This window comes from Phocoena sinus, chromosome 8 (assembly GCF_008692025.1).
Source record: "Phocoena sinus isolate mPhoSin1 chromosome 8, mPhoSin1.pri, whole genome shotgun sequence".
Lineage (NCBI taxonomy): Eukaryota > Metazoa > Chordata > Mammalia > Artiodactyla > Phocoenidae > Phocoena > Phocoena sinus.
In genome coordinates this window covers 31782960-32071317 of record NC_045770.1, presented here as the reverse complement: position 1 = coordinate 32071317, position 288358 = coordinate 31782960, and the positions used below count along the sequence as shown (strand labels likewise).

Genomic DNA, 288358 nt, shown 5'->3' with positions numbered 1-288358 from the left:
TTAACAACCATCTCAACCCAAATTTCTTGGTTCAAGCCACAGTCATGCACCTCCACTCAAAAGCAAGCCATGTGCTGTCATGTTACTATCACTTTTGCCATGCTGTTCTTCTGATCCCTCCTAATCTTTTTCCTCTTGATGAACTACTAATCATCATAAAAGTCTATTGCCACCTGTCTTATAAAGCCTTGTCCAACCACCTAATATGCAGGGCTGCTCTTTCCTCTACCACTATTTCTCTTTGTTAGTGTTCTATTATGTCAGGTATAAACACTATATTATATATTTTTAATCTACTTCATGAAGACAGAAACTATATTTTTATCTTATATGCCTAGCATAATTCCTAGCACCTTGCCAACACCCAGTTATAATAGATATGTAGATCAAAGTATGATATTGACATAGATACTTAATTTACTTTTATATTGTATTTTTAGTTTATTTAGGTATATTAGAGTTTATATATACAATTTCATCTATTTATATGTAGTTTATATTTAGTTTATATATTTAGTGTATGTACTTAACTTATATGCATCTTTTTTTATCTGTACACATCTAGTTTATATATATATATAATTCATAAATGTACTTGGTTTATATTTGTGTGTTTGTGTATGTGTGTCTTTAGGGTATGTGAATTAGCTGAGTTTCTCAGTAGAAAATTTGAAAAAAAGATTACGAGACTATATTAAACATAGGGAAGTTGGGGAAAACATTTCATTCCCACTGCCCCAAAAATGACTAATATAACCACATAAATCCCATGAGCTTATGGAATTTGCTTTTAGCCAAAGCCTCAGATGCTAAATAGTTACCAAAGTATCTAACCCATCTAGGTAAGTTGCCAAAACCAGACTTGAGATTATTTTACTTTAGGCTCTGTGTGACTTTAGATTCTTCCAATTTCTATATGAACCACTTATAATGCAAAACTCTTTTTTAAATAGTTTCAACAGGCAGTAAATAAGCAAGTATTCATAGAAAGTCCAAAATGTACAAGAGCAGAGTCAGAGAAGAAGGAGTCCTTGTCCCCATGAATGTGAGAAGGAAAGATTTTATTATATTCCAGGCATTATTCTAGACATTTCACATGCATTTTCACTGTTATCTTCATGACAACTTTAAAAGGTAACCGTAGTATTATTATCCTCCAAGGATATTTTTGGGTTATGTATTCATAAATTATTAATTATTTAATAGAAAGTCTTGCATCTTGAAATCACTGAGAACAAAAATGTTCATTTTAGCACTCATGTTTCAGAAGAAAATCAATGCTCATCTTATTTTAAACAGTCTAAGAATTTTAATGCATCCTATCAGGTGACTTCCCACACCACCAATAAACATTGATATAATATTGCTTTAAGAGCTAAATGTGGTGACAAACTTATTTGGAAGCTTTTTCTGTTAATAAATATTTGTTTCCTTTCCCTTTACTCTAGGTCAGAAAAATCCCAATAGATAATTACCCAAATCAATCCTAGAGTTTTATGTAACTATTACAGGTAGTTATTCAGATAGAATAATTTAAAAGCATCAAGCTCTGTCTGCATATTTCACACTGAAAATATAAAAGTGAGCAGTTCTTCAGCAAATAGAGACTCTTTAGTAAACTGGAAATTTCTGATTTGACACCACCCAGTCAGCTCTAGTATCAGTGTATCAATGTATTTTGAAAGTTATCATTAATGTGCTTTCAGAAATACGATTTTCTCTTAACATTATTTTCAAATGTGGTGTCCTGTTCTCTTAAGTGTAATGCTTAATGTGTTCTTTTCATCATATGATGATTTCATTGAAATTGTATCAATCATTTTCCACATTGCAGATTATGCTTAAAATGAAATTCAGTGATGGCTACAAACAAAGTATTATTATACAGACCTGCCGCTCTCCCTGAACAAACTTTACCCTGGACTCTTTATGGTTAGTGCCTTACTACAGTGTGAGTGACTTCTATCATTGGGTTTCAGTCATTTCTTGACTGGTGAATTTGACTCCATGTTTGGGATTCATAATTTAAGAAAACAGTAAATCTTTCTCTTTTTTCAGTAAGAGATATAAATATCATAAAGGACCTCTAGTTTTAAATTCACTATTTTCTCTCTGCATGTCCACACTTGTTACATTTTTGTTGAATGCATGACTTTGCACTGCAATCTAATTATTAAAATCAGTCCTAATAACGGAATCCATGCTTGACTGTGATAAATTAAATTGAAACATAGTCCAAACATTTTTTTTATATTTTAAGTTCTTTTCCAAAAGCTTATTTTGTAGGAGTGCTCTTTTAATAGAATGGTTGCTGATTCCTTATTTAGTCATTTGTTTTCAACTATAACCAAACATGCAATGGGTCTTGTGTACATCTTCACTCGATTTATACTTCCTTTCTGTACACATTTCTTAGAAATGTGTTTGCCTTATTTAAATCTAACATACTCTCAATAACTGAGAAGTCTTGGTGACTTTTTTTATATAGTGTAATTCATTCTTTACCTGACTTAGACCAATTCTTAAGCTCAGATACTGTGCATATGAGTACATTTAGCTTGAGTATATTATACACATTTCTGAAGAGACAATGGATTTACTCATGAGAAAAGTAAAACGATAATGTGATAAATTAAACAGAATCATTTTACATGTTTTTTTATTTTATTACCTAGAGTTGGTAATCTCGTTTATAAATGAAAGGGAAACAGGACATCATGGTTCAGGGGAGGGGGGCAGGCTGGGTTAAGCAGGAAAACACGCTTTCTGCATCTCTCTACTTTTCTCTCCTGTTTCCCACTCCCCCTTCCGCTAGCAGCCATGGGTTCTCCTGCCCTCTGTTCACAAGTGCAGGAAGAAGTAGTTCTGACCACATCCTGGAAAGCTGAAAGTGCATGGGCAGTTTGTCAGAACAGTCTCAAGACCCAGCGAGGTTCAAGCAACAAGCCTTCTCTCCTCTCTGCCTCATTTAATGGGCCTTCATGCATCTGCTGCCTGAAGCCTATGCTTTCCTATATTTTCCTCTGTGGTCATCCTTAGAAACTGGTTAAGGAAATTGACTGATGAAGGAGGTCCTTGTTCTCATCGGATAGTTGATTTTTCCTGGGACCCTTTCACCTGATTCAAAAGTAAGGCACAGCATCCACATATATCTTATGCCACATATGTATAACAGTTTTATCCTTAACAATCGATATGCTACTTAACTCCCTATAAATGTTAGCAGCAACTTCATTTTTCCAAGAAGACATTAACCTTGTTTCTTAACCGAAGCAAAGATTTTCTTCACAAATCAAAAAATTATCCCATTGTCTTAACTGGATAATGCTTATGAAGAAATGCCAGTGAGATTAGTTTCTCTCAGCATATTGTATGTTTTTGCAAGTGAAAACAATTGAATGAAGGATGACGTCAAAACTTTTACTCATAGTAACCAGAAATCTGATGGAGCGGGTATATCTAACAACTGGGAAATTAAGGAGAACTAATGGGAAACATTTTTTCAGCTGCACTCAGCTAAATGAAGAGTATAGCATCAAAACATTCCTAATAAACACAACTTTCCAGCCTCAATAATTTGAAAAGTAACAATTATCCTATTATTTTCCAGGGAGAAGTGGTTTATCCTACACATCTTTTAAAGCTATCTTTGAGGCTTTGTTTGTCACAACTAATTCAAATACATGGAGTGATGAGAGAGAATTCTTTCTTACTATTAAATTACATTCTTCCAAAATCATCCTGACTTAGCAAGACTCCTGGAAACCTGAATATTGTCTTAAATCAGTGGTCCTTCAACTTCAGCATGCATCAGAATCCTGGATGTCTTGTTAAAACAGAGCTGGGGGGTCCTACACCCAGAACTTCTGGTGTGGGATTCAGTAGGAGTGGGAAAGGGCCTGAGAATTTACATTCCTGACAAGTGCCCAGGTGATGCTGATGCTGTTGATCCAGATACCACATTTTGAGAATTATAAGAGGTAATAAATAATAGGCTACTGTATTTATGACAACACTCTCTAAAATTGATAATTTTGTGATAAGAAGTTAACAATTAAATAGTGAAGAGAAATAACTCCTATTATATCCTGAAATGGTAATAAAAATTTGTATTATTTGATTAAAAAATTAGCTCTTTTAAAATACAAGGTGATGTCAGGATTCCTATAACTGATCAGCTGATGGGACAGTGGTGAAATACACGTTACTATCCCAAGGTACCAAGTCAGCTTTCATTGTCCCTGGCCTATGACCTGAACTAGGTGATGAGCTTCACGTTGGAAAGACCCTCTGAGGGGTCCTTACCTGGTGGTCCAGTGGCTAAGACTACGCTCCTGATGCAGGGGGCCCGGGTTCGATCCCTGGTCAGGCAACTAGGTCCCGCATGCCACAACTAAAGATCTCACGTGCCACAACTAAAAAGATATTGCATGCCACAACTAAGACCCAATGCAGCCAAATAAATAAATAAATGTTAAAAAAAAAAAAAAAAAAGACCCACTGAGGATAACTATCCAAATGTCAGTGGTGCCATTTATGGAGGAAAGAATATCAAAATAGGAGAAACAAATTGAAGGAAAGTGGGGAAAAGAAGGACTATAAGAGATAAGGTTTTGAAAAGGAAAAGAAAAATCTCACCTAAGGTCTGTTAACTTGATAATTTGCCTACTCTGCTAAGAAGGTCTATTCCAAACTGTAAGAGTAGATCTTAGGGGCTTCCCTGGTGGCGCAGTGGTTGAGAGTCCGCCTGCCGATGCAGGGGACACGGGTTCGTGCCCCGGTCCGGGAGGATCCCACGTGCCGCGGAGCGGCTGGGCCTGTGAGCCATGGCCGCCGAGCCTGCGTGTCCAGAGCCTGTGCTCCGCAACGGGAGAGGTCACAACAGTGAGAGGCCCGCGTACCGCAAAAAAAAAAAAAAGAGTAGATCTTAGCCTGATACTGAAAACAACTTTTCCAATGTTTCCTCTGTGACCATTGTCTTTTTCCTTCCCTTCTTTCTACTTTCTAACAGTGGAAACTTCCTATTGGTGTTTTTAATTAAACAAGACCACCATCAGCCCCACATAAAAATGATGTATTTCATATGGTTTCACTTACAGATAATTCATATTACAACATTTCTGGTGAGCAATTGGCTATATAAACCAAAAATTTTCTAAAAAGTAATTTTTTTTTTGGAACAAGCAAATCCATTTCTTGGAATTTATGCTGAGGGAAATCAATATGAATGTATCTTCAAATGTTTATTGGATGGATATTCAATGGATATTCGCCAGAGCAGTGTTTATTTTTAAAACACTGAAAAACCTAAATGTCTAATAACATAATCTTTTAAAATTTGTGGTACATTAATATAAGCCACTTAAATATTGTAGAAGAATTTTTAATTGGCATAGAAAGATAATCAAGATATAGCATTACATTTTTTTTAAAAGTCCAAATAGTATGTTCTAAATTATTATTTTGTAAAAATGAGTATGTGAACATGTGAAAGACCATAAGTGAACATCTGTATACTGATCTATAATCTCACTATCTAAACACTAATAATCATTTAATTTTTTTTACTTGTCCAGATTTTTTACAATAATTTGTATGTTTTGTAATAAGAAAAACAAAATTTAAATAATTTTAATATTTCAAAATAATTATGAAGATAATTTTTTATTCCATAAAAGATAGCAAAGACATTTGAGGACTTTATAAAAGTTAATTTTATTTTCACATATAAATTGTTTGGGCCAGGTAAAGGATGGTAAGCTCTCACTCAGTCCACAAACCACAAGAAAAAATTATCTGAGTTCATCAATGGAACTATCCAACAAGACAATTTAACTCTTTTTCACAACCAAAAATCTGTTTTTCCAGTTTCTGGGGTAAATATATACTGATCAATCTTTAAATAGAATTACATCATTTTATTGAAAGAAACTCTTCAGCTATTAGGATGCTACTAGATACAATACTTTTTTCTAAAAATATACGAACAAAAGATGTGTGGGATTTTGTTTGTTTTTATTTTGTTTCCAGTAGCTAATGCTTCTGCCCATGGAAAGGTCAATATTCCAATACTCACTCATTAAAAGATATAAATTTAATTTCTTTAGTTACTGTGTCCTAAAATGCTCAGCACCAAGGTATGGCCAGCAATTGTTTACAACGTGGAAACTACAACCTGCTCAAGAACACAGAGGGATTTCTGAATGGTGGAATTATTCTCCTTCATGCTAAAGCACCAGTGGCTAACCTGCTACATTAAGCAGTACACATGCCAGCTTCTGACAGAGCTTAAAATGCTAATGGTGGATTCTTCATTTAAAGACTGCCTCAGAGCTGGATCCTACCACCTGAGTTCTAGTTCCATATTTTCCACTAAGTACTATGTGTTTGTGATTTGATTACTCAAACAATTCTAGATTCTCAAATACTTCAGCTATAACTGTTTGAAAAAGATGATTCAAAAAGATATCTGAAAAACATAATATCTAAACCATAAGATTGTTTCTGGCTCTAGCATTTTTTACTCTAGGCACTCCTTACTCAATAAACATTCTTCTCTTTGACAAATTTCAAAGACATGAAACAATTGTACAAACAATTCACATTATTCTAGTGGCCCATTTTTATTTTATTTTTTTTCCTAGGGTGAATGCGTTTATTTTTCATTTTTTTAATTTTATTGGATAGTTGATATACAATATTGTGTTAGTTTCAGGTGTACAGCAAAGTGAATCAGTTATACATGTACATATATCCATTCTCTTTTTAGATACTTTTCCCATATAGGCCATTACAGAGTATTGAGTAGAGTTCCCTGTGCTATACAGTAGGTTCTTATTAGTTACCTATTTTATATATAGTAGTGTGTATATGTCAGTCCCAGTCTCACAATCTATCCCTCCCCTACCCCCTTATCCTCTGGTAACCATAAGTTTGTTTTCTACATCTGTGACTCTACTTCTCTTTTGTAAGTAAGTTCATTTGTACCCCCTTTTTTTTAGATTCCACATATAAGCAATATGATATTTTGTCTCTCTGTGTCTGACTAACTTCACTCAGAATGACAAACACTAGGTCAATCCATATTGCTGCAAATGGCATTCTTTTGTGTTTTTTTATTGCTGAGTAATATTCCATTGTATATATGTACCACATCTTCTTTATCCATTCTTCTTTTGATGGACATTTAGGTTGCTTCCATGTTTTGGCTATTGTAAATAGTGCTGCAATGAACATTGGGGTGCATGTATCTTTTTGAACATTGGGGTGCATGTATCTTCCTGGGTATATGCCCAGGAGTGGGATTGCTGGGTCATATGGTAGTTTTATTTTAAGTTTTTTAAGGAGCCTCCATAATGTTCTACATAGTGGCTGTACCAATTTATATTCCCACCAATAGTGCAGGAGGGTTCCCTTTTCTCCACATCCTCTCCAGCATTTATTGTTTGTAGATTTTTTGATGATGGCCATTCTGATCGGTGTGAGGTGATACTTCATTGTAGTTTTGATTTGCTTTTTTCTAATAATTAGTGATATTGAGCATCTCTTCATGTGCTTTTTGGTCATCTGTACGTCTTCTTTGGAGAAATGTCTATTTAGATCTTCCCCCAATTTTTTGATTGGGTTATTTTGGTATTGAGTTGCATGAGCTGTTTGTATATTTTGGAGGTAAATCCCTTGTAAGTTGCTTCGTTTGCAAATAGCTTCTCCCATTCTGAGGGTTGTCTTTTCGTCTTGTTTATGGCTTCCTTTGCTGGGCAAAAGCTTTGAAGTTTAATTAGATCCCATTTGTTTATTTTCGTTTTTATTTTCATTACTCCAGGAGATGGGTCAAAAAAGCTCTTGCTGCGATTTATGTCAAAGAGTGCTCTGCTTATGTTTCTCTCTAAGAGTTTTATAGTGTCCAGGTTACATTTAGGTCTTTAATCTATTTTAGCTTATTTTTGTGTATGGTGTTAGGGAGTGTTCTAATTTCATTCTTTTACATATAGCTGTCCAGTTTTCCCAGCACCACTTATTCAAGAAACTTTCTTTTCTCCATTGTATATTCTTGCCTCCTTTCTCATAAATTAGGTGATCAGAGGTGCCTCAGTTTATCTCTGGGCTTTCTATCCTGCTCCATTGATCTTATATTTCTGGTTTTGTGCCTGTATATACTGTCTTGATGACTGTAGCTTTGCAGTATAGTCTGAAGTCAGGGAGCCTGATTCCTCCAGCTCTATTTTTCTTTCTCAAGATTGCTTTGGCTATTTGGGGTCTTTTGTGTTTCCCTACAAATTACAAAATTTTTAGTTCTAATTCTGTGAAAAATGCCACTGGTAATTAAATAAGGATTGAACTGAATCTGTAGATTGCTTTGAGCAGTATAGTCATTTTCACAACATTAATTCCTCCAATCTAAGAACATGGTATACCTCTCCATCTGTTTGTATCATCTTTGATTTCTTTCATCAATGTCTTACAGTTTTCTGAGTACAAGTCTTTTACCTCCTTCGGTAGGTTTATTCCTAGGTATTTTATTCATTTTGTTACAATGGTGAATGGGATTGTTTCCTTAATTTCTCTTTCTGATCTTTTGTTGTTAGTGTATAGCAAGAGATTTCTATGCATTAATTTTGTATCCTGCAACCTTACCAAATTCATTGATTAGTTCTAGTAGATTTCTGGTGGCATCTTTAGGATTTTCTACGAATACAATCATCTCATCTACAAACAGTGACAGTTTTACTTCTTATTTTGCAACTTGCATTCTTTTATTTCTTTTCCTTCTCTGATTGCCGTGGCTAAAACTTCCAAAACTATATTGAATAATAGTGGGGAGACTGAGCACCCTTGTCTTGTTCCTGATCTTAGAGGAAATATTTTCAGTTTTTCACCATTGAGAATGATGCTGGCTGTGAGTTTGTAATATATGGCTTTTATTATGTTGAGGTAGGTTCCTCTATACCCACTTTCTGGAGAGTTTTTATCATAAATGGGTGTTGAATTTTGTCAAAAGTTTTTCTGCATCTATTGAGAGGATCATATGGTTTTTATTCTTCAATATGTTGATATGGTGTGTCACATTGATTGATTTGTGTATATTGAAGAATCTTTGCTCCCTGGGATAAATCCCACTTGATCATGGTGTATGATCTTTTTAATGTGTTGTTTAATTCTGTTTGCTAGTATTTTGTTGAGGATTTTTGCGTCTATGTTCATCAGTGATATTGGCCTGTGTGGTTTTTGTATCAGGGCAATGGTGGCCTTGTAGAATGGGTTTGAGAATGTTCCTTTCTCTACAATTTTTTTGGAAGAGTTTGAGAAGAGTAGGTGTTAGCTCTTCTCTAAATGTTTGATAGAATTCATCTGTGAAGCTATCTGGACCTGGGCTTTTGTTTGCTGGAAGATTTTTAATCACTATTTCAATTTCAGTACTTGTGACTGCTCTGTTCATATTTTCTCTTTCTTCCTGGTTCACTCTTGGAAGGTTGTACCTTTCAAAGAATTTGTCCATTTCTTCCAGGTTGTCCATTTTGTTGACATAGAGTTGCTTGTAGTAGTCTTTTATGATCTTTTGTATTTCTGTGGTGTCAGTTGTAACTTCTCCTTTTTCAATTCTTATTTTATTGATTTGAGTCCTCTCCCTTTTTTTCTTGATGACTCTAGCCAAAGGTTTATCCATTTTGTTTATCTTCTCAAAGAACCAGTTTTTAGTTTCACTGATCTTTGCTATTGTTTTCTTCCTTTCTATTTCATTTATTCCTGATTTCATCTTTATGATTTCTTTCCTTCTACTAACTTTGGGTTTCATTTGTTCTTCTTTCTCTAATTGAGTTAGGTGTAAGCTTACATTGTTTATTTGAGATTTTTCTTGTTTCTTGAGGTAAGATTGTATTGCTATAAACTTCCTGCTTAGAACTGCTTTTGCTGCATCCCATAGGTTTTGGATTATCATGTTGTCATTGTCATTTTTCTCAAGGTATATTCTTATTTCCTCTTTTATTTCTTCAGCAATCCATTGGTTATTTAGTAAGGTATTGTTTAGTCTCCATGTGTTTGTGTTTTTGGTCAGAAAAGATGCTTGATATAATTTCAATTTTCTTAAATTTACCAAAGCTTGATTTATTATCCAAGATGTGGTCTATCCTGGAGAATGTTCCTTGTATTCTTGAGAAGAAAGTGTATTCAGGTGCTTTTGGATGGAGAGTCCTATAAATATCGATTAAGTCTATCTGGTCTAATGTGTCATTTAAAGCTTGTGTTTCCTTATTAATTTTCTGTCTGGATGATCTGTCCATTGATGTAAGTGGGGTGTTAGAGCCTCCCACTATTATTGTGTTACTGTTGATTTCCCCTTTTATGGCTATTAACATTTGCCTTACATTTGAGGTACAACTATGTTGGGTGCATATATATTTACAATTGTTATGTCTTCTTCTTTGATCGATCCCTTGACTGTTATGTAGTGTCCTTCCTTGTCACTTGTTAACAGTCTTTATTTTAAAGTCTATTTTGTCTGATGTAAGTATTGCTACTCCAGCTTTCTTTTGATCCATTTGCATGGAATATCTTTTTCCATCCCCTCACTTTCAGTCTGTGTGTGTCCTTAGCTCTGAGGTGGGTCTCTTGTAGACAGCATATATACAGGTCTTGTTTTTGTATCCATTCAGCCAGTCTTTGTCTTTTGTTTGGAGCATTTAATCCACTTACATTTAAGGTAATTATCAATATGTATGTTCCTATTCCCATTTTCTTAATTGTTTTGGGTTTGTTTTTGTAGGTCTTTTTTCTTCCCTTCCTCTTTTGTTCTCTTCTCTTGTGTTTCTTGCCTAGAGAAGTTCCTTTAGCAAGTGTTGTAAAGCTGGTTTAGTGGTGCTGAATTCTATTGACTGTAAAGCTTTGTAAATTATCTGTAAAGCTTTTGATTTTTCTGTTGAATCTGAATGAGAGCTTTGCTGGGTAGTGTATTCTTGGTTGTAGGTTTTCACTTTCATCATTTTAAATATATACTGCCACTCCCTTCTGACCTGCAGAATTTCTGCTGAAAAATCAGCTGATAACCTTATGGGGATTCCCTTGTATGTTATTTGTTGCCTTTTTCTTGTTGCTTTTTTTTTCTTTGTATTTAATTTTGTTTGTTTGATTAATATGTGTCTTGGCATGTACCTTCTTGGGTTTATCCTGTATGGGACTCTCTGCGCTTCATGGACTTGGGTGACTTTTCCATGTTAGGGAAGTTCTTGACTATGATCTCTTCAAATATTTTCTCAGGCCTTTTCTCTTTTTCTTCTTCTTCTGTGACCCCTATAATTCAAATGTTGCTGTGTTTCATGTTGTCCCAGAGGTCTCTGAGACTGTTCTCATTTCTTTTCATTTTTTTTTCTTTATTCTGTTCCATGACAGAGATTTCCACATTTTCTGTCTTCCAGGTCATTTATCCATTCTTCTGCCTTAATTATTCTGCTAATGATTTCTTCTAATGTATTTTTCATTTCAGTTACTGTCTTGTTCATCTCTGTTTGTTTGTTCTTTAGTTCTTCTACTTCTTTGTTAAATTTTTCTTGTATCTTCTTGTTCCATGCCTCCATTCTCTTTCCAAGGTCTTGGATCATCTTTACTATCATTACCCTGAATTCTTTTTCAGATTGCTTATCTCCTCTATATTTAGTTGTTCTTGTAGGTTTTTATCTTGTTCCTTCCTCTGCAACATATTTCTTTGTAGTCTCATTTTGTCTAACTTACTGTGTTTGTGGTCTCCTTTCCACAGGCTGCTGGATCACAGTTTCTCTTGCTTCTGGTGTCTGCCCCCTGGTGGGTGAGGTTGGTCCAGAGGTTTGTGCTCTTATACCCTTGATAGGGGTGTTGTGGTGATCAGAGCCTACCCTAGATATTGAGCAGTGCCTCCCCTTTGCTCTGTGGTTGTCACTGTCCTGTCAGGGATGGAGTCTGCTCTCTAGTTGGAGCACACACACTGGGAGAGAAGCCACTGAGTTTTCCTCCTTTGGAGCTGTTCACCTGTGAATGTGTGCTATTGTGTCTCCTTCTGCTCATTGTGTGGGCTCATGAAGTGTACTGTTGTTGGCACTGCTGTCAGTCCCACCTTAACTGTGGGTGTGCCAGCAATTGCCCCTGGTGACTCTCAGGCATTGTTTTCACCCAGCGACTGATGCAGGCCCACTGAGGTTATGTCCCAATACTGCAGTATTCATGCACCTAGACCCATAGTGGGAGCTATTGAGGCATTTTGAACTCTGATCTGGCCCTACCCTCACTTGCACATGCCTGTAGAGCCTACAGCTGCTAATGCCAGGCACACCCCAGCTGCATTAGCACTTTTTGTCCTTTCAAATGCTTTGCAGGTGCTAAATTTAGGGATCTGTCAGTGAAGGTGTAACTTCACAGCTCTCACAGCCACGAGAAGAGATTTCAGTTCTTCTTCCTTAGTCATGTAGCCTCTGGGGCTCAGCTGTGGCTTCAGGTCCTCCTCTGGGTGAATTTCCTAGTGGGGGGAGTTATCCACACCCTCCTGGGACAGCAGTGTGGGTCTCAGCACCCACTGGCATATTTCCCAGTAGTAGAAGCTTTCTGCACCCTCCTGGGAGAGTGGGGTGTGTTCTGGCACCCACTGATGGATTTCCCAGTTGAGGAGGCTTTTCATGCCTTCCTGAGACAGCATGGGCAGGTCCTGAGGCCCACTGGCAGAATTCCCAGTGGCTGTATCTGTCCGCACCCCTCCGGGTGAGTGGTGGTGGGTCCTGCAGCCCTGGACCATCTTTAAAAATATAAACTGGAAACAAATATAAAGCTGTTTATAAACACTCACTATTGGAAATGGAATTTTCTTTTTGTTCTCAAGTAAGCAATGAAAGACAACTTCCTATTGAAGAATCAAAAGCCCAGTGAATTGGTACAGAAATGCCTACCAACATAAATGACATCTATTTTTAATTAAACTTTTTTTTTAAAAAAGACAATTAAATTTTATTTATTTATTTATTTTAATTAAACTTTTCATCTATTTTTAAACTAAGTTCATTAGTGACTTGTTTTAAATATTTGATTATAGATTGTATTTTATTTTGATTTGCATGTAATTAAATGTAATCTTCACTTTTGAGCACCCATATGCATTTATATCCTTGATTTGATTTTTTATTTAAAAAAAGGACACTACTTCTGGAACTTTCTGGGTCCTTATTTAGCTATTACCTTGAGTGGTTGGTATAAGTATCAAGCAAATATTTGTGAAACTTTTTTAAGTTTTCACAATCCATTCACATAATTTATTATTGTGAGCATCAAATCAGATGTTACACAAAATATAATTATTCTTGTTTTTTAAATAGAGAAATGGAGAAAGAAACAAATGTTATAGTTTAGACCAATAATATCCAGTCACTGAAGTTTAATTTTTTAAACAAAATTCTAATTTAAATCTCCAAATGACTAGAATAAATAATTATTCTCTAGATGAGAAAACAAAAACTCAAGAGTTTTTAAAAGTTATACAAGACTGAATAATGAATAAGTGTGGGTTTGGGAAAATAATCTGTTAAATATGTAAAAACATCTACAGTTGATGACCCTTCACTTATTGAGGCATTTCTCAATTTCAAGTTAAAAGGTATTATAACTTCCCCTTTTCGATATTTGGAAGTTTTCCACTCACTATCCTGAAAATAAACATCTTTAAGTTAATTCAAGTACACTTCTGTGCCTTGCAAACTAAGGAGCCTTAAATCACTTATTGAAATAGTGATTTATTCAATGTGAAAAAGTACAATATGCAAAGCATATTTGCATATATATTAATAAAATAAGATTCTCTAAAAGTTAATTTTGCTAAGCAGATTGATTTTTCCCTGATTTTTCCCTCACTTTTCATGTCCTTTACTCATTTCCCTGTCCTCCTCTCCTTCTATATTATAGGCAGTGACCATATCAAGGGCTGAGATAACAATGATACTCCCTGCCTCCTGGAGGCTCACACTCCAGAGGAGAAGACTGAGAAAAGTAACACAATTTGAAAAAATGACATTATAGAATGTGAACAAACAGCTTAGGGCCTAAAAGATAAAAAGGAAACTAGAAACATTTATTAATATTTCTAACATACTTTTGCCAGTCATTTGTCATTTTAGGATTTGACATTTGAAGTAATGTCTAAAATTCCTCACAAAAGCACCAATATTCCCATCGTGAATTTTAGTTAGACAAAGCAATGACTTTTCATGTTTTCCATAAGTGGACTTTATATAATGTAAATGTTTTATATGGGACCAGAAAAAGAAATAGAATTGATATTTTAAAATAACATTCTTTTTTTTTTTTTGCTGTGCGCGGGCCTCTCACTGTTGTGGCCTCTCCCGTTGTGGAGCACAGGCTCCGGACGCACAAGCCCAGCGGCCATGGCTCACGGGCCCAGCCGCTCCGCAGCATGTGGGATCCTCCCGGACCGGGGCACGAACCTGTGTCCCCTGCATCGGCAGGCGGACTCTCAACCACTGCGCCACCAGGGAAGCCCTAAAATAACATTCTTGCACAAAATTTACCCAGAGAGGAAACCTCTAGTGATGCAATTTTTCACAAACTGTGATAGGAGTAGGATACAAGAATGTAAGGTTTGTCACAAAGAATTTTTAAAATTACACTATCATTATTTGTTTGGATAAGGAACATCATAGAGAAAAAAAGACATGTGTGGCCATTACTATTTCCAGTCCTATATTCTTGTAGTGTTTTAGAGCTGGAAAGAGTCTTAACGACACCATCCCTTCTGGCCTGCAGAATTTCTGCTGAAAAATGCTCTGTGCTCTTTCTGCTCACATAGGTCCAGTGGAAGTCCTCCTCCACTGGACCTATGTGAATAGAAAGAGCACAGAGTTCCATCTGAGACACAGTAAGCTGCAGTGCTAGAGCGGGAGGTATCAGCCCATTGTTGGAAAAGAATTTTAGTAAGAGCATAGATCTAGGTAATGTTTGATGGCTAGAACAAGTGTGATTCCTATGAGAGAAAACTGAATGCCAAGAAGACTCTATGTATCTGTTATTATACTGCCTACATTAATGTAAGCAGTGTTAAGTTCCTTGTGAAATCTGCCCATGCTCTTCGAGTCATGTGTAAGTCTACTTTCTCCACTAGGTCTTCCCCATTAATGAGCAGCTCAAGTATCAGCACCAACAAAGAACTTCTCCAGCCACCCCTGCTCACACTGATTTTGTCTTTAATAGCCAAGGTTGTGTTATGTTGAAGACACAGCTGCCTGTGTTCACATCCAGATCTGCCACTTATGAGTTACATGAGCTTAGGCAAGTGAAGACTCAATCTGCCTTTACGGGGGAACTCATATATGCACAGTTTAATTAATCAGTACTCTTCATATTGCTTCATTATGTTAGCTTTGTCCATTTAACTAAGTGATAGATTTTGTGTCTGACAAAATTCTTGAGTAGATGATGAATATTGTTAAATGCTATTGAAAATCCATATGTAAATTAAGATTTGAGGTTCGGAAGGTGTTCCTATATAATAACATCTCTAGTTTTAAGCACTTGAAATTGATTTTCAAGATTTCTTCTAGCTCCATAAGCCTTTTAATTTAAACAAACAGCTAGTTATTTATGGGATCAATTGATTCTTGACTTTTAATCTTGTATTCTTTCTCTAATATCATATTAGTAAAGAAAGGTAAGAGTTATTTGAATGGTTTAAGTACAGGTCTACCTGTATGTTAACGAATTGCTTCTTAAAACTCTTTCAAGTACTATTTTCCAAAATCAAAACTGCATCAGATATTCTTAGAAGTCAAAGCAGGAGATCTATGAATAAAGTTTGGTTATCTGTAAGGTGGCTAAAACTTAAAAATACATACACTGTAAATATGTGATTTTATATATATATAAAATACATTTTTAATGTATTTTTCAATTATTCTTTTAATTTTTATTTCTTTATTTACTTTTGATTTTCTTTTATTTTTAATATATTTTTAATCTTATTTTTTCCTATTTCCACTGTACTTTTTCATTATATTGTGTTTTTTCCCAGTTCTGATATTTTCCTTTGTTTTGCTTTGTTTTTATTTAACTGTATTTTATATTTTTCTATATTTACTCTACATTTTTTTTTGTTTTGTGTTTTTTCCTCTTGTTTTCTTCTTTCTTTTGTTCTTATCTTTTTTCTTTCTTTTTTTCTGTTTTTGTTTTATGCTTTCTTTGCCTTTTTCTAGCTTGCTTTCTGCTTTTGATTTGTTTTTTGTTTTTTTTGGTTTTGTTACTTTAGTTTTTAGCGTTGTTTTCATTTTTGGTTTTGTTTATTTATTTGGTTTCTGTCTTCTTTTTAGTTTTCTCTTGTCTATGTGTCTGTGTGTTTCTTTGTGTGTTTTTGTCTGTCTAGTTTTGGTTTTACCATTTGTCTTGGAGTATTGTTGTGTGTTCATTCTTTTCTTCTTTTCTTTTCTTGTCTTGTCTTGTTTTCCATGTCGTGCAGCTTGTGGGGTCTTGGTGCTCTGGGCAGGGGTCAGGCCTAAGCCTCTGATGTGGGAGAGCTGAGTCCAGGATGTTGGACCACCAGAGAACTCCTGGCCCCAGGGAATATTAATTGGTGAGAATTCTCCCAGAGGTCTCCATCTCAACACTAAGACCCAGCTACACCCAACAACCAGCAAGCCACAGTGCTGGACACCTCATGCCCAAAACTAGGAAGATAGGAACACAAGGCTACTCATTAGCAGACAGGCTGCCTAAAGTCATACTAAGCTCACAGACACCCCAAAACACACCATCAGACACTGCCCTGCCCATCAGAAGGACAAGATCCAGCTCCACCCACAAGAATGCAGGCACCAGTTCCCCCCACTAGGAAACCTACACAAGGCATTGGACTAACTGCACCCACTGGGGGCAGACACCAGAAGCAAGAGAAACAAAGACACTGGAGCCTGAGGAAAGGAGACCTGAAACACACTAAGTTAAATAAAATGAGAAGACAGAGAAATATCTTGCAGACAAAGGAGCAAGATAAAAACCCAGAAGACCAGAAAAATGAAGAGGAAATAGGCAGTCTACCTGAAAAACAATTCAGAGTAGTGATAGTAAAGATGATCCAAACTCTCAGAAATAGAATGGATAAAATACAAGAAACGTTTAACAAGGGCCTAGAAGCACTACAAAGCAGTGATGAACAACACAATAACTGAAACTGAAAATACTCTAGAAGGAATCAATAGCAGAAGAACTGAAGCAGAACAGATAAGTGAGCTGGAAGATAGAATGGTGGAAATAACTACCAAGGAGCAGAATAAAGAAAAAAAAATAATTCAGGACTGTCTCAGAGACCTCTGGGAAATAATTAAACAAAACAGCATTCAAATTATAGGGGTCCCAGAAGAAGAAGACGAGAGAAAGGGTCTGAGAAAATACTTGAAGAGATTATAGTCGAAAACTTCCCTAACATGGAAAAGGAAATGGTCAATCAAGTCAAGAAGCACAGAGAGTCCCATATGGGATAAACCAAGGAGAAACATGCTGAGAAACATTTATCAAACTATCACAAATTAAATACAAAGAAAAACTATTAAAAGTTGCAAGGGAAAAGCAAAAAATAACATACAGAGAATCACCATAAGGTTATCAGCTGGTTTTTCAGCAGAAACTCTGCAGGCCAGAAGGGAGTGGCAGGATATAAGTAAAGTGATGAAAGGGAAAAACCTACAACCAACATTACTCTACCCAGCAAGGCTCTCATTCAGATTTGATGGAGGAATCAAAAGCCTTACAGACAAACAACAGCTAAGAGAATTCAGCACTACCAAACGAGCTCTACAACCAATGAGAAAGGAACTTCTCTGAGTGGGAAACACAGGAGGAGAAAAAAAACCTACAAAAACAAAGCCAAAACAATTAAGAAAATGGTTATAGGAACATACATATTGAAAATTACCTTACATGTGAATGGATTAGAAGTCCCAGCCAAAACATACAGACTAGCTGAATGGATACAAAAACAAGACCCATATATATGCTGCTTACAAGAGACCCACTTAAGACTTAGGGACACATACAGACTGAGTGAGTGGATGGAAAAAGGTACTCCATACAAATGGAAATCAAAATAAAGCTGGAGTAGCAATACACATATCACATAAAATAAATTTTAAAATAAAGACTGTTGCAACAGAAAAGAAAGGACACTACATAATGATCAAGGATCAATCCAAGAAGAAGATATAACAATTATAAATATATATGCACCCAACATAGGAGCACCTCAGTATGTAAGGCAAAGGCTAACAGCCATAAAAGGGGAAATCAAAAGGAACACAAAAATAGTGGGTGATTTTACACCTCACTTACACCAATGGACAGATCATTCAGACAGAAAATTAATAAGGAAACACAGCTTTAAATGACACATTAGACCAGATAGATTTAATTGATATTTATAGGACATTCCATCCAAAAAAGGAGAATGCACCTTCTTTTCAAGTGCACAGGGAACATTCTCCAGGATAGACCACATCTTGGTTCACAAATCAAGCTCTGGTAAATTTAAGAAAATTGAAGTCATATCAAGGATCTATTCCAACCCCAATGCAATGAGATTAGAAATCAATTACAGGAAAAAAAAAACTGTTAAAAGCACAAACACATGGAGGCTAAACAACATGCCAATAAATAACCAAGACATCACTGAAGAAATCAAAGGGGAAATAAAAAAATACCTAGAGACAAGTGACAATGAAAACACAGTGAGCGAAAACCTATGGGATGCAACAAAATCACTTCTAAGAGGGAAGTTTATAACAATACAATACCAGCTCAAGAAACAATAAAAATCTCAAATAAGCAATCTAACATTACACCTAAATGAACTAGAGAAAGAAGAACAAACAAAACACAAAGTTAGTAGAAGGAAAGAAATCATAAAGATCAGAGCAGAAATAAATGAAAAAGAAATGAAGGAAATGATAGCAAAGATCAATAAAACTAAAAGCTGGTTGTTTGAGAAGATAAAAAAATTTGATAAACCATTAGCCAAACTCATCAAGAAAAAGAGGGAGAGAACTCAAATCATTAAAATTAGAAATGAAAGAAAAGAAGCTACAATGGACACCACAGAAATAAAAGCATCATAAGAGACTACTACAAGCAACTCTATGCCAATAAAATGGACAACCTGGAAGAAATGGACAAATTCTTAGAAAAGCACAATCTTCCAAGACTGAACCAGGAAGAAAAAGAAAATATGAACAGACCAGTTACAAGTAATGAAATTGAAACTGTGGTTAAAAATCTTCCAGGGCTTCCCTGGTGGCGCAGTGGTTGAGAGTCTGCCTGCCGATGCAGGGGACGCGGGTTCGCGCCCCGGTCCGGGAAGATCCCACATGCCGCGGAGCGGCTGGGCCCATGAGCCATGGCCGCTGAGCCTGCGCGTCTGGAGCCTGTGTTCCGCGGCGGGAGGGGCCGCAACAGTGAGAGGTCCGCGCACCGCAAAAAAAAAAAAAAAAAAAAAAAAAATCTTCCAGCAAACAAAAGTCCAGGACCAAATGGCTTCACAGATGAATTTTATCAAACATTTAGAGAAGAGCTAATACCCATCTTCCTCAAAATCTTCCAATAAATTGCAGAGGAAGGAACATTCCCAAAATCATTCTATGAGTCCACCATCAACCTGATACCAAAACCAGGCAAAGATATCACACAAAAAAAGAAAATTACAGACCAATATCACTGATGAATATAGATGCAAAAATCCTCAACAAAATACTAGTAAACAGAATCCAACAACATATTAAAAGGATTGTACACCCTGATCAAGTGGGATTTATCCCAGGGATGCAAGGATTCTTCAAAATATGCAAATCAATCAATGTGATACACCATACTAACAAATTGAAGAGTGAAAACTATAGGATCACCTCAATAGATGCAGAAAAATCTTTTAACAAAATGCAACACCCATTTATGATAAAAAAAACTCTCCAAAAGTGGGCATAAAGAGGAGGGAAACTACCTCAACATAATAAAGTCCATATATGACAAACCCACAGCAAACATCATTCTCAATGGTGAAAAACTGAAAACATTTCCTCCAAAATCAGGAACCAGACAAGGGTGCCCACTCTCATCACTATTATTCAACATACTTTTGGAAGTCCTACCCATAGCAATCAGAGAAGAAAAAGAAATAAAAGGAATCCATACTGGAAAGAAGAAGTAAAACTATAACTGTTTGCATATGACATGATACTGTACATAGAGAATCCTAAAGATGCCACCAGAAAACTCCTAGAACTAATCACTTAATTTGGTAAGGTAGCAGGATGCAAAATTAATGCCAAGAAATCTCTTGCATTCCTATACACTAATGATGAAAAATCTGAAAGATAATTTAAGGAAATACTCCCATTTACCATTGGAACAAAAAGAATAAAATACCTAGGAATAAACCTAAGGAGAAAAAAGACCTGTATGCAGAAAACTATAAGACACTGATGAAAGATATAAAAGATGATACAAACAGATGGAGAGATATACCATGTCACTGGTTGGAAGAATCAATATTCTGAAAATGACTATACTGCCCAAGGTAATCTACAGATTCAATGCAATCCCTATCAAATTGCCAGTGACATCTTTTACAAAACTAGAACAAAACACTCTTAAAATTTTTATGGAGAAAAAAAAGACCCCGAATAACCAAAGCAGTATTGAGGGAGAAAAATGGAGCTAGAGGAATCAGACTCCCTGACTTCAGACTATACTACAAATCTACAGTAATCAAGACAGTATGATACTGGCACAAAAATAGGCATACAGATCAATGGAACAGGATAGAAAGCCCAGAGATAAACCCACTCACCTATGGTCACCTTATCTTTGATAAAGGAGGCAAGAATATACAATGGAGAAAAGACAGCCTCTTCAATAAGTGATACTGGGAAAACTGGACAGCTATATGTAAAAGAATGAAATTAGAACACTCCCTAACACCATATACAAAAATAACTTCAAAATGGATTAAAGACCTAAATATAAGGCCAGACACTCTAAAACTCTTAGAGGAAAACATAGCAAGAACACTCTTTTGTTTTTGCGGTACGCAGGCCTCTCACTGTTGTGGCCTCCCCCGTTGCGGAGCACAGGCTCTGCACGTGCAGGCCCAGCAGCCATGGCCCACGGGCCCAGCTGCTCCGCGGCATGTGGGATCTTCCCAGACCGGGGCACAAACCCGTGTCCCCTGCATCGGCAGGTGGACTCTCAACCACTGTACCACCAGGGAAGCCCAGGAAGAACATTCTTTGATGTAAATTTCAGCAAGATCTTTTTTGACACACCTCCTAGATTAATGGAAATAGAAACAAAAATAAACAAATGGGACCTAATGAAAATAGCTTCTGCACAGCAAAGGAAACCATAGACAAGATGAAAAGTCAACCATCAGAATAGGGGATATTATTTGCAAATGAAGCAACAGGTAAAGGATTAATCTCCAATATATACAAACAGCTCATGCAGCTCAATATCAAATAAACAAACAACCCAATCAAAAAATGGGCAGAAGACCTAAATAGACATTTCTCTGAAGAAGACATACAGGTGGCCAAGAGGCAGGTGAAAAGATGTTCAACATCACTAATTATTAGAGAAATGCAAATCAAAACTCCAATGAGGTATCACCTCACACTGGTCAGAATGGCCATCATCAGAAAATCTACAAACAATAAATGCTGGAGAGGGTATGTAGAAAAGGGAACCCTCTTGCACTGTTGGTGGGAATGTAAATTGATACAGCCACTATGGAGAACAGTATGGAGGTTCCTTAAAAAACTAAAAATAAAATTACCATATGACCCAGCAATCTCACTACTGGACATATAACCAGTAAAAACCATAATTCAAAAAGACACATGCACCCCAATGTTCATTGCAATACTATTTACAATAGCCATGTCATGAAAACAACCTAAATGTCCATCAACAGAGAATGGGTAAGGAAGATGTGGTAGATATATACAAAGGAATATTACTCAGCAATAAAAAGGAAGGAAACTGGGTCATTTGTAGAGATGTGGATGGACCTAGAGACTGTCATACAGAGTGAAGTAAGTCACAAAGAAAAAAACAAATATCGTATATTAAAACATATTTGTGGAATCTAGAAAAATGGTAGAGATGAACCATTTTACAGGGCAGGAATAAAGACTCAGACATAGAGATCAAACGTATGGACAACAAGGGGAGAAGGGGGGTGGGATGAATTGGGATTAACATATATATACTAATATATATAATATAGATAACTAATGAAAACCTGCTGTATACCACAGGGACCTCCACTTCGCTGTACAGTAGAAACTAACACAACATTGTAAAACAACTATACCCCAATTAAAAATTTTTTTAAAAATTAAAAATAAAACTGGATACATGGAAAAATTAAAATAAAAAGATTAATAATCTGCTTTAAAAAAAAGAAATGCAATTGATTTTTTGCCTATTGACCTTATATTATAAAACATTGTTAAATTCACCCATAAATTCTAGCAATTTTTCTGTTGACTCCTTAGGATTTTCTATATAAGAAACTGCGTGGAGCCGGGTCTTAGTGCTGAGATGGAGACCTCGGGCAGAACTCTCACTGATTAATATTCCATGGGTCCAGGAGTTCTCTTGTTGTCGAGCAACCTCAGCTTGGCTCTCCCACCTCAGAAACTCTGTCCCAACCCCTGGCCTGAGCACCAAGACCCCACAGGCCGCACGGCACAGAAGAAAAGGGAAAAAAGAAAACAGACAGACAAAACCAAAAAAGAGAAGAATGGTAAAAGCAAAACTAAACAGACAAAACACACAAAGAAACACACACACTCACAAAAAGAAAAAAAATGTGAAAACAAAAAGAAGAGAGCAACCAAACCAATAAACTAACCCCCAAACGAAAACAAACCCTAAAAACTAAGTAACAAAAACAAAAGCAAATCAAATACAGAAAGCAAACTAAAAAAATGCAAAGCACAAAAACAAACACACAAAAATGATCCAAAAAAATGTGCAAACAAAAAGATTAAAACAAAAGGAGAAAAATGCAAAACAACAAAGACGTAAAGTAAAAATAGGAAATATAGTTAAAAATAAGATAAAAACACAGCAAAGCAAAGGAAAAAAACAAAAACAAGGAAAAAACCACAATATAATGAAAAAGTACAGTAGAAATAGGAAAAAATAAGATTAAAAATATATTAAAAATAAAAGAAAATCAAAAGTAAATAAAGAAATAAAAATTAAAAGAATAATTGAAAAGGAACAAAAATAGAACAAAATGGCAATAAAAGAAAAATATACATAATAGTAATGATAGTAATATCTTCCTCTGGCCTCAGCTGTTAGTGCCCTTGCCCCCACAGTGGGCCACTGATATTCCCTGCCTACCCAGGAAGTCCTCCAATACTTCTACGTAGGCCTCTGGACCTGCTGTGGGCACTGTGGGGCCAGCTCAGACTGTGATCTGGCCTTACTCCCACTTGTACTTGCCTCCAAATTCCACAATTGTCCCCAAAGTCCACAGCTTCGACTGTGGGAACACTCATTGTCTATTCATATATTTCACAGGTGCAGGGTTTACCAAGCTGATTACAGGGGTTTAATCCACTGCTCCTGTGGCTGCATGGAGACACTTCCCTCTGTCTTCTTTGGTTGCACCGCCCCTGGAGTTCAGCTTTGGTTTTGACCCTGCTCCTGCTTGTCGGCCACCCTCAGCCATCTGTTTCCAGTCCAGGCAAGAGGGGTTGAAAGTAGCGGCTGATTAGGTCTCACTTGCTCACTCAGGCTGGGGCGAGGGAGGGATTCGACAGCCACAATTGGTATGTGCAGGGAGTGCCTGTAGCAGCAGAGGCCGGCAGGATGTTGCTGCAGTCTGAGGGGCACTGTGCATTCTTCTGGGGAATTTCCCCAGATCGCAGGACACTTAACAGTGGTGGGCTGTGCAGGCTCCCAGGAAGGTGTGTGCAGTGACCTGCGCTTGCACACAGGACCCTTGGGGGCAGTGGTGGCAGCCATTGTCTACCTCTGGGTTCCAAGATAACAGCGGCAGCTCGGGCCCACCTCTGGAGCTCACATAGATGGTGCTCTGCAGTCCATGAGTGCACAGAGCTAGAAGCTCCTATGATGGGCCCGCCCCTCTCCTCGCACACCCTGCAACAGTGGTCTCTTATCTCTCTGGCAGGCCCAGGCTTTTTCCTGGACCCCCTCCCTGCTAGCTGTGGCATACTAGCCCCCTCAGGCTGTCTTAAGGCAGCCAACCCCAGTCCTCTCCATGGGGTCTGACCTCCAAACCCAAGCCTCAGTATCCAGCCCCCACCCACCCTGGTGGGTGAGCCAACAAGTGTCTCAGACTAGTGAGTGCTGGTTGGCCCTAATCCTCTGTGTGGGATTCTCTCCACTTTGCCCTCCACACCGCTGTTGCTGCCCTCTCCTCTGAGGCTCTGAAGCTCCCTACCGTTCCCGACCGTTCCCGCCAGTGAGGGAACTGCCTAGAATGTGGACACTTTTCCTCCTTCACAGCTCCTACCCAGAGGCTCAGATCCCATTCTGATTCCTTTTTCTCTTTTTTTATTTTTCTTTTTTCTTTTGCCCTACCCAGTTACATGGAGAATTTCTTGGCTTTTTGGAAGTCTGAGGTCTTCTGCCAGTGTTCAGTAGGAGTTGCTCCACATGTAGATGTATTTTTCTTATTTATTTATTTTTTGTGTGTGTTACGCAGGCCTCTCACTGTTGTGGCCTCTCCCGTTGCGGAGCACAGGCTCCGGGCGCGCAGGCTCAGTGGCCATGGCTCACGAGCCCAGCCACTCCACGGCATGTGGGATCCTCCCAGACTGGGGCACGAACCCGTGTCTCCTGCATTGGCAGGAGAACTCTAAACCACTGCGCCACCAGGGAAGCCCTGTAGATGTATTTTTGATGTATTTGTTCAGAGGAAGGTGTTCTCCATGTCTTACTCCTCCGCCATCTTGAAGCTCCCCTCAATTGCATTTCTATATGCTGGCAGCAAGCAACTGGAATATAAATGTAAAACAATACAACTTGCAAAACTTCAAAAAACATAAAATATGTAGGAATAAACTTAATCCAAAAATTTGCAAAATCTCTATTCTAAAAACTAGAAAACATTGAAGGGAGAAATTTAAAAGAAATTTAATAAATGAGAGATACACCATGTTCATGAATTGAAAACTCGTGAACTAAGATATTAATTCTCCCAAAGTTGATCTATACATGCACAAGCCAAATCAAGATCCCAGAGGCATTTTTTGTAGAAATAAGCAGGTTGATTACAAAATATTATAGAGAAATGCAAAGAAGCTAGAATAGCCAAAATAATCTTTTAGAAGAAGAAAGCTGAAAGACACAACCTGATTTCAAGACATATTATAAAACTACAGTAACCAAGATAGTGTGGTATTGTCACAAAGACGGGCATATAAATCAATATAATAGGATAGAGAGTCTAGAAATCTATCCCTATATTATCCAAATGTATATATGGACAATATATACTTATCCATATGTGATTCATTGGCTTTTGAACTTTCTTTTTAACAAATGGTGCTGAAACAATTGGTTACCTATATGAAAAAAAAAAGTGAACCTCAATCCCTATCTCACACCATATAAAATTAATTTGAGAAAATCATAAATCTAAATTAAAAAGATCCATAAACCTTCTAGAAGAAGACAAAGGAGAATATCTTTGCAATCTTGAGAAAAGCAAATATTTCATAGGGCACAAGAATCAGTAACCGTAAAAGAAAAAATAATGATAAAGTCTAACAAAGTTTTTAAAAATATTTCTGCTTTTTAAAGAAATCATTAAGAAAGCAAAAAGCCAAACTATACATATACATGTATATATATGGCAAAGTACTTGTATCAACTTTTTATCCTACAAAACAAAATTTTTTAGTGGAAAATATGGACAACAGAATCTTTGAAAAAGAAGATGTATGCATAATCAACAAATATATGAAAAGATGTCAACATCAGGAAATACAAGTTTAAAACCACCATGAAATATAATTTCAAACTCATGGGTAAAATTAAAAGCCTAATAATATTGGAAAGAATTTAAAACAACTGGAACTCTCATACATTGCTGGTGAAAATGTAAACTGATGCAATCACTTGAAAACAGTTTAGCAGTTTCTTTATGAGGTTAAATTTGCATTTACAACATGATACAGTAATACTGCTCTCAGATGTTTACCCAAAAGAAATGAAAACACATGTGCACAAAACACTTAGACAAGTCTATTCATAACAACTTTATTGATACGAGTTAAAAAGAAAAACAGAAACAACCCACATATTCTACCAGCTCTAGAATGGACAGATTTTGGTGCATTCTTTCAATGGAAAACTACTCAACAGCAAAAATAAACAAACTACCAAAACACACAAGTGTATAAATCTCAAAAATATCATATTGAAATTAAGAAACCATATACAAAAGAGAAAGGATTGAATAGAAAGAGGAAAGGAAATTTTATAGAGGTGATGAAAGTGTCTGTTATCTTAAGTGGGGTGGTTTTGTTGCATGGGTGCTTACATTTATCAGAACATATTGAACTGCAGGCTTATAATTTATATACAATAAAATGAACAAATTTTAACTCAAAAAAAAAAAACTGGCAACTTTAAGACTACCATCATTTCACATGTATGTTTTGTACACAAAGAGATAAGCCACCCAGATTCCCCTTGGAAAAAGAAATTGCTACCTAGCTGTGGAGAGTACACCTTCAGATAGTCTCCCAGCCCTCAGCAACCAGCCGCCTGAAGGATCTAACTTGCCCAAAGTACTGTCCTTTCTGAGGCAGCCTGCATCCCGTGACAGAGGCCAAAGTATAAAGGCCCAATCATTTTGGCCTGACCTGAGCCTCATCCCACCCCCTCATACCCGCCCCACCCATGGACCCCCCTCACTTGACTGTGTTGGCCACTGCTTTGCTAACTGTGATGCAGGCTTTACTTCTCCCTCCACCCAATCCTGCTTCTTCACCCTTCCTTTTGCAGGTGTTGATCTCTGATACCATCTTACACCCTAAACTCCATCTCCTTATCTACTTCCAGAGAACCCAACTTGTGACAACTCATGACACCTTGGCATCGCATTCCTGTGGAGTTTCTCCAGGAAGTTTCCCTTAGCAGAATGTGAACAGTCCTTCAAGAGGGACTTCCTAAAACTGATGCATAACAATTTATCTTTTCTGATGGCACATTTGAATCTTTTCTGGCTGCTCTGCTTCTTTTCAGTCAAGTCAAGATAGCAGGAAATACATGGCACACTCAAACTGGGTAATTGGGAAAAAGAAGGAAATAAAGTTAACTTATAAAGGTTGGGCAGGCTGTAGGGAAATCAGTGAGGGATAATTCAGTACCTTGAGCCTAACACTAACAGGATGTCATAAAAAAACCCACTGGGCCTGAAATTGTGGAAAAGAGGCATGGTAATTGGAACCAGAGACAAATAGATTTGTGTGAGAAGGGCTGCTGAGATAATTTTGCTGGGAATTACCACAATTTGTTAATTATAATTTATAATTATTATATAATTTCAGTAAAATAATGAAAATAATTTTTAAATTTAATTCTACGTTAACACTCCTAAATAATTACTTGGCCACCACTCTCTATTCCACTCATGGAGTAATTGGTAAATGGGTTTCATGCTATTGATCCCATCTGAAGCCACATCCCTGCCCCACGACCACTCTATTTCAGTTCAGGGTGACCAGTGGCAAGGCTGGCTAACATCAAAACATTTTATCTACTCTATTATTCATTGCCTCACCCATGATGAGTACTTGCTTCCTGGTGGGCATTATCTATGATATAAAATCTTCATACTTTATACCCACTCCCATATATCCATTCACAATTCTATCTCAAACTTCCTTGTATACAATCTTTCAGTTCTTTTCCCTTTGGGCTTTTGACCATCCAGCCAGATCATTCACCACTGTCCAGATTTTCCCTGCCACTGTCTTTCACGTCCACCCTTCAGTGTGGCTATGGTGTACCAGGCATCCATTTTTGTATTGTACCCACATACCACACCAATCAATCCATAAACCAAGCTTGGGCTCCTTTAACTAGTTGTACATGACTCCCAACATGGCCACAAGTGCAAGCTAACAAATGATGCTAACACCAACCTTGAAAGTGACATGGGGTCTGGGCTACTGTTGATTCACAAATTGACCCCCATATATGAAGGGCAAAGAGAGACCAAAGAAAGAGGCAGCAACTCCAGATTGATAGGTGGCAGGGCTGGGTTTTTTTTTTTAAGATTTATTTCTTATTTGTTTTACTTATTTTTGGCTGCATCGGGTCTCAGTTGTGGTGCACAGGATCTTCGTTGAGGCACGCAGGATCTTTCGGTGTTGTGCACAGGCTTCTCTCTAGTTGTGTGAGGGTTTTCTAGTTGTGACGCGCGCGTTCCAGAGCGTGTGGGCTCTGTAGTTTGTGGTATGCAGGCTCTCTAGTTGAGGCACGCGAGCTCAGTTTTTTAAAATTTTTTGGCTGTGCCTCGAGGCATGTGGGATATTAGTTCCCCAACCAGGGATCAAACCCATGTCCCCTGCATTGGAAGCACAGAGTCTTAACTACTAGACCACCAGGGAAGTTCTGATAGGTGGCAGTTTCAATCAGCAAAGGAACTAACATACGAGGCTTGTCTTGGGCAGCCTCAAGATGGGTATATCTCCACACCTGCCTGCCAGAATCTTAAAAGTTTATATAGAGGCCTTAACTGGATTCAGTCATGTATTCTGTCCAGATAATCTCAACAACACCTAACTCTCTCAGGACTATGTCCTTGAAAGAGCTGCTACCATAAGAATAGTAGGAGGAACATACACTCTAAGGACAGGGGAAAGGGTAAGGAACCTCTGATTTCCCAGGTCCAGCTCACAGGTCAACCAGTGGTCACGTCCTTTTGATAACCTCCTCCAGATGCTACCTGCAACTGACTCATGTGCTTTCCAGCTTAAGATCAATTCTGGAAGTGCCATTTCCATTTTAAGATAAACTGCTGCTGGGTCCACTCAATATTAAGACTTGGTAGATCCAAGAGAATCCATTATAATGGTAGATCCATTACAATCTTACAATAGCCAATTGTGGAAGTATGGTCATTTGATGAAAACAATAAAGTGTTTGTACTTTACCAGGGTCTAGTAATACACCAGGAGATGTTTCTTGAAAGGCGTAAAAATGTCCTGCTCCAGAAACTCAGGGGCTTGCATTTTAATTATCCTACTGGGTTTACCATAAACTCCATACTGCATCTTTTCCCACAACTGACATCTCCAGTATCATAGTGTCAGACAAATCATATGGCCTAGGCAGCAAAGCTAATTACACCAGAGCCTGGTCCTACTGCAGAAACAATTCCTGCCCAGGCCCTACTCAAATCTGGCAGCCTTCTGAGTCACTCAGTGCATGGTCTAGAATACAACTACTAAGTATGGAATGTGTTGCCCTCAAAACCCGAAGAGACTCAACAGATACAATGCTTCTTTCTTTGTGGTAGAGGATGCAAGATATTCTGTAGGATATTCAGATGGTACAGATTTCTTTTGACTATATTACGACGGATAGCCCTATGGCAAAACTCATGTAAATTTTTGCCCATTCCATATGAATGCAAATAGTTTCTGATACTTTTTCCTGACTGGGATAGAAAAGAACACATTCGCCAATTCAGTGTCTACATACCATATGCAGCAGGCCTTATTAACATACTCTAGCAATGATTCCACACCCAGTACAGCAGCCACAATAGGGAATAATACTTAGTTGAGCTTTTAGCAACCTATAATCTCTTTTGAGGATCCATCCAGCTGCTGCAGGAAAGAAACAGGTGAATTAAAGACATAGATGATGGGAACCACCACCCCTGCATCTTTATGATCCTTAGTGGTGGGAATAATCTCTGTTATATTTCCTGACATGTGAGATGTAATATTGTTTTTATTTACTATCTTGGCAGAAAGTAGAGGTCAGAGAGGAATGTATGCAGTTTTAGAGGCTCTCACTTGGCCTTCCTCACTACAGGCCAAGGCCTAGTCTGGTAGTTACACCAGCTGCTATGTATATCAATGCCATTAATACACTACTGAACCAAGGACATGGTCATGAGATTCCTCAGTCTTGGACTCAGTAGACCTACTGCAAGCTGAAACTTGGCCACTACTCCATTTATTACCCAATAGGGAACCACAGTGGAGCTTCTGGTCTCCAGGTATCAATGTCAACTCAAATTCTGTGTCCAATATTCCTCAGAACATCTAGTGCACTGTCATCCAAGTAAATAGCCATAGGTCCCTTCAGGAAAAGATCAATCAAAAGAAGAATCAACATAGTTTATATGTTATTGTGGTATTGCAGGATCCTTTTCTGGGGGTAGGGTGGCCAGATTTAGCAAATAAAACACAGGACACTCAATTAAATTTGAATTTCAGATAAACAATGGATAACATTTAGCCTAAGTATTTCCCAAGTATCGTATGGGACATATTTATACTATTTGTTGTTTATCTGAACTTCAAATTTAACTGGGCATCCACTATATTTAGCTAGCAACTCTGTCCTGACCACCTCTTCAGTCAACAGATTCCAGGTCTGAGAAATGGATTAAGTCCAGGTCTTGGACAAGATATTATGTTGGAGCAGGGGGTGACTGACTTCAGTCTCCTGCTGATGTATTGTTGCCTGCTTCTGCTTTTAGCCTGTAGGGCAAAACGTGTTTTGCCCTTGGTGACACAATGTTCTTTAATCATCTCCACAATTCCCTCAAGGTCAAGCCATTTTGATGACTGCTCTTCAACCTTACTGACCCTTATGGTAATTGTGACCACTCAGCTTCTGGAAGCTAAGCACCACCAACCTCTATTGCTTTGTGGCCCCGTCATTTCCACTGCAATTAATAAGTCCAGCTGTATGACCACTTTTCCTACTGTCAGCCCTGGCCTGCAGAGAAGTCACTGCAACACTTTTACGTGATGCTGATTTCCTCTCATCAGTAGCTTCCTGATTGTGAATGCATCCCTTGGGCCCTTCAATGAAATAAAATAATTCTCTGTCGGATCTTCTGGCCTCACATGACATATCCATTTGAGCATGTCTCTTTTCCTGCATCTTTTAATGCTTTCCTACAGATAGTCAATTACAAAATTGGATATTATGTATTCTATTATAAAACTGGGTAAACAGGTACGTATATTTGCACTTCAGAGTTACTTAGAGTATGTTACCAAAGGTTGGCACTGAGCGATGAGATTATGGGCGACTTTTTTTCCTTTATGCTTTTACATATTTTATAAGATCTTTTTTCAGAATAAGGAAAATAAGTTTTTTAACACTTAAGTTTACCAGTTTATTATAAAGGATATTATAAAAGATACAAATGATCAGCTAGACGAAAAGGCACATAGGGTGAGGTCTGAAAGGGTCCTGAGCACAGAAACTTCTGTCCCTATGGAGTTAGGGTGCACCAACCTCGCAGCATATGGGTGTATTCACCAACCCAGAAGCTCTATAGTTTAGAAATTTTTACAGAGGCTTTGTCACATGTAGGCATGATAGTTTACTAACTCACTCTCCAGCCCCTCTCCCCTCCCCTGAGGGTAGGGGTAAGGCTGAAATTTCACACCTTGGTCTTGCCAGTGACCAGCCCTTTTGCTGACACTAACTAGGGGCCCCCAGTCACCGGTCATTTCATTAGCTTACAAAAAGACATTCTTATCACTATGGTGATAAGAAAAATAACTTTTAAACAATAAAGGTGATGACAAAATTAAGAGCATTGGAAAGGATACAGAATATCCTTGAGCAGCATGAAGCATTTCTTTCCATTGTCAGTTTCCATGACTATGCTGAGTTTCAGGTACTATATAGACTGAAGCAGTTTGATGGGCATAAATACAATAGATGTCCAAAAAATAAAAAAGCCTAGGAGACCACTTGCGGCACTGCTGTATAGGAGCTAAAAAATTAAAAGCCCACCAAACTGAAGTAGTATTTTTAAAATTAGATCCAGGCTATAATTCTCAGAAAATTCAATCCGTTTTCATTCTTATCTGGAATTACATCATGGCTTCTCCCACTTCAACAGGACTAAATTGGACTATGCAAGTAAAAAGTAGGTAGAGCTTTTTCAATTTTATGCAATATGAACAGATTCCCTATTATTGATTTTTTTTCAAATTGCAGCTCTAAATTCATGATTTGAAAACGTACTGGCAGGCACAAGTATTGACAGCATTCTTCTTAATACACTGTATTTAATTGTTTCAGAAAAATGGAGGAGTCACAAGACTCATACACCAAATATCAGCAGAAGCTCTTTTATTCCAGCCACTCATCTTTATTTTATAATGTGTCCAAGATACCAGAAAATTACTCTAAGAGAACCAGAAAAACAATGAGCAGACCTGCACCAGAATCATATATAGCCACTGGATTCTCTATATTTCTCCTGGGTCATTCTTCCTGGGAGTTTGTAACCAAGACCTCACATAGCCAGACCCGATCACATCAGCCTTCACCACATAACGGAATTCTTTATCACAGCTGACACCAAAATGCATATAATCATGGTAATGCTACACAATATTATTTCTTCCTGCCTCACCTGGTTTTCAGAAACCTGAATCAGTCACCACAGTGAGTTAGTTCTCCTCAAAATAAAAATGTCTCCAGAACTTGCCCTCTTTGCTCCATCCACATCATTACTATTACTGCAGTGTAAGACTTTGGAGTTGGACAGTTTGGGGTTCAAGTTCTAGCTCTCATGTCTGACTTTTGACAAGTTACTTAACCTCTTTGAGAAGATACTTAGCCTGGATTTCATCATCTATAAAATGAGAATATCTCCTATATGGCACATTTATAAAGATAAAAGATTATGTATAGTAAGTACTTAGCATTATGAGTAGTACAAAGTAGCTGCTCAATAAAATGGTGGTTAAATTTGTTTCCTACCTTAATGTCTAATCCAACCTTTATTATATGATATCCTCCTAATGGGACCCTCTGTCTTCAGTCCTTTTTCTCTTCATCCTCATCCTCTCTGTTTTTGCCAAAACTTCTATATTTAAAAAAACCAATCACACCATATCCCTATTGAAAACTTATGTCACATTGTTTGTAAGATCAACTCTCAAATCCTTAGGTTACCATAAAATGTCTTTATGGTTTGACTCTCATTTTTTCCACTCCTATCATTACTTGAGCCAAAGGCAACATTTGAACATTCACTATGTGCTAGGTATAGTGGATATGGTGGGAAGCAAGACCCACATTCACCCATATTTACAGAGCATATTTAATAGCCACTATCAAGTATTAACTCTTTCCTGAACAGAATATTTATCCACCACATTTTTTACCCCATTCAAGGAGGTATAAATATTCATGCCTTCAAGTATCAAATAGGAGATACCCCCATACAGTCAAAGATGAGGAAAGGGATCAAATCTGATTAAGGGAGAACTCAGAGGAAAGGAAGACAAAAATTAAAATGTTAAATTTAGCCTCTGGTTTAAGTTTTAATACTAACAGGAGAGAAAAGGAGCCAATAGAGCTATGCACAGCTGAAGGAGAGTTCAAGTCCATTAGAGGTGATTATCAGACAGACCTTCTAGACAAATTGTCATTAGTGCAGGGTCTTAAATGTGGGTAGAATTTCTGCAGCTAGAGGAGGTGGAAGGACTTTTCAACCAGTGGGAAAATCATCAAGCCAGGCCAATCACCTTGCCAGCCAAGTTTAAAATTACTATCAGAGAAACAGATTGTTCAAGTAATAATCTTTGGGATAACTCAGCTACAAGAATTCTGATTGTCTTAAAACAGCCATCCTCAATCTTTGGTGTGAGTCAGCATCACCTGGGTTCATTGACGTATACTAAGGTCTGAGCCTGTTTTTACCAATTTTCCCAGGTAATTCTGATACACACAAAATATTGAGAACTACTGCCTTTAAAGAACTAAGCCAATTCTTTTCAAAGTGTGATCTATGATCAGCAGCAGCATCACCTGGAGGTTGGTTATAAATGCAAGAAATGAGAACCCACTTCAGACCTACTGAATGAAAATTTGTGTATTAACAAGATCCTCATGTGATTCATATGAACATTTAACTTTAAGAAAAACCGGTCTAAACCAGTGACTCTTAACCCTAGCTTCACATCAGAAGTTGGTACTAGGAACTTTAAAAATTACTGATACCTGCATCTCACCCTCAGGTTTTTTATTTAATTTGTATAGATGCGACCTGGATGTGAGTTTTAGGTGCTTCCTAGGTGATCCTAATAGGCAGTAAAATTTGCAAATCACTGATCTAAGCAATTTCCAGGTGTTCCTGATTCTTTGTAAGTATACTAAACTAACATGGGCTCCTTGATAATTTTTATAATTAGCCCCATAAAACCAAAGGAAAACTAACTTAAGAAATTTTAGTTAAATTATAAAATATTAGAATAAATTAATCTTTTCACTAACTTCATTTTACGAATACATACACATGCTTAGTTTATATGTTATAGAAGGAAGCAATAGAATACAACCATGTATCATAAATGGAAACTCTTCAAGTTATAGAAGTGTTCAGGTCCAAAATTTAACAGCTCATTGCAAAAGTTTCTGTTGCTTAATTAGTTGGGGGCATTGGGGGAAAAAAAATAGAAGGGCTCCCCTAACTAATAAGGTTCTGACATGTAAAAGACAGTATTTTGAACCTTAGAAGTCAATAATACTTGCGTATAGACCATGTCTAAATTGTCATAAAATTAGAACTAGCACATATAATTTAGTTTGATTTTACAATTAAAGACTCATTCTAATGACACCATATACTTTAAAAGTCATAAAACTTATCATTACAATATTGAGTCTATCATTGATTAACATGGTTTCTAACAGTTTAGGGTTTTTTAAATAAAATTTTAAAATTTATTTTAAAAATAAAATAAAAGTCATAAAATTAATGACTTTTTATAGCTCTGAAATAGACATAAAAAGCCCAAAAAAAAGTCTTGGTGCAAGAAAATTATATGGGTGAAATTGAATTTAATCTATGGGTTTAATATGCTATTTCCGTCTTTTATAAATTATTTAATCACCTATGACCAGTAATATTTATGATTAGATTGCCATCTGCTGGTGAATAATTTAAGCTTATCCTATAATGATGTTTTAAAGTAAACTTGACTTTTTGCTATTGTTTTCAGTGAATGTATGTCTCACATTAAAATTTAAAACTTCATAAGAGAAAATCTTTGAACCATCATATAAACCAAAACATAGTTAAGGCATATTACAAAATACGCTTTGGGAAAATTCACAAACTGAGGATTTGTGAGGAGTATTGATTTACATGCAGGGTTTGGTCCATTGTCATCCTCTGTTCTAAAACTGCAGGATAGAGTACGCCTGAGCCGTGGGGCCAGGGTCGCTCTGAGCAGGTTACTGGGCCCATGCTACCGCGAGCTGGTCAGAAACTGAATTCCCATGGTGGGCACATGGAGCCCCTGGGCACCATGGGGTGGTGTGGGCCACCGCCTGGCAGCTGATCCTGGACTGGGTGTTCTACATCAACGGCAAATTTAAGGATGATTAATTAAATCAATCCCCCTGAAGCCCTTCTGGTATCTGGTGGTGCTGCCTCCTTCCATCTGCCTCTAGAACAGCCCAGCCTCTCAGGATGGACCTTGATGAAACCCACAGCGCGACTTAGACTTTTGAGGTTTTTGACAATAGCTCTGGTTTGTGAATGCACACAGCATTAAACCTCGCTGTGAAACTTGAAAAAAAAAAAAAAAGAAAGAAAAGACTTCAGGATACTTAAGCATGTCACTAAAGCCAAGCTTAGGTTATCAACAACCAGGAATAGAGATGTGTTATTTGGCAAAGGCATTAAAATCAGAGAAAGCAGACACGTCCAGAATTCTTGGGAATCTTGAAAGTGCAATGCATACATAATTACAACCGGTGGCAAAACAGAAAGAAGGCAGAGAGAAAAGGCATGTGATTACACATATGATATACCTATATTAAGAGGAATGTTAAGACGTGTAGAGAAAAATATAGGTCATTCTACCCCTCTGGATGTGGTTGGACTTCTGCTCCTAAAGAAATAAGTATGTGGAATCCCTTCCAGTCCATTGTGGCTCTGGTGAAGAGCAATCTAAGGCTTGAAATGGGAACGGCTTTGGGAGTGTGCCCTGACTTTTCTCCCTGCAGAGACCTTGGGTGTTTCTCCAGTTTCTGCCTTAACCCACAGAGGAGAGAGAACCTTAGCCAAGGCTTTAGGCTCAGGGCAGGGGTGCTGGGCTCCAGCTGGGTGATGGCTCTTCTGTACCAGAAGATGGTTGCCTGCAGAGGGGACACGGCTGCCTCTCTCTCCCTCTCCGTACTGCATCGAGAAAGCGCTGTACACTCTACGCCTTCTCCTTTACCTGCCTCTTCCTTCCTGACCAAAAAAAAAAAAAAAACAAAAAACTGTATGAGGAACCCAAAGAAGGGGCCAACATATGTCTCAGCTTCCTAAAAATAGGATCACTCTTTTAGACCTCCACTTATCTCTTAGACAAGCCACTTCCAGCATTGCTAGTGGTACAGAGACACCTACACAGACTATATTGCATACCAAATGGCACCAGTGTAACATTATGAATAATGAATTATCTTTAGAAACAACGCATGGGCAGCTACTAGTGTTTATGACCAGTTTTTATACCAATAGTATGCAGTATAGTCTGATGCAAGTCACTTCATCTCTGTTTTCTCTCTATGAAATTAAGGAGTTGACCAGACTAAGAAAGGCAACTAGGTTTCATGGTGTGATGGTTAATTTTATGTGTCAACTTGGCTAGGTCACAGCACCCAGATATTTTGGTCAAACTTTATCCTAGATATTTGTGTGAAGGTATTTTTTAGATGATATTAACATTTAGATCATTCAAACATTTTGGGTAAAGCTCATTACCCTCCATAATGTGGGTGGGCCTCATCCAATCAGTTGAAGGCCTTAATAGAAAGCGAGGGAGGTCTCCTAATGGCTCTGTTTCTCTGGGGAACCCTGAGTAATACACATAGTAATGGATTTATTTTAACTTAGGTTATAAAGAATGTTCATTTATAGGTTAAAATGAGACATATTATTCCCTAATACTATTCCCCCATCAAGGGGAAATGACAAGCCAAATTAGTCATCAGAAAGGTAGATTGATGGCTTTGAAGAATAAAATATTCTTGGCACTTGATATTATGCTAAAGTTATTCTGCTATATAGTACACATTTGCCCTTTTTTTGTTGCTTGATCAGCATCTGGGAGGTTGTGGCCAAGAACCCTAAAAGTTATGTTCTTGTAGCCCTGCTATAGTCTTCACCAGCTAAGGGTAGGTGTGACTCACACTTTTTTTTTTAATTTTATTTTATTCTTTTTATACAGCAGATTCTTATTAGTTATCTATTTTAAACATATTAGTGTATATATGCCAATCCCAAACTCTCAACTCATCCCACCACCACCACTGCCCCCTGCTTTCCCCCCTTGGTGTCCATACCTTTGTTCTCTACATCTGTTTCTCTATTTCTGCCTTGCAAACTGGTACATCTGTAACATTTTTCTAGATTCCACATATATGCCTTAATATATGATATTTGTTTTTCACTTTCTGACTTACTTCACTTTATATGGTGGTCTCTAGGTCCATCCACATCTCTACAAATGACCCAATTTCGTTCCATTTTATGGCTAATATTCCACTGTCTATATGTACCACATCCTCTTTATCCATTTGTCTGTCAGTGGACATTTAGGTTGCTTCCATGACCTGGCTATTGCAAATGGTGCTGCAATGAACATTGGAGTGCATGTGCCTTTTTGAATTATGGTTTTCTCTGGTTATATGCCCAGTAGTAGGATTGCTGGGTCATATGGTAATTCTATTTTTAGTTTCTTGAGGAACCTCCATACTGTTCTCCATAGTGGCTGTATCAGTTTACATTCCCACCAACAGTGGAAGACGGTTCCCTTTTCTCCACACCCTCTCCAGCATTTGTTGTTTGTAGATTTTCTGATGATGCCCATTCTAATTGGTGTGAGGTGATACATCATTGTAGTTTTGATTTGCATTTCTCTAATGATTACTGATGTTGAGAAGCTTTTCATGTGCTTCTTGGCCATCTGTATGTCTTCTTTGTAGAAATGTCTATTTAGGTTTTCTGCCCATTTTTTGATTGGGTTTTTTTTTTTAATATTGAGCTGCATGAGCTGTTTGTATATTTTGGAGATCAATCCTTTGTCTGTTGATTCATTTGCAAATATTTACTCCCATTCTGAGGGTTGTCTTTTCAGCTTGTTTATAGTTTCCTTAAGTTTTTCTTTCTGATCTTTTGTTGTTAGTGTATAGGAATGCAAGGGGTTACTATGCATTAACTTTGTATCCTGTAACTTTACCAAATTCATTGATTAGTTCTAGTAGTTTTCGGGTGGCATGTTTAAGCTTTTCTATGTATGTGATCATGTCATCTACAAACAGTGACAGTTTTACTTCTTCTTTTCCAATTTGTATTCCTTTATTTCTTTTTCTTCTCTGACTGCCTTGGCTAAAACTTCCAAAACTATGTTGAAAAATAGTGGTGAGACTGACACCCTTGTCTTGTTCTGATCTTAGAAGAAATGCTTTCAGTTTTTCACCATTGAGAATGATGTTGGCTGTGGGGCTGTAATATATGGCCTTTATTATGTTGAGGTAGGTTCCCTCTATGCTCACTTTCTGGAGAGTTTTTATCAAAAATGGGTATTGAATTTTGTCAAAAGCTTTTTCTACATCTATTGAGAAGATCATATGGTTTTTATTCTTCAATATGTTAATATGGTGTGTCACATTGATTGATTTGCGTATATTGAATAATCCTTGCATCCCTGGGATAAATCCCACTTGATCATGGTGTATGATCTTTTTAATCTGTTGTTGGATTCTGTTTGCTAGTATTTTGTTGAGGAATTTTGCTTCTATGTTCATCAGTGATATTAGCCTGTCTAGTTTTGGTATCAGGGTGATGGTGGCCTTGTAGAATGAGTTTGGGAGTGTTCCTTCCCCTGCAATTTTTTGGAAGAGTTTGAGAAAGATGGGTGTTAGCTCTTCTCTAAATATTTGATAGAATTCACCTGTGAAGCCATCTGGACCTGGACTTTTGTTTGTTGGAAGATTTTTAATCACAGTTTCAATTTCATTACTTGTGACTGGTCTGTTCATATTTTGTATTTTTTTCTGGTTCAGTCTTGGAAGCTTATACCTTTCTTAGAACTTGTCCATTTCTTCCAGGTAGTCCATTTTGTTGGCACAGAGTTGCTTGTAGTAGTCTTTTATGATCCTTTGTATTTCTGCGGTGTCCATTGTAGCTTCTCCTTTACATTTCTAATTGTATTGATTTGAGTCCTCTCCCTCTTTTTCTTGATGAGTCTGGCTAAATGTTTATCAATTTTGTTTGTCTTCTCAAAGAACCAGCTTTTAGTTTTATTGATCTTTACTATTGTTTTCTTTGTTTCTATTTCATTTATTTCTGCTCTGATCTTTATGATTTCTTTCCTTCTTCTGACTTTGAATTTTGTTTGTTCTTCTCTCTCTAGTTCCTTTAGGTATAAGGTTAGATTGCTTATTTGATATTTTTCTTGTTTCTTGAGCTGGGATTGTATTGCTATAAACTTCCCTCTTAGAACTGCTTTTGCTGCATCCGATAGGTTTTGCATTGTCATGTTTTCATCATCATTTGTCTCTAGATATTTTTTTATTTCTTCTCTCATTTCTTCAGTGATCCCTTGGTTATTTAGTAACATACTGTTTAGCCTCCATGTGTTTGTGCTTTTTACGTTTCTTTCCCTGTAATTGATTTCTAATCTCATAGCGTTGTGGTCTGAAAAGATGCTTGATATGATTTCAACTCTCTTAACTTTACTGAGGCTTGATTTGTGACCCAAGATGTGAGCTATCCTGAAGAATGTTCCATGTGCACTTGAGAAAAAAGTGTAATCTTCTGCTTCCAGATGGAATGTCCTATAAATATCAATTAAATCTATCTGGTCTATTGTGTCATTTAAAGCTTGTGTTTCCTAATTAATTTTCTGTCTGGATGATCTGTCCATTGTTGTAAGTGAGGTGTTAAAGTCCCCTATTATTGTGTTACTGTCAATTTCCTCTTTTATAGCTGTTAGCAGTTCCTTATGTATTGTGGTACTCCTATGTTGGGTGCATATAGATTTATAATTGTTATATCTTCTTCTTGGATTGATCCTTTGATCATTATGTAGTGTCCTTCCTTGTCTCTTATAACATTCTTTTTCAAAAGTCTATTTTATCTAATATGGATATTGCTCCTCCAGCTTTCTTTTGATTTCTCTTTGCATGGAATATCTTTTTCCATCCCCTCACTTTCAGTCTGTATGTGTCCCTAGTCTGAAGTGGGTCTCTTGTAGACAGCATATATATGAGTCTTGTTTTTGTATCCATTCAGCAAGCCTGTGTCTTTTGGTTGCAGCATTTAATCCAGTCACATTTAAGGTAATTATCAATATGTATTTTCCTATGACCATTTTCTTAATTGTTTTGGGTTTGTTTTTGTAGGTCCTTTTCTTCTCTTGTGTTTCCCACTTAGAGAAGTTCCTTTAGCATTTGTTGTAGAGCTGGTTTGGTGGTGCTGAATTCTCTTAGCTTTTGCTTGTCTGTAAATCTTTTGATTTCTCCATTGAATCTGAATGAGATCCTTGCCAGGTAGAGTAATCTTGGTTGTAGTTTCTTCCTTTTCATCACTTTAAATATATCATGCCACTCCCTTCTGGCTTGTAGAGTTTCTGCTGAGAAATCAGCTGTTAATCTTATGAGAGTTCATTTATATGTTATTTGTTGTTTTTCCCTTGATGCTTTCAATAATTTTTCTTTGTCTCTAATTTTTGTCAGTTTGATTACTGTGTGTCTTGGCATGTTTCTCCTTGGGTTTATCCTACCTGTGACTCTCTGCACTTCCTGGACTTGGGTGGCTCTTTCCCTTCCCATGTTAGTGAAGTTTTCGACTCTAATCTCTTCAAATCATTTCTCTGGTCCTTTCTCTTTCTCGTCTCCTTCTCGGACCTCTACAATGCAAATAGTGGTGTGTTTAATGTTGTCCCAGAGGTCTCTTAGGCTGTCTTCATTTCTTTTCATTCTTTTTTCTTTATTCTGTTCCACAGCAGTGAATTCCACCATTCTATCTTCCAGATCACTTACCGTTCTTCTGCCTCAGTTATTCTGCTATTGATTCCTTCTAGTGTAGTTTTCATTTAAGTTATTGTATTGTTCATCTCTGTTTGTTTGTTCTTTAATTCTTCTAGATCTTTGTTAAACATTTCTTGCATCTTCTAAATCTTTGCCTCCATTCTTTTCCCGAGGTCCTAGATCATCTTCACTCTCATTATTCTGAATTATTTTTCTGTAAGGTTCTTATCTCCACTTCATTTAATGGTTTTTCTAGGGTTTTATCTTGTTCCTTCATCTGGTACATAGTCATCTGCCTTTTCATTTTGTCTATCTTTCTGTGAATGTGGTTTTCGTTCCACAATCTGCAGGACTGTAGTTCTTCTTGCTTCTGCTGTCTGCCTTCTGGTAGATAAGACTATCTCACTCTTATACCAATAGAATATGGCAAAGGTGTTGGGAAGTCACTCTCTTGATTAGCTTAAATTATATAAGACTCAGAATCAGCAAACTGGAGAGATTCTCCAGCTGGCCTGAAAGAAGCACCTTTTCTAGTCCAGCACCTCTCAAACTTGATTATTCTGTGATTTAATAATGATAGGCCTACTGGCCAGGACAAGGGTTTGGGAGCAGGTTCTGAGGGGATGTTACTTTGCAGCAGAAATGCCTACGTGTTGTCTTTCAACACAAGAAACCACTAGCTCATAATAAGAAGACATGGGCCATTTCTGCAGATTCAGAAAATTCTGGGAAGCCAAAATTTAGGGGACATCTACCCAGATAGCCCCATCTTGAGTGTTAGGGTCCAGATTCTCTCAACCAGGGCCGTCAACTTGATATAACATATCTACTTTGATTGGGCTCTTTAACCATCTTTCACATTCTATCACTCAGACAATTGAATCCTGTTTTTGGTCATCTTTTTCTGCCTTCCTGATGCAGGAAATAGGCATTTCTTAATATACAATTAAATAGGTCCTCTGGCTTTCACACCTCATTTCAATTGCCCATTTATTATCTTTCTGAAGCGTGAAGATGTTTAGCAATAACCATCCAATTCATTCCTTCTTATAACTTCTATTTCCTCCATGTCTCAAACACCTGACACATTGCACCCACTAGTGCTATCCTTCCACATGGTAGACCATCACCATACACCACCAGTGAAAGTTTGCATGTGCTCCTCCTACCAACAGTGATGGGGTCCTCATTACTTGTGGGGCAGTGAGTAACCCAGATCCAAAACCCCATCTTATCACCTATTTTTCAGTCCATACCACTTCTGGTACAAATTGTTGCAGGTTGGATTTTCCAGAAGCGAAATCTGAGACTGAATATAGGGTGCAAGCCCAGCAAATCTTTTAACAAAACAGGAGGGAAGCTCAAGAGTGAGTACTGCTCACCAGAGTTGTCCTACTTCAAGCTACAATGCCCAGTCTTTTTACCCTGCCTGATTCAGTCATTGGACATGAGTTTACCCAACAAGGGGGTGACATTGAGTGAGGAAGGTGACCACTGAGGAAGACCCTGAAGTATCTGTCAGCTAGAAGCTGTCTGTGTCCTGAACTACCCACACTGGGGCTGGAAACCCCTACATCAAGTGATCTGGGCAGCACATCTCTACATCTACCACATGGTGGCAGTAGAGGAAGAACTGGGCTGAGATTATGAAAGGAAAGCTTATCTGCCAAAACAATTGCAGAATATTGCTGCCTAAAGTTGGCTAAATATGGGGAACACGTAACAGACTGGTTTGGATAATGTGAAGCTGCTAGACCAAGCAAGTTCTAAATTTTACCTTGGGGTTTATTTAGTGATATGGATATAATTACCAGATTATGGATTTAACTATAAAAGCTGAAGTAGCCAGGAGTTGCTCTCTTGCTTCTGAACTAACTCATAGAAATTTGAACTCAAAGGTGGTCCTAGCTAGGTTCTGGCTTCTATATTGTAAACAAAGAATTGCTGTCAGTTAAGGACTTCACAAGATAGAAATCCTGTGTGGTTTATAATATATGAATTAGAGAATCACTGTCTATTCAATTATATCCTATTAAAGGATGCAGAAGGCATACCCTCTCCATCAAGACTTAGGAAAGGAGCATGCCAGCATCTTTAAAGTTCTAGAGTGGTGATTCTCTGTAGATTAGATATGCTGATGGAAGATGCTGTAAATTAAATGACCTCCCTAATTTCAATGTTAAGAAAGTCATTCTGAAGTGGCAAAATCAGGTAAAAATACTTCACCAGAGAGCCCTATAGTGCAAACCATTCTGTATCAGAAAACTCAGCTTTCTTTTATAAAAATTATGCTATTTTGACTCTGCTAATTGTTATTTAAACATGAGATCACTAGGATCAAAATATATGGGCAGCCTAGTAATGTTCAACTTTATTTGTATAACAAAAATTCTTTTAACAAAAATTCTATGTCTTGAGAACAAGGGTCTAATTTAAGCCTTCAATGTGGAGAGCCATGGGCCTTCACCAAATTCCTAGCACTGTTAGTTCACAGACCAAGAACCTTTCGAATACAAGGCAAGCCAGCAGGAACCACCACATACAGTCAGACAAATTGTGCGTTGCACAACTTTAGAGGATACCATTCACAGTTATAATGATTTTGCAGCATAAGGCAATAAGGTATCTTGAGGACCAAGTGTTGTTTTCCAACCTATCCAAAGTCAGTACTGAAAGAGAGATATGCCTGATGGCAAATTCTATCTCAACATCATAAACAGATATGATATTGCATCCTCCTAGCTCTCTCCAATGGAAACTGCTGAAATTTTCAATACTAAATTGCATTGGAGAAAGGAAAATACCCAAACCTTTGAGGAGTTATTGGACATTGGCCCTGATGATTACTTCCTGGGAAACCAAAATGCTATTATGGTCTTCTTTCCATAATGGAGACTTATAGGGATAAAAATATAAGTGGATATTTGACTGGGCCTGCGCATCCGGAGCCTGCTCTATTATAAGCCCACTGGGACCCAAAGGCACCACATGGTTATTTCCCCAGTTCTCTAATGTTTTATTGAATAGATATCTTCAGCAACTAGTAGAATCTGCACAATAATTTCGTAGGAAAAGCCAAATAGAAGCCCATTTAGCTCTCCAACTCTATCAAGAATAAATCAAAAACAATGCTTCATCCATATTAGCACCTCTAAAATCTTGAAGAAATTCAGGGTGAGGATTCATACCACATCCCTACCTGGTTTCCTAGTTTGGCCACTGCTGAATGTAGATAATTCTTAGAAAATGAGGGAGAAATATTTTAAGCTTAATCAGGTTGAGACTCCCTTTACCATTCCTGTGCATGAAAATCTGATTGAACTGCAAGTGTCTGCAACTCTTTGTCTAAGGCCTTTCTTGACTGAGTACAGAACAGGCCAGAAGTACCAAGAAGTAGCCACCAATCAATGACTTATGGGAGCCCTTGGTTGGGTTAAGTCTTAGAGGATTTCTTCACTGCTTCCCAGAGTTTCCCAGAAGGATTAAGACTCAGTTGATCGTAGAAGTAGCCTGCTTAAAAACACACCCCATTTGTCTTTCATTCTTTTCCTGTATCATTCACATCTCTACTCCTTTATTGGTGCTTTCTGAAATTATCTCCTAAATAACCATTTATGTGCAAGTCCTGGTCTCAGGGTTTTCTTCTGAGGGAACCCAGTGTAAGATAAATCTAAGTCAGGAACAATGGATTGTAAGTTAGTTCCGTTATAATTAAAGGAAACTTTATTTAGAGGGAGAACACTCAGGAAAACCCTCAAGATTTCATTTTACAAAATCAGTCTATGACAGAAATCCAAAAATACTAACATCAAGGAAAAAAGCATAGGAAGATATCCTCAGTTTGTGAACCCTCATTCCCAATTTGTAGTCTTAGGACTGTTTTCAGCTTCCAATCCTCCCAGAACTTATCAGTGCTACCATGGCCTCTGGGGTCCACAGTATCTGAACCTTGTTCCCAGCTGACTTCAGGTTCTTACAGGACTATTCTTTCTGTCAGCTTCCCTTCCTGGACAAAAATGCTGACACACCCTAAAGGTTGACTTCTACCAAAGTACTATGTGACCCTTTCTGTCTCTTCCCCTTAATCACATCTGCTTCTCCTCTGTTCAAACCCAGACATCTTATGACACTAGTCACTCCATAACAGGCCCAAATTTCATTGGCCAATTTGGGGAAGCTAGATGCTCTGATATTGAAGATAATCTGAAAGTCTAGGAAAACCCTTATATCCACTTCCTTATAGGGCAGGGAGATGGACATAATGTATACAGGCCCTGAGCAACTAACAGAGGAAGCAAAAATTAAGCTGCAACATGGATTAGCTTTAATGGGATGTTAAGAACGGCGACTGCATTTCATCAGCATCTACTATCTGGGCAAATTAAATGCTTGCTCTTTGCTCCACCAGGGCGCAGGAGCATGGTACAGTGATATTGGGGGAGTGTTAAATAACCTTGTCCAACAATAGTAATAGGCTTAGAGATCACCAACATGAGGGGTGAAACTTGAATTCTTATTTAAAAGTAATAAAAACTCAAACTCATCTAAGATAAATGGGGCATTTATTTTAATGATAGTTTCTATGAGCTCTGAAAGGAGATCAAGAATCTTGTGATAATTGAAATTTCTGCTGCCCATCTTCAAGAGGAAAACTGAAAGCCTATGGTCTTTACATACACATGCTCCTGAAGGTCAGACTCCAGCAGTGCAGTCCTATCAAAGAGGATGGGTTCATTACAAAGAGATACAAATCTGTCCCTGGCCCTTAATGATATATTAAAATGGACTCTCCATCACAAGCTTGTACTTTAATGTTTGTAACTATGTCATCATCACTCCACCCAACTGATAAAGCAGCCCTCTTACAAGGAGTGAAGACAATAAAGCCTAGACAAGTATTAGAAACAGCCCTTTGAGCACAAGGAGATCTTCTCATTAACCTCAACCTTTTTCTCTAAAACTCCAAATTCAGGATGCATTTCTATTACCTGAACAATTTCCTAGGGAAAACATGGTGATGAGGAAGGACACAAGGCTAGCTGGAGGCTGCAAGAGAAAAGAAAATAAGCATTCTCCAGCCTGTGATGCAATTCCAGGCCAAACCACCTATGGACAGGAACTACTAAACAGGCTCTGGGGAAAATTTAGACTATCAGAGGCAGATATGACACAGGGTCCAGCCTGAAGGGAACTGAGCCCAAGGTACCTTGGCCTCCAGGAAAAGAGTGCTTACATAGAACCATCACAATGGAAACTCAGGAATAATAATAAAGAACAGAAAAGAAGAGTCCTAGCAATAACTGGGGATCAGAACTCTTTCCCTCACTATAGTAGCAGAATATTGCTTCAATACAATGAGGCATGGGTTCCAGAGTTCATTACTGTTTGATTTCCTGTTCTGTAAGAATATTTGATTGAGGGAATGAGACATGCGCCATTCATCAGGGAGGATCAGGGAGTCTATCTTCAAGTAAATAAGACTTGGAAGTCCCAGGAATGTTTTTTTGTTGTTGTTTTTGTTTTTTGTTTGCGGTACGCGGGCCTCTTACTGCCACGGCCTCTTCCCGTTGCAGAGCAAAGGCTCCGGACACGCAGGCCCAGCGCCCATAGATCACAGGCCCAGCCGCTCTGCGGCACGTGGGATCCTCCCGGACCAGGGCACGAACCCGTGACCCCCGCATTGGCAGGCGGACTCCCAACCACTGCGCCACCAGGGAAGCCCCCAGGAATGGTTTTGAAATCAAAAATAAATGGCTAGGAATGACCATCATTAAAAACTCTACAAATAATAAATGCTGATGAGGATGTAGACAAAATGGAACTCTTTTGCTCTATTGATGAGGATGTAAATTGGTAGAGCCACTATGGAAAACAGCATGGAGGTTCCTCAAAAAATTAAAAATAGATCATATGGTCCAGCAATCCCACTTCTGGGTATATATCAAAAGGAAATGAAATCACTATTTCAAAGAGATATCTGCACCCCATGTTCACTACAGCAACCTAAATGTCCATTGACATATGAATGGATAAAGAGAAAGAAAAGAGGCTTCCCTGGTGGCGCAGTGGTTGAGAGTCCGCCTGCCGATGCAGGGGACACGGGTTCGTGCCCCGGTCTGGGAAGATCCCACATGCCGCGGAGCGGCTGGGCCCATGAGCCATGGCCGCTGAGCCTGCGCGTCCGGAGCCTGTCCTCCGCAACGGGAGAGGCCACAACAGTGAGAGGCCCGCGTAACGCATAAAAAAAAAAAAAAAAAAAAAAAAAAAAAAAAAAAAAAGAGAAAGAAAAGAAATGTACATAATGGAATAATATTCATCCATAAAAGAAAAGAAGGAAAAACGGCCACTTGCAACAACATAGATGAACCTTGAGGGCATTACACTAAGTGACATAAGTCAGAGAAAACCAAATACTGTATGATCTCACTGTGGAACCTAAAAAAAACCAAACAAACAGACAAAAGAAGCCAAGCTCATGGAAACATAAAGTAGAATAGTGATTGACAGGGGGTGGGGACTGGTGGAAATGAGGACATGTTGGTCAAAGGTACAAACTTCCAGTTAGAATATGAATAAGTTCTGGGAATCTAATACAAAGCATCATGACTATAGTTAACAATAGTGTATTGTATACTTGAAAGTTGCTTTAAGATTAGATCTTAAATTTCTCACAATAACCAGAAAAAAAGATAATTACATGAGGAGAAGGATGTGCTAACTAACTTCCTGGTGGTAATCATTTTGCAATGCATATATTTATCACATAATTATGTTGTACACCTTAAGTTTGCACATTATATTTCAATTTTTTCTCAAAAACTGGAGAAAAAAAAGAATCAATGGCTAGAGTGACATCAGCAAAATGATGGAGTAAAAAGCCAAAAAAATTGATATAAAACTGAATTATAAAAAGGAGTCAATTAATCCAAAAATGGAGAGGTAGAAAAAACAAAAGAACACATGAGACAAATACAAACAAAGAGCAAGATAACTAACTAATCATATCAATAATTACATTAAGTGTATATGGTTGAAAATCCTCAGTTTAAAGGTGGAGATTTTAAGATTGGATAAGAAAGCAAAACTGAACTATACACTACCTACAATAAACACATTTTAAATATAAAAATATATATTTTAAGCATGGTATATCTTTTTCCATTCCAACACTAATCAAGCAAAAGCTGGAGTGGCTACCTTAATAACCAACACAGTACCCTTCAGAGAAAAGAGTATTTTCAGAAATAAAGAGAGTCCTTTTTTTATAATAGAGTAGTTAATTTATCAAAGGACATAAGCCTTTATCTGCCTAATAATCTAGTTCATAAATTATCTCAGCAAAATAGAAATAGAAGGGAATATTTTCAACCTTATAAAGGGAATCCACAAAAACTTACTGCAAACATCATACTTAATGGTGAAAGATTGAAGGCTTTCCCTAGGATTATTGCCTAAGGCTCCAAATTGGGAAGAAATAAAATTATCTTTATTCATAAACAATGTGATCATTGATGTAGGAAATCTAATCAAATATATTTAAAAATTACTAGAACTAATAAGTAAGTTTATCAAAGTTACAGGAAACAAGATCAATACAAAAATCAATTTTAGAATCGTAAAAGAAATGGTGGCAGATCCAGCCATGGAATACCACTTAGCAAGAAAGAGTAAGAAATGACTGGTATACACAACAATTTGGATGAAACTCAAGGAAATTATGATGAGTGAAAAAAGCCAACCTCAAAATTTCAGAAGAATACACTGTAGTGTTTCGTTTATACAACAGTCTTTAAATAACGTAATTAAAGATGTGAAGAGCAGACTAGCAGTTGGGAAGAGAGAGAGAGCCTGCTGCAGGGAGCACAGACAGGAAACCAAGAGCCTTCAACGCTAATTCTTTCAGAATCCTTCAATGTTTGACTTGAAGTCACAGTCTTCCTGGGAAGCTCCTGCCAGTGATTGACCACGTGGGGAATAATAAGGCCTGGTAATTTCTGCCCAATATTGGACACTTCTAATAGAGAATCTTTGCTCTAGAGTTCCCTGATAAGCTAGCCAAATATTTCTCAAACCTAAGAAATCTGAACCACAATCTGAGGTTCTTCTTATCTAATCTTCCTTCTTTTCCTTTCATGGGTGTCAGACATATATCACATTCTTATTCCATTATTTATTTATTTATTTATTTATTTATTTTTGTGGTACGTGGGCCTCTCACTGTTGTGGTCTCTCCTGTTGCAGAGCACAGGCTCCAGATGCACAGGCTCAGCAGCCATGGCTCATGGACCCAGCCGCTCCGCGGCATGTGGGATCCTCCCAGACGGGGGCATGAACCCATGTCCCCTGCATCGGCAGGCGGACTCTCAACCACTGCACCACCAGGGAAACCCTCTTATTCCATTTTTATTCCTGCTCTGCTCCCATTCCCTTTACCTTTCACAAGTATTGCCCCCAATTAATTTATTACAGAAGACCCTTTCAGAGGTGACAAGGGGGAACTGCTGCCCCTCAAATGCCAAAGAAAGACTTTGTTCAATAACAGAACCACAGTTCACTGTATAAGTATTACCTTATTTGATGAATTATATAGAAAAGTGTCCAGATATAAAATGGCTTGGCTACATGCCCAGTTTATCATTGTATCATGTGCCCTAATGCCTATAGACCATGTTTTTGTGGATGAAGGACAATAATCAAGGTAAAGAATGATAGGCAAACAAACCAATGTCAGTTGAGGTGATTTGGTGGGCTTATATAACTACTACCAATAGCCCATTGTCTGCCAAAAACATCTATGGGAAGCTCTTGGCATAATCACACTATATTTTGGCCCACTGCTACCCATGTGGCATTGTTCTGTGGAACTGAACATTTTGGAGTCCAAACTATACAGTCAAAACTACCCAAGAAATAAGTACTCTATGGTAACAACACTTTGGGTGACTAAACTAACATTGGTCAAAACACCGTATAAGAGCCCTGGGTTCAAATGGTCTAGTAGTCATAGAACAATCCAAATTTAATTTTAAAGAAGAGAATCATACTGAGGAAAAAACTTATTGGCCCATGTTTTATGCTTAGCAGAGATGTTATTTCAGGAGGAACGGAAAGAGTGAAAGGAGCCTGGACAGGTAGTACAGCTTTTCAGAAGCAAATCGGAGGCTCAACAGATAGATAGAATGCTAAGGCTCACACTGACCCAAGATGGACGAGTAAGCATGTTCTTCCAGATGGAAGAAGAAAGAGGGGCATTTGTTGAAGACAATTAGAAGCAATTGTTTAACATTGCAGCTGTTTAAAGTAATAGATAAGAATTGGGAAAAACAATAGATTAATCAGAAAACTTAAAAGGAAAAGCTGGCAAATAAAATGTCAATAGAGGTTTTAAAAAGCTGCATATCTTTTAGTATAAAGCATAGGAATCTTCCTGGGATTTTTCTAGATTCCTGAGAATCAAGAAGGCCATTTGCATGTGTAGAGCTGTGTGAACTCACAGGACTATGTGCATGCTCAGGAAAGACCTAAGAAGGCCCTAAACTCTTGCCTCTGGCTGACCTTAAGTTTCTGCACAAGGAGAAAGTGAAGGCTAAGCCAGTGTTGTCAAATGCCTGACTGAGTGTTGAAAGCATGTCCCCAACACACATACAGAGGCACTTAGTAGAGACTGGAAGCCTTATTGATTCCAGGCAGTTAAGGAAATCTGTGTCCAATCATTAATTGACCGCTAAGCTAACCAAGTAGACACTTCAGTGGCCACCCATGAAAAAGAATAAGGACTTTACAAAATTAGTTCTGAAAACTCACTAAACAAAAATGCAAATAACAATAAAAACATCAAAAACAGAAAGCCCTGAAGAATGGAGAAGAATCTGAATTCCAGAGCTGCCACTTTATATTATTTTAAATATCCAGTTTTCCACAAAATATTATAAGACATGCAAAGAAACAAAATAGTATGGCCAGCACACAGGGCAAAAACTGAATAAAACCAACAAATAAAAAGAAACAATCAATAGAAACTGGCCCTGAGGAAGCCCAGCTATTGGACTTAGTAAACAAAGACTTTAAATTCACTGTTTAAATAAAGAAAAATAGCCATATCTAAAGACTCATAGTATAAGAATGATGTCTCATCAAATAGAGATTATCAATTTAAAAATAGAAATTATTTAAAAGAACCAAATATAAATTCTGGAGCTAAAGAATATGATAACTAGAGTAAAAAACTCATTTGAGGAACCCAACAGCAGATTTGAGCAGGCAGAAGAAAGAACTAGAGAACTTGAATATAGGTCAACTGAGATTACCTAGTCTGAGGATAGAAAGAAAAGGGAATAAAGAAAATTGAATAGAGCCTCAGAGTCCTGTGGGGCACTATCAACTGTACCAACATATTGCATAGTGTGAATCCAAGAAGGAGAGGAGAGAAAGAAAGAAGCATTAAAAAATCTGAAGAAATAATGACCAAAACCTTCCCAAATTTGATGAAAATCATTAATTTACATATTCAAGGATCTTAAGAAACTCTAAATAGGATACACTCAAAGATTGGATAAAAATGTTCTACCATTGATTGTGGTGAGGGTTGTACAACTCTGGACATACTAAATGCCATTGAATTGTACCCTTTAAATATGTAAATTTGGGTAGTATGTGAATTATAGTCTCAGTAAAGCTGTTTTTTAAATGAGGTACTGATACATGTTACAATGTAGATGAAACTTGAAAATATTATGCTAAGTGAAAGAAGCCAGTTACAAAAAGTCACGTATTGTCACATTTATATGAAATGTTCATAATAAGCAGTTCCATAGAGAGAGAAAGTAGATTCATGGTTTTGCAGGGGCTTGGGGAGAAGGCAAATGAGGAATGACTGCTAATGCATACAGGATTTCTTTTGGGAATGATGAAAATTTTCTTCAATTACATAGAGGAAATGGTTACACAATCTTGTGAATATACTTCTAAGGGGTGATATTTATGGTTTGTAAATTATGTCTCAATTCTTAAAAAAGCAGCTCCCTCTCCTCCAAATATTTCAGTGGTGGAAGGAGATAAAATTATTGTTAAGTTTGTACATGATTATGTTGGAAATTTGGCAAACTTGGTTTAAAAAGGCATTTAAGCAATACCTATTTAAAACAATATTCATTGGGAAACAGTTATTATTTTGGAAAATGTCCTTTTTGTTTTATGTTCTGTAAATAGCCCAAGTTTCAGGGAAGAGAATAATACGCAATATACAATTTAAAAGGCGTGACCAGTAGTCAGAGTGTAGATTATATAGGATACTTATGTCACACCCGGACCAGAACAACACTGCTTATCTCTGGGAATGCCTGGGATTCTGGCACTGACTCTTAGCCAAGATAAGGGCAGTGAGCTAATGATTTATGATGTGCTATTTAAAGTTTGAACTCTCCCGGTGTCAGCCAGGACCAGCTTTTTTATTGATTGCTTGTACCCAGCGTAACCAGTTGGACAGCCTGGTTTGGCTATGTGACCAAGAGACTCATAAAAGTCCAAGATGGAAACTTAAATTCCTCTCCCAAAACAAAAATCTATCATCACACAATTCTTGGTAATTCAATCTGGAGACAAAATACATCCTTGTGCAAATAAGAACGCTGGGGAGCTACACTGGGATGTTTCTTGGGCTCCAGATGCTTGCTTGCACTCTCTTTCTCCTGCTGTTCTATATCTTTTGCCTTTATTGATCATGATCTGTGAGGCCTTGTAAGTCTTTCAATTATCCAACCTAATATACTCTGTACTAGTAATGCATTCCATAAGGCAAATCTTTTTATAAAAAGTAAAGGAGGGCAAGCTTCAGAAATTCTATTCCAGTGAAGCTCTTACAGTGTGAACAAATATAAGTAGACTGTAGTCCCATTCTTGGGACAGTGCCAACATATCCAGCAGTTGTTCATGAAAAGAGATGCCAAAGAGAATTTAGCTCCTTCCATACCTCAAAACTCAAACCTGGTTGCCGAATTCAAACCACCAAAATTGGTGCATTTGATAGGCACAGGTACAGGAGTTATAAATGTGAAAGAGGAGCTTATGCTTCTGAAGAACTTTCTCAGTGAGTCAAAGAACTAAGGGTCAGGCAACCAACCCCTGAATCTAAGAATCTATGTTTAAGTACCAACCCACATCATATCATCTAGCATCTAAAACATGGTCTAAGTCAAAGACTCTCATAACCTTCCAGAGTACTTCAGCAAACTTATTACAAACATCCTCTGATCATGTCTAGGTTGGAAAAGGGTTGGGGTTAAAATTTACCAGATCAATTCTGGAACCCAAACATCCAGTTCAGGAGGACAAGATCCCCAAAAATCCCACACACAATTCACTGTCAGGTCCTCTAGACCCACCAGAGCCTTCCTCACATACAATCCTATCTCTCTGGCACAGGTGTTCAAATTTCTCCAAATTCCACCATTAATAAAGTATCAGAGGCACATGATTCCTTATCCTCACAGCTTTGGAGTAAGCTTTAGATGCTTCCCTCTGCTTTTCCTGAGTTCACACTGTCAAGAAAGTACCCAGGGAAAGGCCTGACTCACCGATTCTAATTACCAGACCCACACCCTTTGGGTTGCTATTTAACCACTCTCATTAATTCTATCATGATGACCTGTCATACTTTTCACCCAAAGTGTAATGAACGAGTGTACAGCCTGACTTGCTGCCACCCCAGAGGATTTCAACAATATGCTGGTTCTCAAGATACTGGCTTGCATTTGTCACTCACTCTCATGGTCATATCCTAGACCTCACCATCTGGAACCATATGGCTCTAAGATCCATACATTCAGACAGAACTCTGGCCCCAGCAGCCAGTTCTTCCCACTTACGTAGGTGATAAAAAGGACTCCTATGGCCTGCAAGAGCCCTAATGCAGGAATTCCTTCCAGGGAATAATCAAGGCCAGTGTAAACCCCTCTGAGCCATGGATTCACTTGTCCTCTTTGAGATACCTTTGAGTATTTCTTTGAAAGCTGACAGCACAGGGAGGAAATGGGTTGTTTTTGTTTGTTAATTTGGGGGTGTGAAGGAAGCCAGTTAACCTTTCCTTCAGGACCACCTATTTCCTAGGGGAGAGAGTGAACACTGAGGAACAATTCTCTAAAGATTCTCCCAGAAGAAGGCTCTGATCTTAGTCCTAGTTCCAAGGAGAACGACTACCTCCCAAGGCAAATTGAAAAACAGTGAAGGACTTTTTTTAAACACACACACACACACACACACACACACACACACACACACACACTACAAACTGCTGACTTTATTGTTCCTCACACATTTGCTTAAGGCAAACATAAATCATTATTCTGTCTAAACTGTTTCCATTTTTAGCTCAGTGTTGGCTCTGTTAGTCCAGTACATCACCAGCTGAGCACCTAAAAAGAACAATGTGCAGCCTAAGCCATGAGGTGTCATCTGGCTGCTCTTATAAGTGTCTGCCCTCAGTGCCCAGAACACTTATAAACACCCATGGGACACAGACACCTAGCAGGGAACTGACAGAATTGGAAACATTTGACCTGAGACAAGACAATGGTTCACATATACAACAGTTGCACTATAAAGAAATTTATAACTGTTTATATTCATACTCATTTAGAATTAATAGTTAAATTTAAGCACTGCTGTCCAGATGATAGGCTTGTCAGATTATCAGCCGGTTTACCATTTTTAATTTAGGATACTAAGTCTGTTTACTTCTTGCATATCTGGCAGATTTTAGGTGTCTTATTTGAGATATTTATGAAGTTTTACCACCCCCAAAAATGTATTTTTGAATCAAAATACTCCAAGTGTGAAATTATAGTATTGTTAAGATATAAATTAATTGTGTTTTCAAACGTGTTTCTAAGAAATCTGTATAACTTATAAGAAATCAAAGTTCTCCTTAAACCATTTGTTTCAGTTTCAAAAGACTAGCCTTCCTGAAATACAAAATGCCTTGGGCATTAGTGGAAAATGAAATACTTTGTCTTATTCTGGGCTGTTTAATGCATTAGATTCTTAAATGCCACGTAACAAGTATTTGATTTCTTAAACTCTGCTTTTATAGAAAACAAAAAGCATGACTATATTAATTATAATACTAGGAACCATAAAATGAAACTAGCCTTTTATATGCTTCAATATTACCAATTTTTCTCATTTCTGTTTCTCAACATTTCTAGTTATGCTTGTTTATTTGAATTGAAAGCACAGGTCCTGTGAAGCTCTTACATCATTTCTTGGATTGTAAGTAACCACTATGAGACTGATGGCAAGCTTGGTTGTGGCTGATTTCAATAGAAAATATAGTTCTGTTTTTGTTTTCTCCTATCTACCTTCATATCTCCTATTACATCAACAAATGGCTTTCTAAGCTTTTCTTTATAAATCGCTGAAAATTTATTTCAGAATAGCAAAGGGATTGACTTGTCCTTAGTTATAAGAACATTCACTGCACAGTAGTACAATGTGGACAAGAAATATATTGGGGGCAGGGCCAGACGTATGTAAGCCTCCATATGTCACTACATCCAGCTGTTTCATCATAGTGGAAGGGGTTCAGAAGACCTGTGTTCAGGGGGGAGTGGCCATGATGGTGGAGTAGAAAGACCCTGAGCTCACCTCCTCCTACAGACACATCAAAATTACAACAATTTAAAACCAACTATTGATGAGAAAGCCTGGAAGACTAGCAGAAAAGATCTTCTACACATAAAGATATAAAGAAGGAACAACAACTAGATGGGTAAGAGGGGTAAAGACACAGAATAGTCAAGACCTATACCCCCAGGTGGGCAGCCCACAAACTGAAAGATAATTACAATTGCAGAGGCTTTCCCCAAAGAGTGAGAGGTCCGAGCCCACATTGGGCTCTGTAACCCAGGACTCCTGCACTGGGAAGACAAGCTCCCAGAACATTTGGATTTGAAGGTCAGCAGGGCTTACTTTTGGGAGACCCCAAGTGCTGTGTGAAATAGAGGCTCCATTCTTAAAATGTGCACACAAAAATTTCACATGCTTTGGGATCCAGAGCAGAAGCAGTAATTTGAATGGAGCCCGGGTCAAACCCATCTGCTGATCTTGGAGACTCTTCAGGATAGGTAAGAAAAAACTGGAGATCACCCTGGGGACATAAACACTGGAGACAGCCATCTGGGGGAGCTTGTTCTACCACAAGGACACTGGCACTGACAAGTGCCATTTTGGAATCTGCCCTCTAGCTTATTAGCACCAGAACCCGGCCCTACCAACGAGCCTATCAGCATCAATACTGGGATACCTCAGGCCAAGCAGCTAGCCACAAGAGAGCCCCATCCACCAGCAGGCCAGCTTCCTTAAGACCCCCTAAGGCCACAGCAGCCCCAGGACCAAGCCCTGCACACCAGTGCATCAGCACTAGCTCCAGGACCTCCAGGGCCCTGCGACCAGAGACTCCGGGACCCAGATCCACTCACCAGTGGGCCAACACTAGCTCTGAGACAAGCTTTATTCACCAGTGGGCATACACCTGCCCCAAGACACACAGGGCCCCAGCCCCACCCACCAGCAGGCTGACATACCAACTGTGGGACCCCCAAGGCCCCACAGCCAGAGACCTTGGGACATGGCTCTGCCCACAAATAGACCAGCACTATCCTCAGACCCCAGCTTAACTCACCAGTGGGCAGCCCCAGCCCTGAGAGTCCTTGAGCATCAGTCCTGCCCAAGAATAGGCAGACATCAGCCCCAGGATGACTGCAGCCCCACAGACTGCAGTGTTAGGATGCAGCCCAACCACTAACAAGCCAACACTAGTTCTGGGACACCATGGGCCCTTCAGCCAGAAGCACAGGAATCCAGCCCCATGCATGAGTGGGCTGACACACCAACTCTGGGACCATGAGGGCCCTATAGCCAGAGATCCCAGGACCTGGCTATGCCCACCAATGGGTCACTACCAGACCTGGAACCCCAGTTTTCCCTGACCCCACCCACAAACAGGCCAACAATAGCTCCCAGCTGCCTTGGCCCCTCAGCCCGCTGCCACAAAATCCAGCTCCACTCACCAGTGGACCAACATAAGCTTTGGAAAACCCCAGACACTATAGCCAGCCATGTCAGAAACTGGCCCCACCCACTGGCAGGCCAACACTAGGTCTAAGACCCCTGGCCTCACAATATTCACCCCAGAAGCAGGCTCCTCCAACAAGTTGGCCAGCTCTAGCCCTGGGACAACCCCTCCAGGGCTCTGCAGCCAGCTGCCTCATGACCCAGCTTGACATATCAATCAGTGGCTGGCAGCCTCCACACAAGGCAAGCCCTGGCAACCAGCCGGACTGGAGGCTAGCCATGCCTACCAGACCACACACAGTAAGAAGTAAGTATGCCACAACAGAAGAAAACACACAGCCCACATTAGGGGCACCTCTGGAGCATCTAGCTCTGGTGACTAGAGGAGAGTATGCTGCTGGGACACATTTGTAGATGTCTCCTACAAATGGTCACTTCTCCAAGGTCAAGAAACCCAACCAATCTACCAAATACATTAGAATAAAAACAGCAAATTAGGTAAAATTGCCCAGGAATATGTTCCAAACAAAGGAACAAGATAAAACCCAAGAAGAAGGACTAAGTGAAGTAAAGATAGCAATCTATGTGATAAACAGTTTAAGGTAATGATCATAAAGACATTCAAAGATCTCAGGAGAATGAATGAATGAACACAGCGAGAACTTAGAGTTTGCTAACACTTAGAATATATAAAGAAGAAACAATAAGAAATGAAGAATGTAATCACTGAAATAAAAAGAATATACACTAAAGGGAATAAACAGTAGATTAGATAATACAGAGGAACAGATCAGTGTGCTGGAAGACAGAGTAGTGGAAATCATTGAAGCTGAATAGAAAAAAGAATGAAAAGAAGTGAGGACAGTTTAAGAGACTTCTGGGACAACATCAAGCATACTAAGTCACATTATAGAGGTCCAAGAAAGAGAAGAGAAAGAAAATGGGGCAGAGAACATATTTGAAGACATAATAGCTGAAAACTTCCTTAACCTGGAAAAAGAAACAAACATCTAGGTCAAGGAAGTACATAGGGTACAAAACAGGATTAATCCAAAAAAGACCACACCAAGACATGCTGTAATTAAAATGGCAAAAAATTAAAGACATGAGAGTTGCATACCAGGGAATTCCCATAAGGCTATCAACTGACTTTTCAGCAGAAACTCTGCAGGTCAGAAAGGAGTGGCACATATATTTAAAGTGATGAAAGGGGAAAACCTACAACCAAGAATACTCTACCTGACAAGGCTTTCATTCAAATTTGAAGGAGAAGTCAAAAGTTTTATAGACAAGCAAAAGCAACAGGAGTTTGGCACCACCAAACCAGCTTTACAAGATATGTTAAAGGGACTTGTCTAAGCAAAAAAGTAAAGGCCACAATTATAAATTTAAAAATTACAAAAAGAAAAAAGTCTCATTAGTAAAAGCAAATATAAATTCAAGTTAGTAAATCAACCACATATAAAGCTAGTATGAAGGTTAAAAGACAAAAGTAGTAAAAGAAAAAAAAAGTGTATATCCACAATAAGTAGGTAAGTGATACACAAAACAAAAGGTTGTAAAATATGATGTCACAAATAGTAAACAGGTTGGGAGGAATAAAAATGTTGGGTTGTTAAAATGCATTCAAACTAAAGAAATCAACAACTAAAAATAATCATATATAGTATGTCTATGTCTATAGATATGAATATGATATTGATACATAGGCCTCATGGTAACCACCAACCAAAACTCTATAACAGATATACACACACAAAAGAGAAAGAAATCCAAACACAAAACTAAAGATAGTCATCAAATCACAATGGATAAAAGCAAGAAAAGAACAAAAAAGAACTACCAAAGCAATCCCCCCAAATTAATAAAATGGCAATAAGTACACACCTATCAATAATTATTTTAAATGTAAATGGATGAAATGTTCCAATCATAAGACATAGACTGGCTGATTGGAAACAAAAACAAGACCCATATAAATGCTGCTTACAAGAGACTCACTTCACATATATGAGACAAAGTCTGATTGAAAGTGAGGAGATGGAAAAATGTATACAATGCAAATGCAAATGAAAAGCAAGCCAGGGTAGCAATACTTATATCAAACAAAATAGATTTAAAAACAAAGACTATAACAAGAGACAAAGAAGGACATTACATAATGATCAAGCGATCAATCCAAGAAGAAGATACAATAGTAAATATATGTACCTATCATAAATACACCTAAATACATAAAGCAAATATTAACAGACATAAAGGGAGAAATTGACAGTAAAATGATAATAATAGGAGACTTTAACACCTCACTTACTTCAATGGACAGATCATCCAGATGGAAAACCAATAAGGAAACACTGACATTAAGCAACACATTAGTTCAAACGAGTTTAATAGAAATATATATAGAACACCCCATCAAACGCAGCATACACATTCTTTTCAGGTGTTCATGGAACATCCTCCAAGATAGATCACATGCCAGACCACAAAATAAGTCCGAGTAAATTTAAGAATATTGAAATCATGTCAAGGAACTATTCCAAAACACATGGTATGAGACAAGAAATCAACTACAATTTAAAACTTCAAAAACCACAAAAACATGGAGGCTAAACAATATGCTACTGAACAACTAATAGGTCACTGAAGAAATCAAAAGAAAATTTTTAAGTTCCTGGAGATAAAAGAAAACAGAAACACAATGCTCCAAAGCATAAGACACAACAAAATAGTTCTAAGAAGGTAGTTTATAGCGATACAAGCCCACTGCAGGAAACAAGAAAAATCTCAAATAAACAACCTAACCTTATACCTAAAGCAACTAGAAAATAAGAACAAACAAAAGCCAAAGTTAGTAGAAGGAAAGAAATCATGAAGATCAGAGCAGAAATAAATTTAAAAGAGACTAAAAAAACAGTAGAAAAGATCAATGAAACTCAGATTCTGGTTCTTTGAAAAGAAAAATAAAATTAATAAAAATTTAGCCAGACTCATCAAGAACAAAAAAGAGACCCCAAGTAAATAAAATCAGAAATGAAAAGGGAGAAGTAGACGAGCCTCTCCATCCCGGAGAGGGCGGGGAGGTGTCACCTTCACTGCCTTCCTCCCTTCACCCCTTCCCCCTGTAGGGAGATGCTGAAGGACCCTTTTGTGTGCTCCAAGCTCATCTCAATGCCTATCAACTTCAACCACCTGGTGCATGTGGGCCCTGCAGATGGAAGGTCCAGTGCCAGAGACCTGTCCCCGGTGAGTGTGAGTCCTCTGGAGACAATCTCAAGCCTCCCTGATGAGGCTGAGTCAATCACCGGCCTCTGCTTACTTGAGACCCGGGACCTCAGGGCATCCAGGCCATATGCAGTTCATTTGACCTGTTTCCAGCCTTCCACACTGTCCCCGACAGGCTTGGAAGAGAAAGGCCAAGGTGCCCGCAGCAGCCCCACAGCTTCTCTGAGGCGTTGCAGCACCCAGCTTCCATGGGCAGTGACAGCCTCACTGGAGATGCAGACCACAGTCTCAGAACAGCCTCAGAGCCTCCTCCTGGCCCCTGAATCTGATAGCTCCCCTTGACATCCTCCAGCAGGGCCCAACCCCCAATCCCAGGACTGAGAGGTGTGAGAGAGCAAAGAGCTTGAGGAACATCATATTCTAGCTGGTCCAGGACATGTGAAAATTCGGACTCAGGGAGGGCCTGGGATGGGCAGCCATGGCCTGGGTTGCTAGGAAAGGGCCGGGGGTGGGGTCTGAATCCCAGCTCTCATCCCACCCTTCGCTCCGCTCCCAGCCCCAGCCTGTACTAGCCAGGGGGAATAGGTTGGCCCCCTTCTGCCTTGAGGGACCCCTGCACCAGTGTCCGGGGGTGATTTTGCCAAAGCTCTCACTTCCAGGACCATGCCAAGCCTCAGGAGTCCTGTGAGCAAGAGTCCAAAAGAGGGACAGAGAGGGGCCGGGTTCCTGGGAGCAGTCTGGTGTCTTGGCTGTGGACTGTCTAAACCCCAAGGAGGTTAGGTTGGGGCATATCCCAGTCTCTGCTCAGGGTCAGGGCAGGAAAGACAGGCTCTAATCCAGAAGAAGAAGTAGAGATGGAGGGAGAGGATGTCGGTGAAGGAGGTGAGAGAGGCAAGGGGAAGGAAAGGATATGCAAGAGGAGGGGATAGTGATTGGAAGGAGGTGAAAGCCATCCAGAGGAGAAGGATAAAGGAGGAGCAATGGAGAAGAGAGAGGCCAGAGGAGAGGGGTGGAGGGAGAAGGAGCTGGTAGAGCACACGCGCAGGTGCTTTCTGTCTTGGGGGAGCCAGTGTGGGTAGGAAGAGGGAGGGACTCCGTGAGCCAACTGACATTGTCATCTAGTCCGTCCAGGAGGAAGATAATTCCGAGCCAGGGATGGGATGGGAAGGTATTTATAAGGGCTACTTGGTTGGAGATGGGCACCCTATGGGCTTCCAGGCACACTGTGGCCCTTTGCAGAAAGGCCAGGGTGGAGGGTGTCTATTTTCTCAAAGCTTCAACCAATTGCATATTAAGGGATCATAGGGGCATTTTATTATTGATCACAGTCATTATTATTGTTATTATATTACTATTTTTATTAACCCTCCCCCTACTGATGAGTAGGGAGCAAAATAAGTATTTATCTCCTCAAATGCCATATTCCCGGGAGGGATAGACACTGACACCCTGTGAGGCAGTAAGAAACCAATAAAGACAACTTTGTAAGCTAAAGAAAAAAAAGGGGGGGGGGAGAAATAACAACCAATAGCCCAGAAATAAAAAGAATCATATAGTATGACTATGAACAATTATATACTCATAAAATGGATAACCTAGAAGAAATGGACAAATTCCTAGATATGTACACACTCCCAAGACAACCAGGAAGAAATAAAAAATATGAACAGACCAATTACTGGTAGTGAAATTGAAGCAGTAATAAAAAAACTCCCAAGAAACAGAAGTCCAGGACCAGATAGCTTAACAGATGAATTCTACTAAACTATTAGAGAAGAGTTAACACTCAACTCTATATCAATAAAATGGACAGGGCTTCCCTCGTGGCACAGTGGTTGAGAGTCCACCTGCCAATGCAGGGGACACGGGTTCGTGCCCTGGTCCAGAAAGATCCCACATGCCACGGAGCAGCTAGACCCATGAGCCATGGCCGCTGAGCCTGCAAGTCTGGAGCCTGTGCTCCACAACGGGAGAGGCCACAACAGTGAGAGGCCCGTGTACCACAAAAATAATAATAATAATTTAAAAATTAATAAAATAAAATGGACAACCTGGAAGAAATGGACAAATTCTTAGAAAGTTATAACCTTCCAAAACTGAACGAGGAAGAAATAGAAAATATGAACAGACCAATCACAAGTAATGAAATTGAAACTGTGACTTAAAATCTTCCAACAAACAAAAGTCCAGGACCAGATGGTTTCACAGGTGAATTCTATCAAACATTTAGAGAAGAGCTAATACCCATCCTTCTCAAACTTTTCCAAAAAATTGCAGAGGAAGGAGCACTCCCAAACTCATTCTACGAGGTCACCATCACCCTGATACCAAAACCAGACAAAGACACCACAAAAAAAGAAAATTACAGACCAATATCACTGACATAAATGCAAAAACCCTCAACAAAATTCTACCAAACAGAATCCAACAACACCTTAAAAGAATCATACACCATGATCAAGTGAGATTTATCCCAGGTATGCAAGGATTCTTCAATATACACAAATCAATCAATGTGATACACCATATTAACATATTGAAGAATAAAAACTATATGATCATCTCAATAGATGCAGAAAAAGCTTTTCCAAAATTCAATATCCATTTATGATTAAAAAAAAAAAAACTCTCCAGAAAGTGGGCATAGAGGGAACCAACCTCAACATAATAAAGGCCATATAAGAAAAACCCACAGCAAACATCATTCTCAATGGTGAAAAACTGAAAGCATTTGCTCTAAGATCAGGAACAAAACAAGGATGTCCACTCTCACCATTGTTATTCAACATAGTTCTGGAAGTCCTAGCCATGGTAATAAGAGAAGAAAAAGAAATAAAAGGAATCCAAATTGAAAAAAGAAGTAAACCTATCACTGTTTGCATATGACATGATACTGTATATAGAGAATCCTAAAGATGCCACCAGAAAACTACTAGAGCTAGTCAATGAATCTGGTAAAGTTCCAGGTTACAAAACTAATGCACACAAATCTCTTGCATTCCTATACACTAAAAATGAAAGATCGGACAGAGAAATTAAGGAAACAGTGTCATTCACCATTACAACAAAAAGAATAAAATACCTAGGAATAAACCTACCTAAGGAGATAAAAGAACTGTACTCAGAAAAAAAACAATAAGACAGTGATGAAAGAAATCAAAGATGACACAAACAGATGGAGAGGTATACCATGTTCTTGGATTGGAAGAATCAATATTGTGAAAATGACTACACTGCCCAAAGTAATCCACATGTTCAATGCAATCCCTATCAAATTTCCAATGGCATTTTTTACAGTACTAGAACAAAAAACCTTAAAATTTACATGGAGACACAGAAGACCCTGAATAGCCAAAGCAGTCTTGAGGGGAAATAATGGAGTGGAAGAATCAGACTCCCTGACTTCAGACTATACTACAAAGCTACAGTAATCAAGACAATATTATACTGGTACAAAAGCAGAAATATAGATCAATGGAACAGGATAGAAATTTCAGAGATAAACTCATGGTCAACTAATCTATGACAATGGAGGCAAGGATATACAATGGAGAAAAGACAGTCTCTTCAATAAGTGGTGCTGGGAAAACTGGACAGCTACATGTAAAAGAATGAAATTATAATACTCCCTAACACCATACACAAAAGTAAACTCAAAATGGATTAAAGACCTAAATGTAAGACCAGACACTATAAAACTCTTAGAGGAAAACATAGGCAGAACACCCTATGACATAAACCACAGCAAGATCATTTTTGATCCACCTCCCAGAGTAATGGAAATAAAAACAAAAATAAATAAATGGGACCTAATGAAACGTAAAAGCTTTTCAAAGCAAAGAAAATTACAATCAAGATGAAAAGACAGCCCTCAAAATGGGATAAAATATTTGCAAACAAGTCAATGGACAAAGGATTAATCTCCAAAATATACAAACAGCTCATGCAGCTCAAATTTAAAAAACAAACAACCCCATCAAAAAATGGGAAGAAGACCTAACTAGACATTTCTCCAAAGAAGACATACAGATGACCAAGAAGCACATGAAAAGCTGCTCAGTATCACTAATTATTAGAGAAATGAAATCAAAACTACAATGAGGTATCACCTCACACTAGTTACAATGGGCATCATCAGAAAATCTACAAACAACAAATGCTGAAGAAGGTGTGTAGAAAAGGGAACCCTCTTTCACTGTTAGGTGGGAATGTAAATTGATACAGTAACTATGTTGACAGTATGGTGGTGGCTTAAAAAACTAAAATTAGAATTACCATATGACCCAGCAATCCCACTACTGGTCATATACCCTAAGAAAACCATAATTTTAAAAGAGTCATGCACCCCAATATTCACTGCAGCACTGTTTACAATAGCCAGGTCATGGAAGCAACCTTCTTGCCCATTGACAGATGAATGGATAAAGAAGATGTGGTACGTATATACAGTGGAATATTACTCAGCCATAAAAAAGAATGAAATTGGGTCATTTGTAGAGATGTGGATTGATCTAGACAGAGTGAAGTAAGTCAGAAAGAGTAAAACAAATATCGTATATTAACGCATATATATGGAACCTAGAAATATAGTACAGATGAACCAGTTTGCAGGGAGAAATAGAGATACAGTTGTAGAGAACAAACATATGGACACCAAGGGGGAAAGTGGAGGGTGATGGGGTGGTGGGATGAATTGGGAGATTGGGATTGACATATATACACTAATATGTATAAAATAGATAACTAATAAGACTCTGCTGTATAAAAAATAAATAAAATTCAAAAAAAAGAGTTAACACCTATCCTTTTCAAACAATTCCCAAAAAAATGGCAGATGAAGTAACACACATTCATTCTGCCAAGCCGGCATCACCCTGATACAAAACAACAACAGCAACAAAGATATCACAAAAAAAGAAAATTACATGCCAATATCACTGATGAATATGATGAGTATGGATGAAAAAATCCTCAACAAAATATTTGCAAACCAAATTCAACAACACATTAGAAGAATCATACACCATGAGGAAGAGGGATTTATCCCAGAGAAGCAAGGATGGTTCAATATCCACATATCAATCAATGTGATATACCACATTAGTAAATTGAAGAATAAAAATTATATGACCATCTCAATAAATGTTTTAAAAAGCTTTTGATTAAATTTAGTAATCATTTATGATAAGAAAAAACTCTCAACTAAATGGATATAGAAGTAACATACCTCAACATAATCAAGATCATATATGACAAGCCCACAGCTAACATCATATCAGTTGAAAGCAGTGAAGCTGAAAGCATTTACTCTAAGATTAGCAACAAGACAAGAATGCTCATTCTCACCAATTTAATCAACATAGTATAGTCCTAGCCACAGCAATCAGACAATAAAAAGAATTAAAAGACTCCAAATTGGAAAGAAAGAAGTAAAACTGTCACTGTAGATAACATACTATACATAGAAAATCCTAAAGATGCCACCAAAAAACTATTAAAATTCATCAATGAATGCATTAAAGTTGCAGGATACAAAATTAATATACAGAAATTTGTTGAATTCCTATACAGTAACAATCAGAAAGATAAATTAAGAAAACAATCCCATTTAAAATCACATCAAAAAGAAAGCAATACCTAGGAATAAATCTAACTGAGGTAAAAGACCTGTACTTGGAAAACTATAAGACATTGATGGAATTGAAGAAGACACAAATGGAAGGAAAAATATACCTTTTTCATTGATTGGAAGAATAAATATTGTTAAAATGACCATACTATCCAAAGCAATCTACAGATTCAATGCAATCTCTATGAAAATACCAATGATATTTTTTCACAAAACTCGAATAAATAATTCTAAAATACGTATGGAAATACAAAAGACCCCAAATAACCAAAATAATCTTGATAAAGAAGAAAAAGCTGGAGGTATCATACTCCCTGATTTCAAACTATACTACAAAACTACAGTAACCAATAGTATGGTACTGGCACAAAATCAGACACATAGATCAATAGAACAGAATAGAAAGCACAGAAATGAACCCACACTTACATGGGCAATGAATCTATGACAAAGAAGGCAAGAATAAACAATGGGAAAAACAGAGCTTCTTCAATAAATTGTGTTGAAAACTGGACAGCTACATGCAAAACAATCAAACTGGACTACTCTCTCACACCATGCACAAAAATAAATTAAAAATGGTTTAAAGACTTAAAGGTAAGACCTGAAACCATAAGACTTCTAGAAGAAAACATAGACAATAGCTTTTTGACATTGGTCTTGTTAATATTTTTTGGATATTGTTCTTCAGGCAAGGGAAACAAAAGCAAAAATAAACAAATGGGACTACATCAAATGAAAAAGCTGTTGCACAGCAAGGGAAACTATCAACAAAACAAAAAGGTCACCTAATGAATGGGAGAAGATAGTTGCAAGTGATATGTCTGATAAGGAGTTAATACCCAAAATACACAAAGAACTCATACAACTCAACATCAAAACACAAACAACATAATTAAAAACTGGGCAGAGGATCTGAATAAACATTTTTCTAAAGAAGACATACAGATGGCCAACAAGCACATGAAAAGATGCTCAACATCACTAATCATCAGGGAAATGCAAATCAAAACCGCAATGAGATATCACCTCCCACATGTCAGAATGGCTGTTATCAAGAAGACAACAAATAAGAAGTGTTGACAAGGATGTGGAGAAAAGGGAACCCTCATGCACTGTTAGTGGGAATGTAAATTGGTGCAGCCACTATGGAAAACAGTATGAAGATTTCTCAAAAAATTGAAAATAGAACTACCATATGATCTAGCAGTGCCACTTCTGGGTATTTATCTGAGAAAAACAAAAACACTAACTGGAAAAGATATATGCACCCCAATGTTCATTGCAGTATTATTTACAGTAACCAAGGTATGGAAGCAACTTAAGTGTCCAACAATAGGTAAATGGATAAAGATATATATGTAATGAAATTTATACTCAACCATAAAAAAATGAAATCTTGCCATTTGGGACATGAGTAGACTTGGAGGGCATTATGCTAAGTGAAACATCAGACAGAGAAAGACATATAATGTGTAATTTCACGCATATGTGGAATCTAAAAAACAAACAAATGAACAAACATAACAATACAGAAACACAATTGTAGATAGAAAAAACAGGTGATTGCCAGAGGGGAGGGAGGTGGGGGAAGGAAAGAAATAGGTGAGGGAGATTAAAAGGTACAAACTTACAGTTACAAAATAAATGAGTCACAGGTAAGAAATGTACAGTGTGGGGAATATAGTCTATAACCATGTAATATCTTTGTATGGTGCCATAAATAGACAATCATGGTATAGAAATATTGAATCACTATGTTGTGTAACAGGAACTAACATAGTGTTGTTGGTCAATTATACTTCAAAAACAAGCAAAAATTATACTTCAAAAACAAGCAAACAAACTCATAGAAAAAGAGATAAGATTTGTAGTTATCAGAGGAGGAGGTTGGAGGGAGAGAGAATTGGATGAAGGCAGTCAAAAGGTACAAATTACCACTTATAAGACAAATAAGTAGTAGAGATGTAGTGTACAACATGATAAAGATAATTGATACTGTTGTATGTTATATATGAAAGTTGTTAAGAGTAAATCTTAAGAGTTATCATCACAAGGATAATTTTTTTTCTATTTCTTCAATTTTGTACCTATATGAGATGATGAATGTCCAGTAATCTTATTGTAATAATCATTTCATGATGTATGTAAGTCAAATCATTATGCTGTATACCTTAAACCTATACAGGGCTGTAGGTCAATTATATCTCAATAAAACTGGAAGAAAAAAAAGAAGCCCCCCATCCAAACAAAAGCCTGCATTCAAATTCCAGTTCACTTACACATAAGTGGTATAGTTTGGGAGGTATATACTGGATTTAAGTTTCTTCATCGGTAACTCATAGGATAAGTAAATACTTAATAAGTGAGTAAATACTAATTGTTAGCTATGACTGAATATTCATAACTGTGTATGTGGATATGTTATGGAATTGGGAAAAACTGGATCCTTCTGACTATTCCTCAGTTCTAGATGAGAATTATCAAAGTTATGCTCCAACAAATTTATATCAATTTACACTGAAAAAAACATATGGTTAAGCCCATTTCCCAACTTCCGTGCAAACACTGAGTAGTGCTACCTCATAAATGCTGACAGGTCCAATATTAGGTCTTAACTTTCATGATGATTCATGACATAATTCCATGTTTATTGACCATTTATATTCTGTGAATTGCTGTTCATGTCATTTGCCTATTCTATAAAGATTTCTGTTATTTTAGAATACATTATACATAAGAAATAGAATTTTTCATTTGCTAAAATACTTTTTCTAGTTTTTCACTTGTCTCTAATTTTGCTTCTGGTGTTGGGGGTATATGGAACATTCAAGTAATCAAATGAAATATTTATGCCAAGCCTATAGAGAGACCTTCAAGATGGCAGAGGAGTAAGACTTGGAGATCACCTTCCTCCCCACAAATATATCAGAAATACATCTACATATGGAACAACTCCTACAGAACACCAACTGAATGCTGGCAGAAGACCTCAGAATTCCCCAAACTCAAGGAACTCCCCACATAACTGGGTAGGGCAAAAGAAAAAAGAAAAAACAGAGACAAAAGAATAGGGATTGCACCTCTGGGAGGGAGCTGTGAAGGAGGAAAAGTTTCCACACACTAGGAAGCCCTTTCACTGGCGGAGTTGGGTGGTGGCAGCGGTGGGGTGGGGGGGATCTTCGAAGCCATGGAGGACAGCACAGCAACAGGGATGCAGAGGGCAAAGCAGAGAGATTCCTGCACAGAGGATCAGTGCTAACCAGCACTCATCAGCCTGAGAGGGTTGGTTGCTCACCCAACGGGATGGGTGGGGCCTGGTACTGAAGCATGGGATTCAGAGGTCAGACCCCAGGGAAAGGACTGGGGTTGGCTGCGTGAACACACCATGAAGGGGGCTAATGCACCACAGCTATCCAGGAGAGAGTCCAGGAAAAAGTCTGGAACTGCCTAATAGACAAGACAACATTGTTTCAGGGTGCACGAGGAAAGGGGATTAAGAGCACCACCTAAACAAGCTCCAGAAACAGGCGCAAGCCGTGGCTATCAGTGCAGACATCAGAGACGGGCATGAAACACTGAGGTTACTGCTGCACCTACCAAGAAGCCTGTGTGCAAGCACAGGTCACTACCCACAATTCCCCTCCCAGGAGCTTGTGCAGCGCACCACTGCCAGGGTCCCATGATCCAGGGATAACTTCCCCAGGAGAACACATGGCACACCTCAGGCTGTTGCAATGTCACACCGGCCTATACCGCTGCAGCCTCGCCCCACATTCCATACCCCACTCTCCCCTGGGTCTGAGTGAGCCAGAGCCCCCTAATCAGCTGTTCCTTTAACCCTTTTTTTCTAAGCTGGAACAGATACTCTCAGGCAACCAACATGCAGAGGAGGGGTCAAATCCAAAGCTGAACCCCAGGAGCTGTGTGAACAAAAAAGAGAAAGGGAAATTTCTCCCAGCAGACTCAGGAGCAGTGGATTAAATCTCCACAATCAACTTAATGTCCCCTGCATCTCGGGAATACCTGAATAGACAACGAATCATCCCCAAATTGAGGTGGTGGACTTTGGGAGCAACTGTAGACTTGGGGTTTGCTTTCTGCAAATCTAATTTGTTTCTGGTTTTATGTTTACCTTAGTTTAATATTTAGAGTTTATTATCATTGATAGATTTATTTACTGATTTGGTTGCTCTCATCCTCTTTTTTTATATATAGATATATTTTTTTTCCTTTTTCTCTTTTTGTGAGTGTGTATGTGTATGCATCTTTGTGTGATTTGTCTGTATAGCTTTGCTTTTACCATTTGTCCCAAGGTTGTCTCTCTTTTTTTTTTTAATTAATTTTTACATTTTTTATTTTTAATTTAATAACTTTATTTTATTTAATTTATTTTTTTCTTTCTCTCTCTCTTTTTTTCTCCCTTTCATTTTGAGCCATGCGGCTGACAGGGTCTCTGTGCTATGGCAGGGTGTCAGTCCTGTGCCTCTGAGGTGGGAGAGCTGAGTTCAGGAAATTGGTCCATCAGCGACCTCCTGGCTCCAAGTAATATCAAATGGCAAAAGGTCTCACACAGAGATCTCCATCTGAATGCTAAAACCCAGCTCCACTCAAAGACCAGCAAGCTACAGTGCTGGACACCCTATGCCAAACTAGCAAGATAGGAACACAACCACAACCATTAGCAGAGAGGCTGCCTAAAATCATAACAAGGTCAGGGAAACCCCAAAACACACCACCAGACACAGTCCTACCCACCAGAAAGACAAGATCTAGCTTCATCCAACAGAACACAGGCACAAGTCCCCACCACCAGGAAGCCTACACAACCCACTGAACCAACCTTACCCACTGGGGGAAAACAAAAAAACAAGGGAAACTGAGAATCTGCAGCCTGTGAAAAGGAGACTCCAAACACATTAAGTTAAGCAAAATGAGAAGACAGAGAAACACACAGCAGATTAAGGAGCAAGGTAAAAATCCACCAACCAAACAAATGAGGAGGAAATAGGCAGTCTACCTGAAAAAAAACTCAGAGTAATGATAGTAAAGCTGTTCCAAAATCTTGGAAAAAGAATGGAAAAAATACAAGAAATGATGAACAAGGACCTAGAAGAACTAAAGAGCAAACAAACAATGATGAACAACATGATAAATGAAATTAAAAATTCTCTAGAGGAATCAATAGCAGAATAACTGAGGCAGAAGAACGGATATATGACCAGTAAGATAAAATACTGGAAATAGCTACTGCAGAGCAGAATAAAGAAAAAAGAATGAAAAGAATTGAGGACTGTCTTAGAGACCTCTGCAACAACATTAAATGCACCAACATTCGAATTATAGGTGTCCGAGAAGAAGAAGAGAAAAATAAATGGATTGAGAAAATATTTGAAGAGATTATAGTCGAAAACTTCCCTAATATGGGAAAGGAAATAGTCAATCAAGGCCAGGAAGCACAGAGAGTCTGATAGAGGATAAATCCAAGGAGAAATATGCCACGACAAACATTAATCAAACTATCAAAAATTAAATACAAATAAAAAATATTAAAAGCAGCAAGGAAAAAACAACAAATAACATACAAAGGAATCCCCATAAGGTTAACAACTGATCTTTCATCAGAGACTCTGCAAGCCAGAAGGGATTGGCAGGACATATTTAAACTGATGAAAGGGAAAAACTGACAACCAAGATTACTCTACCCAGCAAGGATCTCATTCAGATTTGACAGAGAAATTAAAATCTTTACAGACAAGCAAAAGCTAAGAGAATTCAGCTCCACCAAAGCAGCTTTACAACAAATGCTAAAGGAGCTTCACTAGGCGGGAAACACAAGAAAGAGACCTACAATAACAAACCCAAAACAATTAAGAAAATGGGAATAGGAATATACATATCAATAATTACCTTAAATGTAAATGGATTAAATGCTCCAAGCAAAAGACATAGACTGGCTGAATAGATAAAAAACAAGACACGTACATATGCTGTCTACAAGAGACCAACTTCCGACCTAGGGACACATACAGACTGAAAGTGAGGGGATGAAAAAGATATTCCATACAAATAGAAATCAAAAGAAAGCTGGATTAGCAATACTCATATCCAATAAAATAGACTTTAAAATAAAGAATATTACAAGAGACAAGAAAGGACACTACATAATGACCAAGGGATCAATCAAAGAAGATATAACAATTATAAATACATATACACCCAACATAGGAGCACTTCAATACATAAGGCAACTGCTAACAGCTATAAAAGAGGAAATCGAGAGTAACACAATAATAGTGGGGGGTTTTAACACCCCACTTACACCAATGGACAGATTATCCAGACAGAAAGTTAATAAGGAAACATAAGCTTTAAATGACACAATAGACCGGATAGATTTAATTGATATTTATAGGACATTTCATCCAAAACCAGCAGATTACACTTTCTTCTCAAGTGCACATGGAACATTCTCCAGGATAGATCGTATCTTGGGTCACAAATCAAGCCTTGGTGAATTTAAGAAAATTGAAATTGTACCAATTATCTTTTCCAACCACAATGCTATAAAACTAGATATCAATTATAGCAAAAATCTGTAAAATATGCAACACATGGAGGCTAAACAATACACTACTTAATAACCAAGAGATCACTGAAGAAATCAAAGAAGAAATCAAAAAAATACCTAGAAACAAGTGACAATGAAAACAAGACCACACAAAACCTATGGGATGCAGTGAAAGCAGTTCTAAGAGGGAAGTTTACAGCAATACAATCTCAGCTCAAGAAAAAAGAAACATCACAAATAAACGAGCTAACATTATACCTAAAGCAATTAGAGAAAGAAGAAGAAAAAAAACCAAAGTTAGCAGAAGGAAAGAAATCAAAAAGATCAGATCAGAAATAAATGAAAAAGAAATGAAGGAAATGATCAATAAAACTAAAAATTGGTTCTTTGAGAAGATAAACAACATTGATAAACCATTCACCAGACTCATCCAGAAAAAAAGGGAGAACACTCAAATCAATAGAATTAGAAATGAAAAAGGGGAAGGAACAACTGACACTGCAGAAATACAAAGGATCATGAGAGAGTACTACAAGCAACTCTATGCCAATAAAATAGACAACCTGGAAGAAATGGAAAAATTCTTAGAAAAGTATGACCTTCTGAGACTGAACCAGGAAGAAATAGAAAATAAAAACAGACCAATCACAAACACTGAAATTGAAACTGTGATTAAAAATCTTCCAGCAAACCAACGTCCAGGACCAGATGGCTTCACAGGAGAATTCTATCAAACATTTAAAGAAGAGCTAACACCTATCCTTCTCAAACTCTTCCAAAATATAATAGAGGGAGGAACAATCCCAACTCATTCTACAAGGCCACCATCACCCTGATACCGAAACCAGACAAAGATGTCACAAAGAAAGAAAACTACAGGCTAATATCACTGATGAACATAGATGCAAATATCCTCAACAAAATACTAGCAAACAGTATCCAACCACACATTAAAAGGATCCTACACCATGATCAAGTGGGGGTTATCCCAGGAATGCAAGGATTCTTCACTATATGCAAATCAAACAACGTGATATACCATATTAACACATTGAAGGAGAAAAACCATATGATGATCTCAATAGATGCAGAAAAATCTTTTGACAAAATTCAACTCCCATTTATCTTAAAAACCCTCCACAAAGTAGGCATAGATGGAACTTATCTCAACATAATAAAGGCCATATATGACAAACTCACAGCCAACTTCATCCTCAATGGTGAAAAACTGAAACCATTTCCTATAAGATCAGGAACAAGACAAGGTTGTCCACTCTCACCACTATTATTCAACATAGTTTTGGAAGTTTTAACCACAGCAATCAAAGAAGAAAAAGAAATATAGAATCCAAATCAGAAAAGAAGAAGTAAAACTATCATTGTTTGCAGATGACATGATACTACACATAAAGAATCCTAAAGATGCTACCAGAAAACTACTAGAGCTAATCAATGAGTTTATTATAGTAGCAGGATATGAAATTAATGCACAGAAATCTCTTGCATTTCTATACACTAATCATGAAAAATCTGAAAGAGAAATTAAGGAAATAATCCCATTTACCATTGCAACAAAAAGAATAAAATACCTACGAATAAACCTACCTAAGCAAACAAGAGACCTGTATGCAGGAAACTATAATACACTGATGAAAGAAATTAAAAATGATACAAACAGATGGGGAGAAATGCCATGTTCTTGTATTGGAAGAATCAACATTGTGAAAATGACTATACTACCAAAAGCAATCTACAGATACAATGCAAACCCTATCAAACTACCAATGGCATTTTTCACAGGACTAGAACAAAACATTTCACAATTTGTATGGAAACACAAAAGACCCCGAATAGCCAAAGCAATGTTGAGAAAGAAATATGGAGCTGCAGGAGTCAGGCTTCTGGACTTCAGACTATACTATAAAGCTACAGTAATCAAGACAGAATGGTACTGGCACAAAAACAGAAATATAGATCAATGGAAGAGGATAGAAAGCCCAGAGATAAACCCATGCACATATGGTCACCTTATCTTTGATAAAGGAGTCAAGAATATACAGTGGAGAAAAGACAGCCTCTTCAGTAAGTGGTGCTGGGAAAACTGGACAGCTATATGTGAAAGAATTAAATTAGAACACTCCCTAACACCATACACAAAAGTAAATTCACAATGGATTAAAGACCTAAATGTAAGGCTAGACACTCTAAAACTCTTAGAGGAAAATTTAGGCAGAACACTCTATGACATAGATCACAGCAAGATCCTTTTTGGTCCACCTCCTAGAGAAATGGAATAAAAACAAAAATAAACAAGTGGGACCTAATGAAACAAAAGCTTTTGCATAGCAAAGAAAACCATAAACAAGATGAAATGACAACCCTCAGATTAGGGGAAAATATTTGCAAATGAAGCAACTGACAAAGGATTAATCTCCAAAATTTATAAGCAACTCATGCAGCTCAATATCAAAAAAACAAGCAACCCAATCAAAAAATGGGCAGAAGACCTAAACAGACATTTCTCCAAAGAAGATATACAGATTGCCAACAAACACTTGAAAGGATGCTCAACATCACTAATCATTAGAGAAATGCAAATCAAAACTACAATTAGGTATCACCTCACACCAGTCAGAATGGCCATCATCAAAAAATCTACAAACAATAAATGCTGGGGAGGGTGTGGAGAAATGAGAACCCTCTTGCACTGTTGGTGGGAATGCAAATTGATACAGGCACTATGGAGAACAGTATGGAGGTTCCTTAAAAAACTAAAAATAGAACTACCATATGACCCAGCAGTCCCACTACTGGGCTGTGAAAACCATAATTCAGAAAGAGGAGTCATGTACCACAATGTTCATTCCAGCTCTACTTACAGTAGCCAGGACATGGAAGCAACCTAAGTGTCCATCGACAGATGAATGGATAAAGAAGATGTGGCACATATATACAATGGAATATTACTCAACCATAAAAAGGAATAAAATTGAGTTATTTGTAGTGAGGTGGATGGACCTAGAGTCTCTCATACAGAGCAAAGTAAGTCAGAAAGAGAAAAACAAATTCCTTATGCTAACACATATATATGGTAACTAAAAAAAAAAAGTTCTGAAGGACCTAGGGGCAGGGCAGGAATAAAGATGCAGACGTAGAGAATGGACTTGAAGGCACGGGGAGGGGTAAGTATAAGCTGGGACGAAGTGAGAGAGTGACATGGACTTGTATATACTACCAAATATAAAATAGATAGCTAGTGGGAATCAGCCACATTGCCCAGGGAGATCAGCTCGGTGCTTTGTGACCACCCAGAGTGGTGGGATAGGGAGGGTGGGAGGGAGGGCATGTGGGGCTATATGTATATGTATACATGATTCACTTTTTTATAAAGCAGAAACTGACATATCATTGTAAAGCAATTATACTCCAATAAAGATATTTTTAAAGAAAACTATTTATGCCTTTGAAATAAAAGATTTACTGTTAACGTTTGCCTAATATTTATCCAATAATTTGGGCTTTTTAATGTGTTTAATGAATCTGTAATCTATTTTTGTACAATTAGATGTTCCTTTTATTTTCAAGTTCTTAGTAATTTTCCCTCTTTGCCATTTTTCAATCTGTCTCCTCCCCCACTAATATAAAACTCTACTTTTCCTGTATACTACATTATATACTTTTTAATAATTGTAGAATTTGTACTCTACCGACCTTTCTGCTTTCCTCATAATAATTATTTTGTCACTTTATTGCAGTAGGCAGAGTTCTAAGATGGCCTCAAGATTTCCAGACTCTGTTTTACATATACCTTCTCCTAGTTATTCAATTAAACACTAATTTATGTACGGCTTCAAAAAGATTTTGCAGACATAATTAAGGTCTCAAATCAGTTAACCTGAAGATAAGATTATTCAGGTGCGTCTGACCTAATCACATGAGCTCTTTTTAAAGCAGTGAGCTTTCTGTGGCTGGTCTAGCTGGCAGCAGAATAGGAAGTTAGAGAGCTGTTCTGGCTGCCTTGGAAGAAAACAAATATCCACCCTATAAACTGCACATCGGACCACATAGCAAGGAACCGCAGGCAGCCTCTATGAGCTGAGAGTGGTCCCAGCTCACAACTAGATGGACAACTGAGGCCTCAATCCTACAACCACAGGGAAATAAATTCTACCAACAACCAATGAGTTTGTAAGAGGTTCCTGAACCCAGAGGAGAGCTCAGCCAGGATGACATCTTGATTTGAGCATCATAATACCCTGAGCAGAACAGTGAGCTGGTAAATGAGTGTCATTTAATTTAAAGTCATTAAGTTTGTGGTAAGTTGTCCCATAATAATTTTTAAAAACTAATATATTTACAAGATCAATTCTTTTTCAAACATTATCTGTTCTCATTCATTACACTTCCAGAAGCGCTTCAAATTTTCTCAAGTAAAAAAAAATCGTACTGGCAATTCATGGTGTCCTTATGTTAAATTTATGGATTACTTTGGTGACAGATCCAAATAGTCTCCTTCCCTTTGGTATAAAGGAACAGGTTCAGAGGATCTGCAGTGGCTCAATGGAAAGAACAAGCTGGTACCAGCTGCTGAGTGAGTGAGCTCCCCCTTTCAAACAAAGCCACTTTCTCCACCATGAAATTGTACTGTTACAAAAATGTCCTCCCAGAACGCACTATTCATTAGCATAAGTAGGCTCTCCTACCTGCCAGCCTGTACATTTTTCCCCAATAAACCCTATTTCATATATGTCAGTGAAGCAGTGTGTCAGTGATCTCCTTGGCATGACCTAAATCCTCCTTACATATTGTTCTTGCAACTCCAAACTGCTCTTGGTTCTCAAACCCACTACTCCATTCATACATCTGGGGATATTTGCACCAAGTCCTCTATTCAAAGAACATGATTGTGCTGCTATTTAGAGTCATTTATGTTTCTTGGTAATTTTATAATTATTTTTAAATAGATTATTAGCCTACTTCTATAGCTCTCAAAGCTATTTTGAATGTTAACCTTTTTATTTATAACTAATATATGCTGGTATAGAGAGAAGCTTCTGGATCTGTATAGTTTCCTTTTGATTTTTAACTGGACACAGTTTCAATTTTACTGATAATTAAATTGACAAAATAATAAATTATTTGTATTTTTAAATGGGACCATTTATCCAGAGAAGTCCTCAGATTCTGAAAGAATGAATCTACAATGATGTCATGTAGACCTTGGGTATGATACTCCAATCTTTTATGCTTACTTCTAAGAGATGTGGGCATGGTGTTGGAATAGTAGAGAGCAAAAAAGGAACCGTTGTCTTGATACTTCTCCCAAGGTTAAGGTCACTTCATTTCTGGAAGTCTGAAGCTCAGGATTATTAACCAAAATATAGCTTCTCCTTTGCAGTGGGGGTTGAGGCCTCTTAGTACTTTCACACTTTCTCATAAGGCATCCTGGGGGCCATTGTCTCTTACCCATTCAAAGTCAAATACATCTTCTTATTCCCAAACCCAGAGAAATTAAAATTTCTTGCTTTTGTCTGGGTCTGTCATTCCCTTAACATCCCAACATTTATTCCCACTCTGCTTTTACCCTCAGTATCTCCATAACCTTTATGGTAGGGTAAAAATGTGAAGCCCTTAGACCTTGCAGTACAATAAAGGAGATTCCCCTGTATAGGACCAAGAATTTCAAGGTCCAGAATCCACACATTAGACGTAGCTTGCTGAGTAGCAAAATTATTTCCTTAATTGTATATAAATTTGTTTCTGGTACTCATATCACTGCAGGCAGTGAACCTACAGTTCTCTGCTCCTGCAACCTAGTAGACATCTTACCCCAATGTAAAGACACAGAATCTCAACTGCGCCTCTATGAGATGGACGGGAAGCCATGGGGAACCGTGCTCAACCATTTGCAACTGTATCCTGTCTATAATCTGTACACGGTTTATTCACTGTTTGGTGAGGAGATCAAAGTGAAAGCAATCTTGAAAGGTGACTATGTCATTTTTGCTCATCCCTGAACTCAGATCAGGTTCTATGTTCTGATCAAACTAAGCCCTCTGCTGTACTCAGATAACTCACCGTGATCTCTATACCCTCATATGTATTTTTAATTCAGACCTCCTCCCACCTCACTTTTCAGCTACTTCTACCCACTGTATAACCCTAACTCTGGACAAAGTACTTTTCCACTCAACCCTAATTTTCTTAATTAACTGAATATGTTCTAGCACATTCCTTGCTGTGTTTTCCCATGGAAGCCTTACCACTCCAACTCCTTGCAACTTCCTAAAAAATGCTTGCTCTAGAGCCACCTCTAGACCAGTGATTCATTGTTCTTTCTCCTTCATTTAAAGCTCATACCATTCCTATTGCCTTAAAAAGAGTTAGGATATAAATGTGTTTTAGAATGCAACTGATCAGTATGCAAATGTATAGTAAGTTCATTACAAATAAGAATAAACTTATTAACCACAATAAAATAGGAAAACAAGAAGGACTTTATTTTTGCAGCAAACTCTTATTACCTGTAAAATATTATGGAATCACCTGGAAATAGTAAGGTTTTTAAACTATGTGAAGTTTATATATTAATCTGCACAAAATTATTCCTTGTAATTGTCTTCAACAGAAATTATCTGTAGATTATATATTTAGCCATTTCAAATAAATATAGAAATAAATATAACACATTCTTTAATTTTCCTAATAATGCACTATGGTTTATATGTTTTAAAGAAAAGGGAAAAATTTTTAAAAGGACAACAGACTACAGGTAGACAGGTTGCGATACACTCAAAACAAATTTTATTACATATTGTTAATATAATTAGTAGTAAAAGCATACATTGAACCATGTTTTCCTTTATAAAACTCTATAAAATTAAAGACTACTATTTAGACTCATAATACCTAGATGTCACCTATGGTTAAATTTTGGCTAATATGCTTGAAACACTCAGTAAAAAGAGAAACTATGTAAAATTGTTTATATATTATCAAAAATAACTGTGGAACACTCATTACAATTTAAAATGAGATTACTTAAAATATGGGTTGTAAATTCTTCTAATTTTCATTGAAACAGATTTAATCTTGACAGGTGAGTTGTTTTTGGTCCATGTGCCCCATCGAATTCCAGTTGTAAGCAATTTTCCAGGGAAGTAATGAATGCCATTCAGATTTGCGAGACCACATTGGTTGAACCACCAGCCGGTATTGTTACTGAGGTGGCTGCAGCTCTTCACAGGCTGACCATTGATGAAGCATACAGGGCGACATCCATCATTATCAACATCTGATGTGCTAAAAGGCATTGCGTTTTGATTATCTTCTTTTCTGAAACCCCGGAATGCATCACCTAGGTAAAATAGATTTTTTTAATGACGAAATTTAAAGGCATTTTTTGTAATTTTAATCAACCTTTACCAACCCATTATGCAAAAGCATTACATCCCAGAACTAAGGTTTAAATTATATTTTAATAGGTATTATATTAAAATCTCTCCTCCGGGTGCAATATGCCAAAATCTGGTAATAAATTCCTCAACATGATAGGCATGTTTAAGTAGACGTTTGTAGGAACAAATTATGGTGGTCTGTGATGGCCTAGGAAAACTTTGCATATTATCAGTTAATAAATTGAAAACTATTAAATCGTTGCATAATTGTATGAAAGGACCAAACAGTAGCAGTATAAATTGAATGATAGTTTCCTTCATATGCTTTAAAAACTAAATCCCATCCCTTACCCCTGGTAACCAGGGGTAATGTGCTCTCCATTTCTACAATTTTGTCATTCCAATTATTTCATATAAATAGGCTCAGAATATGTAAACATGAATAAGTAGGCATTCGATATAAAATCACAAAATGGAAGCTTGGCTATGTAGACAGAAGCAGATAATTTAGGTCAAAAATATGGTGTATAAACCTGTCATACTTTGGGGAAGAATAATATGGTAATTGGTAATTTAGGGAAAGAAAATAATTTACACACAAATTTTTATACCAGTACCATTTTACATCACTTTAGATAGAGAGGTATGGATGAAAGTGAAACCTCTACCTTTCAGGAACAAATTTATAACTGCAAAAGTTGTTTGATTTTATTTAGTGGCCACCAAGTTTATATTAAATGCCCAATGCCCTCAAGAAAAAAATCAGCTATACCACTGAGGTATGCCTTTTCTTCATGGCTCTCCATATGATATGCATACTAATTGGATAGTAGTTAAAACACCACCATATTTTAAAGACTTACATTGGACATTCTATGTGTGATATCCCTGATAGTCACAGTAATCTTCAAAGATTAAGTATCTTGGCCAAGGCAACCTGGCTAACTAAGTAGCAGGGGTAGAAGTCATGTTTGTTTGTTTCTTTTAAACCATATAAATAAAAGATTCTAATTAGTCCCATTGTACTTAGATTTCACTTATAGATAAAATTTGCTAAGATGTTTGAAACACTAAGTAAAAGTGAAGCTATGTAAAATCTTTGAAGAATTCAAAGCCCACATTTGTTTCATTATATTCCAAATGTTTGGCATCTTTTGAGATGTCTTTGAGGAACCTGGAGAACTTCACTAATGGTAGTGGCCTATCCTGTACCCCAGCCCTGTCTCTGACCATGCACTTCATAGGAACAAAATGCCAAAATTGCACATATTTGCAGGGAGGATATCATTTTCAATACCACATGGTGCAAAACCTTTCAGAAGTTCAAATGAGAAAGACAACACTTATGGAGCATTACCTAAATTATGTGATCTCTCCACAGATACTCTCCCTGGTTAAGTCCAACCATCAGAAGGATCATACATTATATGAGCTCCTCACTGGATTATATTTAATAATTTACTCTAAAAATATAATGCATAGGTCTATTTTTAAAGAAATGGCCCATTAAAACTCACTGTTACGTTTTCTGTCCGAGTGTAATTAGAAAACATGACACTTTGTTTTCACTAAGAACCCAGAGAAATGTCTCTCAAGTTTTAGAACCAGGACAATGTGTCCTCATGGAACAACTGTGCTCCTCAAATGTTCAAATTTCATATTTCTATTTTTGCTCTGAGCTCAAAGTCAAATATCTGGCTCACCTCTACCAAATACCTGATCATACTTAACTATACTGCTATCTTTACATTCTTTTGACATCTTTTTCTTTATCTTGATTATATTATGTGATCAACATTTGAAAGTTACTTAACTTTATTGGGAAAAGGCAGAATAAGGCATGACAAAATTTGAGGCTTCCAAAATGAAAAAATTCTTGCCATTATAAATTGTATCCTCTAATGAGATCCTAGTCATCTTCTAGAGAAATCCCACATAAACTTTTCCTAACATTGTATGTTCCATATTTAGATAGTTCTTTACTCTTTTAGAGATGAAGCCTCAAAAATTATATAACTCCTTAAAATTGTCCCTATATGTCAATATTTAAATTTCAGACTTTTACTTAATATCCTAAGTCTAAACCCCCTCAGATATCAGAGATTCCATCCATAACAGACAACTTCTCATGCCCAGTAATTTTCCTCCCTCTGTACCTTGACTCAAGCTGCTCTGTTTGCCAACATTCATTTGCCAAAAGCCTATCCATTCCTCCAAGTACAGATCAGTGATTCTCAACTATAAGGATGCCAACATATCCATCTAGTGAATACAAATACCTGGGCCCAAACTTACTGAATCAGATTCTGCATGAGTATGTACTTTCACAAAGCACCCCAGGTTGACCCTACCATTAATTCTTTGTTGAAAACTACCCTTCTCTGGATGTAATCCATTGGAATTCTTTCTCTTTAGCCCCCAAATCTCTATCGGTATTCTGTGTTTTCAGTTTTATTTAATCTCCCTCTCTATATTGTGATTAGTTAAAGAACTGGGAACATAACTCATTCATTTTTGGATTTCTAACACTAAACATACCTAATGAACAAGTACAATGATGAGCAATGAACAGGAGAGCTGAATTTAGTATTAACTCAAGTTAAAAATATCAGCATCAAAATATGAATTTAATATCAAGTATTTTGAAGTTCTAAAAATTTAACTTATTTAGAAATGAGTAGATGTACTGAGATATAGCCAAAAAAAGAAAAAAACCCCACTAAACTAGTTGTTCTATCAACCTGGGTCCTTGCCCTTGCTCAGATGTGATGAGCTGGGACTCTTGGGCAAGTCAATCTTTCAGGTTTCTTAACCTGCAGAGTGAGAAGAGTGAAGATCAGCTCTAACATTCTATGACTTCTAAACACCAGCCTCTCAGTACATGAAAATGTAAATAATGCCTTCCCAGCCTGCCCCACAGATTTGCTATCTAAATAATCAATTGTGGTTACATATGGCAAAATTGTTTTAAAGTGTATAAAGCACTTCAAAATCACAAGATGATGCAACCATCATAGCAGAGTTTCATAACTCAAGACTTAGCCAGTTTTCTCATTCCTAACCTATTCTGTTATCAGTTATGTGTCATATACCAAAAGAAATGCATTACTTTTATCTTCATCTAATATTGAGTCAGCTATATTTAAATCTTTTGGGTAATTTTAGGAAAAAAAAACTTACCAGCATTTCCTGAATATCGTCCTAAGTGCATTTTAAAAAATCTTGTTTCATCCTCTAGCCAAAAATTATCATATGATGCATAAGCGAATGTGTCATCTTCAGATTCCAGTGCCACATACAGCATAAAACTGGTATTCTTCTGATTCACTATGTAAAAAATCTTTTTCAGCCCTAGCCAAAATTCACCTGTTTAAAAAAAAATGCTTTTTTAAATATATTTTAATACAAGTTAGAATAACCCTTTGTTATTAAGTCTTTGGCTTTGCTTAGTGTTTCAATAACTCCAAGATGGCACACATAAATTATTTGAGAGACTAGATTGCCCTGGTTCAAATTATCAGTGTTTGCCTAATTTACCAAAACATATATATATGTGTATCTTCCCACTTCTACTTTACTAGACTTGGGATAACTAGTCTCTGTTTCATTTTTTTATCTCCCCAAATTAAATTCAAAAATTCATTTAAAGATCACGTAAAAAGTCAAGTTTTACCTTAAGGCATGTCAACAAAAAATGAGTTCAAATATTATGGCAGGTAACAAAATGATGTGTACCAGTAAATATAAGAGGTTTAGCCTCCAAATCAGCAACTCCTAAAGAAATATTTTCTGAAAATGCTCAGTAGAAATTATTTTTTCTGTCTTTGAGAATAATATTTTGTGAACAAATATTTCTTTGTTGTAATGAAGCTCATCAGTTACCTATGAATGAAGACATAATGTAGCAACACTGGAGCATACTCAGGTTAAGGGTCAATATTTTCAAGATGATTATAGGTCCAAGATGGATTATTGAACTCCTTAATTCAGACTGCATTCTTCTTGCATGTTCTAGCCAATGACTTTCTACCTCCCTCTACCCACTGTGGCATAACCTAAATGTAGACACTCCTGCTCTGAAGTATATCCCTCTGCTTGAATCATGAAATTACTGAAGGAAGTAAGGATCTAGTCAAAACAAACTTCAAGAGCTGGGAGACAATGTGACAGAATTCAAATCTTAAAACTATAGCTAAGATACTAAGTCACTCTCCAGGCCTTACAGGGGCATTTTAGCTACATACCCACTTAGAACTGAAAAGTATTCTGAAGAAATACTGGAAGAAAGGGAGTATAGGAAGTAAAAAAGAAGTACAAGAAGGAAGGTGGGCCTGCTTAGTTTCTCACAGTCTGACACTACAATTTAAGTGTCCTTGCCATCTTTCCCCTCTACCCCAACCTCAGATTTAACTGAACAATACATTTTCCTTAATCCTAAGTTTATTTTTTTTAAATAGGCCAAGTACAAAGCAGTCTGCTTATGTGAAGTATACCTTCCTGAAGACATTTTTTGTCAAAACTCAGATAATTTTCCCATGGACATAAGCATTAAGTAAGGAAGATAACAACTTAGAGCCTGCAGATCTATGACAGCTCAATTCAGAAGGCAGCCCTTACTGGAAAATTGGAGGTAATGCTGAGAAAACACAAGTATTTCAAATGCATTCCATAGCATGGCAGCTATCTGGCCTTACTTATGACATTTTATTACATTTCATGTCCCTTCTAACATCATTGGCATGCTGTAGGGTTTTTAGCAGTAGGACAAACACCACCACTTATTAAATCCTTGGATGACATTATTATGGGAAGTTAAAGATTCTAAATTATAACAACAATAACTTAAAATAAGAGCATGAAAATGATCAAAGTCACCTGCAAATGTTCCAATTAATGTAAAATTCTGTAGGGTTCAGAAATACTGGTGCTTCTATTCACCCGCAAAAGTTGATGCTGCCATTTGGTAATAACGTGAACAGATTTTACAGTTCACCTGGGGTTTACATTTTCCAAGTTTTGAGCATAGTGATTTTTACTGACATTTACATAATTTGAATTCCTACAGCTATGGACCTCAATTCTCTATTTCATTTGCTTATGTAGACACAACACAAATCTCAAGAATTTCAAGGTCCCTACTCATTCAGGTTTTCATTCTACAAATAGTTATTGAGTATCTGCCAGAATTCTGCTGGGAGCATAGTCAATACTTAATAAATAACACAATTTAGAATTTTCACTCAAATCATATTTCAACTAAAAATAAAGATTTTCATATCTCAACTGAAGACCTATTTATTTTAAGTAATTTGGCATATAACCAGAGGGTAATTTGTCATATTTTTATATTCACAAGGATTTGCTATTTTTACTAACTATTTGACCAATAGAGACAGAGTCCATAGGCATATTATCAAAACGAAGAAAAAAGAGGAGAAATAAATAAAATTTGACCTAAAAGGTCACCAAATCCATCCAGATAGTCGCACCATAACCTTTGGAAGTCAATTATCCCGTCGATCCTTTTCTGTATCACAGTCCATCCACCTCCTCTGTAATCCATGTCACACATTACCTAAAATAAACCCAGAAAAGACAAAAATAATATAATATTATTTTCATTCTTTTATATAAAACTCATACTTCACCCTTAAGCCTAGAGAAAGAGAAGATACTTCCACTGAAAGTTTCAATGCAACTGTATGTCATTAATGTATTCAGATTTTTTTAAATCTCTAGAAATAATACTGTTTATTATAAAACAAACCTAATTGTGGTCCTTGTATCAGTCAGTTTTTTAACATATGTGTTTGTAGCATTTTAAGGTTACCCTCTTATTCCTCAGCTCCATAAATATTTTTCAGTTGAGTAATAACTGTACCAATCTGATATGGCAGAGTGATGTATTTCTTTATAAATTAACTTTTCCTTTTAATTAAAACACTGATTTTTTAAAAAACAGTGTTAAATGTGCCTGTGTGCCTGTCTTTGATTGCTTTTTTCCTCCAAAAGCCTGGAAGGCCTGTGTTCAGACTGGGATTTTCAGACAGAAAGGCATGATTTGTGCCCCATCTCAGCAGGCACTCATAGGTGCATCTGTGGTGCTCTGTTAAATGCCTCTAAGAGGACAACCGTAGGGGACCCATAGAAGTGACACAGCGAGAAAATCAGACCAATCCTCCCCATCAGAAACTTCCCACACACAGACAGAAAAAGGCAGTGTGGAGGAAGTTAGGGAACCAACACTTTCCCACAAAAGAGGTAATTATGCATCCCACTCTTCACAAAATTAGAAGCGTTCCCTTTCCACATCTGTTCAGGTCCATTTTTTTTTTTTTTTTTTTTTTTTGCGGTACGCGGGCCTCTCACTGTTGTGGCCTCTCCCGCTGTGGAGCACAGGCTCCGGACGCGCAGGCTCAGCAGCCGTGGCTCACGGGCCCAGCCGCTCCGCGGCATGTGGGATCCTCCCGGACCGGGGCACGAACCCGTGTCCCCTACATCGGCAGGCGGACTCCCAACCACTGCGCCACCAGGGAAGCCCCTCAGGTCCATTTTTGAATCTGTAGGTGAAGTAATTTAGGTAACTTAAAATTATTTCCCACTTAATTCCCAATTTTTGACATCCTGTCAATAGATGTCAAAAAAATAACGTTAGTAACTCTGAGACGAGAAACTGGTTTAGAAAATATATTTTAATATTTTAATAAAGACTATCAATAAGGTATGATATTGGTATTATAAATTTCTTATGCACAAAAAAGTAACCAGAAAATTATATATATATAATTTTTATATATTATATACACTATATGTAATATAGTAACATTATAATACTAATTTTAATAACACAATTTCTAGTAGAACTTTCTTCTAGAAATCATGGTATAGAACTACTAAGGATAAATATGAGTAATTTATTTTATTTGATTTAAGAAATGGATCAGCTTCTCAATTTGTCTCACAATTCAGTGAAAGGATTTTTTAATTATTAATTTTTTATACAATCACAAAAAATCACTTATCATCCAAAGAAAGTATAACCAAGTGTAGGAAGAGAAACTAAAGTATTTTTAGCAAGCCCCAAGGCAAAGCACACAATTATTTTTTAATATCCATAAGCTAATTCAAGCAAGTAAGTATTTATTTTGCATAGTTCTGCCTACTGTAAGGATAATATAAGATCTTGCACCAAATGGATTTACTTTAAAGAGTGTAACCATGAACACTCAAATAGAAAAGTGAAAGACCCTCTAGTTCTTTTATTGGTTTGTGGTTTGGGCAAAGAATTCCAGAAAACAAAAATTTTGAAACTGGAACTTATACTGATTTATTTTAAAATTTTTAAGAAAAAATAAAATATTAAAACAATTAAAATTCTAATATTATTTAAATAAATTAGATGCCTATCCTATTCCATATAATAAGGGAAAACTTTACCTCAAATGGGTAACTAGATCCTTCTGGGTGGATTATATACAAACCGCTTGGTGTTTTAGTGACAGAACCAATGGTATCTTTAACATCAGTACAATCTAAACCTAGAAAAGTAAAATTAGTTATTTAGGATATTTCCACATATACACTTAAGACAATCATTTTATAAAAGAAAATTGACAGTGCTATCTGAAATTATTATTATTAAAATGTTCAGTAATGATGATGATTTTAACTTTTTGAAAATGAAAAATTATCTCAACTTTAGAAATAAGAAGAAACTAGATAGGTGGAGGAACTGGGATTGAATAAGTTATGCTGCAATAAACCTTCACTAATAACTAACTCACTGTTATTGATTAGTATTCCATTTGGTATCAACATTTATTTAATATATTTTATGATTATGCATTCTCTTGTCCAATAAATAATGCCCTTTCAGAAATCTAGGCTTATTTTGGGAACATAATATGTAACAGAAATCTGTGTGAATGAGGAGGAGAAAATCCAAAGGAATAAGTAGATTAATTACTATTGACACATCCTTTCTCCACTATTTGAAATTTCAGAGATTCTGGTGTTTTGGGGCCCACCATTACAATCAGGCAAAGGGAGAGGAAGGGGAAATCACTTTCTTCACCAGAGAAAATGATGCTGAGGCTAGAGCCTGCTCTGTTCACAATAGCTAGAACTGTAGCAGTCTATAATCACCTTCTCTTAAGCACTCTCCTTTCTAGGGGATTGTAAATATATTATGTAGATATGATATTATAGTTTATACTTTGTGTTATCTTTTATGTAGATATGTATGTAGATATGATGTTATAGTTTACTTTACTTTGTGTTATCTTTTATAAATGTGATAAAACAAATTCAACCCTTACAGCATCAGTTACCAAGAGAACAAACACATGAAAGCCTGATACTTCAGAACCAGAAGCTTGGGTTAGATTCCTAGTACTAATATTTACTAGCCAGAACCATTAACTAAGTTACTTAACTACTTTTCTTCATGTGCAATATTGTTATAATAATAATACTATCTACTTCATAGTGTTATTCTGACGATTTACATAGTAAGACATTATATCAATATAAAGCACTTAGTACAGTGCCTAGCGCACAGTAAACATGCAGAAAATCTCATCTACAAAAAGTTAGCTATGAAAAATTGTTTGCTTTCCCCTTCACTTCTAGAAGATATAGATTTGTTGCCTTTCTTCTGAATTGCTAAGAGACATTTTCATAATAACTTTATGCTCAGAGATATGATAATAGAAGTTTACAATGAAGGACTAATCTGAGTTGGAATATCTGCTTTGCCATCACCAACCAAATAAATATGAACAGGTTATTCAGATGTTTCTGGGCTCCATATTCCTTATCTGATGATGAAGATCATCATAGCAAACGCTTATACTGTCTTACTATGCATCAAGCAATGTTTTAGGAGCTTTTGGTGTATTTATTCATTTAATCCTCATAAGAACCATATGAGGTAGGTACTATCAGTTTACTGATGAGGAAACTGATATCAAGGAAACAGTGGATGAGGGATTTGAAGACAGGTGATCTGACACCAGAGTCCATGCTCATAACCACCATGTTACACTACCTACCTACACTACTCACTTATGGGAAATAAATGAGATATAATAGAATAACAAAAAATAACATGTGAAAGTGCCTGTCATAGTACCTGACACATAGGTGATTCTCAGTAACAGTTTATTTCCTTCTCTTTGTAAGGATAAAAGAAAGATCATTCACTAGGCTGTCAATAAGTATTTACTTGCTTGGAACTTTTTGTTATTAATTCACAACTGTAAGATATATAGGGTACTTTTCTTAGAAACCCATGACTTTAGGAATTACTATATATTGTTTTAGTATAAACAGTGCTAAATTCCACTTTCTTTTGTCTTAAGTTTCTTTTTCTTTTTAAATTTTATGTCCCAATTTGAAACATCTCAAACATGTTAAAAATAGTTTTTACAGGTGGGAGGAATTCTGAGACCTTCTTTTCTTCTAGCTGAAGATTGATTATTAATATTAAAATGTAAAAGGAGAGCCTGAATTCAGTTACATAAAACTATGTTATTTTCAACAGATTCAGAATATCTGTATACAGCAATAGCTTTCAAATGGTCAGAAAAGCTTCCCAATTCAGGAAAGTACACATTGTCTGGGTTGAAATTTGGCAGGTATTACTCCTCCAGTCTGTTAGATGATAATGAGCTGTATTTTTTAAACAAAAGTTCTAAATGCTCCAACCTGTCCAGGAAATTTTTAAGCAATAAAAGACAAGTATGAAAAGGGTGAAATACCAAAGTTCTCACCGTGTGACTGAACTGGTCTGTGAGGAAAAGTATCCAGCTGTTTTCTAAAAACTTCTGTAGTCAAAATGAGAACTCGATTCATGAGCTCATTAACCTAAACACACATGCATACATTTAAGCAAATTTATATTTGAACAAAACTCTCTTAGCTGAATTTTATAAGTGATATCTCTAAGCCTCTTATAAATCCAGCTTTGAAATATATATAATGTCCATTTTTCTTTTGAATTCCTTACTGCTCTAAGCAGTAAAGAAAGGCATTACTAAATAGCAATCATTAAATTGAGTACTGTTTTCCTCCTACACATTGCTTTCATCTGCCCAGTTCTGCATTTGACCGCTCTTGCAGATCTGTTCTTTGTATCTTGCCTCCTACTTTGCTGTAGTTTCTTATCTGATCTCCCTGTCTCCTCCCTCTGCTCTTCCTCAAGTCATCCTCCTCACTAGCTGTCAATCTAATCATCGCATTTCCCTGCTCAGACACTTCAATGACTCCTTGGTGTGGCATGAGTTAGCTCCTATTTCTTTAAGTCAGTTTTCCTTATACACCTCAACCTCACCAGCCACTCCACCCCTGCACCACTTCAAGCAGTTCCCCAGAATCGAAGGTCCTACTCTTCTTACCCCACATTTGTGACCTTTGAAGGATTTATCCATCTTTCATGATTCAGTTCATAATCTCTGTCATCTGGGAATACTTCTCATAGCTCAGATATTGAATTTCTTTGGTGCATCTTTCTGACAGCAGTCACAACATTTTCAATACATTTTTCTGCTCTCTTAGACTGTATAAGCTTTAAGTGAAGATCTTTTTTTGTTGTTATTGCTTTCTGTTTGCCTGAGGCTTACTATGGTGCCTCTAACATAGTAGGCACTAAATAGATGTATGGACTTTAATAAATTAAAAAATTAAACAATTATACCTCTAGCTAAGTATATCAATGTACACATACAATAACGACACAATTCTAAAAAATCCATACCTGATTAGATAAATAATCCAAGGAAGCTTGCTGCTCATCCATCATATTTCTTAGTAGTTTTTTGGTACTTCGTGTATAAGAAACAATAGAATTTTGCAAATTTCCTTAAATCATAACAAAATGTGTTTGCTAAATATTATTTTGTTATAGAAAACAATTACAGTGAAAAATAATTTCAAAATGATTTTGGATAAATATGTAACAATAAAGCTCAATCTAATACATAGAATTGCATATTCTAGTTAGTACTTTTTTGTTTAACCCAGGATTATCCAAGAAAACAATTATTTCAATACCTCGCAATGAAAGTATGCTTCCTAATAATTTAGATTACCCCCAAATAAGTTAATCTGATATAAATGCGAGACAACATTCTGAATATCAATTCTCACTTTATAAGATGAGAGGTACAGAAGCAGGAGGTCCAAGACTCATCAATTCTTACTACATAAGAAAGTAAAAGGCAATAATTCCATATCATGTAAGTTAATTTTAAAAGTAAATCTTTCTTTAACTTTTTTCTATTAATGCTACATTTTTATATAAACAAACTACAAACACACATACATATATACTCATAATAAATCTTAGTCAAAAGTTTTAGCTGGTTGGTTTCTGGTTAAACTTTTACTATGTATTTTTGTTTTTATTTTAAAACAATCTTACTTATAGAATAGTTTCAAGAACAGTATGAAGAACTTTTTCTTAATTCTTTTGAGCATGCCACCATGATGCCCCTGGATACTTCAGTGTGTTTTTCTTACACCAAAGACATTCTCCCCAACACAGCCATAAAAATCAGGAAATAAATATTGACTACCATGTACTTCTCAGATTTTATCCAAGTTTATTCAGTTATACTGATGATGTCCTTTACAACAAAAGGAGTGACACATTATGGCATACATTATTCTTTTAAAAATTATTTATTTCTATGTTCCTAACTTTTACTCTAGCAGTAGAATTACATTAATAATTCATGATATTTTAAAATCTACCTCATCCAGCTTCATCTCTCATTTTTACTTTCAGTCTCTCACTTTCTATTAGATACTCCCTGGATTTAGATATCTGTCTTAATGGATCTAAAGCCACACTCATAGGTTTGAGAAGCCTGAGATACCTGTGTTACACATAGAATTAAACACGATAAAGTGAGCTTTTTATACTTTCTGATCTAGGAGTTACAGTCCTATAAGAACTGGATCAGAACCTCCTCCCTTTCTGATCCCCTGTCTCATTTCACTGCCTATGTACATATAAATAGATCATGAAAATTACTGCACTATTACTAGTTTTAAACAAAAATGGAGATTTTAAAACTTTTTATTTGTTATGCTTTGCTACATAAATTCGCTGTGAATTTGTATTATATCTATTGTAGCATTTACTCAATATTAGAGAATTCCTTCTCAAAACTCAGGTGAAATTTGCCATTTGTTCAGACGGAAGTAAGAAAATAGTGCTAGGTGAATTGATACCATCAGTGCGTTGTGGCTCGCCCCTTCCCTCTGTGGCTAGTTGGTGTCACTGGGCCATATTATACAGAAGAAGGATTTGTTCATTTACCAAACACTTACGAAGCACCTACTATGTGCCAAACACATAAAACTCCTGGCCTAGGATGATCAGGATATATATAAAATGACCCACATAAATGCTAAGGTATATTTTTCCATCTCTACCCTAGAAATAATAAATCATATACCTGTATAATTGTGGGGGGGAGGTTTTTTGTTTTGTTTTGTTTGCGGTATGCGGGCCTCTCACTGTTGTGGCCTCTCCCGTTGCGGAGCACAGGCTCCGGACGCGCAGGCCCAGCGGCCATGGCTCACGGGCCCAGCCACTCCGCGGCATGTGGGATCTTCCTGGACCGGGGCACGAACCCGTGTCCCCTGCATCGGCAGGCGGACTCTCAACCACTGCGCCACCAGGGAAGCCCAATTGTGGTTATTTTTAATACTTACTACACATGAAATGTTTTTCTTCTCGTGTAATTTTAGTTTTAACATCACATGATTCCTCACAATCTTCTTTATAAACAGTAGCATTACTTTTACTTTCACCTTTTGCATTAGATTCATCTTCTACAATGTTAACTACTGGAGAATCCTTTATATTAAAAAAAATACAAATAAGAAAAAATATATGAAATATGTTATATTACCTAATATGTCATAAATAAGAAGAGTGTAGAAAAAAAGATGAGATTTCAGGACATATACAAGGATGATCATTAGAAAAAAACATAATTAACTGGTTAGTTCAAACTTCCACAAATAAACCTTATGGGTAAATTCTAGGTATGAACAATAAATATATGTTGATTCATTATTTTTGCTCTCTTTTTTTCTTCTCCAATTCCAAAAGGAATCATTTAGGGTCTACGTTCTCGTGTGGTGGCTCTATGGCCTTGACCTTTAACTTCTACACATTTCCATGTGCGATATAGTTCTGACCATCCCTCTTCCAGAAATTGTGCAATTTGAAATTCTTTGAATGGGTACTAAGAAGGTTCCCTGAGATGCCTACAACATTTCTATGCCAAAAACACTTTCTGCCACTAGTTATTAGGAATCGTGATTTGGGGAAAATGTGCAGGAGAATTGTCGCTTTTGTATAAGCTAAAGTATTTACAGATTTGAAAGGTAAAGTATGCATAGATTTAAAAGGTACCACTGAATATTTAAAAAGGATACCCAACAAGGACCTACTGTATAGCACAGAGAACTCTGTTCAATGTTATGTGGCAGCCTGGATGGGAGGGGGGTCTGAGGGAGAATGGATACGTGTATATGTATGGCTGAGTCACTTTGCTGTGCAACTGAAACTATCACAATATTGTTAATCGGCTATACTTCAATATAAAATAAAAAGTTAAAAAAATTTTTTTAAAAAGGTAGCAGTGATAACAGAAAAAAAGCACGGAATTTTGCTTTGCAAAATCAACAACAGATATCATTTTAAAAAGCCAGCAACCGTATATATAGAATGGATAAACAACAAGGTCCTACTGTGTAGCACAGGGAACTATATTCAATATCCTGTAATAAACCATAATGGAAAAGAATATGAAAAAAGACATATATATATATATATTCAGTTACATATGTATAACTGAATCACTTTGCTATACAGCAGAAATTAACACAACATTGTAAATCAACTACACTTCAATAAAATAAATTTTTAAAAAATTAAATTTAACTTAAAATAAAAAGCCAACAACCAACTACAAACCTGTGATTGCTAGTGGGGAGAAGGAAGGAGAAAGGTGTAAGATGGGGTAGGAGGTTAAAAAGTACTAACTACTATTCAAAAAGAAAAAAGAAAGAAAGCCAATTACAGATGTCATTCCAAAGGTATCTATTCTTGTTGGCACACTACTGGTTTTTTTAATGTTAAAACATCCTTTGGTATAAGTTATGTGATTTAGAATAACTCTGTAATTTAAAGAAAATAATAACAAGCTTTGTCCTCTTTGACCTGGATATTGAGAGAAAGGTAAAGAGCTAATCACAATATAAAAGATATTTGCCCAAAAAGATGCTTACATTTTGTTACATAGATCTACTTTTAACTTTTTGCTGTTTCCCCTAAACTCCTATAATAATTGACATAGTAGATGTTTTCAAAAACTTAGGTTACAACTATATTTTTTAGATCTAAATAAGATTCTTAAATTTTTAGTATAGAGAATTGTTATTAATATTTCTGTAGCTTTTTTAGAATTTATTCTTGCTTCAACTTTGGAATTTAGTATTGATACCGTGGTAAATACAGTTTATAACATTTAAAAATTATAAGCCAACATCTAAATGTATAGAGATTCAAATCACAATCTACTCATAGTATTACATACACTATCTTAGCTATCAATCACTCTGACATTGTTTTGAATAAAATTTTCTAATTTTAAATTTTAACATTTCCTAGGTAACCAGTCACAAGACTATATTTGAAGTATGAAAGTTTCTAGAATAGTTTTTTTTAAGCAAAGTGAATTTTTTTACTACCTACCAGATATTTCATTATTAAAGTTAACTGGAAAGTTGTTGGCTAGTTTTTAACCAAGGCCTGCAATTTCTTTAACAATTTTTCACAAGAAATGTATTAAGAGTCAATCTTCAGTTTATGGTTTCCTAAGTTTAAAAGTAATATTATTTAAGCATAAGTCTCAGCATTTCTAAATAAACACTTTAATTTTCCCATAAATTATATTGAGTACTGTAATTAATCTTTTCAAACATCTAATATATATCTTGAAAACTATATAATCATGCTTTCCTAGCTGAAATAATATTGCTGAAATTCTTACCGTAGAATGATGAACACAGTTACCTTGTATAACTTCTCCACAAGTAAAAATACATAGATTTAAAAACAAGAGTGAAGCTTGGAAAAGATAAATCATATTTTTCTTGGTTGGAGAAATGAAAATTTTCTTCAAATATCAGTCAGCTCTGTGTGGAAAGAACTCTAGTACACAGAGTCTTCAGTCAAAAATTTCTGGAAGGTGTACAACAAAAATAGAAGCCAGTACTTACTAGTTTCCATGCCCTCATTTGAAACACCCTTCATATGAGAAACAAGGTAGCCTCTAGAGATCCAGTCATTTTAAGTTATACAAACCTCTTCTATCACTACATGCCTGCATTGTAAATCCATGCTTTTGGAATACAGGCCGTAGCCAGACAGCTAGGTAGCTAAATCAAGTAAGCAAGCAAGAATTTATAGCATCATCTAGTTTTTATGTCAGATTTTTTTTTTTTTTGCCCTTAGGAAAAAATGCCTTTGATAAGGTATAACTCTATAATTGCGAACCAGTTTGCATAAAAATAGTAAAAAAGTAGAAATGAGTGATGTAGAGGGAAGAATATTACATTGGAACTATTTCTACAAAATACTAAGTAGAAATTTAACCAGTGTGGACACCCAGAGCAGATAATTCAGACTTAAAATATGTTTGCAACTGAATTTAGCTGTCAGTGATGGTCACATTAACCACATAATGCCAAATTTCTAGGACTCTAATTGATTTATATGTTTTACATCAATAGTGTCAAAACTTCAAAAATTGTGACTATAAGGGGACTATTGTAATTGAAAATTACCACTCTCTGAAAGTTGATAGATCAATGTCTGTGATGAATTTTCAAATTCTCCATGATAGTGGCTCCTGTTTTTCACCACTTAAGCATGCCTAAGTCTTCACTACCCTAAAATTAAGATTTTCCTGAGTCTTGCTTCCTATTCAAGGTATTATTTTATCCATTTCCTTTCCTAGCCCAAGAACAACAGGGCAGAGATCATAGTTTTTATGGTACTTGCATAGTGATTGGTATGGTATAGGCATTAGGGTATCAATTAATGAAGTAATATCTTAAACAAATTATTTTCTGACTTTACATCCTCACGCACTATTTAAATGCAAACACTCTTATCTCTTATTCTACTGAAAATTTCTCAGTAGAGGCAGCTTGGTGGGGGGGTTGTTGGGAGTGCTGGCTCTGGTACCAGAATGCCTGGGTGAATCTTGACTCACCACTCCCTTGCTCTGGAAACTTGGGCAAAATTACCTAATATCACTATAGCTTACTTTCTTTGTAGAATGAGGATTGTTGTGTGGATTCAGTTATTTAATATATGTAAGCACTTAGCACAGTGCAAGAGACACGACAAGTACTCAAGTGTTAGGTGGTATAATTATTTTTTTTTAATTATTATCATAATTATTATTTGACTTGCTCTAAAATACAGTTCTAACATTGCTGGCAATATTGATGACCTTTAAAATCTATATTAGAACTAGACGAGTATGTATCTTTAATCTTAAATTTCTAGTTGACGTCTCATAAGATTGAAAAGAAGATGGCAGAACTTTAGCAATTTTAAATCAGTCAGACATTAATATTCTTTATTCTTTCACAGCATGCCCAGAGACAAATTCAGGAAATTCTTACTTGAGCAAGAAAATACTTCAACAGAAAAAGTAATAGCCTCAGCAAGAAAATACTTCAGCAGAAGAAAAAATAGCCCCAGCCAAGATGAAAGTGAAAGCTCAAGAAATTGTCCATCACATGCTGCCTCACATAATTCACAATGTTATTTATAATGGTATCCAAATTAGATAAATTACATGAACATGTTTTGAAACCATAAATTGGTTATTATATTTTCTTTTGTAAACAAAACATCATTAACAATTTCTGAAACCATGTTAATGAAGTTGGGTGTCTAATAGGCATCTCACATTTAACATATTTGAAACCTAAATCTTATTCTTTCTCCCACCCTCAACCTACTCTTCCTCATTTTAGGAAATGGCAATACACTTTAGGCAGTTGGTTCCAGCTCCAAATCTGAGAGTCACATTTGACACTTTTTAAAAAAATTCCACTCACTTGCCACAACCATGCATCAACACATCTTACTGGCTCAAGTTTAAAATCTGGAAGACTTCTTGCCACCTCTATTACTACCATCCTAGTCCAAGCCACCATAATCTCTCACCCAGCCTACCATTACAACATTCAATCTAGTCTCATTTCTAGCCTTATCGACTGTAGCCTAGCTTCTCCATAGCCACTAGAGTGATCCTTTTGAAAGATTAAATTAGATCTTATTCTCCTACTCAAAAGTCTCCAATGGCTTTCCCTCCACTGGAAGCTGGATTTTATATTACTCCCTTGTATACTACATAAGTCTCCACTGCACTAGAAGGATATCCCCCATGCACTGTTCCAACTTCAAGTCCTAGCACACTTCCCCTACCCCACTCTTTTCTAGATACAGTGGTCTTCTTGCTGTTCCTTGAACATATCAAATAAAATTCTGCCCTCAGAGCCTTTTGTATTTAAAGTACCCACTGCTTCTAGATAATATTCTTCATCCAAATATTTGAGTGGCAACCTTCTTTCTTCATTCAGACCTCTGCCCTAATTTCCCTTCCTTGGAGGCCTTCCCTGAGCACCGTATCTAAAATAGAACTGACATCAGTCTCTATCCCTCTATACTACTCCATTTTTCCTCATAGCACTTTTCACTACCTCATATATTCTAGTAGGAAAGAAAAATAAATGTAAGCTTAATGAGCATAGAGACTTTGAAGTTTTGCTCACTACTGTATCCCAGCACCCAGAAAGTGCTTGGCACATAGTAGGTGCTCAATATTTATTTCCTTCATAAAAGAATGAATTATTTTATAGTTTTTGAAGTGTGAAAAGTTAACCATTATATTTAATTCATATGTCTCTTTAACAAAATAGAGAGACTTTAATGTCATACTCTTTTTTATTGCTTAAATCATACTTATCTTTCCTGCCAAGAGAAAAAACTTATAAATGTCTCAAATTATCTTTCTATTATCCAAATATTTAATCTTAAAGCCTTTTTTTAGAATCAATACAACTTAATAAAGGACTGTACAACTTAAATAAAACATGAAAAAACTGCTTAAAATTTTGAAGAAAGAAATAAATAATTTAAAGGTGAAAAAATAGATCTGTAATTTTTAAAAAAGTTGGTAACATTGTGTTTAAATTTTCTTTTTTCTTGGATATCATTGTAAAGCAATATTTGAATGAAAAATGATTATAAGAGTAAACATCTGTAAGCAACTAAGAAACCAAGTTATGCTAATACACCATGTGACAAAGCAATAAGGTGCCTATGAGTGATGAGATATCAACTAATAATATAGAAAAACTAGACTTTCAGGAAGGCTAACCATGCCCAAATACTTCAAACAGTAAGCACAACCTTCTCATTTTTATTTGCACTTTACACTGCCCTACTTTGCTTACTCTCTCTCAAATTGGCCCTGGAGAAACAGACTTGTGATGATAGCAGTGGGAATAGAATCAACTTAAATTCCTGTGACTAGGCCAGTTAAAAATTTGCAAAGATAGCTAATCGTCCCAGGATACACATTTAGCCTTTCTTTGTCAAGATTATTCTACCCTCTTGGCATGGTCCTGAAGGGGGCTTATGTGTTTTGTGTTTTAACTCAAAACTGGATTTGTTGTGGCACTTTTGAATCTCAGTCACCAGAACACATTCCAATTTGAGTCATTGTATCCAACTTTGCAAAAACTCTGTTTTAAATAGCTTCAACTGGAAAAGTTTATTATTTGAACTCTAAAAATGAACAAATTGAATCACAAAGACAGAGGCATTTGAATGGTGGGCGAGTGATTTTTATTCTGTTTGTACATTCTGCTTCCAATCTGGGAGTTTTTTCCACACAAAAAGAAAGAAAGAAAGAAAAAACAAAAAAACCTGGCTGAAATACAGTCAGAATTTATATGTACTTTTAAAATGAACTCCAAAAAGGAGTTTCAGCCTTTTTTCAAATTTTTACTTGCAAAACCACTAAACCTGGTGGCTAAAATATCCAATTTTCCATAAGAGCTTGAAACAATTTCAATATGATGATCTCTTTTGGCATATCTTCCCAGGAGATTACTGAATTAAATCTGCACTACTTTCCTGGCCGCCGATGATCTATTTCCAGAATCTGGCAGCAAGGCTGGCACCATTAAAAGCCTTTGAAATGCGACGTTATAAGTAGGGAAATGGCAAGGAGGACGACTTGCAGACGGAATGGCAGAAGCGTCAGGGAGTGGGTGAGAGAATGTAGAGAAAGGAAATTTCCACTCCACAAAGCCTTTTAAAAGAGATGGTGTTTGGGGATAGTGATGCTCCAGAAAGACACAACTCAGACCCCACAGCAGGACTCGGTAGTTAAACAACAAATCCTACCCTGAATTATCCCCGAGGCAATCATTTCAGAATCCCCACGGTGGCGTTTGCCTGTATCTGAAGATTCTGCGTCTCACTGTCTTTCATCACTCTCAATACCCTCACAAAAACATCATCATAAAAAGGGAGGTAGAACGGAGTCAGGCTCCGAGGAACAAGTCAGCTCCGCATTCCTGCGAAGACTTGCGTCCCTGAGGATGCTAGGGTTCCCGGCCACCGCCCACAGTCAGCTCAGAGGGGTGGGGGGGGAGAAAGCGGTAGTCCGCTCCTCCTATTGGCTGCCTCTGGCGCCCCGCCCCCACACCCTGGTAGCCGTCGCGAAGGACGCGGTGTCGGTTGGCTGTCAACATGGCGGAGGCGTTGGGGTCGCGGCCGCCACCTCTGCCATTGCCAGGCAAGGTCGCCGCTGCTGCAGCTGCCGTCGCCACCACAGCCAAGAGCGCCACTGTGCGTGAACCAGAGCTGCCGAGGCCAACCTTTCCGCCGCAGTGACGCGGGGCCTGAGAGACGGAGTGCAGGGAGGGGCGGAAGAGGAGGAAGCCGGAGCTGCCATGATGGAGGCTCTGGGGGCGAGCCGAGAGGCGGCGCTGAGGTGAATGAAGGATGATGACCGGGAGGCCCGGAGCCCGGAGCGCGGTCTCGAGACTGGGCACTGAATCCTCGGACACCCGCGTCAGAGCCCCCCTCAGCCCTCGGTTGAGCGGCGGGCGTCACCGACCTGGCGCTTACCTGTATCCTTCCAGCCGTGGCTGCCGGCGTAGCGATGTTGGAAGCGGGGCCCATCTTTTTTCCCATTAGATTCCCATTATCACAGATGCAAGGTGATAGAAACTAGCTAGTCATCTTAGTGCGGATATTTGATTCAGTAACTGTCGTTGCTCCCCTTAAACCTGAAATACCATTTTATCCTATTCTAGGACCGCTTTCCTGGCCACCTTGTTATCTCACCCCCATTCAACTTTGGTGTAAATTTTTTGTGAGTTTTCAAATAGATCAACCGTGTGTTCTATGGGGATTGTTTTGTCTTCTAAAGTTATGCCATTATGCTCTTTACTTCATATTATCCACACCCTGATTAATCATGCTGCTTGGAGAAAAGAATTCCACAAATAGGTAAAATGTTTTGCTCTCCTGAAACAGTCCGTTTTAACAGTTAACCTAGCACTTCCCTAATTTATTTACCAGAGCTGCTAAAGCGTAACACAGTTGGTTAATTTGTTTTGTTTTCCATCCTCTGCCCAGGCTGTTGTCAGAGAGACAACAGACAGAAAATTAGAAGCAAAGAACCCGGAGGCTTCGCACTGGATTATCTCTGATCTGTCCCTAAGAATTGGTCTAGCCCACCTTTGAGATTGCTGTTGGTTGCATTGTAGAAAATTGAAAGAGTGAAAGAGTTTTGTTTTCAAAATATGTAAACCATGTTTATTCCTTCAGAGAATGTTATGATAATTAGAGTGTAACCTTTGTATTCTCAAAGGACTTGGTTGGTAGTGATGGTGCTGTATAATCATCTTCGTTCTTGTCAGAGAATGGAGTGTCTTCACTTTTCAAGTTAAACCCCATTTTCTTATCCTTATTGTCTTCCACTTCTGGGATGTTGCACTTTTAAAAGCAAGTCAATCAATTTTCATTTATTGCCTGCTCTTTAACTAGGTGCTTGGGATACAACTCTAGTGAGGAAGACAGATATGTACAAAGCTTAACTGATGGTAAAATATCCCCCCCTCTGATCATGCTTTCCTCAAGCTTTTAACCCTTCTGTCTTTTCTTTCTTTAGTCAACTTCTCAGAAACCCTAACCGCAATAGCAGCTTCTAATTCTTTTCATCTATTCATTATTAACTCCATTCACTTTGGCTTTTGCCCTTACTACTTCTCAAAACTGTCCTCACTCAAGAAGTAATCTGAAATAAACTGTATTGCTTTCTTTATGGATTTGATTCTGTCCCCTTGACATTGTATTTTCTTGGACCCCGAACTCCTATTACACCGACCCTGATTTACAGCTAAATCAGAAAATAGGGAAGCACTGTAAGTGGCTCATTGACAAAGTGTATCTTTCCATCATTTTCATTAGTGAAATGGTCATAAACTTAATATTTTTAAATTTATGAGGTATGAATATTGATACAACAAAGGAAATATTTGTAAATAAATTTAGCAGTACCTCAAATGAACAAAACCAAATAGACATAATTCCAGAATTGTGTTGGTTTCCTATAAAGAAATGTATTACTAAAAATATACTTGAATTATAAATATATAGTTAAAATTAAGAAAGTTGTAGATGATCATTTCAATAGATGCCCAGAGCTTTGCTAAAATCCAACAACTTTTGCTAGTATGTGTGTATATATATGCATCTGTATGTATATATAAGTATATATACTTTTTGCTAGTTTATATATATATATATATTTGCTAGTATATATATTTAAATTGGGATAGAGGAATTATTTTGAACGTAATAAAGACTATGACACTAAATCAAGAATATCATTATGTTACTAGTTGGAGAAACACTTAAGCACCTTTTGTATTATTTTGGATGTTCTTAGTATCTGTAATGTTTCATATTGGATACCTGGTACAAAGTAGGTGTGCAAATTTATTGAATTAATGACTAAATTTAAAAAATGAACTGAAGACTTAAAATAAGCAAGTGGCTTGGTAAAATTTCTACATGTGATTTCCAAATATGAATTCAATACTCAGAAGCCATCCAGCTTTCTGTTGAAGTTCTCTCACTCAGGTTAGAATTCCCTGACTCTAAAGGCAAGGAACAAAGCCTTATGAAGTTCATCTAATTAAAATTAGCTGAAGTTCTATAATTTCAATTTCTTAAAATAATTCAAATATATATAGAAATAGAATAAAAAAGTGAAGTTCTTTCATGTCCCCTTCACACTATGCCTCTTATTTTCTCATAAATATCTCCAGTCTTTTCCCCTTCCATTTTATCCTAGCCCCCACTTTGCCTCTCTTTATTCCCTACCCAGTTTACACCCTATTCTTAATTATCTACACATATTCTCTCACCAACATCCTTGGTTCTTTGCACTCCTATTCTTCCTCAACCACCCAGTAACTACTACAACCCTATTTCTCTACTCCTTCACTCAACAATAAAAATGCTGTCAGAGGAAAAATCACAAAACCGCTACAGCTTGATGGTTTCCAGCTTCACCAGAACAAGAACAGGGTTCTCTCTTGTTCCTCTTAATTAGTTTCTGTGCCAGATCTTGATCACCTCCCGTCACTCGCAGTAGACTGTCTTACTACAATACTTCATAAGAGAATGGATGCCATGAACTCCCTCAGGTCCCTCCCAACAAACAACACAAACCTTACTCCCATCACCACCCTCAATCCCCTACCCTGTTTTTATTCCAGGCTCACTGATGGGATATCACTTTTACTGTAGAAGGTGAATCCATTCACTTGTGCCCTATTTTCATCACCTCTCTTCTCAGTAACCCTGGATTGTAAATTATCCTAACTCTCTCTTACAATTTACTTACAACTTTTCTCAAATAGCCTTCTTTCCCTACAGCCTGTAAACATGCTCTGGTGTTAACTATCCTTAAAACTAACAATCAAACCCTTTTAACTGTGTTCTAATATCTCCTGTCTCCTTAGTCAAACCTCTAAAAAAGCATAGTCTAAATTCACCATCTCTATCTTGAGTCACATTTTACACTAAATTCCAAAATATGCTTGTACTGATAAAAAGGGTAAATATAAAAATAAATACAAAATCATAAAGGAAAACTGACAGAAAATAGAACTTCAACACTTTCATAGTTTGAAGGTATAGTAACTTTACCTTTTGAAAAGAAAGAATCAATTTCAAGTGAAAAATATCTCAAAAATAACTCATTAATTTAAAACTTCAGTGTAAGGGGAAATTGTATAATTAAATAAAACAAATTATCTGGGGAAAATACTTGTAGTAACTATGATAGAGGTTAATATTTACACTATTCTATCTCTATTGAATTTACTGAAATTGATTTTTTAAATGACATTCTCAATAGATAAATGTCCAGTGACTCTGAACTAACGATTCACCAAAGAGGAAAATAAAAATTAGTTGCCCAACATGGCAATTATTCTATTTTGCTAATACATACATAATAAAACATGACTTTCCATTCGGTCTTTCTATAAAAAAAGTACTACCTTATGCTTGTGAGGTGTAGAAACTCATGTTCATATATTTCTAATGACATGTAGATTTATAGAACCCTTTTAGAAACCAATTTGTCTGTGAGGCACTAAAAGCTATAAAAATGTGTATACCTTTTGTCCTAGTTTATCTACTGAGAATTTTCTCCAAGGAAGTCATTCAGTAAGCTTTTATTAAGCCATTACCATATTCTAAGCACCATGCCGGGCATTGGAGTTACAGAAATACAGAGGAGACACATATGACGTACCCATGAGGGTGTCAAGTCATCCAGTGAGGGTTAGAAAAAGCTTCACAGGGGAGGAACTTCTTGAGGTGTCCCTGAAAGGATGAGTAGAATTAGCCAGCAAGTGCCAAAAGATAATGGCATACTACATCATGGCTTGTTCTGTTAATAAGTATCTTAGTGTGGCTGAGCATCGGAGACATGCAGGGAAATGTTGAAAAATGAAGTTGAAAAAACAGACCAGATTATAAAATGCTGTATATTCCAAGAAATTTTTAATGCATCATGAAGGTGATAGGGAGATTTTAGAGAATAGCAAAGAATGAGAAACCCAGTTAGATTTCTGTTTAGCTGGTTTTGTGGAGGTTCAAATGGAGGATGGCAAGTTTAGGAGTACTGTAATAAGATGAGTTAGAAGACTACTGAAGTAGTCCAGGCAAGGGATTTAGAACATCTGAGCCAAGTCTGTGGAGAGGTACAGAGAAGAAGAAAAAGAATCTGGATGGCTCTAATAAACTTGACAAGAGTATGGGTTATATGATTCATAGTTATTAGTGATGGTAACATATTTAAAACAACCTAAATGAGCTACAATTAGAAAAAGACTAAATTGGGAGAAGAAGAGATGAGGATGACGTGGGATAGATTAGGCTATGCTTTTAAATTATAATCATTATGTATTACGTGCCCGTAGTATTCTTGGGTTTGTTGTTGGTTGGTTATTTTACTGTTAAATATATAAAAATTACCTTCCTTTGAACAAGTATTTAACAGTGATTCTTATGGAAATATCTTACCTTTACAACACAGCTTGTATGAAAAATAAAAGTTTAACCAGCCATCTAATATTTTTTAAATTTGGATACCATACTTTGAAGAGATGCAAAGGCAGCAGTATTTTTTACAACTCGGCAGGCAATATTATACATGTATTATATATAATATGTGTGTATATTATATAGAGTAAGAGACATTTAATTAAATCATCTAACAATATATAGTTGTCAGAACATTATTACAAACGTTACATTTGTGATTTTCTTTATGTTCCTGTGGTGAGACTTCAAGCATGTTAAACAGAGATGAGAATTATCTCCACATGCATCATAGTCCTGCATATTTCTCACCTGAGCCAAAGCAATGTCTCCTTTTTCTCCCCCGACAATGTTGCTCTTGGGTACCCTGAAAGGAAGTTGCACTTTACTCCACTGCCATGTTGTGACTTCGTAGTTAGCCATCTTGTTAAAGTCTGACTCCTTCTAATAAAGTACTCTATTAGAAAAGAACAAGCTAAATCTTTAGCTGTTTCTATGCTAACAAAAAAAAAAAAAACAGGTTGCTTCCCTTTCTGTTTCATTTTTATAAATCCTTCAAAAGAAACTTTAAGTAAAAATATTGTGTGTGAGTGTGTGTATTTGTTTATGGTGAGGTAGTGCAAAATTTTTAATACAGGTAAATTAATTATGAGCAATGGCATAAAAATGGTTAAATAGCAACATAATTGAAAGCTCCCATTAGCAAAGTTTCAGATGACCAAAAAGTTCAAATAGATGTGCTTGTTTTGAAATATATAAGGTTTTTTTTACTATGTTGATGCTGAAGCACTGCAGGATCCTAAAATTAACACAGTTTGAATTAACAACTTATGTATAGCATAATTTATTATTTAATGTATTTCTTATATTCTGTTTTACCATTAATATTTATGACATATAAAAAAATCTTGATTAAATAGAACTCTTAAAGAGAATTTCATACCTTTATTTTGAGGGGAGAAAATTTAAACACACTATTTATTCTAAAAAGACAAATAGGCATGCCTGCAATAAATAACTTCAGTACAATCTTGTACGCATCTACATCTAATGATGAGGTACTGAAAATGGTAATTGAATGACCACTTTTTAAAACTTGAAAATCATTAAAAACAGAAAAATACTGTGATAAATTTGGTAAAGGCATTCATTAATGCCAGTTGAAATGTAACTAAATAAGCTCGGACATCAATTAACCATATCAATTCAACTTATTTAAAGAAAGTTGAATTTTATACAGTAAATTTCAAATGAATGGATAATTAGGATAACTAAAATACTCCATATTTGGCAAAATTCTGAGTAAACATTACTGTGTATGGTTTTCCTAATGGTTTATTTTTTAACTTATGAGTAAATCACTAAGTAAACTATATTCCCAAACTTCCCAGTTATATTGCTATTTGATTTTTAATATTTGAATATGACTTTCATGCTATGGATTAAAGGATCTACTGAAACGTTTAATTCATCGGCTTTCTATTAATGAGATATAACCTTCTTTCATTTTTCTATATACATGCCTAAGATAGTAACTTGTTAATAAGTACTCAAATATCTGTATGATGAATGAAAAGATATGTAGTCTCCTTATATGGGCTCATGATGTCTCAAAGTAATTAATTTTTTTCCCCAAAGAAAGTAAAATGTATCTTCAGTTCTAATACCAAGCCAAGAGTTTTTTTTATATAAAACATGTGCCGGTCATACACTAACACTGATGTGTACACATACTAATTGTTCCACAAAAAATCATTACATCATTAGTATGAGGCTGTAATTGTACTTATCAGATAGCACTGATACTCATCCAGTAAAGACATAAACCACTGTCCTTAACTTTATGCTACCATTAGAGATATGAAAATCCATTTTGAGAAAAATTTAGAAGAAGAGCGCCAAATCTTACTGCAGCAACAAAAAATATGTCGAAATCAAGCACGTAAATATTTTGTGGAGTCAAACCGGAGAAAAAAGTAAGTAACTGTATTTTATTCAGAAGCATAGAAACTCAAAGTCATAAATTAATCATTTCTCTGCTTTGTAGCATTTTATGAACCTAAGTCATGACAGTGTTTTATCTATAAAATTGATCTATATTTTTGTGGCTTTTAAATTTTATTGTTTTTCTGCCACAGCACAAAGATAGTGATGTATCATCTAGTTTACTGACCATGACTGTAGCGGTCTTTTCTTGTCATAGAACTTATTAGTGTCATATTCACTTCTTAAAATGACTATAAAAAGTATTCTTCATTTTTTGTAACATTTTATGATAAAAGGTTACCAATTAGCATTTAGGCTCTAATAGAACATATTTCATTTTAATTCATTATTCACTTATATATAATTTTTCTATATGTGCTACCCTCATTCATCCAGTCAGAAAAATGGGGAAAATATGAATAATTGTGGAAATATGATAAAAAAAATTTTATAAATGATTGCCATGAAAAAAGATGCTTTCTAATATAAACTGGAAACTAAATAAAGTAAAAATGCAAACCATCCTATCCCTGCTTGACATTTTTCAAGATGTGTTTGAATTATTAGATTTTTTTAATACAGAGTGGTTATGCCATTTTTATTGTTGTTTTTGCTACCTTGTTCATAGTTCTACAATAGGTGAATAGTAGAAAAGCCCTAGAATTTATTACTACATCATTGGGCATATGTTGCAAATCCCATTTGGGGAATACAAAATTGTTTATCTGTAATTTTTTTCTGGCGCTGAATTATCTTTAGACTAGCTCTATATTGCCTGGCGTAGTTGAAAGTATTTAATGAAGCTTGTTTTTGTTTTTGTTTTGTATTTGTGTATTTCTGTTTTTCTCCTACCTTTCAGCTCCTGAAGCTTATAAGAGGCACATGATAGGAGTTCAATAAAAATGAATAATCATATGTTGAAAGGGTCATGGGCTTTGGAATCAGAGATCTAGGTTTAAATCCTAGCTCCATGAGTTAGAGCAAGTTATTTAATCTCTTTAAGCTTCAGTTTCTTATTTATGATTGGAATTAATACAATATTTTTCAAGGAATTGTTACATAGAGCAAAAAAGGTAATATTAGAGATGAATAGTTGAGAACGCATGTAGAAGTATTTGTCACATAGTGCTCTTCATTAAGCTTATTTTATTGATTAATAAATTAATATTTGTCAGTTGTATATTTTCTAATAATTGTCTTGCTGTATGAAATAGCAGGCTTTACATGTGGAATTTGATTCATAAAGTTCCAACCTGTCTTCTCTCATCAAACACCCATAAGAATTCTGATGTAGAAAACATAGAAGAAAATTTTTGGTTTAAAATTCTAAGAGGCAGAACATTTTCCAATACAATTTGATTATATTTTATTTTTCTGTCACCCTACAGAGGTGTAAAAAAAAACAAACCCTTTTTGTTTTTGTAAAGCCACATAAAAATTTATTTTAAAACACCAATCTTTTGTTTCTATATTTCACCTTTTAAAAGGGGACCAAATTATTTGTACACTTCTGAATTTCAGAATATGTCTATCATTATGGATTTTTTGGCCTATCTATGCTTATCATCTAAGTTTATGCTGTCTATTCATATTATGGTCATAGAATTTAGAAAAAACTATTTTTCCTACAAGTAGAGATATTCTCCTAACACTGTTTTTTTCTACAAAAAGAGACAAATTTATACTTTGACATTGTCAGTACTGTTTCCCCAATAGTACTCAAAAGATGTTCATAGCACCAAGTGCTCTTTGTTTACTTGCATTAATCACTTAAAATCACACACATTTTAATTTTCTTGTTATGTATTATTTTTTGCATTTCTATTGCCAGTATTTTTCTTGTATGTTTTTATCACATTCTTAAGTTTTCCATTCTGTCACTCAGTGTCCATACAGTGGAGTCCCCTTTGTTTCCCTCCAAGTCCTCCTCCTTTCATCACTAGGTACTGCTACAACAGATACAGGTTACCTTTTAGACCTAATGCACAACGGGCATCTGAGACTTCCCTTTATTGGTCTCAGGAACTGGAGCCACAGCTTCTTGCCTCATAGCATCCCTTTTTTTGTTTTGTTTTATAACATAGATTGCTGGATCACATCCTCAGGTAACTTTCTAGTAGGCTGCTTTGTGGACCAAGTAATTTTAATATATACACACATAAAAAAAATTAAATTATTTTCTACATTGTTTTTAATTTTCAACTTTAGAACTATCTTTTGATAAATTAGTGAACAAGCATTTATTCATTAGCAAGCATAGCTAATTGAGTACCAATTATTAAACATCATATTGGGAGAAAAAAATAATTTTGGTTAACCTATTTTATCACTAAACATTAGAAATGTCAATAATCTGATTTAACGTGACTTCATGAGGAAAATAAGTTGAAATAAATTTTAGGAAGTAAAGAACTCAAAAGGAACCTTCAGATAGTTTTAAAACAATATAATATAAGCATGTAGGCTTAAAAGTTCAGATGATCAGACTATATAACTAACTGGCAGAATAAGAAAGAAAAGGACAGAATGGGGAAAACTGCCCAAATAAAGAGAAGAGGAAACACTACCAAGTGATGAGAGACAAGCACTTAGGAAGAATCACTAAAGTCTATAATTAAAAAAGATTCCTTACCTATCCTATAGGCAGAAAAAAAATTACCTAGAGAATCACAGAATGAATTACTTGGTGAACATGAAGTATGGGGTAGTTGCATTATCTATTCGTGTGAATGATGGAGTTTGGAGTTCCCCATGAAGCAGGAAAAATGTACCTTAGAATAAATAAGAAGGAATTATACTTTAAGCAATAAGTCATATTAATCAAACCTGCATATATAGAAGTTTGGTATAAGCTAAAAAATATAAACAGATTCAAATAAATCCAGGTATCAGTAGGTTTAAATATCCATGGGTATATTATCCATAATATATTCATAATGTATTAAAGGAATTTAGTATATTTAGAAGTTATCTTTGACCATTTAAAATGTCGTACAGGACAGCATTTATTCATTCAACTAACATTTACTGGGTTTCATATACTAGAGGATAAAAATAAAATGCATGATTCTTGCCCTCAATTTACTAATAGTGAAGTAATAAAGGATGGCAATGCTATGCAATAAATACTATGATTGAGTCACCTACAAGGTGCTGTAGAAGTACATCTCATATACTGCAGGACAAGGAAGAACTCCTGGAAGAGTAAAGTCTTATTAGATAACCAGGAGTTAGGGTACTTGAGAGATAAAGGAGAACAATAGGTGAAAAAGCTTAATGTTATGAAATAAAAGACAAAAGTTTTATGTGATTTAGGCACAGGAAAATGTGGAAAGGTATCAGGAAAGGAAGCTATAGAGATGATAGGAGTCATTTCATAAAATAACTTTTGTGTCAATCTGAAGAAATTAAACCCTATCCTTAGGACTCTGAGAGGTTGTTGAAAGAGTGAAATCATAAAAGTATCATGATTATGTTTATATTTTATCTCATTGTAGCAGAGGGGTAGAGGATGAATTGAAAGCACAGGCTGGAGGCAAAGAAGACAGGTAGAAAGCTGTTTTAGTGATCTAAGCCAGAGAAGGTATGAAGGTAGAGTATGAAGGTACAGTCGGGATTGAGTAGGTAGGGTCAATAGGAGTCAAAGGTCAGTTATGTGTGGTGCATGAAGAGCATAGTCAGAAATGGAATTCTTATCAATTATGCAAATGTTATTGACATTATTAATATAAATCCTTCTAAATTGCAATGCATATTTCTGTAATCTTTTATACAAATTATGATAAATGCAGTTTGATCTATTCTTTATGCCTTAGAATCATTATTATGGGCATCAAATATTCTATTCTGTTATATTACTGTATTGTCCTTGAGCTATTAAGCTTTATTTAGTTTACAGTACTAGCCTCAACTGGTAAGCTTGGTGAATTTTTTTTAATTTAATTTTTATTGAAGTATAACTGTTTTACAATGTTGTATTAGTTTCTACTGTACAGCAAAGTGAATCAGCTATATGTATGCATATATCTCCTCTTTTTGGATTTCCTTCCCATTTAGGTCACCACAGAGCATTTAGTAGAGTTCTCTGTACTATACAGTAGGTTCTTATTAGTTATCTATTTTATATGTAGTATCGATACTGTATATAATCAATCCCAATCTCCCAATTCACCCCCCCCACCCACCGCTTTCCACCTTGGTATCCATACGTTTGTTCTCTACATCTGTGTCTCTATTTCTGCTTTGTAAATAAGATCATCTATACCAGTTTTCTAGATTCCACATATATGCGTTAATATACGATATTTTTTTTCTCTCTTTCTGACTTACTTCACTGTGTATGACTCTCTAGGTCCATCCACAATTCTACAACTGACCCAATTTCATTCTTTTTTATGGCTGAGTAATATCCCGTTGTATATATGTACCAGATCTTCTTTAACCAGTCCTCTGTTGATGGACATTTAACTTGCTTCTATATCCTGGCTATTGTAAATAGTGCAGCAATGAACATTGGGGCACATGTGTCTTTTTTAATTATGTTTTTCTCTGGGTATATGCCCAGTAGTGGGATCACTGGGTCATATGGTAGCTCTGTTTTTAGTTTTTTAAGGAACCTCCATACTGTTCTCCATAGTGGCTGTACCAATCTACATTCCCAACAGTGTAACAGGATTCCCTTTTCTCTACACCCTCTTCAGCATTTATTATTTGTAGATTTTTTTGATGATGGCCATTCTGACTGATGAGAAGTGATACCTCACTGTACTTGTGGTTTGCATTTCTCTCATAATTAGTGATGTTGAGCATCTTTCCATGTGTTTGTTGGCCATCAGTATGTCTTCTTTGGAGAAATGTCTGTATAGGTCTTCCGCCCATTTTTTGATTGGGTTGTTGTTTTCTGGTGTTTTTTTTTTTGACATTGAGCTGCATGAGCTATTTGTGTGTATTGGAGATTAATACCTTGTCAGTTGCTTCGTTTGCAAATATTTTCTCCCATTCTGAGGGTTGTCTTTTCATCTTGTTTATGGTTTCCTTTGCCGTGCAAAAGCTAATAAGTTTAATTAGATCCCATTTGTTTATTTTTGTTTTTATTTTCATTACTCTAGGAGGTGGGTCAAAAAAGATCTTGCTGCAATTTATGTCAAAGAGTGTTTTGCCTATGTTTTCCTCTAAGACTTTTATAGTGTCCAGCCTTACATTTAGGTCTTTAGCCCATTTTGAGTTTATTTTTGTGTATGGTGTTAGGGAGTGTTCTAATTTCATTCTCTTACATGTAGTCGCCCAGTTTTCCCAGCACCACTTATAGAAGAGAGCATCTTTTCTCCATTGTATATTCTTGCCTCCTTTATCAGAGATTAGGTGACCATAGGTGCCTGGGTTTATCTCTGGGCTTTCCATCCTGTTCCGTTGATCTATATTTCTGTTTTTGTGCGAGTACCATACTGTTTTAATGACTTAGTAGTATAGTCTGAAGTCCGGGAGCCTGATTCCTCCAGCTCTGTTTTTCTTTTTCAAGATTGTTTGGGCTATTCGGGGTCTTTTGTATTTCCATACAAATTGTAAAGTTTTTTATTCTAATTCTTTATAAAATGCCATTGGTAATTTGATAGGGATTACAGTGAATCTGTAGATTGCTTTGGGTAGTGTAGTCATTTTCACAATATTGATTCTTCCAGTCCAGGAACATGGTATATCTCTCCATCTGTTTGTGTCGTCTTTGATTTCTTTCATCAGTATCTCATAGCTTTCTGATTACAGGTCTTTTGCCTCCTAGGTAGGTTTATCCCTAGGTATTTTTCTCTTTTTGTTGCAATGGTAAATAGGATAGTTTTCTTAATTTCTCTTTCTGAGTTTTTGTTATTAGTGTATAGGAATGCAAGAGATTTCTGTGTATTAATTTTGTATCCTGCAACTTTACCGAATTCATTGACTAGCTCTAGTAGTTTTCAGGCGGCATCTTTAGGATTTTCTATGCAAAGTATCATGTCATCTGCAAACAGTGACAGTTTTACTTCTTTCCAATTTGGAATCCTTTTATATCTTTTCCTTCTCTGATTGTTGTGGCTAGGACTTCCAAAACAATGTTGAATAAAAGTGGTGAGAGTGGTCATCCTTGCCTTGTTCCTGAACTTAGGGAAAATGCTTTCAGTTTTTTACCATTGAGAATGATGTTTGCTGTGGGTTTGTCATATATGGTCTTTATTATGTTGAGGCTGTTTCCCTCTATGCCCATTTTCTGGAGAGTTTTTTAATCATAAATGGGTGTTGAATTTTGTCAAAAGCTTTTTCTGCATCTATTGAGATGATCATATGGCTTTTATTTCTCTATTTGTTAATATGGTGTATCACATTGATTGATTTGCATATACTGAAGGATCCTTGCATCCCAGGGATAAATCCCACTTGATCAGGGTGTATGATCCTTTTAATGTATTGTTGGATTCTGCTTGCTAGTATTTTGTTGAGGATTTTTGCTTCTATTTTTATCAGTGATATTGGCCTGTAATTTTCTTTTTTGTGATATCTTTGTCACCTTTGGGTATCAGGGTGATGGTGGCCTCATAGAATGAGGTTGGGGGTGGTCCTCCATCTGCAATTTTTTGGAAGAGTTTGAGAAAGATAGCTGTTAGCTCTTCTCTAAATGTTTGATAGAATTCACCTGTGAAGCCATCTGGTCCTGGACTTTTGTCTGTTGGAAGATTTTAATCACAGTTTCAATTTCATTACTTGTGATTGGTCTGTTTATAGTTTCTATTTCTTCCTGGTTCAGTCTCAGAAGGTTGTGCTTTTCTAAGAATTTGTCCATTTCTTCCACATTGTCCATTTTATTGGCATATAGTTGCTTGTAGTAATCTCTCATGATCCTCTGTATTTCTGCACTGTCAGTTGTTACTTCTCCTTTTTCATTTCTAATTCTGTTGATTTGAGTCTGCTCCCTTTTTTCTTGATGAGTTTGGCTAAAGGTTTATCAGTTTTGTTTATCATCTCAAAGAACCAGCTTTTAGTTTCATTGATCTTTGCTATTGTTTTCTTTGTTTCTATTTCATTTATTTCTGCTCTGATCTTTATGATTTCTTTCCTTCTACTAACTTTGGGTTTTGTTTGTTCTTCTTTCTCTAGTTGTTTCAAGTGTAATGTTAGGTTGTTTATTTGAGATTTTTTTTTGTTGCTTAAGGTAGGATTGTATTGCTACAAGCTTCCCTCTCAGAACTGCTTTTGCTGAGTCCCATGGCATTTGGGTCATCATCTTTTTGTTGTCATTTGTTTATAGGTATTTTTTTATTTTCTCTTTGATTTCTTCAGTGATCCTTTGGTTATTTGGTAGCATATTGTTTAGCCTCCATGTGTTTGTGATTTTTATAGTTTATTTTCTGTAATTGATTTCTAATCTCATTGCATTGTGGTCAGAAAAGATGCTTGATATGATTTCGATTTTCTTCAATTTACCAAGGCTTGATTTGTGACCCAAGATGTGACCTATCCTGGAGGATGATCCATGTGCACTTGAGAAGAAAGTGTATCTGCTGCTTTCGGATGGAATGTCTTATAGATATCAATTAAGTCCATCTGGTCTAATGTGTGATTTAAGGCTTGTGTTTCCTTATTAATTTTCTGTTTGGATGATCTCTCCATTGGTGTGAGTAGAGTGTTAATGTCTCCCACTATTATTGTATTACTGTCAATTGCTTTTATGGCTGTTAGCATTTGCCTTATATATTGAAGTGCTCCTATGTAGGTGTATAAATATTTACAATTGTTATATCTTCTTCTTGGATTGATCCCTTTATTCTTATGTAGTGTCCTTCCTTGTCTCTTATAACAGTCTTTATTTTAAAGTCTATTTTTTCTGATGTGAGTATTGCTACTCCAGCTTTCTTTTGATTTCCATTTGCATAGAATATCTTTTTCCTTCCCCTCACTTTCAGTCTGTATGTTTTCCTAGGTCTGAAATGCATCTCTTATAGACAGCATATATATGGATGTTGTTTTCGTATTTATTCAGCCAGTCTGTGTCTTTTGGTTGGAGCATTTAATCCATTTACATTTAAGGTAACTATCGATATGTATGTTCCTATTACCATTTTCTTTATTGTTTTGGTTTTGTTTTTGTAGGTGTTTTTCTTCTCCTGTGTTTCCTGCCTACAGAAGTTTCTTTAGCCTGTTTTGTAAAGCTGTTTGGTGGTTCTGAATTCTCTTAGCTTTTGCTTGTCTATAAAGCTTTTGATGTCTCTGTAGAATCTGAATGAGAACGTTACTGGGTACAGTGTTCTTGGCTGTAGGTTTTTCCTTTTCATCACTTTAAATATATCCTGCCATTGCCTTCTGGCCTGTAGAGTTTCTGCTGAAAAATCAGCTGATAACCTTATGGAGATTCCCTCGTATGTTATTTTTGCTTTTCCTTTGCTGCTTTTAATTTTTTCTTTGTATTTAATTTTTGTTAGTTTGATTAATATGTGTCTTGGTGTTTGGGTTTATCCTGTATGGGACTCTCTGGGCTTCTTGAACTTGGGTGGCTATTTCCTTTCCCATGTTTTGGAAGTTTTCCACTTTAATCTCTTCAAATATTTTCTCAGACCCTTTCTCTTTCTCTTCTTCTTCTGGGACCCCTGTAATTTGAATATTGGTGGGGTTAATGTTGTCCCAGAGGTCTCTGAGACTGATCTTATTTCTTTTCATCCTTTTTTTTCTTTATTCTGTTCTGTGGCATTTATTTCCACTATTCTATATTCCAGTTCACTTATCCATTCTTCTGCCTCAGTTATTCTGCTATTGATTTCTTCTTGTATATTTTTCATTTAAGTTATTGTGTTGTTCATCACTGTTTGTTTGTTCTTTAGTTCTTCTAGGTCCTTGTTAAACATTTCTTGTATCTTCTCGATCCATGCCTGCATTCTATTTCTGAGATCTTGAATCATCTTAACTATCATTACTCTGAATCCTTTTTCAGGTAAATTGCCTATTTCCTCTTCATTTATTTAGTCTTGTGGATTTTTACCTTGCTTCTTCATCCAAAACCTATTTCTCTGTCGTCTCATTTTATCTAATTTACTGTGCTTGTGGTCTCCTTTCCACAGGCTGCAGTGTTGTAGTTCCTCTTGTTTCTGGTGTCTGCCCCCTGGTGGGTGAAGTTGGTCCAGGGGCTTTTGTAGGTTTCCTGTTGGAAGGGACTGGTGCCTGAACTGGTAGCTGGAGCTGAGTCTTGTCCCTCTGATTGGCAGGGCCTCATCAGGTAGTGTGTTTTGTGGTGTCTGTGAGTTTAGTACAACTTTAGGCAGCCTGTCTGCTAATGGATGGGGCTGTGTTATTGTCTTGCTGGTTGTTTGGTGTGGGGAGTCCAACACTGGTGCCTGCAGGCAGTTGGGTGGAGCCAGGTCTTGCTGTCGAGATGGAGACCTCCAGGAGAGCTCACATCGTTTAATATTCCCTGGGGCCAGAAATTCTCTGGCATTCCAGCATCTTGGACTTGGTGCTCTTACCCGTGAGTCTCAGGCCTGACCCCTCGTTAGAGAACCATGACCCTGCAAGCTGTGTGGCACAGACAGGAAAAAGAAAAGAAGACCAACAAAACCCAAGACAAATGATAAAAACAAAATGAAAGAAACAAGGAAAGAAAGATAGAAAAGAAAACCAAAAAAAGAAAACAAAAATCCAGAGAACAGCCTAACAAACAAAAGAACCCCAAAACAAACAATAAAAACAAAACTAACAATAAAAACAAAACTAACAAAAACCAAGAACAGAACAAAAACAGAAAGCAAGCTGAAAAAAAGAAAACATTAAACACAACAAAAATGATAAAAACAAAACAAGAAAAATCACAAAACAAAAAAATAAAGTAAAAAATTTAAAATATATTTTGAAAATTTTTAAATTAAAGCAAAAAAGGAAATAAGTAAAGAAAAAGTAAGTAACAAATAAAATATAATTAAAAAACAGAAAACAACAACAGAACAAAATGAAACAAAAAGGAAAAAGAGAGAAAAAATAATACTAGTAATAATATTTTCCTGAGTCCTTCACTGTCAGTGTCCTTGCCCACCACTGACAGCAAGCCACAGTCAACCCCCACCTCCCCAGGAGGCCCTCCTGTACCTCTAGGTAGGTCTCTGGACCTGCCATGGGCACTGTGGGGGCAGCTCAGACTCTGACCTGGCCCAACTCCCACATGCACTTGCCCCCAAAGTCCACAGCTGCCAAAATTAGACCAGTCTAAGTTGTGGGAGTACTCAGTGTCCATTCAGATATTCCACAGGTGCAGGGTTTACCAAGAAAATCACTGGAATTTAATCTGTGGCTTGTGCAGCTGCACAGAGAGATTTCCGTTCCTCTTCCTTAGTCAGACAGCCCCTGGGGCTCAGCTTTGGTTTTGGCCCCACCTCTGCATGTGGGCCACTCTCAGATTTCTGTTCACCATCCAGGTGAGAGAGAGGCAAAAGCAGTGGCCAATTGGGTCCCTCAGTCTGATTGGGGCACTTATTAGCTCAGGCCAGGGAGGAAGAAGGAGGCCACAACTGTGGCACATGCAAAGTGCTTGTGGCAGAGACCAGCAGGAAGATGCAACAGACTGGGACGTGTCTGGTGGGAGTCCCTCCCAGTACCCATGGAGGCAGGGGTCAGCAGGTGGGGAAGGGTTTTGCAATGGTGACCCTGCCCCTTGTGTACCACTCAACAATGGCACCTTGTTTCCAAGGCAGACCATGCTTCCTCTAGCAGCATTTCCAGCCATGGAGCCCCTCACTCCCGTCTCCTCAAGTTGTCTCTGCACAGCCAACAGCAGTCCTCTCCCCACATCCACTCTTCTAACACCACACTTTAGCACTCAGCTCCCGCCAGCATTGGCGGCTTCCTGTCTCAGTCTGGGGTGCCCAGGGCTGATTCTGGATGAGGCTTTGGCATGGGCATCGTGAACAGGCCCCATGTACACTCAAAGGAGGCTTTGGCAGTGGTGGAGCTCAGGACTCTGGAGCCTGTGCACCAAAGAGACCTTGGCTTGAGGAGCCTGCTCAGAGGCACCTGCTCAGACGGGTGCCCCTCCCAGTGCCCACAGAGGCAGGGGGCTGGCAGGTGGGGAAGGGAGTTGCAGTGGCGGCCCCACCCCTTGCATGCCACTCAACAATGGTGACTTGTTTCTATAGTGCTCCAGGATTCTTCAGAAAACTTTCCAGGTTGTGAAGCTCCTTACTCCTGTCCCTTCAGGCTGTCTCTTCACAGCCAGCAGCTGTCCCCTCCCTGGGTCCACTCTCCAAACCCCACTTTCCAGCACCCAGCCTCCCTCCACACCTGGAGACACACAACTCAGGCTGGGGTGTGCAGAGCAGCAGCATGGGCCATACACACAGTTCTTACTTTGTCCTGCCTTCCACAGACCAGTTGCTGCATTTCCCTTCAAACCCCTGAAGGTCCCTTTCTGCCCCAGCTGATTTCCCTGCCATGAATGGGTGTTTGTGAGTGTGGGAACCTCTCCTCACCTTCAGTTCCCTGCCAGGGGTGATGGTTCCTTCCTGTTTCCTTTTTTTTCTTTCTTTCTTTCATCTGTCCTGGTTGTGTGGGGATTTATCTTGTCCTTTTAGGTGTCCAGAGGCTTCCACTAGTGTTCAGCAGATGCTCTGTGAGAATTGATCCATTTGTAGATGTATTCTTAATGTACTTGTGAGGAGAGGCAAATTCCGAATCCTCCTATTCTGCCATCTGACTCCTCCCCACCAAATTTATTCCTTTTTGATTTTAGTCTTTCTCTTTCTAGAAGTTCCCTCACCTTTCTTCTTTTATATTTCTAATACATTATTACCTAAGTAAACAAAGGATTTTGTTGGAACTGAATCTAATAAGAATTCATGTGAATAAGGACCTAAGAGACTCTTATGATTAAAATTTATGAGCTTCAGTTAATTGATATTGACATGTTTATTTTGGCTGACACCTCAGCTTTTAGAGAAATGAGGTGCTATTATATTTTGCCTTTGTAGTATGTACATTACTAATTCTCTGTGTTAAATCAGAATATGGATCTTTGTTGTTTGGATATTTTCCATTCCAATAGTCTGTTAAGGGTCATTTTTAATTTTTTATTTGTTTTCTTTTCCAGCAAAGTGACAGACAATAAGTTGGAAATATGATATTCAACATAGATTGTGGGATTTCAAATAAGTTTAAGTCTTGGCAAGTACAGGATTAATAACCACTGGGACATACGTGTTTCTTTGCCAAGCAGTGAAAACTGACAGTATATTCTTCAGTTGTTTTATTTCTTTTTTTTTTTTCAGTTGTTTTATTTCTTATAGGATGTTGACATTATTGTTTGTTTAAAATGTTATTCTTTATTTTTAAAAATAAATTGCATTTTTTAATTTAAAATGCATTTTTTAATTTAAAAGAATAATATTTTATCCTATTTTAAATGTCAGTGTCCAATTGCATTTTTTAATTTAAAAGAATAATATTTTATCCTATTTTAAATGTCTTTAATTTCTATCTATCTCAAAATAGTGCTGAGTTTTAAACTTAAATGTGATCATATCTCTAGAAAGTTATATTTACATAAGTCTGAATTATGGTTCCAAACAGGAAAAAGAAATACATCACAAATGGCTGGTCTCCAGTTCTAGTGGTGTCCCTTGTGACCTCAGTTACTCTTTCTTCTTTTTATTAACATCTTTATTGGAGTATAATTGCTTTACAATGGTGTGTTAGTTTCTGCTTTATAACAGTGAATCAGCTATGCATATACATATATCTCCATATCCCCTCCCTCTTGCATCTCCCTCCCTCCCTCCCTATCCCACCCTTCTAGGTGGTCACAAAGCACCGAGCTGATCCTCCTGTACTATGCAGCTGCTTCCCACTAGCTATCTATTTTACATCTGGTAGTGTATATATGTCCATACCACTCTCTCACTTCGTCCCAGTTAACCCTTCCCCCTACTCGTGTCCTCAAGTCCATTCTCTACATCTGCGTCTTTACTCCTGTCCTGCCCCTAGCTTCTTGAGAATCTTTTTTTTTAGATTCCATATATATGTGTTAGCATATGGTATTTTTCTCTTTCTGACTTACTTCACTCTGTATGACAGACTATAGGTCCATCCACCTCACTATAAAAAACTCAATTTCATTTCTTTTAATGGATGAGTAATATTTCATTGTATATATGTGCCACCTCTTCTTTATTCATTCATCTGTTGATGGACACATAGGTTGCTTCCATATCCTAGCTATTGTAAATAGAATTACAATGAACATTATGGTACATGACTGTTTCTGAATTATGGGTTTCTCTGCCTATATGCACAGTAGTGGGATTGCTGGGTCATATGGTACTTCTATTTTTAGTTTTCTAAGGAACCTCCATACTGTTCTTCATAGTGCCTCTATCAATTTACATTCCCACCAACAGTGCAAGAGGGTTCTCTTTTCTACACACCCTCTCCAGCATTTATTGTTTGTAGATTTTTTGATGTTGGCCATTCTGACTGGTGAGAGGTGATACCTCACTGTACTTTTCATTTGCATTTTTCTCATAATTAGTGATGTTTAGCATCTTTTCATGTGTTTGTTGGCCATCTGTATGTCTTCTTTGGAGAAATGGCTGTTTAGGTCTTCCGCCCATTTTTGGATTCGGTTGTTTGTTTTATTGATATTGAGCTGCATGAGCTGCTTGTAAATTTTGGAGATTAATCCTTTGTCAGTTTCTTCATTTGCAAATATCTTCTCCCATTCTGAGGGTTGTCTTTGGGTCTTGATTATGATTTCCTTTGCTGTGCAAAAGCTTTGAAGTTTCATTAGGTCCCATTTGTTTTATTTTCATTTTTGTTTCCATTTTTCTAGGAGGTGGGTCAAAAAGAATCTTGCTGTGATTTATGTCATAGAGTGTTCTGCCTGTGTTTTCCTCTAAGAGTTTTATACTGTGTGGCCTTACATTTTGGTCTTTAATCCATTTTGAGTTTATTTTTGTGTATGGTGTTAGGGAGTGTTCTAATTTCACTCTTTTATAGGTAGCTGTCCAATTTTCCCAGCCCCACTTATTGAAGAGGCTGTCTTTTTTCCATTTTATATTCTTGCCTCCTTTATGAAAAATAAGGTGGTCATATGTGCATGGGCTTATCTCTCGGCTTTCTAACCTGTTCCATTGATATATTTCTGATTTTGTGCCAGTACCATACTGTCTTGATTACTGTAGCTTTCTAGTATAGTCTGAAGTCAGGGAGCTTGATTTCCTCCAGCTCCATTTATCTTTCTCAAGATTGCTTTGGTTATTCAGGGTCTTTCGAGTTTCCATACAAATTGTGAAATGTTTTGTTCTAGTTCTGTAAAAAATGTCATTGGTAATTTAATAGGTATTGCATTGAATCTGTAGATTGCTTTGGGTAGTATAGTCATTTTCACAGTATTGATTCTTCCAATCCAAGGATGTCGTATATCTCTCCATCTGTTTGTATCATCTTTAATTTCTTTCATGAGTGTCTTATAGTTTTCTGCATAGAGGTCTTTCACCTCCTTAGGTAGGTTTATTCCTAGGTATTTTATTGTTTTTGTTGCAATGGTAAATGGGAGTGTTTCCTTAATTTTGCTTTCAGGTTTTTCATCATTAATGTATAGGAATGCAAGAGATTTATGTGCATTAATTTTGTATCCTGCTACTTTACCAAATTCATTGATTATCTCTAGTAGTTTTCTGGTAGCATCTTTAGGATTCTCTATATATAGTATCATGTCATCTGCAAACAGTGACAGCTTTACTTCTTTTCCGATTTGGATTCCTTTTCTTTCTTTTTCGTCTCTGATTGCTATGGCTAAAACTTCCAAACTTTGTTTAATAATAGTGCTGAGAGTGGACAACTTTGTCTTGTTCCTGATGTTAGAGGAAATGGTTGAAGTTTTTCACCATTAAGAACTATATTGGCTGTGGGTTTGTCATATATGGCCTTTATTATGTTGAGGTAACTTCCCTCTATGCCTAATTTCTGGTGGGTTTCTATCATAAATGGGTGTTGAATATTGTTGAAAGCTTTTTCTGCATCTATTCAGATGACCATATGGTTTTTCTCCTTCAGTTTGTTAATATGTTTTATTACACTGATTGATTTGCCTATATTGAAGAATCCTTGCATTCCTGGGATAAACCCCACTTGATCATGGTGTATGATCCTTTAAATGTGCTGTTGGATTCCGTTTACTAGTATTTTATTGAGGATTTTTGCATCTATGTTCATCAGGCATACTGGCCTTTCTTTGTGACATCTTTGTCTGGTTTTGGTATCAGGGTGATGGTGGCCTTATAGAATGAGTTTGGGAGTGTTCCTCCCTCTGCCATATTTTGGAAAAGTTTCAAAAGGATCGATGTTAACTCTTCTCTAAATGTTTGATCGAATTCGCCTGTGAAGCCATCTGGTCCTGCAGTTTTGTTTGTTAGAAGAATTTTAATCACAGTTTCAACTTCAGTGCTTGTGATTGGTCTGTTTATAGTTTCTATTTCTTCCTGGTTCAGTCTCAGAAGGTTGTGCTTTTCTAAGAATTTGTCCATTTCTTCCACGTTGTCCATTTTATTGGCATGTAGTTGCTTGTAGTAATCTCCCATGATCCTTTGTATTTCTGCACTGTCAATTGTTCTCCTTTTTCATTTCTAGTTCTGTTGATTTGAGTCTGCTCCCTTTTTTTCTTGATGAGCCTGGCTAATGGTTTTTCAATTTTGTTTATCTTCTCAAAGAATCAGCTTTTAGTTTTATTGATCTTTGCTCTTGTTTCCTTCTTTTCTTTTTCATTTATTTCTGATCTGATCTTTATGATTTCTTTTCTTCTGCTAACTTTGGGGTTTTTTATTATTCTTCTTTCTCTAATTGCTTTAGGTGCAAGATTAGGTTATTTGAGATGTTTCTGATTTCTTCAGGTAGGATTGTATTGCTCTAAACTTCCCTCTTAGAACTGCTTTTGCTGCATCCCATGGGTTTTTGGGTTGTCATGTTTTCATTGTCATTTGTTTCTAGGTATTTTTTGATCACCCCTTTGGTTTCTTCAGTGATCTCTTGGTTACTTAATAGTGTATTGTTTAGCCTCCATGTGTTTGTATTTTTTACAGATTTTTTCCTGTAACTGATATCTAGTCTCATAGTATGGTGGTCAGAAAAGACACTTGATATGATTCAATTTTCTTAAATTTACCAAGGCTTGATTTGTGACCCAGGATATGATCTGACCTGGAGAATGTTCCATAAGCACTTGAGAAGAAAGTGTATTCTATTGTTTTGAGATGGAATGTCCATAAATATCAATTATGTCCATCTTGTTTAATGTATCATTTAAAGTTTGTGTTTCCTTATTTATTTCCATTTTGGATGATCTGTCCATTGGTGAAAGTGCAGTGTTAAAGTCCCCTACTATGATTGTGTTACTGTCAATTTCCCCTTTTATGGTTGTTAGCATTTGCCTTATGTATTGAGGTGCTCCTATGTTGAGTGCATAAATATTTACACTTGTTATATCTTCTTCTTTGATTGATCCCTTGATCATTATGTAGTGTCCTTCTTTGTCTCTTGTAATAGTCTTTATTTTAAAGTCTATTTTTGTCTGATATGAGAATTGCTACTCCAGCTTTCTTTTGATTTCCATTTGCATGTAATATCTTTTTCCATCCCCTCACTTTCAGTCTGTATGTGTCCGTAGGTCTGAAGTGGGACTCTTGTAGACAGCATATATAAGGGTCTTGTCTTTGTATCCATTCAGCCAGTCTATGTCTTTTTGCTGGAGTATTTAATCCATTTACGTTTAAGGTAATTATCAATATGTATGTTCCTATTACTATTTTATTAATTTATGGGGGTTTTGTTATTGTAGGTATTTCCTACTCCTGAGTTTACTGCCTAGAGAAGTTCCTTTAGAATTTGTGGTAAAGCTGGTTTTGTGGTGCTGAATTCTCATAGCTTGCTTGTCCGTATAGGTTTTGATTTCTCCATTGAATCTGAAAGACGTCCTTGCCAGGTAGAATAATCTTGATTGTAGGTTTTTCCTTTTCATCCCTTTAAATATGTCCTGCCACTCCTTTCTGGCTTGCAGAGTTTCTGTTGAAATATCAGCTGTTAGCCTGATGGGGATTCCCTTGTATGTTATTTGTTGTTTGTCCCTTGCTGCTTTTAATACTTTTTCTTTGTATTTAATTTTTGATATTTTGATTAATATGTGTCTTGGCATGTTTCTTCTTGGATTTATCCTGTATGGGACTCTCTGGGATTCCTGGACTTGATTGACTATTTCTTCTCCCTTATTAGTGGAGTTTTCAACTATAATCTCTTCAAATATTTCTCAGTCCCTTTCTTTTTGTCTTCTTCTTCTGGGAACCCTATAATTCGAATGTTGCTGCATTTAATGTTGTCCCAGAGGTCTCTGAGACTGTCCTCAATTCTTTTCATTCTTTTATCTTTATCCTACTCTCTGGTAGTTATTTCCACAATTTTATCTTCCTGGTCACTTATCTGTTCTTCTGCCTCAGTTATTATGCTATTGGTTCCTTGTAGAGAATTTTTAATTTCAATTTATTTTGTTGTTCATCATTGTTTGCTTACTCTTTAGTTCTTCTAGGTCCTTGTTAAACGTTTCTTGTATTTTCTCCATTCTATTTCCAAGATTTTGGATCAGCTTTACTATCATTCCTCTGAATTCTTTTTCAGGTAGACCGCCTATTTCCTCTTCCTTTGTTTGGTCTGGTGGGTTTCTACCTTGCTCCTTCATCTGCTGTGTGTTTCTCTGTCTTCTTATTTTGCTTAACTTATTGTGTTTGGGGTCTCCTTTTCTCAGGCTGAAAGTTTGTAGTTCCATTGTTTTTGGTGTCTGCCCCCAGTGGGTAAAGTTGTTTCATTGGGTTGTGTAAGCTTCCTGGTGGAGGAGACTGGTGCTTGTGTCTTTTGAATGAGGCTGGATCTTTTCTTTCTGTTCGGCAGGACCCTGTCTGGTGGTGTGTTTTGGGGTGTCTGTGACCTTGTTATGATTTTAGGCAACCTCTGTGCTAATGGGTCGGGTTGTGTGCCTATCTTGCTAATTGTTTGGCATCGGGTGCCCAGCACTGTTGCTTGCTGGTCTTTGAGTGCAGCTGGGTCTTAGCCTTGAGATGGAGATCTCTGGGAGAGCTTCTTTTGCCACTTGATATTATGGGGAAGTGGGAGGTCTCTGGTGGACCAATGTCCTGAACTTGGCTCTCCCACCTCAGAGGCATAGGCCTGACACCCAGCCAGAGCACCAAGACCCTGTCAACCACATGGCTCAGAAGAAATGGGAGAAACAAACAAAGAAAAAAAGACAACAAAATAAAATTATTAAAATTTTTAAAATATATTAAAAAAATTTTAATATTTAAAAGTAATTTAATAAAAGACAGACAGAACCTTGGGACAAATTGTAAAGGCAAAGCTATACAGACAAAATCACACAAAGAAGCATACACATACACACTCACAAAAAGAGAAAAAGGAAAAATATATATATGTATATATTTTTAAAAAAAGGAAGAGAGCAACCAAATCAATAAACAAATCTACCAATGATAATAAACTCTAAATACTAAACTGAGATAAACATAAAACCAGAAACAAATTAGATGCAGAAAGCAAACCCCAAGTCTACTGTTGCTCCCAAAGTCCAACACCTCAATTTTTGGATGATTTGTTGTCTATTCAGGTATTCTGGAGATGCAGGGTACATCAAGTTGATTGTTGACATTTAATCCACTGCTCCTGAGGCTGCTGAGAGAAATTTTCCTTTCTCTTCTTTGTTCACACAGCTCCTGGGGTTCAGCTTTGCATTTGGCCCTGCCACTGCATGTAGGTCGTCTGGGGGCATGTGTTCTTCCCTCAGACAGAATGGGGTTAAAGGAGCATCTTATTAGGGGGCTCTGGCTCACTCAGGCCAGGGAGAGGGAGGGGTACGGAATGCAGGGCAAGCCTGCAGTGGCAGAGGCCGAGTGATGTTGCAACAGCCTGAGGTGTGCTGTGTGTTCTCCCGGCAAAGTTGTCCTTGGTCCATGGGACCCTGGCAGTGGTGGGCTTGCCAGGCTGCCGGGAGGGGAGTTGTGGATAGTGACCTGTGCTTGCACACAAGCTTATTGGTGGCTGCAGCAGCAGCCTTAGCATTTCATGCCCATCTCTGGTGTCTGTGCTGATAGCTGCAGCTTGCACCCATCTCTGGAGCTCATTTAGGAGGTGCTCTGAATCCCCTCTCCTTGCGCACCCCAAAACAATGGTCTCTTGCCTCTTAGGCAGTTCCAGACTTTTTCCTGGACTCCCTCCAGCTAGCTGTGGCACACTAGCCCCCTTCAGGCTGTGTTCACACAGCCAACCCCAGTCCTATCCCTAGGATCTGAACTCTGAAGCCAGAGCCTTAGCTCCCAACCCCCTCCAGTCCCAGTGGGTGAGTAGACAAGCCTCTCGGGCTGGTGAGTGCTGGTCAGCATTGATCCTCTGTGCAGGAATCTCTGTGCTTTGCCATCTGCACCCCTGTTGCTGCGCTGTCCTCCGTGGCTCTGAAGCTTCCCCCCTCAACCACACGCCGTCTCCACCAGTGAAGGGCCTTCCTAGTGTGTGGAAACATTTCCTCCTTCACAGCTCCCTCCCAGAAGTGCAGGTCCTGTCCCTATTCTTTTGTCTCTGTTTTTTCTTTTTTCTTTTTCCCTACCCAGGTATGTGGGGAGTTTCTTGCCTTTTGGGAAGTCTGAGGCCTTCTGCCAGCATTCAGTAGGTGTTCTGTAGGAGTTGTTCCAAATGTAGATGTATTTCTGATGTATTTCTGGAGAGGAAGGTCATCTCCACATCTTACTCTTCCACCATCTTGAAGGTCTCCCCCTCAGTTACTCTTAATTACTACAGCTTGGGTTCTGTTGTTAAAGAAAGTTATTGCAATGGTGGTTATTTGTTCTCTTCTTAAGAATATTTCCAACAGAAGAAAATTATATGTCATAGCTGTAAATTCCCAGGAAACCAGAACAAACAGTTTAGTATATGGCCATCATTTTATGAGGTGTCTCGCTTTGAGCCAAGGTGGTCTACATCTTTCATGAGGCAAATTGTACATGTTAAATAGACCCTTTTAATGTTGCTAAGGCACATTATTCACAATACACAATCTAAAAGTCTGTTAATGGATAAAGAAAATGTGGAATATATATACCATGGAATATTACTCAGCCTTATTAAAAAAGGAAATCCTGTCATTTGCAACAACACGAATGAATCTGGAGGACATTATACTAAGTGAAATAAGCCAGACACAGAAAGACAAGTATTACATGATCTTTCACTTATATGTAGACTCTAAAAAAAAAGTTGACTTCATAGTAACAGAGTGGAATTGTGGTTTATGGAGGCTGGTGTGAGGGTGTGGGATAAAAGGAAAGAAATGGATTAAAGGATACAGACTTTCATTTATAAGATGAGTAAGTTCTGGAAATCTAATGCACAGTGACTGTAGTTAGTAATAATGTATTATATATTGGAAATTTGCTAAGAGAGTAGAGCTCAAGTGATCTCACCACACACACAAAAGAAGTAACTATGAGAGGTGATCGATATGCTAATTATTTTGATTGTTGTAATCATTTCATAATGTATACATATATATCAAAATATCATGTTGTAAGCCTTTAATATATATACTTTTTATTTATCAAAAAAAATGTTTTTATGTTGCCAAGACAGACCATGTTTCTTCTGTGAAAAAGGCTAATCCCAGGGTTAATGGGATGCAGCAACATACTCTTCCAACTCTGCATTCTACAATGGTAGAGAAGCTATCTTTCTCATTTTTATCACCAGATCCTTCTATTCCCACAGCACTTACCACAGTGCCTGGCACATATTAGCATAAAAGAAAATCAGTAACTAGTCATTAACTGAATAACGAAGGAACTACAGTAATCATCACTACAATTGCTTATCAAAACTTTTTATTATTGGGCCTATTAGTTTAGGAGTGGAAACGTCTGCTTTTTGATCACATTCCATCTCTGGTTTAATTTGATTCAGTCTATCACAGGCTTTATTTCCTATGGTCCAAGAAAGGGCTGTGTGAAATTATTATTACTATCTATATACGTTTTATCCCAGAGAACAGGGCCACTGTGGAACAATATAAAAATTGTTGAGGATGAGGTATAAGGAATCATTATTGCTACTCATTATCACTTCTAACAATTTCTCTCTCTTTTCTTTAAAATTCCCTAGTTCTTCTGAAGCAAATCCCATCAAACTATGTTGCTCACCACTTCCTCTCTGATTGTAGCCACTTATAGATCCTCTATGTCATCCCTTGAAAGTTTTAGCACCTGGCTCTTTTTGTCTCCCTACCACTATTACAGTGATTGTTCTTTGTAATTTTAATATTTGCCTAGACCATCCATCCAACCTGGTGACCTGTTATTTTCTTGAACTTCACCCAGTCAATGGCACCTCACCTCAGCTATTACCAATTACTCCTCCACCTCCAAAACCTAAATTTCAAGCATCTCAGTCTCTAATCTATACCTCCTATCTTTCCATATCACTTCCTCCTAGTACTCTGAATTCAGCAATTCTAAGACTACACCCCAGTCCACTTATCCTATCACCCTTTCTCTGTTCATTCCATGCCTCATATCTGCACTTTTATTCAAACTGAGCTTCTCACTCCATGATCTGTCATTATCATTCCCTTGCATATACCCTCAAATCCCTTGTAGTTAATTTCTACCTTTATAACAACCACTGCTCTGATTTCTGTCATCAGAATTCATTTTGCCTGTTTTTGCACTTTTGTTTCTGGCTTCTTTTTCTTAATATTGAGAGTCATCCATGTCATTACATATATCAGTAGTTCATTCTTTTTTATTGCTGAGTGGCATTACATTGTAAGAAATTACCATAATTTGTTTATCCATTTTCCTATTGATGGACATTATGTTTTTTCAATTTATGACTATTAATAAAGCTGCTGGCTGAAAGATAATTCACATGAAAGAATCAATAATTAAGAAAATTTTTTTGTGGACGTGTGTTTCATTTCTCCCAATAAATACCTAAAAGTAGAATTGCTGGGTCTTAGGGTATGTGTGTGTTTATCCATATATGAAGCTGTGAAACAGTTTTACAAAAGGGCTAACCATTTACACACCCACCGGCAATGTACATGAGCCCCAGTGGCTTTTATAACCTTCCAATCCAGTCTGTTTCATTTTAGCCATATAATAGGTTTTAAATGGTTATATTTTGCACTTCCTTGACTAGCCATTCCTGTATGGTTTTTATGAAGTCTCTGTTCTAATATTTTGTTCATTTTTTAATTGGGTTGTCATTTTCTTCTTGTAAGTTTTTTAATGTATTCTGGATACAATTTCTTCATATCATAAACATAAATCCCCTAATTCAAAGACAAAGAGTTTCCACAGGAAAAGCAGTAGCCAAAGCAATATCTTGTGTCAATTCCCCAACCTCCAGTCCCCAAAGAGTAGTGTACTGAAGGCCAGACAGCAGTTATACATGCAGTGGGGTTCATTACAGAGTCGGAACCACAGAATTGGGAAACTGATCTTATGCATGGCTACTGCCCATCCTCCCCTCCAGAGAGGGAGAGAGAGGCATCCTATCTTTACTCTGGAATGTAAGCAAGGAGAGATCTCTACCTTTACTACCCCAGGTTGTCTCCAGGAAGAGAAACCTCTCTAAGCTTTACTATCCTGGAATGTCTCCTTATACAAACATTTTGAACTGGGCTGTAAATGCCTTCACACAGAGGACCCGGACTGTGTGGAAACATGAAATATTCATAGAGAATTATCTCCCAAAACCAAAACTCTGCCTTTTAAATGGAGTGTTTCATCCATTTCCATTTAATAATTATTGAAATGGTTTGATTTAGGTCTATCATTTAACTTCATTTTCTATTAATTCTGTATTTTTTCTACTGTTTGTCTTTTCCTCCTTCCCTGTCTTACTTTGGCTTAGTAAAAAAAATTTTTTTTTCAATTTTCCTTTATTCAGTGGCTCCTCTAGGAATTAAAAAATTCATTCTTAACTATTTAGAGTTAATATTGGATCATTTCACATAAAATATGAGGATCTTTTAGCATTATAATTCTGTCTACCCCACCCCAACTCTGGCATCGTTTGTGCTATTATTGTCATTTCTTTTACATCTTTACATGTTATAAACCCAAAATACAATGTTGTATTTTTTTTGTATTAAACCCTCAGTAGTCTTTTTAACAGATAGAGAAGAGAGAATTAACATACTATTTTCCATTTACCCACAAATTTATTTTTCCAGTGTTCTTCATTCCTTTGTGGAGATCCATGTTTCCATCTGGTGTAATTTCCCTTTAGCCTGAAGAACTTCCTTTGGCATTTCTTGTAGTGGAGGACATCTGGCAACAAACACTCTCAGCTTTTGTTTATCTGAAGATAACTTTAGTTTGCTTTCATTTTTGAAAGAGAGTTGCACTGAATACACAATTCTGAGTTAAGAGCTATTTTCTTTTAACACTATAAAAATGCCACTCTCTTGCCTTCTGACCTTCATGTTTCTCACTGAGAATTAGCTGTCATTCATATTGTTGCTCCCCTATATGTAATGTGTCTTTTTTCTGTAACTACCTTTAAGATTTTTTTAAATCATGCAAGTAATATATGTTTAATATAGAAATTTTTTTTAATTTAACTTTTATATTAGAGTATAGTTTATCTACAATGATGTGATAGATTCAGGTCTACAGCAAAGTGAATCCATTATAAACATATATCCATTCTTTTTCAGATTCTTTTCCCATAGCAGATGTTACAGAATGTTGAATAGAGTTCCCTGTGTTATGCAGTAGGTCCTTGTTGATTATCTATCTTATATATAGTAGTGTTTGTATTAAACCCAAACTCCTAATTTATCCCTCCCCTGCACCTTTCCCCTTTAGTAAACATAAGTTTGTTTACTAAGTCTGTGAGTCTGTTTCTGTTTTGTAAATAAGTTCATTTGTACCATTTTTGAAGATTCCACATATAAGTGATATATATATTTGTCTTTATCTGTCTGGCTTACTTCACTTAGTATGATAATCTCTAGGTCCATCCATGCTGCTGCAAATGGCATTATTTCATTCTTTTTATGGCTGAGTAATATTCCATTGTATATTTGCACCACATCTTCTTTATCCATTCCTCTGTTGATGAACATTTAGCTTGCTTCCATGTCTTGGCTATTGTGAATAGTGCTGCAGTGAACATTGGGGTGCATATAACTTTTCAAATTATGTTTTATCTGGACATATGCCCCAGAGTGGGATTGCAGGATCATATGGTAGCTCTATTTTTAGTTTTTTAAGGAACTGCCATACTGTTCATAATAGCTGTACCAATTTACATTCCCACCAACAATGTAGGAGGGTTCCCTTTTCTCCACACCCTCTCCAGCATTTGTTATTTGTAGACTTTTTGATGATGACCATTCTGACCAGTGTGAGGTGATACCTCATTGTAGTTTTGACCTGTGTTTCTCTAATAATTAGTGATGTTGAGCATCTTTTCATGTGTTTATTAACCATCTGTATGTCTTCTTTGGAGAAATGTCTAGTTAGATCTTCCGCCTATTTTTTGATTGTTTTTTTTTTAATTGAGCTGCATGAGCTGTTAGTATATTTTGGAGATTAATCCCTTGTCAGTTGCTTCATTTGCCAATATTTTCTCCCATTCTGAGGGTTGTTTTTTCATTTTGTTTGTGGTTTCCTTTGTCATGCAAAAGCTTTTAAGTTTAATTAGGTTCCATTTGTTTATTTTTGTTTTTATTTTCATTACTCTAAGAAGTGGGTCAAAATATCTTGCTGTGATTTATGTCAGAAAGTGTTCTGCCTATGTTTTCCTCTAAGAGTTTTATGGTATCTGGCCTTACATTTAGGTCTTTAATCCGTTTGGAGTTTATTTTTGTGTATGGTGTTAGGAAGTGTTATAATTTCATTCTTTTACATGTAGTTGTCCAGTTTTCCCAGCACCACTTATTGAAGAGACTGTCTTTTCTCCATTGTATATTCTTCCCTCCTTTGTCATAGATTAGGTGACCATAAGTGTGTGGGTTTACCTCTAGGGTTTCTATCCTGTTCCACTGATCTATATTTCTGTTTTTGAACCAGTATCATACTGTTTTGGTGGCTGTAGCTTTGTAGTATAGTGTGAAGTCAGGGAGCCAGATTCCTCCAGCTCTGTTTTTCTTTCTCAAGATGACTTTGGCTATTAGGGGTATTCTGTGTTTTCATACAAATTATAAAATTTTTTGTTCTAATTCTGTGAAAAATGCCATTGGTAATTTGATAGGGATTGCATTGAATCTGTAGATTGCTTTGGTTAGTATAGTCATTTTCACAATATTGATTCTTACAGTCTGTCTGGTTTTGGTACCAGGGTGATGGGGACCTCATAGAATGAGTTTGGGAGTTTTTCTTCCTCTGCAAATTTTTGGAAGAGTTTTAGAAGAATAGGTGTTAGCTCTTCTCTAAACATTTGATTGAATTCGCCTATGAAGCTATCTGGTCCTGGACTTTTGATTGTTGGAAGATTTTTTATCATAGTTTCAATTTCATTACTTGTGATTTGTCTGTTTATATTTTCTGTTTCTTCCTGGTTCAGTCTTGGAAGGTTGTACCTTTCTAAGAAGTTGTCCATTTGTTCCAGGTTGACCATGTTTCGGCATGTAGTTGCTTGTAGTAGGCTCTTATGATCCTTTGTATTTCTGTGGTGTCAGTTGTAACTTCTCCTTTTTCATTTCTAATTTTATTGATTTGATTCCACTCCCTTTTTTTCTTGATGAGTCTGGCTAAAGGTTTATCAATTTTGTTTATCTTTTCAAAGAACCAGCTTCAGTTTTATTGATCTTTTCTATTTTCTTCACCTCTATTTCATTTATTTCTAGTCTGATCTTTATGATTTCTTTTGTTCTGCTAACTTTGGGTTCTGTTTGTTCTTTCTCTAATTGATTTAGGTGTAAGGTTAAGTTGTTTATTTGAGATTTTTCTTGTTTCTTGAGCTGGGATTGTATTGGTATAAATTTCCCTCTTAGAACTACTTTTGCTGAGTCCCATAGGTTTTGGATTGTCATATTTTCATTGTCATTTGTCTCCAGGTACTTTTTCAAATTTTTCTCTTTGATTTCTTCAGTGATCCATTGTTTATTTAGTAACATATTGTTTAGCCTCCATGTGTTTGTATTTTTTATGGTGTATTTTCTATAATTGATTTTTAGTCTCATAGCATTGTGGTTGGAAAAGATGCTTGATATGATTTCAGTTTTCTTAAATTTACCGAGGCTTTATTTTTGACTGACCATATGATCCATCCTGGAGAATTTCTATGTACATTTGAGAAGAAAGTGTATTCTGTTGCTTTTGGATGGAATGTCCTATAAATATCAATTAAGTCTACCTGGTCTAATGTGTCATTTAAGGCTTGTGTTTCCTTATTAATTTTCTGTCTGGATGATCTGTCCATTGCTGTAAGTGGGGTGATAAAGTCCCCCACTATTATTATGTTACTGTCAATTTCCCCTTTTATGGCTGTTACATTTGCCTTATATATTGTGGAGCACCTATGTTGAGTGCATATATATTTACAATTGTTACGTTTTCTTCTTGGATTGATCCCTTGATCATTATGTAGTGTCCTTCCTAGTCTCTTGCAACAGTCTTTATTTTAAGGTCTATTTTATCTGATGTGAGTATTGCTACTCCAGCTTTCTTTTGATTTCCATTTGCATAGAATATCTTTTTCCAACCCCTCAGTTTCAGTCTGTATGTGTCCTTAGGTCTGAAGTGGGTCTCTTGTAGACAGCATATATATGGGTCCAGTTTTTGTATCCATTCAGCCAGTCTGTGTCTTTTGGTTGGAGCATTTAATCCATTTACATTTAAGGTAATTATCAATATGTATGTACCTATTCCCATTTTCTTAATTGTTTTGGGTTTGTTTTTGTAGGTCTTTTCCTTCTCTTGTGTTTCTTGCCTAGAGAAGTTCCATTAGCATTTATTGTAAAGCTGGTTTTGTTGTGCTGAATTCTCTTAACGTTTGCTTGTCTATAAAGCTTTTGATGTCTCTGTAGAATCTGAATGAGATCCTTGCCAGGTAGACTAATCTTGGTTGTAGGTTTTTCCCTTTCATCACTTTAAATATATCCTGCCACTGCCTTCTGGCCTGCAGAGTGTCTGCTGAAAGATCAGCTGTTAACCTTATGGGGATTCCCCTGTGTGTTATTTGTTCCATTTCCCTTGCTGCTTTTAATATTTTTTCTTTGTGTTTAGTTTTTGTTAGTTTGATTAATATGTGTCTTGGTGTGTTCCTCCTTGGATTTATCCTGTATGGGACTCTCTGGGCTTCTTGGACCTGGGTGACTCTTTCTTTTCCCATGTTAAGAAAGTTTTGGACTATAATCTCTTCACATATTTTCTCAGACCCTTTCTCTTTTTCTTCTTCTTCAAGGACCCCTATAATTCAAATATTGCCACGTTTAATGTTGCCCCAGAAGTTCTGAGACTGCCCTCATTTCTTTTCATTCTTTTTTCTTTATTTTGTTCTGTGGCAGTTATTTGCACCATTCTATATTCCAGCACACGTATCCATTCTTCTGCTTCAGTTATTCTGCTATTGATTCCTTCTAGTGTATGTTTCACTATGTATGTATGTTTCTAGTGTATTATTTCTTCTAGGTCCTTGTTAAACATTTCTTGTGTTTTCTCGATTTATGCTTGTATTCTATTTCTTAGATCTTGCATCATCTTTACTATCATTACTCTGAATTCTTTTTCAGGTAGATTGCCTATTTCCTCTTCATTTATTTGGTCTTGTCTATTTTTACCTTGCTCCTTCATCTGTAACTTATTTTTCTGTCATCTCATTTTGTCTAACTTACTGTGTTTGTGGTCTCCTTTCTGCAGGCTACAGTGTTGTAGTTCCTCTTGTTTCTGGTGTCTGCCCCCTGTTGGGAGAGGTTGGTCCAGAGGCTTGTGCTGTTATTCCCTTGATAGGGGCTTTGATTTGTGTTGTCGTGATCAGTTATTGCCCTAGATATTGAGCAGGGGCTCCCCTTTGCTCTGTGGTTGTCACTGCCCTGTCAGGGGTGGAGTCTACTCCCTAGTTGTTGGAGTAGAGGCCCCCAGCTCTGTTTCTTCACTATGATTCTGATCTGTGGTGCAAGGTAGGAAGAATTGGAGCATTCCCACTAGGAGAGAAGCCACTGAGTTTTCCTCCTTTAGAGCTGTTCACCTGTGTATATGCTCTGTTGTGTCCCCTTTCACCCACTGTGTGGGGTCAGAAAGTATCTGTTGTTGGCACTGCTCTCAGTCCCACCTTAACTGTGGGTATGCTGGTAATTGGCCCTGGTAACTCTCGGACATTCTTTTCACCCAGCCACCAGTGCAGGTCTACTGAGGTTAGGTCCCAGTACTGCAGTAATCATGCACCTGGACCCACTGTGGGAACTATGGAGGCAGCTCAAACTCGGTCTGGCCCTACTCCCACATGTACATGCCCACAGAGCCCACAGCTGGTAAAGCCAGACCCATCCCAGATGCAAGAGCACTTGTCCTTTCAGATGTTTCGCAGACACTGAATTTAGGAAGCTGTCAACCGAGGTGTAAGTCCACAGTTTGTGCAGCCACGAGGAGAGATTTAAGCTCTTATTTCTTAGTCACATAGCCCCTGGGCCTCAGCTGTGGTTTCAGCCCCTCCTCTGGGTGAATTTCCTAGTGCAGGGAGCTATCTGTGCCCTCCTGGGACACCATGGAAAGTCCTGGCACCCACTAGCAAATTTCCTAGTGAGAGGCATTATCCACACACTCCCAGGACACCTGGCTGGTCCTGGAAGCCACTGGCAGATTTCCTAGTAGTGAAAGGTTTCCGTGCACTCCTGGGACAGCAGGGTCGGTTCAAGTACCCACTGATGGATTCTGGGGTAATTCTTGAAGGAGATTGTTTTGAGAAGTAAAAATATCCTCTCCCACCTGTGGCACCACACCACTACCTCATACCTACCACAGAGATTGAACCACTTGAAGATCTTTGGCCCTACTGCCCAGAATTATAGTTCCTAAAATCTGAGTTATTAAACTAGAATAATGCTCCAGCCAGTGGAGGTCTTCGGAAGGATGGTTAATAGTAACCTATGGCACTGAAAAATTTAAAGAGTTCTTACCAACCACCTCCCAACCCCATGTATTCCAAAGAGGTACTTGGAGGTTTCTCTACCAGTGAGTTGTAAACTTGCTTCTTCATTTTTCTCATTATCCAGAAGATAATTATTGAATCACTCAAACACACACATTCTTATGAACATAATTAATTCTTTGAAATTAATTCTTTGAATATAAACTCAAATGCCTAGGGACAATCAGAAATAAATGAAACAGGAAAGTTAAGAAAAATAGAGATGGTAAGAATTATGGGCAGGTGTTTATAACCATGTGTGAATAAGAGTCCAGGGTTGCCAAATCTTTCATATTTTCAAAAGAAGTCGAGAATCAAGATTTTTATGTAAATTGTCCAGATTTTTAGCACAGTTCAGACTCAACATGACTGCCAATTTTGAACTTTTGGCTAAAAGAAAAAGAGAAATATACAATATTTTCCTGGTTACTCCATAATTTGCAAGACTGATTCTTTCACCAATGAGTTAATTCTTCACATTATAGAAAATAGTGTAGCTTTTTAGAAAAGACATTTTCCACAGCAGGGCTTGGGAAGTGGAAGTGGGACGTGTGTGCAGACCTGCCCAAAATTAGAAAGAGCGTCATTAAAGGCCTTCTCTTAGTTGCAAAAGACGTAGATAAGGTTCTGAAATTACTATTTGCAAAGGTATTTAAATTCTTAGCAAAGGGCCTTTTTTTATTTAAAACTTGTTTTTTCTAAGTAATTAAACTTTTGAAATATGAAAACACTCATATAATAAATGTATTGTTTTGGAACTATTTTCTGTGTTGCGATTTTATAAACTTATTGTCAGTTCTGTTGTCTACCTTGTGTTTTAAATACAGAGCTTTTGAAGAGAAACGAAAACAACAAGAAGAAAGAGAACACCAAATCAGAGAACAAATACTTCAACAACGAAAAAAAAAGTTTGAAGAAGTTACTGAAAAATTCCAGCGGGCCCATATTCCTCTTTCACAGCGGAAGAGAACAGGTGCCTTAATTTCTAGAACAATATAAAAACAAAAAATGAAAGTTATAATCACATTCAGCTTGAGTAGACAATAAAATAAATTAAGAAACAAAGTGGAAATTCAGACTAAAAATGCTACTATGCCTTTTGAATAACAGGACTAAAGTGAAATGAAATGAAAAATTGCAATTTGATATAAGTTTAATTTGGAGGATTAATATTTTGTTGGCTCTATTTGTAAATTTGGAAAGCACACAAGTTTGATTCTACTTAATACTGGCTTACAGTGTTTTGTCTTTTTAAAACTGATTTAATAAATAGCTTAACATAAAAAGAAAATTTAGCATTTAGGTTTAGTAAACTTATATATATATACATATCCTTTTTTTTTTTTTTTTGGCTGCACCACACGGCATGTGGAATCTTAATTCCCTGACCAGGGATCAAGCCCGTGACCCCTGCAGTGGAAGCATGAAGTCTTAACCACTGGACCGGCAGAGAAGTCGTTAGGTTTAGTAAATTAATGTCAGATTCATTTTGTCCACATTTTTGCTCAAATTCATATTTGAGAGACTGGCAAAATAAAACAAAAGTACAGAGTGACATAATCCAACAATCTAAGACTGAAACCAATTCGGAATTTTTAAATGATTATGTTTGATTCTGCAATATCACATCTACATTTTTTTATGCCTTACATAGTAACACAGAATTAGCAACAAAATGTCAAAGCTTCAAAAAAAAATAGGAGAAGCAGAACCTTTATGTATTCAGCAAACATATGTTGTGCTCCATTGTACACAGCCCTGGGCTAAGCTGAGATGCTGAGATACAGAGAAATCTAATTGTACTCTACCATTAAAGACCTCACAGTTTATTTTGGAGATGAGAGTGATATAAACAATTAATGTCAATAAATATAATTGCTATGGTAGCAGAATGTGTAAAGTACTATGAGAGCACAGAGGAAAGAACACTAAACTTATACAGGGATATGAGGGATATCATCCCTGGAAAAATTTGAATCTTAAAGAATAAGCATTTTGCCAAGCAAAGAGACAATTTAAAAACATCCCAGACATAAGGAACAGCTTTTACAAGTAAATTATACATTGCAAATACAAAGTGTATCCAAAGCATAGGATAGGGAAAAATATGGGTATAAGGCTAGAAAAATGAGTTGGAACAATTCTCTAAGAACTTTGTATCCCATGCTAGGAATTTTGTCTTTATCCAATATACAGTCCACTTAAAGTTTTTTAACTGGAAAGAAGCCAGTTAACTGGGTCAATAAAAGATCTTACTGAAAGTAAGGGCAGCTAGTAACACTGCTAAAAATAATAATATCTTAAACATCATAGGGGTTTATTTTTCTCTAGTGTAATATGAAGTCCTCAGTTCGGCAGTCAGGAGCTGGTTTGATGATTATGCGAAATCACTGGGAACACAGACTCCTTCTGTCTCTCAGCTCAGCTGCCCTCAGTATGTGATTTACATAGCTTTACCCTCATGTTCATGTGGTAGTGGCTGAAGCTCCAGACATAATGTCAGTGTTGTAGACAGGAAGAAGGAAGAAATGGAAAGGACAGAAGGGTATACCTCTGAGCTCCCTTTAAATTGTTTTCCTAGAAGCCCCCATCTATCTGCTTATATCTAATTGGCAACTCCATCTGCAAGGGAGACTGGAAAATATAGTTTTTTTTTTTTTAATGTGGCTGTATTGCCACCCCTAACAATATAGGGTGTGTTACCAAGGAACAAAGGGAAAATGGATATTAGGTAGGAAACTAAGAGTCTGTGCTAAAATTAGATTTGTTAGAAAGGTAATTATCCATACAACATGGAAGATGAATTGAAGTAGAGACATATTAAAGTAGGTAGACTAGTAGTAGACTATTTCAGTATTTGTGGCAAGAAGTGTTAAGCTGCTAAATTAAAGCACTGCACTGGATATAGAGACAGGAGGTAATATATTCAAGAGATATAATCAATAGATTCAGTTACTAATTTATCAAGATGGCTGGAAGAAAGACTAGGAGAACAGTGCCCCTAGGAACTAGCGCAGAGCCTCACAAATTTTTAGCACTCCGTAAGGACTTGGTTAATGAATCAATTATTTTGGTGGATGATGATATTAATCAAGGTTGCAAGTAAAGAAGAAGAATCAGGTTAGAGATAAAGATTATTTATTAAGTTTTAAATGCATTGATTTTGAGCTTCCCATGACTCATGCAAATAGGGAAATCAAATCAACAACTGGAACTTAAGAAAAAGATATGGAATAGAAATTATATTTAAGAGTCACTGATGAATAGATATATAGTTGGTAAAGGAAGCCACGTGGAAAGGTAAGGTAAATATTGGATATAGATGCAGATTGAAGATAGGGCCTAAAATAGAACCTTAGTGCACACTAGCATTTATTATAAGTAGAGAAATGAAAATTAAAAATGGATTTTGAAAAGTAGTTACCAAGAAAGTAGGATGGGAAACAAAAGCAAACAAAGAAAATTGTTATAAGAGGCAAAAGAAAAGGTAGTTTTAAGAAAGCGTATGTGGTCAGTTGTATTAAATGCCTCAGAGTACTCACCACTCATGAGTAATCATTTGCCCCAGAGGGGGTGCTGACTACCCAAGGGCCTATGTACAGAAAGTGAGGAGTTTTAGTAAAAACTAATGACGTACACATTCACTCAATGGAATATAATGCAGCTATTAAAAAACTGGGAAATTCTTTATGGACTTATATGGAACAAACTCCAGCAGAGATAGATTTACCATAAAGCCAATAAGGTTTAAGTTTCACTGTCATGGCCTCTACATCTAATTTTATATTAGTAGTTTTGCAGTATTTTTTCTTAATGAAGCCCCCCAAATTGCATAGATTCATATCAGTATACATAATATTCTACCTTCTGTGTAAGACAAGAGGGAAATTAGAATATATATTAAGGGAGGAGATCAAGATGGTGGAGTAGGAGGACATAGAACTCACCTCCCCCAACAAACACATCAAAAATACATCTACATGTGAAACAGTTCTCACTGGAAACTGGTAGAAAGACTCCTGTGCAGCCAAGGCTGAAAGAAAGATCCACATGGAATAGGGTAGGAAAGAAAGAGAAGCGATCAGGTTGGGACCTGTGCTCCAGGAAGGGTACTCAGAGGAAAAGGGAGATTACACAGGCAGAAATCCTCCCTGGGGAGTGAGTGATTCTGTTCCAGCCACATATTGGGCGCCCCAGTCCTGGGCTCCAACACAGGGAAGATGAGCCCCTAGGCTGGTTGGAGGGCTGGTGGGACTAACAGGAGGGCTGTGGGAAGCCTGTACTCGAGCTTGGGGGAAGTACACGCACACTTGCTTACTCCCGAAAGAGGGCAGAGAGGCAGATTGAAACTGCGCAGGTGGCTGACTGGTTTCCTGAAACTGCTCTGGAGCACACCGCAGCCTGAGCCAAGTGAATGCTCAATCCCTGCTTACTTCATGTCACAGCTCCACACTGGAACTAGGGCTGCCACAACCAAAGAAACAGCTCAGCCATGAGACACAGAGGCAATTCAGAACCAAAGTGGTATCCTTTGGGTGAGGGCAGCCATTATGGACACTTGCACAGGCAGCACATCAAAAGCAGCCCAAATTCTGTATGTGGCCAAACTGTTGCAGCCTGCACCTGGTCACACACCAAGAGCTCACACTGGCCCCTCTTGTTTCAGCACTGCTTACGTCAGGGGCAAGAGTGCTGGTGCTGGGAGAGGGGAAGCTCACACTTAAATGGAACAGAGCTAGCTCAGACCCAATCCTTAGGGCTTCTGCTCCAGCAACTTGGGACCCGACCCTGGCCCCAATAAGGCGGTGACGGTCCCTGAGCAGAGAGGAAGCCCCAGCTCACTCCTGGCTCTGGCCCTCCCCCACCCGCTTCTCCAGCCCCACATCCTGCCAAAGTGATAGCTGCCAGCACACCCCGAGGAAATACATGACTTGTGTTCATGTCAAATCCAGCCCACCCACCAAAACCACTGGACACACAGGCTGTATAGGGATGCTCCCACATAAGGACACCCCTTCAAGACAGCAATAGGTAGCTGTTTCACCTAATTTCATAGAGACAGAGACTGTTAAGCAAAATGAGAAGACAGAAGAATTTGTCTCCATTGAAAGAGCAAGAGAAAAAAACAAATAATGAAACAGAAATAATTTACCAGATAAAGAACTCAAAGCAATAGTAATAAGAATTCTAACTGAATTAGGGAAAATATATACAATGGAATATTAGCCGCAAAAAAGAATGAAATTCTGCCTTATTGCAATAAGTCAGAGAAAGACAAGCTCTGTTATCACTTATGCAAAATCAAAAAAAGAAAACAAATGAATGTATATTTAAAAACAGAAATAACCTTACAGATACAAAGAACAAACTAGTGGTTACTAGTGTGGAGGGTGAAAGGGTGGAACAAATAGGGGTATGGGTTAAAACAGGGGTCCCCAACCCCTGGACCGCGGACCACTACTGGTCTGTAGCCTGTTAGGAACAGGGCCGCACAGGAGGAGGTGAGCAGTGGGCAAGCGAGTGAAGCTTCATCTGCCGCTCCCCATTGCTCCCCATCACTCCCCATCACTCGCATTACTGCCTGAACCATACCCCGCAACCCCATCTGTGGAAAAATTGTCTTCCACGAAACCAGTCCCTGGTGCCAAAAAGGTTGGGGACTGCTGGGTTAACAGACACAAACTACTATGTATAAAATAGACAAGCAGCAAGGATATACTGTACAGCACAGGGAAATATAGCCATTATTTTTTAATAATGTTAAATGGAGTATAATCTATAAAAATATTGAATATCTGTGTTGTACACCTGAAACTAATATAGTGTTGTAAATGAACTATACTTCAACTTTTTAAAATAGAATATATACTTATGTATGTTTGTATTCGCATAAACAGTGATAGAATACATAAATGACCAATAAGAGCAAGACTTCCAAATGTGTATTTTATTTTTTTGATTTCTGAACATGAATATATTACCTGTACAAAATATTAGATTAAAATTTTAAGAAAATGTAATGCCATGAGTGAAGAGCAACAACAAAGCTATGATAAATAACTGTTTATTTAATTGTCTATGGGTTTAGTTTATTCCCAAATTATGAGAGTTAAACCAAAGGTTCACCCTATGTGCATGATAGCTGATGCTTCCCCTTGCTTCGAAAAAGGGATTGGGAGTTCCGACGAGGTCAGAAAATTTTTGGAGTCAGAGAATTGTTGGAGTTAGAATATTAGAGCAAAAGAACTGGAAGGAGGAGCCTAGTGGTGTAAATGAAATAATAAAGCCCGAATACACCATAAGTACACAAAAAATGTAAGCTTAAATTTTCATCAGTGAGTATGAGGTAGTGACTAGAAGGTCATTAGACAACAGCAACAAGAAAGAGTAATGGGTGTTTGTAAACTGTAAAACTACCTTAGTTTTAAAGGTAGTTTTTAAGTTCTCTTTGATAGACAATAAGTGGTGAGTGTTAATAAAAGCAAAGTCTCAGACTATAGTGTAGCACAGCTAAACGTTTTTTAGCAAAGCAGACAAAAAACGATTGGTACTACTTGTTTGCTAAGCTCAATAAAGTCCCAGTCCTCTGTCCTTTTAGGTGCTCCGACTACACTTTATATGAAAGGTCCACTCAGACTTATACAGTCACATTCCAGAGACAAAATTTACGTGCCTTCTGGCATTGGACCATCAGAAATATTCCTGTTTAACAGCTGGAGCCAAGACTAATCAGAGATCAAACCTCAATACCATCTGTAAGGGTATAGGGTATAGACCTCCCTAGATTCTTATTCTCTGTTCATGCAAGGGTACAGAGTGATTAACATATTTTAGGACAGTCCACTTAAATATCTTAAATTTCAACAAAGAAAATCCATTTTTAACATTCATCAGGCTGTGCAACTGGCCATTAGTTTTTCCAATAAGGAACCATTTGAGACATTGATTATGCTAATTAGAAAAACAATCAAAATCTAAAGCTTGATAGTTTCTGCCTCAAGAGGATTGGCCCTTTATGATTAGAATATCCAGCAAACCATCTTGTAACTGTGCATTTTTCACTGGTATTTTATGCAATCACCCCTTGACTCTAGAGTTCAAGTTTGAACTAATCCATTCATAAAAATATACTGGTTTTGCTTAAACATTTTAAGGTAAATAACAAACATTATAATAGTGGAAAAGTCTGAGGACATGGGTTTTTTAAAGAAGAAAGGAGGAAACAGTTTGGTAGTGTCATTGGAGAGCTAGAAAGTCACCTATTCTACCTTCAGACCTTGAGTTATTTTAAATTATTTGTGCCTCCCCATAAGAGGGCTGAAGGAAAAGCAATATCCTTTAAAAAGAAGCTGTGTTTCACCTGAAACAAGAAGGTGTGTACCAAAGTGCACAACGGAAATTCTTGGGAAAGTGGATACTTATGGGATCTAGGGTTGGATTAGAGATTGTGCAGAGTGGTATGTGGAGGAGTGTCCATATAATGTATGACCTTGAACAAGTTACTTAGCTTCTCTATGCTTCAGTTTCCTCAGATGCAAAATGGAGATTCAAATAGCATCTGCCTCAAAGGCCTTAGTAAGAATTAAATTAGTTAATACTTATACAGTGCTTAAAAATAATGTCTTTAAACAGTAAATGCTCAATAAATGTTAAATTGTGTTTTTATATCTTCCCCTTTTCTTCATAAGAATATTTGTAAATTTTGTCAGAAGTTTATGGAACTATGAAATCAGATATCATGGAGTTTGCATGCCACACTAAAAAGGCTGGACATTTCTCAATGTTTCATTTTTCCAAATAAATATTCTTAAAATTGGTGATGATAATTTTGAGGTAACTGTTTCTTATTGGGGAATTGGGTGTCTACATTTAAAATATTTACACTATTCTAAAAAATAGTTTTTACAAAAATTTTAAGGTAGTATTTTATCATTGACCAATTAAGTTATATATAAAGAGAGTGTTGAAGATGAAGTGCTTCTGTACTATTTGACCTTTATTATCCCCTTAGTTTTTCAAAAACCAGTTCCTCCATTAGAAGAGGCCCTCAAACAAATTCAGGAATCCAACTTAAAATCAGAGGTAAACCTTCCCTCTTCCCACAGACCAATAATAGACTGGAGGTAAGTAATTTATGATTATCATGTGTAATTTACTAATATATAATAATTAAATAGTTCTCTAGTTGCTGAGTTTGTAGGCCTTTTCATCTGTTACTCCTTACCTCTGTTTTAGAGTTTACTATTTTATTTTCACACATTGAATTGAGGTAGAGTACAATATAAGCTGCTTCAAGAGTAAGGAATTTTAATTTGTTGTCTTTGGTATTACAATGCTGCCTATGTTAGTACTTTTCTACAGGAATTATCATAAAACCCATTTAAAAATATTGATATTGGTTTTACTGAGAGAAAAAAAAATTTGAGTTGTAATGATATAAATTTAGGTAAGAGGAGTAACTTTATGGTAGAAATGGGTTTTTCCTCACTGAAAATCTTTCCTGGATATCTTTAAAAAGCTACAGTCCCTCCTGGTTCCTCTCCAGGTTAGTTTAAATGACTTATCTTGAAGCAATAGGATGGACCAACCAACCAGAGAGTACCCTCTGACATCCTGTATTTTCCATTTATTTATTATAAATGTTTCTTGAACCTACTATGTACATAGCATTATATCAGGCATTGAGAAGGGGATATGGAGAAGTGTAATATTCAAAAATATAATCCCAAGTGTATAATCTAGGAGAGAAGTAAAATAATGCTTCAAAAAGTATAGAACAGTACCAAATGGGTAATGATAATAATATTTAATATTAATTTATGTAATGATGTCTACAATTCATATGTAATTTATGTTAATATTTTACCTGTTTATAATGTTATTTACTAAAGTACTTCCATTTTTAGAATACCTGTGGCAAATAGTTCCCTTGATCAGATCTAAGAACAAATAAATTCATTCAGTCTTTATTATAGTTCAAGAAAGACTTCATGGAATAAAAAACTCTTCAGCAAAGCTTTGAAGAAAATAGGAGTTAATCATGAAACAAGTGGATAGTTGGTATTCCAGACAGAGGGATGAGCATGTGGAAAGGCCAAGAGTAACAGAAGGAATGATGTGTTCTAGGAGTCAGAGATGGCTGAATAATAGAATGCAGAATACCAATAGCTCACTAGATGTGAGACTGGAGAGGTAAATGATCTACATGCTAAGGAATATAAACTTTATCCTGAGCATTTAGGAGGAGTTAAGGATTTGAGCAGATGGGAGATAAGATCAACTTTTCTTTTTTAACGTATCATTCCAATCTATTGTGAACAAGTGTTGATAACTGATTGAAAGAGGACAAAACAGGAGGCTATTTCAATATATGTAATTGAAATTATATGGGTCTAGAGCTCAAGAGAAAGATCTAGGCTTAAGACATTTGAAGCCAAAACAATGGATGAGATCACCTTTGGAGATTGCATACTATGACAACAGAACTAGGTTAGAACACTAAAGAACAGTAACATTTAAGGAAGTGAAAAAAAGAGAAGCCTACAGATAGGAACAGAATGGTTGATACAGGACTATATAGTGAGAGAAGGTAGAACTAAGGAAATACAGACTTTCATGGGGAAAAAAGCAGTTTACAGAGATCAAATGGCTTCTAGGGAATCAGTAAAATAAAAAGTTTGTATCAGGATACTGGCAGAAAACATGTAATGTTTAAAAGGGGTAATGAAAAAAGGTTAGTAAAGAGACTGGGAAGCCAACAGTGGATGATGAAGCAACCCTAGAACTGACAACAAAGTCAGTATTACCACCACAGACCTGAACTGAAAAGAGCTATAGCTATACGAGAGGGCTGCTAGGTAGAGTAACATTGCCACTACTAAACCAATCCCAGAAGAGAGGAAGCCAGAGGAACAAAGTCAGCCATAAATCAAAAGGCAAGGGATCATTTGGTCTCTGCCTAGCAAAGACAAGTAGAGAAGTATGGAAAGTGAATCAGGAGGGGCAAAGAAAAAATATCCAGCTTAGAGGCAATGTGTCCACTATACTTCACAACAAAAAAAGTCACACTGGCAACTTTTGTCTGAGAAATTTCAGTGGAGGGATAGGGACAGAAAAGAGATTGTGATGAGTTGGAAAGAAATGGAGAGCAAGAAAGAAAAAATACCAAGTGTAGCTTGGCTGTGAAAGGAAAAGAGCTGTAGAACAATAGCCAGAGGGGATATAGGGCCAAGATATGGCTTTCTCCCTTAAGATGGAAGAGATGTTATCATGTTTAAATATGGATGTCAAACTGATGAGTAACAGAATTGCAGTCTAGAAAAGTAGAGAATAAAATTGTTAAGTGTCTTAAGTACCTATTATTTGGACATTGATTAGCAAGGGTTATACATATGAAAGAGATATGGTCCTCTGCCCAAGAAGGGTTTGCAGTTACATTATAATACTGTTTAATGGTAGTTACATCATAAGACACAAGTAATACTGCATTATGGGGGCAGTTACAGAAATACTAGCAAAGTGATAAAGAAGTATGAAATTTGACGTTGGAGAGGAGACTTAAAGGATGAGTACCAGTTGTCTACTAAAGTAGCATAGGTTGATTTTAGGCATGTTCAGGCCTACATTGTTGTAAAAGACAAAGACACCTAAGGAAATAGAACTTGTTCAGAGTGGCAGGACTGTAGTATGTGTTGCTGGTAGGACAGGAGATTATCTAGAAATGTAGATTGAGATCAGATATGAAATGCTTGTATGTCTAGGAATTTTTAATTTCTATCCTATAACTAGTAGAGAATCAGTGGAGGTTTTTAAGCATGAAGTGATATAATCCTCTTTATTATTATTGAAAGATAATTGATATGAATGTTGGAGAATGAAAAGAGTGGAAAGAAATTGGAAGCAAGGAGACTAAAAAAGCTTAATGGGCTAATCCAAGGGATAGATCATTACTGCCTAAACTAAAATAGTACTATTTTGTATAGTGAGAAAAGGATAAATCTGACAAAGAATAAAAATATTTTGAGTGGTTAGAAGGAAAAGATGAGAGAAGAAAAAATGAAAATGCCTTTTCACAGCAGAGAAGAGACATAAATAAGAGTTTAAGAATATTGATAAAATAGAAGTGTAAGAATTGGAGTAGGGAAGGTGGGAGATGAAGAGGATGTGAGCTTACCTTCCCTGACAAAGAATTCAAAAATACATCCACATGTGGAACAATTCTAATGGAAAACTAACTGGAAACATGTAGAAGGACTCCTATACAACCAAGGCTGTAAGAAAGATACACATGTAATTGGCTAGGATGGCAAGAAAAGCATCAGGTAAGAGGCCTGTGCCTCTGGGAGAGGACTAAGAGGAAAAGGGAGATCACACAGGCAGACATTCACCCTGGGAAGTGAGTGGGTCAAGCCACAGACTGGACGTCCCCCTTCTGGGGTCCTACATATAGGAGACAAGCCCCTTTGGCTGCTTGGAGAACCACTGAAAGGCTAGAGAAGCCTAGACTCCACTCATGAGGAGTGTGCAAGTGTTAGCTTACCACCAGACTGGGCAGAGAGAGGTGTGCCCTCATGGCTGCTGCCTTGCCACACCCCCCAGTCTGAGCCAAGTGAATGTCAAGCCCTGCTCACTCCAAGCCACAGCTTGGCCCTGGATCTAGGCCAGACAGGACCTGGGAAAAGACTCAATCTAAAGATACAGAGGCTACCTAGGGCCTGGGGTGTGGTCTAAGTGGAACAGTGTCCATTGTTGGAAGTTACTTAAACAGCACCCCAGAAGCAGCCCAGACTTCTGATGGCAGTGCAGGTGCTTGAACTCCCATGACCACCATTCCATACTCCCCAGTTCCAGACAAGCAAATGCTCCAACCTCTCCCACTCCACGCCATAGCCTTACACTAGATCTGGGACAATCACAACAGGGGAAAAGATGCAAACTTAGGCTACATCTGAGTGGAGTCACAGATGCCTACAGGGCAGCATATCAGCCCTCTATAAGCACCTGAGCCCCATTTGCTTCAGCACTCCCCACCTTTGGGTCAAAAGCCCAGTGCAAGAAGAAGGAAAAATACACACTTAAAGGAAGCAGAACCAGCTTGAGCCGAAATCTCAGGGCCTCTGCTCCAGCAACTTCAGAGCAGATCTCACCCCTGACAGGGCAGTGATGGCCACTAAGCAGAGTGGAAGTACATCTCACGCCCCACACAGGCTCTAACTCCTCCATTACTAGCCACATTCCCTACCAAGGTGATAGAGGCCAGCATACCTTGAGGAAAGATATGACTGGCATCCACATCAATCCACCAAATGCACTGGGCACACACAGTCTGCATAGGGACACACCCACATAAGAACACCCCTTCAAGACCACAATAGGTAACTGTTTCACCCAAAATCATAGAGATACAGAAAGTTAAATACAGTAAAAAGGCAGAGGAACCTGCAACCTAAGATTGTCTACCCAGCAAGATTATCATTTAGAATAGAAGCTGAGATAAAGAACTTCTCAGACAAGCAAAAACTAAAAGAATTCAGCAATACTAAACCTACCCTAAAAGAAATGTTGATGGGTCTTCTCAAAATGGAAAAGCAGTAAGAATCTATCAGAAAGGGAAAAATCCCAATAGGAAAGACATATGTATGGGGATTGAAGATCACTTAAATAAGCCAGTACATAGATTAAAAGACAAAAAGTTGTAAAAGCAACTCCTACTACAATAAATACTTATGGGATAAACATGAAGCTGTAAAAAATACATCAAAAACAAAATATGGGGGAGGGGAGTAAAAAACGTAGATCTTTTAGAATGTGTTCAAAGTTAAATGACTATGAGTTCAAAGCAAGTAGATATAATTATGAGTTAACATATATGAACCCCATGGTAACCACAAAGCAAAAACCTACAATAGATACACAACAACCAAAAAGAAAGAAACTCAAGCATACTACAAAAGAATATCATCAAACCATAATGGGAGAAACAAAAAGAAGAAATCAACAGAGGAAAAAATACAAAACAACTGGAAAACAAGTAATAAAATGGCAATAAGTACATACCTATCAATAAATTACTCTAAATATCAATGGATTAATGCTTTAATCAAAAGACATAGGATAGCTGATTGGTTGAAAAAAAAAAGAACAAGACCCTTCAATATGCTGCCTACAAGAGACTCACTTCAGGGCAAAAGGCACAAACAAACTGAAAGTAAGGGGATAGAAAAGGATATTTCATGGAAATGACAAGAAAGCAGGGCTAGCAATACTCATATCAGACAAAATAAAACAGAGGCTATAATGAAAGACAAAAAGAGCATTATATAATGATTAAAAGGGATCAATACAAGAAGAGGATATATACTCTTTAACATATACACACCCAATACAGGAGCAACTAAATGTATAAAGAAAATACTAACAGACATAAAGGGAGAAACTGACAATAGTACAATAATTGTAGGAGACTTTAACACCCCATGGATATCAATGGACAAATCATCTAGAAAGAAAATCAATAAGGCAATAGTGGTCCTAAATGACACAGCACGACTAGTTGGACTTAACTGATATCTTCAGGACATTTCATCCAAAACCAGCAGAATATACATTCTTTTCAAGTGCACATGCAATGTTCTCCAGGATATATCACATACTAGGTCACAAAACAAGCCTCAACAAATTTAAGAGGATAGAAATTATATCAAGCATTTCTTTCAACCTCAGTGGTATCAATTAGAAATCAACTACAGAAAGAAAAACAGAAAAGAACAAACACATGGAGACTAAACAACATGCAACTAAATACCAAGGGTCAATGATGAAATCAAAGAGTAAATCAGAAAATACCTCAAAACAAATGAAAGTAGAAAACAACTTTCCAAAATTTGGGGGATACAGCAAAAGCAGTTCTAAGAAGGAAATTCATAGCAAAACAGGCCTTCCTCAAGAAATAAGGAAAATCTCAAACAACCTAACCTACCATGTAAAAGAATTAGACAAAGAACAAACAAGGCCCAAAGTCAGCAGAAGGAAGGAAATAATGATATCGCATACACATGGAATCTAAAAAATAATACAGATGAATCTACATACAAAAAAGAAACTGACAGAAAGATTGGTTCAAGATGGCGGAGTAGAAGGACGTGTGCTCACTCCTTCTTGTGAGAGCACCAGAATCACAGCTAACTGCTGAACAATCATTGACAGGAAGACATTGGAACTCACCGAAAAAATACCCCACATTGAAAGTCAAAGGAGAAGCCACAATGAGACAGTAGGAGGGGTGCAATCACAATAAAATCAAATCCCATAACTGCTGGGCGGGTGACCCACAAACTGGAGAACACTTATACCACAGAGGTCCACCCACTGGAATGAAGGTTCTAAGCCCAACGTCAAGCTTCCCGACCTGGGCGTCTGGCAATGGGAGGAGGAATTCCTAGAGAATCAGACTTTGACAGCTAGAGAGATTTGATTGCAGGATTTCAACAGGACTGGGGGAAACAGAGACTCCTCTCATGGAGGGTACACACAAAGTAGTGTGCACACTGGGACCAAGGGGAAGGAGCAGTGACCGCATAGGAGACTGAACGAGACCTGCTACTGTTGGAGGGTCTTCTGCAGAGGCGGGGGGTGGCTGTGGCTCACCGTGAGGAAAGGCACACTGGCAGCAGAAGTTCTGGGAAGTACTCCTTCACGTGAGCCCTCCCAGAGTCCACCATTAGCCCCACCAAAGAGCCAGGTAGGCTCCAGTGTTGGATCACCTCAGGCCAAACAACCAACAGGGAGGGAACCCAGCCCCACCCATCAGCAGACAAGCTGATTAAAGTTTTACTGAGCTCTACCCAGCACAGCAACCCCCAGCTCTACCCACCATCAGTCCCTCCCATCAGGAAACTTACACAAGCTTCTTCGATAGCCTCATCCACTAGAGGGCAGACAGCAGAAGCAAGAAGAACTACAGTCCTTCAGGCTATGGAACAAAAACCACATTCACAGAAAAACAAGATGAAAAGGCAGAGAGCTATGTACCAGATAAAGGAACAATATAAAACCCCAGAAAAACAAAAAAAATGAAGTGGAGATAGGCAACCTTCCAGAAAAAGAATGCAGAAAAATGATAGTGAAGATGATCAAGGACCTCGGAAAAAGAATGGAGGCAAAGATCGAGAAGATGCAAGAAATGTTTAACAAAGACCTAGAAAAATTAAAGAAAAACCACCTACAAGAATTAAAGAACAAACAAAGATGAACAATGCAATAACTGAAATGAAAAATACACTAGAAGGAATCAATAGCAGAATAACTGAGGCAGAAGTATGGGTGAGTGACCTGAAAGATAAAATAGTGGAAATAACTACCGCAGAGCAGAATAAAGAAAAAAGAATGAAAAGAAATGAAGACAGCCTAAGAGACTTTTGGGACAACATTAAATACACCACCATTCTAATTACAGGGGTCCAAGAAGGAGAAGAGAGAGAGAAAGGACCCGGGAAAATATTTGAAGAGAATATAGTCGAAAACTTCCCTAACATGGGAAAGCAAATAACCACCCAAGTCCAGGAAGCGCTGAGAGTCCCAGGGAGGATAAACCCAAGGAGAAACACGCAAAGACACATAGTAATCAAATTTACAAAAAATTAAAGACAAAACTTATTGAAAGCAACAAGGGAAAAATGACAAATAACATACAAGGGAACTCCCATAAGGTTAACAGCTGATTTCTCAGCAGAAACTCTACAAGCCAGAAGGGAGTGGCATGATACACTTAAAGTGATGAAAGGGAAAAATCTAAAACCAAGATTACTCTCCCCAGCAAGGATCTCATTGAGATTCAAAGGAGAAATCAAAAGCTTTACAGACAGGCAAAAGCTAAGACAATTCAGCACCACCAGACGAGCTTTGCAACAAATGCTAAAGGAAATTCTCTAAGTGGGAAACACAAAAGAAGAAAAGTACCTACAAAAACAAACCCATAACAATTAAGAAAATGGTAATAGGAACATACGTATGGATAATTACCTTTAACGTGAATGGATTAATGCTGCAACCAAAAGACACAGGCTCACTGAATGGATACAAAAACAAGACCCATATATATGCTGTCTACAAGAGACCCACTTCAGACCTAGGGACACATACAGATTGAAAGTGAAGGGATGGAAAAAGATATTGCATGCAAATGGAAGTCAAAAGAAAGCTGTAGTAGCAATACTCATTTCAGATAAAATAGGCTTTAAAATAAAGAATGTTACAAGAGACAATGAAGGACACTACATAATGTTCAAGTGATCAATCCAAGAAGAAGATAGAACAATTGTAAATATATATGCACCCAACATAGAAGCACCTCAATACATAAGGCAACTGCTAACAGCTATAAAAGAGGAAAACAACAGTAACACAATAATACTGGGGGACGTTAACACCTCACTTACACCAATGGAGAGATCATCCAGACAGACAATTAATAAGGAAACACAAGCTTTAAATGACACAATAGACCAGATAGATTTAATTGCTATTTATATGACATTCCATCCAAAAAAAACATATTACACTTTCTTCTCAAATGCACATGGAACATTCTCGAAGATAGATCACATCTTGGGTAACAGATCAAGCCTCAGTAAATTTGAGAAAACTGAAATCATATCAAGCATATTTTCTGACCACAACGTTATGAGATTACAAATCAATTTCATGGGAAAAACTGTAAAAAACACAAACACATGGAAGCTAAACAATACGTTACTAAATAACCAAGAGATCACTGAAGAAATCAAAGAGGAAATTTAAAAATATCTAGTGACAAATTACCACAAAAACATGATGATTCAAAACCTATGGGATGCAGCAAAAGCAGTTCTAAGAGGGAAGTTTATAACAATAAAAGCCTACCTCAAGAACCAAGAAAAATCTCAAATAAACAATCTAACCTTACACCTAAAGGAACTAGAGAAAGAAGAACAAACAAAACCCATAGTTAGTAAAAGGAAAGAAATCATAAAGATCAGAGCAGAAATAAATGAAATAGAAACAAAGAAAACAGTAGCAAAGATCAATAAAACTAAAAGCTGATTCTTTGAGAAGATAAACAAAATTGATAACCCATTAGCTACACTCATCAAGAAAAAGAGGGAGAGGACTCAAATCAATAAAATTAGAAATGGAAAAGGAGAAGTTACAACAGACACCGCAGAAATACAAAGCATCCTAAGAGACTGCTACAAGCAACTCTATGCCAATAAAATGGACAACGTGGAAGAAATGGACAAATTCTTAGAAAGGTACAACCTTCCAAGACTGAACCAGGAAGAAATAGAAAATATGAACAGACCAATCACTAGTAATGAAATTGAAACTGTGATTAAAAATCTTCCAACAAGGACCCAGATGACTTCACAGGTGAATTCTATAAAACAGTTAGAGAAGAACTAACCCCTATTCTTCTCAAACTCTTCACAAAAATTGCAGAAGGAACACTCCCAAACTCATTCTATGAGAACACCATCACCCTGATACCAAAACCAGACAAAGATACTACAAAAAAAAAAAAAAATTAAAGACCAATATCACTGATGAATATAGATGCAAAAATCCTCAACTAAACGCTAGCAAACAGAATCCAACAACACATTAAAAGGATCATACACCATGATCATGTGGGATTTATCCCAGGGATGCAAGGATTCTTCAATATACACAAATCAATATGATACACCATATTAACAAATTGAAGAATAAAAACCATATGATCATCTCAGTAGATACAGAAAAAGCTTTTGACAAAATTCAACACTGATTTATAATAAAAAAAACTCTCCAGAAAGTAGGCATATAGGGGACCTACCGCAGCATAATAAAGGCCATATATGACAAACCCACAGAAAACATCATTCTCAATGGTGAAAACTGTAAGCATTTCCTCTAAGATCAGGAATAAGACAAGAATGTCCACTCTTGCCACTATTATTCAACATAGTTTTGGAAGTCCTAGCCACGGCAATCAGAGAGGAAAAAGAAATAAAAGGAATACAAGTTGGAAAAGAAGAAGTAAAAGTGTCACTGTTTGCAGATGACATAATAGTATACACAGAGAATCCTAAAGATGCCACCAGAAAGCTACTAGAGCTAATCAATGAACTTGGTAAAGTTGCAGGATACAAAATTAATGCACAGAAATCTCTTGCATTCCTATACACTAACGATGAAAAATCTGAAAGAGAAATTAAGGAAACACATTTACCATTGCAACACAAAGAATAAAATACCTAGGAATAAACCTACCTAAGGAGGTAAAAGACCTGTATGCAGAAAACTATAAGACACTCATGAAAGAAATTAAAGATGATAAAAACAGATGGAGAGATAAACCATGCTCTTAGATTGGAAGAATCAACATCGTGAAAATGACTATTCTACCCAAAGCCATCTACAGATTCAATGCAATCCCTTTCAAATTACCAATGGCATTTATTACAGAACTAGAACAAAAAATCTTAAAATTTGTATGAAGACACAAAAGACCCCGAATAGCCAAAGCAGCCTTGAGGAAAAACACTGGAGCTGGAGGAATCAGACTCCCTGACCTCATACTATACTACAAAGCTACAGTAATCAAGACAATATGGTACTGGCACAAAAACAGAAATATAGATCAATGGAACAGGATAGAAAGACGAGAGATAAACCCATGCACATATGGTCACCTTATCTTTGATAAAGGAGGCAGTAATGTACAGTGGAGAAAGGACAGCCTCTTCAATAAGTGGTGCTGGGAAAACTGGACAGGTACATGTAAAAGTATGAGATTAGATCAATCCCTAACACCATACACAAAACTAAGCTCAAAATGGATTAAAGACCTAAATGTAAGGCCAGAAACTATAAAACTCTTAGAGGAAAACATAGGCAGAACACTCTATGACATAAATCACAGCAAGATCCTTTTTGACCCACCTCCTAAAGAAATGGAAATAAAAACAAAAATAAACAAATGGGACCTAATGAAACTTCAAAGCTTTTGCACAGCAAAGGAAACCATAAACAAGACCATAAGCCAACCCTCAGAATGGGAGAAAATATTTGCAAAGGAAGCAACAGACAAAGGATTAATCTCCAAAATTTACAAGCAGCTCATGCAGCTTAATAACAAAAAAACAACCCAATCCAAAAATGGGCAGGAGACCTAAATGGACATTTCTCCAAAGAAGATATACAGATTGCCAACAAACATATGAAAGAATGCTCAACATCATTAATCATTAGGGAAATGCAAATCAAAACTACAATGAGATATCATCTCACACTGGTCAGAATGGCCATCATCAAAAAATCTAGAAACAATAAATCTGGAGAGGGTGTGGAAAAACGGAACACTCTTGCACTGCTGGTGGGAATGTGAATTGGTACAGCCACTATGAAGAACAGTATGGAGGTCCCTTAAAAAACTAAAAGTAGAACTACCATACGACCCAGCAATCCCACTACTGGGCATATACCCTGAGAAAACCATAATTCAAAAAGAGTCATGTACCAAAATGTTCATTGCTGCTCTATTTACAATAGCCAGGAGATGGAAACAACCTAAGTGCCCATCATCGGATGAATGGATAAAGAAGATGTGGCACATATATACAATGGAATATTACTCAGCCATAAAAAGAAACGAAATTGTTATTTGTAGTGAGGTGGATGGACCTAGAGTCTGTCATACAGAGTGAAGTAAGTCAGAAAGAGAAAAAGAAATATCGTATGCTAACACATATATATGGAATCTAAGAAAAAAATTTTAAAAGGTCCTGAAGAACCTAGGGGCAAGAAGGGAATAAAGACACAGATCTACTAGGGAATGGACTTGAGGATATGCAGATGGGGAAGGGTAAGCTGTGCCAAAGAGAGTGGCATGGACATATATACACTACCAAACGTAAAATAGATAGCTAGTGGGAAGCAGCTGCATAGCACAGGGAGATCAGCTTGGTACTTTGTGACCACCTAGAGTGTTAGGATAGGGAGGGTGGGAGAGAGGGAGACGCAAGAGGGAAGAGATATGGGAACATATGTATAACTGATTCACTTTGTTATAAAGCAGAAACTAACACACCATTGTAAAGCAATTATACTCCAATAAAGATGTTAAAAAAAAATAAAACCATAAGAGAATACTATGATCAGTTATAGCCAACAAACTGGACAACCTAGAAGAAATGGACAAATTTCTACAAACATAGAGCTTACCAAAACTGAGTCAAGAAGAAACAGACAATTTGAACAGACCAGTCACTAGATGTGAAATAAAATTTGCAATTAAAAAAAGACTCCCAGCAATCAAAATTCCAGGATGGGACAGCTCCACAGGGGAATTCTATCAAATGTATAAAGAAGAACTAATAACTGTCCTAATCAAACTATTCCAAAACTTTAAGAGGATAGAACACTCCCAGATTCATTCTACAAGGCCACACTTACTGTGATACCAAAACCATGCAAAGACACTACAAAGAAATTAAATTACAGGCCAGTATTTTTGATGAATATAGATGCAGAAATCTTCAACAAAATATTCACAAACTGAATCCGACAATACATAAAAAGGATCCTATATCATGATCAAGTTGGATTTATTCCAGGGTCACAAGAGTTGTTCACATTCACAAATCAATCACTAGGATCCACCACATTAAGAAAAGGAAAGATAAAAATTATGATTGTCTCTATAGATACAGAAAAAATATTTAACAAAATTCAATATTTATCATAAAAACTCTCATCAAAGTTTGTATAGAGGGAACATATCTCAACATAATAAAGTTCATTTATGACAAACCCACAGCCAAATCATACTCAATTATGAAAAATGAAAGTTTTTCTTTAAAATCAGGAACAAGACAAGAACGCCCACTTTTGCTGCTTCTGTTTAACATAGTATTGGAAGTCCTAACCACAGCAATCAGACAAGAAAAAATAATAAAATATATGCAGATTTTAAGAGGAAGAGGTAAAACTGTCACTATTTGCAGATGACATGACACTCTATATAGAGAACCCTAAAGTCTCCACCCAAGAACTATTAGAACTGATGAATTCAGAAAGGTTGCAGAATACAAGAATAATATACAGAAATCTGTTGTCTTTCTATACACTAGTAATGAAATATCAGAAAGAGAAAGTAAACAATCCTGTTTATAATCACATAAGAAAATAAAATACTTAGGAATAAACTTAACCAAGGAGGTGAGAGACCTGTACTCTGAAAACTATAAAACACTGATAAAGGAAATTGAAGATGATCCCCAAAAATGGAAAGATATCCCATGCTCTTGGGTTGGAGGGAGTTATATTATTAAAATAGACATACTACCCAAAGCAATCTACAGATTTAAGCACTCTCTATCAAAATACCCATGACATTTTTCATAGAACTAGAACAAATAATCCTAAAACTTACATAGAATCACAAAAGATGCTGAATTGCCAAAGCAATCCTGAGTAAAAAGAACAAAGCTAGAGGCATAACCCTCCCAGACTTCAGACTATACTACAAAGCTACAGTAATCAAAACAACATGGTATTGGCACAACAGACACATAGATTAATGGAATGGAACAGAACAGAGAGCCCAGAAATAAACCCACACACTTATGGTCAATTAACCAATGACAAAGGAGGCAAGAATATACAATGGAGAAAAGACACATAGTCCAGGGAAAACTGGACAGCTACATGTAAAAGAATGAAATTAAAACATTCTCTAACACTGTATGCAAAAATAAACTCTTAATGGATTAAAGACCTAAATGTAAGACTGGAAACCATAAAACTCCTAGAAGAAAACGTAAGGGTAATGCTCTTTGATGTAAATTATAGCAATATTTTTTTGGATCTGTCTCCTAAAGCAAAGGAAATAAGAGCAAAAATAAACAAATTGAATCTAATTAAACATAAAACCCTTTGCACAGCAAAGGAAACCATAGACAAAGCAAAAAGACAACCTACTGAGTGGGAGAAAATATTTGTAAATATTTTTTACAAGGGATAAGGGGTTAATAGCAAAAATATATAAACAGCTCATACAACTCAACTCAATACAGCAAAAAGAAACAACCCGGGCTTCCCTGGTGGCGCAGTGGTTGAGAGTCTGCCTGCCGATGCAGGGGACGCGGGTTCGTGCCCCAGTCCGGGAAGATCCCACATGCCGCGGAGTGGCTGGCCCGTGACCCATGGCTGCTGAGCCTGCGCGTCCGGAGCCTGTGCTCCGCAACGGGAGAGGCCACAGCAGTGAGAGGCCCGCATAGCGCAAAAAAAAAAAAAAAAAAAAAAGAAACAACCCAATCAAAAAACAGACAGAAGATCTGAGTGGATGTTTTTCCAAAGAAGACATACAGATGGCCAACAGGCATATGAAAAGATGCTCAACATCACTTTCGACTTAGTAGAGAAATGCAAATCAAAACCACAGTGACGTATCACCTTACACCTGTCAGAATGGCCATCATCAAAATGTATACAAATAACAAATATTGAAGAGGATGTGGAGAAAAGGGAACCCTAGTACCCTATTGGTGGGAATGTAAGCTGGTGCAACCACCATGGGAAACAGTATGGAGATTCCTCAAAAAACTAAAAATAGAACTATTGTATGATCCAGTAATTCCACTCATGGGTATATATCTGGAAAAAATGAAATCACTAATTCAAAAACATACACGCACCCCAATGTTCATAGCAGCACAGTTTACAATAGCCAAGACATGGAAGCATCCCAGGTTCCCAGATGATTGGATTAAGATGTGTTTTACATATGTGGTGGAATATTACTCAGCCATAAAAAAGAATGAAATTCTGCCATTTGCAGCAACATGGATGGACCTAGAGGGTACAATGCTTAATGAAGTAAGTCAGACAAAGACAAATACTATATGATATTACCTATATGTGAAATCTAAATACTAATACGTATGGATGTACATGCAAAACATAAAGACACACAGATAGAGAAACAAACTTGTGGTTGCCAGAGGAGAGGGGGGGAAGGACAAGTTAGGGATATGAGATTAACTGATACAAACTACTATATATAAAATAGATAAACAACAAGAATATACTGTATAGCATAGGAAATTGTGCCCATTATCTTACCTGTAATGGAGCATAATCTGCAAAAATACTGAATCAGTTGCCATATACCTGAATTTAACACAATATTATAGATCAACAAAAAATAAATTAATTTTAAAAAATAAGAGTAATGTGATAGGTTTCATATAGAATAAAATGTCCCTTGATAGTAAAAAAAAAAACTGGAGTTTGGACAAAACAGTGCAGGAAAATCAAGAGGTATCCAGCCATGAGTTTAAAAGGACCTATGTTAAAAGGGTGGTAGTGAAATAGAAAAGAAAGACAGAAGGAAAAGGTATTTCATGGAAAGACTAGATTATGACTTTGGTGTATGGTGGAAAAATGAAAAAAACATAAAAATCAAAAGAACCTGAAATTTTGAGTCTTTGATAATTGAGGGAACTTGATGACTTTAAAAATTAAAAAGAATGTAATGAAAACATACAGGTTTGGCAAGATATTATTAAACGTCATTTGAGCCTTCTGAGTTTAGGGAGTAAATATCCAAGTAGAAATGTATAAAACCAGTTTGACCTAAGATGAAACAAGAGGTCAAGGCTATGGAAATAAATTTTAAAGTCCTGATTGTTTATGTTGCTCAATTTTTATGTGTACTTATGTCTCCCCAACCAGATTGTAGTATTGTAGAGAACAATGGCTAAATCTTACACATGCAGATATTCCCTATGGTGCTTAGCTCAGTGCTATGCATGTTGGAGGTATTCAATAAATACTTTGAATAGAGAAACATCACTGGCATAATGAAAACTTCTCAGAGGATATAAACTTGACCTGAAGTTTAATAGATGAGAAAGATATTTATCAGAGACATTGAGACGGAACTCCAGAAAGAGGGAACTCCAGAAAGAGGGAACAAGTAGTGCGTGAAAAGGAAAGAAGCTATGAAAAGACATGTTGTATTAAGGGAGCTGAAAGTAGGTCGTTCATTTTGTGGGGTTTTTTGTTTGTTTTTAATTTAATTTTATTTTATATTGGAGCATAGTTGATTAACATTGTTGTGTTAGTTTCAGTTGTACAGCAAAGTGATTCGGTCATGCATATACATGTATCTATTCTTTTGCAATTTATTTTCCCATTTAGGTTATTACAGAATATTGAGCAGTGTTCCCTGTGCTATGCAGTAGGTCCTTGTTGGTTATCTATTTTAAATAAAGTAGTGCATATATGTCAATCCCAAGTCTATCCCTCCACCCCACCCTTCCCCGCTGGTAACCATAAGTTCATAGGTAGTTCATTTTGACTAGTGTGTACAGTGAGAAATTGTAGGCAGTTAGGTTGTTTAAAAAGGAAACCATGAGTTAAATCATGAAGAGCCTTGTTAAGGAGTTTGTCCTAAAAACAACTGCTGAAAAATTTGAAGAAAGCATATAACATTTACATTTTAGAAATATTGCCAGAATGAGAAAGAGTAAGGTAAGACTAAAAGTGGGAAAATCAGATAAAATGGTACTTTATTTAATGAAAACAATGGCTTCTTAAGACCTGTTTAGGAGGTAGAATCAATGTGATTTGGTAATTTTTTAAGAACTGAAAAGTGAATGGGAGGAATCAAGGATGACTCTGGAGATGGAGTTTGGTCAGTTAATGGATAGTGAAACCATGTATCAAAATAAGGACCGTTCAGTACAAAGAGGTTTAAGGGAGAGAGTAACTGGAAGGATGATGATAAACTGTGAGTTTGAGATAAACTGTGAGTTTTGAGAGTAACTGGAAGGATGATGATAAACTGTGAGTAACTGGAAGGATGATGATAAACTGTGAGAGAGAGAGTAACTGGAAGGATGATGATAAACTGTGAGTTTGAGATACTTATGGGCTACTCTGGAGTCAATTTCTCATTTGTAAGATGTCTGGGCCGTGAATATAGATATGATAGCTGTCAATGAATGGATGAAGTTAAAGCCATGGTTCAATACCCACCAGTGGGGGTCTTGGTTCAGCTAAACAGTCAAACTCCCATGACTACAATAGACCAGGTTTGGCCTCAATTAGAAGACATAAAACATTGCATGTCGATAGGCAACATTCTTCAACAGGAGGACTTCTCATGGCATGCCACAAAACAGTCAAAGTGCTGATCTTCGCTGTGCCCCTATTCCCACAAGTGATGACATCACAATGAGCAGACAGCCACCCTGGGTTAGAAATCCCATTTTCCAAACAGAAGCTAATATTTCTTGTAATGGCTCTATATGAATAGTTTCCATGCGAGAGATATGTCCAGTTATAAGAATTACCACACTCAGGGAAACCTAAAGCTATAGCTTCCTACCAGGTATCTATGATTTATTCACAGTTGTCCCAGTACAGATAGAGTTTACCAATAAAGGGTCATTTTTTACATAGTCAATGTGCCTGAAACACAGTTCAAGTCCTGCTAGTAATCCAGGGAACAGAGTTAGAAAATTAACCCAAAGTTGAATTGGTCCACAGAGGATGGATTTTTTTAACCCTTCACTCACATACAGATACAGCTAAGATCACACAGACAGTATAAATAAGATTACACAGAGTATGGATATATAAGCAAAGAAGAGGATGACATAACTCTCAAAAATTCCAGCATATCCAAGCAAAGAAAGAGGAGCTCAAAAAGACCCTGAGAAGAAACAACCAGAGAAGTCAGAAAATAACCAGAAATGTATGATGATATGGAAATAAAGGGAACTAAAGTCAGGAAAGATAGTGGTCAAGAAGTGTCTAGGTCTGCAATTAGGTCAATTAGTTAATCGCTAGCAAAAGCAGTACATTGGAACAGTAGAGGTAGAAGCCAGATAGCAGTAAGTTAAGGAACAAATCGAAGTTGTGGCAGTAAACACAGTATAATTTTAGAGTACTCTGCGGAAAGTTTTATCTGAAAAGGAAGATGACAGACAATTAGTGGGGGTGGGGGCTTAGGGTCAAGGGGAATTTAGAGTGATAAAAAATTCCAAATCATTTAGTATAGAAGTAATGTGCATTTTTGTATACAGGTTTTCTTCACTATTAGATTTCTTTTTCTGTGCATTATTACCCTTTGTGTTATCAGACATTTTCAATTTAAAACGCTCTTTTGCATTATGAATGAAAAGATAGACTTTTTTGTTCAACAATGTCTCTTCTAAGACTTCCTTAAAGTCTTAGAAGAGATAATGCCTCAGACAATTTTGATTTTCCTGTAGCAAACAAACATATAGTTATTATACCAAATCTTGCTAGGACCATTATATCAACTTTGTTTTATGAGAAATTATCTCCATTCTAAATTAGAATACATAGTTTTCAGTTATTATTGTAATATACTATTATGACTATGACTTCATGATATTTATATCTACCTATACATACACACACATAAATTTTATGTGTTTGGAAAACAAATGTATACAATTTATAGAGAGAACACTATTGTTTACTTATTTAAAAGTTGAACTCCTCTCCACAGATAACTAACAGTATTAAATCATGTATGTGAAAATGCTTTGTAAACTATAAAATGCTATACTATAAATATGACAGCTTGGAATATTAAAGATCAAGTATTAGGTTAATAGAAATATTTATATGTACTGTTATTGAAAATATAATTAAACTACAAATACTTATAAACTATTGTCACATTAAAAATACATTTTCTGTACAATATAAGCCTAAAATGTGTTAGAGAATAAAGTAATGTCAAGAAACAGGGAGCTTCCAAAGAAGGGGAGGTATATCATTACTCACAAATGATTGTTCTAATGTAGAAAATATTAGTTTTAGATTAAAATAATTTAAGATGTTGTAATGTGATAATCTAAAGGAGAAAAAAAGTTGTATGAAAAGAATGGAGGGCATTCAATGCTTAAGCCTCAAGAAAAATCAGAGACTTATGTCCATATGAAAATAAAAGGTACTTAGGAAATAATGAGATATAAGAATATTAATAAATGACTAATAAAGTAAAAGCCTTCCATCACAACAAAATCCTTATCACAAAGATAATGTACTTGACCGTTCTTCTGGTAGATGTAGGGTAAAATAAGCTATATTTTCCCCATATTTTTATACTTTAAAATGATGTTAGTAGATATCTATCTCCAATATCCATGTATTTGTGGTGAGACAGTTGATCCTGAACCACAGGCTACCCTGAGAAATCTGACCAGAGCTAAGCAGTAATCTATTTGACCTCTTTTTGCCCTTTGTACCAGTACTTTAAACAAGAGTTTCTAGCCCATATTCATTATCTGTATGACTATCAGACTTCTGAGAGGTGAAAATACTCTAAGAGCAAGGAATGAGAAAGAGGAACCTGAATAGTAGGCTATGTACATTTCTCAGCTCATGAGAGGACACTGGGTGATCAGAAGAACATCATGCATGGACCCTCAGAATAAAACATAATATGAATTGAAAGCCTCAAGGCAGCCCAATAAATCAAAAAACCATCTTAATAAGGCTGTCTCTCTACTTCCTGTTCAAATGCATTTCCACCTGTGCAGATCCATTCCTGCCTGTCCAGCTGTCTCCATACCTGATCCCCTCTTACCTAATCAGCTGTCTCCTTTAAGAGCCCCATTGCTGTCCCACCATTCCCAAATTCTTCCTAGCTATCCAACTGTTTCTCCTACCCACCAGCCCCATACCCTGCCTATCTGTCCACCTGTCCCCTCTACTCTTCCAAAGAACTTCTTACCAGACCCATTACTGTCCTACCCAATCAAATATCTTCCTCGCCCTTCAGCCCCAGTTACTTCCAGCTTTTCTAGCAGTTTCCCTCGTCTACCAGCCCCAATTCCTTCTGGCCCAATTCCTATTTACCCCACCCACCCCGAGGTTCACCAGTCATTCCTGATTCTGACTCACAGAGTAAGTTATTTTACAAAACTTTCAGACCCAAACATTTCCTTCCAGCACAACGTTCTACCCCAACCATTCTAATGCCGGCCCTTGTTCATCATTCCCTTCCAGCTCAACTGATTGTTTCCCCAAACCCTTTGGAAGGTCTCCCTGTTTTGAAGCCTTCCTGTTTGTCCAGTCATCCCCCTCATCAACCTATCCCCACTCTTTCTTCTATCACTCCATTGCCTGAACATCCTGCTAGCTTAGATCATTTTCAGTCAGTCCAGCAATCTGTTCCACAAACCATAACATTATCAAATCTGCCCCAGGCCTTTGTAGATCATCCACCTACATCAGTTTTCTCCCATCCACCTCCCTGTCATTCTCCATCCTCTTCTTTGTCTTCATCTTCTACTTCCATATCCTCTTCTTCATCCTCTATACAGTTTCCTTCCTCCTTGTCTGTTTTTTCCTCTCCTTCACCTTCCACTTCTACCTCTCCATTCTTACCACTTTCATTTATCCCTCTTTTTTCCTCTCTTTTGCATTCATCTCCCTCTCTGTATTTGCCTCCAACAAATTTAGATTTCCTGCCTCTAATTCCTCCTGTTTCTTCTTCCTTTATGATTTCTTCTTCCCATGCTTCACTCTTCCTCTCTTTCTACCTCCCCATCTCTTTTTATTCCTATCCATTCCTTCAATCCTCCTCACGAATTGAAAGTAGAGAAGAGAAGAGAAGCAAGTGGAGTAGAGAAGAAAGAAATAGAGAAGAAAAAGTTGACAGATGACAACTTTAAAGATAAATAAATTTAGTTTATTAGGTATTTTGTAGATTTAGCAATACTTCATTTGGGAAGGGTGACTGAAGAGGAAGGAATATGTAAGAGTATAAGAGTAGGAAACCTAAAAGCAAGAGAGAGAAACATATTCTCAGTGTTCAGGAACTTGTGTTAGGTACCTTTTTGCTCTTGTTGATCCCTCTGTGGTCACAAAATGATAGTCAGGAATCTAGTAATCATTGACTTTGACTATTCCAGTCTGTCCAAATAAAGATATATATGGGTATTGGAGATAGATATATGTCACATGTGGCCATGTGTCACCTTCCAAAACATTTGAATCCTCATTGAACTGGGAATAATTCCAATGAATTGGGAATAAATACCCTTGGGGTTCTCACTACTGCCCCTAATGCAACAGCAGTCAGCTATTTCATATACTTCACCCCCCAAAAAGAAATTATTCCTTTGTTCTTTTCTTTTCACTTTGTACATATATTGAAAGGTTACATGCTATAAGTTTCCAGAAGATGCGAAATTCTAAAAGAAGATGATGTCATCCACTAATAATTTGCAGATGGCACTTTAACACACTAAAAATAAAGGTAGCCCCCTCTGTGGCATGAAAACCATGCTTATATTTGTGGTACAACTGAAAATAAATATGTACACTCTTCTCCATGCAATAAAATCCAAGCTTCCAAAACTAGTAAAGTTAGATGGAAATTCCTTTCTACCCTAACAAGAAATTTTATTTTCTATCTGCTTGAATCTTCAACCAACTCTATTAGCGTTACAGGGATACCTACCATCCATGACATCAACTCAGAACTAAGGGTATGCAGCATATCATTATCCAGATAGGAATTCTCTTAAAGAGCTAAGGACTAACTCTATATAGCTACAGGAATTACTTCTATATCTATCCCAAACAATAGATAGAGGAATAGGATTTAATAATCAGAGCCATGAATAATTGGATATTCCTACATGAAGACGGAGTGCTTTATTGGCACTGTAATCTCACATCCACTTTTATTCTACTGTTGACTCCTTGAAATTCCCATTCTAATATGTCTATATATTTCTCCAATATCCTTATATGTGATTATCTGGACACACACACACAAACACACACATACATATGAATATATCATATGCATGCTAACTTTATTTAAATGTACTAAACATTTTTTATGTATGGTTCACAGAGTCATAGATAATTCCTTGCCTTCATCATTGTCAAAAAATGATCACAAGCATCAGAAACATCTATCCAAAATCAATTCTGATAAAGAAATGAAGGAAAACAGCAAGGCAAACTTGACTACTAACAAAGATGCATTCCAGCTTAAACTGGAGGAAACTCAGAAACTCCTAGAAGATCAGCATCTAAGCAGTTTGCAAGTATGAAACTCTAAATACATTATTAATATTTTAATATCTAGCAATAATTCTGTCCCATTTTTGCAGTGTTCTCCACTAAAGAAATGTATACCACTAGCCAAGGGTGTGTTTGGATGAATCAGCACAAATTCATCACAGATACTAATGAAATAAGTTTTTAATATTTTTTTAACCTTTTACTCCATTTTTCTCTCTGCTTTTATTCTTATTTTTCCATCTCTCATATTTAGAAAAATATGCTTTATGGATGCTATTTTCTGAAAAACATGAAAGCTATTTGAAAGTATAATGTAATATAAGTAACATTATTAAAGACTAGATTATAAAAAGCAACTTGAAAATTATAATACATATGGACATAAGGTTCTTAATGAAAATATGGCACAATTAGCTAGAAATGGTTTCTCTATTCTGACTCTAATATGGTATTTACTTTGGTTTTTCCCACAAATGAGCATGGAGTTCATACTACATTTCCTGAAATATTCATGCACTTTATTTCTTATGAGTAATTACACACAGTTATGAGATTCTTAGTAGGCTGATATCAAGATTAAATTCATAACCTTGGCCTAATTTATCCAATAACTGAGCAATTATGGCAAGACTAGAAAAGCGAAGCAGGAGACTTCTTTTGGCTATGATGAAGTGCCTTCCTGCCATAAACAACTATAATTCTGAATAAATAATATGAAACAATTATTTTTAGACAGTATAGAACAGGTAGTATAAGGTATGATCACGAAAAATAAGGGAAACAAATGAGGTAAACCCTATGATCACATAAGCTTTTTACCTGTACATGTCCTCTGGAAAAGCCTAAAAAAATTCCACAGGTATTCCAACTACCTGTCAAAAAAAACCCCAACCCTTTCTAAAGAAGATTGACATCTAAACATTCAGCATAATGTTCACAACGTCCAACACTCAATTAGAACTTACTAGACATATGAAAAGGCAGAAACCTGTATGGCCCATACCAGGAGAAAAATTAGCCAATATAATCAGACACATAAATGACAGAGATAACAGAATTATTAGGCAAGAATTTAAAATAACTTTTTAAATATTTTCAAGGAATTAAAGAAAAATGAACATAATGAAAATGGAATTTTTGGAAGAACCAAATAGAACTTCTAGATCTGAAAACATATTATCTAAAATTAAAATTACACTGGATGGACTTAACAGAGCAGGCATTATGGACAAAAAGATCAGAGGACCGAAATCATCCAAACTGAAGCATGGGGAGAAAAAAGATGGAAAAAATATATAACGAAATGTTAGTGACCTGAGGAACAATATCTAAATCTAACATACATTTAATTTAAATCTCACAAGGGGTAGAGGTAATCTTTAAAGAAAACAGTGGCTGAAAATGTTTCAAACTTGATGAAACTATAAATCCACAAATCAAAGAAGCTCAACAAACTCCAAGAAGGATAAGTGTGCACCCATGTGCATGTGCACACACACCCCTCATAAAAGCACATGAAAATTAGATTAAGCTAGAGGGGGGGAAAGATGTATTACGTGCAGGTGAACAAAGATAAGATGGACCATACTAATTTCAAGACAGAAGACAGTGAAACAATATTTTTAAAGTTCTGAGAAAAAAAAATATGACCAACTTATAATCTATATCTAACTAAAATGTCCTTCTAAAATGAAGGCAAAATAGGCATTTTCAAACAAACATCAGCTGAACACCACCACCAGTATCTGCACTATAAGAAATGCTCCCAGAAATTTTTCAGGCAGAATGAAAATAACAGATGAAAACTCAGATCTATAGTGACAGAAAACAGATTAGTGGTTGTTAATGGATAAGTATTGACTACAAAGAAGCATGATGGAAATTTCAACAGATGGAAAGGTTCTAAAATATTTCAGTATGATGGTTATGGGTAAATAATTTTTCAAAACCTATCGAACTATACATTTTAAATGAGTGCATTTTATTGTAGATAAGTATATCTCAATAAAGTTGATTTAAAGACTAAAACACAAGGCATGTTAAGTCTAGTACAGTTTATATCAGTAACTTACAAGCAAAACTTGAAGCTGATCATAATGTTTCATTTTTTAGTATAAGAAAATTTCTGAGGGAAAAAATAGTATAATTTAGTGAAATCAGAAGTTCCTGAATTTCTTCTGAGGTGCTTTGGGAAATGAAGCCATCACAGACCTATGCGAAGAGAAATCTTAAAGCCATGAACATCACACTTACAGCTAGAAGGACCTTCTAACCCAGATTTCTATATCTCATTAGATGCAATCTCAAAGAAATTCATATTAGAGTCATAGAGGTTTTAGGAGCCTCATTATCAATTAATATAACTCAATTCCAAAAACAGGCACTGAAGAAGCTGTGCTTTGATTTGTTCTAGTTAGGTAGAGTGACCATCTCTTTAAAAAGATATCACAGTACTGAAGGATGTGACAGGCAGGGAGTAAATGCTAGTAATAACAAACTCTTATGAATCATTTTCAAACATTTCACAATAGTATATCAATAAGCATGAACTATACAAAGTAAAATATTTTATCTGTAACTGATTTCATTGGTTTCTCAGTTTATTTGGGGGTTATAAAAATAATAAATTTTTGTTTAATACCAAAATATTTAAATTTTCTAAAATATTAATGGAACTAATTTTCTTTGAGTCCAGTTAACTTCTTGACTAGATTAACAATTTAAAGTCTTCTTGAATTTATTTCTACATATGTGATACAGATTAATGCATTCTAAACATATGTTATATATGTAAGAAATTAGAAATAGTTTTAAACATTGACTCTACTTTGAAGTGATCATGAAATTTTATTAAAAACTGATAATTTCCATGAAATTTCATTGAAGTAGCGATAAGAACATGTAAGGAATTCATAGAAATTATTACTGTGCTAAATCTCCAAAAACGAGTCATTAAAATCAATCCTAAATCCACATTAGAGTTACCTGGGGAATTTAAAAATAATAATAATACCACCAATACCTGGACCCCATCGAAGTATTCAATCAGCAGGACCTGGCATGTTTTTACAAAGCTTCTTATGTGGTTCTAATATGCAGCCAGAGTTGAGAACTCTATTATACAGACCATGAGATTAACTTTTATAAAAAGATGTAGCCTTACCAATAGGAAGCTCATATTAGAGTCATAGGGCTTTTAGGAGCCTTGTTGAAGTCCAGTGAAGGTTTCAGGAAAAAAATACCATTTGTAAATTACTATTTTTCAGAATTTCACATGCCATTATGAAATCATCAAGAAACTCCATTCTCTGAATGGAATAGCAATATCAAAATTATTTTTTAAGCTATAACTATGGCTAGGATAATTAAGTAATTATCAATACTTCAAGGTGAAGAAATTAAGGCACACACACTTTATTGTAAGTCTTTGTTGGCTCCCTCTTTTTCACTCTGAGGACTACTCCATGGATATAGATTATTTATATACCTATACGGTTTGTAGTCGTACTACTCTATTTTATATGCCAAATAGAATTGGGCTCAGTAACAATGGTGTGTTGAATCATTAATTTTGGCACTTAAAATTTTCTAAGCTATAAAACAATGTTCTTTTTTTTCTTTCAGAAATTTTGTGATGAAGTTAATCATATAACAAATTCTGAAACCCTCTCAAGTATAGACAGTCTTGAGGCTAGGGAATGTGAAGAAATATATTTAAAACTTGATAAGGAGCCTTCTACATCAATCCAGCAGCAGAATTCTATTTCCCTCAAATCCGCAAATCTGCAATCAACTAATCTAAGCTGCTTTGATGAAGATAAGCTGTCATTCTCTAAAACTCAATATATAAATAATTGGCTTATAAATTTAGATGATCCAAACACTCAGACTGTCACACCTTTCTCAGATATTTTAAGTAAACCTAATGTTCTACCTTCACGTAAATGTCTTAATAGTGAAGAACAAAATTCATCTGCTCTGAGTAGAACTGTGGAAAGAGCCACAAATACTGCTAACAATTCAGTAGCCTTTGTATATAGTCCACCCATATTTGTAAAAGATAAAAAAAGCAAAAAGACCTCTGAAACTAGTGCTATGAGGACAACTGACACCACTCCTGGATCATTCAAAAGGGAGAGACCATTAGTTACTGAGAGCCCAACATTTAAATTCAGCAAAGCCCAGGCCAATCCAGATTCTCCAACCCAGGAAATGGCAACAATTTCAGACCAAGAGAAATATTCTGAATTGACTCAAGAAAATAGAACTACTTCAGTTCCCACTTCATTTGTACCTGTGGCAAAACCTTTAGTTTTGCCATCGAATCCACTATCAGCTAGGCCTTTACCAAAAAATAGTATACATATAAAAGAAATTGACCCAGTGCAGTGTTCTGATAAGTTAGGGGAAATGAAAGACATTAAAGATGAAAAGATAAGATATTCTAACTGTGATGAGGAAGAGTTGTCTTTATTTTTAGATAATTTTCAAGCTGGCTGTATATCTTACAACTCTGACTCAAAAGATAAAAAACAGAAAATAGCTGAAGCATCAACATCATTGTATAGTATAATTTCTAATTGTGACTTACTTGGTCAGCACAAGAAAATGAAATGCAATATTCATGAGAGAAATGGTGTGAGGTTTCTTAAAAGTATTTTAAAGAAAGAATCTAAATACGAACATGATTATTTTAAGGCACTGGTTACAAACCAAGGCTTTAAGTTAGGAAATCAAAAAGCAGCAGATATCAGAGATAGTATTGAATTAACAAAAGAAAAAGGGAAAAGTGCAGAAATTCCAAAGATTATTAAAAAACTGAGATGGATTGATGAAACTGAAGATACAGAAAAACATGTTGAAGATAATCATTCACTGAAAAATAGAATAGGAATAACTCAACAGTGGTCTCAACAATTCCACATTCAAACTAAAAGTGTTGCTGCCAGCAACATTACTAGTATTATTCCTGCTTCTTCTGTGAATTCTGCTGATAAGAAAAAGCCCAAGGATGATTTTATCTCTGAAAATGTCACTGCTTTAGGAGGATCTGGAATAGACCATGTGCCTTTGAACTGCTTTATACCTTCAGGTTATAACATTGCTAAACAAGCCTGGCCAGACTCAAAAGAAGAGGAAAGTAAATCCCCTGTAAATCGTGGTGGTTCTAAAACTCAGAAAATTAATCCACAAAAGGGTGGAGCAAAAGTAATTAGAAGAACAAGATCTGCTAAAGTTCAATCAGGCTTTATATATACGAACAGAAAAGGCGCTGTTATTCGACCACAGTCTGCGAGCAAAGCCAACACATTTTTACAAGCTCAGGGTAAATTAATTGTACCTCATCCTCCTCCTAAATCTCAATTAAATATTAGAAGTTGTAAAAATATACAAGTATCTCAGTATCAAACTGTAATGCCTGAAAATTCTCAAAACATCAGTACATGTGACTATGTTAATTCAAAACATGTGCTTCCAACAGAACACAAGTTAAATCAGTGGAATCAAGAAAGTAGTCTTCCACTCTCACATGTTTGTCCTGACTTAGTCACTGCGATGCCATCTCTACCATATTGTTCTTCTGAGTGCCAAACTTTAGCAAAAATAAATCATTCAAATGGCAATCAAATGGTTGCCCAGCAAGATGGGACATTATATTACACCCAAAGATGTCCAACATATGAAGAAAGTCATTCCTCTGTGACTCTTAAAACTACTAAAGAAGAATTTGTTCCCTTGTGGAAAATACAGCATAATATTCTGGGTCAAAATGAAAAGGCCGCTGGTAAGAATAAATTTATATATTTTTATAGGTAAAAAGTACAAGTTTTTAAATTCATGTGAACTTTCTCTTCTTGAGATATGGCAATATGCACCTTATAGGATATTAATATTAAATAATAACAGCTTTATAGAAATAACTTATCACCCTTAATATTGTACCCTTGTCTATCTAGTAGCTATTGCTTTTAAGCGAATGACCCAACCTTTGCTCAACTAAAACTAGAAACTTTTGCCAACCTCCATTTTTTCCATGACTTTTCTTGTTAGTTTAAAAGAGGGAAGACAAAGAATGCAGTTTTATTCTTGTCCCATATCATTCTGTTATTATCCCAATATTACAGTAAAAATTTCTATCAAGTAAGCACAGTGAAAAATGTTGTTTAAATTATTCTAAATAGGTGAATAAATGTGATTATAATACTTTTCTTTATTCTTCTTTAAAATGTTTGTTAAATTTAATTGTTATAAGCTAATAATAGGTGTGCCTACCACTCTCATTCTCTTTCCAAAAGAGTGGCAACTTTACTTTTATCTGTTAGGTATGTAGAGTTTCATATGGAGAAAAAATGATAGCATTCCTTTAAACATTTTTGAAAATTAATTCTCTATATTATGGCTTTGCCCTTAGTAGCTGGTTAATGCCTCATGAAGCTACTTTCCTCTAAGCGAATGGACTATAGGCCCATAAATTTTCCTACCAGTAGAAATCAATTGCTTATTCAGAAATAGATAAGACTTGGGAAACAGAAAAGCAACCCTTTTCTTCTCCCAAAGGTATGAATAAATATAAAGAGGATATAATGAGGTAGTTAGTTTAAATTTAAACTATTTAAAGCCTTCTTCAATTAGACCATGAGATTTTAAGGACAAGGGACTATTTTTGTAATTCTTCACCTTATCCCCAGGTTTTAACACTGCCTGGCGCTTAGTAGGCATCCAGTCTTTTCTTGAATGGACACAAGCCATATTAGCAGATGGGAAGCTAAATGCAAAGACCTTAATCTAAATCTAGATTTTTAGCTATTATTTCTCTCACTAAAAGGTTTCATTTTCTTTTTATCCAGCCACTTCACAATGTAACTTCAGTTTTCACACTCCTTCCAGAAAATGAAAGCATCATGTAGATTTGATATTTTAAAGGAAATTATGGTAAATAAATTATGATGGTTGCCTTTTTTGAATTCCTACTCTGTGCCAGTTATAGTGCTAAGTGCTTTACAATTATTGTCTCATTTAAACTTCACAGCAACCCTGACAAATAAGTATTTTTTTAAACCCCATTTTACAAAGAAGGAAATAGAATTGCCCAAGGTCATGAGCTAGGAAATAGCAAAAATGGTACTTTCATTCAAATATCTATGGCTCCAAGTCCCATAGTTTTTCTACTAAAACTATGTAATAAATATAATTATTAAGTGAACATGTATCGGAGTCTGAGCTGATCAGGAAAAATATTAGGAAATATAGTTTCCCAATAGCTCAAGCATAAAAGAGTAACATATGAAAATTATGATCTCCTTCTCTGCTAAAAGAAATATATATATATATATATATATATATATATATATATATAAAATCTAAAACACCAATATTTTTCTAACTTTAACCAAAGTAGGTAATAGTTCTTAGGGGTCTTTGTATGAGGAACACTGGAAAATGTAATGAATTTTAACATTTTTTGCGATGTTTTTAAAGAGATAGAAATATTGTAATTGTTATATATGTCTATACTTATTTTTTTGTTCATTGTTTTGCTTTTATTGAAGTATAGTTGATTTACAATATATTAGTTTCAGGTGTACATCATAGTGATTCAATATTTTTATAGATTATACTTTAAAGTTATTGAATATGATGGCTATATTTTCCTGTGCTGTACAATATATCCTTGTTGCTTATCTATTTTATACATAGTAGTTTGTATCTCTTAATTCCATACCCCTGTTTTGCCTCTCCCCCATTCCCTCTTCCCTCAAACCACTAGTTTGTTCTCTACATCTGTGAGTCTGTTTTGTTATATAGATTCATTTGTTTTATTTTTTAGATTCCGCATATAAATGATAACATAGAGTATTTGACTTTCTCTGTCTGGCTTATTTCACTAAGTATAATACTCTCTAGGTCCATCCATGTTATTGCAAATGACAGAATCTCATTCTTTTTTGTGGCTGAGTAATATTCCATTATGCACTGCTTCCATATCCTGGCTATTGTAAATAATGCTGCTATGAACATTGGGGTGCAAGTAGCTTTTCAAATTCGTGTCTTCACTTTCATCAGATATATATCGAGGAGTGAAAGTAGTTCTATTTTTAGTTTTTTGAGGAAGCTTCATGCTGTTTTCCATAGTGACTGTAGCAATTTACATTCCCACCAACAGTGTATGAGGGTTCCCTTTTTTCCACATCCTCTCCAACATTTGTTATTTGTAGACTTTTCGGTGATAGCCATTCTGACAGGTGTGAGGTCATACTTCATTGTGGTTTTGATGTGTATTTCTCTACTAATTCTAAAGTGATGTTGAGCATCTTTTCATATGCCTGTTGGCCATCCATATGTCTTCTTTGGAAAAATATCTGTGCAGGTCTTCTGCTTGGTTTTTTTGATTGGGTTTTTTGCTGTTGAGTTGTATGAGCTATTTATATATTTTAGATATTAATCCCTTATTGGTCATATCATTTACAAGTATTTTCTCTCATTCATGAGGTTGTCTTTTCATTTTGTTGATGGTTTCCTTTGCTGTGCAAAAGGTTTTAAGTTTAATTAGATTCCATTTGTTTATTTTTGCTCCTATTTCCTTTGCTTTAGGAGACAAAGCCAAAAAAATATTGCAATGATTTCTGTCAAAGAGTATTATGCCTATGTTTTCTTCTAGGAGTTTCCAGTCTTACATTTAGGTCTTTAATCCATTTTGGTCTTCAATCTTACATTTAGGTCTTTAATCCATTTTGATTTTATTTTTATATATGGTATTAGAGAATGTTCTAATTTCATTCTTTAACATGTAGCAGTCCAGTTTTCCCAGCACCACTTATAGAAGAGACTGTCTTTTCTCCATTGTACATTCTTGCCTCCTTTGAAGTAGGTTAATAGACCATAAGTGCATGGGTTTATTTCTGGGCTCTCTATTCTGTTCCATTGTTCTATGTGTCTGTTTTTGTGCCAGTACCACTCTGTTTTGTTATATATGTCTATACTTCTTAATACTGTAATTATACTTGGAAAATCTAATACTAACAGGATTACATCTGTTCAGTATTACATTACTGAACATCTTTGTATGTTCAGTCATTCAAGCTTTTTTTTTTCAAAACTATTTAAATATTAAACATTTCAAATGAACCCTTTGCTAATACTGGATTATAGTTCAGTGAGCATCTGTTCATTTTTTTTCTACTCTCCTATTTGCCAGGTCACTTTTATTCTCACAGTGTACCCAGAGTTGACAATTGTGGAGGGCATCTTGCTCTCCATTAGCATATCCAGAACTCTCCAGCAAAACTCTCAGTAAAAACTCTATTTCCATGAGACCCAAGTCATTCAACTATGCCAACTCCTGGTCTCTCAAGTAATTTTTCCCCTGAAAGAGGACTTTGGCATCTGGTTCACAGTCGTTCTTTATTGGAAAAGTCTTTGCCAATATACTGGTGATTCAGTATTGATGTGAATGAACAATCCAACACCCTGATCTCTCTCAATCCTTTCTCACCTCTAATGAATTTCTCTCCCATTCTGCCTCAAGTATCCATTCCTTTTGTCATACTCTGGACCAGGTCAACATCAATAACTTATTTCTAAAATCAGTAATTATTTACATCCTTCTCTCTGACTACAATATGCTTTTTGCACCAGGATATTTACACCAATGGAATAGAATGGAGTCTAGAAACAGATCCACATATTTGAATGCTTGATTTTTGGCAAAGGTGGTACTGCATAGCAGGGAGAAAAGATTTGTCTTTTTTTTTTTTTTTTTTTTTGCAGTACACGGGCTTCTCACTGTTGTGGCCTCTCCCGTTGCGGAACACAGGCTCCGGACGCGCAGGCTCAGCGGCCATGGCTCACAGGCCTAGCCACTGCACGGCATGTGGGATCTTCCTGGACCGGGTCACGAACCCGTGTCCCCTGCAACGGCAGGTGGACTCTCAACCACCGCGCCACCAGGGAAGCCCAATATTTGTCTTTTTATTAAATGGTGCTGAGTCAATTGAATGATTATATGGAATTAGTAAAATGACCCTTACCTCACACCATACACAAAAATCAATTCCAAGTGAACTGTATATATGAATATGGAAAGTGAAAAAGAAATGCTTCTAGAAGATAACATAGGGAATATTCATATGACTTTGGGATGGGCAGGGATTTTTTACACAGACATAAAAGCACTAACCATTAAGGAGAAGATTGAAACTTTTTCATCCAAAACACCATTAAGATATTAAAAAAGCAAACTGTAGATTGAAAGAAGATAGTTATAATGCATAATACCAACAAAGAGCTCATATCCAGAATCTATAAAGAACTCCTACAATCAATAAGAAAAAGACAACCTAATTATATCTGTCAGGTTTGAACCAGAGAAACAGAACCAGTAAGATATATTAAGATTTAGTTCAATAGGTTGGCTTACATAAATGTGTGTGGAGTCGGGGGAGGAGGGTATCTAGGCAAGTCTGAAATTTTTAGGGCAGGCCAGGAGGAAAGGCAGGAACTCATAGAAACAGACAAACGTTGCCATTCACAGGCAGAATTTTGTATTCTCTCAAGAAAGCTTGCTTCTGAGGCCTTTGAATTGATTGACTCAGGTACACTAAGATTATCTAGGATAATCCCCTTTACTTAAAGCAAACTGATTATAGACTTTAATAACATCTACAAAATACCTTCACAGCAACACATTAGTGTTTGATTGAATAACTGGGGACAGTAGACAGATGACACATCAAAAAGACCATCACACCGATTTATTTTAAAGGCAAAATATTTGAATTAGCTTCTCATAAAGGAGGATAGCCAAATGGTCAATAAACATGGAAAGATCTCATCTTCAGTCCTCAGAAAAATTCACATTAAAACAATTAGATACAACTACACACACGTTATCAGAATGGCTAAAATTTTTAAAATACAATACTAAGTATTAACAAAGATGTGTAACACCTGGAAACTCAACGTCTACTAAATTTGAATATATGCATATCCTTTGACCTGGCAATTCCAGACCAAGAGATGTGTGTGTGTGTGTGTGTGTCAGAAATTCATTCATATGTAAAACAGAAGACATGTACAAGAACTTTCTAAAGTTCTAAAACTTTAGTAGCTTTATAGCCATAATCTAGAATGATCTCAAATGTTCTTCAACACTACAATATATAAAGTGAAATTTATTCATTCAGAGAAATACCTTAATAAAAAATGAATCGGCCACTGCTAAGAAACAGTAACATGGATGAATCACCATGATATTGTGCAAAAGAAGCCAGTCATTAAAATACATATTATATTTCATTTCTATCAGGTTGAAGAATAGGTACAACTATGGATGGGGGTATATGGTAACAGGTTATAAGGAAAGCTTTTTCAGTGGGTGTCTGTGCAATCTGGGTGTGTCTACATAACCTGTATACTTATAATTTGCTCATGTTTCTATAGGTGGTTATACTTCACTTTTTTAAAAAGCCAAATGATGTTGGCATATCAAATACTTCGAAACCTGATTTCAGAAAGAATGTTTTTTTTTTCTTTTCTAGGAAGTATTAAAAATACCTTCAAGGAATCAAAAATTTGATTGCTAGAAAAGATCAAAGATACAATTGAGCTTAACTCCCATATTTTATGGATGAGGAAATTGACACACATAACAGTGAGATTATATAGCTCAAGATGACACAGGTAGTTCAAAACAAAGCCAGGATTTTGTATTGCAGCTCCAGTGTTCTTACCTTAGAATAAATCTAGTTTTCATGGAATCAGAAATGTAATCAGAGACACTGAAGCAAATTATTTTAGGTAAAAATTAGATAGCATCTACTGTGTGCCAATCACTATTCTGAGCACTTTACATATGGAAACAAATTTAATTCTCTCAATAACTCTGTGAGTAAATAATATTACACCCATTTTGTAAATGAGGAAACTGAAACAGTGAGAGGGCTAATAACTTGTGTAAGTCACATAACTAGTATAAATGGCAGAGCCGGGACTAAAATGCAGGCATTCTTTCTCTAGCATCTGTTCTCATAATTACTTAGCTATTATGCTTGTTTTAAAAAAAAAAAACTCTCTCTGTGAGGAGATGGAGATAACCTTATTGTGGTGATTATTTTGAAATATATATATGTATCTAATAATCACATTATATAACTTGTAAACAAAATATGTTGTATTGTCAATATTTCAATAAAGCTGGAGAATATAAATTAATTTAATTTTTAAAACGCTGAATAACTAGATTTTTCAGTGATACACATTTTAAAAAATAGTACATTCATCTATACAGTTTGTGGGAAGTACAGAGTAACAAAGGAAGTCATTAATAAAATGAAGAATGGCATGAAGATTTGAAATCATCTTTACTAACTGAAATGATGAGCAAAAACTAATAAAGTTTGGTTTAGCAGAGATAACTATAGTCATGTATTTGCACTCAATATACTTTTTAAAGTTTCTCAATTGAGAAATATGTCTTACATACAAATAATGTACATAATGTACAAGAACAAGTTAAAGACTAATAATAAAAGAACCCTGTGCCCAATGCCCAGTTTCAGAAATAGAAAATCACTAGTATTGTTGAAATCTCACATGCCTCTCCTTAATTGCATCCCCCTCCTATCTTACAAAATGACACTATATAGAATTGTGTTAATTATTCTATGCTTTTCTTTATAATTTTACTATGTGTAAATGTATCTCAAACAATATATTGTTTAGTTTTGCCTAGTTTTGTAACTCATATAAATGGAGCCATTTCATCTATATACCTCTATGATTTGCTTTTCTCAATAGATTTGTTTTTTGGAAAAATACTCAATAGTTTTGTTTTAGTTTAGTTGTACTTCATTTGTATTCATTTTTGTATTACATTTCATTAAAATTGCTGTATTCTACAAAAATTTTTCATTCTCCTATTACTGGACATTGGGTTGCTTTCAGTTTCTTGCTTTTATGAATAATGCTTCTGGGAACAGTTTTGCATATCTACTGATAAACATGTTGCTGGGTCATAGAGTATGTGTATTTTTAAGTAGGTTAAGTGTATTTCAATAGGTAATGCCAAATTATTTTCCAGAGCAATATATGAAAGTCCCATTTACTACATGCTCACCAAAACTCCGATAATCAGACTTTTTAATGTTTTCAATCATATGGGTGAGAAATGGTGTCTAATTATAACGATTTGCATTGCCCTGGTTACTAATGAACTGAGCATTTTTCATATGTTTATGCACTATTTGCATTACCTCTTTTGTGAAATGTCTGCTCTTGGATTCTGGGGCGGGAAGGTGTTTCCCTTATTGATATAAGTTCCTTGTATACTCTAGGATTCTGCGTCAGTTATATGTGTTGCATATATTTTCTGCCAATTCGTGATTTGTAGTTTCTCTCTTCTTGGTGAATAAAACTCACACATTTTTTTTTTTTTTTTTTGGTGGTACGCGGGCCTCTTACTGCTATGGTCTCTCCCGTTGTGGAGCACAGGCTCCGGATGCACAGGCTCAGCGACCATGGATCACGGGCCCAGCCACTCCGCGGCATGTAGGATCTTCCCAGACCGAGGCCCGAACCCATGTCCCCTGCATCGGCAGGCGGACTCTCAACCACTGCACCACCAGGGAAGCCCAAAACTCACACATTTTAATGTGTTTTTTTTTTTTGCATTTGGCATTTTGCTTGTATCTATTTAGTTGGGGTTTTTTTTTTCTTTTAATTTTACAGAAGAAGAAAGATATCCATCTTGACAACTGTTCTTTAAAAAAAAAGAAAAAATTCACACAAAACTAAAGCAAAAAAAAAAAAAGTTTACTATATCTGTTAAAAACTTAATATAATTTTAGGCTATAATAACCAGATCTTTGGAAGTACTGTTATACTCTACATTATTTTAGGCTATATATTTTAAGGGCTGCATATAAAAAATTGGGGTGAGCCATGACTCTGGCAGGAGGGGTTCGGTCTGATGACCAATTAAAGGAGCTCAAGCCTAAGAGACATGATAGCTCTGTACAAATGTTTGAAGGTTTATTATGTAAAAGAAGGAGAAAACAGAAAAAGATGAAGTGGTAAAAAGTGCAAGGATGTTTTCAGCTCAGCATAAGTAAGGGTTTGAGCTTAAACCACCAAAAACTGAGGAGGGCACCACATGGGGTAATGGCTCCCCATCACTAAGCATTCAAGTTCACCTCTGAGTGATTTAGACCTATGAGTAAGTGGTTGAACTAGTTAATGTCTAAGATCTCATCTGAATATATAATTCCGTGAATGTCTCCAGATTTTTCCCTCGTTTATAATTAAGAATATTGCAAATTTTAAAATATGTAATACTTGGCGCTTCCCCGGTGGCACAGTGGTTGAGAGTCCGCCTGCCAATGCAGGGGACACGGGTCCGTGCCCCGGTCTGGGAAGATCCCACATGCCGTGGAGTGGCTGGGCCCGTGAGCCATGGCCGCTGAGCCTGCGCGTCCGGAGCCTATGCTCCACAACGGGAGAGGCCACAACAGTGAGAGGCCTGCGTACCACCAAAAAAAAAAAAAAAATGTAATACTTTACTAAAGATTAGTAGCATTATTTTGAGTTTTGGTAGTAAAACTACCATATTTAGAATTTTCATTGAGACTAGAAATTTGGCCAGAGATGCCATTACAAGCTATATTATTTTTGCAAAAATACCAAGGTTGTCAGCTATTATATTAATTAGTAAATAGTATTTAAGTGCATGTATGTGAGTGGAACAGTTTTAAGCATAAACTTGTATCTTAGCTTTTGCTTGTCTGTAAAGCTTTTCATTTTTCTATCGAATCTGACTGAGATTCTTGCTGGTAGAGTAATCTTGGTTGTAGGTTCTTCCCCTTCATCTGTTCCTGGGATCAGTCTATAATCCACAAAACTGAACATCTACACAAAGAACAATCAAAAACAATTATGCTACAAATAAAGAAAGTACAAAAGTATTGGTAGATCTTGCCTCCAGAAGATTTATGAACAGGGCTAAAGGAAGGAAAAAATTATTGATACAGCACTCATGTGGCCAAGTTAATTTTCATTTATTTAATATATTTTTAAAGCTGTTCAAAAATAGAAAGATAGAGACTTTATAAGGTTTAGGGGAAGACAGTTCCAAGCATACAAAACAGTATAAAAACTTTATACTGCCCAAATGATCTCACTATAAACTATAACATTTAGCGTATCTATCATTTAACATATTTAGCATTCCCATATAGGTGAGAATAAACATAATACAGTACTTTTTAAACTACTGGTCATGATTCATTAGCGGATTATAAAATTGATTTAATGAGTAGTGACCAGGATTTTTTAATGAAATATAATTGTAGAATGTTCTAGAATAGAAACTACCAGGGGGCATTATGTAAAAGTATGTTTCACAAAACTATGTATACATCCTAATTCACAATGCAAAATATCTTTCTATGAGACACAGTCAAATCAGAATGAAAGTTACTAACATAGAGGGTAAGAGCTAGAATTTTAGATTTTAAAGACTGTTTGGAGCTAAATCCCAGCTTTGCTCTTTACTGGCTCTTTGCCCTTGGGCAAGTTACTTACCGTCTCCTGTGCCTTAATTTCTTTATCTGTAAATATAGTGATGATAATAGTGCCTACAGTTTAGAACAATGCCTGGGCAATTACAAGTGCTCAACACATTAGCTAGAATTATGTTATTATTCCTTATTCTAAAAGGTCAGGTGTTCAATTACTAGCCAACTTTCTTGAAAGTTGGAAGCTTTTGTGTCTTTGTTGTTATATAGACATAAATATTTAATTATAGTGTATGTGTATAGCTATATATGTATAGTTATGTAGAGAAAATATACATGTATATTAGCTATGGTAACATAAATTAGATACAGTACCCATGTTCTTTCAGTACTTAATTTCAGGGCTAAAAATATTTGTATCATTTTTTCCTACCTGAACTCACATCACAAAAGTACATATACACACTCCCATGTAATTCCCAAGACATTTGTGTCCTTACATGCATATTCATATTCTATGTCCCAGACTAACTGAATTTTCCACATTTCAGCCCCAAGAATCTTAAACTATGTGTCACTGTTACTTTGTGCTTTAGAACATAGTGTTCCTTTTGACTCAAAGATCTTTTTATTTGGGACCTATTACTCCTTTAAGACCAAGCTTAAACGTACCTCTATGAAGCCTTTTTTTTTTTTAACATCTTTATTGGAGTATAATTGCTTTACAATGGTGTGTTAGTTTCTGCTTTATAACAAACTGAATCAGTTATACATATACATATGTTCCCATATCTCTTCCCTCTTGCATCTCCCTCTCTCCCATCCTCCCTATCCCACCCCTCTAGGTGGTGACAAAGCACCGAGCTGATCTCCCTGTGGTATGCGGCTGCTTCCCACTAGCTATCTGTTTTACATTTGGTAGTGTATATATGTCGATGCCACTCTCTCGCTTTGTCACAGCTTACCCTTCCCCCTCCCCATACCCTCAAGTCCATTCTCTATTAGGTCTGTATCTTTATTCCCTTCTTGCCCCTAGGTTCTTCATGACTTTTTTTTTTTCTTAGATTCCATATATATGTGTTAGCATACGGTATTTGTTTTTCTCTTGCTGACTTACTTCACTCTCTATGACAGACTCTAAGTCCATCCACCTCACTACAAATAGCTCCATTTCGTTTCTTTTTATGGCTAATATTCCATTGTATATATGTGCCACATCTTCTTTATCCATTCATCTGTTGATGGGCACTTAGGTTGCTTCCATGTCCTGGCTACTGTAAATAGAGTTGCAATGAACATTTTGGTACATGACTCTTTTTCAATTATGGTTTTCTCAGGGTATATGCCCAGCAGTGGGATTGCTGGGCCATATGATAGTTATATTTTTAGTATTTTAAGGAACCTCCATACTGTTCTCCATAGTGGCTCTATCAATTTACATTCCCACCAACAATTCAAGAGGGTTCCCTTTTCTCCACACCCTCTCCAGCATTTATTGTTTCTGGATTTTTTGATGATGGCCATTCTGACCAGTGTGAGATGATATCTCATTGTAGTTTTGATTTGCATTTCTCTAATGATTGATGATGTTGAGCATTCTTTCATATGTTTGTTGGCAATCTGTATATCTTATTTGGAGAAATGTCTATTTAGGTCTTCTGCCCATGTTTGGACTGGATTGTTTGTTTTTTTGTTATTGAGCTGCATGAGCTGCTTGTAAATTTTGGAGATTAGTCCTTTGTGCATTGCTTCATTTGCAAATATTTTCTCCCATTCTGAGGGTTGTCTTATGGTCTTGTTTATGGTTTCCTTTGCTGTGCAAAAGCTTTGAAGTTTCATTAGGTTCCATTTGTTTATTTTTGTTTTTATTTCCATTTCTCTAGGAGGTGGGTCAAAAAGGATCTTGCTGTCATTTACGTCATAGAGTGTTCTGCCTATATTTTCCTCTAAGAGTTTTATAGTCTGGCCTCACATTTAGGTCTTTAATCCATTTTGAGCTTATTTTTGTGTATGGTGTTAGGGAGTGATCTAATCTCATACTTTTACATGTACCTGTCCAGTTTTCCCAGCACCACTTATTGATGAGTCTGTCTTTTCCCCACTTATATTCTTGTCTCCTTTATCAAAGAGAAGGGGACCATATGTGTGTGGGTTTATCTCTGGTCTTTCTATCTTGTTCCATTGATCTATATTTCTGTTTTTGTGCCAGTACCATACTGTCTTGATTACTGTAGCTTTGTAGTATAGTCTGAAGTCAGGGAGCCTGATTCCTCCAGCTCCATTTTTTGTTCTCAAGATTGCTTTGGCTATTTGGGGTCTTTTGTGTCTCCATACATATTGTGAAATTTTTTGTTCAATTCTGTGAAAAATGCCAGTGGTAGTTTGATAGAGATTGCATTAAATCTGTAGATTGTTTTGGGTAGTAGAGTCATTTTCACAATGTTGATTCTTCCAATCCAAGAACATGGTATATCTCTCCATTTTTTGTATCATCTTTAATTTCTTTCATCAGTGTCTTATACTTTTCTGCATACACGTCTTGTGTCTCCTTAGGTAGGATTATTCCTAGATATTTTATTCTTTTTGTTGCAGTGGTAAATGGTAGTGTTTTCTTAACTTCACTTTCAGATTTTTCATCATTAGTGTATAGGAATGCCAGAGATTTCTGTGCATTAATTTTGTATCCTGCTACTTTACCAAATTCATTGATTATCTCTAGTAGTTTTCTGGTAGCATCTTTAGGATTCTCTATATATAGTATCATGTCCTCTGCAAACAGTGACAGCTTTACTTCTTCTTTTCCAATTTGGATTCCTTTTATTTCTTTTTTTCTTTGATTGCTGTAGCTAAAACTTCCAAAACTATGTTGAATAAGAGTGGTGAGAGAGCACAACCTTGTCTTGTTCCTAATCTTAGTGGAAATGCTTTCAGTGTTTCACCATGGAGGGCGATGTTGGCTGTGGGTTTGTCATATATGGCCTTTATTATGTTGAAGAAAGTTCCCTCTATGCCTACTTTCTGCAGGGTTTTTATCGTAAATGGGTGTTGAATTTTGTCAAAAGCTTTCTCTGCATCGATTGAGGTTATCATATGGTTCTTCTCCTTCAATTTTTTAATATGGTGTATCACACTGATTGATTTGCGTATATTGAAGAATCCTTGCATTCCTTGGATAAACCCCACTTGATCATGCTGTATGATCCTCTTAATGTGCTGTTGGATTCTGTTTGCTAGTATTTTGTTGAGGATTTTTGCATCTATGTTCATCAGTGATATTGGCCTGTAGTATTCTTTCTTTGTGACATCTTTGTCTGGTTTTGGTATCAGGGTGATGGTGGGCTCATAGAATGAGTTTGGGAGTGTTCCTCCCTCTACTATATTTTGGAAGAGTTTGAGAAGGATAGGTGTTAGCTCTTCTCTAAATGCTTTATAGAATTTGCCTCTGAAGCCACCTGGTCCTGGGCTTTTGTTTGTTGGAAGATTTTTAATCACAGTTTCAATTTCAATGCTTGTGACTGATTTGTTCATATTTTCTATTCTTCCTGGTTCAGTGTGAAGCCTTTCTTGATTCTTACAAATACACTGTAGCCTCTGTGCTTTCGCTTAATTCTGTTTATTGCTCCACATAGAAGTTATTCACTTTACTGTAATCATTTAAATTTATATCCATTCTTCTGGACCACTGGACTCCAAGAGTTTTTATTGTACCACTGTTAAAAGTGGTACAATAAACTATTAAAAGCAAATATCATATATATGCCATATATGTACATATATGTATATATACACATATATGTATGGCATATATATAATGTATATGCCATATATTAGTACAGTATTACTGTACTAATACATACATTACGGACCTTAGCCAGAATTAGAAATTTTTTTAAATGAGGTAAACATGAAGTACAAGCTTTTTAAATAATTTTTAAATTTTGTATTTTATAAATCATACATTTTAAGATAATTATAAAAATAATTTTATGTATTAATATACAAAAAAATCTCATGTATTATAAGTAATTTTCTGAATGCTTAGTTTCAAATGTCTTATCAATTTTGATGACTTCGTTCCATATACCATCCTTAGATAATATCTTAGGGAACACAATGCATTTAGGGTGAGGTTTATTGTTATTTTTTTTAATTTTTAAATTTGTGATTCTTTGTTACAATATAACTATACTGTCATTGTTATTATGTGGCAAAGAGTTTGTAATGAGAATAAGATGTGTGTCAGCTCTGTCTTTTTCTTATTTACCTGTGCTTGCATTATTAGTATTATCTTTATGATTTTGCAAGACTATGTTTTTGGTTAGTCATAGAGAAAGCATAGGAAATAATATAATTATCCATGTACCCACCACTCAGCTTAAATAGTAAAACATTGCACATACAATGGAAGCCCTACAAACGTCATTTTTATTCTCTTTTCCATTTTGTGAGGACTCATTCAGATACTACGAGTTATCCATAAATCGAGGGCACACATAAAATTTAGTGCATTGAAGGACACAAAAGAACACTAATGAATGATAACACTGCCAACCTTATACACTTAGAACCTCTACTGTTCCTCCAAGATAACTTTGTTTACTGTATGCAGTGTATGACCATCTACCTTGCAAACTGACAAAGGTGCCAGTGTCAATCATATATTATCATAGTAAAGTTTAAATTTCTAATTTTTAGATAATAAATTTAAACTGGAATTTTAATATGTTCTTCCTGTGCAGCAGTGATTTATTCTGGTGCTCTACCACCACCTTTAGAGGTCACTGCTCTAAACTATAAACCCCTCAAAAACAGAGATTTTGTTCAATTCTTTATTGTAACTGTGCCATGCACAGTACATAAAAGAGAAGCTCAACAGAAGTTTGCCAACTGAATGAAAGAAACAGGGTTTTCTGTGATGTTTGAAGGTAACTTGGAAGTTTACAGTGGGTGTATACTGTCTACTCAACTTGTGTAAATTTTGACATTGTCCTGGCATTTGTTTAAGATTCTACTGTTACAAGAAGAAAACAAATTGTTGAAAATAAGCACAGAAGCCTTTTAGAGCAAAAAAGACAAAACCCTGGATCTGTAGGACAGAAGTACAGTGAGCAGATGAATGTAAGTACAGTGTTAGTAAAAATCTTTATTCAATAGTGAAAAATTGCTTGGAAAACAGAATATTCTTACAGGATTGTGCTTTTCCTGTAAACTGTGCACCACAACATAAATGATATAGCCAAAGCCATTGTGAAGCAGTGCAGACTCTATGCTAGGGGCTTACTGCACTGTACTAATACACTATATTCTAGTTAGCCTAAATGATCAGTTACTAATGAATATTTTAAACTAACTTTAGGAAATCACACTATTTTACTTGTTATTATTTATACTCAACTCTGGGAAAAAACAGGTTATTCGCAACAGTTATTTAAATATACATTAAAAATGAAAAAAAAAAAAGAAAAGTAAATTAGAGCCATGGAAACAGGAAGCAAGTATGCTTATCATGAAGACTAATATAGTTCCATGTGTTTAAATATCCTATTGGTATCTAAGCTTCCTGGAAGACATGGCAAGAAGGAAAATAAGGTGTTACGTAGTTATCAGGGGCTATCAATAATGATTTCATATGAGGTATACTGTATTAAAAGCCATTTTCCATTGAGAATCCTCTATAGGGAACCTTGAAGTTCATAATAGATATATCCCTATTAACAGTCAACAACAAATAAATAAGGAGTTTCATGTGCTGTTTCAAATAGAGATCTTCAGTAAAGGTCCATAGCATAATAATGTTGATTTAAAAATTAGTGGATGTAATTCTGTAAGAGCTAAGTAAATGTGACCTAAATATGACATTTTCTAGAGGTCTAGCATGATCCAAGGGTTGAATTTAAAATATTAAAAAATCTTGGGGACTTCCCTGGTGGCGCAGTGGTTAAGAATCCGCCTGCCAATGCAGGGGACACGAGTTCGAGCCCTGGTCTGGGAAGATCCCACATGCCACAGAGCCACTCAGCCCGTGCGCCACAACTACTGAGCCTGCACTCTAGAGCCTGCGAGCCACAACTACTGAGGCTGAGTGCTGCAACTACTGAAGCCCCCACACCTAGATCCCATGCTGTGCAGCAAGAGAAGCCACTGCAATGAGAAGCCCACTCACTGCAATGAAGAGAAGCCCCGGCTCGATGCAACTAGAGAAAGCCTGCATGAAACAATGAAGACCCAATGCAGCCATAAATACATAAATAATTAATTAATTAAAATTTACAAATATTAAAAAATCTAGATGGATAAGTGAATAGCATTTCACTTGAAGTTTCTACCTTAAATACCACTTCTGATTTTTAATAGAACTGGAAATAGAGTGTTTTATGAGGAATTTATACTCCACGTCAAAGGTTGAGGGTCCTATTATTTGCATACTGTAGAAACTATTGATTTTTATATAGATGATTATTAATATGAAGAATTATCAACAGTGATTTAATTTTATCAGCAAAACAAGTCATTTAGTTTTTTATTTATATAAATATTGTCTCATTACCAATATATTTTTACTGTTTAATAACAAACTTAATTACAAACATAATTTCCTGATTACAGATAGAATAATGCCTAAGTCCTTCCTTTTAATTTCCGTGTTCTCCACATCAAACATCTCAAGATCTATAAAGTGAACAAATTTTGTCTTTATTTTTTCTTTATTTTTATTAATGTACATTAAATTTAAAAGTAATGTGTAGTTGTTATAACAAAAATAGAACAAATTAAATTTTAAATGCCATTATTAATGCCCTTTCTAAATTCATCTTTATTTTTCTGTGTCTTATTCTGTTCTTCTGTGTCTTGCTCCTTTGCATTCTATCTTCTTTTAGAGTCCATTTATATTCTTTCCAGAAGCTTCACTTCCACTTTCACATAATACACATCTTCCACTCACACACCACTTATACATCTACCAAAGTCTTGTTAGCTTTAAAATAGGTCAGTGTTCCTGAATCAAAACAAAGTTTTGAAGTTTATTTGTTTTTCATCCTTGTTTTGTTTTGATATTTGGTTTTGGGTTGGGTTTGATTTTGTTTTTACTCAAGAGCTTAAACAAGCATTCAATTACTATAGCACCGGCCCTGTCACCTTGTATTAGGAAATATATTTTATCACAATGGATTTTTTCCCAGCCACTACTTCTACATGGAGAGAAACTAAAAGAGGTTAGTGAAAGACAGATAAAGCACAATTGCCACTTTGTGCCAGGGTCTCAGTCCAGGTTGTCTCAAGTCTATAATGGAGTTTAGGCGAGGCTATGAGAGCTATCGAAGCAGGGCTGTTGAAGAAACCTGCATCGGTTACTCTTCAAATTAGACTGAACAAAAGCTAGGTATAGTCATAGCCAGGCAATTTTATCTAAGAGAAACAGTCAGTTCTTAAGAGTGGAACAGAATGGGGGTAAAGAATCAAAGTAGACCATATCCAAGGAAGGAGAGTTGGTATCACTCATAGTATTGAATGGGAGTGCTAATTGCCAGTGCTCTGATATTTTTCATTTCCCAGTACTGTGCAACATCGAGGCAGCCATTTCTGTTTTAAGTTTTGTCACCTAAGACACTTACCTGTCCTTAGCATTAGCCATAATCAGACGCTTTTGGCTACTATCAATAATTGTGACTTACCCTTACAAGGATAAACCAGCCTTACGGTAATTTTTTACCTTTCCTTTAGTTAGCACTTCTGATTGCCACCCAACTTACTTCCTTCTTTCAAATGTCCAAGACAATATTGCAATCTAAAAATTTACCAAAATCTACATAAAACATTTTTCTAATCTTTAGGCATCATAGAAAGGTCTTATTCCCGTAATTCTTGATTTCTGCTCCAAAAAAAAGAAAATATATATTATATGAACAGAAATAGCAGAAAATATAAACAGCAAGTAAAAGTCTGGTAAGTCAATATATCATTAATTTTAAATATGGAATTATATTCTGATTCAATATTCTATTTTTATAGAATTTTGGACAAAGTGTCCAACTAAGTTCAAGTGAGCCAAAACAAACCACAAGGGCTACTTCTAATATTGAAGAAGGTATGTTTTAGTTTAAACATTTTCCTCTTAGCTTTGTTCCCAATGATTTCTTTTTTGTTGTTCTTATACATATTTTCCAAGTACTTACATATTACATGACTGTTAAATGACCATTTGGGGACCTGAGTTCTCCACACCCTGCACATTTAGATTGTTGCCAGTTTTTTTATTTATTCTAAATAGTAATGTACTGAACATCTATCTACATTGTTTCTTCAGACTTTTCAATTATTTCCATATTTAGATTCCCAGAATTAAAATTACAGTGCTTGGCATTAATTGGCACCCAATTAATATTTGTTGAATGAAACTCTGTATTAAATGAGTACTGGATCAAAGGAAATAAACATTGTTAGAGGTTATTATACATATTCCTATAGCATTTTCCTGCAAAGTATTATCATTCAAAATTCTTCTGGGGTGTATGCCAACTTGAGGTAGAATCACTTCTATTATTTACTTATAAGACAGACAAAGAAATGATATATTATTAGTTTTTATTTGTACATCTTTTATTAATAATAGGCTTAATTGTTTTGTTTGTTTGGTTTTTGGTTTTTTTGCGGTACGCGGGCCTCTCACTGTTGTGGCCTCTCCAATTGCAGAGCACAAGCTCCGGACACGCAGGCTCAGCGGCCATGGCTCACAGGCCCAGCCGCTCTGCAGCATGTGGGATCTTCCCGGACCAGGGCACGAACCCATGTCCCCTGCATCAGCAGGTGGACTCTCAACCACTGCGCCACCAGGGAAGCCCTGTATATTTATTTTGATGAATTATTTCTTCATATTATTTTTCCCTGTAAATACTGGAGTTTTAGTATTTTCTTAATCATTTCTGAGAACTCTAAATATCAAGGATTCTGATCCTTATGTTAGCTACAAATGTTTTTAACACTTTACTATGTGTAGTTTATTCCACTTAATGTTTTATTTTTACATATAGAAGTCTTACTTTACATTTTTTCATTCAATAAATAATTATTGAGAGCCAATCTCCTGCCTGCAACTAAATATTTTGGATATACAATAATTAACAAAACATACAAAAGTCTTGGCCTTCAGAATTTAAAATCTATTAGGGAAGTCTGACCTTAAAGTAACATGTTTTTAGTCTTTTCTTAGTGATTTGTCCATTACTCAAAGAAATTTCCCAATGCAGAAAATTAGAAATGTTTCTTTTCCTCTAGATTATTTTAATGGTTTGATTCATTAAATTTAATTCTTTAATGTCTTTGGAATTTGTTTAAATAGATGATGTGAAGTGATACTCCAAATTGATTATTTTATAAACAACAAACTAATTTATTGGGTCATCTTTCCCTTCTCTCAAGTCTTTGATACTTCTTTGATCATATGTTCTTTTATTGAATTTGGTCAGTTTCTAGGCTTTCAATTCTGTTCAGCTGATCATCTAATTTTCTAAAATTTCCATAAGTTCCTTTTCTCTTACTTTTATTTATAACTCATCATAACTGCTATTATAAAGACAATCTACTTCACCTTCTCCTTGAGCTACCAATGAATAACAAAAGCAAAACAGAAATAATCTACATATACATAATGTATTTTTTTTCCTTAGTTCAGGTAACACTCTAGAAATTATTACCTCACTGCCATCATTTTGAGTATTTTTTTTAAATTAGAGATGGGAAAATGGTAGCTATAGAAGATCCTGGTAAATAAAATGCAAAGTAACAGAAGATTTACTAGGTTTCTGTTTGTGAAATGAATACATACAGACATATGTCAGTTAAGTATGTATAAGGGCTAATCCCAAAGACAAAAAGGGATCAAAGAATAGTTAATGTAAAGTTTCTATAGTTTCAGGCAGTACTTCTGAATTTTTGATGGCTGAAAACCTAGTGAAAGCTTCAGTGCCTGAGGATGAAATTCTAACTGTCATGAATAGCAAGCAGCTACAGAAATCAAATCTGACTTTAAATAAAACCCAGCAATTTAACATCTGTGCACTATCAGCTGAAGAACAAAAGATCCTACAGTCCCGGGCTTCCCTGGTGGCGCAGTGGTTGAGAGTCCGCCTGCCGATGCAGGGGACACGGGTTCGTGCCCCGGTCTGGGAGGATCCCACATGCCGCGGAGCGGCTGGGCCCGTGAGCCATGGCCGCTGAGCCTGCGCGTCCGGAGCCTGTCCTCCGCAACGGGAGAGGCCACAACAGTGAGAGGCCCGCGTAACGCATAAAAAAAAAAAAAAAAAAAAAAAAAAAAAAAAAAGATCCTACAGTCCCTTAATCATCTCAATGCAAGGTTACACGGTAAGTATGGAAGAACACCTTTTGTAAGAAATGTTGAATTTTACACTTAAACAATTTTAATTTAAAATTTAATTTAAAAATTGAAAATAAAAATACAAAATGTATCCAGACTATCACCTACTTGAATCAAGTATATAACAAAAATTTATTTGAATATACCATACTATTTCGAGTATTCTGTACTCATTTCATTTATGCTGATGCCAACTTCATTGGCAGGCTTAACAGTCTTTTGGGAATGTTTGAATAGACTTCATTTCAGCAGTGTGACAGTCTATCTCTACTGACCATCCATCAAAAACAACCATAAATTCAGGATTAAGTACTTTAAATATCTTAAATGAGCTGGTAAGAATATAAGAAATTCTTAAGACCAGGAAGTAAATATAAATAAGAACCTAGAATGATAAGGAGAGTGCTGCTGCTAGCTTTTCTCTTGAGAACATTTAACCCATAGAGTGAAATTGAGCTTTGCTTTTCATGGCCTCACAGAAAAATGGGAACAGAAGACAAAATCCATGGCCTACTTAAGATGAGTAGCCTCGTAGAAGATCCTCCCACCCTAAAGTTGGGCCTCCCAAAGAGCTACGTCTTATACAGACTTACACTGCCAGAGAAACAGAGAGAGGAGTAAAAAGAAAAAAAAAAAAGAAAGCTTACATAACTTAAGGTTCAATATTAAGCAGATGAGGGGAGAAGACATGCAAGCTTTTTTCACCTTTCTGCATGTATGTCTGTGTAGGATGTAACTCTTTAAGAGGTTTTGTCAACAGCAGTCTCTTACTAAAGGAAATTCTAAAGAATGTACTTCAGCAAACCAAAAGTAATCTCAGATGGACAGTCTGAGAGGGTAAATTTGAACATTGTATAAAACAATAAATGTAATTTAAAAGTTGTATGTGGTTCAAAGAGAAAACAGAATTTAAATACCTATCAAAAATAATACATAAGTTGGAGAACATAAATGGTGTTAAAATGTGCTAGGATTCTTGTATTATTAAGGAATTGAGTAAAGATACAGGTTAACTTTAGATGTTGATAAATGAAGCATGTCTATGGTAATTACTAAGGTCACAACTAAAGAGTCAGAAATAGAGTATACAAATTCCAGAATCTTAGAGAAAGAAAGTGACATGCAAAAGAATAAAATCAAATCAAACCAAGTTAACACAAGAAAGGAGATAAAAATAATCATAGAAGAGATAGGACAAAAGGACAAATACAAATACTATACTATAAGATGGTGTATACAAATGTATATAATAAATGTAAAAATATATGTGTATTTTCATAAATACAGTATTCATATATAATGCATATATATAAATAAATGTGTATTTACTGTGTGTGTGTATATATTCCACTTCTGCCTAAAATGTAGAAAATTGGAATATAGCAATCACACACTAAGAATAAGAAAAAGCAGATAAACAACAAAAGTATAGATTTTCTTAAACCCATTAGAGAGCTGAGGTTCCAGCACAACCAAGTATCCTGACATCCAAGGAAAGACAGAAACTTCCAAGGAGAGACATGACATGACAATTGGCTCAACTGTGGCTGAATATGGGAGAAAAAAATATGCCAGGCTCCATACAAGTTGATATTAGGAATTATGCATATATTTTTAGCAAATTGCTCAAGGATAAATGTGAACTATTGTGAGAACATAAAACCCTCAGGAGCCTAGACACTCTTCTTGTTCACACCACTCACAGATTCTTCTTTATGAACCTACACTGTGTGTTCATGAGAAAAAGAGGGGGCAGAACAAGAAACCAGAGAAATCCTCTCTCAGTGGTGCAGGCTTGGAAAAGGGGAGCAGCCACCACTGTAGGAATGGTATGAAGCCCCATGCAGAACCTTCTCTCCTACAGAATAAAGGTCATAAAGTACTGGGACAGAGGCAGCAAACTTCGTTGATTGCCCCCCAGGGCACAAATGAAGACTTACTCCGGGTAGGGGAAAGGTAAAAGAAATAAGCTTCTACTTCTGGAGAAGGGGCAAGAAAGAGGCATGGGCCCAGATTATTAGAGGTATCCTGCTATAGGAGGAGGGACGCAAAATTGTCTTGTGCAAAACCTGCCAAAGATACAAGGCAAAGTTGACTGCCATGGGAAGGAGGAGCAGGATGACTAAGAAGGAATAGTGGACATGTCTAAGACAGCCTCGACCAGGACAACAGAAAAATCTCCCTACCCCCCGACCACAAGGCCAGCAAGTACCAAAACACAAGCAATAGAAATCAGCTGGAGAAAGGCAAGGGCATAGAGAGAATCTAGTGATATTGTGCAGACACACAGGAAGGCCAAAAGCTGAAAGTAGAGCAGGAAAATTGAAGGAAAAAAACCTCCATGACTCCTGCAGAAGCACAAAATAACACTAGAGGATTTTGAAACCATTGGTGTACTGAAGGTTACCATAGCAACAATAAAACTCAAACCTAGCTCAATTCCTAAGTTGATCAACTACACACAGACACACACAGAGACACATATACACACACACATACACATATATACACACATCAATTGCCTAACAGAAAAGACATGCCCATTTCCAGGCACAGACACTATTTACCTCAGTATCCACTATTCTAAACAAGAAGTCCAACATTCAATCAAAACTTACAAGACACAAAGAAGTAAGGAAAAAAACTCTGTCAAGGGACAAAGCAATTAACAGATTGAGACACAGAGATGACCCAGATGTTGGAACTGTCAGATAGGTAATTTTAAATAACTATGACTAATATGTTAAAAGGTTATAGTGGAAAACGCGGACAACATGGGAAAGAGTCTACAAAAATGGACAGATACAGAATTTCAGCAGACAGATGGAACCCATACAAAAGACTCAAATAGAAATATGAAAAATAAGAACACTGTAACAGAAATGAATAATGTATTCTATGGGCTTGTCAGATTCAACAGAGATGAGGAAAGAATCAATGAATTTGAGAACAGGTGAGAGAAAATTTCCAAACTGAAACACCAAGAGAAAAAAAAAGATTGAGGGAAAATACAAGAACAGAGGATCTAAGAGCTGTGGGACAATATAAATCAGTCTCACAAATATGTGATTGGGATCCCAAAGTGAGAAATTGCAGCCTTTTTTGCTGGGAGAAGGGGCTACTGATTGGGTATAGGTAAAGCCCCTCTGACATGAGGTGAGAACATGTTTGTGGGTCCCAGGTAACTATGAAGAACTTCTGGGGTCATTTTGAGACTTCCTATTGTAACAACTGGATACCAAATAGAAAGAAATTAAATTGAACCCCTACCAAATAACATACATAAAAGTCAGTTACAAGGTGATTAAAGATTAAATGTGAAAGAAAATATATAAAGCTTTTAGGAGATACTATAAGAAAGTATTTTCTAGCCTCAGGGTAAGGTAGGATTTCTTAAGTAGAGTACAAGGATCAAAATCCGTAGAGGAGAAAAATAATAAATTTAACTATATTAAAATTACAAACTTTTCTTCATATCAAAACATCATTAAAATAATGAGAAAACAGGCCACAAAATAACAGAATATATCTATAATACATAGGAAAAAGACCCTTGTCCAAAATATATAAAGAACTCCTACAGGGGGAGAGGGGGAAGATGGCGGAAGAGTAAGACGCGGAGATCAGCTTCCTCCCCACAAATATATCAGAAATACATCTACACGTGGAACAACTCCTACAGAACACCCACTGAACGCTGGCAGAAGACCTCAGACCTCCCAAAAGGCAAGAAACTCCCCACGTACCTAGGTAGGGCAAAAGAAAAAAGAATAAACAGAGACAAAAGAATACGGACGAGACCTGTACCATTGGGAGGGAGCTGTGAAGGAGGTAAGGTTTCCACACACTAGGAAGTCCCTTCACGGGCAGAGACTGCGGGTGGCGGCGGGGGGGAAGCTTCAGAGCTGTGGAGGAGAGCGCAGCAACAGGAGTGCAGAGGAAAAAGCGGAGAGATTCCCACACAGAGGGTCGGTGCCAACCAGCACTCAGCCCCAGAGGATTGTCTTCTCACCCGCTGGGGTAGGAGGGGGCTGGGAGCTGATGAGGCTCGGGCTTCAGTCTGAGCGCAGGGAGAGGACTGGGGTTGGCTGCGTGAACACAGCCTGAAGGGGTTAGTGCACCACAGCTAGCAGGGAGGGAGTCCAGGAAAAAGTCTGGACCTGCTGAAGAGGCAAAAGACATTTTCTTCCCCCTTTGTTTCCTGGTGCGCGAGGATTAAGAGCACTGCTTAAAGGCACTCCAGAGATGGGCGCGAGCTGCGGCTAACAGCGTGGACCCCAGAGAAGGGCATTGGATGCTAAGGCTGCTGCTGCAGCCAACAAGAAGCCTGTGTGCAAGCACAGGTCACTATCCACACCTCCCTTCCGGGGAGCCTGTGCAGCCCGCCACTGCCAGGGTCCTGTGATCCAGGGACAACTTCCCCAGGAGAAAGCACGGCATGCCTCAGGCTGGTGCGACATCACGCCGTCCTCTGCCACAGGCTCGCCCTGCATCCGTACCCCTCCCTCCCCCGGCCTGAGTGATCCAGAGCCACCAAATCAGCTGCTCCTTTAACCCTGTCCTGTCTGGGTGAAGAACACACACCCTAAGGCAACCTACACGCAGAGGTGGGGCCACACCCAAAGGTGAACCCCGGGAGCTGTGCGAACAAAGAAGAGAAAAGGAAATTTCTCCCAGCAGCCTCAGGAGCAGCAGATTAAATCTCCACAAACAACTTGATGTACCCTGCATCGGTGGAACACCTGAATAGACAACGAATCAACCCAAATTGAGGAGGTGAACTTTGACAGCAAGATTTATGGGTTTTTCCCTTTTTCCTCTTTTTGTGAGTGTGTATGTGTATGCTTCTGTGTGAGATTTTGTCTGTATAGCTTTGCTTTCACCATTTGTCCTAGGGTTCTGTCCGCCCGCTTTGTTTTTTGTTTTTTTTTTGCGGTACGCAGGCCTCTCACTGTTGTGGCCTCTCCCTTTGCGGAGCCCAGGCTCCGGACGCGCAGGCTCAGCAGCCATGGCTCACGGACCCAGCCGCTCCGCAGCATGTGGGATCTTCCTGGACCAGGGCATGAACCAGTGTCCCCTGCATTGGCAGGCAGGCTCTCAACCACAGCACCATGAGGGAAGCACTTTTTTTTTTTTTTTTTTTACTTTTTAAAAAAAATTTTTTCTAAATTATTTTTTTAATTTAATAACTTTTATTTTATCTTTATTTTATTTTATTTTATCCTCTTTCTTTCTACTTTTTCTCCCTTTTATTCTGAGCCGTGTGGATGAAAGGCTCTTGGTGCTCCAGCCAGGAGTCACTGCTGTGCCTCTGAGGTGGGAGAGCCAACTTCAGAACACTGGTCCACAAGAGACCTCCCAGCTCCAAGTAATATCAAATGGTGAAAATCTGCATCTCAACACCAAGACCCAGCTTCACTCAAAGACCAGCACGTTACAGTGCTGAACACCCTATGCCAAACAACTAGCAAGACAGGAACACAACCCCACCCATTAGCAGAGAGGCTGCATAAAATCATAATAAGGCCACAGACACCCCAAAACACACCACCAGACGTGGACCTGCCCACCAGAAAGACAAGATCCAGCCTCATCCACCAGAACACAAGCACTAGTCCCCTCCACCAGGAAGCCTACACAACCCACTGAACCAACCTTAGCCACTGGGGACAGAGACCAAAAACAACAGGAACTACAAACCTGCAGCCTGCAAAAAGGAGACCCCAAACACAGTAAGATAAGCAAAATGAGAAGACAGAAAAACACACAGCAGATGAAGGAGCAAGATAAAAACCCACCAGACCTAACAAATGAAGAGGAAATAGGCAGTCTACCTGAAAAAGAATTCAGAATAATGATAGTAAAGATGATCCAAAATCTTGGAAATAGAATAGAGAAAATGCAAGAAACATTTAACAAGGAACTAGAAGAACTAAAGAGGAAACAAGCAACAATGAACAACACAATAAATGAAATTAAAAATAATCTAGAAGGGATCAATAGCAGAATAACTGAGGCAGAAGAACAGATAAGTGACCTGGAAGATAAAATAGTGGAAATAACTACTGCAGAGCAGAATAAAGAAAAAAGAATGAAAAGAATTGAGGACTGTCTCAGAGACCTCTGGGACAGCATTAAACGCACCAACATTCGAATTATAGGGGTTCCAGAAGAAGAAGAGAAAAAGAAAGGGACTGAGAAAATATTTGAAGAGATTAGAGTTGAAAACTTCTCTAATATGGGAAAGGAAATAGTTAATGAAGTCCAAGAAGCACAGAGAGTCCCATACAGGATAAATCCAAGGAGAAACATACCAAGAAACATATTAATCAAACTGTCAAAAATTAAATACAAAAAAAACATATTAAAAGCAGCAAGGGAAAAACAACAAATAATACACAAGGTAATCCCCATAAGGTTAACAGCTGATATTTCAGCAGAAACTCTGCAAGCCAGAAGGGAATGGCAGGACATATTTAAAGTGATAAAGCAGAAAAACCTACAACCAAGATTGCTCTACCCAGCAAGGATCTCATTCAGATTTGATGGAGAAATTAAAACCTTTAATACAAGCAAAAGCTGAGAGAGTTCAGCACCACCAAACCAGCTTTACAACAAATGCTAAAGGAACTTCTCTAGGCAAGAAACACAAGAGAAGGAAAAGACCTACAATAACCAACCCAAAACAATTAAGAAAATGGGAATAGGAACATACATATTGATAATTACCTTAAATGTAAAGGGATTAAATGTTTCCACCAAAAGACACAGACTGGCTGAATGGATACAAAAACAGGACCTGTATATATTGCTGTCTACAAGAGACCCACTACAGACCTAGGGACACATACAGACTGAAAGTGGGGGGATGGAAAAAATATTCCATGAAAATGGAAATCAAAAGAAAGCTGGAGTAGCAAGTCTCAGATCAGACAAAATAGACATTAAAATAAAGACTATTACAAGAGACAAAGAAGAACACTACATAATGATCAAGGGATCGATCCAAGAAGAAGATATAACAATTGTAAATATTTATGCGCCCAACATAGAAGCACCTCAATACATAAGGCAAATACTAACAGCCATAAAAGGGAAAATCGACAGTAACACATTCATAGTAGGGGAATTTAACACCCCACTTTCACCAATGGACAGATCATCCAAAATGAAAATAAATAAGGAAACACAATCTTTAAATGATACATTAAACGATGAAATTAATTGATATTTATTGGACATTCCATCCAAAAACAACAGAATACACATTTTTCTCAAGTGCTCATGGAACATTCTCCAGGATAGACCATACCTTGGGTCACAAATCAAGCCTTGGTAAATTTAAGAAAATTGAAATTGTATCAAGTACCTTTTCCGACCACAACACTATTAGACTAGATATCAATTACAGGAAAAGATCTGTAAAAATTACAAACACACGGAGGCTAAACAATGTACTACTTAATAACGAAGTGATCACTAAAGAAATCAAAGAGGAAATCAAAAAATACCTAGAAACAGGGCTTCCCTGGTGGCGCAGTGGTTGAGAGTCCGCCTACTGATGCAGGGGACACAGGTTCGTGCCTTGGTCCGGGAAGATCCCATGTGCCACGGAACAGCTGGGCCCGTGAGCCATGGCCGATTAGCCTGTGCGTCCAGAGCCTTTGCTCCACAATGGGAGAGGCTACAACAATGAGAGGCCTGCATACCACAAAAAAACAAAAGTACCTAGAAACAAATGACAATGGAGACACGATGACCAAAAACGTATGGGATGCTGCAAAAGCAGTTCTAAGAGGGAAGTTTATAGCAATACAATCCTACCTTAGAAACAGGAAGCATCTCAAATAAACAACCTAACCTTGCACCTAAAGCAATTAGAGAAAGAAGAACAAAAAAACTGCAAAGTTAGCAGAAGGAAAGAAATCATAAAGTTCAGATCAGAAATAAATGATAAAGAAATGAAGGAAACGATAGCAAAGATCAATAAAAATAAAAGCTGGTTCTTTGAGAAGATAAACAAAATTGATAAACCATTAGCCACACTCATCAAGAAAAAAAGGGAAAAGACTCAAATCAATAGAATTAGAAATGAAAAAGGAGAAGTAATAACTGACACTGCAGAAATACAAAAGATCATGAGAGATTATTACAAGCAACTCTATGCCAATAAAATGGACAACCGGGAAGAAATAGACAAATTCTTAGATATGCACAACCTGACAAGACTGAACCAGGAAGAAATAGAAAATATGAACAGACCAATCACAAGCACTGAAATTGAGACTGTGATTAAAAATCTTCCAAATAAAAAATCCCGGGACCAAATTGCTTCACAGGCAAATTCTTTCAAACATTCAGAGAAGAGCTAACACCTATCTTTCTCAAACTCTTCCAAAATATAACAGAGGGAGGAACACTCCCAAACACATTCTACGAGACCACCATCACCCTGATACTAAAATCAGACAAAGATGTCACAAAGAAAGAAAACTACAGGCCAATATCACCGATGAACATAGATGCAAAAATCCTCAACAAAATACTAGCAAACAGAATCCAACAACACATTAAAAGGATCATACACCATGATCAACTGGGGTTTATTCCAGGAATGCAAGGATTCTTCAATATACGCAAATCAATCAACGTGATACACCATATTAACAAATTGAAGGAGAAAAACCATATGGTCATCTCAATAGATGCAGAGGAAGCTTTTGACAAAATTCAACACCCAATTATGATACAAACCCTGCAGAAAGTAGGCATAGAGGAAACTTTCCTCAACATAATAAAGGCCATATATGACAAACCCACAGCCAACATCGTCCTCAATGGTGAAAAACTGAAAGCATTTCCACTAAAATCAGGAATAAGACAACGTTGACCACTCTCACTACTCTTATTCAACATAGTTTTGGAGGTTTTAGCCACAGCAATCAGAGAAGAAAAAGAAATTAAAAGAATCCAAATAGGAAAAGAAGAAGTAAAGCTGTCACTGTTTGCAGATAACAAGAATACTATACATAGAGAATCCCAAAGATGCTACCAGAAAACTACTAGAGCTAATCGATGAATTTGGTAAAGTAGCAGGATACAAAATTAATGCACAGAAATCTCTGGCATTCCTATACAACAATGATGAAAAATCTGAAGGTGAAATCAAGAAAACACTCCCATTTACCATTGCAACAAAAAGAATAAAATATCTAGGAATAAACCTACCTAAGGAGACAAAAGACATGTATGCAGAAAATTATAAGACACTGATGAAAGAAATTAAGGTGATACAAATAGATGGAGAGTTATACCATGTTCTTGGATTGGAAGAATCAACATTGTGAAAATGAATCTACTACCCAAAGCAATCTACAGATTCAATGCAATCCCTATCAAACTACCATTGGCATTTTTCATAGAACTAGAACAAAAAAATTCACAATTTGTATGGAAACACAAAAGACCTCGTATAGCCAAAGCAATCTTCAGAACGAAAAATGGAGCTGGAGGAATCAGGCTCCCTGACTTCAGACTATACTACAAAGCTACAGTAATCAAGACAATATGGTACTGGCACAAAAACAGAAATATAGATCAATGGAACAAGATAGAAAGACCAGAGATAAACCCACACACATATGGTCCCCTTATCTTTGATAAAGGAGACAAGAATATACAGTGGAGAAAAGACAGCCTCTTCAATAAGTGGTGCTGGGAAAACTGGACAGGTACATGTAAAATTATGAGATTTGAACACTCCCTAACACCACACACAAAAATAAAATGAAAATGGATTAAAGACCTAATGTAAGGCCAGACACTGTCAAACTCTTAGAGGAAAACATAGACAGAACACTCTATGACATAAATCACAGCAAGATCTTTTTTAATCCACCTCCTAGAAAAATGGAAATAAAAACAAAAATAAAGAAATGGGACCTAATGAAACTTCAAAGCTTTTGCACAACAAAGGAAACCATAACACCAAAAGCCAACCCTCAGAATGGGAGAAAATATTTGCAAAGGAAGCAACGGACAAAGGATTAATCTCCAAAATTTACAAGCAGCTCATGCAGCTCAATAACAAAACAATAAACAACCCAATCCAAAAATGGGCAGAATATCTAAATAGACATTTCTCCAAAAAAGATATACAGACTGCCAACAAACACATGAAAGAATGCTCAACATCATTAATCATTAGAGAAATGCAAATCAAAACTACAATGAGATATCATCTCACACTGGTCAGAATGGCCAATATCAAAAAATCTAGAAAAAATAAAAGCTGGAGAGTGTGTGGAGAAAAGGGAACACTCTTGCACTGCTGGTGGGAATGTAAATTGATACAGCCACTATGGGGAACAGTATGGAGGTTCCTTAAAAAACTACAAACAGAACTACCATATGACCCAGCAATCCCACTACTGGGCGTATACCCTGAGGAAACCATAATTCAAAAAGAGTCATGTACCAAAATGTTCATTGCAGCTCTATTTACAATAGCCAGGAGATGGAAGCAACCTAAGTGTCCATCATTGGATGAATAGATAAAGAAGATGTGGCACATATATACAATGGAATATTACTCAGCCATAAGGAGAAACGAAATTGAGTTATTTGTAGTGAGGTGGATGGACCTAGAGTCTGTCATAGAGAGTGAAGTAAGTGAGAAAGAAAAACAAATACTGTATGCTAACACATATATATGTAATTTAAGGGAAAAAAATGTCATGAAGAACCTTGGGGTAAGACGGGAATAAAGACACAGTCCTACTAGAGAATGGACTTGAGGATATGAGGAGGGGAAAGGGTAAGCTGGGACAAAGTGAGACAATGGCATGGACATATATACACTACCAAACGTAAAATAGATAGCTAGTGGGAAGCAGCTGCATAGCACAGGGAGATCAGCTTGATACTTTGTGACCACCTAGAGGGGTGGGATAGGGAGGGTGGGAGGGAGGGAGATGCAAGAGGGAAGGGACATGGGAACATATGTATATGTATAACTGATTCACTTTGTTATAAAGCAGAAACTAATACACGATTGTAAAGCAATTTTACTCCAATAAAGTTGTTAAAAAAAAAATCTACAAATCAATAAGGGAAAAGGCAACTTAGTAGAAAAATGGAGGGGCAGGGGGAAGACTTGAATAGGAACTTCACAACAAAGGAAATGAAAATGAAAATAAACATTGATAGATATTCAACATTATTAGTAATGCAAAATAAAACAATGCAATATAGTTATATACACATCAGAAATACATGACTTTATTTTTTTTGCTTTTTTCGTCACCATGTGGCATGTGGGATCTTAATTCTCCAACCAGGGATCGAACCCGGGCCTCCTGCAGTGGAAGCATGGAGTCTTAACCACTGGACTGCTAGGTAAGAAGTCCCAAGACATGACTTTAAAAGCCTGGCAATGCTCAGGGTTGGCAAAGACGTACAGCTATTAGAGCTCTCTTATAATGCTGGTGGGAATGTAAACTGAGGCAATCTTTTAGGAAATTTTTTGCCACCACCTAATAAGTTGAACATGAACATACCCTACAATCCAGCAATTTTACTTCTACATGCATACCTAGTGAAAACCCTGCACATGTGTATCAGGAGACATGTATAAGTATATAGAGATCATCATTGTTACAAAATCCAAAAATTAAAAATATGTAAATGTGGTATATTCATGTGCTGGAATACCAATCAGCAAGGAAAATGAATAAACTATGGCTACACATAACATCATGGATGAATCCAAATAACATATAATTTTGAGCAAAATAAGAAAAATCACAGGAGAATAAAGACAGTTCAATACTATTTATGTAAAATCAGAAACATGCAAAACTAAACAATGTTGTTTGGGGGATATACACATATGTATTAAACCTATAGAGGAACAAAGTCAGTTTAGAGAGTTACCTCTGTGGAGAAGGGAAGGGAGTACAATCCACAGGGCAGTGTTGAGGTAAGGAGCTCCAGGATGCCTCCAAAGTGGTGATAATGTTCAAGTGTCTTAGCCTAGGTGGTTACACAAGACGTTAGCTTTATTATTATTAATTAAAATATGCATATATGTTTTATATACTCTGTGTTAATTTCAAAATTAAAATGTTTAAATAATATATTAATAAAAGGCAGGGTGCTAAAACACAAAGCAATACAGAACTAAAGCTATAAGTTTACGATGTAAAACTATGAAGATAAAGAGTAAAAACCTCAAGATAAAGAGTAAAAACCTCAAGTCAGTTTTTTTGGAGGGTTCTTTTTTCCATTAGATATTTCCACATATCTTAAATGCTTCATGTAAAAGATTCCACCTGAATTTTTTTCTTTTGCCCAGACCCTTGTTATTATGTGGACAAAAGCCAAAAGCCAAAAAGGCAAGAAATGATCAAATTACTAAACTTTTTCGTGCCTCATTAATTAAATAAACATCTCCTACTTTTTCCTGAGATGCTCCAAGAATGAAATTCACTTTTGGTTTAAAAAGAAGAAAGAAAAATTTAACAGAAAAGATAACCTAGCATTTGAACAAAGATTGGTTTAGAATAGTCAAGGTACTAAGAATGCCTTTTTAGCAACTAAATGTTATGTAATTGTTTTTAATCAAATTAACTCTATTTCCTCACCTAATATAAGTATAAAGACTGTTTCTGGGGACAACAGGAAAATAAGTCTCTTACTCGATTTTGAATATTTTGACATATCAGAATTTAATATTTGATTCTTTAGTCATTCTTCTCTTTCAATATACATAACTAAATTATTTGTATATCATGGTATAATTATTTCAGATGTACAAGAAACCATTTGCAAAAATCCATCCATCAAAAAGTACTTTAGGGCTTCCCTGGTGGCGCAGTGGTTGAGAGTCCGCCTGCCGATGCAGGGGACACGGGTTCGTGCCCGGGTCCGGGAAGATCCCACATGCCGCAGAGCGGCTGGGCCCGTGAGCCGTGGCCACTGAGCCTGCGCGTCCGGAGCCTGTGCTCCGCAACGGGAGAGGCCACAACAGTGAGAGGTCTGCGTACTGCAAAAAGAAAATAAAAATAAGTAAAAATAGAAATAAAAAATCATAATATAAAGATTTCTACATTGAGAGTATTTCATCAGTCATGGGAACAGAAACGAGCATCAGTGCACTATTCTTCAAATAATTTTAGATATGTAGCCTAATTAGAAGATTGTTAAGGAGTTTACATTGATAATGAGCGCATCCTTGCTCATATCCCTTCCATGTCTTCAGATTTCAAAACTGGACATTATTAGTTTGATTTTTTTTTTTTTTAAGTTTTGCCTTGACTCTGGATTCTGGCAGAGATATACATATAAATGAAAAACAGTCATTGCATTCAGGAATTTTCAGTCCAACAGGGATAAAGACATAAATGCATAGTATAAACAAATAGTTGTAATGTAAGGTAAGATAAGACTATGTGATGCACAATCTTAGGAAATCACAAAAGGAAAAAATCATATCTGGCCAGATGTGATCAGGAGACATTCAGGTCTATGGAAAGGGCATCCTCAAATTAAGACATTATCTGTACTCTCACAATCCTCAATTTAAATGTTCAACAAAGAAATATTATTTTAGAGAATTAATTGGATGTTTGTTCAATTGATTTTCATCATGTGCCCTCAGTTATGAAATCTTGACAGGAGAAAGTAAGTTTATGCAAATACACCTCATTTCTTGTTATTTGGTTTTACATAAATAAAGTTATACTTGTCTTACTTATGTTTCATATTTTTGCTATGCTCTGGGTATAGTAGTGAATAATAGTAAGTAAGAAAGAGGCTCTCCCTGCTCTCATGCAGTTTATTATTTACCTCTGAGCACATAGTTCTTAGAAGTGACCTTTTTGGTGTGGCATTTTTAATGCTACGATTTTTAGACGGAACTCTTGGCAAAGGTCATTTCAATTCCTGATGTATTTTTTCATGGTTATTTTTTACATCCTAGTTGTGTTTTTTGCTCAATTTTTCATCTCCAGCAATTTAAGTAATTTTTGCAGTGTTAATTTTTCTGGGTCTGAATTTTGATTGTGACAATTTTTTGTCATTTATGATATTTATGATTCTTACTTCACTTAAGTGAGATAATACCTACAGTGACTGAGATCACTCTTCTATACACTTCAACTTAAGCTGAAAACAGTTCACTAAACACAAATGACTGAGCATGAATTGTAAATACTACTCAACAGGAAGAGAAAGTTACCTACTCAGCAAATTACTATCTTGTGCACATTGGTGCACTGTGTCATGTTGCTAGAGTATCTACTAACTGAAAAGTTAATGGTGTGGATTAGGGTCTGGTAGGATTGAAATCATTTTTATCTCATATCTTTTTCATTCTTTTTGACAGGTGGTAACCATTAGCTTTCTTAGTCTCTTTATCTCCAACATGTTACTCTTCCGTATTTTAACATCACTAACATAGGTCAGGAACCTTCTTTTTTTTCAGGGAAAATGGTATAAATTCACAGAATTATTAACTCCCTGTTTAAGCAGCTGGCATCAAAATTACTTCATCCCCCTCCTCCATCAATACTGCTTCATTTGTCATATTCTGCGTAGGGATTTGAAAATTTTATTCTTGTTTGCCCTTTTGTCTGCTATTTTTATTTTATGTTACTTTACTCTTTACTTAGATTCACCAATTGTTGACATTTTGCCACACTTGATTTATCTGATAGAGGGATGGATGGATGGATGGATGGATGGATGGATGGATGGATGGATGGACGGATGGATGAAAGAGTAGAAAAAAATACATAGAATAGGATAGGATAAGACATACTTACACAAACATACATTTTAACGAACTGCTTAAAACTAAATAACAGACACGATGATACTTCCCCTCTAAATACTTCAGCATACATCTTGTCCTAAGAACAGATATTCTCCGACATAACCACAATACTATCATCACACCCAAGAAATTTAATATCAGATATGATATTATCTGATACCCATTCCATATTCAGAGTTCTTCAGTTGTCTATAAAAAAGTCTTCTGTGGCTATTTTATTTCTCTGATCCAGGTTCAAACCCAGGATTATACACTGCAATTAGTTGTCATGTCTTTTAACCTAGAAAAGTCTCTTTGCTCTTTTCAATCTTTCATACACATTGACACTTTCAAAGAATCCAGATCAGTTATCTTGTTGAATATCCTGTAATCTGAACTTGTCTGATTGTTTTCTCATTATTAGATTCAGGTTAATATTTATGGTAAATTCAGAGTTTCAAAGTTTATGCTTTTATAGCCTGTTTGTTTTCTTTTAATCACCTGGACTTACTCCTACCTATATATTGCCTTCAAGTCTTCTATTTAACTGCTTGTTATTTAGAGTCCAGAAAACAGATATGCAAGCTTTTAGAGTTACATTAAAGCAAATAAATAGGTATTTATTGCCTCCCCTGGGAATAAAGTGCATGGCTTTAGATATACTTTGGTCTTCTAAAAGATTTCAAAATTTGTTCCTGGATCTCCATTGTATTTTATATACATAAAATTATTTAATATGCAAGTTCTAGAAAGGCAATATATAACCATATTCTTACACTTTCTGTATGTATGACACAAGAGACCATTAAAACTGTATTGTATTTACCAGGACAACTGTGGTATAGCCTATTTCTAGTCAATAGAGATTTTTCTAAAAAAGATTTCCATCTCTTCAAACAATGGCAAAAATATCTACTGAGGAGTATTTGTTATTTTGGAGATGTTGCAGGTAAGCTTTTTATCAATGTTTTTTATTATACATTTCAGTTCCAATGTTTTCATACCCATATGAACTTAACAAGAATTTTGTTCTTAAATTATAATGTCTTATATAACAACTTTACAATGTACAAGTATTATGTAGTTAATTCAGAAACTGAATTTCTCAGCCTAGCAACATTAATTATATAATATCAGGTGCCCCAATACTGAAAACCCAAATGTCCTTGGTTTAAGATTTGAGAATTGGGCTTCCCTGGTGGCGCGGTGGTTAAGAATCTGCCTGCCAATGCTGGGGACACGGGTTTGAGCCCTGTTCCGAGAAGATCCCACATGCCACGAAGCAACTCAGCCCATGCACCACAACTACTGAGCCTGTGCTCTAGAGCCCATGAGCCACAACTATTGAGCCCGCCTGTCACAACTACTGAAGCCCGTACACTTAGAGCCCATACTTCGCAACAAGAGAAGCCACCTCAGTGAGAAGACTGCACACCACAACGAAGAGTAGCCTCCACTCACCACAACTAGAGAAAGCCCGCACGCAGCAACGAAGACCCAATGCAGCCGAAAATAAAAATAAATAAATAAGTAAATACACTAAAAGAAAAAAAAGATTTGAGAATTGATGCTTAATTCCCAGAAATTGTATCTATCTCTGGAAAATTCACAACTTGGGTGGTTTATATATTAATCCACTTCTCCCCACCCCACACATGCGTGGTTTTGTTGTTGTTGCTGTTTGTGTATTTACCCCTTCTATTGCCCTTTGGGGTTTGTTCCCCCACACAAGTGATTGATGGTGTTGATTTGGGTTTATCTCAGGCATAGAAGTAAGCTGATATATTCATTCTTGTTATGGTGTTTAGCATGAATTTTAAAAGACACTTTACCATTTCAAAAAATCATTTTAAAAGATCTAAAACAATTTCAATCATTTAAAACCATTATATGGAAAGAACAATAATGAACTTCTAATAGTGGGATTTCAGGCACTTTAACACTTGAGTGAGAGGAATAATTTTGAGCAGGAAGCCTTCTCAGTATCTTTCATATAGCACAGGCAATCTTCTGCTATTTCTTAGAGCAAGTGCAGTTCTGAGATTTCCAGAAGAAAAGTATTCAACCCACTCTTTCCTGTATCCCTTCACTGAACACTCATAATCAACTTAATAATTATAATATCTATCCCCATGGAGCACCTGTGAGGATTATGTGAGATAATCACCCATGTAAAACATTTAAAACAGAGCCTGTCACATAATATATGCTAAATACATGTTAAGCTAAATTATTAGTATTATTGCCACCATAATGATTATCTTAATAAGTTTAAATTGTCTCAAAAAAAAGTAACATTCCAGAAAGTACTTACATGAAATTTACATGCAAAGTATAACTTTCCCTTCAAAAAAATAAGAATTATTCTAACAATTTGTAGTCCCACCTGCCTTTCCTCTTACAGTGTCAATCTTCCATTCCAGCCAAACACATTTAGAGTGTTTCACTTAGGTTCATGCCCTCTTCACTTATGTTCATGCCCAATTCCTATCTACATTATATTTTTGCTCTGCTCTTCAGGTACAACCATCAAAGCTCCAACTTAATGTTAGTTCTCCCATGAAGTCTGTGACCAATCCAGCTATGATATTCTCACCTTCCTCTGAACTTATTACTGTAGTATTTCTGTTTTTATACATATACTCCATATGCACTTTTTTTAAACAGCGTTATTGGAGTATAATTGCTTTTCAATGTTAGTTTCTGCTGTATAACAAAGTGAATCAGCTATATGTAAACATATATCCCCATATCTCCTCCCACTAGCGTCTCCCTCCCAGCTTCCCTATCCCACCCCTCTAGGTGGGATAAGTTTACAAAGTTCAGTCACAAAGCACCGAGCTGATCTCCCTGTGCTATGCAGCTACTTCCCACTAGCTATCTATTTTACACGTGGCAGTGTATATGTGTCAATGTTACTCTCTAATTTTGTCCCAAATTACTCTTCCCCCTCCCTGTGTCCTCAAGTCCATTCTCAACATCTGTGTCTTTATTCCTGTCCTGGCTCCTAGGTTCATCACAACCATTTTTTTTTTAGATTCCACATATATGTGTTGGCATATGGTATTTGCTTTTCTCTTTCTGACTCACTTCACTCTGTATGACAGACTCTAGGTCCATCCACCTCATTACAAATAACTCAATTTCATTTCTTTTTTTTCTTTCTTTTTGCAGTACACGGGCTTCTAACTGTTGTGGCCTCTCCCGTTGTGGAGCACAGGCTCCAGACGTGCAGGCTCAGCAGCCATGGCTCACAGGCCTAGCCGCTCCACGGCATGTGGGATCTTCCCGGACCGGGGCACAACCCCGTGTCCCCTGCATCAGCAGGCAGACTCTCAACCACTGTGCCACCAGGGAAGCCCTCAATTTCATTTCTTTTTATGGCTGAGTAATATTCCATTGTATATATGTACCACATCTTTATCCATCCATCTGTCAATGGACACTTAGTTGCTTCCCTGTCCTGGCTATCATAAACAGAGCTGCAATGAACATTGTGGTACATGACTCTTTTTGAATTATGGTTTTCTCAGTGTATATGCCCAGTAGTGGGATTGCTGGGTCATATGGTAGTTCTATTTTTAGTTACTTAAGGAACCTCTATACTGTTCTCCATAGTGGCTGTATCAATTTACATTCCCACCAACAGTGCAAGGGGATTCCCTTTTCTCCACATCCTCTCCACAATTTATTGTTTGTAGATTTTTTGATGGTAGCCATTCTGACGGGTGTGAGGTGATAACCGCATTGTAGTTTTGATTTGCATTTCTCTAATGATTAGTGATGTTGAGCATTCTTTCATGTGCTTGTTGGCATTCTGTATATCTTCTTTGGAGAAATGTCTATTTAGATCTTCTGCCCCTTTCTGGATTGGGTTGTTTGTTTTTTTGATACTGAGTTGCATGAGCTGCTTGTAAATTTTGAACGTTAATCCTTTGTCAGTTGCTTCATTGGCAAATATTTTCTCCCATTCTGAGAGATGGCTTTTGGTCTTGTTTATGGTTTCCTTTGCTGTGCAAAAGCTTTGAAGTTTCATTAGGTCCCATTTGTTTATTTTTGGTTTTATTTCCATTTCTCTAGGAGGTGGGTCAAAAAGGATCTTGCTGTCATTTATGTCATAGGGTGTTCTGCCTATGTTTTCCTCTAAGAGTTTTAGAGTGTCTGCCTTTACATTAAGTCTTTAATCCATTTTGAGTTTATTTTTGTGTATGGTGTTAGGGAGTGTTTTAATTTCATTCTTTTACATGTAGCTGTCCAGTTTTCCCAGCACCACTTATTGAAGAGGCTGTCTTTTCTCCACTGTATATTCTTGCCTCCTTAATGAAAGATAAGGTGACCATATGTGCGTGGGTTTATCTCTGGACTTTCTATGCTGTTCCATTGATCTATATTTCTGTTTTTGTGCCAGTACCATACTGTCTTGATTACAGTAGCTTTGTAGTATATTCTGAAGTCAGGGAGCCTGATTCCTCCAGCTCCGTTTTTCTTTCTCAAGATTGCTTTGGCTATTCGGAGTCTTTTGTGTTTCCATACAAATTGAGAAATGTTTTGTTCTAGTTCTGTGAAAAATGCCATTCATAGTTTGATAGAAATTGCATTGAATCTGTAGATTACTTTGGGTAGTATAGTCATTTTCACAATGTTGACTCTTCCAATCCAAGAACATGGTATATATCTCCATGTGTTTGTATCATCTTTAATTTCTTTCATCAGTGTCTTATAGTTTTCTGCATACAGGTCTTTTGTCTCCTTAGGTAGGTTTATTCCTAGGTATTTTATTCTTTCTGTTGAAATAGTAAATGGGAGTGTTTCCTTAATTTCTCTTTCAGATTTTTCATATTTAGTGCATAGGAATGCAAGAGATTTCTGTGCATTAATTTTCTATCCTACTACTTTAACAAATTCATTAATTAGCTCTAGTAGTTTTCTGCTAGCATCGTTAGGATTCTCTATGTGTAATATCATGTCATCTGCGAACAGTGACAGCTTTACTTCCTCTTTTCTAATTTGGATTCTTTTTATTTCCTTTTTTTCTCTGATTGCTGTGACTAAAACTTCCAAAAACTATGTTGAATAATAATGGTGAGAATGGACAACCTGGTCTTGTTCCTGATCTTAGTGGAAATGGTTTCAGTTTTTCACCATTGAGAATGATGTTGGCTGTGTGTCTGTCATATATGGCCTTTATTATGTAGACATAAGTTCCCTCTATGCCTACTTCCAGTAGGGTTTTTATCATACATGGGTGATGAATTTTGTCAAAAGCTTTTTCTGCATCTATTGAGATGATCACATGATCCTTCATTTTGTTAATATGGTTTATCACATTGATTGATTTGCGTATATTGAAGAATCCTTGCATTCCTGGGATAAACCCCAGTTGATCATGGTGTATGATCCTTTTAATGTGCCATTGGATTCTGTTTGCTAGTATTGTGTTGAGGATTTTTGCATCTATTTTCATCAGTGATATTGGCCTGTAGTTTTCTTTCTTTGTGACATCTTTGTCTGATTTTGGTATCAGGGTGATGGTGGCCTCGTAGAATGAGTTTGGGAGTGTTCCTCCCTCCGTTATATTTTGAAAGAGTTTGAGAAGGATAGGTGTTAGCTCTTTTCTAAATGTTTGATAGAATTCGCCTGGGAAGCCATCTGGTCCTGGGCTTTCGTTTTCTGGAAGATTTTTAATCACAGTCTCAATTTCAGTGCTTGTGATTGGTCTGTTCATATTTTCTCTTTCTTCCTGGTTCAGTCTCAGAAGGTTGTGCGTTTCTAAGAATTTGTCTATTTCTTCCAGGTTGTCCATTTTATTGTCATAGAGTTGCCTGTAGTAATCTCTCATGATCCTTTGTATTTCTGCAGTGTCAGTTGTAACTTCTCCTTTTTCATTTCTAATTCTATTGATTTGAATATTTCCGTTTTTTTCTTGATGAGTCTGACTAATGGTTTACCAGCATTGTTTATCTTCTCAATGAACCAAGTTTTAGTTTTATTGATCTTTGTTATTTTTTCCTTCATTTCTTTTTCGTTTATTTCTGATCTGATATTTATGATTCCTTTCATTCTACTAATTTTGGTGTCTTTTTTGTTCTTCTTTCCCTAATTGCTTTAGGTGTAAGGTTATGTTGTTTATTTGAGATGTTTCTTGTTTCTTGAGGTAAGATTGTATTGCTATAAATTTCCCTCTTAGTACTGCTTTTGCTGCATCCCACAGGTTTTTGGGTCATCGTGTTTTCACTGTCATTTGTTTCTAGGTATTTTTTGATTTCCTCTTTGATTTCTTCAATGATCTCTTGGTTATTAAGTAGTGTATTGTTTAGCCTCCACGTGTTTGTATTTTTTTACAGATTTTTACCTTTAATTGATATCTAGTCTCATAGCGTGTGGTAAGAAAAGTTACTTGATATGATTTCAATTTTCTTAAATTTTCCAAGGCTTGATTTGTGACCCAAGTTATGGTCTATCCCAGAGAATGTCCATGAGCACTTGAAAAGAAAGTGTATTCTGGTTTTTTGGATGGAATGTCCTATAAATATCAATTAAGTCCATCTGGTTTAATGTGTCATTTAAAGTTTGTGTTGCCTTATTTATTTTCATTTTGGTTGAGCTGTCCATTGGTGAACGGGGGTGTTAAAGTCCCCTACTATGATTGTGTTACTGTCAATTTCCCCTTTTATGGCTGTTAGCATTTGCCTTATATATGGAGGTGCTCCTATGTTGGGTGCATAAATATTTACAATTGTTTTATCTTCTTCTTGGATTGATCCCTTGATCATTATGTAGTGTCCTTCTTTGTCTCTTGTAATAGTCTTTATTTTAAAGTGTATTTTGTCTGATATGAGAATTGCTACTCCAGTTTTCTTTTGATTTCCATTTGCATGGAATATCTTTTTCCATCCCCTCATTTTCAGTCTGTATGTGTCCCTAGCTCTGAAGTGGGTCTCTTGTAGACAGCATATGTATGGGTCTTGTTTTTGTATCCATTCAGCCAGTCTATCTCTTTTGGTTGGAGCATGTAATCCATTTACATTTAAGGTAATCATTGATAGGTAGGTTCCTATTACCATTTTCTTAATTGTTTGGGGTTGTTGTTGTGCATCTCTTCCTTCTCTTGTGTTTCCTGCCTAAAGAAGTTCCTTTAGCATTTGTTGTAAAGCTGCTTTGGTGGTGCCTAATTCTCTTAACTTTTGCTTATCTGTAAAGGTTTCAATTTCTTCATTGAATCTGAATGACATCCTTGCTGGGTAGAGTAATCTTGCTTGTAGGTTTTTCCCCTTCATCACTTTAAATATGTCCTACCACTCCCTTCTGGCTTGCAGAGTTTCTGCTGAAAAATCAGCTGTTAACCTTATGGGGATTCCCTTGTATGTTATTTGTTGCTTTCCCTTGCTGCTTTTAATATTTTTTCTTTGTATTTAATTTTTGATAGTTTGATTACTATGTGTCTTGGCATGCTTCTCTTTGGGTTTATCCTGTATAGGACTCTCTGCGCTTTCTGGACTTGACTATTTCCTTTCCCATGTTAGGGAAGTTTTTGACTATAATCTCTTCAAATATGTTCTCAGACCCTTTCTTTTTCTCCTGGGACCCCTGTAATTCGAATGTTGGTGCATTTAATGTTGTCCCAGAAGTCTCTGAGAGTGTCCTCAATTCTTTTCATTCTTCTTTATTCTGCTCCCTGGAAGTTATTTCTACCATTTTTTCTTCCAGGTCACTTATCCGTTCTTCTGCCTCTGTTATTTTGCTATTGATTCCTTCTAGAGTATTTTTAATTTCAGTAATTGTGTTGCTCATCACTGTTTGTTTGTTTGTTCTTTAGTTCTCCTAGATCCTTGTTAAATTTTTCTTTTATTTTCTCTATTCCATTTCTGAGATTTTGGATCATCTTTACTATCATTACTCTGAACTCTTTTTCAGGTAGGTTGCTTCTTTCATCTTCATTTATTTGGTATTGTAGGTTTTTACCTTGCTCCTTCATCTGTAACATATTTTTTGTTGTTTCTTTTGTTTTGTTTTGTTTTGTTTTGATGGGTGGTGCTATATTCCTTTCTTACTGTTTGTTTGGCCTATGACGTCTAGCACTGGAGTTTGCAGGCAGTTGGATAGAGCCAGGTCTTGGTGCTGAGTTTAGGACCTCTGGAAGGCCTCACTCTGATTGATATTCTCTGGGGTCTGAGGTTCCCTGTTAGTCCAGCAGTTTGGACTTGGAGTTCCCACCACAGGAGTTCAGGCTCGACCTCCGGCCTGGGAACCAAGATCCCTCAAGCTTTGTGGAGCAGTTAAAAAAAAAAAAAAGAAAGAAAGAAAGAAAGAAAAAAAAAAGGAGCAGTACAATATCAAAGAATAAAAAACAAAATAAAATTAGAAATATAAAAAATATATTAGGAGAAATTAACCTATAATTGAAACAACCAGTCACTGGGGGTTCCTCCCATCCCCTTAGGTGTCCATGGTCCCCCATCGGTGCCTGGTAGGTGCCCTAGTTGTGAGGAGACGTGAATTCTGCATCCTCCTGGTATGCCATCTTGACTCTGCCCTCTCTGTATGCACTTTTGTTAGTTGTCTTTATATGTGAATAATCTTCTTTAGAACTATAATCTGAGAGGCTATTTTTCACTTATCTGCCTACTTCACAGAAACTTGCACATACTAAATACTTGAAAATATTGGTTGAGATTTTATGATTTTTTATACATGGGCTTTGAATATATAAATTATCCACATTTTTCAGACTGCAATAAAATGCAGAGATTTATTTGAAACTGAAACTTTTTTTTAATATTCTGACCATTTTATACTCCATAAAAGTACAACTGTTTCTAGAGTTCTTCCAAAGCCCTTTACTGAGTGTTAATATTTAATCAATTAATATTCTTTGTGACAACTGAATATTGTTGAGATATAATTAGAAGAAAGGAAACTCACACTTACTGGGTTCCTATCCTTGAAAAGCACTATGCCAAATGGTGTCATGCATATTCTTCTGTTTAATCTTCTCAGCTAAAGACATCAAGTAATTTTCTCAAGTCTCAGAACTGTTCAGTGGTGAACTAGGGTTTATAGTTTCCCATCTTCCCCCCAAAATCTGTTCCTTTTACAATTTTTATTTCAATTAATGACACCATCATATACCAAATTTCCCAGAGAGAAATTTGTATCTCATCCAGGCTTCTCATTCTCCCTTACCCCTAGTCAATAAATCCTGTTAATAATAAAGTGCATCTCAAATCCATTCACTCCTCTCCATTTCTACTGATAGTATCTTAGTTTAAGAATTCATCATGTCTCATCTAGACCATTTCAACAGCCTCCCTGTTTGCTCACTCCACTGCCTCTTTCACACCACCACCAGAGTAATCTTTTTAAAGCACAAATGTGAACATATCACTCTCTCTCTTAAAACCCAACCTCAGTAGTTACACATCACCTAAAAGATAAAATTATATCTCCAGAGAACTACATTCAAGACCTTTTCACCCTCATCTCCAGTTGCTCCACAGCTCATAATTTACACACTCTTGAGTAACAGGCAGATCTCCCTGGAACTTCTTGCAGTTTCCAAGGCCCACACTGCTCCCACTGCCTCTCAGGACTTGCTCGTAAATGTCTCTCTCCTACTCTTCTTTAAGACTTGACTTCAGTGTCATCCCCTTTAGATGGGCTTATTCAGCCCAAACTTTGTCCCATCCAAAATTTAGAATTTCTTCTTTTTGGCAAGCCATAGCAGCCTGATTTTTTTTCCTTTTTTTTTTTTTTTTTTTGTAAAAACTATGGTATTTGTCTCTTTTTATTTGTTGAACAGATATTACCTGAGTTCTTACCATGTGCCAGGCTGGGACTAGAAAGAGGAAAACACTTTCCTTTCCTGAAGTAATGTGCATTATAATAGAGACAATATGCAAACAATATAGGATAATAGGGTTACCACAGGGCATCCTCAAGACACCTACCATGATTTTTCAATGTAAAAACTAGGAATCTTAGAAGCAGAATTTTTAGTTTGGAATGTTGTATTTACTTTTTTAAATGAAATAAATTTAATGAATTTTTAACATTTACCTTCCCAAGCAACTTCTTTAGCCCAATATGTTGTTAAACTATTCCTAGGGTATTATATCGGCTCCAAGTGTCTCCTGTAGAAAATGAAATTATTAAATTTTGACCATTTACACAGCAGATTATGATTTTAAAAAGCATCTCTTAAGCAAATCTTACCAAAGAGTAAAGATTATGGACTATTATGATTAGTATGATGCCTTATGTAAAGTGGTAGTCACTATGTTGAGACTGATGTATATGTAGCATTTGAGAAATTGAATTGTGAGTTTAGTTTTATTAAAGTCTGTATTTTGTAAGGAGATCCACCTTACAGGTTTTACCTTAAAGTCTATGAATACTACAGTTAAAGAATATTCTGAAATTATGTTACAGAACAGCCAGCCAAGGACCAATCCATCCTGATGTTGGATCCGGATCACAGAGAAAACACTGATGAAGTATAACAGTAACATCATTATTTTTGAGAATCTCCTGTAAATATATCATATATTTATGCATTTGTTAATTATTAAAACACTATAACCATAAAATAAAGGTAAATCATAACATGGGCAATGGAGATAAATTGACTAGTTTATATTAATGCTACAAATTATACTTTATTATGTTTTTATTGATAAATACATTTTTAATAAATGAAAATACTTCATTGTTTTTAATGAGTATGCTACTGGAAATAAAGTCATTGTATTTAAAAATAAAATAAGGCATTTTATTATTCAAATTATGTATTAGCTATAGTACTGAAGCTTGTTTTTCTGAAATTCCTAATAAATTCTACAAAATTTTTGTACAGCGGTGTAAAAAGTTTATGATTAATAATTCCTCTCATAAATAGTAATGCTATTTATTTAAGACTTTGAAGGATCTCTGTACTTCGGAGATGTTACCAAGGGGTCTTGTTCTCAATTATGCAGGTTCAGAAATTAAAGTTATCACTTTATCCAGGGCTGATGGGTCTCTAAAAAACTGACTTTACTAGCAAAGCTCACAAGGTAAATGGTAAATATAAAACATAAACTGCAATCTCAACTGGATTACTTGAATTGCCTGATCGGTATGTTCTTTTCCCAATAAGAAAGTCTGCTGGAGAAACCAGATATATATTATAAGTTTGATTTTTTCAGTATAGAAACAAAGCCAAAAGTTGTATGATCATAAAAAAATGTTTTCATAGAATTATGACAGTCTCATACATCCTTTTATTTTCCATCAACTATTTCTACTTCATGTTCTCATCACCTCTCATCTGGACTATCTCAAGATGAATTTCTTACCTCTGGCACCAATAAGGCAGCTAGAATGGCATTTCTAAAGTGTGAGTGAAATGACCAGAATGAAAATTACATCAATCCAATCTTAAATGTTTTTAGAGCTTCCTCTCTGGCTACTAGAGAAAATTTACACTCCTGAGTGTGGCATGTAAGGCTCTTCATATTATGAGTCCTCCCTCCTTACCTACATCATCTTTAACACCTTTCTCACCACACCACTTATTCCAATATACTGAACTCTTCATAGACTCCCAAATACAACCTGCTATTTCATGCCTCTCTGCTTGTACATATACTACTATCTTGGAATGCCTTCCCTTTCACTCTACTTACATCTGCCTAATAAAATTTAATTAATTCTTTTAAATTCTGCTTAGGTTGAATTTTCTCCAGTTTTTCCTAATAATCATCTCTACTGCCTCCTGTATATAAATTATGTACTTTGTACCCCAAACTGTAATTATTTGTGTGTATAAATGTCTCCTTCTAAATCAAGAGCTCCTGGAAACTAAAGATTGTCATTCGTTTGTGCCCTTAGGAATTAAAATAGGGTACATAGTGGCAGATCAAAATAACAAATAAAGGAAAAAATATTCAATTGTTCAACTTATTGAGCCCCTACTATGTGCTAGGTACTGCTCTGTGTGTTAGAGATACAATAAAAGACAAAACTTATTATTTGCCATTATGGAACTTAAATTTTAGTGCGGATTACAGATTTTAAAACATAAAACTATAACATCAGATAGTTATACAGTATACCAAATGAAAACCAGAGCATGGTAAGGGACAGAGAATGATGGGAGTACTATTTTAGAGACAGAGGTAGAGTGCTCAGAGAAGGGCTCTGAGAAGGTGACATTTGAGCAACTATCTGAGTGAGTAGGAGAGCTAACCTTGGTGGTAGTAGAATAGAATTCTACATAAAGGGGACCTTCCACAGGAGTGTGCTTAACATGTTTAAGGAATAGAAATGCCAGCATGGCTATTGAGCGGCAAGCAAGGCAGAATTACTGGGAAATAATGTAAGAGAGGTAGCCACAGGCAGGACCATCTAGGGCTTGTAGGCCATGGGATTTCAGTCTAGATTTATGTGAATGAATCCTTTGCAGGGTTTAGGGTAAGGGAGGAACATGATCCTTTTAAAGGATCACCCCGGTGTCTGGAACATATATTTAGGAGAGGGAAGAAGGGGACCAATTAAAGAACTTTTGCAATAGCCTAAGTGAGAGAAGTTTATGGCTTGGATCAGGTTAACAATGGTGGCAGTAATAAGCGGTCAGATAAAGAATATATTTTGAAATATTTTATGATGGAATGGATGTGAAATAAAGAAAAGGAGCAATCAAGGATGATTCCAATGTTTTTGGGCCTGAGTACCTGTGTGAATGATGGAACCATTTCCTGAGATGAGGAATACAGAAGGAGAAGCAGGTTTTGGCTGAAAATCCATTTTTAGGTTTAAGATGCTTATTATTTATCCAAGTGGTGATACTAAATAGGTAGTTAAATACACAAGTCTGGAATTTGGGTGTGTGGCCCTGAATCAACATGTAATTTGGGAATTGCCAGTGTGCAGATGATATTTACAGCCGTGAAATTAGTTGAAATCACCTGGAGAGAGAATGTAGCTAGAGAAGAGATCTGAGCAGCGAAGAAAGAAATTGTCTCAAGAAGGAGGGAGGAATCAACTGTGTCAAAGCTGGTAATAAGTTTGGGTTAAATTAAGACTGAAAAACTCCCGCTGGATTTGGCTACCTGGAGGTCGCTGGTGGTTTTTTTTTTTTTTTTTTTGCGGTACGCAGGCCTCTCACTGCTGTGGCCTCTCCCGTTGCGGAGCACAGGCTCCGGACGCGCAGGCTCAGCGGCCATGGCTCATGGGCCCAGCCGCTCCACAGCATGTGGGATCTTCCCAGACCGGGGCACGAACCCGTGTCCCCTGCATCGGCAGGCGGACTGTCAACCACTGCACCACCAGGGAAGCCCCTCACTGGTGGTTTTGACAAAAATGATTCAGCAGAGTTTTGGAACAAAAATCTAATTGGAATGGGTTCAAGAGGGAGTAAAAAAAAAAAAAAAAGATAATAATAAGGTATTACCAGAAATTTTATAGGAATAAACTTAAAAGTTAGGCAAAATGGAACTGGTTAGCAGAATTATGGTCCCCCAAGATGTTCACATCCTCTTCAGGACACGTGAAGATATGACCTTAGATGGCAAAAGGAACTTTGCAGATATGACTAAGTTAAGGATATTAAGATGGGGATGTTATCCTGGGTTATCTGGGTGGATTCAGTGTAATCATAAGGGTCCAGATAAGTAAAAGAGGAAGGCAGGAGGGTCAGTGTTAAAGTCAGAGAGAGATATGCATATTATGCTAAACTGCAGGTTTTGAAGATGGAGGAGGGGGCCACACCCTTAGGGATACAGGTGGCCTCTAAAAGCAAGAAAAGGTAAGGAAACAAATTCTGTCCTAGAGCCTACAGAAGTAACAGTCCTATCAACACCTTGATTCTAGCCCACAGAAACCCATTTTAGATTTCTGATCTTTATAACTAAGTAACAAATTTATATTGTCTTAAGACACTAAGTTTGTGGTATTTTGTTACATCACAATAGGAAACTAATACACCATTTTACATAACATAGTCATGGGTTATGGGGATTAGAATGTGACTTTTTTTTTTTTTTGGCGGTACGTGGGCCTCTCACTGTTGTGGCCTCTGCCGTTGCAGAGCACAGGCTCCAGACACGCAGGCTCAGCGGCCATAGCTCACGGGCCCAGCCGCTCCACAGCATGTGGGATCTTCCCACACCGGGGCACGAACCCGTGTCCCCTGCATCAGCAGGCAGACTCTCAACCACTGCGCCACCAGGGAAGCCCAGAATGTGACTGTTTTTGGTGAATCATTATTCTGTTACCATAATCCAGAGACAGTTAAACCCACCCAAGGTCATGACCAACTGAAAGAAGCAGCATTTTGTACCATCTTATTTGGGGTGTATAAGAACAGAATTTAGGAAGGCAAGAGTAAATTTAGAGCTTAGATTTTAAAAAATAGAAAGTTGTATGCCTCTACTAGTAAATATTTTGAGACATTTTTTTATGCCATCAATACAATTTTGTGAATTTTGATGTCATTTATTAAATGACATTCCTCTCAGTCCCAGTAATGTATGGAGGTCTAGGGAAAGGGCTCTGGCCTTCCCAGTGTCACATCTTTGGCACGGAAGGCTTCCATTCCATATGTTCTAACCTCAAGTGCCCGGACACCTGGCTCCAAGGAGCAGGGCAAAACCAGAGTTCAGCAGGCTCCTTCCTGGGGTACTCATGCCTTCTTTGATTTCAGGTCTGTGGAGCTGCCCTAGGAGCCAGAGTTGTGGTATCCCCTCCTCTTCCACATTGCATTGCAAACTATAAAGGCTGTTCTACAGTAAATAAATAAACAAACAAACAAACAAATAAATAATGATATTCCAATGGGGTAAGCAGGCCAAATGGGTGTGCCATGATGTTTGTGAAGTATTCCAAACATCTCAAATGAAAATTTGCGGGTTTTTTTAAAGACAAATATTTATATTTATATGCTACTGTAGATGTATTCAACAGCATCCTACATGCCAAACCAGCTCCACATTTAATAATCCCTAACTTTAATTCCTTTCATTTGTGCATCAAAGAATGCCTCTACAAACAAGGATAGTTAAAAATAGTTAAAATCCAAAGTCAGCCTAGGCCAAAACAGCCTCACTAGTAAGCTGGTAAAGCAGGATAAGATTTGTACTTTACTAATACATTATGACATTGTCCACTACTAGAATCACTGTGCAATATTGGCCATAACTCCCCCAAAAATAAATGTTAGAATTTTAGATCCAGAGTGGGTTCATTTAAAGTGAGAAAAGTAGAAAGACAAAGAGTAGAGGTTCCTTTTGAATTAAAGTGAAAGAGAATAGCATTTTGCATGCTACAAAAGTGAAGACTAAGTGAGAATGTGATAGTATATATATTTTAAAATAAGGTAAGAAAGAAAAATGCCTTCTCACACTGAGTTTTAAGTTTTAGGGAAAAAGGATTCTCTTTCGAATTGGGAAAGTAAATTTAGAAGAATCAAAGAAAGCATCACTTTCCTCAATGAACAAACTAATAAAACTCACTACAAGATATAGTAATCTCTTAGGCAAAGGATATCAAAAAAATCAGAAGAGGGACTTCCGGGCTTCCCTGGTGGCGCAGTAGTTAAGAATCTGCCTGCCAATGCAGAGGACACGGGTTTGAGCCCTGGTCTGGGAAGATCCCACATGCCATGGAGCAACTAAGCCTGTGTGCCACAACTACTGAGCCTGTATGCTGCAACTACTGAAGCCCGCAGGCCTGGAGCCTGTGCTCCACAACAAGAGAAGCCACCATGATGAGAAGCCCATGCACCGCATCAAAGAGCAGCCCGCTCACTGCAACTACAGAAAGCCCGCGTGCAGCAACAAAGACCCAACACAGCCAAATAATTTTTAAATTAATTAATTAACTAAAGAAATAGAAAAAAATTATAAAACGAAAAAAGAGGGACTTCCTTAGTGGTGCAGTGGTTAAGAATCCACCTGCCAGTGCAGGGGACACAGTTGTGATCCCTGGTCCAGGAAGATCCCACATGCTGTGGAGCAACTAAGCCTGTGCACCACAACTACTGAGCCTGTGCACTAGAGCCCACAAACCACAACTACTGAGCCTGCATGCTGTAATTACTGAAGCCTGCGTGTCTAGAGCCCATGCTCCACAACAAGAGAAGCCACCGCAATGAGAAGCCTACACACCGCAACGAAGAGTAGCCCCTGCTCGCCACAACTAGAGAAAGCCTGCATGCAGCAAAGAAGACCCAATGCAGCCAAATAAATAAATAAATTTAAATAAATAAAGGGATTTGAAAAAAATAATCAAAAGAAAATTTAGACACACTTGTAGGAGGCAGAGCTTCTAATAACTGATAAGAGAAATTTAGACAGGTTTATCTAAAATCACTGTCAGAGAGGATCACTTGCTTACAATAGCATGGAAACACATTTGGATATTTGAACTGTCCAAGCATGAGTCTGGAAATATTTTAAGCAAATGTTTTAATTAAAATATAACACATATATAAAGGGGGAACAAATCATGTATATATCACATATATCTTCATAAAATTTTATGAAGTAACCACCACCTAGATTAAGATATGGAACATTACTAGCACCCCAGAAGTATTACACATTACCCCTCAAAAATAATTGCTATTCTGACTTCTGTCACCAGAGATTTAATTAGTCCATTTTGGGCATTTATATAAATAAAATCATACTGAAGTATATATATGTAATATTAAAATAAAATTGGCATCAAAGAGGATTACCATAACCTCATTTTAAATCCATGTTGGCAAAGCACATGAAGAGATGCTCAACATCACTAATTATTAGAGAAATGCAAATCAAAACTGCAATGAGGTATCACCTCACACTGGTCAGAATGGCCATCATCAAAAAATCTACAAACAATAAATGCTGGAGAGAGTTTGGAGAAAATGGGACCCTCCTACACTGTTGGTGAGAATGTAAATTGGTACAGCCATTATGGAGAACAGTATGGAGGTTCCTTAAAAAACTAAAAATAGAACTACCAAATGATCCAGCAATCCCATTCCTGGAGAAAATCATAATTCAAAAAGATACATGCTTGACCACCTAGAGGGGTGGGGTAGGGAGGGTGGGAGGGAGATACAAGAGGGAGGAGATATGGGGATACATGTATATGTATAGCTGATTCACTTTGTTATAAAGCAGAAACTAACACACCATTGTAAAGCAAATATACTCCAATAAAGATATTTAAAATATATATATATACATGCACCCCAATGTTCATTTCAACACTACTTACAATAGCCAGGACATAAAGGCAACCTTAATGTCCATCAACAGAAGAATAGATAAAGAAGATGTGGTGTATACACACACACACACACACACACACACACACACACACACACACACACACAAAATGGAATATTACTCAGCCATAAAAAAGAATGAAAATGCTCTTTGCAGCAACATGGATGGACCTAGAGATTGTCATACTGAGCAAAGTTAAAAGTCAGACAGAGAAAGACAAATATATGATATCACTTATATGTGGAATCTAAAAAAAATGGTACAAATGAACTTATTTACAAAGCAGAAATAGAGTCACAGATGTAGAAGCAATCTTGTGGTTACCAGAGGGGAAAGCGGGGGAGGGATAAATTGGGAGATTGGGATTGACATATACATGCTATTATATATAAAATAGATAACTAATAAGGAACTACTGTATAGCACAGAGAACTCTACTCAATACTCTGTGATGACCTCAATGGGAAAAGAATCTAAAGAAGAATGATATATGTATATGTATAACTGATTTGCTTTGCTATACAGCAGAAACTAACACAACATTATAAATCAACTATACTCCAGTAAAAATTTTAAAAATAGATAAATCACATTGGCAATAAAATACACCAACACCACTCAATTCAAGAAACACAGAGGTAAATTTTTGTTTCTAATAAGAACAAAACCTCATTAGTTTGAGTCAGAATGGCAATGCCTGTGTTCCTACAAATGTTGATGCTTTTAGAGAAAACTACATTGTATACATATATAAATACACACACACTTGCATATATTTTAATAGCTTGTAACATGTACCAGATTTTCTCAATTTCATGTAATTTTATCCTTTTCAATTAAAAAATTCTTTAAATGTGTAACTAAGTATGACAGTTTTTATATCTCTATAAACATTTTATATAAAAATTCCAAAAATGTTTATTCTTTTATTTATTCAAAAATGTTTATTTCTTTCTTCTTTCTTTGGCATTAAGAAGCCTGGCTCTCATTATCCACAATGAGTGCATTAATTTGTTTAACCCTGGTACACAATGAAAAGTAGTTTCATAACTGCTAACCCATATACCTATGAGAAACGAATTTACCAACTAAAGTTCAGTGTTTATACCATTCCTTTTGACTTTAGTCTTACTGATTCACTCAATATACTGTTTTCCAAAGTTTTGTAGGTCAGCTCCTTTCTTCCCCATCCCCTTCAGTGTGGTTATGTCGTTAATTTTAATAGTTAGATTTATTCGTCATGATCTGCATTCCATGTTGAGTTCTTATAATGTTCTGGCTGAAGTTTTTTCTAATTTGCACACAGTAAAATTCACTTTTTATGGTATACAATTCTATGAATGTTGACAGATGCAGAGAGCTGTGCATCTACCACCACTGAACCATGAAGATTTGTCAAGCCAAAATTTCCCTTGTACAGCCTTGAGCAACCGCTGACCGATTTTTTGTTCTTATGGTTTTGCCTTTTCCAGAAAAGGGGAAAGCTAGAATAAAACCTCTGGTGCTGGGTGGGAGTCAGAGTCAGCATGAATTCATGCTGTTTTAAAATATATATACAGATAGATGGATACAGAAATATAGATATGTATGTGTACATCGGTCAGCACACATATGCATATTTCCTTGCTCTGTCTGCTTAGAGAAACTGACACTCAGATCTTGGTTTCTAAAAACTATTCTCTGGGCTCCCCTGGCGGCACAGTGGTTGGGAGTCCGCCTGCTGATGCAGAGGACATGGGTTCGTGTCCGGTCTGGGAAGATCCCACATGCCGTGGAGTGGCTGGGCCCGTGAGCCATGGCCGCTGGGCCTCCGTGTCCGGAGCCTGTGCTCCACAATGGGAGAGGCCACAACAGTGAGAGGCCTGCGTACCGCAAAAAAAAAAAAAAAAAAAAAAAAGAAAGAAAATGAAAAAACTATTCTCTAATAGAAGGAACCAGGGCTTTGGGGGAAGTAATTGATTCTAGAACTGGTACAGGGAAAATACAAGATAGGCCTGGAGTAAATAAAAATGGAAGTATTTTAAAAGGACACAGGAACTAACCTAAAAGTGCTTCCAGTAGCCAAAACTGGAACAATTTGACAAAAAAAATAATGATAATATTGTATTATAACCCAAAGAATAAGACAAATATCTGTAAGTCCATACTGACATAAATGATTGAATAAATAGATGAGAGGGAAGAAACAACTCTTCTTTACAAAAGAATTCCAATTAATAAACGGAGAAGAAATGAGGGAAATAGAAAAATCACCATTAGAAAATTGTTACAAGCAAGATCCACAAATGAATGCTAAAATCAGTTGGAAAGTTTAAGGAGAAGCAGAATATTTACATAGACTCATAGTATCTCACCAAAGTATTTATTCATCTCAAAGGGAAAAAAGTAATCTTATAGGAAAGGAGACCCTGGCTGCTATCACTTGAACCACATGATGAAGATTAAAATTACTAGTAAGAGAATATGTCAATATGTTGTACCCCCTAATATATCACACTGAGAAGGGTACATTACTTCTGTGGCACCCTTCCCCAAAATCTATAAACTCAATAATCTGGAGAAACACATCACACAAACTCAGACAAACTGAGGACATTCTGCAAAATGCCTGACCAATACTTTACAAAATTATCAAGGTCGTGAAAGGAAAGGAAAAACAAAGGAACTGTGACAGATTAGAAGAGACTAAAGGACAGAACAAAATGTAACATTATTATCTTGGGTTGGACCCTGAAACAGAATAAGGACATTAACGGAAAAAACTGTTGAAATCCTAATAAAATCTGTGGTTTAGTTAATAGTATTTTACAAACGTTTGTTTCTAAGTTTTAACAACTCTACCATGGTGATATGAGATGTTAACATTAGGGAAAGCTGAGTAATGGGTATGTAGGAACTCTCTGTACTGTCATGACCACTTTTCTGTAAGTCTAAAATGATCTCAAAATTAAAAGTTAAAATGTTTTAAACTCTTAAAACGTTTAAAAATTTTTGTTGTACCATACATCCCAATTTTTGGTTCAGAACAAATGTCACTATAATTATATAAAACAGTAAAACATATGTTTAATAGTTTGCTTAAAAATATATTAATCACGTATGTATGCCATTTGGATATGGATTATACAGAGTAACATTCCCACCCATAGGAACTGATCATTTAGATAATCTGTTTGAAAGCCATATTACAAGCCCAACATCACTGACCCTGTAGAAGAAAAATCTCACTCTTGCCAAAGTAGTAGAAGACCCTCAAGGTGCTTAATAACAAGGCTTGTATTCCCCACTGCATCTGCAGGGGCAACAAAGGTAAGAATTCTTTGGATGGGAAATACTGTGAGAGACTTTTTTTTTTTTCTGGTACGCGGGCCTCTCACCGCTGTGGCCCCTCCCGCCGCGGAGCAGAGGCTCCGCAAGTGCAGGCCCAGCGGCCATGGCCCACGGGCCCAGCCGCTCCCAGGGAAGCCCTGTGAGAGACTTTTTGAGGTCCATGGAGTCTGATCCCCACCAGCCCAGGCTATCACATCCCACAGCAGGGGCTTCACTTTACCTTCACCAAGGTCCTCATGCTCTCAAGCCCCCATCTGCTTATGCCATATGTCTTATCAAAATGGCAAGAATAAACTTCTTACAGCCATAGTGGGGGGAAAAAATCCATTAAGTGCTGGTTATTTGAAACAAAAAGAAAAGTCTACACGCCAAGAAAAAAATGCTTTTATCTTGCAGTAAAGATCTTTATCTAGTAATGATAGCTAACATTTATTGAAAGCTCACAATATGCCAAATCTTGTGCAAAGCTCTTTACGTGCAGGACCTCATCTAATCCTCCTAGCAACCCAGTGAGGGAAGTACTGTTGCTGTGTCCATATTTCAAATGAGGGAACTGAAGTGAAGTGAGGTTGAGTAATGTGCCCAAGGTCACAAAGCCAGAAAAAGACATACCCAGGACTCAAACCAAAGTCTATTTGATTTTAGACCTTACTTAACCCTTGTAATGTACAGCCAGGTCTCTTTACAGAGCAGAATTTCCTAGATGACTATGAGTATGGGCATATCTATAAGATTTAAAACAAGCTAAAAATACTTTTTAATTTTTTTGCAAGCATATCCAAAGTGAACATATAACAAAAACTTTTATAAAAAACTATGTATACCACTTGGATGGAGAATTGTTTAATTTGCCACATGAGTACTTGGGGCATGTTGAAACTTGACTGATTTCTTTAGCTTTTGTAGATCACAATGGAATGTATTAGGCATCCTGTCTTCTTAATGCTAAAGGTGTCAGGGTTGTTAACTGCTAGCCAAATGACAAACATAACCACTTTGCCTACTTGGCTACTGTAAGATAGGGACAGAAGAACAAAGATTATTTAGTCTCAGCTGTGTATTGCTAAAGTGAAGATCATTCCCCAAGGTGTCATGGGGGAAATATCAGGGAAAACTAAATTATCCTCCAAAATTCATTACCCTTTCCTTTTCTTATTGGCAAAGCCTGACTCTCCCTCACCATCAGCAAGTCAAAGCATCCTGTCTTTCGTTTAGATGCTTTTTAGTGGCATGTACAGAAGGAGAGAGTAGAAGGATCAATGGAGAGACTATAGAGGAAATTATCTCATTACAGCATCTATTCATAGCACTTTTATTTGCTCATTTATTAAATATGCATTTTAAGCACTGTCTATGTGATAGGCACAACCACAGCAAGAGAAACAAAAATGAACAACACATCCCTTGCCTTCCAGCAGCTCAGTTTCCTAGGGAAAAGGGACATAAGTCATCAACTCTAAGAGGACCAGACTTGGTTCCAAAGGAGTGGAATGGAGAAAGCACATGCTTGTACTTAACTTTGCCTGGGAAAGTCAGGATTTTGGAGTTTGAGGTGTAAATTGGGGTTCACCAGGCAGAGAGAAGCACAAACAATATCCCAGGAAGAGAGAACAGCATGTGCAAGACAATTAGGAGTAGTCAGCATGACCACAGCTCAGCTTGAAAGCTGGGGAGTGGCAGGATATGAGGCTGGAAAGGCAGACACAAGCCAAACCGAAGTGAATAACTGACTGCCTTGTGTTATCACCCTTGTCTTCTTACTAAATTATAGAACATGTCTTATTCATCAGTATATCCCTAACTCAGTGTATGCCATGTGATAGGTCCTCACATACCATTAAACTAACAGTCCAACATAAAATTACGTGTAATTTTATGTTTATCATAATCAGTTGTAAAACTAGGTCGAGTTGTATTAAGTTGTACTGTCTGAGATTTTTTTTTTTAACTAATGTAATATACTGCCCTCTAGTGGTTAGGAGACAATGGGCTTTCTATCACAGTGAATGCCAGTAGCTTTTACCCTTTAAAATCGGGTGCTGGTTGTTTTCATGTCTTGGCTATTGTAAATAATGCTGCAGTGAACATGCAGGTGCAGATGTTTTTTTGAGATAGTGATTTCATTTCCTTCACATAAATACCCAGAAGTAGAATTGCCAAATTGTTTGGTAGTTCTACTTTTTATTTTTTGAGGAATTTAACAGTTGCTTGGAAGTTAACTAAATTTATTGTGGTAATCATTTTGCAATATATACATTATTTTGTACACCTAAAACTAATACAATGTTATATGTCAATTATATCTCAATTAAAAAAACAAAACAATTATGGTTACAACCAATAAAATATCTTCACTCACTGATAACTTGCAACCTAGTTTGAAGATCAGTGATTTCTGACAACACTTGTTTTATGTTAATATATTATTTTATATAGAGAAAGAAAAACCAGGAAATCTATGCAACAGAATATTAGCAGTGGTGATTTCTCAGTAGTATATTTTTCACACTATATTTTTCACACTATCTACTTTGTACATTTATTTTTTTATCAGATAAGCCAAAAAATTAAGAGCAAATGAGAATGTCTTCTTTGATTAAAGTGTACACATGAGACGCTAAAGAATGCCCCTTAAAGTCTGCCTTTCCAGAGTTCTGATGAAGCTGAATTATAGATCCTATAACAGTTTTTCCACATTGGAGACTGAGTTTGCTTGTCACAAAAGCAACTTCCAGGGCATTCTTTAAACAAATATTCCTGAAAGGGGCTCCTGTAGCTTCAGAATCAGAAGAGGAGTGACTAATCATAAACTTGCTTTATTTCTTCCTGTATATGAGCATCAATGAAATAAGCTCTCCAAGGACTTCCTTGAAAAGATTACATTAGAATGACTTTTGTTCTGTAGTTGGTGCTTTTGAAAACAAAGTATAGTAAAGCACTATTAGTATTGTACTACAGAGTGGTAAACTATGTAAGCAAAAATACAATATTGAAGGGTTGCCTTAATGATTGTTATTGCTTATATTTCCTAAAAGTTGGGTTATGAGCCAAAAAATACTTATTAAACACTTAAAATATTTTTTAAATCTCTTCTCCATTTTTAATATTTTATCCTCATACTTTATTGCTTATGTAGTAGTTGTCATAATGCCTTCTAGAGATTTTTATAATGCCTAGATACTAAAATTAGAAGTTTTGAGTAGTAAACATTTAAAGAAGTTAAGAGAAAGAGAGAGAGAACTTTACACATCATCTACTCCTAACCCATATTAGTGATAAACTCAAGTACCTTTAAAATGGCATTGGTTAAGACATTAATATCTATGAGTCTAATAACCATCAAAATAAAACTAGTATTGCCTTTTTGGTTTCTAGAGCCCAGCAAATAAAGAAAAGAAAAAATATTTATCTACAGAAAAGTGAGAGCTTTGTAAGTTACTGCATTTATTGGAAATCAACTCAAAGCTGTGTGGTTTATTTATGTATCAATATATATTCACTCAGTACAACTCTGTTGAATACCTCTTAAATCACCTCTGTGCTTGGGACTGGGGACTCCAATAGAGATCAAATACAACCCCTGTCAATAAATGTGTAGCCTATGAGATGTTAAAAGCTGGTAAACAAGGATTTAGCACAAAGTGTGATAAATGCTACAATAAGAAGAACAAAGTTTGTACTGCAATCACATAGAAGGAGTATCTAACCCAAACTTGGGCTGTGAAGGCAGGCATCCTGGAGAATGTGACTACTACTTTGAGACCTGAAGGGTGGGTTAGGCAAGCAAAGATGAAGAAGAAAGAAGGGGTAATTCGGGCCTTCTTGAGAAACAGCCTATGTCAAACTCCGCCCACTTTTCCTTTGTTTCATAAATCTCCAAATCCAGATACTGAGAGAGCTTCCAGGCAAGAACAAGTGAACACACAATTTACCTCTGTTCCTTCCTGAACCCAACTTAAATGACAATTAAGGGATAAAAAAGAGAGAGACCAGGGGAGAAAACAGCATCAGACCTTTGAAGGTCAGAAAGCAGGTAGTCAAGTGGTAACTGATTTGGATGACCAAAGAAAGCTAAAACCTATGCTGCAGTGGGAGAAGCCTAAGAGCAAGCCAGTCTGTCCTGCAAAACCACAGAAAAAGCTCGGGTTACCTGGGGTAAAGGTGAGGCGGATGCAGGATGAGTTGAAAGTCTGTTTAAGAAGCAGTCAGGGCTTCCCTGGTGGCGCAGTGGTGGACAGTCCGCCTGCCGATGCAGGGGACACGGGTTCTGTGCCCCGGTCCTGGAGGATCCCACAAGCCGCAGATGCGGCTAGGCCAGTGAGCCATGGCCGCTGAGCCTGCGCGTCCGGAGCCTGTGCTCCGCAGCGGGAGAGGCCACGACAGTGAGAGAGGCCCGCGTAACGCAAAAAAAAAAAAAAAAAAAAAGAAAAAGCAGTCAGACCCCACATCCAATTCCCCACACCGTACAGGTAGGCACCTCCTCTCCTTTTGCAAAAGCAGGAGCATTTAACAAAACTAAGAATATAAAAGAGAGCTCTTCAATCTGTTAAAGGACATTTAATAGTTGCTCTGATACTCGGCTGAGACTCCCCCTTCAGGCCTAAGTAGTATTTCCTAGCTGGTGGGAGTGTCCACAGCTGGCAGGTCTCATCTGAGTCATTCTCCAGACAATGGCCTCAGGCCAAGAGACTCCTCACATAGGGTCACACCCAGTCCCTGAGGGCAGCCCTTAGCCAGTAACTGGTAGATGTGGGATATAAAGGCCAGGCCTCTTTGCCTCAAAGTAGGACAATTCTGAAAGGCATGACTATACTCCAGCAAGAAACAGAAAATATAACTTTTTTGAAGAAAAGATGCCATTTACAACAACAACAAAAATTTAAAGTACCAATGATGAATCTTTAAAAAGATATGCAATGGGGCTTCCCTGGTGGCACAGGGGTTGAGAGTCCACCTGCCGATGCAGGGGACACGGGTTTGTGCCCCGGTCTGGGAAGATCCCACATGCCGCGGAGCGGCTGGACCCATGAGCCATGGCCACTGAGCCTGCGCGTCCGGAGCCTGTGCTCTGCAACGGGAAAGGCCACAACAGTGAGAGGCCCGCGTACTGCAAAACAAACAAACAAACAAATAAAAAGATATGCAAGCCTTTTCTGGAAAAATATATATGTATAATATTGAAAGACATTTAAAAAGAAATAAACAGAAGGATATACCATGTCGTTGGATTTGAAAACACACTACCATACAGATGTCAGTTCTTCCCAATGATCTTAAATATTCAATGCAATTCCAGTCAAAACACTAAAGGGCTGTTTCTGGAACTTGACAAGCTGATCGGAAAATTTATGTGAATGAGGAAAGGAATAAGAATAGCTCAGATACACCTGTATAAGTAGAAAAACATGGAGATACTTGCTTTACAAATAACAAGACGTAATAGAAAGTTCTTATAATTAAGACAATATGGTATTGGCACAGGGATACATATAAAATCAGTGTAACAGAATAGAGAGCCCCAAAATAAACCCATGCAAACAAAGAGACCTGATTTATGACAAAGCAGGCATTGCAGATCAGTGGGGGAAGGATAGAAATGACAATCATGGGTGTGCAGTGTATAGATTTCCCTTTGTAAGTAAAAAGAACAAAGACTGTCGCTCATCATCATACAAAGGGTTAAGATGCAACACAGCAACAGTGCACCCTGAGGGGAATTCAGGATGGGAAAATCAAGATGAAAGTTCTGTGCTTTGGATATTTAGACCCCTAGATAGTTAAGGTGCATATCTAAGGGAGAATTTCAATGACCCCAGATTCTTGCATCATCCTACAGTAGAAAAGCACTAAAATCATTAACTTGAGACGTCTGTATTTGTGAATAGCAATAATGTTTTATCAAGATGCATGCATGACTACATGTACTTTCCAGCCAAAAAATTCATGCGTATACTAACTGGCTCCTCCCCTACCTCTTTGGAGCAGTCCCCTCAGACCTACTGAGAGGCTGTTTCCCGGGCTATAGTTCTCAGTAAGATCCCTGAATAAAACTTAACTCACAACTTCGTTTTTCTTTAAGTTGACACCTTTGACCTAGGGAGGATATTGGCTGAAGCCTCTACCTGGGGTAGCTTCAGCATCCCCACAGTGTTCAAACTAATGCCTCACTCCCCCAGGCTCTTCCCTGTGACTGAGTAGTGAGTGGACTAAAAGAGGACTGTTCTGGCCCAATGGGGACTCGTCCAATGGGCAGTCTTTGCTGACAAGTGACTCATTAGCGTGGGCAAGACTTTCTTAAAGCTGCTTCTTCCTTCCTTCTTTCCACATCATAGTATCAAAACTTTCCTAGCTAAACCCTGCTCTTACCCCACATTAGCCTTCACAGGTGTTTCCTCCTAATAAATCTCGTACGTCTCCAATTCCATCATGGTATCTGCTTCTCAGAGGAACTGAACTGAATAGTTGGTACTGAGAAATGGTCCAAGAAAGCAGCCTGTAGAGGGAAGGCCAGATCACTCACTGGCTGGCAAGGAAAACCCCAACCTGAGTGGAATGTTGGCCGCAGATCATCCCTGGCACAAGATGGTGGCTTAACTGCTGAATATTTCACAGATAATGGCCTGGGGAAACATACCCAGTGGAGAAAAACAGGCTTACCAATGCAATAATTCAGGCCTTTAAAAGGCACAGGAGGGACCATACCTGCAAGGACAGTGACTAGTTTTTACTAAGTGAATGGAAGCCCTTCAGAGGGTTAATGCGAAACTGAGGGCAGCTGACAAACAGTTAAAGGCTATGTGTGAGAACCAACGTGTGCTTGTTGTGGTACTTCTTTCAAAGAGGTCCTTCTCTTCCTGCAGTGGAAGAGGACACAGCTAAGGAGCAATCACAGGACTTAATATGTAGAATGGGGAGCTGCAGAGGTGATTAAATGCTATGTTACACTAAGGTATCAGAGCATTTAGTCAAACATGGGATGGGGGACATCTGGGTGGATGTCCCCCAGTATTGAGGCTCAACAGACACCCAGCTCTGTGCCTATTCTCTTACCATCAGCCCCAGACTACAGAGGGGAACCAGCACTGAAGTTCTTAGTGATGCTGGTCCCTCTCTCACCAGACAGATTCTTCTGGCAGATCCTTCAGGCCTAGCATTTCCCTAGAAATATTGTGCTGGGATTTTGTAAGAGTTATCTGCCTGGCAGCCAGAAGAGGAAGTGGGGACAACTCTGAGGCATATTCATTGCTTTGTGGTGGAGAGGCCTCAGTAGGGTCTTACAAGGGGTGAGTGCTAGCTCTTACAGAGGCAGGTGCTATCACTAAGAACTTCAGCACCAGTTCTCCTCTGTAGTCCAGGCCTAAATGTAGAAGAGGATGTCACAGAGCAGGGCTCATTAATAGTGATGGACATGATGAGCCCCCAAAGTAAGAGAAACCAGGTAGCAGCACTTAACTGTCAGAAGTCAGGGGACCACAGTTACCATGAAACCAGCAAGGTTAAAGAGGCAGCCGGGAGAACTTAACTGGCAGAGAGAGAATTAATAGAAATTTGGAGTTCCTAAGGACAAAATACCCAGGCACCCTTCAAGGGTACTACTTAACGTCTTCAACTAGGGGTAAGAATGCAGGAGCAGGAGGCTGAGGACAGTGGTCCCAATAAAAAGTCACAATGCCTTGCTCAGTTCCCAGACCTGAGCCAATTTTCAGATCTGGAACCACTGAGTGAAAAGATGGCCAGGTCCCCAGGAAGAAGGACCCTGCAATACATTCAACAAATATACTGTAAATATACTGCGAAGATTCCCTCAGTCCTTGCCTAAAGGGACCATTTCAGTGAATATATACTGAGAAAAGGGGAATAAACCAAATATTAAGGAATATTGCACAGGATATGAGTGTACCATGATCTTAAGCTACTAGAGTATATGATCTACTAAAACAAAGGAGTAAATGAAAGAAAAAAAGATATTAAATCTAAGAAACAGGTGGCTATGGTGGCCATGAGAATGCACCTGACAGCCCTCCAACTATAGGAGGATATTGACCAAGGGCCCTAGGTGCTGTGCTCGGAAATCCAGCCCAGCCCACACTTTCCATGCGGTGGTCCCAGTGAATGACTCCATTACTAAGGCAGGCTTATTCCTGGGAGACACAGGTCTCTTCTGATGGGCCACTTGAAGGCTGGTTTAACCTTCCTTCCATCTACCCATCCTTCCCTGAGGGTCAGACTTGTCTTCTGTTTTGATGGATTTCCTCAGCCTCTCCCAGTTCCCACTCTGTTTTTGCTCACAGGCATTTCATTAATAAATTATTGCTTATTTATTTATTTATTTTAGGCTGTGTTGGGTCTTCATTTCTGTGTGAGGGCTTTCTCTAGTTGTGGCAAGTGGGGGCCACTCTTCTTCACAGTGCGCGGGCCTCTCACTATGGTGGCCTCTCGCTGCGGAGCACAGGCTCCAGACGCACAGGCTCAGTAGTTGTGGCTCACGGGCCTAGTCGCTACATGGCATGTGGGGTCCTCCCAGACCAGGACACGAACCTGTGTCCCCTGCATTAGCAGGCAGATTCTCAACCACTGTGCCACCAGGGAAGCCCCAAATTATTGCTTATTTAACCCCATCTTGGCATTTAGTTCTTGGAAGACCCAGTGCCAATACAGGAAAAGTCTAAAAAAAAAACCCTAGGATGATGGTAAAGGAAGAGTCCAGCTGTGCACCAAGCATAGAAAGCAACCATTAAGACAAATGCAAAAGAGATGGCTACAAAAACATAAACAGAATCGAAAATCTACTATGTTTGATGTTATTTATTACTCTTCACTCTGGCAGAGTTAGAATTAGCAATAAATTACATTAAAAACGGAACAGAAAGTCATGATTTTGCTTTTTTTTTTTTTTTGCGGTACGCAGGCCTCTCACTCTTATGGCCTCTCCTGTTGCACAGCACAGGCTCCGGACGCACAGGCTCAGCAGCCATGGCTCATGGGCCCAGCCGCTCCGCGGCATGTGGGATCTTCCCGGACCGGGGCACGAACCCGTGTCCCCTGCATCGTCAGGCGGACTCTCAACCACTGCGCCACCAGGGAAGTCCCAGTCATGATTTTTTAATGACAACCAAAACAAAAAGTTGAATAAGAAATAAATATGTTCATAGTATGCTACATAACAGCAGCAAATTATATTTACATAGTAATTTATTAAATATTAATATAAAAAATTATAATATATTGGTAAGTACTTTACAGGCTGAAAGGAAAGGTGGTATGGGGAGAAGGGTCGAGAATGCGATAAGAACTACCGTAGGAAGTGAATATATCACATATAAAACTGAAATATCAAGAATGACAGTATAGGCATGTGGCTTAGAAATATTGAGGTAAATACTGAAAGAAAGAGCTAAAAGAATTAAAAGTGATTATCACTGGGAAGAAAGAATGGAGATGGGTGCTGGTAATTATTTCATAATAACACTTGTAGATTTTTTAAGCTATGTATAGCTTTGGTAAAGTTTAAATTAAAAATAATTATTAAAAATCAACAACTTGACAATTATATGTGGAATATATAAAGAGTTATTAGAAATCAACAGAAGGCAAGCACCACTATGTGAATAAACAAGTGATTCGTAAAAAAACTGAAAATGTGAATTAAATGTAAAAACATTTTATTTAAGAATTAATTTAATTAATTAAAGTTTAACAAAGCTTATGAAATGACTTCTAGATTTATACCCAAGAGAATGTAAAGCATATGTCCACATAAAAACATGTACACAAATATTTGTATCAGCCTTATTCATAATAGCTGAAAAAAAATGTTGATGGACCCAAATGTCCATCAGCTGATGGATAAATCAAATGTGATATATCCAAATAACAGACTATCATTCTGCAATTTAAAAAAGAATGAAGTACTGATGCAAGCTACAACACGGATTATGCTAAGTGAAAGAAGCCAGTCAAAAACGGTCACATATCATATGATTCCATTTATATGAAATGTCCAGAATAGTCAAATCCACAGAAGCAGAAAATAGTTTAGTGGTTGTCAGAGACTAGTGGAGGGGGAAAGAGAGATTTTCTGCTAATGGGTATGGAGTATTTTTATGGGATTGCGAAAATATTCTAAAATTAGATAGTGGTGATGATTGCACAACTCTATTAAAAACCACTGAATTGTACACTTTATAAGGGCAAATATTATGGTATGAGAATATATCTCAATAAAGCTGTTGTAAAATTAAAATCACAAACCTCCCCCCCAAAAAAAAAACAAAGAGAAATGTACAGCAGAAAATAGTAAGACTGAAAGAGAAAGAAACAGAAGAAAAGCTGAAAGCCACAATTCAAGCAAATGTGTTTCGTGGTTAAATGAGTGAGTGATAAATTATAGAGATCCTCACTCATGGAATCACACATGGAAATATATGTCTCAAATTTGGACACAATAAATAATATTCTTTCGGATGTGTCATTTCTGTATACAAAATATTTTATTTTACATACCGATTACCACAAATAAATGTTCAAATAGCTCAAGATACTTTTTTAAATATCTTGACAGGCTAAGGATTAGAATAAAAACCTATGACAGAATCTATTTCATCAACAAAGAGAAGTAAGACTGTTTTCTTCTTGGCCTGAGAAGAAAAACAAAGAATAAATGGATTTTTAAAATAAACTGTTAAAGCCACAGGTTTAGCAAGGAGATACCGCATTTCTAGGAGAATCTAGTTGAACTACCCCAATGCAAAATATACCATTGTGTTTACTTAGGTTGCTTTCCAAGTGTGCATATTGCCTGAAGTGGGTAAGGTTTTCAAATGGCTTTTTGCCAAATGAATTGGGAAGGCAAAAATATCATCAAAGACCCAGAGATGCTATCAGAGCATTACAAGAAAAGACCTAGAAGGAGTGCCTGACCAGGAAGCCAAGAATTCATTCATCCAAATGAATCGTAAACCAAAAGCATCATTTTCAATGGGAAAGTTTCTTCCATAAAACCATCTCCTCACTTCCCAGCTTATTTTCATGACAAACAAGCTAGAAATACACGGGATTTAACTGGCAAGGTTAGTTTTTAATCGTTTGAGGCATATTTATAAGTTTGATATAAACAAAAGGTAATCTCCTCCCAGAAACATCTGCTAGAGTATTTCTCATACACAGAGCTTCAGTGACACATATTCTCTGCCAGTCAAATCAATTCTTAAATAATTCATGTAACTTCATCTTTCATCTTGGGTACCTAAATAAACCAGATAAAACACAAACACTTTGGATTTTTTTAAAGAAAATATAACAAAAAAAGAATCATTTTAAGGAATAGGGTATTCAAGCACAGCATTTCCTGCCTTTGGAAGGCAGGAGTGTATGTAAGCCTTCTGAATAAGCCTAGCTAATATATCTGTCAAGATCATGAGTCTGTTTTTTATTCCTATGAATTAGAAATGCTATAGCAATATTAAAATCTATATATTATGACCACACTACTATTAAAATCTTAAAATAATTTTAAATATTTATATTCAGGTATGTTATTTTGAGACTTTACCATTTTCAAAAGTACTGATTGTTTTCATGTCCCACAATTTCCAGGATATATTTAATTTTAAGGTAAAATTCAAACTTTCTATTATTGAAATATCTTGATATGCCTTCTTTTAAGATTAAAGGAATCAAATAAAAATAATTCAAGTGCAAGTTGATTTAACATATATGACCCGACAATAGATTCATATACCCCATAAATGGAAAGGCAAGAAAGCTCCAACTACATTTTCAGTCAGCTTTTATTGAGGACCCACTTTATGTCAAGCCCTCATAAAACTAAGGTACTCTAGATAATTTTTCAGGCATAAACAGTGGTGTACAGTCATGGGCAGCTTTTGGATGAGTTACTGCAATGATAATTTATTGACATTTACAACTGATGTCAATTTATATTGCCAATGATAATTTAAGGACAATTACAATTTAAGGACAATTACACTTACAATGTGCCAGGCATTTTGCTAGACACAGTACATGATAATTTCATTTAATACTCTCAAAACGTTATAATGTAGCTGGGACACTTTTACCCTTTTTAACAGATGGAACAGTGAAGCACAGAGAAGTTAAGAAACTTTTCCAAAGCCACACAGGATGTGAGACAAGCTGGAATTCTAAACCACGTGATCTGACGCCAGAACCTACACTCTTAGCTACTATACTATCTCTTGAAATTCAGAATGAATTTTCCTTTGGAACTATATTGTAACTGTAATTAGTTTCACAATCTAGGCTATAAAAGCCTAGAAACATATCTAGACAACAGACTATACACACATAACTGGACTGTTCTGACTGATGAGCCAATTCAGATGGAGAAGGAATTGATAGCAAAAGGGGTGTTTTAGCTCTACTTTTAGCAATAGTCATTACCTTGGGAAAAGAAAAAAGGATTTTGAACATTTTAAAGCCAAAGAATCCTCTTTGCAAATGAGATCTTACCCAGCACTTCAGTTTCTAAAACAGATAAAAGTAGGGCTGCTCTAAACTGAAGCAGGAAAGGAAAAACCATACTCTCCTTCCTCCACTCCCCAAAATAAACTCCAAGCACTTTCCCAAAATTTCAGGGCTCCAAGGAATACAGCCTGAAAAACCACTGAAGGAGATGAGACTGCTACGGACCCAATGGATTTTATTTTCCAGAAATCACTGGAGAAAGTATCATGATATTCTCATAGACAAAACAGATAAATGTAAGTTGTAAGATAGCTATAGTTATTAACAGTAGATCTGCCCATCTAATGGAAAGTCTTTCTTTAGTGTCATGCCAGAGGATTTTGTGTCTGGTCCTATTTCTGTTCAACATTTTTCGTCAATAACTTGGATGAAGTCACAAGAGGTATATGCCTATGAAACAAAATAGAAAACAGTTGTAATCAGACATAATCAAAGAGAGTGTAAGCTGCAAGCAGTTCAGGAATACACATTTTAAAACGCCGAACGTTTTACACAGAATTCTTTTTACGAGAGACCTAGTGTAGGAGCAGACCCTTGAAGGAGTCAAAGCATTCAAGACTCCATCTTAAACCTAAACCCCAAGGCGAACTCACTCCTTGCACAGCTAACTTTCCAGTTGTATGAATTCCAGCCCTCCTCCCCAGGCTACAGGAATGGATTGTCCACAAGAACACAGGCAATGCCAAAATCAAAGAACAGAAAACTAAACTTCAAGGAGACAGAGTGATGTATAAATTAACTGATCCAGAAACAGATTCTAAAACCAGTGTAAGAAGCCACGAATACAAAAACCAGGGAGACTAGCAATAACTGATCCATGTATCACAAGGATCGGTCTGGGTCAAATGTTGTTCTTTTGTTTTGCTTGTGTAAACTGGCCAGGGTGTGGAGCAGGGGCTGACAGCCAAGTTTAAAGGTCCAGAGTCGAAACAGACACAATTCTCTCCAAGGTAGGGTGGAATAAGTATTTTCCTGGTTCACCCAATGGGAAGTTATGATAAGTTCCAGGCTATTCTTGAGGTGAATGCATATACACATGACCTCTTGCAACCCCAAAGCACTCTTACAGATATACTAAGTATTTGAACTGAATTGGTCTCAAAAGTAATCTAATGCTTTTGTATTTAGTTCCCTGTCTCAGATAACAGAGTGTGGGGTAGAGGGCAGCATTTCAGCTCACCAGGTGAAGCAAGGAAGTGGTAGAAGATGGGGCAGATAACCATGGAACAGTGTAATGACTGTGGGAATATCATAGCATTAGTGAATTCCACAAAGATGAAAAGCCCAGTCTCTGGTCATTTACTGTCTTTGTCACTGTTTTATAGAAAGGCAATGCATGTATGTTGGAAAGAGAGATAAACAGTGTCTCCCTTATTGCCCAGTAAAAATAGGTCTATGCTTTGTACTACTATAATACCCACATAACAGTGTTTCTGAGAGAATTAAAGGAAAACCCATAGAGAATGTTTAGAACAATGCCTGTTAAAACAGTACATGCTTAAAAATATTAGCTATTCTTTTACCATTATATTACTCATCACTATAATTATCATCCTGGCATCTATCAGTCCTCTTCAACAGTCTATAAATCCCCCAGGTACTGACCAGCTGCTTCGGGTAGTCAACAGTCTCCAGTGTATCTTCTGTTAATTGCCCTCTCTGGACCAGATGAGTGGTGATGCTTCCTGTAGGCTAGGCTCCAGGGAGTTTGCCTAGGTTGGAAATCAGAAAACGTAAGAACAGATAATGATCTAGAACGCTTATTAAACTAGTGCTCAGTAATGGTGACACAAAAAGAGCACTAAGGGGCTTCCCTGGTGGCACAGTGGTTGAGAGTCTGCCTGCCGATGCAGGGGACAGGGTTCATGCCCCGTTCCGGGATGATCCCACATGCCGCATAGCAGCTGGGCCCATGAGCCATGGCCGCTGGGCCTGCACGTCCGGAGCCTGTGCTCCGCAATGGGAGAGGCCACAACAGTGAGAGGCCCGCGTACCGCAAAAAAAAAAAAAAAAAAAAAAAAAAAAGATTGGTGGTGGCTTGGACTAAAGTGTCAACACTGGAACCTGAAGAGTTGTAAACAGTTTGTAGTATATACATTTAGAAGATTATAAGATTTAATGATGAGTTTTGTATGGGAGAGGATAAGGGAGGGGTGAGATAAGGTAGGGTCAAAGATAAGTCCCAGGTTTCTGAATTGAGCAATTGGGTAGATGGAAGTATAGAATAACTTGAAAATAAGAGTAAAAGGGGGTAGGGCTGGTAGATGGGTATCATCTAGACCAGCGTCTCTAATTTAAGGTATATATGAATCACTTGCAGAATCTGATTCAGTAGGTCTGGGGTGGTGTCAGAGATACTGCATTTCTACAAGCTCTCAAATGATGTCAATGCTGTTTGTCCATCGACCACACTTCGAGTAGCAAGGCTCTACTCTACCAACCCAACATAGGGTTATAAAATTTTTATTTAATTATGATGATTTCCTAAGGAAAGGAGATTTTAATTACAAAAAAGAGAGCATAATTTAAAAATAAAGTTCTTTAATACAAAGTGATTTAATTTTATGAAAAAGTACACCACCCTTAGTTTGTCCATTTGGCCACAGATGAAATGAAATTTTTATTATGAACTGACTTTGAATAGCCACTGATCTAAACAAAATAACTTATTGATGAACAACATTTTTCAAATTTCAACTATTTGTGATCACAGCTACTATTTCATTCCTCCATAAAGTAAAAATCCTATTCTTATCTATCAGGAACACACAACCACTAGAATCAGCTTAATATTGTTCTTGGCTTCTAACTCTGTTCAGTAAATCTTTTTCAAATCATTAGAATCATAGAAAATTTATACCAAGTAGAACCACAGAAAGAAAATAAGTGCTATTTTGACACATTTATATAAGTCAATATTAGAATTAGCTCCCTCCTCACTTTATTGAATGTTTTTAGTCAGACTTACTTTAGGTAAAATATATGTGTATTGTAAATTATCAGATAAAAGCTGGTAGTTTGGCAACTTTAAACAGTGACTAGAGAGCAATTAAATGGTCAATAAGATTAGATTGAATTTTAGAAGGATGAGAGGAAGCAAGTAGAGTTTAAAGACATGAAATAGCAAGATGACAAGTATTGTTCAATAATTTCCAAATAATTTGTAAGGGCTTTGAAGGCAGGATCGATATTTTATACATTTTGGAATTCCCACAGTGCCTAGCGACATGCAGGGTGCCAACTAGCCAAATGAAAGGAATGTAAAACATGAAAGAATAATAACAGTTAATGACCAAACATTAGAACAACGGTAATGTATCACTTGGTAAACTTTTACAGTTAAATGAAGCGAATGGGAGCCAGTAGTAATAATTAACACCTTCATCTTGTAGCAACAACTTACAATCCAATGAGGCAAAATCCATATTTTAAGGATGTAAAATTGAGATTCATAGCAATTAGGTGATGAAAAACTAGAAGAAGCTAAAGGAGAGAAAACAATAATTTCTAACTCAGCGAGTCTCTAGGAGAGAGCCATAAATTAAAATATGTCAAGTCAAACCTTATTTCCTGTATACACAAACTATATATTGAGATTCTGTTCCTAGAAGCCCACATGAAAATAGCCATTAATATTAAGAACTACCATACATTAGAATTTTAAGTGTCAATCATTGTGATAAGCACTTCACACAACTTAACTAATTTAATCTTTATGATAACCCTATAAAGTAAAAAAAAAAAAATTATGTTCTATTTACAGATGAGGAAACCTAGACACTAGAGCTAGAGTTGGATTTCTGATCTGACTTCACTGTCCATGCTGTTAAACATAGCTGTACTGAGACAGGCTGGGACCTGGGGCCTGGGGCCGTTTGCTGCAGTGCTTGCATGTGGACATGCATCTCCTAGAGCAATAGAATATAAAGAAACTGTAACTGCACCCATTCCCTGTTGTGACAAATTATGAACAGCAAGATACAAAGAGGCCAAAAACCACATGCCACTTCTGAGGTGCAGGGAGCAATAGCACGGTACTGCACATCATCCCTGCACACAGCACCACCAAGGGGGTATGCAGACCATCTAAGCCACCCTTCCAGCCCAATCCACCAATCGACCCCCACACTCACCCCTTTTAAGGGATCAGCTAGCAGCCCCTCAGGGGGTGAGCAACGGAACCTGTTACTTGTTTTTGCTCCCTCGTTGCTGCAGCACAAATCCCAGTAAAGCCTTGTCTGAATTCCTCATCTGGCCTCTTACCAATTTCTTTTGATTAAAGAGTCCAAGGGGGCTTCCCTGGTGGTGCAGTGTTTAAGAATCTGCCTGCCAATGTAAGGGGCACGGGTTCAAGCCCTAGTCCAGGAAGATCCCACATGCCGCGGAGAAACTAAGCCCGTGCACCACAACTACTGAGCCTGCACTCTACAGCCCACGCACCACAACTACTGAAGCCCACACATGCCCTAGAGCCTGTGCTCCGCAACAAGAGAAGCCACCGCAATGAGAAGCCCGCGCACCGCAAGGAAGAGTAGCTCCCGCTCGCCACAACTAGAGGAAGTCTGCGCGCAGCAGCAAAGACCCAACACAGCCAAAAATAAAAAAATAAATATTTTAATAAAAGAGTCCAAGGACCCTGATCAATAACAATACTGTACTGTGAAAATACTGAAACTGACCATAAAAATAAAACATAAAAAAAAACAACATAAACATACATAAAATTAAACACAATATGAGAACTGTTTTGTAAATGTGGGAGGGTTTTTTTCCACATATACTTGTCCGGCCAAGACTCCTTAAAGTGTGAGTCAATGAAAGTTAGACTGAAAACATCTTTTTTCTGGAAAATCTCCCTATGGAAAATGTTCTTCTTTGCTCCAAGAAGTTGAAAAATCATAGTTCTGAGATTATGGGTATTTTTATTCTTTTTGCTTACTTGTTTCTTTCCTGTGTTAAACATGTGTTACTTATGCAATTTTTTTAAAAAAAGAAAAACTTAAAGATAATTGGGAGATAAAAATAAAAAACTATTGTCAGGACCGAATTAATAAAGGTTGTATAGAACATATACCAATCATGCATATTTAAGTGACAAATAACAACTAGAAAACTATCAATTTCCAAGTAAATATTGAACTTAAGACTATATAGTCAAAGTATAATCACTGATTATAGGGTTGAAAAAAAGAGGATGAATTTCATCAACAACACAATAAAAATGATTACTTTTGAGTAATGCAAAACATAAGCAAAAAATTCCTAATTTAAATTAGCATCCTAAGTCCAAAATAAGTATAATTATATCTTTATTTTTAATGCGGGATTTTTTTTTTAATTTAAGGAACATTATAGAGGTTCCTTAAAAAACTAAAAATAGAATTAACTTATGACCCAGCAATCCCACTACTGGGCATATACCCAGAGAAAACCATAATTCAAAATGACACATGCACCCAATGTTCATTGTAGTAATATTTACAATAGCCAGGTCATGGAAGCAACCTAAATGCCCATCGACAGATGAATGGATAAAGAAGATGTTGTACATATATACAATGGAATATTACTCAGCCATAAAAAGGAACGACATTGGGTCATTTGTAGAGATGTGGATGGACCTAGAGACTGTCATACAGAGTGAAGTAAGTCAGAAAGAGAAAAACAAATCTCGTATATTAATGCATATATGTGGAACCTAGAAAAATGGTACAGATGAACCAGTTTGCAAGGCAGAAATTGAGACACAGATGTAGAAAACAAACGTATGGACACCAAGGGGGGAAAGCGGTGGGGGGTGGGGTTGGTGGTGTGATGAATTGGGCGATTGGGATTGACATGTATACACTGATGTGTATAAAATTTATGACTAATAAGAAAAAAAAACCCACACATATCACATATAGCAAATCTCATGACATTGTACACTTTAAATATGTGCAGTTTATTGTATGTTGGTTATACCACAATAAAACCAGAAAAACCTAGAAAAAATTAACTAAACAAATACTATGTGCTTAGGTCATGTGGAAAATGTTTTTATAAAATGTCAAGCAAATTCCCCCATGTTGAACAGTATGTAATCTATTTGGAAAGATGTTCACAAAAAATCAGAAAAATAAAAGTACAGTATAGTATATGACCAAATATTTGATTGTCTAGCAAAAACTAAATGTATACAAAGTCAGACAGATGTATTGGAATAAATTTCTTCATGAGATGGGATTTAAGATAAATTGTAAAGAAAGTGTGGGAAAGTTTTTCTCAATGAATAGTGTAGAAAACCTGCATCGAATTCATCTAAAGAGCATATTAAAAATACAAGTTCCTAGGCACCATCCAAGACCTGTGGAATCTCAATCTTTGGTCTCTGAAATCTCTCAATCTCAATCTCTGAAATCAAAGAATCTGCATTCTAATACTTCCCTCAGAAAATCCTTCCAAGATGAGCTGATGTTTACAAGACCTTTCTTTCAATAGTCTCATTTACTGGCTGATATGCAAAGTAAAGATTGAATGACTTTTGGTGGTCATGCAAGGAAGTCTGAAGGGTCAAACATGGCTACACTTCCAAAGAAAATTTGCTGAGTTTGGGTACTACGTGTAGGATGCTGAGTTGCTCTACAAAGGCCTCTAAAGCACAGAGTGAGATCTTCCATAATGTCATGGTGCTTAGAAAACAAAGTCCTACTGGAAGGATGGGGCCTGCCTCAAACACACATTCAGTCCCCCCATTAAGACATTTGCTAGATTTCAATGCTGTAGGATGTGGGAAGCTAAAGAGCAAGCTCAACACCTCTGAAAGGAAAACCTGAATTTTCTCATCTTTGGGGGCCAAGAAGATAGAGATCTGTTAGATTTTCAGTCAGGCCTGCTCAAGTTATAGGAGAAAAGAGATGGAATGCGGTTCAGTCTTACTAAAACTAAAACTCAGCCTTGACCCATTGAATCCCTGATTGTATTAAAGTTGTCGGCTATTCACCTTCAAATAGTGGATACTTTCCAGTGGAAGATAATGTCTTCTGAATCTCTTACACTTTTCAAACACACAATGTTGTACCTAAAACAAAAAGTTGTTAAATGTGTGAGAAGACAGAGAAACATGATTTATAATCAAGAAATAAACAGGGAAAAGAAGCAGATCCAAAAATAATTCTCCTATTGAAGCACTCAAAGATTTAAAAATAACTTTAACCTGTTAAATAAAGAAAAATGTATACTAAATGAATGAAAAAATGGAGATTTAAATAGAATATATTAAACAAGATTAAGATGGACATTCAAGAACTAAAAAATAAAATATCTGAAATTAAGAGTTAAGCAGAAAAGATTAGTGAATTCAAAGTCAGGTCAATAAAGAATGGAAAAGATGAAGCACAAGAAGAAACAAAGAATTGAAAAAGATATAACAGAGAAATATGGGAAATAGTTAAAAGTTCTAATATACATGTAATTGGAGTCCAAGAAAAAGAGAAGAGTGAGAACAAAGTGGAAGAAATATTTGAAGAGATAATAGCTGAGTTTTTAAAAACTGGTTAAAAGGCATCAGTGAAAAAATTCAAGAAGCTCAGCAAATTCCAAACAGAATGAAAACAGAAGACACACACAAAAGCACACATACACAAGAATACACACACACACACGACAGATGGAAGAGGATTGCCAAACTACTGAAACCAAAGGCAAAGAAAAAAATTTTAAGCAGGAAGAGGAAAAAAAGACATATGACTTTGAACGGAGCAACACTAAAACTAATGTTTGACCTTTCAACAAAAATTTGGAATCCAGAAGACAACAGAATACATTTTTAAAGTGCTGGAAAAAAGTTGTCAACTTACAATTCTGTTCAGTCTGTTGTAAGATATCATTTAAAAATGACGATAAGGACATTTTCAGACAACAAATTCTGAGAAACTTGCTCATCAGAAGACCTGAATTATAGGAAATACCAACAGAAGATTTTCAAACTCAATGAAAATAATCCCAGATTATAAATTCAGAACTGCTGGAAGGAATAAGAAAAATGTAAAGGGTAAATATACTAGCAAATATGAAATATTACTGGCTGTTTAAAATAACAGTAACAAAATAATGTATTTTGGACCTGTGTAGAAGTAAAATATTGACCAAAAAAACCCGAAAGGTGAAAAGTGAATAAATAGATTTTACCTGTTGAATGGTTCTTGTTTGAAACATAGTGTAAGTGATGGGTTAAGGTGCTATGTAATAAATCAAGGAGTCATATTTTATCTTGAGTAACCAATAAAAATTATACTAAAATGTATAACTAAAAAGCTAAAAAGGAGAAAAATGGAATAATAAAAATACTCTATTATTCCTTCTTTCTTGCCTACTTTTGGATTAAAGGAAAAAAGAACAGAATTAGAAAACAACAAACAAGATGGTAAGCTTAAACCCAACCATGTCCATAACATAAAAGGACTAAATCTACTTAGAAGACCAAGGCTTGATGAAAAACTAAAATCAACAACGAAAACGAATATTCTGTGTGTGTGCGTTTCCCTCCCTCTTTCTCCTACTGCTGTTGGCTGAATATGGAATAATCAAGATCAGTTTTTGGAGGACTAGGGGAAAAGGAAAGGGAGTTAGCAAGGAGGTGGAAAAGAACGACATCCCTCTCTCCCCCTTCTGAAGCTCAGATACACAGCTATTAGACGAAACAAAACGACAACAAAACTATAGATACGAAAGGTCATTTTCAATAGGAAATAAGAAATATGTGTTTCTATTAAACAGCACGTTGTACTGTAGTGTATATGGAAAATTACTTTAGCCTTCAGATGTAACTTTTGAAGAAAAAAAAAAAAGCCGGATGGTAAAAGAATAGTTTCCCAAGTAGTCATGATAGTTAAACCTACTTAATTAACCTAATTAATTCAGAATAACTTTTTATTCAGAAATGTTTGAGTCACTAAACTTAGCTATAAATCTAAGAGTACATCGTTTGAGACTAAGAAATTAACCCACGCGGCGTAATTATTATCGAGTTAATTTCAACAAATATGTACTGGCAATTTTTCTCCGCCCCCGACCCCTAGTTTCCAGCACCGCTAACACGGCGTGAAGGAGCGAAAGTGACGGTAATTGAGGGAGAAGCTGCGGTAGCGGCGCCCCGAAACCCCAAGCGGGATTCTTCCTCCGCTAGCTGCAGCCGGGCCGGGAGGCGGGTCTCCTCGGCCTAGGTAGACCCGTGGCCCCTCCCCACTCTGGCCCCGCCCCCGAAGCGTTGGGCCCACCCGACGGCCGCCGCGTTGCTATGGAAACCGCCCCGCGTTGCTATGGAAACGACCGTCGCTCCGCGCAGCCAATACAGAGATGGCGGCTGGGGAGCTGGGGCCTTTGGGCGGCTACTACTTCAGATTCCTGCCTCAGAAAACCTTCAAGTTTCTGAGCACGCCGGAGACCACCAGCCGGCTCCGCCAGTGGTGAGAGGCCGAGGGGCAGGAAGAGAAGAGCCCCTCGGTCTTCGCGCCTGCGGAGACGCGGGTCGGGCGGCGAGGCGGCCCCTTCCTGAGTGAAACCGGGAGGCAGCAGTAACAGGGGCGAGGGGCGGACTTCGTGCGTGGGACGGGCTGAATGTGCTCCCCACAGAGGATGCTACCCCAAGTTGACTGCCTTTCTCTTCTCTGCCCCAGGTCCATGTTGGGTAGAATCAAGGCGCAGGCGTTCGGGTTTGACCAGACGTTTCAGGTTTATCGGAAGGATGATTTCGTTATGGTTGGTATGGGGGTTGGAGAGTCCCTTGGACCACTGCTGATTTTACATTTTTTCCCACTTCGGCATAAATTCTTGTGAAGACGCCATTACTTAGTGACGTCGTTTTCTTGGAGTTTGAGAATAATAAAAAGGTTCAAATGATCAGTTTTAAGAGGAACTTTTATATTTCGTATCACCATAGATTAGCTCATCTTCAGTATCCTGCCATATAGAACTTTTCTATTTTGAAAAGTCAATCTCTCGCTAGAAAACTGGGTCTCTCTTTTAGTAGGTACACCTAATATTATCCCGCTTTATCACCAGCTTTATTTACTAGGGTTAGCTTCAAAGTACTTCTGGTTGTTTCTCGAAATCAAGTCTACCCTGTGAGTACAGGCTCTATTAGCAGTTCCAATGAAGAATTCCAGAAAAAGTCTTAAGCAGTGGCAGAGTTATTGGAATAAGTCTTTAGCTGGTAGAGGTAGCTGCTTTGAAAAGGGAAAAACTCATTTGAAGGTGCAAATTCTGGTGTGTTTGTTAAATTTCATTCACGTTATTTAAAATCCTGAAGTTTTTTAATCCTCAATTAAATGGAAAATACTGTTATGGTTTGTGATATTATTTTGGCCATTCATGCCCTTCAGGCATTGACTGTAGCATAGTTGGCATAGTTTATTTACTCATTCACAAACACTTCCTGAGAGCTACCATGTGCTAGGAATTCTGTCAAGTGGTGGGGTTGCTAGAAGGAACAAGACAGACAGGAGCCTGGCTTTCAAGGATCTTACAGACCCGTGGCAAGACTGCCAACAAATAAAAAAATCAGATCATCTCATACAGAATGATAGTGCAGTGAAGAAAATATTAGCCTAGTTAAGAAACCAAAATATTTACTGTGAGGGAAATTAGTTTCCCAGGGCTACTGTAGCAAAGTACCACAAATTGGGTGGCTTAAAACAACAGAAATGTATTGTCTTACAGTTTTGGAGGCTAGAAGTCCAAAATCAGGGTGTCAGCAGGGTTATGCTCTCTCTGAAATCTATAGGGACAAATCCTTCCTTACCTCTTCCTAGCTTCTCATGGTTGCCAGCAGTCCTTGGCACTCCTTGGCTTGCAGCTGCAGAACTTGAATCTCTACCTCTGTCAAAGTCACGTAGCGCTCTCTCATCATGTGTCCATGACTGTGTCTCTTCTCTTTTTATAACAACACCAGTCATTTCGAATTAAGAGCCCACCCTACTCCAGTATAACCTCATTTTAACTAATTTTATCAGCAACAACCCTGTTTCCAACTAAGGTCACTTTCTGAGGTTCCAAGAAGGACATGAATTTTGGGTAGAGGATTAAGGGTGGAATACTCTTCAACCCTGAACAGAGGGTAAATTGGTTAAATGTCTATTTCCCTTTACCTAAGTTAGTGTTATAATGTTAATATAATATGCCACTGATGATGGCATTAGTGACATTTGTCAAATATTCATGGTAAGATTTGTATAGTTTTTAGTATTTTTCATTTATGCCAGTACTGGCTCTCAAATTAATATTTTTTTAAAAGGAGATGATCAGGATTTTAATTTGCTGAATTTTAGAGTGCTGTACAATTTTTAATATAAGCCATTTACTCAATAAATATTTGTTGGATACTTACTGTATCCCTGCTGGGAGGTATTAAAAAGATGAAGAGACCTGATCCCAGCTTGTAAGTGATGTGTACAGTTTTGGAAGCTAGAAATGTAAAGAACTCTCTACAAGACAAAATAATTTCTATACTGGAGGATATATAAGGTGCCCTAGGCACAAGGAAAACAAAAGATCACTCAATTGGAGGGTCATTGGTGTCAGAAAAATTTCATAGAGAAGGGTGTAGAATTAATTTGGGTTTTAATAGACACAAAGTTCTTCAACAACATCAAAATTCATCCATAAAGCACAACAAATTTCCATAATAGCAGGCAATTTTTTTCAAACTAATTTTCAATATCTTCATGTTTATTTATCCTAATTTTTTCCTGTGAGGTAGACAGTATTATTCCCATATTTCAATTTAAAGAACTGTATTCATACAATCATTATTTTTACTCATGTAACTAATTTGGAGGAAATAAAACACTGTGGCTAAGAGCATGGCCCAGAAGGAGATTTACCTTGAAGCTAATGAATCTTCAGGGCCCCTCACTAGCTAAAGCTCCTCACTTAGAGAATCCCCTTCCAAGGAACTCAGAGATACTCCAGCAGTATGTTCACATGTTTTTGGAGTTTTTCAAAAGTAGATGTTTTGTATTCTTAGAGTTCCTAAAATCATTTATGCTTAGAGCCCTACAAAACCTGGATCCCCCGCTCATTTGGCCTCAAGTTAGCTGTCTCTGTTCAAATTCCAACTCTTGCCACTTGCTGGCTCTATGACATTGGGCAAGTTACTTAACCTTCTTCAGCCTCTGTTTACTTTTCTGCAAAATGATCACAGTGCTTGTCTTTTTGAAAATGAAAATACTGAATATCTGATGGGATTATTATGAAGATTCAATGAATCATATAAAATATTTAGCAAAATGCCTGGCTCATAATAAGTGCTGTTATTGTTATTAACATTTGTATACTACTTTACAAAGTGTTTTCCCAAAGCAGTAGTGACTCCTGTGTGCCAGATTTAGCTTTCAGCACTTTTTATCCATTTATCACTAATCTTTACAACAATCTGGTAAATTTGGTGTTTTGACCCCCGTTTTACAGCTGAGGAAACTGAAGCTCAGAATGGTTAAATAATTTGTGCAAGCTTGCCCAGCAAATGGCAAAACCCAGGCCTTTGACTCCAACTTCCATGTCATTTATACTACAAAAACTATAACTGAACAAAGGGTACTGCTTAAACTAGGATTCCAGATTATGAATTTTCCCTTTCAACTTAAAAACGAATTACATTCCAAAAGTTTACTTGTGAGGTAGTAAGTGGATGGAAGGAAGGAAGGAAATATTCATCCAGCAAATATTTCTTTAGTTCCTAAGTCTGTACAGATGAACAATACACAGTTAAAGAGAAGGAAACAGACCAAAAATTGCATTGCAGAATGAGAAGTGATATAAAACATAACATGCACAAGGTACTGTAGTGGCACAAAAGAGAAAGTGGTCATTTTTGACTGAGGTGGTTAAAGGAGGGTTTCCAAAAGACAGGGCACTTGAGCTAGGGCCTGAAAGATGAGTAGGAGTTTGTCAGGTAGACAAAGTGGGATTATCTTAGACAGATGGGTGGGACGATATTGTATAAGACTTTATGTGCCATACAAAGGAGTTTAGACTTTATCTAGCTGCTGAGGAGTTGCTGAAAGGTTTTCAGCAAGACAGTAATATTTAAAGTACTGAGATCACCTGGCAGAAGTATGGAAGGTAGATTGTTAGGACTGAGTCTGGAAGCAGTGAGAACAAATTGGAAACTGTTATCCTCCCGACAGTATATGGTGATACCCTGAATTAAGACAGGGGCACCGGGATAGCCTGGAGAGACGTTTGTGAGAAACGTAGTACTCAAGGACTGATAAGATAATTGAGAGTTAGGCAAAGGGCAACATGTAGGATGACCAACTTTTTGATTTGGTTGATTAGAGTGGCCAATTTAAATACACAGAAAGTGGAAAAGAGTATATAATGAAAATGAATTCAGTTTCAGGCATGCTAAATTTGAGGTGCATACAAGTGGAAATATCCTAGATAGTTCAATATATTATCTCACTTTGAGTCTCAAGAGAAAGCTCTGGGCTTAGTATATAGTGTTGGCATCCTCACCATGGACTAGGGATAATGACAGGAATCTTCCATATGTCCTGCAAGGGACCTCCTTAATTTACAGTTTTCTGAAGATCCACACAACACATTATATCTCATGACCAGACTCTGCTTACATCTCAGGACCACATACCACAGAGACTGCTAGGAACTGCAAATGTTTAGCTGAGCACATTGCTGTCCCAAATAAAATTGGGATTCCTTAAGGAAGAAGGAGAGATTTGATATTGGATCAGAAATCAGCAGTCTGCCAGATAGATGATAAAGTCAAACATCTACTTATATTTCATATTTGTGACATATAATAAACATACATTTAAACTGTGTTATATAAAATATTAGTTTAGAAATATGTTTCTACTCACATTTTATGAAACAAGTTTATGCAAATCTTCACATGCATTTGACATCAGTATCTTTGTTATCACTGGAACTAGTTTGTGAATCAAATATTTTTCCAAAGGATATCAGCTTTCCTAAAGCTATCTGAGATTCAGAGAATCCCTTCTAATGTCTCACTGGAAATTCTATAACGCAAAATACCATTTGTACACATTAGGGCAGGGTTTTTTGTTTTCTTTAAAAAAATTTATTCTTCAGGTATATAATTGTGATTTCAATAACAACTGTTGCTTTGAGGGGCCTTTCTGAAGACTTATTTCCATTGGCTCCAGACCAATTCACTGCAGGCCACTTAACCTATTTCCTTTCATTATGACATTTAAAATGTAATTGTAAGTAGATACCCCCCAGGGATAATTACTAAACCTGAATTAAATTCCCCCTTTTGCTGATTCTTCAGAAGACCTCTAAAAAGCATTCAGAACGAGTATTAATTGAGGTTAATTCCAGCATATGTGTATCTTTTCAAGATGTGTATTATATAAATTAAAATAATTGCACAAGCACTCTTTATTTGACTTTTTAAAGTTATACGGCAACTTCCCTTTTTTCTGAAGAATAATTTGGGGGAAGACTTTTGTAATTGGGCATATATGATACCTGTAAATTGTTTACCTTTAACCTCCACCATTAGAATGTGGAGACATGAGAACAGAGACTTCGTCTTGCTTGGCATAATGTAGACATTCACAAATATTTGTTGAATGTACTAATTTTCACCCACATACCTGGTCCTCTCCACTTTTGCCTCTCATTAAACAACGTTCATTCTGCCTTATTATTCATGCAAAAATTCTAAGAGTCATCTTTGATTCCTCCTTCTCCCTTTGTCCCTTCTTCTAAATATTCATTGAATCCATCCACTTCTCTGCCTCCCACTTGCTATCATTTTGACATGATAGCATTCTCATGGGAACATCAGACCTTTCTGGATTACAGTAGTACCATCCCTCCTAATCAGTCTCTTTACAGCCCCTCAATTAATCTCTACACTGCAGCAGGAAAGAGCTTTTAAAAATATGACTCTAATCACATCTTTCCTCTGTTTACATCTCTTCAGGGTCTTCCAACTGCCCTTAAGCTCAAAATACTGATCAAGCTGGATCAATATTAGATTAAGATAAAAAATTTTGACTTGACCTACAAGGTCCTATTTAACTCCCCAACCTTATCAGACCATCAGACCATCAACTCTGGTCACACTGAACCTCATTACTTGTCTTCAGTGGGAAGTCCCCCTTCCATTCTCCCCTTACAGACTTGACATTTTCTTCATCTTGAAAAATAGTCTTGCCAGTGTCATGCTGGAACCAGCTCAGGACAGCCTAACTGCTAAATTTTCAGGAAGCTTTGCTGGTGGTTAAGCTTTTGGCAACTTGAAATCCACCCTGGAAATCAGCAAGTGCTACAAATCAGGGCTTTTGGCAGGGAGGAAAGGGTATTTAAGAATTTGTTAAGAATTTACCAGTATACCTTTTGCCCAGCTGACTCCTACTCACCTTTTAGATCTAAACCTAAATGTTCTTTCTGCATTAACCTTTCTTCCCAAAACCAGTAGAATAGATCTACCTATTACGTACTTGCATTATAGCACCCTGCATTTCTTCATAACACTCATAGCGTGTTACTTAATATCTTCCCTTTTAGTCTGTAAACTCTATGAGAGCAGGGACTGCGTCCATTTGATTTTTGGAATTGTGATGTCAAGTGTACTTTCAATTGAGTGATGGGAGCAAGAGCCAGATACAGAAGAATAACTGGTAGACAGAGAAGTGAAACAAGATAGACTCCTCTTTCAAAAAGCTATTTAGGAAAAGAGAGTGACAGCTTAAAGGGAGTGTCAGAATAAGATAAATATTTACTGCAGCAATCTAAACAACAAAGAACAAAGAGTCAACAATCTATCAAATCCAACCCTCTCAACCCCTCTCTTCCCACAAGCCTACACAACCACCACTTCTTAGGTGACTTGTTAATGTTTGGTATATATACTTCCTTACTTTTGTTTATGTTCATATAAATAGAGGTTTTATTTTGTTTTTTCAAACATATTACTTTTAAACTACTCTTTTTACTCAAAATACTTACGGCTTTCCTTCAAATTCAGTACAGTAAACGTTTATGGAGTAACTGCTAAATGCCAGGCGCTGGGGATATAGCAGTGAATAAGAAAAAAAGGATATGGAGCTTACATTCTATTCTAATACTTTCTTTTCAATAACTGCATACCATCTAGCATAGATATACTGTGTTCAACCACTTTTATTTTATTATTATTCAGCCATTTTATTCAGTCATTCTACTGATGGGCACTGAAGTTTCCAGGTTTTGACACCACAAACAATACTATTAAAAAAATTCCTTGGGCTTCCCTGGTGGCGCAGTGGTGGAGAGTCCGCCTGCCGATGCAGGGGACGCGGGTTCGTGCCCCGGTCCGGGAGGATCCCACGTGCCTCGGAGCGGCTGGGCCCGTGAGCCGTGGCCGCTGAGCCTGCACGTCTGGAGCCTGTGCTCCGCAACGGGAGAGGCCACAGCAGTGAGAGGCCCACGTACTGCAAAAAAAAAAAAAAAAAAAAAAAAAAAAAAAAAAAAAATTCCTTGCACATAAATCTTATCTATTGGTGGTTTCATTTTTATATGACACATACATAAAAGAGGAATTTCTTGGCTCATAAGCTATACATGTTTTTAAAGTTCAAAATAGTATCCAATACTTCCCCAAAGGTGGTAAAAATTCACACTTCCACCAGCAGTATGTAAGAGTGCGTATCTTCTGGTACTCTGACCAAAACTCTTTTTATTTTTTTTATCTTTGGCCGCACTGTGCAGCATGTGGGATCTTAGTTCCCCAACCGGGGATCAAACCCGTGTCCCCTGCAGTGGAAGCACAGTCTTAACCACTTGACCACCAGGGAAGTCTGTTACTAGTCTTTTAAAATCTTGCTAATATAATGAGTAAAAATGATATCTTCTGGTTTTTATTTTCATTTCTCTCACTGCTCTTGAAGTTGAGCATCTTTTCATAAGTTTATTGGCTATTTGTAATTTTTACATGACTTTTTGTAGCCTTTGGCTATGTTTAAATCAGCCTGTCAGTTTTTCTTATAAATATTGGGCTTTTTTTAAGCCATTGATGTCATCCTCCCCCACCTTTTTTTTTTTTTTTTAATTTATTTTTGGCTGCGTTGGGTCTTCATTACTGCACGGGCTTTCTCTAGTTGTGGCAAGCAGGAGCTATTCTTTGTTGTGGCGCGCTGTCTTCTCATTGCAATGGTTTCTCTTGTTGCAAAGCATGGGCTCTAGGCACGCAGGCTTCAGTAGTTGTGGCACATGGGCTCAGTAGTTGTGGCTCGCGGGCTCTAGAGCGCAGGCTCAGTAGTTGTGGCGCACGGGCTGAGTTGCTTCACTGCATGTGGGATCTTCCCGGACCAGGGTTCGAACCCGTGACCCCTGCATTGGCAGGTGGATTCTTAACCACTGCGCCACCAGGGAAACCCCCTCCCCCACCTTTTAAATCATATTTGTTGCAAGTATTTCCTCCCAGTCTATTGTTTTTTTTTTTTCTTTACTACTCATCATGGACATCATTATGTTTTCTGACTGCCCAACTCTTCTTGAACATACATGTGATTTGGAGTGATTTCCACCTTTCATTTTTTAGGAAGTCCGAAGTGGAATCCAAAACACTTGCCTGTTTTTAGATATAATTGACATGATATTATATTAGTTTCAGGTATACAACATAATGATTTGATATTAGTATGTACTGCGAAATGATCACCACAGTAAGTCTAGTTATCATCTGTCACCATACAGAGTTACAAAATTTCTTGTGATGAGAACTTTTAAATTTTATTCTCTTAGCAATTTTCAAATATGCAGTACAGGGCTTTCCTGGTGGCGCAGTGGTTGAGAGTCCGCCTGCCGATGCAGGGGACACGGGTTCGTGCCCCGGTCCGGGAAGATCCCACACGCCACATAGTGGCTGGGCCCGTGAGCCATGGCCGCTGAGCCTGCGCATCCGGAGCCTGTGCTCCACAATGGGAGAGGCCACAACAGTGAGAGGCCCGCATACCACAAAAATATATATATATATTTATATATATATATGCAGTACAGTATTATTAATTATAGTCACCATGCTATCCATTACATACCTATAACTTATTTTGTAACTGGAAGTTTGTACCTCTTCAACCCCTTCACCCGTTTCATTCACCTCCCAGCCCTTCTCTCTGGCAACAACAAGTGTGCTTTCTGAATCTGTTTGTTTGGTTTGGTTCTGTTTTTTTAGATTCTACATATAAGTGAAATGATGGAGTATTTGTCTTTCTCTATCTGACATTTCATTTAACATAATACCCTCAAGGTCCATCTATGTTGTTGCAAATGGCAAGTTTTCATTCCTTTTTATGACTGAGTAGTATTCCAGTGTGTGTGTGTATGTGTGTGTGTACACCACAACTTCTTTATCCATTCATTCACCTATGGACATTTAGGTCATTTAGGTTGTTTCCATATCTTGGCTATTGTAAATAATGCTGCAATGAAATAGGGATGCATATAGCTTTTTTGATGTGGACCATTTTTAAAGTCTTTATTGAATTTGTTACCATATTGCTTCTGTTTTATGTTTTGGTTTTTTGGCCCTGAGGCATGTGGTATCTTAGTTCCCCGACCAGGGATCGAACCCACACCCTCTGCATTGGAAGGTGAAGTCTTAACCACTAGACCGCCAGGGAAGTCCCTATAGCTTTTTGAATTAGAGTTTTGTATTCTTTGGATAAATACTCAGAATTGGAGTTGCTGGATAATATGGTAGTTCTATTTTTTTATTTTTTGAGGAACCTCCATACTGTTTTCCATAGTAGCTGCACAAATTCACATTCCCACCAACAGTGCATGAGGGTTCCCTTTTCTTCACATCCTTGCTAACACGTGTTATTTCTTGTCTTTTTGTTGATAGCTATTCTAACAGGTGTGAAGTGATACCTCATTGTGGTTTTGATTTGCATTTCCCTGATGATTAATGTTGAGCATCTTTTCATGTGCCTGTTGACCATCTGTCTGTCTTCTTTGGAAAAATGTCTATTCAGATTCTCTGCCCATTTTTTAAACAGATTTTTAGGAGTTTTGTTGTTGTTGTTATTGAGCTGTATGAGTTCCTTATGTACTTTGGATATTAACCCCTTATCAGATATATAATTTGCAAATATTTTCCCTGTTCAGTAGGTTGCCTTTTCATTTTGTTGATGGTTTCCTTCACTGTGTAATACTTGCCCCTTTTGCACTCAGAGCACAAACCTGGGATCTAGGGCTACCAACCAGATTTATCAGTGCAAAACCAGTTTTTGAAAATTGAGCAACTTAAGGAAAGAGGTACACACAGAATCCTGAATTTTTTTGGCAAAGGTGGTGGCAAAGGCATCCAGCTTTCAGTTAGGACAGTCCTGCAACAGCAGTAGCCTTGGTGAGGAAAGGATCATGGTACCTCTTTTTAGTGCTTGATGGGACTATAGCAAGGATGACTGTTTCCTCATCAGGGCAGTTCTACATATGATTTTGTGTTATTCTGAGGGCCCAACACTTAACCCACTTAACCTGATTCTCTACATCTCCTGATAATTAGGCAGTAGACTGCCTAAGATACTTTTAATAAGTTTCTCTTCAGATCTTTACAGCCAGAGTCAACTGCTGGTGCCTGGAAATAAAACTCTTGGCTACTTTTCTTTCTTTTGCCATACAGAAAGTTTTCATTTTTTTAAGAAGTGAAATTTATCACTTTTCTATGTGCCCCTTGGATAGAATTAAATTGACAATTACATTTAGATTTAGATTTACTTGGGGAGAGTAGAAGCAGTGATTACTTACTTAAGTGGTGCTGGGAAAACTGGACAGCTACATGTAAAAGAATGAAATTAGAATACTCCCTAACACCATACACAAAAATAAACTCAAAATGCATTACAGACCTAGATGTAAGACTGGACACTACAAAACTCTTATAGGAAAACATAGGAAGAACACACTTTGACATAAATCACAGCAAGATCTTTTTTGATCCACCTCCTATAGTAATGGAAATAAAAACAAAAATAAACAAATGGGACCTAATGAAACTTAAAAGTTTTTGCACAGTAAAGGACACCATAAACAAGACGAAAAGTCAACCCTCAGAATGGGAGAAAATATTTGCAAACGAATCAACAGACAAAGGATTAATCTCCAAAATATAGAAACAGCTCATGCAGCTCAATATTAAAAAAACAAACAACCCAATCCAAAAATGGGCAGAAGACCTAAATAGACGTTTCTCCAAAGAAGATATACAGATGACCAAGAAGCACATGAAAAGCTGCTCAACATCATTAATTATTAGAGAAATGCAACTCAAAACTACAATGAGGTCTCACCTCACACCATCTAGAATGGGCATCATCAGAAAATCTACAAACAACAAATGCTGGAGAGGGTGTGGAGAAAAGGGAACCCTCTTGCACTGTTGGTGGGAATGTAAATTGATATAGCCACTATGGAGAACAGTATGAGGGTTCCTTAAAAATCTAAAAATAGAATTACCATATGACCCAGCAATCCCACTACTGGGCATATACCCAGAGAAAACCATAATTCAAAAAGACACATGCACCCCAATGTTCATTGCAGCACTATTTACAATAGCCAGGTCATGGAAGTAACCTAAATGCCCATTGACAGACGAATGGCTAAAGAAGATGTGGTACATATATACAATGGAATATTACTCAGCCGTAAAAAGGAATGAAATTGGGTCATTTATAGAGATGTGGATGCATCTAGAGACTGTCATACAGAGTGAAGTAAGTCAGAAAGAGAAAAATATCATGTATTAACACATATATGTGGAACCTTGAAAATGGTACAGATGAACTGGTTTGCAGGGCAGAAATAGAGACACAGATGTAGAGTACAAACGTATGGACCCTAAGGGGGGAAAACAGTGGGGGTTTGGGGTGGTGGTGTGATGAATTGGGAGAATTGGACTGACATGTATACACTGATGTGTATAAAATGGATGACTTATAAGAACCTGCTGTGTAGAAATATTAAAAATTTTTTTTAAAGTGAAATTTATCACTTTTCTATGTGCCCCTTGAATAGAATTAAATTGACAATTACATTTAGATTTAGTTGGGGAGAGTGGAAGCAGTGATTACTTACATCAGCTAATTGGGAGAACAAGGTTGAAAGAAAACAAAATTTTCAAACATTATATAACCTCTTACTTTTCACTATGTATCATTACTTTCTATTTATTAAATTAGTCCCAAAGGTATCTACTTGGACATAATAGTATTGTTCATACTGTTCCAACTTGAGGGTAACAGAACTTCATTTCTTTATGAAACATTTATTCCTTAAGACATTTTAGCAATTTAAAATTATCCTTCCCCAATTTAAATTAAATGAGATTTTACTATAGTTATTTAAGAAGTTAATTCTTGTTACTGTTTATAATAATATATCTAACTTGTTCCCCTCAAATTTGTATTTTAGGCTTTTTTTAAAGATCCAAATGTTATTCCCAATTTGAAGTTACTTTCAGATTCTTCTGGACAGTGGATTACATTAGGTAAACACAATTTATTTTCATCTCTTCAGATTACTATTTTACTATTATAACAAAATTTTACCTCAGGAATTTTCATTATTAAAATATAAATTGTGAATAATGACTCATTTGCTTGAAAACATCAAAGTCAAATATTATCAACTGTGCCAGGCCTGCCCTGCATCTTTCTCCTGGTAGTGCACTGCTGCTATCCTGGCTTAACACTTAAGAGCAACTTTTCACTCTTTACATTTGTTTGGAAAGTATTTATTGTGCACCTTTCATGGACTCTGACAGATGCAGGGAACATAAAGGTGAATAAGAGAAAACGTGTACTCAAGGAACTCACTGATATATTTTAAAATATGTGCAATAGTGTATCAAAGGTGCTAACATAGCAATGGGAGCAAAAGGAGGGGAGTGGTCAATTCTACCCAGTGCGAAAGGGTCAGGTAAGATTCCACGGATGTGCGGATGCGTGGGCAAAATCTCAGTTGGGTCAGGGGAATGAATTTCTGGCAGCCACCATGGAACAGTCTTTAAAAATAATATATTAAATCATGGAGGAGAGAGTCTTAAATTCTCAAAAGGAGAACTTCATATAGATAATATTTTCATAGTATGTTGAAACACAGCTAGAAATCTTTAAAGAAAATTACCCAAACATTTAAACACTTAATAACACTCAAATCTCTTAAATAACTCTCAGGTCAAGGAATAAATTAGAGAGTTAACAGAAGACTATTTTGAAAACAGAAACGTGAACACTGTATTTGAAAATTTAGGTTGAGCCCTCTTAACAGGATAAATTATCATTCCAATTAGAAGAAGAATCTGGTTGGTAATGTGAATATGTGCTCAAGAAAATGTAAGTTGATTTTAAATTAGATGGGGTTGTTTTGGTAAATTCTTATGACGTATTTTCATGGAACTCTAGTGGCCTTACACAAAAATAACTTTTCATAAAGTATTAGTCAAGCACAAGTTTACAAACAGTTCATGATGTTGGACTTAGTAGGTCAAATTTTATTGATTTTGGCTAAAGACCACTGCAACATTTATAGAACAAAAAGTTAGTACAGTGTGATCTTCAGACTACTTACAAAGTTAAACTGAGTACCTAAGCAAATATATTTACCATTTCCAAATCTTCAAAAGGAAATAATCAGAGTCACGTATCACAGTGTTTACAAACCATGTTTACAGTAACTTCAGTAAACTTGTTTACAGAAGATAACGTTCATTGAAATAGGCATTCTACCTTCCCCCATTTTGGTACATACTTCACAATACAGCACTGACTTTTTTCTAATTTTTGTAAAAGGCACTGCAAAAAGAAAGGTTCTAAAATTCCACATGTACTTGACAGAACCAATTAGAAGTACTCTGAAAAATAGAAGAGGTAGCACTCCATTTCAGAAACAGAAGTTTCTAGTGGATTGTTTGTACTCTTCCATTAACTTGTTTTTAATCTCCTCCTATTTGCTTTTCTTCTTCTTTTTCTCATATATTGGCCATCTTCTCTCTAATTTTACTCTGGGGGCCTTTATAAGCATAAGAAATAGCTTTTGTTTAATGAGAGAAAAGACATTTTTCAAGCAAGTGAACCAGGTTTAAAGAGAATGATGATGGAATCTCCTTCACTACTGGCTACACTGCCTACGTTGCCAATTGTTGGTGCTGACTTATCCTCTCAGCCAGCTACCACGGCCCCCTTCTTTTACACATACTTTGCCCTTCTTTGGCTGACGTGTAATGGGTGCTTCCTATGTGCTCAGCTAAGGGCATTATGCACATTTACCTCCTTTAATTCTCAAAACAGCTCTGAGAGAGGTATTAATGTATATTCCTATTTCAAAAATGAGGGGTCAGAAGCATGAGCTAAGTAACTTGTGCAGTTTTGCATAGCTGGCCAGGTGGAGTTGAGATTCAAATCCAGGCTCTAGAACTCATCTTGCCTCTGTCACTTCCACATTAACGGGGTTTCCAGAAAAGCACCGACTTGGACGCTAAATAAAAAGGAGCTATCCAGTGTATTGTAATGCTAGTATTGAGGGGGGAAAAACAATACATTCTTAATTTTCTGTGTGATCTTAGTGATGCATTGTAAAACTTATAAATGCTGGAGACATAATTTAACCAAATTTCTACATAACAGAGAGTGTGTGCTATGCACTAGATTGTGTCCCCTCCCAAATTCTTATATTGAAGCCTTAACTCCTGATGTGAAAGTATTTGGAGATGAGGTCTTTGGGAGATTTCAGGTTTAGATAAGGTCTTGAGAGGCCCTCATGATGGTATTAGTGTTCTTATAAGAGTCTGTCACATGTGGACACAGCTAGAAGGCAGCCGTTTGCAAGCCAGGAAGAGAGTCCTCACCAGGAACTAAATCAGCTGACATCTTGATTTTAGACTTCCCACCCTATAGAACTGTGGAAAAATAAATGTCTGTTGTTTAAACTACCCAGTCTACAGTATTTTGTGATAGCAGCCCAAGCAGACTAATACAGATTTTGGTACCAAGTGGAGTGCTTCTGTAAAAATACCTAAAAATGTGGAAGTAGCATTGAAATTGTGTAATGGTTATAGTCTGTAAAAGTCTTGAGGTGCATGCTAGAATATGGATGTTAAGGTTGATTCTGGTGAGGTCTCAGATGGAAATGAGGAACATGGCATTCGAAACTGGAAGGAAAGCAGTTCTTGTTATAAAATGGCAGAGAACTTGGCTGAACTGTGTTCTAGTGCTTTTGTGGAAAATAGAACTTGTAAGTGATAAAATTAGTATTTGCTGAGGAGATTTCTAAGCAAAGTATTGATGGAGTGGCTTGTTTCCTCCTGAATGGTTATAGTAAAATATGGAAAGAGAGAGATGAGTTGAAGAAGGAATTGTTAAGCGGAACAGAACCAGAAGTTGAAGATTTGGAAAATTCTCAGTATATCCATATTGCAGAAAATGAGAAAGCTTGTTCTGAAGAGAACACTAAGTGTGTCCTTGAGCAACCATTTGATAAAGAGATCATGGGTGCAACTCATTGGCTTAATCAGCCATTTCAGCAGAAGCCAGAAATAGAGATGGGATTGTACCAGCAAAGATACTGCCAGCTTGAACTAAAGGGGACAGAAAAAAATGAGACAAAATGAAGGCTATCAGACTTTTTAGATCCTACAGGGCCAGACCATGGAGCCACTCAACTGTAAGCATGTGCTATTCTTCAAGAAAAGAGAAGGACTGAGAAGGCAATTTAGAGATCGTCAGGGTCACCCCCTCAGTTTCAACAACACACTTCCTTGGAGGAAGAACCGCCCCAGTAGGTATGGAAAGCAGAACATTGAACCAAAGAGGATTATTCTTGAGGCTTAAAGTCGAATGGAATTTGCCTTGCCAAGTTCTAGGCTTGCTTGGGACCATCACCCCTATCTTCTTTCCTATTTCTCCCTTTTGGAATGTAAATGTCTATCCTATGCCTATCTCACCACTGTATTTTGGAAGCATGTAACTTGTCTTGTTTTGCAGGTTCTTAGCTGGAGAGGAATTTTGCCTCAGGATGAATTGTACCTCAACTCTCACCCATATCTGATTTAGATGATACTTAGATGAGACTTTGGACTTTAGACTTCAGGGTTGATGCTGGAATGAGTTAAGACTTTTGGGGCTGTTGGGATGGAATCAATGTATTTTTCATGTGAGAAAGACATGAATTTGGGGGTCCAGGAGCAGAAGGCTGTGGACTGGATTGTGTCCCTTCAAAATTCATATGTTGAGGTCCTCCTAACCCCACCCATGACCTCATCTAACCCTAATTACTTCCCCAAAGACTTCATCTCAAAATACCATCACTTTGGGGGTTAGGGCTTTAACATATGAATTTTGGAGGGACACAATTTAGTCCACAGCAAGTTCTGTTTCTATGTTTCAGATTAAGTGGTTTAAATTCAGTTACCTTCTCTCACCATCCACACCCTCCTGCCACTCCCCAAATCAGACCTAGGGTAGATTTATTAAAATAGCATGTTGCCCAATGTCAGTCCCTCATCCTATGGCCACCAACCCATCTTTGAAAATTGTCTGGCTTTATACGGCTCTTCTTTGGTCTTCCAATATTACTCAGACCTACTCTGTCATTTTCTAGTGTCTTCTTTTTACTTTAATCTTCCGAAGGATTTTGCTTCTAGAACAAAAGGAGCTTTTCTTAGCAGCATATCTTTTGCAATAACTGAGGCATGCACAGTTCTTGGCTCCAGGCATTCTTCTTGCCTCCACACTAGCCCAGCTCAGGATCAGAATGAGAGCAACAGGTCCTAGCAAGACTGGGTGGACAGCCAGAGGGAGGAAGTGCAAATAATCACCAACATTACTCTTCTCAAGCTCAAATTGCTTCTCAGGTCAGAGATCCAGCAAATATATTGGGGAGAGGACACACCATATCTAAGTCTGCAATCGTCGTAGAACTTTGAACAAGGAGAACTCCACCCCTTTATATCTGAGTGAGTGCGTGTGCGTATCTAGGTGCATAAAGGAGAGAAACCGATTGAATGACTCACTGAGGCAATAATAAAAGTATTCACCTTAATTTTTATGTCTTTTTGCAATTTAATAGAACCTCTAGTAACAGAAAATCCATTCCTGAAAGACACATTCAGGAAATAAATAGGGGGTGGGGAGTGTTGGTGTGGAAATGGGAAGAACTAGAGCTACAAGAGAAAAATAGACAGAACACCATGATTTCAAATTTCTCTAACACTTGTAATAACTTGATTAGGGCCTGGTTTGAAATTTACCTTGATTTTGAAAACATTTTTTTTTGTAATAAACACTATAAGTGAGATCACAAGGGAGAAATTTTTAAATGGAGAGAAACATTTTCAAAATACCCTCAGTGACTTTAGAAACATCCTTACTTACGTTAATTAAAATTTTTGTAATATGAATTATAAAGCATTAAGCATAATACAAATCCAAAATCATATGAAGTAATTTCTATGTTTTATAGGCAATTCTGATATATACATTAAAACTGATCTAAGAACCTCCTGCTACACAATAAATATTTCATTTTCAAGTATTTTCTAATTTACATATCCTTCATCTAGGCCTGAAATGGTGAAATTTTGTTATAAACTTTTAATAATTAATAAACAACCTGCAAAATAAGAATTTAATAAAATCCCTAAACGAATGTGTCTTTTAAATATATCAAAACATATGTTGTATTTGATTACTTCTTAGAATCTCTGCAGAGTGATATTTGTTTTGGCAATAATTAAGAGTACTAAATTAATTTTTATATCTCTTTATTCAGGAACTGAAGTGAAAAAAATTGAAGCTATAAACGTTCCTTGCACACAGCTTTCAATGTCATTTTTTAATCCGTTATATGATGAAGATATTGTACGAGAGAATGGACATATTGTTAAATGTTTAGATTCTTTTTGTGATCCCTTCCTTATTTCTGATGAATTACGAAAAGTAAGTACAGAATTTAAAATTTTCACAATAGAATTTCATTTCAGGAAATGCTTAATGTCAAAAACTTTTGCCTGCCTAAAACCCATAAAATACCTCTTATCAATGAATAATGATCAGTAATAATCATTACCCGGGTAGGTTTCTTCTTGGATGGCACTTTTCTTATCAACTTGATTATGTGTGTATTTCATTAGTTCTCAGTGGGCTTCTACTGACACCTAATGGGTAGAAGCCAGGGATGCTGCTAAGCATCATGCAATGCACAGGACAGTCCCTACAACAAAGTTGTCTGGCCCAAAATGTCAGTAGAGCTGAGGTCAAGAAACTCTGGCCTATTTAATTGATGATTATTTTTCTTCAATATTTTCTCTTAACATATCAAATGAATATTTAAAAACATCCCTGGAGGGAAATAATCTTTTAATCTCATTGCTGAGATCAAAAAGGCATTTGATTAAGTTAACTTTTGTTTTAATGAGAGGCATACTGAACTTGGCATCAGAAGACATGGATTATTTTCCTAATTCCTGATTTATTATTTACAAGATAATAATCTTAGGCAAGTCATTCAATATCTTGAGCCTCAAGATCTTATCTGTACAATACGGAAATTAAAATGCCCATTCTACCTTCTTCCTAAAATTGTTGAGAAAGCATTTTATGAAATGCTGTTAAAATGAAATATTATTATTATTATTTTAATTGATGAGAAAGAGTATTTACAAAGCGGTCAAAAATTAGGGCTGTCAAATAGATGTAGGTTCAAATCTAGGCTCTGTCACTTTAATAACTGTCATACTTAACCTCTCTAAGCTTCAGTTTCTTCATATATGAAATAGGAATAATGTAAGAATTATGTGACATAATGCATTTAAAGTGCTTTACAGAATACTCAGCACTTAGTAAGATTTCAATAACATGAACTACTACTAATTACTATTATTATTATACATTAAGAGAGAAGGAAGATGTACAAGTCTAATGTATTACAAATGCAGATAGAAATGAAATAGGGAGGCTACTGATATATCGTTCTGGACACAGGAATCTTGTCTGTAGGAGACGAGGGAGCATCCAGCCAGTCCATACATTGATCTTCACTAGGACAGTACCTAAAAGGACTCACTTCTACACCTTCACTTCTACAGAGAGAGCCTCAGCAATGACGTTTCTTTTTTTTTGCGTTACGCGGGCCTCTCACTGTTGTGGCCTCTCCCATTGCGGAGCACAGGCTCCGAACGCGCAGGCTCAGCGGCCATGGCTCACGGGCCCAGCCGCTCCGCGGCATGTGGGATCCTCCCGGACCGAGGCACGAACCCGAGTCCCCTGCATCGCAGGGGGACTCTCAACCACTGCGCCACCAGGGAAGCCCAACAATGACGTTTTAAAAGGAGGATTTGTGGGACTTCCCTGGCTATCCAGTGGTTGAGACTCCGTGCTTCCAATGCAGGGGGCACGACTTCGATTCCTGGTTGGGGAACTAGGATGCGGCGCGGCCAAAAAATAAAAATAAAAGGAGGGTTTGCTCTTCACCAGAATACCCTGCAAAACTGCCTCCTGCTTATTTGTTGCCATGAGTAGCACCTCTATTCAGGAAGGGCGGGGGCTCGGTGTTTTCTGCTGATTGCCTGTATGTTTTACTCTTGTGTTCTTTGCCGCTCTGTGGCAACAGAGCGGGCTTTAACTTGGTTGCTTTCCGGCTGAAAAAAATATAAATAACTTTTAGCTTTAGCCTGAACTAGAAAGGGCCCTCCCATTGTGTAGCAACACAGATTCTGTTGGCACACTGTGTAATTAAGTTCTGATAATAGCCTCCTTCCTGACCACCGCTCAGAAGTTGGGCTCATTAACCATTGCCTATCTCCTCTCTGAGGGCTACACAACTAAACAGATCTGTATGTGAATAGAGAGGGAGATCAGACATAAAATGTTATTGTTTTAACATTCACTCCAAAAATGTTTTTAATTATAATTTTTTAATTGCACAGCCTAGTCAATTCAATATATGAGTCCTTGTGTAAGGAATGTGTAAACTATTCATCCCTAAGGGCTTTTGTCACCCTTGTATTAAGCCAAATCTTTAGGTGGTTGCAAACTTGGGTTTTAATATCACATTATTTCCTTATAGAGAGAGAGGGAGGGAGGGAGAGGAGATGTTACAGGTCTTATATGTGGCACACAGAGAGCAATAAACTGTGGACCACTTCCTCTTACCTTTTACTACATATAACTTCAGCTTTCATCAAGTCATTATAAGTAAACTACATATAGACAACACCATAGAGTTTATTGCTTTTTAATGCCTCTTATATAATGACCTTGTAATGATTTTCATTTGAGATTGAGGTAAATAAAATGTTAAGTTTAATCAATTTTCCTAATAAACGGTGTACTTCTTACTGCTAGGCAGCGATTGTTATATGACTCATATATCCTTCCTTTACCTATGTGATAGCATTAAGTGTTATGCACAATTTTTATAGCTTTTTTCCATCTAGAGTTTCTTATGTGTATTTATGTTTGTGTTAAGTGTATGGTAGTGTTAAATGTCATGCACAATTTTTAAAGCTTTTCTCCATGTAGAGTTTCTTATGTGATTTTATTTTCTCTTCCCACTTTATATCTTGGTTACATTCTTTTGTCTTTTATTATTTTTATCTTATTGTATCCATATTTTATTATTAGCTATTTCACATTCTTTTTTCAAGTAAATGGGCTATAAGCAATTCAATAAAAGGAATATATTTTGTAGTATACATTCATCACCTGTTCATGTCCACTACAGTCAACAAATTAAGCAATTGTCTGTAATGCCCAATGGTGTAAGAAAATCCCCCACATCAGACCTAGTCAAACTATTTTCTGAAAGAGGTAGCAAGGTGTCAAGAGAGCAAGAATCCACGTAGCTTGGTGATGTGTAAGGTGATATTATTAGAGGAGAACAGAAGAGGTGATTATGAGGCTCCAGCTACCGGAATAGTTCAAAATGGTGTAACTGTGGGCATAAGGAAAATAGTAATCCAAACACTATGAAAGGGCTTAGAAAATGACCATTTGTGTTTAACTTCTTGATGGAAGCAAAGACTATGGACCTTATGGGATGGAGAAGTTTCTCCATTTATTTATACTCCTATTGTTTCCAAATGAGATTCACAGTGACTCAACTCTAAAATTTCAGTAGCACTGAAACAATTACTAAAGATATAAACTAGAACAAAGAAAGCAGAAGAGAAGGCTTATGTTTAGATTTATTCCTTTCACTGTCTGTACCTGATAAAATGATAGAATGGAGGGACAATAAGCACAGGTCTCACAGATCATTTTCTCCATTGCTTCAGGATTGGTTCTGAAAATAGGTCTAAAATTACTTTTAAACATATAAACTGGAACTTTTGAAAACATAAATATTAGAACCTCAAATTATGTTACATTGAGATGAATTTTATCATCTTACATAGGTTTTGCTAGTGGAAGACTCAGAAAAATACGAAGTATTCAGCCAACCAGATAGAGAAGAGTTCCTGTTTTGTCTTTTCAAACATCTTTGCCTTGGTGGAGCCCTTTGTCAGTATGAAGATGTGCTTAATCCATATCTGGAAACAACAAAGCTTATCTATAAGGATCTAGTGAGGTAATGTTGCTTGATTACAATATGTAAATCTCTGGTTAATAGAGCAAATTATTTATTTAACTCTGGTAGGATTACCCAGCAACTATTTGTGGATCTATTAACAACCAAAGTGAGTAAAAATAGCACCACCCTGACCCCCTCGTCAGAGCCTCCTTATTCTCTTCCAGGCTACAAAATTTCTGGATTTCCCTGAGCCTATTTTAGTCCTCAGTCCTCTCAGCTGCCTCTTGTCCTTGTTTTCTCATCCAGACCTGTCACCCACTCCATCCCTTACTAGCAACTGCCTTCTTCCAGGTCTCCCTTTTATCCCTAGGCCTTCTTTTAAATCTCAAGAGGACATGAGCTCCCTCAGGGTGTTTGAACTTGCTTGACTAATACTGATGAATATAATAGTAAAAAAAATTATTACCTTTGTTCTAAAGAGGTAGAAGAATTTTCACCTAAGTGTTAATCTTTATCTTTTCAAAATTAATCCTAAATTTGTTTTAGGTATTCCACTAGGGCTTTTTTTTTTTTTTTTTTTGAAGACCAAGTGAGGATAAAGACTTTACAAATCTTTTATTTATGCTTTTATTTTAACTGGAGTGAACATTCTTTAGTTGGGTTTTTCAATGATGAAGATATTGGACCATCTTTATAGGCAAAAGGGATAGGAACAAGTAAAAGCAAAGGTTCCCAGAGTTTAGTTACACAATTTTACTTTTTTAAAAATATTTACTTATTTATTTTATTCTTGGCTGCGTTGAGTCTTCGTTGGTGCGTGCAGGCTTTCTCTAGTTGCGGCAACTGGGGGCTACTCTTTGTTGCAGTGCACGGGCTTTGCATTGCGGTGGCTTCTCGTTGCGGAGCACGGGCTCTAGGTGCGCAGGCTTCAGTAGTTGCGGTGCGCAGGCTTCAGTAATTGCAGTGCGCAGGCTTCAGTATTTGCAGCACGCAAGCTCAGTAGTCGTGGCTCGCGGGCTCTAGAGCGCAGGCTCAGTAGTTGTGGCACATGGGCTTAGTTGCTCCATGGCATGTGGGATCTTCCTGGACCAGGGCTTGAACCCGTGTCCCCTGCATTGGCAGGCAGATTCTTAACCGCTGTGCCATCAGGGAAGCCCCACAATTTTACTTTAATAGGAAAACAACAGAATTAGATATTCATCAAACTCTTTTTTTTTTTTTTGCGGTATGCGGGCCTCTCACTGTTGTGGCCTCTCCCGTTGCAGATCACAGGCTCCAGACGCGCAGACTCAGCGGCCATGGCTCACGGGCCCAGCTGCTCTGCGGCATGTGGGATCCTCCCAAACCAGGGCATGAACCCATGTCCCCTGCATCGGCAGGCGGACCCTCAACCACTGCACCACCAGGGAAGCCCCTCTCATCAAACTCTTGATTGTTACTTTACTTATCCTCAACACCTCAATTCTCATCTCCATTACATGTGTCATACAGCTATACAACAAACTGCATGATTCAGTTATTCTACTGAGTTTATTTTTGATACAGTTTTAAAAACAGAAAAATATTTCTATAATCTGTCTCTGATATTTATGAAAAAGTTATTGTGTCAATACATAAAGATTGTTGGAAGAGAAATTATAGAAACAGAATTTCAGAAATAACATGCACATACCTACATCAAACATATTCTGTTCTTATCATTTGCAGCTCATGAAAACTTACGAGACTGCTTCTAGCACTCCTGCTAGATACTCCTCGATGTACCCTAAACACACACACACACACACACACACCCCACACACACACACCACACACACACACATACCACACACACACACCACACACACACACACACACCCCACACACACACATACCACACACACACATACCACACACACACACAAACACACACACCACAGCCACCACAGTGTGTTGTACCTCATCAACCACATGAACCTGTGGAATTCCTCACTACCATGTGCTGTAGAGGAAGAGATTCTATTAGAGATATTTGAAATAGAAATAACTTTAGAACCTAAACATTGAAGAAACTGCTCTTTTTTCCAACATTCCCTTCCCTGAATTCTCACTTGTGATACTCTTCTATACTTTTTGGGTGTGAAGAAAAAGTATGACTCAAAGAGTAATGACCACTCATAAAATGAGTATCCAAAATTCATGACATCTTACAGAAAGGATAAGAATTGTGTCCATGGAATCACTTAATCAGGCAACCAGCAAGTGTTAACATTGGGCACTGAACTTGACCAAGCACTAAAAAGTGCAAGAGGAGGCATCAGGCAGTCTCTGACCTTAAGGAAATTACAAGTTAACATAGTAAATAATAGTAAAGTAATTGTTTAAAATATTTTATAAGTAAACTTTTTTTATATAATCAAATGTTCAGTTATTATAGGCAAATATTTACAGCTCTTTATACTGTAATAAAAACCCTGGAAGTTCAAAAGAAAAAATTGTCAGTGTGGGTGTGAGCAATCAGGGACGTCTTGATAGAGTCAAGTCCACAAGGGCCAGCAAAGAGGGGGGCAGTCTGTTCCCAATTCAGGGACGATGCATCACAAGTCTGTCATTCTAGGGGAGACTGGGAAGGAGACCAGCCCAGTTACAGCATTACTTTTCTCTGAGACCCATTAAATATTTCTCTCAATGATCCAAGTTAAGCATGCTTATGAATTTCCTTGCTGAATGAGGAGAGGATGTGAAATTGTCTTCCCAAAGCAACTTCAGTAGAAAATTATGATTAGAATAAATATTTGCTTGAGATGGCTTAGGTGCCAACACAAAGCAACTGAATGTGTTAAATGACCTCAAAATCCCTTAGGAGCTATGTTGGTTTGCTTATCATAGGCACTACATGGGGCTTTTCTAATATTAGTCGTGCTGATTTGGGTCAGATGCTGTGTCAGTTGGTTAAGGTAGATACAGGTTGGTTCAACATAGCATTTATCAAGGGGTGTATAAGTAGAGGAAGCACAAGTGGAACTTGAAGTATCATCAGTAATTTCTCAGAATTCTGAGCCATGTATCTAATCAAGTCATTTGTACAAGCTAACTTAACCAAGACGGATGTTTTTTCCTGTTCCTTTACTTGAGTTTTAGGTGTTTTTACATGCTTTAGAAAAACATTTGCTATCTTTCTAATTAAACATTCAGTAGCTACCTTACATTATCTAACCTGCACTTGCAGATAAACATTGTCCCTGATTCATTCCGGCAAAGAAGTCCATCCCTTATGTTTGTAGATATTGAGGGCACATTACAGAGCCTGATTTTAGGGGTCTCTGGCTCAAACAAAAAGGTAAAAACATTCTTAAGATATTTTCTCCCTCATCCATTATTACAAGTCCTATAAAAGACATCTTTTAAATGTTTTGGAAAATGCCTTATTTTCAAGGATTATGGTCCCTTTAAATCGCATAGGCAATACTTCAGAACCATTTTCTTGGAGAGCAAATGATCAATTGTTTCATTGCATCTCAAAAATAATTCTATAGTTACTAATGGTGCCTGTGTCTTTCCTACTTTAGACATTAAACACATGCTTTTGCCAAAGTTTTAGGAGATGTTCTCCAAAATACATATCTGCCCCAGATTTTATGATTTGAACTGAGAGTCTTAGATTATGACCTTCAGATGCTAATTAAACGGTGGGGTCCTTGTGTCTTAAAATGAGCAGAGTTAGTTAGAATGGTCTGTACACCATAACGTTTAGAGTCAATATGGGACTGATGCTCAGAAATTAGCACAAATGATATTGATAAGAAACCAATCATTACACTATTTCTAAACCATTAATACAATCATACTTTCAAAAAGCACTACATGGAAATTATGTTCCAGCATCCTTAAAAACTATGGTTACCTGAAGAGTGAATTAGTGACTGCCAAAAATCTGATATAATGCAATTATTAGTAGAACACCCTAGGGCACAAATGAATATCACTTCACATTTCCTTTTCTTTTTTTCTTATGAGATATAGGACAGGTGATAATATACTTTCTTGACCTATAAAAAACCAGACGAATTGTCTTAGAGATATTTTAAAGTAACAGTAATACAAGATCAGCGGTAATAAAATGGAATAATATGGTTTATTTCCATTGGGAACCAACTCCTAATAATGTACAAATGTAGTTTCTTTTTAAAAACAATACACCTATGGTATGTGTTTGTATGTGTTAAGTGATTACTATGTGAAGTATCAAATACTAAATTTCCTCTAAGTTTATTTGATAAGCACAAACTTTTACAGGGGCTCTTTTTTTTTAAACTGAGGAGTAATTTACATACAGTAAACTGAACAAATCGTAGTGTACATAAGTTCAGTGAATTTTTATATATGTTCACACCCATATAACCACCTCCAGATCAGTATTTAAAATTAGATATAACCATAGATATGTTCTGTATTTTGATCTGGCTAGTCATACAGGTGTATGCAAACGTTTTATATGTAGCGGTGATAGTCTTCTCTCAGATAAGCATGAAATTTTAAATGTAGTCTCCAACTTTCCAGCAGTGTATCTTACACATTAGAGAAATAAAAGAAAATGACCTCAACTTATGTTATAGAAATATATGGAAATCAATTTGATTGCATGATTCCTGGGTTTAAATTTGAATGAAATGTTTTAAAGATGAAAACTGCCTAAGAATCTTGAACCCTAAACCCTGAAATGGCTTGCATCTGGTCATCTCTAACAGGTGAAAAAGCTCAAACACACATGCATGAACACCCTCCCACAGAGTCCCCCTTCTTCCTCCTCCTCTCTCTTTCTCCCCATTTCTTTACATATGTAGTGAAGGGAAAGAAGTACTTTTACCTGATAAAGTGAAGAAGAGGGATATCTTCCTTTACATTTAACCTACACATGTAACACACGGACAATACCTTTGATGTATATGAATTTAGAGTAGGTATAAGATAAACAGGTGAGGTGTAGGGAAAGAAAACTGGACTCTATATCACCTAAATTCTATTCCAAGACATACCACTTTTAGTTGGAATGTCTAAAATGTATCATTTAACTGCTCTATTTCTATTGTCTGTAAAATTGGCAAAATAATGCCTACCTCACTGAGTTGTGTGATCTTTACATGAGGTAAAGTATATAAAGGTATTTTGTAAAGCATTATAAATATGTGCATATATTTATATATGAATTAATGTATAAATATATATCTGTAGCTTATTTCCTCAACCCTCAGTTTGCTTCCTCACTATATATTGCTACAGATTATCTTTTGTAGGGAGAGTAACTGAAAGAGCTATGAGAGAAAGTGATTTTAATAGAATATAATTTAGTAATAAATAATTTAATAATTAGTTTTCATATACATTACTCCACCTAATTCTCATATAATCCTAAAGGGAACCATATCCTACCCAGCCTGCATATGAGAAAGTTGAGGTTCAGAAAGGTTAATCTTGCCTAAAGTGAAATAACAAATCAGTGGCAGAACTGTCATTTATGTTCAGCCTGTTTAATTCTTCAAGTTTAGTATGTTTTTATCTACCCCTTACGGCTGTTTACACTTCAGTCTGACTTTAACCAATTCTTGTTCTTCCAGTAATTGTCTCTGGCCTAGGAGTCTTTTCATCATCTGAGTCTCAAACTGACCTCAAACCCTCTAACTGTAAAATTCAATTTTTTGCAATTTCAATTCAGTTGATGTTGCCCTATCCTTTGATGAAACCACAGATGCCATTCTTTTCAAACTACTTAATTGGATATTCTGTATTTCCATGTTATATATGGATAAGAACACCTGAATACTAAAAGGGATCAACATCTCAAATGTATTATGCCAGTGCTTGTTATATTTTAAAATGTTCCCTTTTCCTCCCTATTTTAGTGTTCGAAAGAATCCTCAAACCAAGAAAATACAAATTACCTCTTCTGTCTTTAAAGTTACAGCATATGTAAGTGTTGAGGGGAAATGTGCAACCAACCAATCTAATTATTTGTTATTAAGAGGATTGTAATAACTGGAGATAGCAACTAGGACGATGTTATGCCTCAGAGAGGAATAGCTAACAGAACATATACCTGTATATACAGAACATAGTTAACATAAACTAAATAGTTTTCTGTTAAAATTAAAAGTTAATAAGGTATGCTTTTATTTGGAGAAAGTATGAACATTTTTCCCCGGCTTCTTTTCTGTTATCCATGTCTAATAATAGTTCTTTCTTATTTTAGAGCTAAATCTGTGGCTCAGATGAGGTAGAACACAGTTCTTTAGCCTGTCAAACGATAATTTGGGGGCAAATAAGTAAGAATGACATAAATGTCTTTATATCACAGAATCTGATACTTGAATTTTAGTATCACACAAAAGATTGTTAATACATATGAAGCAGTTTCTAAGTATCTGTATTCAATCATTTAACAATTATTTTTTGAATACCTACTGTGTATCAGCTACTGTGCGGGACTAGAGCCCAGTGATAAACAAAAGAAACATAGTCCCAGCCCGCATAGTATGTATAGACCATGTTCTGAAAAAAGCAAAGATAGAGGAAAAATGCAAAATAAATTTTTGCAATATTAGGACTTTTTTCAAAGATAGAATTTACTTTGGACTATAAATTCCTTAAGGTCAAGAATTATGCATGTTTGCATAGTACATATGTATTGTTAGCATAGTAAGTAGACTGTGCTGCCCACAAATATTTTAAAATAGTAGTTAACTGCCAACTTATTGTCAAAGATTTGATATATGTTTCATGACATTTTACCACAAAATATATAATAGCTAAGTATGTTATTATTTAAATGTAGTTGTATACTAAATAATTTGGGTTTATCTTTTTCAGGATTCTGTTGGTATGTGCTACCCTTCAACAAAGAGTCACGAACAAACATTTTCTTACTTTATTGTGGATCCTATCATGCGTCATGTTCATGTTTTATACCACTGTTATGGCGTGGGGGAAATGTCTTAATGTTTTTTTCAAATTATCTATATTTAGATAATTTTTTATTCCCTATTTACCAGTTTTTAATTTTAATACTGATTTATGGATAAACATTTACTTTGCAAGTTAATTCAAGTAAAATGTAAAGAAGCTGCTTAGAGCAAAAGAAAACAAATACCAAGATGCCTTTCTTTAAATTTATCTGGAATACTAACACAGGAACCAAATTTCATCCCTAGCATAATCTACACCAATACAGTTATGGAATTTTTACAGAAAGTTACAAAGAACTAAAAATCTAGTTCATATTTGTTGCGTTAAGATTCGAGTGAGTCCTCAATTTTCCATTTGTTTTATTTTAGAACCAAATTAATTCTGGATTGAAATTGTGACAGAAAACTAAACATCTCTAACCACTGATCATTAATATGAATCATTAGCTTTTAAAATTTGAGTTTCATTTAATTACGTTTCTTCACTGCATAAAGGTTTACATCTCTGGAGCTGTGGAAAACATAACAATTCCTTTAATTCATTTGTCCCACTTAAAATCCTCAATAAAAAAATAATGTTCTGAACATAATTGTAAACTCTTTTATCACATAATAAATTAAAATTGAGCTGCCCCCACAGCTAATACAAGAACTACATGTAAACAAAGAAGGTTGTCCTGATGGTATTATTAAGTTGGCAAAAGAGTAAAGCACAGGGTGTCTTAGTACTGTCTCCTTGTTACCCTAGTAAAATGAATATATAACATATTTTTTTAATGGAAAAAGTGATTGACATGTATGCCCAAAATGATGATGGAGACCCTAAAAAAAATGTTGAAACCTTGAGGAAGGGGCAAGTTTGGAATATGTGTTTCTGAGTTGCAGGGGTAAGGATGATGATCTTGGATTTGAACCTGTGATTGTGTCTAGAAGGTGGCTGGAAATTTAGGTATACAGCTCAGGAGAGAGAGTTTGTTTTACTTCTAATACTTAGCACAATGCTTTGGCACATTAATTGTTTATTGAATGAATATTTTCCAGACATGGTCATAACATAGATTTTTTGTTAAATCTTATAAAAAACATAAAATCAAAAACTAAAATGTTCATTTGCTACCAGTTTGGCCGCCTACCACACAGACCCCTACAAGCTGGGGACCCTCTCTTAATCAATAATTCTTTCTGAGTACCAGTTCTGTACAAGGCACTGTGTGATTTACTTTGGGGAAACATACACTCCCTATAAACCTAGTAGAGAACGTAATCTGTAAGAGTTTTTATAGACAGTGATTGTAACATGAATTCAGAGATGGAAGTGATCACTGTGAACTAGGCCTAGGCAGGGTTTCATCTGGCTTCTATAGAAGAACTAGTGGGGTTTCAACAACTAAGAAGGAAAGCAGTCCAGCCGAGTGGAGAGGCATGATGTGGCAGAATGCTCTGAGCCTGGCCCTGGGATGAACGTTCAGAAGCAAAAGATGGGAATGCACCCGTGAAGAAAGATTATGCAGTTCTCTGTATTGAGAGGTATAATGGCATAGTAACAAAGACTTTGGGTTGTAGTCAGATTGCCTGGATTTTTAATTCTGCCATTACTTTCTGTGGGACTTTGAGCTAGTTATAATCTTTCTGTGCCTTAGTTGCCTCATCTGTGAAATGGGGAAAATAATAGGACTCCTTCATAGGTTATTGTGAAAATTATATAAATTAATATGTATATTGGGCTTAGAATGGTGTCAAGCACACAGTTTAAGTGTTCATTCATTTTGGCTCTTTTCATTCTTTGTGGAGGAAATATTAAAAACAAAAAAAAAACATAGGAGCTAAACTGTCTGCATAATAATGTAAAATGCTGTCTTCCTAAAGGTCAAAATTGCTTTTCTACAGATTATACCATTATTAATGTGGTTAGATATCTGTAAGAGATGGGAACACTGTTTTTCCCCCCTCTCCCTGGGCCACAGAGAATGTAGAGGACCTAAAATTGTACTCCAGGTATTTCTTTGGCAGCATTTTGCATACTTAGAATTATTTTCTCAACTATTTGTAGTAATTTATTTTATGTCTGTCTGGAAAACAGGAACTGTGTGTATTTGGTTCATCCCCAGTGCCTAGCACACTGCCTGGCACTTAGTTGACACTCAGTATCTGTTCCCCGACTAAATGAGCCCACTTGCTGGAAAAAAGCTGGCCCTTGAAGTGTGACTGCTGGTGTGGAGAAAAAGAGAGAGAGTGGGGAAGGGTGGGCGACCAAGGTCCAAGAGTATCAGTAGTGCAGTAGTTTCTCTAGCTATCCCTAAGCCTGGTGTAAAATTTTGCAAACTATTATACTGTAATCTGAATTTAGCTGTACTGTGTGGGATAAGATATGCAGCCTGGGAACATGCCTGGGACAAAATTGTCTCTGGAGAGCAGCAGCAGCCTGTGAATCCAACTTTGAAAGAGCAAGCTGTGATCAACTGAGGGTGAGGATTTTTCTGGGGTGAAAAATCAACCATGGTGACAAGTGACAACAGAATGGTTTTATGGAATTTGAGAGCATTCTTCAGAAATTCTGATAGTTACTTAAGGAAAGAAGGCTCACTGAATTATAATTTGGACATCCAAAAAAGGGACTTAGGCTGGAGACCAGAGAACTTGGAACTTTTAGGACCCATGAGCAAGAAAATAAATACAGAGGCATAGAAACACAAGGTGGTTTGGGGAAGACATAAGTACACCTGACTAGTTGGAACTGAGGAGTTCTGTCCAAGAGTTCTGGGTAATAACACAGGGAAGACAGATGAATGGGGTCCTGGTTACCGAGGGCTACAGGTACAAAGCTAAGAAATTTAAATCTTTTAAGTAGATGATGCATAGGAGTCAAAAACTTTTGAGCAGGGTAGTAGCATCATAAAAGTGATATTCTGGAAAGATTAGACTGGCAGTGATAAATTGGAGTGAAGAAAGACCAAGGTCCAGAGATTAAATAAAAGATTAGAGTAATTGTCAAAGCACAAAATTGAGTAATCTGAGTTAATAGCAATGGAAACCTTTCTGGGCATCATGAAGTACATGACAATGGAGTGCTCATTAGGAAAAAATCAAATATGGCCCCCCAAATGGTTAGCTACTGGGTAAATTATGAAGTGTTGGCCATCTGAGGTACTAAGAACTGGGAAGTGGGAACTGTGGTAGGAAGCTGTGGTCAGAGAGGGGAAATCCCTCGTTCTTCCTTTCATCCCTATCCCAGCCCATGCTCAACTAACTTTGATCCTTACAACTTTGAAAACCTAGGTCTGAAGTTTCTGAAAACTGACTGAAGGCTTCTCGGTCATCCAGTTAATCAGCAAGTATTGCTAAGAACTAATATCCTTCATTTTTCCACAAATATTTATTAATTACCTACTATGAATGTGCTGGGTGGGCACTTTCTAGGTACTGCAGATACAGTGATGAACATAAAAGACAAAAATGTCTTTATTGGGGAGTTTACATTCTAGAGCCCATAAGACTTATTAGGCGCAGTGAAAGATAGAAAGAAGTACCCAATTACTCTTAAGAAACTTGAAGTTTTGTTGGAGAATGAAACACTCATAATTTTTAATTTTTTTCAGTCTGACGGGTATGAAATGATATTTGTTATTTTAATTGTTCTGATGTTTTTATGAGGTAGAGCATTATTTTGCATATTTCCTCAAACATATATATTAATTCTAGTGGGCAACTCCACAGCTGGGAACAACTGCTCTGCTCTCTACTTCTCTAGTTTAAAAAAAAGAGAGAGAAAGAAAGAATAGATGAAAACAAAAGAACAAAGGGAAGAATAAAGGACAGGGAAGTATGTTGTGTCTTACAGTAAAAGCTGCATTAATTAGCACTAAAAAGCCGCATTTAGAGACACATTTAGCAGTGTCCAACTGGCAAACTCTAGCAGCTGGTATACCTGATATCCTCTAATGTAAGTCTTCAATCTCCTGACTTGGCACACATGTTAAAGTTCATTGGGATAGGCAGGCTGAACTGGGTTTCAATAAGGTTGAAACTTATCATTCCTGTTTATCTTCTTTATTTGTGCCTGTAAAAAGAAAAAAAGTCACTAGGCTTTAACAAACACTAAGAATCTGTAAATTTTTGTTACTAGAAGGGTGTGTGAGAGAAAGTAAAATAGAAACCACCTATGACAATATAAATTAACTTTTATTCAAATTTTTGATCAGGTGTCACCTTTCATCCCTTTAACATGTTGTAGAATAAAACGCTTATTTTCCTTAAAACTACTTACTTCCTACATATAAAATAACTGCTTACTTCATACATATAAAATATAAAACTTAACCACTGAAGTTCTGAGGGAACCTAGAGAGATCAGAGCCAAGGATGATCCATAATGAAAGGCCTCCCTGAGAAGGGGGTTGAGGTACATTTTAAAAGAAAGGACATCCAGCAATCCCACTCCTGGGCATATATCCAGAGAAAACCATAATTCAGAAAGGTACATGCACCCCAATGTTCATTGCAGCACTATTTACAATAGCCAGGACATGGAAGCAACCTAAATATCCATTGACAGGTGAATGGATAAAGAAGATGTGGTACATATATACAATGGAATCTTAGCCATAAAAAAGAATGAAATAATGCCATTTGCAGCAACATGGATGGACCTAGAGATTGTCACACTGAGCGAAGTAAGTCAGACTGAGAAAGACAAATATATGATATTGGTTATATGTGGAGTCTAAAAAAATGGTACAAATGAACTTATTTACAAGCATCAGAGATGTAGAAAACAAACTTATGGTTGCCAAGGGGGAAAGAGTTTGGGAGGGTGGATAGATTGGGAGATTGGGATTGACACATGCATAGTACTATATATAAAATAGATAATTAATAAGGGCCTACTGTATGGCACAGGGAACTCTACTCAATACTCTGTAATGACCTATATGGGAAAAGAATCTAAAAACAGGGTGGATATATGTATATGTATAACTGATTCACTTTGCTGTACAGCAGAAACGAACACAACATTGCAAATCAACTATATCCCAATAAAAATTGTAAAACAGAAAGGACAATTATGGATTGGCTTAGGGGAGGAAAGAATTCTAGGCAGAGAAAATGTTTCAGTCTGTGGTATAGAGGTAGAAAGTATCAATACATGTGGGGTTACAAACTTCCTTGAATAGAGCAGCAGATATGCTTAGAAAAGTAGATTATTCACCTAATGTCCACTGTGTACCAGGCACAATGCTAAGCCTGTGGACACAGTGTAAACAAAACACAAAATCGCTGCTTCCAAAAAACATACAATCTAGTGACAAAAAATATGGTAAAATACATAAAGTAATTATAAATTATGGTTTTTCTAGGGAATAAATCGAGAGTAGTTAGTCTGAGAATGTTCTCAGGAAAAATACAGCATATGTGAAGGCCCTGGAATGGAAATGAGTTTAGTGTGTTCTAGGAATTGACAGAAGTCATTGTGAACAGAGCATAGCAGGCAAGAAAGAGTGACATGAGTTGAAATTGGGAAAATAGATCATGCATATCTTTTTTTTTTTTTTTTTTTTTTTTTTTTGCGGTGCGCGGGTCTCTCACTGTTGTGGCCTCTCCCGTTGCGGAGCACAGGCTCCGGACGCGCAGGCTCAGCGGCCATGGCTCACGGGCCCAGCCGCTCCGCGGCAAGTGGGATCTTCCCAGACCGGGGCACGAACCCGTGTCCTCTGCATTGGCAGGCGGACTCTCAACCACTGCGCCACCAGGGAAGCCCAGATCATGCATATCTTATAAGCCAATAAAATGAGTGTGGAATTTAACGGTAGTGCAATGGGAAACTACTATAAGTTTTGAAGCAAGGGAGTGATGTATATTTTCAAAAGATCAAAAGATCACCATGGCTATTGAATGGTAAATGGATTTGACAAGAGGTGGGGAAACTACCACCACGGTCTGATGAGAAATGAAGCAGTGTGGGCAAGGATGGTTTTGGTGAAGATGGAGTGTTATGGGCTGAACTGTGTCTTCCCCAAAGCTTATATGTTGATGTCCTAACCCTCAGTACTTCAGAATATGACTGTATGTGGAGATAAGGCCTTTAAAGATGTAGTTAAGGTAAAATGAGGTCATATTGATGGGCCCTTATTCAATATGACTAGTATCCTTACAGGAAGAGAAGATTAGGACATGGACACCAAATGAAGACCATGTAAAGACTCCAGAAGAAGACAGCCATCTACAAGCCAAGGAGAGAAACCTCAGAGGAAACCAATCCTGATGACACCTTGATGTTAGACTTCTAGCCTCCAGAACTGTGGGAAGATAAATTTCTGTTGTTTAAGCCATACAGTCTGGAATACTTTGTTATGGCAGCCCTAGCAAACTAATATATGGAGGGAAGTGGATATATTCCAGATGTTATTCTGGACCCAGAACCAACATTACTTGCAGATGGATTGAACTGGGGGATGGGGAATGGGAATTGGAAAAGTCAAGGTTGACTCTCAAGTTCCTGGTTTTAGAACTTTTAGAAAAAAATCTACTTAAAATACTTAACAAGAAACAATCTTTTGAAATAAAAGGGCTTGAATTCTAGAAAGATGGGAATAAATTAAATGGGATAATGTGTGGGGAAGTTTTTGTGTATGCAAATGTAAGTCATTGACTGTATCACAGTTGTTGTTAGTGTATGATACACACTAGGAATCTACTACAGTTTTTTGTTGTTGTTTTGTTTTTTGTTTGTTGTTTTGCAGTACGCGGGGCTCTCACTGTCGTGGCCTCTCCCGTTGCGGAGCACAGGCTCTGGACGTGCAGGCTCAGTGGCCATGGCTCACGGGCCCAGCCCCTCCACGGCATGTGGGATCCTCCCGGACCGGAGCACGAACCCATGTCCTCTGCATCGTCAGGCAGACTCTCAACCCCTGCGCCACCAGGGAAGCCCTCTACTAGAGTTTTGAGTAGGAGATCAAGGGTGAAAATGGCACTTGAGGGAAATGGGTTTCGAATTATAGAAAATTGATTGAAGCAGGAAAGAACAAATGGAGCCTAGGAGATCAGCCAGCAGTGGGCTGCAGGAACTAAGGTGTGAGCTGAGAAGTGTCCGATGTCTCTGGGAAAATCAAAGGGACTGAAGATACTCCAGTAAACATTCAGTGAATGCACATTTGCATACATATACAGTGGACCCTTGAACAACACAGGTTTCAGCTGCTTGGGTCCACTCACACCCAGATATCTTTCACTAAATACACACCATGGTACCGTATGATCTGAGATAAGTTGACTCCTCAGATGCAAAATCAAGGGACAAGTGTGAAGTTATATGTGGATTTTTGGACTGCGCCTCCCCCAGCATTCTTCAAGAGTCAACTGTAGACATTAAATAGCCGGAGGCCAGAAGGGAGATGTAACTAAACCACCTGCCATTTTCTATATAGGCAGTAAGCCCACCTAAAGTAATTTCCTTCAAACCTTCTTGGGGTCAGGATCCACGCCTCCCACAATGCTTTTTATAAAACTTAATAAGCATTGTAGATAGGATAAGTAATCTATTATATTTTGTCCTTTTAAAAAGGTAGTAGTATTGTGGGATATCTCGAGACCAGGAACTAGAAGCTCTGGCTCTGTCACACAGAAGCTGTATGGCTTTGGGCAAGTCATTTACCCAGTGCTAGCCAGTAGAACTTTCTGAGGTTAGGGGAATGTTCTATATCTGTTCTGTCTGATACTGGAGCTGCTAACCACATGTGTAGCTACTGAGCACTTAAAACGTGGCTAGTGTGACCAAAGGAACTGAATTTTCTATTTAATATGCAGCTCGTGGCTACCATTTTGGACAGTGCAGAATAACTTCTCAAGACCATAAGTTCTTGTGTAAAAGAAGGAAGTTGGGCTAAGTGATCTCCTTTGCCTTTTAGTTCTAAAATGCTGTCATTCTAATTCAGCATAAAAAATTCATGTGCATGTTATAAGGGTTCAAATTTTGACTCCCTAAAACTATATTTCTAAAGAATAAATTATACCCTTTTACACATAAAAAGTATGTAAATAATGACCTTCACAAATTTAAATCAAATGTATATAAATGATGTTTGGGACACTATGTAGCGTATATAGTATCTTAACAACTGAAGAAGAACATGGGGTACTTGGAGAAGAGTCAGAGGACTACAAGAGAAGAATAAAAGTGTTGAGAAACAAGACATTGAGTAAAGGTTAAGTAACTGGGATAGTTTAGAAAAAAAAGACTGTCAGGAGACTTAATAAATGTATTCAGGTATATGAAGAATTATTAGAGATGGTATCCAGATATTTTCCATTAGATAGAACACTAGAAAATTAAGTTAAAGAGGAAATAAGTTATAAATGAAGAGGCACTTTCAGAGTTTGGTATATCAAATTCTCAAAAGACATTTAGATTTTAAATTGTTTTAAAACAATTTTGTGCCACATCGTTGAAGGTATGCATATGTCAAAGTAATAGTCACAAGATGTTAAAACTATAAACAAGTTGGAATCACTACTTAACACAGCTTTTAAAATAGGATTAGTGGTTAACTTTCAGGTAAGAATCAAGACATCACTTTTTGAGATCCTTTACACCATGAATATGTTACCAAATAAATAGATTTTTTCAATTCTCAAATACATATTATATACTAGATATAGATATTTCTAGAATAAATGATGAAATTAAAGGGATACTTATCTATAAATGGTGAAGCATAATGTTTACAAAACATCATATTTAATATTTATAAAATAAAAACAGAATGTGGAATATCATATAGAGTAGTGGTTCTCAAATGTTAATCACCTAACGCAGGCTTGTTAAAACCCAGATTGCCGTTTACCTCCAGAGTTTCTGATTCAGTAGGTCTGGGTTATGGCCTAAGCATTTACATTTCTAACAAGTTTTCAGTGATGCTGATGCTGCTGATTTGGGGACCACACCTTGAGAACAATTGATAGAGAATATATTTAGTATTTTTAGAAGACACCTTTCCATTTTTAATACAATTCAGAAAAGTATAGTAAATGAGGAGACTAGTAAACTTTATGTTCAAGCATAGATGTGGAAAGTACAAGTCTGAATCTGATAACCTGTATTGCATAAAGCACTGGAGAGGTGCTTTGGGGCCTCCATTACACACCCCACTTAGTTCTGCCCGAAGTCTGAAGGGCTTCATACTCCAAAATTCTTCACAGCCAGATCTCAGACCAAACTTTAATTTCTCCCATATGGATAATTTTAGCTAGATTTTAGAAGAAAAAGAAATCTGATTTTAAATGATTTTTTTACTACAGTATATATGACTTTACATTAAAAAAAGGAGCCTATTACCAAAATGCATCTATAGTGCTGAAATATGAAAAATATATATATAATATATATTTTGAAAGGAGTGGTCCTTCTGTAATAGGCCTGACATGTCCTCTAACACAAAACAGGATTAAGCAATTTACTCATGCCCCCAACCCTTTCTGGATGGTGTCATACTTTTGACGTATTGTTTATTAGTTTAGGCAACCAGCTCACATGGATAGGAACTGGGAGTATAATTGCTCATAAATATTTTTTCTGCTATCAGAGAAAAGTGTCCACTATACAACCAGTGTCAGAAAAACCCATTGAAATGAGTGAAAAGTTGGCATTATAAATTTTACAAAGAAGTATTGTCACACGCTGTGGCTTATCTCTTTTCTAATCCCAGCTCCCCAGCTCCCTACCCCAACTGATACTGTGTAACTAAACAGGGGTGAACATGATTTGGGTTTTTTAAGTAATTACTTGCATATAGATGTCCATTTTTAAAGTGCTTTAAGATTGCCTGTTCTCTAAAATTGGTAAACAAATGACACTTTGTCTTTCTTATTTGCTTAGGCTTATCATAGCTGAAACCTAGGGGAAAAAACCTCAGTCTAACGCCGCTTATTGTCACATACCTCAAAATAATGGATTCCGAATTAATGAAGTTCCCCAGGCATTGCAGCATATACCTTTTAGCTGAATATATAGCTTTGCAGTGACCTGCCTTTAAACACCTGTGTGCTAAATCCCTTTTCCAATTCTGCTTATATCTGTTCAATAATAAGATCAGTAATTTGTACTATTTAAGAAGTGGGTAGCTTACAGCTCTAAAGTAGAGGTAGGGCTACAAGATTTGGGAATCCCTTCTATCCACAACTAGACTGAAACAGTGTTCAAAACCAGCCAGGCTCCTGATCATTATCATATCCACTTACTGTTCACAGTTGTTTCTTGCTATTGTAGAAGAATCTCCTTCAAACCAGAGACTTATCTCATAATTATTGATTAGTGTCTAATGTGGAACACACATAACAATCAACAAAGGCTGTGGCGATAAACATTTTATATTTGAGTATTTAGAACATGAATTAGAATAAAAGAATAATTTCAGGACTATGTTAATTCACAAATACACACAAACTATCTTCTAAATATTAAAGTGGAGAACTCTGAAATAATGTCTCTGAGTTGAATAATGAAGTACTGTCAGGTCAAGCAGAACTTTCTTCAGCAAGCTGTTCCTTAATTTCTCTTCATGCAATTATACCAAGTAAACTGTATCTTGGGCCTTCTTAATCCTCATGATGCAATAATAAAAACTTATTCATACTTATTTAATTTTTGTTATTCTATGAAATAGGCATCATTATACCAATTACTACCAATGCCTGGCACATAATCAGCACTCTACAAGTACTTACACAAATGTTTCATCTCAATTTCATCCACTCCTACAGTTAGCAGACAGTAGGAAGATCCAGAAACAGAAGGGAATAAGCAGAAGCTTTGAGGCTATTGAAGCCATGAGTGAACAGAAATCACGAGGAAGATTTGGAAGAAAGAGTTCTCCAGTCTTAGACAAAAGAGAAGCTGAG

General features: G+C 36.9%; 3 protein-coding genes and 1 non-coding gene across 4 annotated transcripts; 3 read left to right on the top strand and 1 right to left on the bottom strand.

Moving 5' to 3' along the window:
- Positions 1–79578: 79578 nt before the first annotated feature.
- ANGPTL5 (angiopoietin like 5) lies at positions 79579–95609 on the bottom strand. The gene is made up of 8 exons (XM_032641262.1): positions 95266–95609; positions 92915–93059; positions 90948–91051; positions 89965–90058; positions 87629–87729; positions 85646–85766; positions 83372–83557; positions 79579–80151 (listed from the first exon to the last, which is right to left on the bottom strand). The coding sequence occupies exons 1-8, from the start codon at positions 95359–95361 to the stop codon at positions 79832–79834; spliced, it is 1167 nt and encodes a 388-aa protein (XP_032497153.1). The 5' UTR covers positions 95362–95609; the 3' UTR covers positions 79579–79831.
- Positions 95610–100041: 4432 nt separating this feature from the next.
- CEP126 (centrosomal protein 126) lies at positions 100042–249202 on the top strand. The gene is made up of 13 exons (XM_032641133.1): positions 100042–100441; positions 106796–106915; positions 136931–137076; positions 144115–144226; positions 166039–166234; positions 169836–171996; positions 186726–186838; positions 189731–189806; positions 191628–191821; positions 193798–194037; positions 194843–195045; positions 240644–240767; positions 249059–249202. Exons 1-13 carry the CDS (start codon positions 100314–100316, stop codon positions 249200–249202), a joined length of 3957 nt encoding a protein of 1318 aa, XP_032497024.1. The 5' UTR covers positions 100042–100313.
- On the top strand, positions 221395–221513 carry LOC116758863. Its single transcript, XR_004351252.1, has one exon. It is a non-coding gene; the product is annotated as a small nucleolar RNA SNORA57 (small nucleolar RNA).
- A 106-nt stretch (positions 249203–249308) lies between the features above and the next one.
- CFAP300 (cilia and flagella associated protein 300) lies at positions 249309–278006 on the top strand. Its single transcript, XM_032640855.1, has 7 exons — positions 249309–249445; positions 249656–249737; positions 261435–261510; positions 266790–266956; positions 270415–270587; positions 276410–276476; positions 277374–278006. The coding sequence occupies exons 1-7, from the start codon at positions 249336–249338 to the stop codon at positions 277500–277502; spliced, it is 804 nt and encodes a 267-aa protein (XP_032496746.1). The 5' UTR covers positions 249309–249335; the 3' UTR covers positions 277503–278006.
- Positions 278007–288358: the final 10352 nt, after the last annotated feature.

What these genes read in the sequence shown, in the direction of transcription:
- ANGPTL5 (XM_032641262.1), bottom strand. Translation starts at nt 95,361, where the DNA reads ATGATTTATCTTTTCCAAGCTTCACTCTTGTTTTTAAATCTATGTATT. An exon ending in TGGATTATTTATCTAATCAG is followed by an intron (nt 90,059 to 90,947) that starts GTATGGATTTTT and finishes ATGTGTGTTTAG; the next exon opens with GTTAATGAGCTCATGAATCG. An exon ending in CAGACCAGTTCAGTCACACG is followed by an intron (nt 87,730 to 89,964) that starts GTGAGAACTTTG and finishes TTACTTTTCTAG; the next exon opens with GTTTAGATTGTACTGATGTT.
- CEP126 (XM_032641133.1), top strand. Translation starts at nt 100,314, where the DNA reads ATGATGACCGGGAGGCCCGGAGCCCGGAGCGCGGTCTCGAGACTGGGC. An exon ending in AGTACAGTGAGCAGATGAAT is followed by an intron (nt 186,839 to 189,730) that starts GTAAGTACAGTG and finishes CTATTTTTATAG; the next exon opens with AATTTTGGACAAAGTGTCCA. An exon ending in CAAATGAAGACTTACTCCGG is followed by an intron (nt 194,038 to 194,842) that starts GTAGGGGAAAGG and finishes ATATGTTAAAAG; the next exon opens with GTTATAGTGGAAAACGCGGA.
- CFAP300 (XM_032640855.1), top strand. Translation starts at nt 249,336, where the DNA reads ATGGCGGCTGGGGAGCTGGGGCCTTTGGGCGGCTACTACTTCAGATTC. An exon ending in ACCAGCCGGCTCCGCCAGTG is followed by an intron (nt 249,446 to 249,655) that starts GTGAGAGGCCGA and finishes TCTCTGCCCCAG; the next exon opens with GTCCATGTTGGGTAGAATCA. An exon ending in TGGACAGTGGATTACATTAG is followed by an intron (nt 261,511 to 266,789) that starts GTAAACACAATT and finishes CTCTTTATTCAG; the next exon opens with GAACTGAAGTGAAAAAAATT.